The sequence below is a fragment of the Malaclemys terrapin genome, chromosome 5 (assembly GCF_027887155.1).
Source record: "Malaclemys terrapin pileata isolate rMalTer1 chromosome 5, rMalTer1.hap1, whole genome shotgun sequence".
Classification (NCBI taxonomy): domain Eukaryota; kingdom Metazoa; phylum Chordata; order Testudines; family Emydidae; genus Malaclemys; species Malaclemys terrapin.
Genome location: NC_071509.1, coordinates 79,443,799 through 79,725,613, shown reverse-complemented (window position 1 = coordinate 79,725,613; position 281,815 = coordinate 79,443,799). Strand labels below are relative to the sequence as shown.

The 281,815-nt window shown below is 40.2% G+C and overlaps 5 protein-coding genes across 9 annotated transcripts; 3 read left to right on the top strand and 2 right to left on the bottom strand.

The window, feature by feature from the left end:
* Positions 1 to 7,563: 7,563 nt before the first annotated feature.
* TMEM144 (transmembrane protein 144) lies at positions 7,564 to 39,121 on the top strand. 2 transcript variants are annotated; one of them, XM_054030758.1, is made up of 12 exons: positions 7,564 to 7,833; positions 15,788 to 15,986; positions 17,354 to 17,476; positions 18,859 to 18,958; positions 19,480 to 19,560; positions 22,074 to 22,155; positions 23,294 to 23,370; positions 24,833 to 24,951; positions 26,592 to 26,711; positions 28,942 to 29,039; positions 31,515 to 31,568; positions 33,153 to 39,121. In XM_054030758.1, the coding sequence occupies exons 2-12, from the start codon at positions 15,848 to 15,850 to the stop codon at positions 33,234 to 33,236; spliced, it is 1,077 nt and encodes a 358-aa protein (XP_053886733.1). In that variant the 5' UTR covers positions 7,564 to 7,833; positions 15,788 to 15,847; the 3' UTR covers positions 33,237 to 39,121. The 2 variants fall into 2 exon arrangements, with proteins under 2 accessions (XP_053886733.1, XP_053886732.1); XM_054030757.1 differs by having other exon boundaries at positions 15,785 to 15,986.
* A 101,285-nt stretch (positions 39,122 to 140,406) lies between these two features.
* Positions 140,407 to 219,879, top strand: RXFP1 (relaxin family peptide receptor 1). Of its 4 annotated transcripts, none has more exons than XM_054030286.1 (19): positions 140,407 to 140,601; positions 160,223 to 160,275; positions 168,370 to 168,525; positions 186,106 to 186,204; positions 190,664 to 190,769; positions 195,316 to 195,387; positions 197,258 to 197,329; positions 198,487 to 198,558; positions 199,428 to 199,499; positions 201,700 to 201,774; positions 202,374 to 202,445; positions 203,515 to 203,586; positions 205,031 to 205,102; positions 208,724 to 208,795; positions 212,261 to 212,329; positions 213,867 to 214,096; positions 216,741 to 217,151; positions 217,994 to 218,212; positions 218,420 to 219,879. In XM_054030286.1, exons 2-19 carry the CDS (start codon positions 160,224 to 160,226, stop codon positions 218,719 to 218,721), a joined length of 2,295 nt encoding a protein of 764 aa, XP_053886261.1. In that variant the 5' UTR covers positions 140,407 to 140,601; position 160,223; the 3' UTR covers positions 218,722 to 219,879. The 4 variants fall into 4 exon arrangements, with proteins under 4 accessions (XP_053886261.1, XP_053886260.1, XP_053886262.1 ...); XM_054030285.1 differs by having other exon boundaries at positions 212,258 to 212,329; XM_054030287.1 differs by lacking the exon at positions 160,223 to 160,275 and having other exon boundaries at positions 212,258 to 212,329.
* Positions 219,880 to 220,272: 393 nt separating this feature from the next.
* C5H4orf46 (chromosome 5 C4orf46 homolog) lies at positions 220,273 to 223,018 on the bottom strand. Its single transcript, XM_054030289.1, has 2 exons — positions 222,764 to 223,018; positions 220,273 to 221,442 (listed from the first exon to the last, which is right to left on the bottom strand). The coding sequence occupies exons 1-2, from the start codon at positions 222,905 to 222,907 to the stop codon at positions 221,287 to 221,289; spliced, it is 300 nt and encodes a 99-aa protein (XP_053886264.1). The 5' UTR covers positions 222,908 to 223,018; the 3' UTR covers positions 220,273 to 221,286.
* A 616-nt stretch (positions 223,019 to 223,634) lies between these two features.
* On the top strand, positions 223,635 to 253,429 carry ETFDH (electron transfer flavoprotein dehydrogenase). The gene is made up of 13 exons (XM_054031145.1): positions 223,635 to 223,864; positions 230,764 to 230,910; positions 231,884 to 232,113; positions 232,560 to 232,641; positions 233,041 to 233,159; positions 233,461 to 233,538; positions 237,120 to 237,266; positions 238,873 to 239,013; positions 245,022 to 245,165; positions 248,710 to 248,878; positions 251,196 to 251,378; positions 251,784 to 252,005; positions 252,711 to 253,429. The coding sequence occupies exons 1-13, from the start codon at positions 223,831 to 223,833 to the stop codon at positions 252,872 to 252,874; spliced, it is 1,860 nt and encodes a 619-aa protein (XP_053887120.1). The 5' UTR covers positions 223,635 to 223,830; the 3' UTR covers positions 252,875 to 253,429.
* A 302-nt stretch (positions 253,430 to 253,731) lies between these two features.
* Positions 253,732 to 279,040, bottom strand: PPID (peptidylprolyl isomerase D). The gene is made up of 10 exons (XM_054031146.1): positions 278,929 to 279,040; positions 274,185 to 274,325; positions 272,382 to 272,488; positions 268,656 to 268,844; positions 267,206 to 267,328; positions 265,474 to 265,580; positions 257,683 to 257,824; positions 254,816 to 254,902; positions 254,693 to 254,735; positions 253,732 to 253,998 (listed from the first exon to the last, which is right to left on the bottom strand). Exons 1-10 carry the CDS (start codon positions 278,993 to 278,995, stop codon positions 253,910 to 253,912), a joined length of 1,095 nt encoding a protein of 364 aa, XP_053887121.1. The 5' UTR covers positions 278,996 to 279,040; the 3' UTR covers positions 253,732 to 253,909.
* Between the last annotated feature and the right edge of the window lie 2,775 nt (positions 279,041 to 281,815).

Genomic DNA, 281,815 nt, shown 5'->3' with positions numbered 1-281,815 from the left:
GCTGAACTACACATAGCTGTTTTTGTTAAACTACATAGTCAATATACATAATGTCTTTTCATATTTAATAGTTTAGGTTGTGCAACAGCTTCCTCTGTGGTGTCAGCACATCCCTGGGAATGCTGTTTTAGGAAAGTGCTGCTGTAGAACCAGCAGAGGGAGCCCAAAACATTCAGTTATGATTATTCCCAGAAAATAGTGATGTGAGCTAAGGTTTCAGCTTTCATTTGGGGTCATGTCGTTATTAGCTTCCCCCTCTCCTCTCCCCCACACATTTTAACCTGCTTGCTGGACATGGATGAGACAGACAGAAAATTCAGATATAACTTTTAATTCCCATTTACATCTTTTGGAAACCCTTCCCTCCCTGGTTTGAGGGTAAGCTAGGCCTTAGGGTATACTGTGACTAATAATACGTGCTTGTGAGGAATCTGCCTTAGTGTCTGCAGTGTGTTAGTTAACCCACATTATTACAGGATCCCAAACTCCTTTCTATACAAGGCAGAGGTATAGAAAGCCAATGGGAGGATTAGAGAGAAGACATGGACTGTAATGTATTCAATACACAGATGACACGCAGCTCTACCCTTTCATCATGTCTGTCATGATAGCTGCAGGGAACAAATAACCTACTGAGGTTGGGGGAGAAGGGACTGGCTGAGGATCAATCTAAACAAGAAAGAGGCTTTAGGAATTAGAGGAATTAGAGCTGGTCAGAATTTTTCAGACAATTTTTTTGCAACAATTTGGAAATAAAATTCCCCATTTTTGGACCTGTTCCAGTGGTGATGGTAGGTGGAAAGACACTTGAAAGTCTATCTTTTACCTTGGACATCTGGAGAGGATGTAGGCTAGTGTGCAACATATTGGTTTTGTGTAGGGGTTCTCATTATGTGAGGATTTGGCATTATAGCTAGGTAGTTCAATGTTAAAGATTTTTACCATTTTGCTTTAAATATAATTATTAAAATAATGAAAAAAGGAAAACACTGCCTCTGGAAAGACAGATCCATCTCCTTCACACAGCACAGTATTTGAACATTATAGTGTGGCCTGTTGTTCCACTTGGATACACTGCAGCTAAATTGTTTCCATAGAGACATCATCCACTTCATCTCCGTAAGTGTCACACACATACACTGTGGTGAAATTGACTGATTTACCACCTCCTAACTATGCCTTACAGTTATGTATGGTTCTGAGGACCTATTAGCTGGAAAAGCTGTATTCATTACTAAGGATGATGTAGATTTGTGCTTTGAAGTATTAAACATTTTACTTCTGAAGGTTTATGTTGTATTTCTAAAGAGATTGATTGGAACTGCCATCTTGAAACAATACTCTAAAAAGATAAAGGGAAAATGTTTGCTTCATGACCAAAAATGCTGACTAACAGTCTAGGCTTTAATTGGTCTGGGTAATATCCTTACAGAGGGATTTGTAAAAGGCCTCCTTAAGGGTGCTGAAATCCCCTGCAGAGCACCTGATTTTGGCACTCAAACAAACTGGGGGATTTTCAAAGTAGCACTCATTCTTTGAAAATCTGCACTCTGTTTCTGGTGCTCAGGTTCAGCTGGGATCCCAGCCACCAATATTTTCTAAATATCACTGCTAAACAACAGGATCCTCTCCAGGCAATGCTATTTCTAAATGTCAGTACCTCCCCACCACACCCCAACGACACTCCAGACACTATCACAATAATCTCAGCAGCACGTTTGACTGGCTGGGCCAGTAAAATGACCTCAGCGTACCTCACCTGATAGAGGGGAGAAGAGAAGATGGGGGAGGAGAGAAGAAATTGGTCACTGTTTTTCTTCAGAGTTATATTCTGTTCTCAAATGCTGCAGAAGTGGAATGTGAAGCAGATAAGAGATAGTAACTGAGGGTTGGGCCCTTAGTACATTATAGTGGCCACTGATTTCAGTATTGACTTTGAGGGGGGGTGAGGGTAATGGATTTGGCCTCCCACAGTGCCCCGGTGGCAGGGTTGCCAACCCTCCAGGATTGGCCTGTAGTCTCCAGGAACCGGCATTGATCTCCCAGTGACTATTGAAAGCAATCTGGGTGATTTTAATAGGATATTTTAAGAAAATGACATTACGTCATGTTGGGGGGGGGAAATCTCCCGGAATAACTTCAGAGTTGGCAACCCTACCCTGTGGGGTGCAACAAGTCCCTGTACTTACCCTCTCTTTGGCATCTAATGGCCAACGGCACAGTTTCAGATGTGGGAGACTCAATCTTCCATCTGGGCCCCATGGAACTCTACCCTTTCTGGGGTTATCAAAAATTAGACAAAAATAACCACCGCAAGCCTGCTGTGGAACTCCCTTCCCTCAGCAGGCCCTCAGCAGGGTGCAGCACATTTCAGCACCCACAGGCAAGTTACTAGTAAGAGTTCTGGAATATCAGTTCAGTGTCTGGCCTTCTTTCCCCCAGGGGACTAAGACAGGCAATGGTTGTCACATAGTCCCTATTCTGAGCCACACTGTATTCCACAAGCTGAAACCATGGTTGCTGCCAGTTAAGCAGGGTTTCTCCTTCTTAAGGCCCTTCCTGCAGGCCTGACATGGCTTGTAGGTGTGGTGGGGCAGGGATCATAGCCGCACCTTAAGCACTTTCCTGACCCCATTGCAGGCTTTGTATACTACATCACAGGGGGCCAGTTGTATTTAGAAAACTATTCAATATAATAAATGATCATTTTAAAATATACTTGTACTATGATGGCTGTCTCTTACTCTGAGTTTTACTAACAGGAGGGGGGCCCCAAACTTAATTGGGGTTTCTAGGCAGTACCATAATGCAAACGAATTATAATGTTATAACAGTTACTGATTATGACAGTTTGCTTTCACATACTGTCTCACTTCACTTCAGAAAGAGGCTGGATTTACCAATATTCTAGGTTTTTGGTAATTTTTATATTATTATGCTATTAGATGTTAATGACTGCCATCAAGCATGTCTTTGATTTATAGGTACTCACAGAAACATAGAAATGTAGCACTGGAAGGGACCTCGAGAAGCCATCTAGTTCACCCCTCCCCCTCCCCCCCCCCATGCTGAGGCGGGACAAAATCAGCCTAGACCATCCCTAACAGGTATTTGTCTAACCTGGTCTTAGAAACATCCAACAATGGGGATTGCAAAACCTCCCTTGGAAGCCTGTTCCACTTCTTAATTATCCTTAGCGTTAGTCCTGGTGAACACTACAAACTTATGTCATTATAAGTATGTCGCTCAGGCATGTGGAAAACCCACATCGCTAAGCAACATAGTTATACCGACCTAACCCCCAGCGTAGACAGCGCAATGTCGACAGAAGGGCTTCTCCCATCAACCTAGCTACTGTCTCTTGGGGAGATGGAGTACCTTCGCCCATGGGAGAAACTCTCCCATCATCATATGTAGCATCTTCACTAAATACTACAGCAGCTCAGCTGCAACTACTGCAGTGCTGTAAGCAAACCCTCTGTAGGTTTTCCTAATATCTAATTTAACTCCCCCTTGCTGCAGATTAAGCCCATTACTTTGTATCCTACCTTCTTGGAACATGGAGAACAGTTGCTCACTGTCCTCTTTATAAACAGCCTTTAACATATATGAAGACTTACCAGGTTCCCCCGAGTCTCCTTTTCTCAAGACTAAACATGCCCAGTTTTTTTTACCTTTCCTCAGAGGTCAGATTTTCTAAACCTTTAATCATTTTTTGTTGTTCTGGACTCTCTCCAATTTGTCCACATCTTTTTGTAAGTCTGTTGCCAGAATAGGACAAAGTACTCCAGCTCAGGCCTCATCAGTGCCAAAAAGAGCAGGACAATTACATCCCATGTCTTACATAGAACACTCCTGTTAATATACTCCAGAATATTTGCCTTTTTCACAGCTGCGTCACATTGTTGACTCATTCAATTTGTGATCCACTGTAATTCCCAGATCCTTTACCGCAGTACCACTGCCAAGCCAGTTATTCCCCTTCTTGTAGTTGTGCATTTGGCTTTTCCTTTCTTTGCACTTGTCATTACTGAATTTCAACTTGCTGATTTTAGACCAGTTCTCCAATTTCTCATGGTCATTTTGAATTATAATCTTGTCTTCAAAAGTGCTAGCACCCCCTCCCAGCTTGGTGCCAACCACAAGTTTAATAAGCGTACTCTCCACTCCATACTCTCCACTCTATTAACCAAGTCATTAATGAAAATATTGACTAATACTAGACCCAGGACAGAACCATGCACGTTCCTACCAGATACATTCCCCCAGTATGACAGTAAACCATTGACAAGTATTCTTTGAGTATGGTCTTTCAATCCATTGTGCACTCATCTTACAGTAATTTCATTTAGCCCACATTTCCCTAGTTTGCTTATGAGAATGTCATGTGGGACTGGGTCAAAAGCCTTAGTAAAAATCAAGATATATCACATCTACAGCTTTTCCCCAAGCCACTAGGCCAGCAACCCTGTCAAAAAAGAAAGTTAGGCTGGTTTCGCATTGTTAAAGCTGATGGGCATGCTAATCACCCTTCATTCAGGCTAAATGAAAGATGCAATAGATCTCCTTTATGGCATAAGATAGGAGGAGACAATAGAAGCCTAAGGCACTAGGCTGCATGCAGGGCCAATTAGAAGTTGAGCCATATTGACCAAGGGGGTTTTCTAGGGCCTGATTGCAAATGCAGGAGCTGAGCCATTGATTGGTTGATGGGTAGAGAGAGCCAAAAGAAAGCCAGAAAAGCAGTCATGAGCATGGGCCTGAGAGTAGAGTTTACATTAAAGAAATACCTGACCCTTGTTATCAATTTTTCCTTCTAATGGAAACAGCCCAGCAAGGCCTCAGATATGGACTAACCACTCAGCCCAAAGATACAACATATTATTTTTACATTTGTTTGATATTTTAAAAATAGTTGTCCCTAATTATTTTATAAATTTTTAAAGATATTTGTATCTGGCAAAAGGTTTGTTCACAGCATGCTCTCTTTCTGCTTCAATCTGCAGCAATGTTATAATGATGCCTTTGTCACAACTCTGCCATTCCCTGTGCATCACATTCTAATATCCCAAACAAGGATCCAGATAGGTCTGGGTGAGGCTGTGCATGGAGGCCCCTCCCAAGTGGATTTCACCTATCCCATGAAGGAAGTGTGTACGTATATCTATAAAATCAGCCAACATCACTGCACTATCCCCCCAATCCTTTCATGTGATCACATAGATGGATTTCCCAGGGTCAGTCTGTGTTGGAGCAAGGATTAGGAGTTGGGCATGTGGTAGGGAAGAGGGTGGGAGGCTGGGAAATGCAATCATCCACCAAGTATTCTCAAAGATTAACCAAAGGAGTTGATACAGTGATAAACTACCTTTCCATGGATCCAATCCAGATAGGAAACAGTAAGGACAGTCACAACCAAGGGAAGCCTCATGGTATGGCTCCTCTATCACAGCCAGATTACTATGGAGTGGGTTGAGTGTGCTGGGGTTCCAGCACCAGTGTAGAGGCACCAAATCTCCACACAGCTGGCTCTTGTCCATGAGGATTCTAAGGGTATGGGTGACTTGGGGAGAAATCTCAACTGATTTCTTGCAAGGGGGTGAGAGGAAGGTACACACATGCAAACATCTTCAAAGATTTGTGGAAAACTTTGCAGCCTCCAAGTATTTGAGTAAAGCAGGATCAAGGCCAGGATTATGACTTCAGTGTGGAATCCAACCTGACAATGCAAATACTATTAGATCAAAGGCTATATCACTCACTATAAATACCATATCCCAAAACTACAAGTGAGAATTCAGCCAGTTATTAGTGCAGTGCGTTTTGTTTCTATTTAAATGTTCTCCTCCATTCCTATTTACTTTTGCATAAAAATTCCTCTCTATTTGGTACAACCCCACAGTTTTCCAAAAGGTGAGTGAATTTAAATTACCTGAAGTTTTGTGACACAGTTCTTGGTTGCATTTGTCTAGAGATATAGCTGTACACCATGGCAAGCTTGTGTACCATATCCATGTCATCCTCAGGCAACCCACAACCCATAGAACATCCATAATAAATAAAGCAAGCAAGATTTTGCTCATGAATACCTCAACATCTAAGAAATTATTTCAGGCACTAGCTTTGCTGTTTTATTTTGAAAATATAAGATAGTTTAAAAAGCACCTCACACACTAATATTATTGAACCTTAATTTGAAAAATAAGAAGTGAAGAAACAAATAAGTTGAAGATACTGTATACTTTAACCTTGAAGACAGGAGACAAAAGTGGTTAAGCAGCAAAGTGGAATGGGGGGGGGCAGGAATGGATAGGAGCAGAGGGAGAGCGTGGCAGAAGTTTGGGGTGGGAATCAAGGGAAAGAGAAGGGGGAAATTGAAAATGCCAGAATTAAGGCACAACCTTAATTCTGTCCCCTTGTACATTATGATACAGTCAGTCTCTAATTACATGATCAGTCACTAGTTTTTTCCACAAGATCCCAGCCAGGAAATTCCATCCAGGAGAACTGGATTATATCCCTGCTCCCACAACAGAGTGATAGTGGGCAAGTCATTTAAACCAAAATTTTCACGTGATCACTAATTGTGCGTTCCTCATTTTTGGGTTGTCAAGCTTGACTCACCTGGGACTAGATTTGCAGAACTGCTGAGCGTACGAAATAGATTAGAGTGGTGCTTTGAACTTATGAAGTGGTATAAAAATGCTAAATCCTCTGAAAAATCAGGTCCTAACCATTTCAAATTGAGCACCAAAAAGTATGGGAAACTTTTTATCTTAATCTCTGTGTGCCTCAGTTCCACATCTGTAAAATGGGGATATCACCCCTGATCTCACAGGAGTGATGTGACAAATATTGATGTTTGTGAAGCATTAGATACTATAGTGATAAGCGTTACAGAAACACTTGTGAGGAAGTTAACAATTCTGTTTCCAGAGCAGGGTTTGAATAGTGTGCAGTAAATAAAGCTTGGGGCCACTCATTGAACAATAAGGAGAAAATCGAATATTGAATGTCAGCTCATTAAGTGAGCACCCTACATCTTATGCACTGAATGATGCAGGAAAAAATTGTATGTAATCATGTAATTAAGGGCAGTATTGTAATACACAGGCACAAGGGGGGGGTGAGTAAAGGTTGCACAGGCAACCTTCATTCTGGCATTTCCTAAATTCTGAGCAATTGACTGCAACCTCAATAATGTTCTTTTGAGTGTGATAGGTGTGTATGTGCATATATATTGCCACTGAAAAAACGTAATTAAGATCTAGTTATAGCTGCAGCTGCTGCAGGCACATATCAGTGGTGTGAGTGCCTATTTCTTTTCAAATCATTTGACGGTTTGGTTTTTTTTTTTTTTTTTAAGAAAGCTTTAAGTATTAGAAATCCAAAAAACATGGAGTTAAATTAAGCCTGCACTTCTCAAACACTGCACCCAAACTGCCTTAGCTACTGCAGCCCTTGCTCCTCCTCCTCCTCCTGCTCCTGTCAGGGCCCTGGACTCGTGATCAGACCCAAGCACATGACATGAAGTAGCTGCTGATACAGCGGAGCCACAAAAGGGAAGAAGGTGGGGTAGAGGTCAGAATCAGAAGGCTATTCTGCTTTATTTGCAGTTTGGGAGTTATCTCTTCTCCTCCACTCTCAACACATATATAGTATGACAAGTTCCCTTCAGTATCAAATGTGCCCAAAAGATAATAAATGAATGAAAGAGAAGGACGGGTGGGTGGGAGCCTTGATCACATGAGGAGGAACGGGAACTGGAGCTAGGCACCGGCAGTTTCTGCAGAGCAAGTCAGTGCAGGAAGTCGGAACTGCAAAGAAACAATTGTAAGTAAAGTCACTAATGACAACCCATTTGTGTGCCTAGGATTTTGTAATGTGAGCAAAGAGATACACTAATAAAAGTAGAATAGTAAGGGGGGAAACATTTATAAAGCGCAAAGTAAAGGAGATGTTAATTTCAAAAATAAAATGAGCAGAGAGAAATGAAACTAAATGCAGCAGTTGGATTGATAGAGTAAATAGGTAAACCCCTATTATCACTTCATTAAAATCAAAGTAAGCTCCTGCCATTTAAATTAAACAATTTTAAATAATTTCAATACTTTTTAATGATATAACCATGTAAAGTCAATGAATGAAGTGAATGAAAGCCCAAAGGAGAGGATGTACTGTACCTATAATGCTTCTGTGGGTATGTTAATACTTCTTTGAGTATGGTAATTTGCCTAGTTAATGCTTCTGGAGTGAGTGAGATGAAAGGGGTGAAATATCTGCTGATGTACATGAGCGAGGCTACACTGAAGTCTCAAGAGCTGAGCCCACTTCCAACAAGACACAGTTTCACCCTAGGTCCTCTGTACAAGAACGCTGACTGTGGAAACAAATCCATTAAAATTGTAATTATTAAATGGACTATCATCCATGCTGCTTTTGTTTGAAAGGGGGAAAGGATAACAAAGAGTTTGAGTTCTCTGTTAACACTTGAGTTACATTTTTGAAGAGCTGCACAATATTTGCAGATGAATATGTGAAAACTTAAATTACATGTGCTGTTGTTTCATTTGTGATTGTATTTGAGATTACTTATTTCTGGCCAGATTCTGCCATCTGTATTCTAGTTGGGAAGTCCTTTACTCTGAGTGTAGTTCTCTTGACATCATGGAATAAGGTACTACTCAGCATGAGTAAGGGAGGTAAAATCTGGCCCTTGGTGAATTGAACTGCCTATTTTTTCTATGAGAGAAAAAAGGAAAGTGAGGCATTGTCTTTTACTGGGCCAACTTACCTCGTCTCTCAAATATTTTGGGACCAAGATAGCTACAACAACACAGCAAACAACTATTTTTTCTATGTAATTTAAGTACAACTTTTTGACAACTTAGTTTGAACAATCATCTTTCAAAAACATTTAATTTAGAAAGGATAACATAAGAGACCTTTCCTTAGCAAGTAATCAAATCTCAGACTCACATTTTAAGTTTCATTGTCATACCTCTTTGATGTGAAAGGATTCTATGATAATCACAGTGAAAATACCCTCTTCAATGAAGAGATTACAGAGGGAATGAACTGTCAATATGGCATGTGGTCTCTACAAATACCTGTTTTATTAACAAAGCTCCATACCTCAGAGCAAGCCACAATTTCTCTGAAGTCTTAACCGCATCCTTCATCCATCTTGAGATGAAAGTTCTTTGAGGTAGAATCCTTATCTTCATACTTGTCTACAAAAAGCATAGCCAAGTGCTATATAAAGGATAATCATACCCTGTCCTTTTCTTTATACCTGGCCTGCGAATTAACTCAACTGTGGGCTATTTTCTGAGGAAATATAATGAAAATATAGGGCCCGATTTTCAGCTTGTATAAATCAGCAAAACTCCACTGACATCAATGGACCTGTGCTAATTTATACCAGCTGAGGATCTTGCCAATGCTGTCAGATCATCAGCCTTGCTACTGGCAATACAAAGCAGGCTTAAAGCAGGTTCAACTGGACATCCCAGATTGCCCCTTCTTCTAAAGAGTAAAAGAAGACTGCTACAGAGACTGTAGCAACTGTCTGCACTGCAGTGCTGCTGTTGTCCCAACATCTGGAATAACGAAGGTGGTTTATATCCATTTTTGCAATCCTTCTCCTGAGCTTTTCCAAGCAGACAGAGACTAGACCCAGGAGCTGGTATATAATATATAAATAAAAAACATACATGGTTAACCTAAATGCTATGGGATGTTAGCTGAAGGGCAAGAGGCATTTTTTTTTACGTAGTTAAAAATAGAATCAGAAATTGGATCTGAACTGAAAGCACCCTTGAATGTTTGGGTGTTTGAAAACTGAATTTACAGCTTGTATCCATATTTCTGTAGAACTAGTATTCTTTATGTATTTCTTCCTCTGATTTTTTTTTTTTTCAAATATCTCTGCAGGTGCTCATGAATAGCTCTGGGCGTCCAACTCATAACTTAGAAATCAATATAATCATAAACAAAGGGCTGCCTGTAAATATATCCCTGTCAGCTCACACCTGCCTCAACCAAGAGAGAAAAGATGAGCTTTGCAGTGTGTTTAGGAGGTTAACGCACCTGAGCTACAGCCGACTAAAGGGAGGGAGCAAATCAACCAAGGATCCAATATCAACTTCAAGTTGTGTTCCTGTTTTCTAAATGGAGGTCACATTCCTGCTGTGAGAAATGCCAATATGAGTTTTGCCAACTCTTCTGGCTGCTGCCCCCAGCCTAGCAACAGTATGTTTGTCCTTGTCTTGATTGAGCCACAGCCAGCTAGTTCTCATTTAAACGCTGGTTGGATCAGATGTGAGGGAGACATAGTAAGATCCTGATTTTGGAATTAGAGCCTCTTGCCAGGTGAATTTGGTTCCTGGATGCACGTATTGTGAAGTTGCTCGTGTGAGTTAGGTTGATAGCTCAGGATTTATTAGAAAAAAGATCATTGCAACAAATATTTTGTAAGAAAGAAAGTACATAAAATTACGTTGAATTTGTATATATCAAAATTGGAGTCTCCTTACTTTGAGTGTTCCTCAGTAGCTGTCAATCTCCTGCCTTCAAACTATTTATATTATATCAACAGTAGATAGCCTTGACACTTCAGTCCTTAGGGGTGACCTACATAGGAAAAAAATTAGCTTGTGGCCTCTTTTCACTTTTTTCTGATGTACACAGAGAGACTGAAAAGTTCTTTTCCTTCTTGTACATAATTCATTTTCTACTTTGTGCTCCCCTAGCCTCTTAGAATTAGCAGAAATGACCAGTCTTGTCTTTTTTGTTCCTGTAATTGTTGTTGGAAGACTCTTTGGATGACTATTGGAAACTTTTTCAAACCTTAACTGAAGTAAGGGTGTTCAATCTTAAAATGAGCTGGTCTCTTAAGTGCTTTAGGCAAATGGATTTTAAGGAAAACAGGGAGTTTTAAACAGTCTGAATAAAAATAACTTCCCCTTGCAGTTAATCAGAGGTTTCACTTTCTTTTGTACTTGTGGTGTAGTGCAAATACTTCTCAAGTCATACATAGTCTTCCAGGGCACACAATATAACAATTTTAAATGTCAGAAACAAGCAGAACTCTCTCTTGTTTCCCACACACACATTTTTCCTCGGGCATAATAAAAGCAACATTTCAGGGCTCCTTTATACACCATAGTGAAGTTCAAAAGAGCATATACTGTTTTCCCCCTTTGAAGGGCAGCTTAAAGCACTGTCATGTTTTATGAGAGTAAAGGCTACAGAATTGCATACTGTGTTTGCAGAAATGTAATAAAAGCAGGAAAATCAATACTATGTCAATGTTCTTAACAATGTGAAGATTTTCTTGTGCAAAACCCAGGTATGGTCCCCTACTTGACTTGCACGCATATGCAGATTAGTACAATGGCTTAGTGAGTAAACAAACATGCTGGACTTTTCATTTTTATCTTTCGTTATCTACTCCACATCCATCCCTGTGGTGTTTGAGTGCTGTATAGAGTTAATACTCCAGCATGGTGTTTCTCAAACTGAGAAGTGAGTCTTTCAAGCAGTTCCAGCATTAGTTATTACACTGCTCTACAGCCAAAATGCTTCTGAAATAAATGTAGTCAAACTTTGCTAATTCTGGGTCACTGAGAACGAAAATGATGCTTAAAATTGTTGGTTGGCTCTAGTTTTCAAGATATGCTATTGGGTCAGTATATACGACCCTTGACTTGGGAATGGCGGAGGATAAGTGAGTTATAAAGGGAAGGGATCTCAATTTAAACCAGAAATGACTAAAATACATCTTTGACTGGATCTATGAATAAATCTATGACTGGGTTTGGACAGTACTTGCTTTTTAGGCAAAACAATGAATGATGCCATCTGAAGCTGGTATTGCATCATACATGATATGAATTGCATCATGTTATTCCTAGAAGTCATGGATGATGCAATGATAACAAAGCTTACATCACTCTGCTGAACAAATTGCCCTATATCAGCTCTAGAAATCATACAGTGTCGTGCTCTCTTATTTGTCAGTGTTTGATTTTGCAAAGGGACACATTTCTGTTTAGCCAAAGTGAGCAGAGATGCCTCGTACTTGTGTGAACAGTGCAGATAACTTCTGCTATGTTTGTGGTGAAGTGACTTTTGCATCACAAAAGTGCAGTCTAACCACTATGGTTAAGAAAGCCTATCCCCTTTATTTTGGCTGCAAAATTGGAGATCAAGACAAGAGGTGGGCCCCACACATATGCTGCAACACTTGTGCAACAAATCTTCGCCAGTGGTTGAACAGGAAAAGGAGATCTATGCCTTTTGCAGTGCCAATGATTTGGAGAGAGCCAACAGATCATACCAGGAATTGTTACTTCTGCATGGTGCCTCCAGTTGGGAAAGGTGTGTCAAAGAAGAAAAAGTGGACTGTGCATTCTCCAAACATTCCATCAGCTATACGCCCAGTACCCCACGGAGAAGGACTACCGGTTCCTGATGCACCAGTATCATTCTCACTTGAGTCAGATGAGGAAGAGGATGAAACTTCTGGTCCTGAACCATCAATGTCACAGGACCCACATTTTCTCCCATCCTCCTCCTCTGAACCACACCTCATAACACAAGGTGAACTGAATGACCTTGTCAGGGATTTGGAACTACCCAAGAGTAAGGCAGAGCTGTTGGGCTCCAGACTACAGCAGTGGAATCTCCTGGCAGGTGATGTTAGGCTTTCCATGTTCCATGACCGTCAAAAGGATCTTGTCCCATTCTTCTTCATGGAAGGTGATCTTGTAGCTTGCAACAACATCGATGGTGTGATGGCAGCCCTCAACATCGTTCACGATCCAGGTGAGTGGAGACTGTTCATTGATTCATCGAAGACGAGTCTTAAAGCTGTTTTACTGCATAATGGCAATGTTTTGCCATCAATTCGAGTTGGTCATGCAGTCCATATGAAGGAAACCTATGACAACATGAAACAACTTTTGAGGTGCATAAACTATGGCCAACATCAGTGGCAGCTTTGTGGCCATTTGAAGGTTGTTGCTCTCTTGCTTGGTCTGCAGACTGGATACACAAAGTACTGCTGTTTTCTCTGCGAATGGGATAGTCGTGTAAGAGATTCCCACTACATCAAGAAAGATTGGCCACTCCGACAGTCATTGGAGCCTGGGAGGAAAAGTGTTCAGCATCCACCACTTGTTGAATCAAGGAAGATTTTGTTACCACCCTTACACATCAAGCTGGGTCTGATGAAGAACTTTGTCAAGGCCATTGACAAAACACAAGCAGCTTTCAAGTACCTCCGTGGAAAATTTCCAAGGTTAAGTGAAGTTAAGATAAAGGAAGGTGTCTTTGTTGGTCCTCAGATTCGTGAACTTCTTCGAGATGATGCATTTGACCATGCACTGCGTGGCAAGGAAAAGACGGCATGGAAAGCCTTCCAGTTAGTGGCAATAAATTTTCTCGGAAACAACAAGGCAGACAACTACAGGTTGTTGGTGGAAAACCTCCTCAAGGCATACAAAAGCCTTGGTTGCAACATGTCACTAAAGATACATTTTTGGCACTCTCATCTAGATTTTTTTTCCACCAAACTGCGGAGCAGTGAGCAACGAGCACAGCGAACGATTTCACCAGGACATTGCAACAAGGGAGAAACGCTATCAGGGCAAGTGGAGCCCATCAATGCTTGCAGACTATTGCTGGACAGTGACAAGAGATGCTCCATTTAATGAATACAAGAGACAAGCCAAGAAGCGCTGAGTAGACACTGAATAGGACTAAACTATGTACATAATAGTTTTTTGCCTTTTGTTTCATAATAAATTTTATTTATATAACCCTTTTGCTGATTTTTAACGTGTTACATAAACAGGACAGGTGAAATATTATCATGTAAAGCAACCATAAACACATGAAAAGACCTTTACAATTTATGATTAAAACTCTACTATCTACACAATATACATAGACATAAAATGTAAAAAATTAAATATCTTAGAAACAGTAGCCAGTCAGTTGTTTTAATTGTCATATTTGAATTCAGCATATCAAAATACATAATAAATAGCACATTTTATCTCTGAAGCAGACGACTTCTCAAAAATTGTAGACCAGTGTTATTAGTTGCATTACAGTAGTGCCTACATGCCCTCGCCAAGAATGGGGTTCCATTATGCTGGGGAGGGGGGCGGTATTTACAAACATATAGCAAAATACAGAAAAAACTCTCTGAAACAGCTTGCATTCTAAATAGACCAGACAGACAAAGCATGTGAGGGATAACAGAGGCCTAGAAAGGTGGAGTAAGTTACCCCATGCTCTTCTCATGGTGGGGTACCTGCTACTCCAGCCTCCTGTTTTTTTTTTTTTTCTTGGGTGTTCAAAGAGAAAACACTGCAACATCCTCCAGAGGGAAACATTTAAATAATTACATTTGTTTCGCTCCTTGTGGAGAGTGAACTTTTCACCTGACGATACAAATCGCTAGTTTCAAGCAAAACCTGTGACTCTGCTGCAGCAGTTGATGATAGTGCCTGTCCAACAGAACTGATAGTGAGATTCTGGAGAAGGTGAGGTAAAGTAAGGGAATGGACGTGGGGGATCACAGCTCTTCTTCCTTTGAAATAAAGAAAAACCCAGGAAATAGCTTTACATTAAACTCTCTCTTAAATCTACAATAAAAGAATATGAAATGCCATTTTCCCCTCACTAAGACTAGATTACATTTCAGAAGAATTTTACTTAAATAGGTCCAGAGCAGCCCTTCCCTTGGGGAAACTCCACAGGAGTGAGGCTATGGGGTGAAGAAAAACTCTGCAAGCTTTCCCTCATTGCATTCTTCCCAAAAGTTTCCATGGAGATTTAAGGAAGAAACGTTATGGGTTTCCCCCTTACTTTCTGCAGAAAAAAAACCCAGGGCACCTTAAACTCCATGGATTGTAACAGCTTTAAGCCTGGGCTTCCATATTGGCTCTGTGGAATCATTGCACTGCCCACCAGGGCCAGCTCCAGCATTTCTGCCGCCCAAAGCAAAAAAAAAAAAAAAAAAAAAGCCGCAATCACGACCGGCGGCGGCAATTGGGGGAAAAAGCCGCGATCGGCGGCGGCAGTTCGGCGGCAGGTCCTTCGCTCCTAGAGGGAGTGAGGGACCTGCCGCCCCCGAATTGTCGCACATGCCGCCCCTCTCCTTTGGCCGCCCCAAGCACCTGCTTGTTAAGCTGGTGCCTGGAGCCAGCCCTGCTGCCCACCTTCCCCTCCATTCTGGTTTCTAGGCAATGTGAGTCTCACTGCCAAGACTTTCTCCACCAGAGGAAGATGATTGCATTGAATTGCCTAATACTTGCTGTCATGCAAACCCAAAAGACATCAGCCTGCTTGGTTCCAGGCAGTCTCCCATAGCAACATTCTGGAGCTAGGATCATTCCAACATTCCAATATTAGCACCTGTCCATAAAAAAGCACCGGCCTTCCCTTAAGCTGGATACATTTGAGTATTCATAATTCTGTATTATGGCTGTGTCTGTTCTCTAACTACTCATGTTTTATATCTCCATATGCTCTTCTGCTTGAAGTTGCTTTTGAGATGAGATATTTAATGTGTATTCCTTTAGTTTCTTCCTTATCTAAATTTTATGGTGGTAGCTCATTAGGCTACATTATTCCTTACAATTGTTTTCAGCTTTTGGGAAGTAGAAAGCAGGACCTTTTAAACCCCCACATTACTAAAAATCATACCCCATTAGGACTGCTATGATCCAATGACATATATTTATTTAATTCTGGTCTCTGTTTCCAGAAGCTGTCTGAAAGGATCTTCATTAAAACAAGCACCACAACAAGAAGCATTTTCAGAACAGAAATGAACAGCTGGACAGCAAATAACAGTTCCGTCAACAGCAATGGAACAGATCTCACTATCGGCTTTACCTCTTCTGCAATAGCTGTCTTTTTATTTGGGACAAACTTTGTACCTGTTAAGAAATTTGATACTGGTGATGGTAAACAATCTGGTTTTGTTTTTTTAATAGTTTTACCACTTGTAAGAACAGTATTTAAGTTTTGCACACTTTCAGTGAGAATATGGAATCTGCTGGTTACTGAAACGTCCCAACTATATCAGCATTAGCCCCAGCACAGCTTTAAGCTATAGAGAGAGGTGGAAGAAGTACAGCATTTTTTCCTCACAACAATTAGTTTTGTAAAAGCAATAATAAAAACTCAAGGAAGTGGAAAAACTTTGAGAAGCCCTTCTTATGTCTTGCCATCCACTTAGTAGAGATAGAGTATACTACAAGATGCTGCAAGATGGAAAAGCAAAAAGTGAAGTGCCTTTCAGTCCCTCGCAGTTTGCAGATTCTCAAATACACACTTCAGTGTGTACTACTTACCCTCTATAGCTGGTGATCTATTAAATATCTCCATCCCTTGAGTCACGTTATTGTAGATAACATTAAAAGCAATCAAAAGTAGAAACTTGAGTACTTATGTCTTGGCAATCTGATAACACGAAACAACCCCTTATGATTTATGATTTTGCCACAGCACTTCACTTGCCTTATAGGGGGTCATGCTGTATCTAGGTATATGTGAAGACATATTATTATTCATTGGTTACCAGAATCCCGTGATCAAAAAAGGCTTATCCCAAATTACCTTTTCTGTAACCATATCTGCATTAGAGGATGGATCCTAGCCTCTTTTTGTGCTAATCCAGCACAGCATAAGGGACAAAAAAGCTGCCTTAAATATTCAGCCAAGGATTTCCCTTGTGTAAGGGATGTCCTGGGGGAGAAGGGGCGTAAAGCCAGCAAATATTTCACCCACTCCTGGCCCCTTTAAGTCCAGGATCTGCTGGGAGTGAGAGGAAGTTTGGCCAGAGTGTACAGCAATCTGGCCATCCTGTGTTACTGGAACAGTGCAAGTTAGAGTAATTTCTAGGCTGTTCTAACATGTTCATGGTTGGGAGCGGAAGGGAGGGAGAGTAACTCATGTCCATCGTCTTCAAGAGCTAAGCAGAGCTCATGTGCACCTGAGGATCTGTGCTGTATTAACTCTGTTCAAGCAAGTGTAGTTAACAAGTGTACGGAGAATGCGAGAACCCAGAAATAAATGACTGGTTGACTGCTAACATCTTGCCCCAAAATATAATCTTTTAAAAATATTGTAACGTGGCTACATAAACTTCATAAGGGATAGTTCTCTAAAATATGTGACCATATTTCAATTGCATCTGTGTAATTTCATCTGAGATATATTATATGAACAAGAAACAACAGGCTCACACATACACTACTTGAAAGAAATCTTTTTTTAAAAAAAACATTGATGGTTACATATTCATTTATTTGTCTGTTTTCCCCTCCAGGAATGTTCTTCCAGTGGATTCTCTGTGCTGCAATATGGATAGTATCATTGGTGGTGAACCTTATTCAGAATAGCCCTCGGTTTTGGCCTCTTGCTATGGTTGGGGGTAGTGTATGGGCTACAGGTAATGAGGAAGAGATCCTACTTCTTCAGAAACACAATAAAGCTAATTCCTCCGAGGAGGCAGAGATGATAACATTGAAATATTTGATATACTAAATGGATCTTTGTTATTTACTGCACTGTTGGATCTCTGCCATTATTGTATGTATTACTGTGAATATGATATTTTACAGTTTTAGCATTGACAGTGGTCTTCACCAGCCTTATTTAAAAACCTAAAGTAATACAGGTACCAAATAATATCCATGTTTTAGAAGGGCTGAAGAAACAGAAGATGCTAAAGTTACCTTAGCCGTATGGCTGAATGCTTACATTATAAATAGCTATAAGAAACCTATTGGCCCAAGTTTTTAAAAGCCAAAGTTAAGCTTCTAAATAAGTGGCCTGATTTTCAAGAGTGCTGGGTGATAAGCACTGTGATAGGGTGACCAGATTGCAAGTGTGAAAAATTGGGACAGAGGGTGGGGGGTAATAGGAGCTTATATAAGAAAAAGCCCCAAATATTGGGACTGTCCCTATAAAATGGGGACATCTGGTCACCTTAACTGTGTATTTCCTAATTTTGTCCTCATATTGGATTGATATAAATTAAACCTTAAAGAAACATTCAAAAAAAAAAAAAAAAAGCATGAAATGACTAGACAGTCTTAGCTGTAGTCCAGTGCAGGGCTCTTTAATAGGAACCATCACTGCATAAAACAGACAGATTCTTCTCCTTAGGGACAGAAATATCTCTACATTACCTTGATGTGTCTTCATGCCATTGGTGGAAGCAAAAACACCCCAGGTTATGTGAATTAAAACCTAGTTGGTGACATTTCACATAGCACCCAATACTTTGAATTCAAATTTGAGTCTGTGAAAATGCAGAGTAGAACCAACTTAACCCACTTTAATGACAGGGAAACTCTTTGCAGAATACAGAAATTTTCAGTTTAGTAAGTATATGGGAAAATATAAAAACTCAAGAATACTGGTCTCTTCCTGTTCCTAAAACATGATTATTGCATGGTTAGACATAAATGGCATTTTCTTCTTGAGAGAGAAATTTAGGACCAGAGTACCAGACATTCTTATAGGGTTGGGGTGCATTGAAGACCTTACACACAATGCCTTCAGCACCTTCCTTTTGTAAGCACCAAATTCACACCAAGAATAGCTTTCAAAATTGTGGATGATGAATTGAAGAAAGTGTGTTTGTGTGTGTGCATTTGTTAAATATTTAACAACAACATCATGTACTGCATATTGACTGATGTTGTTCAAAGGATCTGCTCTTATAAACCATATTGAAATTCAAAGTACAAATGTGAGCGCTCAATTTTAAAACCAAAATATTTTGGCAATAAAATAATTTTGCTTTTGTGTTTTTCCATATTGCAGGTAACATTACAGTTGTCCCCATTGTTAAAACCATTGGTTTAGGTCTTGGACTCTTAATCTGGGCTTCTTTTAATTTGCTAACTGGCTGGGCAAGCTCAAGGTAACTGCATTTAAAGCTTTAAATTACACAATGTGAATGCTGTCATCTCTTCATTAACAACTGTAATGAAAACACTCAACATGAATGCAAAAGATGTATGAAATAGAAAAGATTTTTTTCTCCCAATGAAATATTCAGGTTAATTGTAATCTATTCTGCTCGCTTATTTGTGAGATTCTCAATAAGAAGAAAATGTTTATTGGATCTTCTTTGCAAAAGACCCTAAATGCTCACTCATCTGATTAATTAAAATCATATTTTTCATGTGCAAGTAAAATGCTGTTTTCATTTTCATTGTTTTCTTTATCATCATAATTATACATGGTTAAATTTATTTCTTTTAGCCTGGACATTTACAGAAACTTGCCTTTTGGCAAAACTTCACTAAGCATGAGCCCAGTCCTGATAATCTGGACTTCAGTGGGACTGCTTGCATTAGTAAGGATTTCCAAGACTGGACTCTAATTTAAAATTTAATACATATAAATGGAATCAAATAAAACTGTGGTTAAATATTCCAGGTTTGGCTGGTTTGGAATTGACCCAGAAGAAGTATCAAAACCCATCTTAAATTATATCGGAGCTGGACTTTCAGTGTTAAGGTAAATATTCTTCCTAATAATAAACAACTTCTTTGATTTAATTACTGAGGTATTGATTTAATAGGAGAGGATGTCTGTTAGTTCAGTGAATTTTGCAAATGCAGTTCATTTAAAATTTATTAAGTTGTCCTATCCAGTGAGACAGAGAAATATTTTCAGAATTAGACAAATGTTAATTCCAATTCAATGGCAAAATAGATCTTCATAAATGGAGAAGCACATTTTTATGCCAATGAACACGTTAAATACCATCCCAAATGTAGATTGATTGATTGTCGTAGTTAAATTACTCAAATGTTTCACTTTGAAAATTGTTGGGAAAAGCCTTCCCTGGAAAAAGTTATGATCTCCTGGTGGAATTTGTCTCTCATCAATCCTTCAGAGAGGTGGAGTTTGCTTCTTCTTTGCCTCTTTCCATAGACTAGGCCACAAAACCATTCCTCAAACCTGGCAGACTCCATAGATTCAGCTGAATCCAGGGCCATCCACACCATCTCTTTCCCCAGAGGCTCTACAGTCCGCAACAGCAAAGCTCTGAAGCCATACTGCCAGAATTCCCCAACCATGGCATCCTCCAGGAGCCTCTACAAGGCATCCAATTCTTTATTTATATATGGGAGCAGCTATTCTATGCAAGACACTTTCCAGACACTTAGGGCCTGGCTACACTTGCAAGTTAGAGCGCATTAAAGCAGCCCCGGGCACCGTAGCTCACTACCCATCCACACTGGCAAGGCACGTAGAGCACTCTGACTCCAGGCCTAGAGCGCTCCTGGTACTCCGCCTCAGTGAGAAGATTAATGCTTGGTGCGCACTGGCTGAAACGCCTGGGCATCAGTGTGAATGAGGCGTTGCATTACTGCACTCTGATCAGCCTCCGGAAACATAATCCCCTTAAGTCAAGTGGCCACTCTTGTCATTGTTTTGTAATCGCTGCAGGAATGCAGATATGCCCTTTGAAAGCTCCGTTTCTGACATCTGGCATGCTTATCTGCTCTGAGACAAAGCAACCATTACTGTGGAATGCTGTGTGTGTGTGAGAGAGAGAGAGGCGGGGGGAAGAGGGGGACTGTTGCTGTCTGAACTTACAAGACAGCATGCTGACATGCTCTCAGCCCCCCAAAAACCCACTCTCTCTCCCCCCACATACACACAACACACTCCCTGTCACACTGCACCCCACCACCCCATTTGAAAAGCACGTTGCAACCACTTGCATGCTGGGATAGTCACTACAATGCACTGCTCTCTGTTGCCGTTGCAAGAGCTGCTAATGTGGCCATGCCAGTGCGCTTGCAGTTCTCAGTGTGGACAGATTGCTGTGCTTTCCCTACTGCGCAGCAAAGGCTGTCAAAGGGCTCTACATCTGCCAGTGTAGCCATGCCCTTAGGGAGGATGGAACTCACAGTTTAAGCATTTCATCTAAGCTTCATAGACCTGGAGGGGGAACAATGTGTGTTTTCCTGGTCTTCATGGAGGAGACTGACATCCCCCCCTCCCAATATTCCTTCCTATCCTCTCAGGAGGGGGAAGAACCATGCATGATGGGGACCCGCGCCATTCCTTGGCATTAAAAAACAAACCCTGCCAATCCTGATTGCACATATTTACCTGATGAAATTTGCAAGTTAAATATGTTGGTAATTACTCCTGTTTAAACCTCACTCCTACCAATCACAGAACTAGGCTTCTGAGAAGGGGCCTAACATTTTCAGTTGAATTTTACTGAAAAACATGCAAGACTATAAAAAACAAAACAAATCAGAGTGCTGCTTGAGAAAATGGACCTAGAATTTCTATTCTCAGTTTATGTCCCAGGCCAAATGAAGTGCAGTAAGCTGTTAAGTCTGCTGCACAGAAGCTGTAAATGTAAAGGTGTGTTTAAAAACATCCTTATTGTGAACAGTTTAGTTATCTTCTAGAAACACTAATTCTGGTAAATGTAGTGTGCTTTTGCTTTTTGGAAAGAAGGTCTCATTCATTTTCTCCTCTCCTTACCCCTCACTCCCACCCCATGGAGGGTGTTGTGGAAGCAGAGAAAGAACTGTCATGCATTGCAATCCCCTTCCTGTCAGTTCTTTCTCTGCTTCCACAATGTATATAGAATTCCTCTTAGGATATCCCAGTGTACATCTGCTATAGTTTGAAAATGCAGTACTGGGCTATGACAACGGTCTTCAGAAAAATAATGCGATGATATATCAGAACAGTGACATGTACATCCTATTAATATGACAAGAGGTAACTATAAGGACCGTACTACATTTTTAAAAGTAGATTTGATCAGATTATATACTTGTGTCTAAATTAATTAATAAGATTAATCAAGATAGCTAAGAGTTCATTTCAAGATATCCTGAAGTGTGACATTGTCAAACAAAGGATGAAAAATAAGGAACAAAATGAAAATGAAGATTATGCCTTCAACTACTTTGTTTTTGCTCTGGGGTATTAAATATTATGTCATCATGAACTGATGTTTGGTACATGCTAATGTACTTTTCTCTTCACAGCACTATCATATTTCTTTTTGTAAAAAGTGAAGTTCAGAGTTCTTCAACTTTGTTAGAAGCCACCCCATTACTGAGAGAGAGGGTAAGTACTCTAACTATTGTTTTACTTCACTGAAAATGTGCATCAGCATAAAAAGAAAAGCAATTACTTGATGTTACCCAGATCTGGCAACATTCATGGTCAAATGGAGATGCCTATTTATATGAACTTCAATTTATGGGTTTTGTAAGATCAATAGCATTTAACAACAGAAACAGCTTTTCCCAACAGTCTGGTTGTTACTGGCTTGGCATGTTGTATAGGTTCACAAGTCTTTTTCCATTACCACACAGGTTTAATAAATGATTGAGACTATCCCCCCATGTCAGAAAGGGGAAATAATTTTAATGACAACTTTTGGAACTAAAACTGAGCTGTAAAAGTAGAACATTAGATAAAAGGAAGCAAACAATGTGTCTTGGCAGCCAGATTTCCTGCTGCACAGCAGAGTGGGGAAGCTAGCAGGCAGGTAATTATGACTCCCTGTTTCTTGACCCTGCCCTTGGCACAGGTTAGAGACCTGAGACTGGTGCCAGATGGCTATTGTCCCTTAGGGAACATGAACCAGGCAAGGGTAACTGGAGCACAGCAGCACACTTCAGTCAATCTCCCCCTCACTATACTGCCTGAACTGGGGACCACAGGGTGGGAGGTATAGGAGCCAACTATGCCCTCTGGGATCCCTCCTTATCAAGGGAATCTTCAGCAGGGGATTTGTGGGTGGAGCAAAGGAAGCAGAGAGTGGCATAGAATCTGCTTGTATTATAGAGAAGGATTCAGTGTGTGCACGGGAAGGCAAAAATAAGCAGAAATGATTATGGATATGAAATGATACTAGTGATGGCAAAGGACCCGCACAGTCAACAACAACAGTGGAAACCGAGAACAAACCTCTGGATTGTAGCATTCACCAAATTTAAGGGAAAACATGTTTTGAAATCCAAATTTGTACTTGGATTCTCCCTCTACAATGTGTTGAGTTAAGCCCCAGAGTCAGACACCCTGAAGCATTTGAAATCCTGAGCCAATCTTTTTGGCTTGGGCCTATCTGTAAACCCATGTCTCCTGACTTTCATTCAGATTTTTTCCCCCGATGTGTGACTGTTCTGTTTTAAAGCATGCACTTTTTTTGGATGTTTTCCAAAACATTTGACACTAAAATTGTAACTGTTGTCAACAGTCAGTCAACAATTCTGAAAATACCTATTCTGATGCTTCATGGGTAGACAGTCTTTCTCCAGTACGAAAAAGAGTAATGTAAGTAGTTACCATTTCTTTTCTTCATTCTGGCTAGTTGACCTGGGTTTCTTTAAGTTGCTACAAAATAGTAAAGGAACTTCTGTGTCCTGTACTGTATGAAGCACATTGTCACACTGTAACAAATGAATGATAATTTTTATAAATGTTAGTGCTATAATGAAGAGGTATAACTGCAAAACTACTTAGGTACATTTTAAATGGATAACAGTGTTTGTTCTTCTAATTCTTCAATGTGCTGTCTCTTACTGGCCGCAATATTAATTACAATTACAAATTATCTATACTGTCTTGTGGAGATTACTTAAAACAGATTTTCAGTGACTTTTCAATTGCCCCAATGTGTATTTATGCCATCATATGTAGAGATTACAGAAACACAGGATGCTGTGGTCAGTTTGAGTGCAGGACTGTGTTTATTTTCTCTTGACACAGACTTAGTTTAGGCTTGAAATTGGGCAAAGGTTTCTAACCATCAGAGGAGTGAAGTTCTGGAACAACCTTCCATGGGAAGCAGTGGAGGTGAAAAACCTAACTGGCTTCAAGACTGAGTTTGATAAGTTTATGGAGGGGATGGAATAATGAGACTGCCTATGATGGCATGTGGCCCATCAGTGACTGGCAATAGCAAAAATCCCCAACGGCTGGAGACAGGACACTATATGGGGAGGGCTCTGAGTTACTACTGAGAATTCTTTCCCAGGTATCTTTCTGGTAGGTCTTGCCCACATGCTCAGGGTCTAACTGACCTTCATATTTTGGATTGGGAAGGAATTTTCCCCCGGATCAGATTGGCAAGAGACCCTGGGGGTTTTTCACCTTCTTCTGTAGCATGCGGCAAGGATCTCTTGCAGGTTTGAACCAGTGTAAATGGTGAATTCTATGTAGCTTGAAGTCTTTAAACCATGATTTGAGGACTTCAGTAACTCAGCCAGAGGGTAGGCGTCTATTTCAGAAGTTGGTGGGTGAGGTTCTGTGGCCAGCAATGTGCAGGAGGTCAGATCAGATGATCATGATGATCCCTTCTGACATTAGTCTATGACTCTATGAGACTTTTACCTGCTTCTTTTATGCCCTTTAGTGGGTCACCCAGGATAGTGGTTCTAAATGCTCATAGCTACCACCATATCTTCATTGTTGTGTCTTGTCATTAACCTTGATTGTACACTCTTTAGGGCAGGGGCTGTCTCTTTGTTACATGCATGTACAGCATCTAGCTCGGTGGGACCCTGGATAGGGCCTCTAGGCACTACTGTAATATAAAAATAATGTGATAGAAGGTGTAATTTCTATATCATTACTAGCAATTTGCATGTGCAGAATGTTTTACATAGTATCATTCTAGACCTGTTATGTCTTAAGTATATTATCTAGTCTACTGATTAATGATGGCTTCCTTTATTTCTTTTTCTCTCTCTCTCTCTCTTTTTTTTTCTTTTTTTTTTTTTTTTTTTTTTTTAAGAGGCTGTACCCTAGCAGTAGTAGCTGGAATATTCTATGGTTCCAGCTTTGTGCCAGTGCTCTACATCAAGGACCATGGTAGAAGAAATGGAACAGTATACACAGGAGCAAGTCAATTTGGTAAAGGCCAATGAGCCATTTTTATTTTACCTTATAAATACTGTTTATCCTATTAATTTTGTAAATAGATTTGGTGATTTTTGCCATGCCTCCTGGTGTTATGTGGTGACACAGGAGTCGGTGCACATGATTCTCCACTACCTTGCCCCGTTTGTAGTCACTTACAACTGTGCAAACTGGATGCAATCACTCGAATGGCCAGTTAAGCCCAGTGAATGCCAAACTTCACTGATGTTTAGGCACAATTTCATTCACAACAAAATGTTTTTTCTTTGAAGCATTTTGAAATTTAGTCACATTTTCTACTTATTTTTCTTGTGAGGTCATATAGATTTTCACTGCTGCATTGGTAGGCAATATTCCAAATACGTAAGGAGCCTAATAATATAAATGTTTGGTTTCTTCCTCCATTTTTGAGCTCATGCTCGGCTTTTACTGTGCAGAAAATATACTTATGATGTTTATATTAATTGTCCCCATACTTAATGGGGGTAATTATAAATTATGGGAAAATATAGAGAGACCCCCTGCTTTAAGAGTGGAAATGCATTCAGCTGCAGCCAAACAAGACAAGTTCAATTTTCTCTCTCGGTTGCAGGCTTCCAGTGGCATTAATTCCACCTGGGGTGGGTGTGAAAGAACACAAGGGCTTACTATTCCATGCTCCTCCAGCCTGGCCAGCACAGCATCAGAAGTGAGTAGGCTGAGGGCATGAGCCCAGCCCAAGCAGGAGAGAGGGACTGATTTAGTGCCTAACAACAGAGTTGTAAGGAGCATTTCAAGCCATCCTTCCCCAGGGTTAACTACTCCCTACTTTGCAGCCCTATCTGTTTCTCCTCTGTCTTCCAACAATTCATGCATGTGTTTATTGTACCACTGTCATTCTCTTGCAATTTCTTGTCGGAGTGGAGCCTTCATAAATTTTCCTCCTCACAGTGCTGCAGTAATAATGAACGAAAGTCTCTAATTAGGGAGGTGGACAACAAGCCACTTGGCTCCTGCATTCTTCATCACTGCGCTGCCGGGAAGTTGGGCTGGCTCCTCCCAAGCCTGTCCTGACCCCGCTGTCTGGCAGGAGCTTGGGGACCAGAGGGAAGGGTCCTGCGGGCCGGATGTGGCCCATGGGCCATAGTTTGCCCCCCACCGACCTAGAAGATAGCGCAACAAGCTCAGGAGTGCAGCATTAGGACAAAAACAAGGGATTCCTTTTCTTCTTGAGTCAAAAACCTTGGTGCTTAAATGTGAGGTTTCGGCCAGATCCCACTTTTAGGCTTTACTGTGATCCACACTCTGGAGGTCCCTTCTAATCCTACATTTATATGATTTTATGGCATAGTCAATGCAGTGGAAGTCCCTTACATAATTTAACTTGCATGATTGAGCAACTCCATTTATAGTAATATTTGCAGTCATGGTTGTGTCACATGGATAATGCAACAAGCTCCCTTTCTTTGTTTTTCTTATTTTTGTTTTATTTAAAATGGATGGAAGATGACGAAACTTCAAGTTGTTAGTAGTAGTGCCTTGTGCATTTTTGGATTTATGCACACTATGTATGAAACAGCATAGAATTAGTTTAGTAAAAATATTTACAGTTACTGTGATTTTATATCTTTACCTCTGTACCATTTCTATTTCAGATTTAGACTATGTCTTTGCACACTTTAGTGGAATCTTTCTCACAAGTACCATATACTTTTTGATCTACTGTGCAGTCATGAAAAATAAACCTAAAGTTTACCCTGAAGCCATAATACCAGGTATGATTATTCAATAAAATAGGTATTAATTTAAGTTACTTCCTGTAACAATTTCAACTGTACTATTATAATTATTCCAAATCATACTCTTGGGATTATACTTAATCTTGGAAGTACGTTCTCTTGACTTTTGATATCTTTTGAAAGAGCACATATGAAAAGGTTGGGAGACAATGAAAAATTGTGGCCCAATTTGAAATGTGATGTTGCATGTTAAAGATGTTCTGAAATTGACACTTTGCCAGAACTGAGAACACATTGCCCAGAAAATTATAACAGAGACCTACATATTGTACTAACCTTTGAAAATTTTAGAACTTCTGTGGGGAAGGAGTGAGGAGAAAAAAATATATCCTCTGCGAAAGGCCAGATGGTGAAGCAGTATCACTGCAAATGTAAGAAAAAATAAACAGAAACTGAATCAACAAAAGTTGTAAATTCTGTAGTGGTGGGCACATTTGGATTACCTTTATTTTTCCAGAACTCAATATCTAAGTAGGATTTTTGTGACACCCATATAGTTTAAATAATCTTAAACCAAAAGACCTCAAACTCTTGTCTTGATATTAAATGATCAGTGATTAACTGATTTTTTTTTCTAATTTAATTCTATGAATAACACCCATTGAACAAAGCAAAATGAAAAATAAAAACCCAGGCTAAACATTTCCCAGACCCACATATGAATGCAAAACCACAATTTCCTAAACAGCAGTATAATAGTAAAGCAATTAATTACTCCATATGTGTGCTCTTTCACTTTGGTAATAATGCATTATTTTACTATGTTATTGCCATTTAGAAAAAAATATTTTGTTCACATAGGGGGTGGGGAGAGGTTCTCTGCCTGAATTTCTGTAAGTGTTCTTTGCTGTAAGTGTTAAGAGAACAAAAGTATAATAATTAAATCTGCCTGGGACAAAGACTAGAGTCTGACAGAATGATTCTTTTGATTTCAGCAGAAGTTCTTCTCTTTCCAGCCCACCCTATCAATATTTATTTTTGCTAGTAACATTAAGGCACATATTGTAATTCATATTTTGTCTTTATGTTGAGTAACATAAATATTTAAGATAACAAATGTCACGATCAATATTAAATGCAAACATTGTATTATGAAAAATATTCTAAATACATTTACATCAGTCCTGACTGTTTCAGTCAAATCCTACTGTGGATCTTAGAAAATCTGCACAATGAGATCAAGCCATATCTCCATCCAGGACTGGGCTAGCTGTGACAGACTGACAATATCCTTTAATTCCATAAGGTTTGTTTAGGATATTAGGATAAACTTAAATAAATAAAGTTAACCCTTTTTGAATTAGGTTTAATACCTTTGGGATATGTTATATTAAAAATGTGATTCTGTATATGTTATTGTATGTACCTTCTCTAGTAGGGAGGGGGATGCTAATAAACTTTCTCCATTATCAACCCTTTGAAGGAACCAACAGGCAGGAAAAAGGTTTTTGATTGATAGCCTGGTTTTAAACTGACTCAGGGCCTTCTTTCTGATCCAGCAAATGGACAGGACTCCTGGGTATTTGCTCTGAGCTGAACTTATAACCACAAGGAATCCCCTTAGGAGGCAGATTGAATAACTGCTCTCTCCAGAATCCATGTTAGCATTGGTAAACTTATTAGCATGTGTGTGGGTTTTTATTGTTTTTAATATGTTTTCTCTGTAATGCTTTTTACCTTAAGAACAAAGTAAGCGTGCATAGAAAGTGCTGTGCGGTACCCTGTAACTAACAATTACACCTGTTACCCATCTCTGAAGAGAAAGAAGCAGGTGTCCTGGGGCAGCCTGTCTGTGCTGGGAATAATAGAGTGTAGGCAGGGAACTGTGCCGCCTGGAAATTCCCCAGAAAGAAGAGAGAGAGAGACAGAGGTCCATCCAAGAGCAATGGTTGGGAAGCTGGAAGCCTGACAATGGGTGCTCTTGCTGTACTACTGAGGGGAAATACAGATGCAGTTTCCCTGATTTGTGACACCACCTAACTGCTCACCCACGAACACTCCCTGTGGAGTTACCATTCCATGGCCATTTCTCTTGAAAATGATGATTTTATCCTGTAAGATTAGATTTAGATAATCAATCGTCAACATACTATTCAGATTCTGTTTTACATTTGCACGCAGTAAATTGTGATGTCTTGCACTGCCTGCTGTAGGTGGCCTATATTTTGTTGTAGATAGTTTTCTGATTGGAATTTGTTGTTTCTAGGATTTGTTGCTGGTGTACTTTGGGCAATAGCCAATTGTTGCTGGTTCATAGCTAATCACTACCTCAGTGCGGTGGTCAGCTTTCCAATAATTACTGCTGTGAGTACCTTTTTTAAAAACGTTGTTCATTGTGTCATTATTATTTAAAATGAGGGTTTTCTTTTCCCTTTTGGGGGATAATTTTGCAACTTTGAGGTGTCCAGTCTGTACAGCCAGTCTGTAAACTTTTCTTAGGACCCCTCGTTGTGTGTTTCCCCCGTTGCCTTTGGCTTTTAGGAACGTATGATTATGACAACAATCATCTTGGGAGGCATCAAGGGTTGAACTAGTGGCCTCCAGAGCTAAAAGCAGTAGTAATTTTTTAAGTAAGAGAGTCAATCTCTGTAATAGACCCTCATCCTCTGTAGATGAGGCACAGGGGGCGGAGGAGGAGACACTGATCAGTCAGTTACATGATTTCATCTTGGCAGTTACACTTTTCACTGTATGCCTCACAATTTGTGATATTTTCTGTCTTTAATATATATTTTGCATAAAATTATGAATTCAGATACTAATCCTTTTGTGTGTTTTCAATACCTAAAACATGCTGTTTGTTAAAAAGATTAATGGTACTATTTGTGTAACTGAAATGAGCAGCAGTTGACCAATTTTGCCTTTTTATTTACATATATGATACAGTACATATGAGCAGCTAGTTTTTTGTAGTTTTTTGGGTAAGTTTTATCCTCCACTAGATAAAGGGCCACTTTGCCAGGTACTCTGTGTCAGTGTAAGAGATGATGCAGCAAATGAGCTTATGCTGTTAATATGTTTCTTTTTGTATAGGGAAACTGTAGTCTTGTGGTGTCAATCGTGATTTTAGCTTCGGATGAGATGCGCTTCTTTTAGTTTGAATCAGCCTCTCTACTCCATTTTAGAGGGGTTGACGTCTGGGTTTCCAGACAACTCACTGTCCCACACTTGTTATTGACACTCTTTCCCCCTTTATTCACCTTGCATGTATTAAGTGTAACATGAGAACTCATTCATTGCTGTGACATCTTTTTGTTCATAGTATGATAATTTCTTGGTGTGTATTTAATAATTCTTTCCTTCAGGCATTGGAAGTCATAATATAGCTTTCACTGGGGAAAGAATCATAGAATCATAGAATATCAGAGTTGGAAGGGACCTCAAGAGGTCATCTAGTCCAACCCCTTGCTTAAAGCAGGACCAATACCCAGCTAAATCATCCCAGCCAGGTGCTCTTCGTTATCACTAAGTTTGCTGTCAGCTAGGAAAACTGTAGTGTAACGTCCTTGATAAATGGTAGTTTTATGACCTGTCCACCTGGCCTGACCCCTTGTGGATTATCCAGATTATTGCTAAATAAAAGAGGATGTATTTTTAGTCTTTCACTTTCATGACAAGTGTTTAAGGCAAACTGTGTTCAACTAAAAAAAACAACGAGGAATCCTTGTGGCACTTTAGAGACTAACAAATTTATTTGGGCATAAGCTTTCGTGGGCTCAAACCCACTTCATTGGATGCATGAAGTGAAAAATACAGGAGCAAGTATGAATACATGAAAGGATGGGGATTGCTTTACCAAGTGTGAGGTCAGTCTAACAAGATAAATCAATTAACAGCAAGATACCAAGGGAGGAAAAATAACTTTTGAAGTGGTAAAAGAGTAACTCATTACTGACAGTTGACAAGAAGGTGTGAGTAACAGTAGGGAGAAATTAGTATTGGGGAAATTAAGTTTAGATTTTGTAATGACCTAACCACTAACAGTCTTTATTCAGGCCTAATCTGATGGTATCCAGTTTGCAAATTAATTCCAGTTCTGCAGCTTCACGTTGGAGTCTGTTTTTGAAGTATTTTTGTTGAAGAATTGCCACTTTTAGGTCTGTTATTGAGTGACCAGAGAAATTTGAAGTGTTCTCCTACTGGTTTTTGAATGTTATGACTCCTGATGTCAGATTTGTGTCCATTTATTCTTTTGCCTAGAGAATCATACCTGCTCCTGTATTTTTCACTTCATGCTTCCAATGAAGTGGGTTCTAGCCCACAAAAGTTTATGCCCAAATAAATGTGTTAGTCTCTAAGGTGCCACAAGGACTCCTCATTGTTTTTGCTGATACAGACTAACACGGCTACCACTCTGAAACCTTTGTTCAACTAGTTAGTTGTAATAATGAAGTAAGTATTAGGAAGAACCATGGTAACTGCTAAGATTGTGTGCAGAAGCCTGAGTAGCCTCCTCCAACCTGGACTGCAAAAGTAAATCTCACCTCAGATTTTCAAGTTGGAGAATATCAAGAATGAATATAGTGGCAGGTTCAAGATTCAGTCTCTGCAGTCTAATTTAGGTCCAGATCATACCGTCTCCTCAGATTTCCTCCCCCTTTTCTTCCTCCTGCAGGATTTACTGACCTCTCCTTTGAAATCTTTACAACAATGTTTGTTTTGTTTATGAGCATTTACAGTTGCATTACACAGGAAGAAAAGGTCTGAATTAAGTATTGAGAAAATTGCCCATTTTTAAGAAATGCTATATATATTAACAAAGCTAACTCTGTTCTTTAGGGCCCTGGCTTTGTAGCTGCTATGTGGGGAGTCCTGGTATTTAAAGAAATAAAGGTAAGTCCAACGGTGTCCTAACTTTTTACCTGTATCTGACTTCAAGAATTGCATGTGAAACCTGAGAAACAGCACTTGGCAGTAATTTTAAAAATTATATACTTTAAAAGTTCTACATTTTGAAAGATTAAAAGGGGAATACTGCTAAAATTAGTCTCTGATGTTTAGAGAGAGTACTTAATTCTACCACTATAATTAGAGCTGGATGAAATATTTGTCATAAGTTTCCCCTCCCCCCCAGTTGAACAGTTGCTTGCTTCTAGTTTTTGAAATTTACATAAAACTGAAGAGCTTTGATTTTTTTTTTTTTGCGGGGGAGGGAGGAATTGAAAAGCCATTTTCATTTTAACAGTCACCCTTGTGAAATTTGAACAAACTTCTAAAGCTGGTGGTGCCACTGTCCCATGAGTCACATTGTCTAGTGGATTGGCACATAGAGGCATATAAGGGATTATGCACCTAATTCCCAATTCTAAAAATGTTAAAATGTATTACTGGCACACAAAATTTTAAATTAGAGTGAATAAATGAAGACTCAGCACACCACTTCTAAAAGGTTGCCGACCCCTGGACTACAGGTACTCACATACTTAAGCATGTGCTTACAGGTACATCCACACTGCAATAAAAACCTGCAGCCCAAAATCAGTTGGCCCAGACTCGCAGGGCTCAGGTGGTGAGGCTAAAAATTCCTTGGGCTAGCAACCAGGCTTTGAAAGCCACCCCCTTGCAGTGTTTCAGAGCCCAGGCTCCAGACCAAGCCCGAACATCTACACTGCAATTTTTGAGCCCTGTGAACCCAAGTCCACTGACCTGGGCCAGCCACGACCATGCCACAGGCCTCATATTGCCATGTGCATATACCCATAAGCATATACCCATAAGCACATGCTTAACTTTAAGTAAAGTTGGTAAATATCATTGTCTGAGCTATATATATGAGAAAAGTGAGGCTCAGGGAGGTTGGCTGACCCAACATCACACAGCAAGTCAGTGTCCAAACCAGGATTAAAACTCAAGTTGCCCAGTTAATTTGTAAGAATCTATTCAACTAATTTTGCCTCTTTTGCTGTTTGAGAATTGTCCTTGGGTAGAATGAAATTTCTCAAAAATATTCAAAGTTATTTGCTGAATAGTTTTTGTGACTAATTCCCGTATAAAAACATATATGGCTGTGTAGATTACTAACAGTGAGCTGTTTTGTGAACAATCTTTATGAATCCAGGCCAGTTCCCTTTGAAGTCAACGGAAAGACTCCCATTAACTTTATAGGCATTATTTAAGCAATGTTTGGCTGGGTTTGAATGGACACATCAATCATGTTTAATCATGTTTGGTTCCCTGACTGGAAGACAGTAACTCTTCTGTTATAAGCACTAATGTTGTCTGAATTTGGGATTCACTTTCTGAGAGTCTTCACTTAAAATTTGTTTCTGATAAATGCCATTTCAGAAAACTCACTTATTCATGAAATCTATTGTAAACAACCCAACTTCTCCTTCATTTTACTCCCCCCTCTTTTTTTAAATGCTGTTTTATAAACAAGCGATATTACATTTTTCTTCTCTTTCTTTGGCTATATAGGGATTGAAAAACTACCTGTTACTCTCCGTAGCATTTTGCGTCATTTTGGCTGGGTCACTCTCCACAGCGTTTTCTAAAATTTGAAGGGATTGCTTGGACCAGCAGATGGTGCTACTGGTTAATAAAAACACTCTAAGAAGACTGCAATCTGACATTTTCTGAGCTGATTATTAGATCTTCACTCTGACAAGAGACTGGCGAATATTCATAATTCAAGTTTTTTTATGCCAACTGAGAAAATTCAGCAGAAATTGTTTCAGGCCTGAAACAAGTAAAAGATAGCATGGAATATATATATATATTTTTAATATACTGGAAGATGCCAGTGTTGTCTTTCTGGATGATTGTAGGAGCAAAAACTGGCCTTCAAATGTTTCAAATAATTTTCTGTTATAGTGCATTAGTCTATAAACTATCATTGAATCAGGACACGTTTTAATTCATCTTTGCAGGTTGGAGGATAAAGGGAATGTTAATTCTGGGTCTTAATATTTTACTTTGCAAGGCAGTACACTTGTTTTAATAAATTGTGTGTTCTGGTTTATTAGGGCGGATATGCAAAACAATCTGTCAACAAAGTAACCATAGCATCACTGAAGCAAGGTTTGTTGGGGAGGGAGGTTGTTTTGTATTGTTGAGACGTTATCTATTAACGTGTCAGTTTACATAAAAAAAAATGTATCTGCTATTCACTTTATAGTTTTGAATGTAAAAGCTTTTTGTTGTTGTTGAAATAGTCAACAATGTTTATTGATGATCTTGTTTTGTTTAACTGAAAGAAGTAGTTTACAGTTCCATTTAAATTATGCAAATATTAGTACCTTGGGCATCATTCTTGAAATATTTTCTAAAATCTACTCAGTTGAAGTAGAATTGTGAGGAACTATGCAAACAATCTATTCTGGAACTGGAGCAATACCTTCAGTGTAAGAAATGTAAGTTTGTTGCCAAATTACATATACAGTTAAACATTTGTTGACAGGCACCAACTATTGTGCATTTTCTGAATAGTCAGACTTTTTCATGCAGCACATTCCATATCAAAGCTGTGACTGTCACAGTAACATTTTGTAATTGGTTATACTAAAAATTCATGGTAATTTCTTTGTTGTAAAACAGGTTTTGCTAGAGTGCAAATTGCATGTGTTGTATTATGACTCGATTTGCATGTACAATTTCAAAATAGAGTGATTTCAGAGTAGCAGCCGTGTTAGTCTGTATCTGCAAAAAGAACAGGAGTACTTGTGGCACCTTAGAGACTAACAAATTTATTTGAGCATAAGCTTTCGTGAGCTACAGCCCACTTCATCGGCTGCATAGAATGGAACATATAGTGAGGAGATATTAAACTGATAAGAACAGATACTACACTTGGACCACAGCTCAGAGAACATGAAAAGGTGGGAGTTGCCCACTCTAAGAGACTAATTAATTAATTAATTAAGATGAGCTATTATCAGCAGGAGAGGAAAAAAAACCTTTTGTAGTGATGATAATAGAGTGAGACTCTCCCCCGCCCCGCGCCCCCCCCCCCCCAGTAACCAAACAATTGAAAGGAGCAAATGCTGCCTGAAAGGGCTTTGCTTCATGCAGAAGTTTCCAGGGACAGTGGGATGGAATCCACAGCCCCAACCTGCCAGACTACTCTGTAGCTGGGCTACAGCAACTAATCCAGACCCTAGGGAAGAGCAGCATATGTGGGGTTTAAGGCTAAAAGTCATCAGGAAGTATGTGGAAGCGTATGATTGTATCTCCATTGCACCCACAATTCCCTCCCCCCTTCCAGTGATCTTGCAGAAATCTTCTCCGTGGCCTGTGGCAGGGATGTGTAGAATTATATTGTTCTAACTTCAGGCAGCTTCCTGAGACCCTTAGGACTACAGCTGGTCAGAAAATAGGGCTTTTTCCCCTGTGGAAAATATATTTGGAAAAGGAATAAAGAACAGTTTGGGGATGAATTTGTTTTCCAGTGAAAAATCAAAAAAAAATTGTGCAAGCGTGGATTCCTGAGCCACACTGCTGTCTGAATTTACTTAATGAACGGAACATATCTTCTGATTTTAAACAAAATTAAAGTGTATGTCTGTTTTCAAAGGGCACAGGAATGCAAGACATGTCAAGATGAAAGTCTCATGCTTTTTCTGTTCATAACTGTAGGCAGAACCTGCTGTGCAGGGTCTCTGCTATTTCTGCATTGCTGTCTGTTCATATAGCCACCCACATATAGTTTGACCCACACACAAAACTTTGCCTGAAGTGAGGCACCAAAATCCTAATATACACACCTAAATAAATGGTCTAAGATTTTCAGACATGCTGAGACTTTCCAGTAAAACCAAGGAGAGTTGTATCTATGTGCTCCGCACATCTGAAAATGTGGCCACTTCCAGGTACCAATGTAGGAGCCCAATAAATTTATATACGCTCTGACGTGTGTGTGTGTGTGTATAGAGAGAGAGGTAGGTACCTAAACACCTACAAGGGGACAATCATTGAATGTCTGGCCCAGTCTTCCCCTGTCAGTCTCTAATCTCGTGCTTGCCCAGTTATTAATCCCACCCTCACTCACAATGTTATGTCGCTAGGAACACACAACATTTCTAAACACTTCTACATTTAGAGTTTGTTTCATAGCAGTAATGAGCCAGTTCCTCAGCTGGTAGAAATCAGCAATGTTTCATTGATCTCAATGTCATACACAGGTTTAAGCCAGGTGAGGAACTGGCCCAATATTTCTTGTTGGCATTGGAAACAATAAACAGATATTAAAAACTAATAAACAGGACAGAGTCACACTTTGCTTATTAATCTTAGAAGTGACTGATGTAGAGTTATGTTTCCCCTAAAATAGAATTTACAGAACATTCCGTTCTTTGAACACTTAGTTGCCTCTGCTGACCACAATCTCCAGATACATCTTGCTTTCTGAACCAGACAGACAAGTAGGAATAAAGACCTTCTTGATCCTGTAGGTTCATCCTGGACCCTGCATAAGAGGCAGTGAATGACTGGGCAGCCCCAGGAAGGAATTGTGACACTCACAATTTTACCCCTACTCCCCTCTTGCTCCAGGAGGAAGGGAAGTAAGTAATTACAACCCTTAGCATGCATCTCACTTCACTCCTCAACAACTGTGAAGGGGGGGGGGTAGTACAGAGTCAAATTTCTGCCCACACCCCATAGTGGCAGTATCTGGAGAATAGGAGTTGCCCTCCACACCACACCCAAGACCTGGGTTGATTGAGCAAGGAATAGGAGCACAATCTAGCCCTAAAAATAAGATTTGTTAACTTTTGATTATTTTGTAATTTAGCTCCTCTTTTTCCCTCAGCAATAGTCAGATTTCTCCTCCACTTCAGAATAGGTTTCTCTCAGTTTATGTTTGGGATTCCTGGATGTACTTCAGATGTCAGTTATTGGAACTCAGGCATGGTGGTGATATTTTTCTGAAATGATTATAATGAAAGAAGAGAACAGCATTACAGAAGTTTGATTCGCAGACTGGATGGTTCAGAGAGAGGCTGTTTATCGCATTACCACCATTTCCAGGTAGCAGTTCTAATCTGACAGATTAGTAGTGACCCCAACTCTTTACCATGCAAGTGCCCCTCAGTAGCCTATGTGAAGTTAGTTGGAGGTTTTTCAGTCTGATTCCTAGTAAGTGGTCAGTCATAAGCCTCAGCAGAAAGCCCAAGGTCTGAATGGGTTTGGAGACTAAACTAATCTCATCTCTTTGGAGTAGAACCTGTAGGGCATGGTTGAGGGAGATTGGCAAGCCATGAAGAGACTTGTACTGACATGGCCTGTGTTTACCTGCTCTATTTCAAATTCCAGTCCATCTGCTGCATTTACAAATTAGTGTGATTAAGGCAAATTGGAGGTATCCAGTGGTTATGCTATCTCTCATGCCCATTTCTCATAACAGTATGCCAGCCCTGACAAATGATTTACACAAAGAGTGAAGCTATTGGATATCTATTTTTTTTAAACTACAACCATATGATTTTTTTTTTATTATTCAGAGCAAACTGAAGAGGTTCTTTATTTTTTATTTATGTATTTATTTTAAGTCATTCCTATCTCTCTATAGGAACTGTCTTAATTTTTTGCCTTGTACAGGGCCCACTACTTTCTTGGTGCTTGAATAGTGATGGAGGAATAACTTGCATATTTTAAGAACTGGTCTTCTCTTAGATTTCTGGGGTTCTGCAAAATCTAATCTTTCATTTGAAAGAACAGTGGAAATTGCATGGAAGTGCAAACGGATGCACTGGTATCTTGTCAAGTCTGCAGCTAGTCAAATTTAAACAACAATGGTATGAAATGTGTGAATTCCCACACTTATCTCAGTGGGGCATTAACTGTGAATCCTAATTATAAACATTGAAATGTCAGTGTTACTATACATTGCCTTACTGATAAAATTATCAGAAACATCTAGCTAATGTGTTAAACTAGTCTATCTAGCTATACCTCTTGCAGCTTTACTTCCTAGGAAAAGTTTTTTCAGGATGATGGACCATCAGGATGAATGTTTTTAATATGTAAATAATCCAATTTTTGTTCACTTCATTCCAAGACACTTTAATCTTAAATTTCAAGCACAAATTAAATTGGTATTTGCTATGCTTTCACTTTATACGTTGGACTAGCACAGAATGGTTTGTGGGTCTGTCGTATAATTTAGTATTTAAATTTAAGTGTCACTACTGGGCTAAGGATTAGTTCTTCAGCTGGCACAAATTAGTATGGGTCCATGGATATTCATTGGGCTGTGCTGATTTACACCAGGTGAAAATCTTGCCTTAAATATATTTAAGTGACTTGCTTGCTGTCCTACGTTATATGTATACTTGATATTATAATATAAAAGAGTAGGATCCCGAAGAAATAATGGTGGGGGTTTTTTTGGGTGGGGGAAAAGGGAGAGAATATATCACTGCAGCTATTTTCAAAAATGTATTTGTCCATCAATTTGGGTTCACCTATCACTATCTTGCAGAATATATTCAACTTTATTTCTCTATTTCTGTCCTCATTGGTCTTGGTGTAGCAATTCTTAGAAATACATGAAGTTTAAAATTAATGGCATATATACATTTGCAAAAACAAAAAGTGTTAACCCTGTAAGTGGGGAACCATCTTTGCTATTATTCTTAGCACCATGTAGATTTTCTTATGCTTGCCTGTTGCTTCTCCCTATATTATCTGGATATGGTCCTAGACCCTTCTGTCTTTTGACTGTTCGATCAGTTCTGTAGGTTACACTTCCTTTTATAACCTAAGTTAGCAAGATACTGATGCTGCCATATGGAAAACAAAATCTCACTTTTTAACAATTCTGTTAAACTACTAGTGCTTTTTGTTTAATCAACTAAATTTTTTTTTGCATCAGTAGGGACATTTATATTTAAATCCTATTTCTAATATCTCCTTACAATTTTCTTGTTAATCCAGAATTAAAATTCAGAGTCCAACTTGAGCTTTATTACAGATGTAAAAATGAACTGAAATTATGAATACCATCAATTGACTCAAATGTCAATTTTAATTGTTTTCAAAAGCAATTCAGTTTGAAGGTGCACTAAACAATTGCTGTGTGACAAATGGATTCCACTTTTTTTTTAATAAAATTAATACAATGCTTGGTGGCTGATCAAAGTGTTGCAGTTGATTGTAAAAGTGTACTTATGTTAAACTGCAGAGTTGTTGTTTTTCGTGCTCTTCACAAAGTGTGTATTGTTTTATACTAAATGTTAATGTAAAAACAATTTATTTAATGAAAGCGTACTGTGTACTACACCTTTGTAAAATTCTTATTTGGAGTGCACGTACCATCTTTGGTCTGAGTTTGTACAGTGTCAGGCATAAGGGGGTCCTCGTCCATTACTAAGGCTCTGATCATATAAATAAGCAGTAGTATATTGTGTATAGCTACATGTGATTTAATTAATAAACTTCTAACCTTGCTGGGCCTCCATCTCCCCCCTGTGAAATAGGAATATATTTACTGACTCTTTACCTAAATTATGTTTTGTAAAGTGCTACAAGTGTATAGAGGTAGGAGTAGCATGCAGGCATCCTGGCTCCCAGCTCTGTGATTGACCCACATCACTGCATGGCTTTTGAACATTTCAGTTAAGTTGAATTTGAGAAAAATGAAGCAGTTTTTACAGAATTATAACCGACAGGATCACTAACTAAACTAAAATATCATATTGCAAGAATGGCTGAATTGCCTTTGTCAAAAAGCCTAACCGACCGGCAATGAAGTGTTCCTGTCCATACTCAAATTAAAATCAAGCTAAGTTGTAAAGTATCTAAAGTTCCCTTCCTAGTGGGTCAAATCTTGCCAAAAGCATGCTTGATGGACATTTTGTACACTATTAATTCACAAATGAGATCTGTTTTAAATAGGTAATCTATAAAATACACAAAAACTCTAAGAAGGCTATATATAACATTCTGACTCCAAAATGGCAAAATACTTTGTCTGATGTTTAACCATGACTTGGGGTGAAATCCTGGCTCCATTGAAGTTAATGACAAAACTCCCATTGATTTTGTGAGGGCCAGGATTGCACTCCTTCATGCAAGTATCTGTAATTCAGGGTAGCCTGTAAAATGAGAGGGATCCCATAGACATGACACGGTCAGCATTGTCTAGCAAAGTGATTTCTCATTTGATGTGTTATATGGATATGATATATAGGTCTATTTTCATAGCTTTATCACTCTACAATGATACTAAGGCGTTATACCACCTTCCACTTTAATTGCAGCTGAACCCCAGAGTGGAATTCATGTAGCTGAACATGGTAAACACTGAAATAACAGACACTGATTTAGGCCCACATAACCTCTTCCCATGTACAATGTGTGTAGAGGAGAAAGAAAAGCAGGAATTCCACTTCAGTTACCACAAAGCTGGGTGAAGAATAGGCACAACCAGAGATTAAAATAAAGGGAAACTGGGACGAATGCAACTCTCACTCCTTTCCCTGGCTTGGGTAAATAGCACTCTCCCATAGCTCCTTCACCTCACTGTCTAGCATGGAAAGAGTTCCCTCTTCTCCTTCAACCTATTTTACCCTTGGAGAAAATATGGCAACTGTTCCCCTTGTTCCTCAGAAAGTTCCTGTGGGCTCCTGCATGAGCAACATGTGAAGGCCATGGGAAACACCTGTAAATATTTTATGAATATTATACATACACCTTTATTTGCTATCTGACTACCAGGGGTTAATTCCAGTAGGAGTTATTACGCATCTTCAGGAAAGGAGACAATAGCTTCATATTGTCCATTTAAGTATTGGTGAATGGGGCAATGCAGGCATTAGTCCCTTTGAAGTTTACCGCTGACTCTGTGGAGATAGACTGCTTGGTAGGGGACCCTGGAGCTTGTACTTCAGGTAGGAAACTCAAAGAACATTGGGACTGATAAACAGAGAGCCCCTGAAGAACAGGGGAAAGAGACAGGGGCTGCAGGGAAGAAGTCGCCAGATGTGGGGGTGCCGGGAAGAAGCTAGACCTATCTAAGTTTTAGGTAAAATAGATATGCGTGGAGACTGTTACGTTAAAATAGTCTCTTACTACACTTTGATCCTACTGTTAAGGTTAAGCTACACTTGGTTTTGAAAAGACTATTTTGAGTGACTGTATTCACCTACTGGTCACAGTTCCCAAAGGGAAGCTGGCTGTCATGAAACCCAGTTGGTCTTGCTGTGCTATCACAGCTGGTATAAAGGGTTTATGGAAGACAGGCTGAAAGTGGGAGATTTGCATATTTCCATCCAGGACAGGTGGAGACAAGAGGCCTGACTCCTAAGAGGGTGTATTTAACGAGAATGGAAGAGGGCTCAAAAACACAGGTACCCTTGAGCTTTGACATAGTGCATGGTTGGCGTTCTGCAAGATCAGAGTGAATGGAATCAGTGTCCTGCTGCACTACAATATATGGCACCATTCCCTAGCAAGCCTTCAGAATTGTCCTCATTCACAGTGCTTCTTGCAGTACTGGCTAACTCCCACGCTAAACTTTTTCTTACTCTGTCACCATTGAGTCCCAACCCAAAGCATCACCCAAAGAGAGACATTTGAAAAGGGCAATGGGTTTTGCAGGGGAAACATTTCTTTTTAAAAAATTAGGTGACCTGTGCTGCCAGTATGGGAGGGGCCCCTGGTGGACTAAATAATCCTGATTTGCAGGGAAATTCTGAAGACTGCGGCATGTCATTTCATGCATCTAGAGAGCTATGCCCCCACTGCTTTTGCAGGCCAGGAATGCCCTTCCCATCTGCCTGATGTGACAAGTTGACAGTGGGTTATAGTTTCCTAAGCACATTTTTTTCCTCCCACAATTATTTTTTCTTCATGGGAGGGATGATTTTGCCTTAATCTTTATTCAAATAAAGCTAATACTTTGCAAGCTACTTAAGGATCTAGTAGGTTCTGCCAAGCAGCTGGCAACTCTATGCCAATTGGCCTGTTCAGCATAAGTTCTTTGTTGCGCTCCAAAATTGGAGAATGTAAACAATGGATTTGTTTTACGGTATTTAAACTCAAGTGTTGGGATGCTGGTGGTGAATTTTAGCTAAAAACTCTATATTAAGCCTCGCCTTATACATAAGAAAAATTAGTGCAGAAGAAAAGCTTTATATGAACACTTTCACAGATATTTGTCAGGCATGTTTTGAAGTCCCATTACAAAATGTGTGAAAAGTATCTTTTTCTGTTGCCTTTTAGGTAAGACTGGGAATTTAGTAGAAGTTTAACATTTTTCTGCTTTGGAGGACAGTTTTACATAGGGATTGATTTGATCAAGCTGTGCTTCGGTGTGCATTAAAATAATCTCTCCTTATAAACGCCTGTCTGTTGCACAGGTTTTATGCTGGTGATTGAAGCTGCTCAAGATAGTGGTTTAGAATTTGATGGAGGCTTTTTGGTTGTTTGAGTTTTCATACATCAATGAGATAGTTTGAAGTGATCCAGAGAAAAGTGTCCCCATTCCCTGGAGGTCCTATGAGAAGTAGTATTACAAGCTTCTAGAACAAAGACTTTTACAGAACACATATCAGAGTTCTTTTCAAATTTAAGGCCTACTCCCGCACCATTGGAGTCAGTAAAAGCAGGATTGGGTCCTAATTAGAAACCAGTACACCAGCTTTTTATTTCCTTAGGGCTAGACGGTGGAATTTAGCCACACCCTTGAGTAAGTCTTGAACAAAATGCAGGGAAATAGCTGTTTTATTGCTGATGCTGTTGAAATTTGGAAGGAACTGAGTAAGACCTTAAAAAGAGAAATAGGCAATGACAGTTAAATTACAAGCATTCAAAAAAAAAAAAGTCACCACACAGTGCTTGTCCCATTATCTACAGCTCATTTTCTTGCAAGTATTCTCAAAACTCAGTACCAGGGTCAAACCTTAACTGCTGAAGAAGAGGAGTTGGCTATGACATGGACATCCAGCAATCATCCCTCCATAATGCCAACTATAAAACTTCGGAGCTAAGGGTGAACCATTCAAGAAATATCTGTTTGCTGATGATGTTTTAAAGAAAGTCACACCAGTGAACTGGAGGAAGTCACTTAAGCACTTGGATTCAGAGACCATTGAAGTGATAATCTCACTTTTAACAGCAGTAGCTTCTTCTGCCGGTGTAGAAAGAATATTTTCTTCCTTTAGACTAATTCATTCCAAATTGAAAAATCGTTTGGCACCTGAAAAAGCAGGAAAGTTTGTTTTTCTTTTCCAGATTATGAACAAACAGGAAAATGAAGGTGAAGACGACCGAGTTAGCTGCAGAAGCCAATATTTTAAGTTTATCATGTTGACCTGGCTGACAGTCTATTTAATTTTTGTGTTTTTTTTTAATATTTCATTTAACTATTTTAGTTAAAACAATTTTAACAAAAAACAAACCCGATTTTAAAAAACTTGAATGTTTAACTAAAAATTCAAAAATTCATATGCTTGTTTTGTTAAAATATTACATGTTTGCTGCTGAAGAAAAAACAACTAGAATACATAACATTGTTTTAGTTAACTAAAACAATTTAAATGTCTGTCTGGTGATGTTCTCCTCCTAATACAGCCTGGCAAGAAAATCCTCCAAATATTAATGATTAACCTGTTGAATTGGAGATAGTTCATCTCCCAATGACTTCATAAATATCTGCTTCAATTACCTTTGATAAATGAAATACACAATCATTCATTTTCTGATATAGCTGCAAAACTAATCTTAAAAGTTTTCAAAATAAATCACTTTTAAAATGTATAGTGTGTACCTTCTAAAAATGAAACCTACATCTGAGTTGTGAAGATATGTATTAAGGTTATAACAACCAACAAGAATGCACTTTTATGTAGAAATCCATGATTAAATAGAGTCTTCCTGACTAGTGATTTAAATCAATTTGATTTAAATCAAATCCACCCTGCTGGGGGGCTTGGCCCCCAACCTTACCATGGTCACTTATGACAGGGGCTAGGTGTCCCCACTCTGGGGTACTCTCTCCGCACTGGACACTTCCCTGACCCACTGATCATTATATGTAGTTCAAAGCAAGTACAATTTATTAAACAGCAATCACTTTAAAAAAAAAAGGAAAAAATGGGAAATATTAAAGGAAAATACATGTCCCTGTGTCAGAGAGCAGGGTTATCACAACCAGCAGTCTCTTGAATGTAAGGGAATTTCAGTCTGTTCTTCACATGTCCCAGGCCTCCTTCTCAGGCCCTGGTTATGCTACAGGTCAGACACTTGCTCTGGCGGTGGCCACACACCTTCAGGCTCTAGGGGGCAGGACCCTTCTTCCCAGCATCAGTTCCTGCCCGTCAGGGTTACAATCTTCCTCTCCCCCAAGTGTGGCCTTCAAGGCTTTTTTGCTGGGGGCATCTCCCTGCACTGGGCCCGCTGCCCAGGGTCCCCCTCACTCTCCCCAGCTGCTCACTGCACCCAGCTCCGGAGATTGCCCCAGCCCCACTCTGCCTCAGCACTGCTGCTCTGCCTCCAGCTCCCTGGGCTGCTTTTCTGGCCCCTCTGGCTCTGGTTGCTGCAGATCTCCTCCCAGCACACGGCTGCTCTGTGGGCTGCTTCTGTGGCTCAGCTCCTAGCATGGGCCTGCTACCTGAGCTGTTTCTCTGGCTTTTGTTGATGTGGCTCTTCTCCCAGCACAGATCTGCTCCCTGGGCTGCTCCTCTCTGGCTGGCACGGCTTTGCTCCCCAGCTCAACTTAGGCTTCCACTCTCTCCTTGGCTCGGCCCCGCTTTGAGCCAGGCAATTCCAGCTCACACAGAGGACGGGACTACCCTGACCCTCTCGTTAGCCTGCCCACCCTGTCAATCAAGCCGACCTGGAGTACTGGCCTCTCCCTATTGTTTCTGGGGATTGTCAGTCTCAAGGTCCTGATTTCCCATCCATCCTTCCCCTTACTTTTGGTCCTGGGAGCTAGCCAACCAAAAAACCCCACTGAGTTTTAGTAAGGGGCCAACAGTCCACTTACACATACACACTCTCATCCTGGGTTTCTTCCTTTCCCCTCTCAAAGCCCAGAAAGTGACTGCAAACTCCTTCACTGCAATCCTCCCCCTCTACCCCTTCTTTTCCTGTCATTTTATCACACAGCAAGCTCAGCATGTGAGACTATGACCGCCATCTACCACAGTTTTCACATAAGCAAAAAAATCTATATCCTCTCATTCAGTCCTGTATTATAAAAAAAAAAGTGAAGTAATGATATTTTTAATGCTTCCCCGCTTTCCCTGAACACTCACCAATCCTTTCAGAGTATGTTCTTTCACCTTTTTCTGCTGCATACTTCCTGGCTTTATATTAGCTCTGCCTGCTCGTGTGCAGCTGGGCTCCATCCTCAATCAGTGCTTGCTCATCAAGCCTAATTCTCCCTCAGGTCTGGCCTAGCAGATTACTTGGCCCCTTCTGAGCCTCATTAACCCCTTCCAGGCTAGTGGGGGGTGAGAACATCCCATCACAATGAGACTTTCATTGGGGCCAGATTATCTCACAAATGCATATTATTGCAGGGTTTCTTGTACTTTCTTCAGAAGCACCTCCTGCTGGTCACTGTCAGAGACAGGCTATTGGGTGAGGTGGACCATAGGCCTAATGCAACATGGCACTTTGTATCTTAGCAATGGTTGGAGAGGTCAGGTTCTATTCCTGCTTGTGCCACTCACCAGCTGTGTGTCTTGGGTAAGTCATTTTGCCTCTGCTTCTCCATTTGTAAAATAGGGATAATGACACTAACCTCCTTTGTAAAGTGCTTTGAGATCTACTGAGTAAAATCACAGAATAAGAATGAAGTATTGTTATTCTAAGGACTAAGTTAACATTTTATTTGTTTTATATACACAACAATACTGTCAAAATCAGGTCTTGTGTTGGCTAATGATTATAGAACTAAACATATGCATATACAGGGCACAAGTTTATTTTGCTAAATTAAATGTCACTCCATAAATATTTATATTATGTACTAAAGCCATATAATTCAAATTCAGGATTGCCAATTACCAATAGCATAGTTTCTATTGATGCAGTGTTTTAATAATAGAAGCAAACATTTCTAATGGCAAATAATCATTGCTGGCTTCACACCCTTTGCAGTCACATTATCACAATGACAAAAATATTTTCAGGCATGGTAATAAGGCAGAAAATCAACCCTCTTATCTCTGAATATGCAGCATTTTGATAACAGGGAAAACTAAAATGGCTATTCCAAAGCAAAATGCATGAAGGAATATATTTTAAAGTATTCAGTTACAAATAAAGAGGCTTAATATAAAGGATCAGCTCATCTTCTGATTGACAGGTGGGTGAAAAAAGTGAACTAATAGAGAAATGAAATCCCTCACTAAAGGTTTGCTTTTTGCTCAGAGAGTGAATCAAGTCAGCATTGCCTTGCAGGGGCTCACGTCATTTGTAAACGTTCCGCAGGGAAAGAAATAAAAACATGCAATAATATTTCAATATAATTCTTGTTTCAGACTTTTTTTGAAAAGAGGATCATTGCAACAACGTTGGAATGGAACAGAAACTGGACACCACCTACAGATGACAAATGATCGTGGTAACGATGATAGCTCTTACATTTGCATAAACCATAAATTTTTATACTGTTGTTAAAAGCTGGGATTTTCAAAGGAACCTAAGGGAGTTAGGCACTTATCTCCTCTTTGAAATTCAGTGGGAGTTGGACATCTACCTCCCTTAGGTTCCTTTGAAAATGCCAGCCTAAATATATAACCCGAATGTTTTTTCAGATCCAGATTCCACCTGGCCCTTCTCTGAGTGTAGAGTTGAGGATGGAGGAGGAAGAGTTGCCCAAGGAGCCTTTTCGCACCTCTGATCTCTTGCACTGCCTGTAAAAGGACAAAGTACAATTGCAATCTTTGTGCTTAAATGAGCAAAAAGATTGTTCTTTCTCTGTTCCACTGGGATATGCAAAAGAGGCCAGGGCTGCGTGCCTCCAAAAGCACCTTTCTCCGCTCTGTTGACTGTAGAATGTTACCTTTCTCCCTGATTGTGTATGGGTGGATGTCAAGATGATGCAGCAAGATATTAGCTAGATTATTCCTGCTACAGCAAAAATGCTTAATCAGATGTATAGTATCCCTTTATTGAGGCAGCAATCTAAAACAGAAAAAGCCTCCAAAAACCTTGTCCATTTTACTGATCAAAGTTTTACAAATTGTGATTGCTTCTAAACAAACTGTCAGTAACACTTTATTTCAGATTAGCATTGTACATAGCAATAAAATGATATGTATCGAATAGTTTTTACGTCTTGTCAAATATTTGTTGACAGCATCACGATCCTGCATTTTGCTTGTGTACTAAATACTACTTTAGTGAAAAATAGATTTTTGCACCTTATTTTTTCAGACATTTATGTACAAAGCAAGGTAAAATGGGAGATTTCACATACACCAACTAATGAAGTTAAATAAGTTTGAGCTTGACAGTCTAAATATACTCTTGTTAGATACAAAAATGAAGACTGAAGCAGGCTTAAAAACAAGAGATAAATCGTTGTTTTGATGGCCCTTATGAAAACATTCTGGCCTGTAAGGAAGTTCAACTATTTTAATTGCCCACACATTTCTAGATTGTGTTTTGTTAATTACAGGATATTTTCATTACAAGAGGTGTCAAGATAAAGAAAACTTTTTTTTCCCTGTGTTGCCAGGATGTATCTAGGCTACTACTGCACATGGAACATTTTCTGCTGCAAATATAGATAATTGTTTTCAGTACAGAGGCAAAAATAGCAATTTGCTAAGATAGGAGGAAGCACTTGTTTATTTACACTGCTGTCTGTTTGAAAGTGTCATGTTCTTTGGATCTGGCCTAATTAGTACTGTCCAATACTGCAAAGATGCACAAGTGGTGAGGGGAGTGGGCAGTAAGGCACACAAGGACTGCTTTGAGAGCAGATTAGAAGAACTGATTTAAAGTAGGACAGACAGCTGTACTAATTTCCTCAAAAGATACAGGCAGGGGAAAGAAAAGAAGTGATGATGAAGCTATTGTCCTGTCCCTGTACTGTCAAATAGAGCTGGCCTTACATAGAATGGTATGCAGACTACAACCACATTTCTCCTCTGGGAATGTAGAGGCCTTGAACCTGCCCCATGAACTCCATTGGGCATTGCCTGTAAGGACTGAGGAAGGGTCTCAGGCTATGGCCACTATGAAGATTTTCCTTGCAGAGAGATAAAGCATTTCCAATGTGGACCTATAAACTAATTATTTCCTAATTATGATGTGCCAATTAGCTACAATAAAGGTTCTGATAATACAGTGAAAATGTCACTTATCTTGATGACTGGAAGGGTTTTCAAAGAAAATGCTAGTGGATTAGAAATAGCTCCATCATGACTAAATAGATAAGCTGCTCTAAACTTCCTAAACTAATGTTAAAAAATCATTAGAAACTTTACCCATTTAAAGTCATCACACTTTTTTTAACCACAGTTTCACTAATCCACCCACACCCAGAGCCAATCCCTATGATAAAACATAGTGTTGGCTAAACCAGTAGCAAAATTACTGCCCTCCCTACCTGCACAAGTTGAACTGAGCTGACTTGCACAAGGTTTGGCCCACTTCCTTCTTTCTCTCTACCCGCCACTACATTACCTGACTAATCCTGCATGGTGAGACCCCAGGTCTGGGGAGGCTGAGGAAGAACACAGGAACTGTACTTAGTCCTCAATTAGCAATTGCACAAGTATGCAGCTCAGCCCACAATCTGGAGCTAAATAAAATAGTTAAGGAAACAGAAAACAGCATCATACAGGTATCAAGTGATTTTTCAAAACTTTAGTGGGGTGACCATTCTTCAATTGTTTGGGGTTTTTTTAATACAAATGTTTCTAGTTCACATTGATACTAACTGCATGAAAAAAATTAAAGCTATTTTTGAGTTATAAGAAAGCAAAAATCTGTAGCTGGACAAACAGAACAACATGTATAAATTCTGGATTTTTTTCAAGAATTCATCCCTTTTCACTATGATTAAAAACAATTAATTTTCCAGGAGAGAAATCACCTTATTAGAAACCAAATCAGCTCACTTTATTTTGTTGTTATAAGAGACAGAGTTTATCAAATTATCCATTGATTGCTCTGTATAATATGGTTCTCTTCAAGAACTTTATCCAAAGCAGGAAGAATATCCCAGAGGTAATTCATCTTTCCAGAAAATACACATGAAGTAGTTATTCTGCACAGCTCTCTCTCTCTCCTGGTAATTTGGTTTCATTGTTAATCTTTAAGAAAAGCAATCTTTGTAAAATTAGAGTGCTAATTTTCTGGTATATTTAAGATGAAATAATTAAATTTCATTCCTAATCTAAAGTACTTCATTTCAGTTAAACTGTATAATAGTTTATAATACTCTAACTGCGATTAAAACAAGCTGGGAGAAAGACAAAGCCCTGTCTAATGAGAAAACATTTGGAAAGCAACAATATAAAACCTTCATCGTCATTGTACAGCTTCATGTCAAACAAAACATTACAAGGCATGTTATGGAAAATGAATAATTTTATTATAAAATCTGTAGTGCCCATCATTTATCAAGGAAAGATGAGTTCAGTTGTTGAACTTCATCACCACACCCATAACAGATATTTAGTGTCTGCCGTTATTCTTTATCCCACTGGTGTTCAGATTATGGAAAATGAAGCATCAGTGGTATGATCAGATCTTGCTGGTGGTCTTCAGAATGAAGCATTTTCAGATTTAAGCATCTATCTAAACATCCCTGAACAGTGACTATAAGGAGCGTGGGAATTTGATGTAATTGTATTCACTAGTTTTAGATACACAAACTTTTGGAGGTTACTCTTCACAGTATTCATCCAGGTCTTGTCTCTAAATAGTATGGCATCAATTCTGCAAGGTGTTGACAACCATCCTCTTCTGCTGGCTTCAATGCAAGACAAACCTTGAAGGATTAAGTTCGATAACTGCAAGTTGCAATTCAATTGCTCTGGCTTCTAGGAAACTAGACTTTTTTAAAAACAAACAACAACAACAAAAACCTGTTCACCCTGCAAATCACTGAAGCAGGCTCCCACAACACTCTGAGTGTTCTTACCCTTTACCTGCCAGGCTTATACAAAACCTAGCTCACATGTGCCACAGTATCTACTGCTTATCAATAGAAAAATTGGTGAATTAACTAAGAAAAGAGTTTCAGACTTAACTCTGCATTTTCTTTGTGTAGCAAGGACTCAGATTCCTAAAATAAATTGGCAGTGATTTGTGGTTTAAATAAATATGAACACTCCAGAGGAAAGTTACTAGTTTGTTAGCTTTTTGGTTTGGTTTCTGGCATTCAGTGTTGGTATGTAAAACTGAAAGGAAGTCACTTGTTAAAATGGATTCTTTTTTCTTCACTGTACTTTCTTGATATTTCAAATCCAGCAAAAGTGCAAGGGATTAAGTTTGTAGAAAAAATAGTTTATTTTTACTATTTTAAAAGCAGTTACTAGGTCTCTTCCACAATAGGCACTTTAAAGGAACAAACAGATTTCCTAATTGTCCATCTCTTACAATTGACTACTGAAGGGCATTTTCTTAGAAATCTGTCTTTTAGTAACTACATGAATTTTGCTGCAGCAGAAGACTCCTTTGGGGTTGATTGTGCTCTTACAGCTTTTACAGAAAATCGATCACATGAGTAGATTTCCAGTTTGTTTGTTTACAGAAATGAAAAACTGATCGATTGTGGGAAGTGTTTAAATGTTTTAACCAATTATTTTTTGCACTCTACCAGAGGGCTGCAAGCTCCATTATTGAAAAATAATTACAGTATGAGCCTAGTTGTACAGAACTGCAAAAGTTTGTTACCTCAAAAAGTAATTTAGTGGAAAAAAGCTTCAGAAAAACTTCCATTATTACTTATCATTCATTAAGTGCCAACAGTGTGCTTGTCACAGTCTCTTTGTCAGGCAGCTTACCGTCTAAAAATACAAAATATGAGACCTCCACAGTTGGTATTTAGGAGGGCCCCTGAGGATTTGTCTGTGACTCTGGAAGGCCACTGGATCATAATTTGAACTTCTTCAAGAGGAGAGCAATATTACGTGTGAGATCAAGTGGGAGTGTTTGGGGTGATTCCATCTAGGGCTCTAGTAGTTCTATGGAATGATTCATACACCAATGCTAGACTTATCTCAGGCTATGTACACACTACAACTTAAGTTGGTAGAACTTATGTCCCCTTGCGTGTCAATAAGCCACTCCCCGAGCAACTTAAGTTACATAATTGTTACATAAGTTACATAATTGCCTGTGTGGACAGCACAATATGGGTGGGAGAGTTTCTCCAGTCGACATAGCTACTGCCTCTAGCTGGGACTGGAGTAATTAAGTCGATGGGAGAGCTCTCTCCCATCAGCTTATAGCATCTGTACTAGCAGCACTACAGAGGTGCAGCTGTGCCGCTGTAAGCTCTCTCATGTAGAAATAGCCTCAGTCTTGCCCAGGGACTCCCACACCAGGTGGATACAATCAGATCTAGCTCTGGGCTAGGCGACCTTGTATATTTGCAATCTGTTGCCTCACTGCCTTCCTGATCTCCCCTTGCCTCATGCTGAATTAAAACCTGACTAAAGACAACTGTTCCAACAGTAAATCGGCAGTGTCATTCAGCCAGGCCCCAATTATATATGCAGAGTTGGGGTCTCATTCTTGAGCAAATCACAGATGGCAATAACTATAACCAGTGACCTGGCATGAATCAGCATGGAGTGAAGAACAAGATCCCTTCTTGCTGACATCCTGTACTCCTCAGCATTAATACAAGGGAAAAGCCAATGGCACAATGATTGTAGTACTTTGGGCTATATATATAAAAGCATATCAATTTTAAAAGATGCTTTATTGTGTGAGCTACTAGCGATGAGTGCGCTTATTTATTTTGACATTCAAAACCTCTTACAGGCCTACTCAGCCTTCAACTGTTTCAAATTTTTGAAACAATTGACAGTTTCAAGGTGTTCACCTATGTCATAAATAACCCATAACATTTCATTGTTGTAGGGTGAAGAAAAGTGAAGTAAAGATGAACCTTTCCAAATCAAGCTGCAGTATTGATCTGGAAAACGTACGATAAATGAGTTAGCTATCAGGATTTGGAAGAGGCTCAATGTTTCAGATCTGCATCTTATGAATTCAAATGATGACTATGGCTGGCCAATACTGGAAAGATGGTAGGCTGGCTGAATTGATATTTGTAAAAGAGCAATAAGCTCCGCAGAGAGGACAACGTGAGAAGAACATGGATGGCACAGGATAGTGGTGATGCACAGCAGTTTCTCAAAATGAGATTGAGGATCTTTTTATGCATTATATTCAAAATGGTTCATTATTTTAATCCCTAGTTGGATTCATTTTGATAAAACCAGCATTTAAGTGTAAGCTTCATCATGCAATTATATGCATGGAACCAAGGCAAACCTGAGATGACCAATTTTTCCATTTCCATTTACAGCTCATTTTGTTTGTTTGAAAATCACTGCCTAGAAATACATTGTGGCATTTAAAATTAAATCAGTGGACATGTCATTTTTGGAGTGTGTTATCATTTCAATGTCGAGATTAGGCTGAATTAGCCAAGAATTAATGCACTCTGATCTGTGAAACTTCCATTGAATCTTTCAAGCCATCTTTGAGGATATGCAAAACCAGGGTCCTAACTACTTGTGATATGAACAATCCAAAGACTTGTACAAATAATGCCTTGGGATTGTTCCTGGCCAAATTCCAATATTGTGGATTACATTCTGATTTCCTGCAGATTTTATGTCAAATGGATATAGCATTCTTCACTTCCTCTCATAAATGGTTGTGTAGTCTTTCTGTACATTCTTAAAATGGCTCCATTTCATCCCAAAGATGGCTTTCATTTAAATAAAGGTGATGTAACTGTTTTATATATGCTAGTAATAAATAAATGCTTGATAATCAGTTTAAAACTGATTGTGTGCCTTCTGGACTATATGAATGTAATTCCAGGTTTTTTGATGATGATAATTTATAGAGTTAGAACTTGTGCTAAAGGAATGTGATCTACAGTTTGTACAGAAAAAAGCCTACTCCAAAAGGCTTACACAATTCCCAATGCTTCTTTCTGTCCGACATTTAGTGGTTGTAAAAAGTGTTGGATTGTACCTGTTGTGATTTATACATACAGAACAGGTACAGCACAAGCAGTAGTAGTGCAAGTTTCCCCAGACGATCCTGCCAATTTGTCTCCTTTTCAGAGGTGAGCACTCGAGGTAAAAATAAGAAGGGAGTTCAGGCTCCAGGGCCCATTCTGCTCAGCTTGCCAATACAATATCTATTAGTGCCAGTTGTGGTTGTATGTTTTGACATATGGACATTTGGGGCTAGATCCTTACTCTCACAAAATCCCCTTTGCACAGCTACATGAGTCTAATCTGGGACACAGATTATTCCACTACAGTACCAAAACCCAAGTTGGGGTGAGAAGGCTCTTCACTGTGGAAGTGCTGATGCTGTCAATGCACACACACACACAATTTTTCTGCTTAATGTCTCATGGCTGCCATGACAACCGTAAGACTGTTTTAGCATGTTTTGTTTTTTCCAACTCACTTAGGGTATGTCTACATTTGGAGCTGGGGGTGTAATGCTCACCTAAAGCAGACATACCGCGCTAGCTCAGATAGAGCTAGTGTGCTAAAACTGAGCATAGCCACAGTGGCACAAGCAGAAGGAGGGGGCTAGCCATCCACTATGCTAGCCCTCCTGCTACTTGCATGGCCATGGCTATGCTGCATTTTCAACACACTCTTTTCATCAGAGGTATGTAGGTATGCCTCCTCAACCTGGGAATTACACCCCATCTTGGAGTGTAAACAACTATAGGTGGTCGTATTCTGGACATTGTGTATGAGATGGACTGGAGGATGAAGAGGAAGCAACTACTCTGTTGCAGTGGACTATCCACTGTCTCTGTAGGTGTGAGACTAAAGCACAACTTTCTTATTGGGGAAAATAAATCCCTTCTGATAGTCCACCCTCAGCAGGCAACAGAGCCTGTGGTCTGCCACAGCATTTGACTGCTCTTAGTAATATGAATAATCATAATTAATGTACAATGGCTCTGAAATGTCCTCTCACCTCCCTTCCCTCTCATACATCATCATGGTTTATACAGAAGACCTGAGGTGAGTAAAGCCAGGAAAATCAATATCCTGAGCTCCATTGGCAGAAATCTCGTGAGGTATCAGACAAATGGTGACAAAGAATTTTATAAGTTATGTCATGGCTGTACAGGAGGCAAAGGCAGATTTTTTTTTTTGCCACCTCAGTAGTATCTGCAAAGTCTCACATGGTGACAGTATTCTGGCTAGTGGGCAGTCTGGTTAATCTGAGTTTCTGTCTATCAGTTACCAACTCAAGTTTGTTGCCATGATGAAGCATGTTTTTTTACAGATTCAAAATCACTGAGATCTGACCTGACGTTTTCCTCTGTTTCCATGGTGACAAGACAATTATCTCCAGGACACACATGCTAAATAAATCTTCTCTACTTCAGTTTCAGCTAGGGTTACTCACTGATGCAATGGGATACTGGAGGTGTTCTGAGCTATAAGCTATAAATTGAATCTACATCCTTTCCAGATGTTGAAGGCCAGGGTTTGTTGTTGGTCAATATTATGAATAACTCCCTCAAGGAAGGGGAGAAGGGGGGTTGTTATTCTAAGGATGCTACGGTCTTGTAAATGACCCTTGATATTGCACCTTATATTAACCAGTGTCCAATCTGTGTTTTAGAGGGGACAGAAACTAGTTGAAAAGATTGTGGAGAGGCAATTCTAGAAGTATCTGAGTCCTTAGATTTCTATACCCTTCTCCCAGTCAGTAGGTTTTAGGCCTGGGTATGAAATGTAAACTGTCCTGATGACATTACTCAATCTTCTTGCAATGGAAATGTCCAGGGCATTCTCAATGAAGGGCCTTTGCATGTGAAACTCAGTCACTCCCTTGGTCTGTCATAGCCTGGATTTTTTTTAACTTTGCGCACCTGCTAAAAAGCCCATATTTTTTCTTGTGCTACCTGTTATGTACTTGAAAACTGTTCTGTCCCCTCTCAGTCTTCTCTTCTCCAGCTAAACAAACCCAATTTTTTCAATCTTTCCTCATAGGTCATGTGTTCTAGACCTTTAATCATTTTTGTTGCTCTTCTCTGGACTTTCTCCAGTTTGTCCACATCTTTCCCAAAATGTGGTGCCCAGAACCGGACAAAATACTACAGTTGAGGCCTAATCAGCATGAAGTAAAGGGGAAGAATTACTTCTCATGTCTTGCTTACAATACTCCTGCTAATACATCCCAGAATGATGTTTGCTTTTTTTGCAATAGTGTTACACTATTGACTCATATTTAGCTTGTGATCCACTATGACCCCCAGATCCCTTCCTAGGCAGTCATTTCCCATTTGGCATGTGTGCAACTGATTGTTCCTTACTAAATGGAGTACTTTGCATTTGTCTTTACTGAATTTCATCCTATTTACTTCAGATCATTTCTCCAGTTTGTCCAGATCATTTTGAATTTTAATCCTATTCTCCAAAGCACTTGCAACTCCTCCCAGCTTGGTATCCTCTGCAAACTTTATACGCGTACTTTCTATGCCATTATCTAAATCATTGACGAAGATATTGAACAGAACCAGACCCAGAAATGATCCCTACGGGACCTCACTCAATATGCCCTTCCACCCTGACTGTGAAACATTGATGATTACTCTCTGGGAACAGTTTTCCAACCAGTTATGCACCTACCTTATAGTAGCTCTATCTAGGTTGTATTTCCCTAGTTTGTTTATGAGAAGGTCATGCGAGACAGTGTCAAAAGTCTTACTAAAGTCAAGATATACAACATCTACCACTTCCCTCTCCCCAATCCACAGGGCTTGTTAGCCTGTCAAAGAAAGCTACTAGGCTGGTTTGACATGATTTGTTCTTGACAAATCCATGCTGACTGTTACTTACCACTTTATGTTCTAAGTGTTTGCAAATTGATTAATTATTTGCTCCATTATCTTTCTGGGCACTGAAGTTAAACTGACTGGTCTGTAATGATACAAATTTGCAACCTTTCTTTTCCTCCCAGTTATTACCAATGTCAAGATACTTAAGTGGTAGGAAGTGATCAGTTATGACATTGGTCATACAGAACCTGAGTGACCATTCAACATGATGCATGCAAATGAATCCTTATACTCTCCACTGTTCCACATACATGATAATAAACTCAATGAAAACACTGTCATGGTGCCCCTTTCCTTGACTGGAAGGATGGAAGAGAACACCACCTGTGCTCCCAACTCCTTCACCCCTACTCCCAGAGCCCTGTAGTCATTTCTGATCTGATCAGGGTCATACCTCACAGTATCATTAGTGCCCACATGGATGAGTAGCATGGGGTAGTAGTCAGAGGGCCAGATGATCCTTGACAATCCCTCTGTAGCATCTCAGATACAGGCCCCTGGCAGGCAGCATACCTCCCAGGATGCCATATCAGGCCAACAGATGGGTGCCTCCTTCGCCCCTCAGAAAAGGGTTACCAACCACCACTACCCTAGGTTTGTAGTGTATAATACTTCTCAGCTATTAAGTGACTGGATTATAGAAGCAACACTAATTATGCTAAGAAAGTAGTATTAATTTAAAATTTAAGATGTACACCGTAAATCCTTTAGATTACTTCATTTCACCTCACTGACCCATAGGCTACTTTCAACAAAAACAAAAGTGGCAAACATGTCAAAATACCATTCAAAACATTAAATTAATTAAACTTTGTCTCTGCATCAACATAAATATGCATAAGTGCAAAACTTTGAACTTACAGTCCTCATTCTTTCACAATCAGAAGTTGCACTCCAAAAATACTACATGTACAAACTGATTTCTTTCAGTTTATGAATTTTTTTAACATTAAAATATCCCAGATTACTGTACTAGAGAATTCCAGTTCCATAACTCTCAGAATTACTTCATTCCATACAGAGCATGAATTTTCAAATTCATATAAATTACAAGGGCTTCATACGTGAAAAATATTCACTTCAGAAGATATTTTTTATAAATAGAACAGAAAAATTCTTAACAAATGAGCAGCTGATGTTTCTGATGGGACTTGTACTTTATAAACGCATAGTTCTGACTTTCACCTCACCTATTTCTGTCTCCTGGCAGCAGGCGTATGATGAGCATTATGTTAGTGTTACATAGCGTAAATCTTTTCTCTTGGCAAAGAATTTAAATTTCCACCGTCCTCAATTAAGTTAACCACTAAGAACAAACAATTTGCATGTTTTCATAGAAGCACTATGTGGGTGCATAAATATTAAAAAATAGTCACGTCCTTCTAAATTACTTTTACATAGAACAAGTAAAATAATGTTAACTGGGGTTTTTTTGTTTGTTTGTTTTGCTACAGATTTAATTGGGGACGTTTACAATATCATCTATTGTGATAAAAGGTAGCATTTTGAATCAGACAGAACTACCTAATGAAAGCCTTGCCAAAAATAGAAAATATATGTAGGGAAATATGCAGTATAATGTCTGCTATAGGAAATAATGCAACAGCAGTGAGAGGTAGTTGGGAAAAGATGAACTGCTGTAGGTCAAAGGCCAGATGCACAATTTACTACAAGAATATATGCTTCGGAATGATAAGGACTTTCATCCACTCCTTCTAGTGCTGTAATTCAGCTAGCTGAAGCATTTGTAAAGCAAAAGAAGAATTACACTTACAGAATTCAGCAAAATGCTTTCAATTCTATTCTCTCTTCTAAATCTTTTTCTCTCTCAGAGGGCTTTGACTTTGAAAGGCTCTTCTCTTTTAAAGAGGAAGCTCTCAGTAAGCTCTATTATTTTTACTTGGGCTATCCTGGGTTTTGCATTTGAAATTAATGTTTTTATATATTATACGAAGTACTGTTGAAGTCTTTCAGATATATGTTATGCCAAACCAAACTTATTTCCTTCTTTGACAAGGTTATTGGCCTGGTGGATGGGGGTGCAGGGAGCAGTAGATGCGATATCTTCATTTTAGTAAGGCTTTTGACACAGGCCCCCCTGAATTCTAAGGAAATTCTACTCTAATCTAAAGTGTGGTTAAGGCCCATCTATATTTTTTCATGACAATAGGTCCAATAGTACAGTAAAAGCACTACACCTGGAAGTGGAATTACCCTATCAGACAATACTGATTGACAAAACAGCAACTATTCAATATTAGCAAGCAGAGATAAGTGACATTGTGGAAAAAGGCAACCTGGAGTACCTTGTGGCAAAGTGGGTATGCGTGGAATATCCATAAGTAGGATAATAATCTTATGGTAATATTTATGAAAAGTCCTTGGAAAGTAATGACAAAAAGGGCACATTTCATGCAACCATAAAGAGAAACACACTTATTACACACTTATTTTTAGTGCAGAAGTAGAAAACAGCACATGTGCTATGAGAAAAAATCTTGGATGAATAAGTTATCACTATGGACCATTGAAAATTGCAAGTTTTCCAAAATTACTTACAAACAGGGCCGGCTCCAGGCTTTTGGCTGCCCCAAGCAGCCAAAACAAAACAAACAAACAAACAAAAAAATCCGCGATCACGATCTGCGGCGGCAATTCGGCAGGAGGTCCTTCGCTCCCAGGCAGAGTGAGGGACCGTCAACCAAATTGCCGCCAAATACCTGGACGTGCCGCCCCTCTCCGGAGCGGCCACCCCAAGCACCTGCTTGAGAAGCTGGTGCCTGGAGCTGGCCCTGCTTACAAAAAATAAATCAGTTTTTCAATGAAATACCAAAATCAAAGGGTTTTTTTTGTTGGCAAAAATGTTCACTTCATAAAAACAAAATATACTAAAAATAATTAGGTTTTATTGGAAAAACACCAAAACCTCAAATTTTCATTTTGGTCAAGAAAACTAGTTTTCCTGCAAAAAAAAGTCTGACTATTTTTTAAACCAACTTTTTTATCCCACCATGCTAGTAAATTACTGGGAAGCAGTGTGGTTACAAGTGACAAGAAGCCTGGGTTCATTACTTCTCTGCCATTGGTTGAACTGCTTGACCTTGAATGAGAATGAGACGTGGGCCCGCACCTTTAAAAATATTCATTAATTTTGGGTGCATCAATTTTTCAGTATCAAACTGAACACCCAAAAATTGACACTCAAATTAGAAAATAACTTGGGGTACTGAGCCCTAACCGCTCTGTGGTTCAATTTCACCATCTGAAGTGGGAACAATACTTAGAAAGTGACTAAAGTACTTTGAGATGCAGGGGGCTGGAGGGAGGGAAAAGTTCCTAAGCTGGTGTGAATTGTCATAGCGCCATTGAAATCAATGGAGCTACAACATTGTACACCAGTTGATGATCTGCCCCAAGATGAACAGTGATATTGTATATGTGCAAAGTAATATACCAATAAAATATAAATATGGATGGGGAGAGAAGTATTTCACCGAGAGTCCAGTGATCTGATCTCTTGCACTACGACAGTGTTTTCATTGAGTTAATTATCCTTTTTCCAGGCTGTCAGTGGTACAGTGGAAAGTATAAGGGTCCATTTGCATGCATCGTGTTGCATGGTCACTCTGGTTCTGTATGACCAATGTCATAACTGACCACTTGCTACCACTTAAGTATCTTAATAGTGGTCATAGCTGGGAGGAAAAGAAAGGTTACGAATTAGTATTATTAATAGGGTTTGTCTTGCTCACAGTAGTACATCCTGACCTGTCTTCGAAGCGCAGAGTCAGATCCCACCTCTGCAACTTAGCAAGAGGATGGCTTCCTGTTTCATATTTATTTATTTTTATTATATTTGACAGTTTTGTACTTAAATTTGTTATTCTATTTTGAAGTTAGCTGAGTGACTCCAAAAATCCTTTGATGAACTGCAGTTGGTTTTTATAAAAAGCTGTGTGAAAGATAAAGGAAATTCTGACTCCTCCCCTTCTTCTCATTGCTACATCTGACTCAAGAAAATTGTTGGCTTTGCTGTCCAAGTTCAACCAGAGCATATGTTAATACTCTGCTAGAGCTATTTATATACTGAGATTTAACCATTAATTTGTATTCTTCAAACCCCTTCAATTATGTCATTGTGGAAGAGTCTTGTTGAATGCACACAGTCAGACCTTCAGCTGCAAAGTCTCTAACCATTATAACACTGTATATGTTATCAAGAGCCACCCATACCATTTGTATCTGTTAACCTGGGTTTTGACCTTTCAAAAAGAAAAATATCAGATATTTAAAAGTGGATTTCCAGATATAATCCTCTTTTGAATTTCCAGTTCCAAATAAGTCTGGGTATGTAACTTCAAGACAAATCTAACTGCAGAATACGTACGTCTACTTTTTGTACTTTTTTTAGGGTCAAATCCTATGTAGTCTTTACTCAAGGACAGATTGTGCATTCCTAACACACACACTCTCATTAATGCAAGTGAAAGTTTTGGGAACTGACAAAATGCAGGATCAGGCTCTCAAGCCCTTATTCAGCCAGGTACTTAAGCAGGTACCTAACATTAAGCATCTGAGTAGTCCCAGTCCTTACTCATGCAATTATTGTAATTATTGTGAAATAAAATACCATACTGAAAAGCAGAACCAGCTGGCAGACGTCTCCTCAGTCACAAAGCTTGTTTTGTTTCCTTCTCAGTGAATAGTGGTGATTTTTGTCTAGTCCTTAGTTTTATATTAGGGTCCAGATATTTTAAAATTAAGCTTCATTGAGGCTTTTTTCTTTTATTTATTAATTGGTAATGACAAAGCAGCAGAAATAAATAAAAGATAAGAAAAGTAAAACATATTTATAAGCAGAGTATTTCTTTACAGGCACTTTACATGACCTTGCCTGCAGAACCTCATTCAAACAGAATGAACCCAGCTGTTACATTGGAAGATCAGTTCTGGTTTGGGCCATTTCCTGAAAGATTGTTTGAAATTCAATTGGGTTCATAATTTTCCAAATTGTACAGAAGATTCAGGGGCTGCAGAGCCTTTCACCTCAGAGTTACTAGTTTTCAAACACAATCCAAGTCAGTTAGTGGCAAAGGGTATGCCTACACTGCAATAAGAGACCACCAGTAGGCCCAGGTCAGAAGATGCAAGCTTGCAGGGCTATACAATTGCAGAATAGAGCTTCAGGCTCCAGACTGAGCAAAAACATATACTGCTATTTTAGCCTGCAGCCAGAGTCAGCTGACCCTGGTTCTGAGATGTGGTGCCTTGTGGGTTTATCATGGTATAGACAAACCCAAACAGCTGTTCAGGGACTTATATATGAAATGGTTAGTCTCAGACAAGTTCCCAATTGCCAGATGCCCACATCATAATTGGTAGCCTTTGAACACATCATAAACCAGTGGTGGGCAACCTGTGGCCCGTGAGGGTAATCCACTGGCGGGTTTGTTTACACTGACTGTCCCCCGCTTCCCACAGCTCCCATTGGCCAGGAACAGCGAACTGCGGCCACTGGGAGCTGAAGGCGGCCACGCCTGCGGACGGGCAATGTAAACAAACTGTCTCACAGCCTGCCAGCAGATTACCCTAACTGGCCACCCACGGGCCGCAGGTTGCCCACCACTGTCATAAACAGTTTAGATGTACAAGGCAAACTGCCTGTGACTCCATTATGACAAGGGACAGCACATGAGGATCTAGCTCATTAATATTTTCCCTTTGCTACTATAAGAATCAACTGCACTAGACATGAATTTGGAGAAGGGAGGCTTAGGGGAACAGAGTTGTATATAGAACCATGAGCCTTAGACCAACTGAATGGCTTCAGAGAGGCATCCACATTTGTTTGTATGAAGAATAGAAATATAAGCACTATGAAGCTTATCACGGCACCCACAATTTGAGACTGATAGTAGACACACCGCATAAGACTTGGAGCTCAGGTGTAAGTATGATGACAGGATGCCCCCAAAACTTTAAAAAAAAATAAAAATACTATATTCCAGTGAGATGACTGAGTCTTTCAGTACTTCTGAGACAAATTCCAGAGTGAAAAAAAAAAAGAAGAGCTCAATGGGAGCCACCAGACAGGTTCCTGGTTTCTTCATTAGTGCAGGGGAGCAGGCTTCAATTCACCATAAAAATCTGACACTTAGGGAGTCAGTGAAAAGCTGATCACTCAGCCAGCTACCCTGAAAGCACAGATTACCAAAGCAGGAATGGGGGAATGGACTTCCTGGTCATCCCTAAATGAGAGCTTCCAATACTGCAAGAGATAGCAAACTACCAAACTTGATCCTGAAAAATAAAAAATCTGATACTACAAGGAGGAAGAGAAGGTTAGGGAACAGAAAGACAGTGGGAAGATTTTTCTAGGGGCTATATTAGGACATCTCTCTCTCTCTCTCTCTCTCTCTCTGAGAGGTAAGTTGTCTGTGGACAGAGGAGAGGAGGAGTTTTTGTATGAAACTTTCCGAAACCACAAAAATGTTCAGTTGTAGAAACGAGCTATAGACCAAAACTTTATTTTAACTAAATCATTTCACCCAACCCTATTGAACAGGCAGAGCACTAAGACACAGCAACTGTGCTGAGGTTACTGCTTGCTTTGCAACTTACATTTCCTAATAACTGTACAGTTCCATGGTCAATGCATGTGTTGGAGAGTTGTTATTCTGCTTGGATGACTGAAGCCACTTTGGCCTACCAACATATAACATGCAGTAAGCAAGTATCAGACAGAAATAGGCTCTTGATCAATAACATTGTTGTAGCTATGTTGGTTCCACAGTTGAAGAAGAGCGCTCTGTAGCTCAAACGCTTGTCTCTTTCACCAACGGAAGTTGGTCCAAAAAGATATTACTTCATCCACCTTTCCACTCTGGGTCAAGTCAGGCTGTTTAACTCAAATGCTTAATATTTTAAACATGTATTTATTAGTAACACCATAGCAAGTGGGGCAGTGACTTTGTGTGTACACATGCTATTTTCTCAAGATTGCCAAAAATGAAATTTCAAAGAACAAAATGGTGAGGGGAGAGGTTGAGGAATGACCTAACAAAGTTAGTCGACAGATAGTTAGCTCAGCTGCCCCCACTGTAGAACCACATTCTGCAGTACTCATTCAGGGTCAAACTCTGCCTTCACTTACACCAAGGGAAATCCAGAGTAACTGCAATGACTTCAGTGTAATGGAGGGCAGAATTTGGTCCTTACTCAGAGAGACTCCCACTGAAATCAATTGAATTATTAGATCAGTATATATATGCAAGTGACATAAGAAGGAGAGAAAAGAATAAGAGGGACAGAGTTAGGGTAAAAGCGAGGAGAGGAAGAGAGTTAAGAGAAACAGGGTTAAGAGAAACAGTGCTAAGGAGAAATAAGGGAGAGGGAAAAGTCAGATGGGATGACAGGGTTGCCCAAGATGTCCTGCTTTCACTTGGGTCAAGTAACTATCAGTGGGCTGAAGACTGTTTGTGTATCTGTAGAAAAAGGAGTAAACAGAGGAAGATTTGAGAAGGGAATAGGCAGGAGTAGAAGGGATATGGGAAAGGGATGGGGATTATCTAGTGAGAATTTCAAAAATGTTAACTGGGGTTTGTACCGTGCCTATCACAATGGGGTCCTGGTCCCTGACTGGTACTCTTAGGCACTACCACAGTACAAATATATAAAGGAAAACTTTCTGATAGTAGATCAATGCGTGGGACAGATTGCCTTATGAAGTGGTCGTGACTCAAATGCATTCCTCAGAGACCCTCAAATCAAGGTTGAGTAAGCACAGTATATGAAAAGAAGCACGTAGAGTCTTTGGTACAAGTACTGCATGACCCAGATTGCCCTTATGGGCCCCATGATCTAAGATTATTCAGCTCATGGTCATTTTGCCTTGTTCGCTTGCTGAAGGAAACTTGCAAAAAATGCAGGCCACTTGGGAAAAAACCTGCAAAATGTTGATTTTTCAGTTCTTAAGCTTTTAATCAGAAATGCAGTATTTCTATGAACTGGGGCAGAAACTGACATTGGCCTGGGAATCTGCAGCTGGGGACATCTCTTAGAAGCAGCCACTTAGAAAAGGATTAAGACAAGCCTCAGTCATCCACAAGCTGTCCTGCTGATGGGTTTTAAATGTTTCCTTAGTCTGAGTTGTAACCATTTTACTGCAGTTTAGTAAACTGGTCCACTCTCCTTCTCCTGTTCCCTCACCACTTGCTGCTTTTCCACTCCCACCCTCCACCCCAGGTCAGGAGGGACTTGCCTCCTTTGCTGCGGCTGGGAGCTGCAGCCACCCGATGCAGGTAGGAGGCAGCCCTAGCTGAGTAGGGGCTGGCACAGGTGATGATCCAGTGCCTTCCTGCCTCCCCCACCCACAGAAACCAGACTTTGGGTGCCTGGTCAGTAGAGCTGACCAGACACAATCAGGTCCCCTTTTTGATCAGACTTTCCAGTCGAAAACCGGGCACCTGGCAACCCTAGTTTCACTCCATGGACCCTCAACCCAGCAGCTCAGGTCTTTACTCTCCCAATCCTTACTACTCCTTCTCTGGACTGCTTCCTACACTCATATTTCAAGATCCTACATGCCCCACCTCCTTGTATCAGGGACCATGACTGCAGATCTGTCCTCCTCTCCCTGTTGCCAACTCCCTAGCTTTATAGAAGTCCTGCCTGTTTCTGCCCAGGGTAGCTTCATCCCCAGTTAAGCCTCATTGCATCCTAGCTCCCCTTCAGGTGCAGCCTATGGCTAGTTGTCCTCTCTTGCCTATATGCTAGTATGGAGTGAATGCCCCATCACAATATGATATACACATACACATGTGTGTAGATAATCATACATTCTGTATACAATACAGGGCCCAATCCTCCAGTGCTGTAACACACACACACATGCGCACACACCCACACCCTGATTTGTTAGATGCACAACAGCAGTGTTATCATCATCCTTTCTAGAACAGAAGCAACACTAGACCTCTTGCTACCAATGTTTTGTCTCCAGACATCAGTAAGTCTCAAACGTTTAAGTAGCTGTTAATATCAGGATGTGTTTTCCTGTACTAACTACCAGACTATTTGGTCTGAGTGGGGGGAAAAACATGTGACTGAGCTATCTGCTCCTTCCCTCTTAACAATACCAGTCCACCTCTTCACACTTTTTCAACTGAATTTTTACACAAAACTCAGCATCACCCTCCCCTTCCTCCTCTGCCATCAATAATATTTTTCCATATGGTCAAATTTATGGAGATGCATCTGATAAAGAGTGGTTTCTCTCCAACTTCTTATGGGATGGGCAAAAAGCAAGAATTCATTCATTATCCTTTGTGCTTGAAAATGTTTTTCCCCTTTTTATTCTGACATCTCCTCTACATAGCAACAAATGGTTCCCACCCCCACCCCAAACAAACAATAAATAACATTTGGATTTGTTCTAAGTCCAAGTGGCCATCTGTGAAAATTCCACAGTAGAAAGTAAGATCCTCAACTCCCTGCTATGACTGCACTGTGTTAAATGATGCATTAAAATTACCATTCAGTTACCTGGCAGAAAGAATATGTCAAAATAACTTTCACCTAAGAACAAGAAGCCCTTGTTCTGAAATCAGCTCAGTGCACTACTGCATTGTTATAGTGTGCTTCCTTTCTGCTTGAGTTCTTACCGTGGCTTCCAAGTCTTCTTTCCTCCCTTACTTTGTCAAATCCCTGGAAAGCTATAGTATGTAGGGTCCCAAGTCTTCTATTTTTAGATCTTGAGTAATGCAAACATTTGCAATACTTGTCTATATATTTTTATTTTATTTTAATTCATCCACTGGAGATTTGTTTTCACCAAACGGTAGGGACATATTAGGGCTACAGTATCAGCTTCACTGAATATAGCGAGCTAGATCTGTGGCTGGTATAAACTAGGTTCAGTGGAGCTATACTGAGTTACACCCACAGAGTATATGGTGCAGCCTTGTCAGTGTTGGAATGATGCCAAGACTCACTTGGGCTAAATATCAGTAAGCCAGACTCACTTAAAGTGGACCCCCCTCATTCCTACATATAAATTCCAACATTTCGGCACCAATCTTCCAAAAATGTATGTATTACTTTAACTTTATGCACTGCTATTGGAGTGTTGAAGTCAACACTCAGGTGTCTAAACAGGTTCATCTGGTGATGTTTCTAATGCAATTGACTCTCCTTCCTCCTCTCCTTGGTTTGCCTGCTATCTTGCCCAATAGCATGAATGATGGAAGTCATTCTGTGATCAGTAAGCACCATGTCTGCAGAAAAAAAATTATTCTTTTACCTAGGGTCTCCCATATGTGGGCTCTTTTAAAATTCATCCTTCTCATCACCTCATCATTCATAGTTTTGGTTATCCAGCTAATTTTTAACATTATTCTGTAAGACAAAACCATAGTGTCACCCAATTTTCCTGCCAAAAGGGACTCTGGAAAGAATGAACCCAAAGGGGTCAGGCATTATTCTCAAAAAGACAGTTTTGAACCTCACTGTGAAACTCTATCCCCATGTAAATTAGCACCAGAAAAGAATTTTAGTCTATAGAATTCTTATTTACAGTAGTTTTCTGGTAACTTTTTACAAACGAATCATAGATGTAAGAGAGACAGCATATCAGTGTTTTGCAGAGATCCCTGTTGACCAGGCAAATTTGTTTCTCTTTTCCACATTTTGCTTTTGAAACTAGTTTAAAACATTTTTTTATCCCTATTCTAGGGATGATGTTGAAAACTCTTCAGTCACTTTCTGATTATTCCAGAAAAGTCAATTTATCTTGACATGAATATGTATTTTCTTATTCTGATTGCATTTCAGCCTGACATCAAGTTGCTAGAAATTGTAACACTTTGGGAGTTGACCTGGGAAGGATTCATACCCTGTGTTGCAAAAGGCAGCTAAGTTCACATTAGCCATCACTTTTCAGTAAAATTAATAATGTATAAGATTTGTGGCATACACCTTTTAATAAAATGTGGATTAAAAATAGATGGCTGAGGGGTATGTGATACAGAGCCTCTAGATGATTGGTATGAATACAAACTAGAATGGTAGTGATTGAAAGTCATTACCACAGCCGCTTTGTGTTCTATATGAAAAGGCAGGTTTCAGAGTAGCAGCCATGTTAGTCTATATCGCAAAAAGAACAGGAGTACTTGTGGCACCTTAGAGACTAACAAATTTATTAGAGCATAAGCTTTCGTGGGCTACAGCCCACTTCTTCAGATGCATATAGAGTGGAACATATATTGAGGAGATATATATACAGGTGTATATATGAGAGCATGAACAGGTGAAAGTTGTCTTACCAACTCTGAGAGGCCAATTAAGTAAGAATTTTTTCTCTTATGATTATCACTTCAAAAGTTTTTTTCTCTTACTTAATTGGCCTCTCAGAGTTGGTAAGACAACTCCCACCTTTTCATGCTCTCTGTATATATATCTCCTCAATATATGTCCCATTCTATGCATCCGAAGAAGTGGGCTGTAGCCCTCAAAAGCTTATGCTCAAATAAATTTGTTAGTCTCTAAGGTGCCACAAGTACTCCTGTTCTTTATATGAAATGAGTTAGTGGTCTGAGTTCAATTCCAACAGACAAGTCTCAGCATAATAACTACCACTATTTAGCACAAATTTCCTCTGCTGTTGAGCATCCCAGCAGAAAAGGCCAAGGACCAAAGTGGCACAGCAAATGCACTATTATCTCACGTCTATGAACGAACCTTTCTGAAGAGGATTGAGGCACTTGGACAGGGCAATGTGCAGAAGCTCTATACTACCATTGTCCATGGTGTATCTTTCCTGTTTTATGTTATTAATCTAGAACTTTCACAAACACTAAGTTCACAAACAAAACTTTTCATTGTAAAAATGAAACATTACAGAGAACTATGATAGCTCTCAAGAGCATCTGTGTTCAATGACGTGCAGTTTATGTGCTTGTTCCATTTACAATATGTCCTTTCATTTCATTCATTTCCTGTGAATAAGAGTTTTTATACTAATGGAAATCAAATATATCATACTAAAAATACGCTACATACTCTTGTTTTGCCTTATAATCTTTCTATAGTGTTTACTAATTGACCAACCTTGTTGGCTTAAATAGGTGTCAGTTTGATTTTTCTTTTTAGCTGATCAGATTTCAAAATAATCTGGTTTTGGGCAAAGCAACCTTTAAATAACATATCCTGGTTTTTAAAAAATCCTTTGAAAAAAATATATAAGTGTTTTTTGCTCCTTATTGATATTTATAATGGTCTTTCAGCAAGGAAGAAATTGACTTACTACACAGGGGAATTAGTGATTGACCATACAAAAAGTGATGTTAAATTCACAAATAAATAAACAGATTTACCCCCTTTCCTCCGCCTCTGACTAAGCACAGGTATAGCAATCTGTGGTGATACCTATAGCTACAATAAATAAATATATTCATACAGGGAATGTGATTTTTCAAGTTAACATTGTCCTTTATATAAAGATGTATTCCTTCTCAGTCCAGTGTCTGCTATTCAGGTAGTATCACAATTTTTCCACGGCAACAGACTGGGATGTCAAACACATAAATATGACCATTGGAGTATCAAGCAGACTGTGATGTTGGGCTGTGATTCAGAAAAGCCTGAAGACATTTTCAAAAATTAAAAAGGAATCAGAGGAAAATAGCCAAATCCATTTATTTGTGTATAAATGATCTCTCCTTTCAAGTTTGCTACTCTATGAAAGTCCCACTTTAATGAGCATTCTATTGTAAATGTGCAAAACTGCTGCTGGAAGACATGCCCATTCTGGTAGCTGCCATGAGACTGTAAAATTGGCGGCTTCCTAAATGTCCGGTTCCTTTCTATCTTTGAGATGAATTTGCTTACTTTACTGACAGTGCTACTGTTAACTGTAGAACTAATACAACTATAAAAGGGTGAGCTAAATTCTTCTGCACATGTAGAGCTGATTAAATATTAGTTGTGAATAAGTTATCTGACAAACTTAACCCTTCTTCTCTGGGCACCATTCATTCATTTATGTAAATGTAGTTGTTTTTCACAAGTCTTTGTCAAATTTCAGCCTCTGGGTTGCTCACAAGCTGTTCAACTGATTGCTATTCATTATTTATAATGCATGATTAGACACCTGAGTTCCATTAGATTGTTTCTATTCCCTAACTGAATGACTGAAATTTTTAAACATAAAAATAATACTTTAGAAATCCACTTGGAGCCAATGGGTGCTACCATACTATACATGTGTATTAATAAACTGAATGATTTTGATATGAGAGTTAGGGAGAAAATAAATATAGAATCCAACAATAGACTTTTTACAATCACTTTAGAAGAACTCAGACCTTTTGGGACCCAAAAGGAAAATGCTTTAAGTAGCAGAGCTAATCAAATTTAAGACTGAGTAACTTCCTTGGAATAAAAAAGGGAAACTAGCAGAAAACTTAACAAGTATTTACTTACCAGCTAGAAAGAGAAAAGGCAGTCAGCAAGAATGCCATGAAAAATGGATACTTTAGGGCTGCAGCTGTTTGATTTTGCCAAATTTAAAGTGTCATTACCAGAAAGGCATGCTGGGGGAAAGTTGCTATGAAAGGACAATCTTTAAGTATGAAGAGTTAGTGAGAACCAAGTAGTTACCAAGACATAGTTCTGGGAAGGGGACTGAGTTTGTGATGGGCACATTATAGATATACACTTGTTGCTTCTATAACATTCTGCAAGATAAGTTATTTCACACCTTCACAACAATTTCACCAAAGAGCTAAGGTGTAGAATTCCTTGGGGCAGAAACAGATGTACTACTATGTAATTAGTTTCACAGGACTTTTAGTAATATATGGCTTCATTCTCCATTGCTGTACACTTACTGTAGTCATTTATATCTGGGTAAAGTGGGAATGAGGTCATAAAAGGATTTTAAAAACTGGTGTATTTTTGCAGATAAGAACATCCAGAGTTAACATTTCAAAAACATTAAATTATGGGAAGGTATAAAAAGCCTCATGCATAAACCAGCCTTCAGCTGTTGCAGGCTAGGAAAAAAAATTTCCTGAGAGCAGATTATTCCATAACTGCCAGTGAAAGGATTTCTTGCACCTCTAATGCATCTGTTGATGGCCACTGAGTGGGAGACAAGAGATACTGTCTTAGATGGACCACTGATGTGATCAAGTACAGTAATTCCTATAATCCCATAAAATGCTATCAATCTAATTTGGTAACATTTTTCAGCCACTTGGCACTCAAGCCAGTGGAGAATCAGGTCTATAGTATTCCACTACTTCTTGGATGAAGGCCATTCTTTACTATTGTGCAAGTTGTACTCTATAATATTTGTTCTCTTTTTCGGAACAAAAATGTGAGTGAAACACAAAGAACCTGATTTGTCCCTGATGTATACTGCTGTACCATAAATCAGGAGTAACTCCAGCAGAGTTACACCCAAGTACAACTCATGTAAGAAGAATCAGGCCCTGGCATCCAGAGGCAGATCAGGTCAGAAGAGTGTCACCTCATGGAAGAACTGGTCCCTTAGGAAGAATGAATTGTTTATGGCCTGATTCTGCAAGGGAGTTCTCTCTTGGTTCCCATGTTAGTTAATACTAATTCCACATGATAAATACTCTTAGATTTGACACACAGATTCAGTAATACACACCAGTCTCTACACACTCAGGTGCTTGCAGGATTGGATGCCCCCATGTTCTGCTATTGTTCTTTTATCCAGCATACCCACTGAGGTTAAATACAATTTTCTTTAAAAATCAACAGCTGGTTTCAACCAATTCAGATAGCAAGATTTTTTAAAAGCCACTGGTTACATCCTCCTAAGAAGGATTTTATTGAGCCACTATCTGGCTTTGTAACAATGTCTCTCCCTTTGAGCTTCCTTTCTATAAGTTAGTTAAACTCAATACTATTTGTGTATTTTTAGTTATTATATAGGTAACCTTTCTGCCATGTGGTGGTGGCAGCATCAAGGGACGAGTTCAATATCTAGAGATTCCCTCTCAACATTACAAAACAGAACCAGCTTATGCACCCACCCAGAAGTCTGGCAGAACTAAAACACCACCACAGGTACCTCTAAGAAGCAATACTTCCCTATGAGCAAGGACTGACTGTGTATGATATAAATGAATGTTTATCACAAGAAGCTAGCAGCATTAATTTAGGAAAACACTGCACCACTGACTTGGAAGTATTCAGACAATAAGTAAAACATCCACCCCATAGTATCTTGGGTGGTAATCCTTTGCCTCAATTTCCCACCTTTTAGTGTGAAAGTCTAACAGGCAAATGTCCCATTAAAACACAGCTCCCCTTTTCTCTGCACTGCACCCCCCCTCCCAGTTTGTTGTCCAAGGTTAGTGACATCCCAGAGTCCAGGGATTTGTTCAAGTAGGTTCACCTCCTACTTGGAAGGGGCTGGGAGTCAAGTGATGCCTGTGTCTTTGCTCACCATTGTCTCTGCCTTTGGCACATAGCTGTTTGTCCCTGTCTCTGCCACTATCACAACCATTGCTCAGTGTTTAGCTGCAATGTGAGGTTCCACCACCTAGTGATTTCAGCTCTTTAGTGATTTAACTGGGTAGGGCAAAACCTCTCTGTGGCTGCTTCTTTTGTGTGGTCTTTTTACCGCAACACTGTTTACATATCAGGCCAAAGGCTCAGTCCCCTTAGATCAGTTCATATGTGATTTCAGCCCTAGTTATCACTGAGGAAGAACCAGGACTATCAACTGAGCCCAGTCAGATCTGTCTTCAACCACTGGAGTGGGATGATCGAATGGATTCTAGATACTTTTAAACAAGTCCATGCCACCAGATAGAAATGCTCCCAGCCCATCTGGCTTTCCCTCAGATTTGGCATCACTAACCTGCCCCACCCCACTTGTGAATGAAGTTAAAATTCAGGGTGCTCCCCCTCAATTAGGGCATATTAAGTACAGATCTGCTGCCCTTTATTCATACAATAAGGATAATGACATTTCATTATCCCTGCACCTACAGCTAAAGTGAATGTTAACCCAAAACAGCCAGAATTGATCACTTCAGCAGATCAGGTGGTCTGGTGATCCTGAGGCAAAGTAGGTGTGCCTATGCAAATATGGTCTGCTTCTGACCCACTCAGGGATTATGCTTGGCATCACGCATTCAGATAGGGTGAAATTTTGGCCTTTGAAGTCAATGGAAGTTCTTCCACTGACTTCGGGGAGGGGTGGGGGAGGGGTGTCAGATTTTCATCCATAGTGAAGAGATAGTCCCTGCCCTGAAGAGCTTACACAGTAATATAAGATGAGACAAAGGGTACTAGTGGATTTTGATTCATTTGCTCTAGTTTCTGGGAAATGATTTCCTGTTGTACAATCATGGAGGATTTATGGAACTTCAAATGGCTTTATTTAATCAGTGAAGCCACTTAGCCTGCTCTGCACAATAGCACTGACCCGAAAGGTGACAACTCAAATGGGGAGCTCTACATGAAATCAAAAGTAAAAAATGAAAATTATGCTGCACATTGAAAGTTATGTGTGAAATCCCTGAAACAGATGTTTTAGAAATATTCATATTGTTTAATTTATATTGTTTATAGTTAGTAACAATTTTGAGTACTTTTTTTTTTTGCTTTGTTTTATTTTTTGTTAATAGTGATATAAATTCTATAATAAGAGAAATGGGAGCTGCCCTTTTAAGAATAGAGTGAGGGCAGAAGAAGTGATCTTTTGTGGGTGCTGGAGTGTTCAGCAGATCTGCTGGTGCTGCAAGAGTCTGGCCTGTAGGTAGGCCCTGAGGAGGGCTTGGTTTGCAAGATACTACTAAAGAAAAGGAGTTGGATTCCCAGCATAAACAAAGTTCTCCTTCAAAACCTGAGTCTTATGATTCAGCATGTAACGAATCTATATGTTCACATGTGTTATTGAGGAGATGACCTGTTCACATCCATATCTTTGATCTGTGAGTATTAAACAAGTGTCATTGAAAACTGAATGAAAAACAAGACTTTTAAATATGACAGTTGGGGAGAGGAGCTTTCAGTGTTTCCAAGCAGTAAATATTAAGATGTTTTGTTTTTTTATAGAATATCAGGGTTGGAAGGGACCTGAGGAGGTCATCTAGTCCAACTCCCTGCTCAGAGCAGGACCAATCCCCAGACAGATTTTTGCCCCAGATCCCTAAATGGCCCCCTCAAGGATTGAACTCACAACCCTGGGTTTAGCAGGCCAATGCTCAAACCAATAATTTGGCAACAACTCCGTCATAAATAGTGCATAAAGGGTGTATAAGCCTTTTCTTCCATGTTTGATTTTAGCATGTAGCTCTATTCTTCAACACCAGTGAGATCTCATTCAAATAATCAGCTCACTGTTCTCTTTTCTAAATCCTATTCCTTCTCCTCCTCGTCTATTAAATGAATAAACAAGTTTCTCTCATTTACATATAATGAAGGTACATTCTGTTCTGTCTGTTACCCAGCAAGATGCTGTACAGAAGAATTCAAAGCATCCATAGGTTGGATGAAAGCCCGGGAATTCAGGTACTGAACCTAAAGAGTACTGATCAATTGCCCACCTCCCTGGGACATAAAATCCGAGTCACCGTTCCAACCAACTGCAATTTTACAAAGGCCGTCTGTTATGAATTATTGAGGGGGGGAAATCCTATATTGCAAGTTAACTGGAAATTTTGCTAAACTCGGGTTTCTTCAAGGAGATCATAATTCAGCCATAAAGATTCATTCAACCTTCCTTAAAGTCTAAATTTTGTAAAAGTATTGAAGTATGGAATCAGACAGTTAATTTTGTTTTTTATTGTTTATTTGTGAAGCACTTCATAAAAATTTTAGAGGAGAAAAATCTTCATGACTCTCACCATAAAGACACAAAATGCCTTTACATTTCATGTCTCATATTCTTTCCAAAATCATAATAAAATGCTAAATATTAATGTAAATCTAAATGATCCTATGCTGAAAGCAATAATGTAACATTTTATCTCATAGAGATGTTCAATGGCCTTCAGCTAACCATGGTCATTATGAAAGGCCCAGGACCCGATGTGATTTTCACACATTGTTTGAGTAAGTTTATAAGAATATGCCTGGGTCCTGAAAAAGCTCTACTCCCTCTCCACAACATTCTGCCATTAGGGATCTTCCCTCTAGGCAAAATAGCCAATATAGTCTTCCTCCATAAACTCACTGTACAAGAAGGAAGTGGAAAAGCCAAATCAGTTGTGTTCACATTGGCATTTGGTAACAGGATATAGAAGTACCATTATTTAGGTTTTCACCTGAGAGTCCTATATATCAGAACTATATTTCAGGATATCACAGGGCATCATCATTGCTACCCAGAAAACCTAATTGCCTGTCCTGTTCAGATGGTTTCACAGTCACAAACACACGCTGGGCTGTTTATCTTGTATATTTATCTCCATCCTACATAGTAATACTGTGCAATACAGGCTTAGAGCAAAAGTAAGCATACGAGCAACCCTGACTCCCCAGCCCAAGCTACTTTCTTAGTTCCTTCTTGATCTACCCTCCTGTTTCCTCTTCTTATATTCTCCCCAATTACCTTGTTAGCCCAGTGATTGTATCCCAGGTGCTCACAATCCCTCAACAGAAAGTATATATTTGCCCTCAGCTGCGCCTGCAGCCTTCTCCAGGCTGCAGCAATGTCAGTCATCAGGGTGCTGTTGATAGCACCCTGTCACACAGGGCATATCATCATAATTAAATAAGACATTGCTAATCCTTAGCCTCCATTGATTCCAATTACTCCAACTAAAAGTACAATGAGAGAAACAGCTTCAATTTTATAACAACACACTCCAGATGACAAATCTTCCAAGGTTGTTTGAAAGAGTATCTGACTCTTTGTCCAGGTGACAATGGAGCAGAAAAGTCGATGGGATCTTTTTTAGTGATGCAACCTCATGCTGAGGCTTGTTGTCAAAATACGGCTTTCAGAAACAACCCAGAATATTTAAAAAAAAATCAGAAAATATATTATAGACACTCCAGAAGGCCTACTAGAGTTTTGGCAGATCTTGCACTTATTGGAGCCAATAGAAAAACTACCATTGATGTCAGTAGGAGAACAATTGGGCCTATTTTGATTCAATAAAAATAAGAGCCAGAGTTCAGGTGCCTGGTAGGGATAGGTGACTATGTTTGGATAAAATAAGAATGATTCCAATGCTCAAATTGAACCTGATCTTGAAAGAGTTATGAGTCTAAATCTAATCTCATTTACAATGGCTGAACATCTGTGTAATTCATTGATTTGGGAGAAGTTAATCCTGACTTTTACCAGTGCAAGTTAGAGAAAAATCAGGCCCCATCGCTTTTGTAAGCATTCTACTAAGAAGTTCTGTTGCCTGCACAAGCCTCATTTAGTTTGGGTGTGAATGCACCTTTCAATTAACATAATTGTCAGGATAAGTTAATCACAAGCTCCATCTAAGAAAAAAGGGATATGTGATCCCACCCAAGCGTTTTGGATTGATTGGGTGGTGGGGCTTTGCTGCATATTGTTTAGGTGTGTGATAGAAGGCAGAACACAGAACCAGAGAGCCACATAAGTAGTCTAAGGGCTGGTCTACATTACCCCAGTAAGTTGACCTATGTTATGCTGCTGCAGCTATGTGAATAACTTAACTAAAATAGACGTAGCTTAGGTCAATTTACCGCAGTGTCTACACTGTGCTGTGTTGACGGGAGACACTCTCCTGCTGACCTACCTTCCTCTTCTTGGGGAGCTGAAATACTGAAGTCAATGGGAGAGTGCTCTGCCATTGACTTAGTGGATCTAATCGACACCACTGCACTGATCGCAGCAGTGCTATCTACCAGTAAGTGTAGACATGGCCTATGAAGCAGCTGAAAACACAGCACGTGATCCTGAAAGAAAACTGGGGAGAGGTTTCTGGGTAATGGGCAGTACTTAATTTGTGCCAGGACTTGCTAAGCCCTGGCACCTCTGGGCTTGCCATGTCAGTTATGAAAGTAAAAAAAATGGCTTAAGCCTTTGCACCTAATTACTTGAGCCCCAGCACCCCTTTCTTTACAAATTAAGCACTGGTAATGGATGCAAGCTGAAAAGAGTATTCTTGATACTTTGAGCAAAAGAAGCTGTTTCTTTTATTTGATTCCATCTATGTTGAGAGACACAGGATTTTGTATGTTTTTTATAAATAAAACTGCATCATCATAATACATGACTATCACCAATTTCTCCTTCTAACTGCAAAAACCTACTGAACCTCAAATATTTGACTAGCCACACAGGTTAAAAGAGATAAACAAGCATCTCAAGGCTGACCTCAGGCTCCCAGCTCGCTGGTTATCACTGGCACAAAAACAGCACAAGAGGCTGGAAGCTGTTTGGTTAAGCTTTGTATATTCTTCCCACACTTTGGAAAGTTCTAATCCAATGTAAACTGTGCAGCTTGGACCCATATGTAATAGAGGTGCTGATCTACTTCTACTATTCACAGCCCCCTCCTGATTAATATCTTCAACAAAAAAGTGAACTTTGAGTGCCATTTCAAGAGAATGTCCATTTTAAAAAGCATCTTTTCAAGAGAATAGCTGTCTCACTTTTTGTCATACTTCTAAGAAAATATCAATAAAGCAGGACATAAAAGGCCAAGGCACACAGCACAACTGCAAACCACAGAAGAATAAAAACACATTATGCAGATTCAGAGTGGTAACAAATTCTTTGATATTCTCTGCTCTTTCTGTGAGGTGGTTGGTTTCAAGATAAGAGCAATGAGACAAAAGTCTCACATTTACCAGAGTGTTAGATTAATGCTGTACATGATATGCATTTCTTCCATCTTCCAGCACAAATTATTTTTCTGGCTTTTATGTTTTAAAATCCACAATATTTTTGTGTAGATGATGCTTAAATAAAAAATAAAAAGCCCTATAAAAAGTTCATTGATTTAAACTCCCATTTCTTAATCCAAGTTATTAGCTTGAGCACAGCATCGTTTTCGTATCTCATCCAACCTAGTTCCTGAACACTGTGTCTCAGCAGTATATGTATATTACTAGATGATCAGCATAGAGGAGAAAATATTGGCAACAATCAGTTTCACTGTATCTCCCCCTCCAGGGCCTAGCTATATCACTCAAAGTGAGGAGAGTCTGACATAATTTAGTTTCTGCTTTAAGGATGTAGAATATTAGATATCTTGAATGTTTGAAGGGATATTCAGTCCAGCTATAATCTATAATTTGACAGAGAAGGAAGCCTAAAATATCCTGGCCAGTGGGTTACATTATCCCAGGCAAAGCTCACATTAAAGCAAAATAAGAATTTTACCCACACAAAGCTCACAGGCAGGCAATTCAGCATGTCTAATGTAATGTTAATCAGGGTTAAAATATTCTTACACTAAATATCATTAAAAGAATATAAAATTAATTACGTCAAAGGTTCATAGACTCATCAAGCAGATGTACGAGGGGTTCAAAAATCAGACCCAAACTAATATCCTAATGTTGTGGCTCAGACCCATTCATAGTGAAAATGAGGATTCTGAAATCAATAATTTCCTATTACCGTTCTGTGTCAGATTCTTGGGCACCAAAGCTGGCACATCATTTTTAAAAAACAATCTTCAAACAGATGGGGAACTGCTGGAGTTAAACCTACCATTAAGGCACAGCTATGGAGACATGCCAAAGTCTGTGTGAGGTTATTTACTGTGTAGATTAATGGTGAGTCTCTCCTATAACAATAGTCACTAGAGGCTGTGTATTGTCAGCTGATCCGTATTCAATCTGAACTTCAGACTTGAGAGCAGCTATACCGCCCTTTCAATCAGCAATGCAGTGCTTAAGTTATTGATAGGAAACAAATGCTACAGTGTATTAGAAATAGTATTGTTTTGTTGTCTAGGTTATGCTCAGCTCAGACAGATTGGATGAATCCTGGAGAACAAAAAGGGCTCTTAAAACAGAACTATGTAACAAAGCTAAAAAATATTGGTTAAAAACTACACTAAGGTTAGAAAAATGAATGACAGTATAAATGTCAACACTGTTAATTATTTCACAGCTGATCCTTTTAGCAGAAGCATCTAGTTAATATGCTTTTCCATTACTGTTGAAAGCAGTGGCTGATATTAGGGTCGGGAGCAGCTGTGGAAAGTAAGAGTTCAAGCTTCTCAAAAATGTTAAGTCATCTTGAACGCTGTCCTACAGGGAAGGAGAGCGAGTATATATTTCCTCTCCATTGGTAAAACTCTCAGCTGTCTGCTAGGTGCCAAAACTCCAAATACCTTCCAACTTCTGCAACTACCAAAAGTCCCAATTGTCCCCTATCCAGGTGTCAAAACTAGAACTGGTCATCAAAAGTTCCAATGAAACAATGTTTTCAGGCAATAGGCAAATTCTGACAAAAATTAGTATGTTTTGCCAAGATCGTCTGATTGGTTTTCTGCCAGCTCACCTACCCAGCCCCTTGGCAGGCAGCTGGGGAGCTCAGTCTTCCAGGGTCTCTGACTCTGGAGCAGCTTCCCATGTGCTTTTTTTTTTTTTTTGGGGGGGGGGGGGGGAATTTCTCAATTTTTGGTTTTCATATTTAATCCAGGACCTGAAGAAGAGCTCTGTGTTAGCTTGAAAGCTTATCTCTCTCACCAACAGAAGTTGGTGCAATAAAAGATATTACTTCGCCCATTTTGTCTCAACCAGAAATAGTCAAGCTTAGTGTAGTGGGGTTCTGCAAAGTCTGTGGAAGAGCAATCTTCCCCTTTACAGGTCGCACAGTGCATTTGATCCTGCAAAATGCTGAGAACTCTCTACTGCTATGAGGGGCCCAGCCTTTTAGAGAGACTCATGCCAGTTATACAATTGGTTCCTCAGAGTAACTTCACAGCAAGAAGGTCCATTGTGCTCAACTTCTTTAACAGGCAGGCAGGAGTAAGGAAAGGCTCTTTACATCCTCTCCCACACTTACTTAGCAATGCAGAATCTGGACACAATCTGGTTCTATAGTGCTGGATATCCAAATGTGATTATAATTTCATAATATGCTAACTATAATTCTGTCAACTCTAATAGTTAAATTACATTTATCACTGAATGTAAAACCTAATAGAAAATCTCCTGAACATAAATTTACATGCAATAAAATGTAATAAAAAGAGTTAGAAAACAAAAGAAGAAGAATGGGCCACATCCTCTGCTGGTGTAAATCAGCATAGCTCCAATAGCAGTAGGCCAATTTACACCAGCTTAGCATCTGACCCAGTTACCAATTTCTAAAATGCAAACTGAGAAGTGACCCATTGCTCAAGTTACGAACTTGGCACTGTAGATTGAGATTTCCAGAATGTGTTTTCTAAGGTAAAAACAACATGTTAATCAGCTGTCACTACGTGGGCTTTAATGGGAGGAAAAGAAAATTGCTATCTTAGCGTCAGAATGCTGTGATTTCCAAGAACTTGTATGACTTTTTTTAGTCATGGCAATTTCATTTTCTCTACATTCATGACCATTCAATTCTCTATTGGTTAACCAAATTAAAAATAACAAGCTATAGAGCCCTGGAGTTCTTGTTCCCAGATTATGTTGATGTCAATAAAAATCTGAGCCATAGACTGTAGCTGCAGAAGATATATTTATTCCCACAAGAACAGCATTAATAAGAGAAGTCCTCTCAAACTGGCTTGGTATCTTTGGAAACCACTTTGAAGCTTGTTTTTGCCCTAGCTCAAATTAATTTTGTCATTTCTAAGTCATTTTCATTTTTACAGGACAAAATATTGAATTCTTTTGGGCCAGAACAGCAGGAGGTAAGTAGCTGTAAGACCCCTTTTCCCTTCCCTGATCCCATGGCTGGCTGGGGACTGCTCTGACCCCAGTACAATTCAATGCTGCTTTAAATGATGCCCAACTTCAACAGCCTCCTAGGGTTTTCAAAGTTGGAGATTGCTAGAATTTAGAGGTATTTGGGCCATGCCCTTTTCCCCCGCCATGCACAACCAAAACACACCCCTACACCAGGACCAGGAAGGGGTGATGTAGAGCTGACTACACTGGTTCCTGAGGATTCTCCTGGATTGTGGAGATCCACAACCAACTGAATCAGCCATTTTTCTGCCTTCCTATCATCAGTCTACTGTGTCTAGAGGAAGAAACAGTGTAGGCAATCCTGATAAACATATCCTGTAGAGGGGTATTGGAGGGAACAATCAATAGGAAATGTAGGTATTTATTCATAGATCAAAAGTGAGTTTTGTGGCAACCAGTCAATGTTATGTAGTAATATCTGTTTGGGTGCAGATATAAATGCAGTTTTACAATTTTGAAGACACTAATGAACCGGGGGTGGGGGTTAACTGATGCTTGAAATTTTGGAAATGTTTCATATATTTCTCTTTTCACGTGTAACTGAACAGTAACATGATAAAAAGGGAAGTACTTTTTGCTCAGGGTTTGTTATTTTTTTACCTGAGCAAAGATAAAATGATTGATATTTATAGAACTCTTAAAGGTTAGTAGCTCCTGATAAGCTGAAGGTCTGAAGAACAGCTAAATAAAAAGCTAAAATGTCAAATGCTTGGAGAAAAAGGAAAAGTGACTAAACATTTCAGGGCTTTTTAAGCCAATGGGTGTTTTGACTGTGTAATGACTTTTAGGCAGAGCCCTTTAGTTTAAATAATTTAACCTCTTGCATAAGGATGCTGCCACTGTATGTAGAAAAAAAGTTAAAAAATAAAGTTCTCTCTGGCATGCAATCAACATGAAGTCTTTTACTGGGGCCAAATAATATAAAGGGATACTCAATTCTTTCATCCCTCATAGCAAACTCCAATGAATACTGAGCAAGAGGGAAATAAGAAAGTACATCATCCTCCAACGGCCAAATCCTATTCTCAATGTCAAGCCTGAGTAGCCAGGCAGTGTGGGGGTAAGTTCTGCATGGGGACAGAATCTTCCATAGCTTCAAGGCTATGGTGGCCCCTATTGTCGCTATGCCATTCTACCTCTCACCCCCCTCCACATGGTGGAAATGGCAAGTGTACCAAGCAGGTACAGAGCCACCAGTCATAACTCCCATTCCCCTCTATGCCAGCTCTCTCTGGCCTATCCCCAAGCCATCTGTGCATTGGAATGCAGGGAAAGTTTGCAAAACTGCACTCAAAAGTACACATGGGGTTTGCATGCCCTGTGCTGTCTTCCTGAATTCATCCCAGTCTGGACAGCAAAACCAACCTTGGTTCCACTCTGTTTAAGCACATTCCAGGCACATCAGCTGCAGGGCGAGGAGTTGCTCCCAAAAGCTAGAGAGAAAAATGCAAAAATAATTTATATATCACAGTGTGACAGCAATCTGATCCCAGCTATTGCTTTAGAATTAAATGTCATTTCACCTTTCAGTGTATCGAGGAAAGAGGTAGCTGCTTAACTTTTTAATAATAAGGAGTAAACCAATATGTATTTAAATGTTTAAAGTAAGACTTCAGTAAGACATCAGAGTCCTTTTCCCTTTCTTACAAAGAATGAATAACACTGGACAGTGAAATTAAATGGATTTCAGCTCTTTGAAATTATAATCTTCTGTAGCAACAGATTAAATTTATTAATAATAGGTCATTATTTAAACTTCCCATTTTCAGCATGTGCTTGTTATCTGTATTAGGAAAGAGTTAAGAGATGGGATTTTAGAGGAAATAAACATTTTGTTTTCAAAACCTTTTTTCTCTCTGCCAATTTGTTTTGAGCTGCTTCCAATTTTCACACCACTGGCACTTAGATTCTTGCAAAACTTGACTGGAAGTTTAGAGAAGCTGATTTGCAGAGGTGCAGAATTTGGCAGGAAAAAAAGGCCACCTGTTATCAGCTTATAAACTGCTATTAATCAGTTGGGAAGTCCTTTTTTATTCCAACAGCATTTTACTGGGAGATATCATTTAGACTAAGTATCAACAATGGAGGCCATAGTTATGATATATACTATGATCTGCTTTCCACTCAGCTGGTTTTTCAGACCAGTTAGTATTGCTGGAGTTCCAGACGGCACTGAGATATCAGAAAGGAAATGTTTTTGGCTTTTAGCCATTACATGGCTAACAGTGAAGCCATTTAAACAGACTTTTTTTCCCCACACATAGTACATTTTGTAATGGAAATTAGATTTATTGCTTAAATGACCTGATCCTTTTCACAGTTGGGTCCAATTCGGTTAATTTTTTGAAGTACTGTACATCCTAGGGCAACATGTCCTGCTGATACAGTAAATTATTTCTCCCAAATATTAGATATACTAGAACAAAGTTTGATAAAAATGCATACATTGTGTATACTGTAATAACAGAACTGATGCCAATACCAGCTCATGAGGAAATTATCTACATTAACCAGAAGGCATTTTCCCCCTAGAGTGTATAACTGTTCCTTTTATTAAAGTTATTGAACCAATTTTAAGTTTTGATATTCTGCAGCTTCTTGGCTGCTGTTTTCATAAGACATTATTCATCCTCCCAAAGAATATGTTCTTCTTCCAGGGCAAACACTGATAGTATTTAGTAATGTATTACTATTTTTAATTAAGTGTCTCTAAAATGTTCCAGATTGACAGGCCTGGGTTAAAGTCTTCTTAAGATGTTCTGGGGAATTAAAGTCTTCTTATGATGTTCTGGGGATCACCCAGACCAATACAAGGTTCCATCACCACCTGCCATTCAACCTTGGGTGCCTTTATGCTGTGCAGCTTTTGTTCAGACCCCTGACACCAGTAGCCTACTCACAAGTGCAGAGTCTCATCCTAGCTTCCACCATCCTATTTATTCCTTACAGGGTGACATCAACAGCCTTTCCAGTCCTGAGTCGCCCCAAACCAGTCCTCCCCGAGATCTTAACTACCAGAAACTCAGATATTTCCTCTCAGGTTAGTCACCCCAAAAGGTGTGAAACCAATCTCCAGACACAGCTTGCTCGGGCACACACACTCCACACAGTTTGCACAACGGAGTCCCGTTTGGAGTAAAAAAAAATAGAATAAACAGAAGGTTATTTCATAGAAAAGCCCCAGATTCAAAGATGAAATAGTAAGAAAGAGCCCACATATACAAGTTACACAGTAAATGAACATAAAAATGCAACCTCAGGCTTTACACTTCTATATTAGACAAAATCCCTTTTCTAATACAAGTTACCTGCTGCCTTTGAACAATTTCCTAGAATATCACCTAGCCATAGGGAGGATGCAGCATTTCCTGGACAGCACTCACCAAGTGACTGTCCCTCAATTTCTGGATGAAGACCTTAGTTTCAAGCTTTGTTGTTAAGGGCTTTTTCATTTTTTCTTTTTCCCCTCTCCTGGCGTGGTGACTCATGATTATTCAGAGTTGAGGATTCTAGAGGAATGTATCAGTGTCTTCCCACTAACTCTAATGGCCTATCATTTGTCTTTTCCTGGCTTGCACAAGAATAGGTACTTGGAGCTAGTCTCATCTGGTTGGGTACATAGCCCCTCCCTGGGAGCTAGTCTCATCTGGTTGGGGACATAGCCCTACTGCACCACAAATTATGAGCATTTTTCTATATACCCTATAACATAAATTCATAACCACAGTCTGTATACTTATCCCATAATGACCACTAAGTTTAGAACATTATAAGCTTTCATAAGAGACCTCATGAGACATCTTTATAGCACAATAACAGTGGATATTATCAGTTGGTTCCACTGCTTATTCTTCAGGGTTCAACACCCCTGTTCTCCCCTTGGAACCCTGACTCTCACACTTGTATTCGTTAATTTTATCCAGAGGACAGGTCCGGCACAAGCTGTAGTAACACAAACTTATCTATATTTCCCTAAGTAACTCTTGCAAAGTGAGGTGGCAGTTCATTCTCTGTACTCATTGAATTCTTGGTCTCCCTATCTGAAATCTTAGCAAGGGGACTGTAACAAGCTGACCTTCTCCCCAGCTCAAGAAGGGCCCACTGCCACTCCGAGTCTCTTTTCCAGGCAGTTCATTTTCTTCAAACATAGACAAACTCAACAAAACAGTTCCTCAGCCCACCCTGGGCTACAGCTTCCAGGGATTTTTTCCCCTTTACCTCTTTGTCCTTCCACTTCAAGCCTTCCAGCAGGACTCCTCCATGCTCTGGTCACTGTCCTCCCCACCTTGTCCCCAACATGTTCCCACTGCCCCCCTTCCCAGGGCATTCTATCAGTCTCTCCCAAGGAATTCCCGGCTTCTTCCATGTCTGCCTGTTCCCAAGGAACTGGCAGTGAGAGCCTTCTATTTGCTCTCTTTACCCCTTTCCTGACTGACTCTCCAGGCCAATTCACCCAGGCTTCCCCTCCTTCAGACCCCAGGTGCTTTTTCTGTTAGCCCAATTGGGATGAGGCATAGGTGCATGGGTGCTGCTCCCTTTTAAAGGCCCAATGCCACTTTGTGACAGAGGCCTTGTCAATTGGGGTGATGCTTTGATGTCAACACCTGTTCACTGATCCTGACTGTGGGGGAGAAATTAAGAATGTATTTTTATTGGGTATGGAAAACTGAATCCTCCTCCAGGGTTTGCCATTTGTCTGTGGGAGAGGGACATTATGAGAATGTTGGGGAACTGATGTTAAATGTAGTGGTGAAGAGAAACAATGTTGACTCTGGAGGGCTCTGCAAAGTGACAGGTTTTACAGTAGGTAGTGGCAGTGGTGGGAAAGGAGTCAATCTATACGATGGCTTCATTACTAAGAGGTGGTTCACACTATGTAAATATTTGGGAACCCCGATTGTACAGGATTTTAAAAAGAAAGACACGTTCCCACATCCTAAGCCATTCAGTGAAATAAACCAGAGTATTCTTCATCAGAAAACCCCCAAACAAAACTAAATATATTTGTTTCTGCTGTAGAAATATATGTAAATTGGTATATGAGATTATAATTTGGACAGCATTACAAGTCCCTCAATATTTACAAACACAAAATATTTTTATTTATTCAGGCATAGGGACAAAAACAAATCATTTTGATGGCAGAACTCAAATCTGAGTCTGAGGCCTGGTCTACACTACGAGTTTAGGTCGAATTTAGCAGCGTTAAATTGAATTAAGCCTGGACACGTCCACACGACGAAGCCCTTTTTTTCGACTTAAAGGGCCCTTTAAACCGGTTTCTTTACTCCACCTCTGACGAGGGGATTAGCACTAAAATCGGCCTTTGCGGGTCAGATTTGGGGTAGTATGGACGGAATTCGACGTTATTGGCCACCGGGAGCTATCCCACAGTGCTTCATTGTGACGGCTCTGGACAGCACTCTCAACTCAGATGCACTGACCAGGTAGACAGGAAAAGCCCCGCGAACTTTTGAATTTCATTTCCTGTTTGCCCAGCGTAGAGAGCACAGGTGACCACGCAGAGATCTTCAACACAGGTAACTATGATGGAGTCCCAGGATCGCAAAAGAGCTCCAGCATGGACAGAACGGGAGGTACGGGATCTGCTCGCCTCATGGGGAGATGAATCAGAGCTAGCTGAACTCCGTAGCAGTAAACGAAATGGCAAAATATTAGAAAAAGTCTCAAAGGACAGAGGCCATAACAGGGACGCACAGCAGTGCCGCGTGAAAATTAAGGAGCTAAGGCAAGCCTACCACAAAGCCAGAGATGCAAACGGAAGGTCCGGGGCAGAGCCGCAAACATGCCGCTTCTACGCGGAGCTGCATGCCATGCTGGGGGTGCAGCCACCACTACACCAACCGTGTGCTTTGACTCCATCAATGGAGAATCACGCAACAGGGAAGCGGGTTCGGGGTATGAGGAAGATGATGATGAAGACAATGAAGATAGCTCACAGTAAGGAAGCGGAGAAACTGGTTTCCCCAACAGCTAGGATATGTTTATCACCCTGGACCTGGAACCAGTAACCCCCGAACTCACCCAAGGTGTGCTCCCAGACCCTGAGGGCACACAAGGGACCTCTGGTGAGTGTACCTTTGTAAATATTACACATGGTTTAAAAGCAAGCGTGTTTAATGATTAATTTGTCCTGGCAATCGCGGCCAATACAGCTACTGGAATAGTCTGTTAATGTGTATGGGGATGGAGCGGAAATCCTCCAGGGACATCTCCAGAAAGCTCTCCTTCATGTACTCCCAAAGCCTTTGCAAAAGGTTTCTGGGGAGGGCTGCCTTATCCCGTCCGCCATGGTAGGACACTTTACCATACCAGGCCAGTAGCACGTAGTCTGGAATCATTGCAGAACAAAGCATGGCAGCGTATGGTCCCGGTGTTTGCTGGCATGCAGACAACATCCATTCCTTATCTCCCTTTGTTATCCTCAGGAGAGTGATATCATTCACGGTCACCTGGTTGAAATGGGGTGATTTTATTAAGGGGACATTCAGAGGTGCCCGTTCCTGCTCGGCTGAACAGAAATGTTGCCTGCTGTTAGCCATGTGGTGGGGGGAGGGGTGAAGTGATCATCCCAGAGAATTGGGTATGTGTGGGGGGGCGGTAGTTGGGTTTGTGCTGCATGTTAACCCGGAAACCGCAGCCCCTCCTTTTACATTGCAAACTCATTTTAAATGGCCAACCCAACGGGTGCTTGATATGGGAAATGCAGGCGCTACTGTTTGAAACCATTCTCACCTGTTAAGAAGATTAAAAAAGCCAAAAGACTGTGGCTTACCAAGCCGAAATCTGTTGCCTGGCACTGCGTGAGTGATCTCTCACACCAAACCGGCAGGCCCTCAATATAAGAGGAAAAATGCAACCTTGTAATGAAAGCACATGTGCTGTGCAATGTGAACAGCAAAATTTAACGTGAAAGAGTGTACCCATTGTTCTCTAAAATGTGTCTTATTTAACCACCTCTCCCTTCTCCTCCACCAGCTGCAAATGTTTCTCCTTCACAGAGGCTAGTGAAGATTAGAAGGAGAAAACGGCGGACTCAGGATGATATGTTCTCGGAGCTCCAGATGTCCTCCCACGCTGACAGAGCACAGCAGAATGCGTGGAGGCAGTCAATGTCAGAGTGCAAAAAAGCACAATATGAACGAGAGGAGAGGTGGCGGGCTGAATCGCAGGATGAACAGAGCAAGTGGCGGGCTGAAGATGATAGGTGGCATCAGCTTGCAGACAGAAAGCAAGAGTCAATGCTCCGGCTGCTGGAGCATCAAACTGCTATGCTCCAGCATATGGTTGAGCTGCAGGAAAGGCAGCAGGAGCAGAGACCGCTGCTACAGCCCCTGTGTAACCAACAGCCCTCCTCCCCAAGTTCCATAGCCTCCTCACCCAGACACCCAAGAACGCGGTGTGGGGGGCCTCCGGCCACCCAGCCACTCCACCCCAGATAATTGCCCAAGCATCAGAAGGCTGGCCTTCAATAAGAATTAAAGTTTTAAACTGCAGTGTGTCCTTGTCCTTCCCTCCTCCCGCACCCCACCCAGTGCTTCCCTCCTCCCCCACCCCTCCCTGGCTACCTTGGCAGTTATCCCCCTACTTGTGTGATGAATTAATAAAGAATGCATGAATGTGAAGTAACAATGACTTTATTGCCTCTGCAAGCGGTGCTCGAAGGGGGGAGGGGTGGGTGGTTAGCTTACAGGGAAGTAGAGTGAACTGGGAGGGTGGGAGGGTTCATCAAGGAGAAACAAACAGAAGTTTCACACCGTAGCCTGGCCAGTCACAAAGCTCATTTTCAAAGCTTCTCTGATGCGCACCATGCCCTGCTGTACATTTCTAACCGCCCTGGTGTCTGGCTGCACGTAATCAGCGGCCAGGCGATTTGCCTCAACCTCCCACCCCGCCATAAATGTCTCCCCCCTTACTCTCACAGATATTGTGGAGTGCACAGCAAGCAGCAATAACAATTGGAATATTGGCTTCGCTGAGGTCTATCTGAGTCAGTAAACTGCGCCAGCACGCTTTTAAATGTCCAAATGCACATTCCACCACCATTCGGCACTTGCTCAGCCTATAGTTGAACAGGTCCTGACTACTGTCCAGGCTGCCTGTGTACGGGTTCATGAGCCATGGCATTAAGGGGTAGGCTGGGTCCCCAAGGATAACAATAGGCATTTCAGCATCTCCAACGGTTATTTTCTGGTCCGGGAAGAAAGTCCCTTCCTCCAGCTTTTGAAACAGACCAGAGTTCCTGAAGACACGAGCATCATGTACCTTTCCCGGCCATCCCATGTTGATGTTAGTGAAACATCCCTTGTGAGCCACCAGGGCTTGCAGCAGCATTGAAAAGTACCCCCTGCGGTTTATGTACTCGGTGGCTTGGTGCTCCAGTGACAAGATAGGGATATGGGTTCCGTCTATCGCCCCACCACAGTTTGGGAATCCCATTGCAGCAAAGCCATCCTCTATGACCTGCACGTTTCCCAGAGTCACTACCCTTGATATCAGCAGGTCTTTGATTGCGTTGGCTACTTGGATCACAGCAGTCCCTACAGTAGATTTGCCCACTCCAAATTGATTCCCAACTGACTGGTAGCTGTCTGGCATTGCAAGCTTCCACAGGGCTATCACCACTCGCTTCTCAACTATGAGGGCTGCTCTCATCCTGGTATTCTGGCGCTTCAGGGCAGGGGAAAGCAAGTCACAAAGTTCCATGAAAGTGCCCTTACGCATGCGAAAGTTTCGCAGCCACTGGGAATTGTCCCACACCTGCAACACGATGTGGTCCCACCAGTCTGTGCTTATTTCCCGGGCCCAGAATCGGCGTTCCACGGCATGAATCTGCCCCAGTAACACCATGATTTGCACATTGCTCGGGCCTGTACTTTGTGAGAGGTCTATGTCCATGTCAATTTCCTCATCACTCTCGTCACTGTGCTGCAATCGCCTCCTCGCCTGGTTTTGCTTTGGCATGTTCTGGCTCTGCATATACTCCAGGGCAATGTGCATGGTGTTCATAGTGCTCATAATTGCCATGGTGATCTGAGTGGGCTCCATGATCCCAGTGCTATGACATCTGAGGACTGAGTTTCCAGGAGACAAAACATGTCTGCCCAGGTGCCTATGATTGAACTCACTGAGGAATATGACGATGACGAATATCAATCGTAATACACCATCCACTGCCAAAAGGCAAGGAGCTGCTGCTGTGTAGCAATGCAGCCCCACGTCTGCCAGCACCCAGATAGCCGATGGCGGCTACCAGTCATACTGCACCGTCTACTGCCAAAAGGCAATTAGCTGCTGCTGTGTAGCAATGCAAAGTACCATGTCTGCCGGCACCCAGATGACATATGGTGATGGTGAGCTGAACTGAGCGGGCTCCATGCTTGCCATGGTATGTTGTCTGCACAGGTAACCCAGGTAAAAAGGCATGAATCAATTGTCTGCCGTTGCTCTGACAGAGTGGGAGGGGCCTGACGACATGTACCCAGAACCCCCTGCAACACTGTTTTTGCATCATCAGGCATTGGGATCTCAACCCAGAACTCCAATGGGCGGCGGAGACTGCAGGAACTGTGGGATAGCTACCCACAGTGCAATGCTCCAGAAGTTGACGCTAGCCTCAGTATTGTGGACGTGGTCCGCCAACTTAATGCACTTAGAGCATTTTATGTGGGGACACACACAATCAACTGTATAAAACCGATTTCTATAAAACCGGCTTCTATAAATTAGACCTAATTTCGTAGTGTAGACATACCCTGAGACTTTTCTGACTGCTGAAGGGACTTTAGCACTTGTGTCTTACTGAGAATCACCCATTGATTTAATTGCAATTAAATAAAAAAAAGAGAGAGACCTGGGGTGAATACTGAGTCTCCTTTCTTCCCAGGCCAAAATTATGAATCCTGACTGCATTCCTGTTCATTGCTTCCTCTAGGACTCATTCCAGCAATGCACTTAAGTATGAAATCAATGGGACATAAGCAGATACTTTAGAAGTGCTTTGCTGAATTGGGGCCATAGTGTTCTTTTCATCTGTTTTTTTCCATATTTCTAAGAAGAAATTAGTTCAGTGGAGTTAGAAAAGGGATGAATTTGACCAACATTTTCAAAACATATTTTGTCTCCCACCATGATATAGCCCATCATGATATGGCCCATCAAATAAACATGCAAATAGAACTTCTTTTTCTGTTTTTTAGGGTCTAGGTTAATTATTGTACCTCTTTTCAATGAGTAATATTTTGTAACATGAGAATAACTGAAAAGTGTTCATTGGTAGTGCTCCTGGAATGTAAAGTATGATGTTTAATTCCAAACATCCACAGTGAAGTTAACTGGGGTCAGCTTTAAAGTGTAATTCTACTCTGAGAAGTAACTTTACAAAATTGACCCTTGTTACAGATCTGTTCCTTGTGGGCCACCTGCCAAAGGTTGCCCATCCCTGTTTTAAAGCATAAATGACCTGCAATGGAAAATAGCCGTGTTGGACCTTGAACATCTGACATCCTATTCTCCTGACCCAGAATATGAGTAACACTTATTTAAGTTCACAAAATTGGGTGGGACAGTTGTTGAAAAACTAAAAACTAAAAGCCAGAACATCAAAATTGTGTTTATTTTGTTTTGTTTTTTTTAAATGAAAAGAAGATATAGTGATTTAAAAAAAACTGTAGAAAATATATATATATATATTTTTTACATACTAGTCTTAATCCTAATATCATGCCCAAACTTCAACTCAGATAATTACAAATTTCCTCTCTAAATTTCCCCTGCAGTTTCAATTGGATGCAGTAATATTCTTCAATTCCTGTCCTAAACTGTTGTGTGCACTTTTGAATAGCTGCTGCATTTCATCCCAAAGATGGATGCCGTTCAGGAAAGGAGGAAGACATCCTTGTAGATCAGTTTATATGGCATTTTAGGATCTTTTTTGGCTAAAGGTACTATGTAAAATTTAAGATTATTATTTTCTCATCTTCAGGGCAACAACAACAAAAATCTCTAAACTGCAGCTTGCCACAAATTTAAAGTGGGAAATTCAAGCTGTTTGACTCAAATATTTCAGAACTTTCCCTTAGCCCTCTGATGTGCCAACCAAGCAACTGCTAGGGTTTGATAACATTCAGTACACTGCAGACTTTATTAGCCGGAAAGCTCTATGACTACAATATATTTATCTACTTGTATTTTCATTTGACAACCAATGTGTCAGAACTGCCACCAAATGTGTAAATTTGCAGATGACTTTGTTTCATTTCCTTTATTGGTTCTTGTGTGAAATAAGGATTCAGCCCAATTACAGTAGAGCAGAGACCTTAGAAAAAATAGAAGAAAGTCCTAGCTTGGACATTTGTTTTTCTTAAATGTTTGAGCGGACCGCGTAACTAGACAATGTTTGTGGAGCTCCTTGCACATGTAAAGTAGAATACTTTTTTTTGTAATTAATTATTGTAAAATAGGTGTACTTTGGGCCAAATTCTACATTCACTTGTACCCAGATAACCCCTTGGGTGCGGATTTAAAAAAAAAAATCATAACAGATTGTAACAGGACATACTGGCTTTTTAAGGCTGGAAAAGGGGGCAAAGATGTAAATAAATTCCCTATCCTCACAAGAGATGACAGACCAGGGAAGGATCAAGGTCTGCCATGTGTTGTTCCACTGAGAAAACTGGGGAAACTGTAGGTAAATTTTGACTTTTTAAATAGCAACCAAATTATTCAACTGGAGGACAACTACGTGATTGTGAATTGTTAAGTGACACCAGGATTGAGCCTTAATATGCAATACAGAAGGGTAGGTGGGATCAACTCTGCTTCTTCTATGGCTCCTCATTTTTCAATAAGTGTGAGACAGACAAAATATTATTCCATTAGCGTTGTCTATAGAAGTAGGGAAAGGACATGAGACATAATTAAGATATATACAACAGATATAGAGAGAGTGAAGTGACAAAGAAGTTATAAGGACATCAAGTCACCAAAGGATTGTCTTCTTTAAACAAAAGCTTAATTCCAGTTTTGTTTTAGAAGCTAAATCACAGCTATTACACTTAAAATTGAAATTATACTAAAACTTTAAAGAGCAAATCTTGAGACTAATACCACATTAATCTATTCTTTAGTACTAAAACTATCCAGTATTTTAGGGCATCACTGTTCTTGCATTTAAAAAACCCCACCCTTTCCAAACTTTCTATACTCATTTATTATGGAGCTATGACTATGTAGTTACAATGGCACTCAGAATCACATTTCCTTCCCAGTACTGCTTCTCGGACAGCACAGCCACACACAGTAATTTAATGAGAGAGAAGCCTAATGGCTCAATTTAGAACTAAATCTAAAAAAAGAGAGAGAGAGAGAGACTCTACATGTTTGTGGATTAATCCCAGCATTAGACCATAATTGCCATTCCAGAAAAAGCCACTGAACTTGATGTCTCGCTATCATGCAACTGGATCTGAAAGGGACAGGAAGGCTACTCTAGCTGTGAGGCCACTGGTTTAGCATTCAGAAGACCTAGGTTTAATTCCCTGCTTTGCCACTGACTTCTTATCTGACCTCAGACAAGGTACGTAGTCTCTCTCTGCCTCAGTTCCCCAACTGTAATTTGGGATACTATTTTAAGAGGGTGTTGTAAGTATACATTAAACATTATGATACGTTCAGATACTACAGTACCGTAGATAGATTCTCCCATGTTTGTGTCAGGTTTATGTGATTAACATGCCAAAAGGTGCCCCAATGGGAGAACAATCCCCTGAAGACACAGCAAGCTTTCACTAATCTTTGCCTTCTGACAAGTCTAATGTAAATAGCTAGAATATTATCATGTTCTCAGCCCCCAGGGCAACTCCAGCTATTCTTTTCCCAGGCCTTCCTCAACCAGTAACCAGCTCCAGTCACCTCAGGAGTATGGTGGTGATGTGAGATTTGTGCTTTGTATACTTTTTCCAGGCAGGCTTCCTGTCAGGAACCCAGATAGTGAATTGCACCCCTCTGTGACGGGTTGGATCACAGAAACCCCCTTGGGAGCTGCCACCCGATGTGCAAAGACTACCCCTGCTCCTGTTTTCCCTGCCAGCTCAGGACTCCAGCACCCTGTCTTGCTGAGCCAGACACTCCCGTCTGGCTTCAGACACAGACCCAGGGTCTGAATCACTTGTCCCAAAGCTGCAAGTTTACCTGAAAACAGCTCGCAGTAGCGTGCTTGTCTTTAGCACTCAGATGCCCAACTCCCAATGGGGTCTAAACCCAGATAAATCCGTTTTACCCTGCATAAAGCTTATGCAGGGCAAACTCATAAATTGTTCGCTCTCTATAACACTGATAGAGAGATATGCACAGTTGTTTGCTCCCCCAGGTATTAATACATACTCTGAGTGAATTACTAAATAGAAAGTGATTTTATTAAATACAGACAGTAGGATTTAAGTGGTTCAAAGTAGTAACAGACAGAACAAAGTAAGTCACAAGCAAAATAAAATAAAATGCGCAAATCTATGCCTAATCAAACTGAATACAGATAATCTCACCCTCAGAGATGCTTCAGTAAGTTTTTCTCAGGCTGGACACCTTCCAGGCCTGGGCACAATTCTTTCCCCTGGTGCAGCTCTTGTTGCAGCTCAGGTGATAGCTAGGGGATTCTTCATGATGGCTTCTCTCTCCCTCTGTTCTCTTCCCCCCTTTATATATCTTTTGCATAAGGCGGGAACTCTTTGTCTCTCTGGGTTTCCACCCCCCCTCACTGGAAAAGCACCAGGTTAAAGATGGATTCCAGTTCAGGTGACATGATCACATGTCACTGCAAGACTTCATTACTCGCTTGCCAGCACACACATATACAGGAAGACTCACAGGTAAATACAGCCATCTGCAGACAATGGGAGTCATCAAAATTCCAAACCATCATTAATGGTCCACACTTTACACAATTACAATAGGCCCTCAGAGTTACATTTTATATTTCTAGTTTTAGATACAAGAGTGGTACATTTATACAAATCAGATGATCACACTCAGTAGATTATAAGCTTTGTAATGATACCTTACAAGAGACCTTTTGCATGAGGCATATCCCAGTTACTTACATTCACTTATTACCGTATTTTCTCTAAAACCATCTCAGTTACATTATATTGACTTATTATCAAGTTTTTATAAAACCATATAGACTGCATAACGTCACACCCTCTTCTTCACTAATCAACATTTTTTCCAGTTTTCTAGGGTTGCTTTTATGCTTTAAATCCACAAATTCTATACCTGCTTCTTAGCTATTAATAAAAACAATTTATTACCAACTTTATTGATACATTATGCCTAGCAAACATAAAGAAGACATAAAAACTTTGGAGTGTCAAGTCATAAAACATATCATGGAACAGAATCCAGAAGTTATGATTAAATAGGCCCCTATAGAGCATAATAAAACAGTGACTTTAGGCGTTTAAAGCAGTTTGATAGCATACCTGGCTGTATCTTTTGACAATTTTAGGAAGGAAATTTAATCTGTGGGTAATGAAATATTACTTCTGGATATACATGTTTCAAAGTGAAGATTTATGTAATGTAGACAACACTGTTGCCCAGATCTCTCAGAATCACTATATCTAAATCACTGCTCCATGCTGTGAAGTCACTTGGTATTTGTTGTTTAGCGAGCCTGGAAGGATGGGAATAAATGTTGACAGGAAGTTTGTTAAATTTGCCAGCTGAAAAGAAAACCCTACAATCTTTTAGTGAGATCTCTGATCTGAATCGACAAACTGTATCCCTATCATTAAATGACTGAAGGGACGATTCAGCCTTACATTGGAGCTGATTGGCACAAGGATCAAGCAGTGGAAGGGAGACCCCTCTTCTGCTCTGGCCAGTAACCACTTCAGCCCCCAGTTCAAGTTAAGCCACTTTAAGGGCTACCCTTACTTGCCTCCATTACTGGGGTCCTTGTAAGGGGAGCATACAGCCAACACTGGTGACACTATGCCAGATAAAGAAACCCACTTTTCTTAGAGTGATTCCCCCAAGAGCCTGCTCTGCTTCCCCAACAGAGCAAATGTAAAGGGCCCTCAACACAAGCATGAATTGGGCACAAAGTGACCATCTAAGAAACAGTATAAGATTCTTCAGTTTTCTTTGAGTGCCTATCCCTCTTCAGTGGAAAGCTGGAATTGAATTATTGGCATCCTGGCTGGGAAATAATGTTCTACTGATTCTATGCCAGTTGTACAGTACTATGGTCAGATTAAGACTGAGCCTAGCAACAGCAGTGATCTTATGTTTAGTTCAAGATGACAGTGTGCTTATTTTGATAGTTCCATTTTTGTATGACGTTTTATGCTTTTTTCTTTGTTTTCCAAAATTTTATCAAAGATATTGTCATTTTCCATTTATTAAAAATGGTTTTCCAGCCAAAACAAAACACTGAAACACAACAAGGAAATGCAAGAGAGACATATTAGTTAATCAGAACATCACTCATTGTCTAATTAATTAGCAAGACTGCTACTCAGCTGAGAACTGAGAGCTGTTCAAACCTCTTGCGGGTTTCAAATGCACCACATAAGAACATAAGAATGGCCATCCTCAGTCAGACCAATGGTCCATCTAGCCCAGTATTCTGTCTTCTGACAGTGGCCAATGCCAGGTGCTTCAGAGGCAAACGAACAGAACAGGCAACCATCAAGTGATCCATCCCCTGTCACCAACTCCCAGCTTCTGGCAAACAGAGGCTAGGGACACTCAGAGCATGGGATTGCATCCCTGCCCATCCTGGCTGATAGCCATTGATGGACCTTATCCTCCATGAACTTATCTAATTCTTTTTTGAGCCCTGTTATAGTTTTGGCCTTCACAACATCCCCTGGCAAAGAGTTCCACAGGTTGACTGTGTGTTAGGTGAAGAAATACTTCCTTTTGTTTGTTTTAAACCTGATGCCTATTACTTGCATTGGGTGATCCCTAGTTCTTGTGTTATGTGAAGGAGTAAATAACGTTTCCTTATTCACTTTCTCCACACCAGTCAAGATTTTATTGACCTCTATCATCTCCCCCTTAGTCATCTCTTTTCCAAGCTGAAAAGTCCCAGTTTTTTAAATCTCTCCTTAAATGGAAGCTGTTCCATAATCATTTTATGGAACCACCTTCTCAGTACCTTTTCCAATTCATCTTTTTTGAGATGGGGCATGCAGATCTGCACCCCATATTCAAGATGTAGGATTTTGGATATTAGGACAAACTTTTTCACTAGGAGGGTGGTGAAGCACTGGAATGGGTTACCTAGGGAGGTGGTGGAATCGCCTTCCTCAGAGGTTTTTAATTTCAGGCTTGACAAAGCCCTGGCTGGGATGATTTAGTTGGTGATTGGTCCTGCTTTGAGCAGGGGGTTAGATTAGATGACCTGCTGGGGTCGCTTCCAACCCTGATATTCTATTACTATGATTTATATAGAAGCATTATGATATGTTCTGTCTGGTTATCTATCCCCTTCCTAATGGTTCCTAACATTCTGTTCGCTTTTTTGACTGCCCCTGTACATTGAGCAGATTTTTCAGAGAACTATCCACAATGACTCCAAGATCTTTCTTGAGTGGTAACAGCTAATTTAGACCCCATCATTTTGTATGTATAGTTGTTGGGATTATGTTTTAAATGTGCATTACTTTGCTTTTATCAACATTGAATTTCATCTGCCCTTTTGTTGCCCATAATAAACTACAACTGTTAATGATGAAGTCAGTCTGGACAATTTAATGTCCTTTGTCAGCAATGAATTATTGAGACAGAAAGTGATTTGCTAATGGAATTAACATTGTCATAATTTTTAATGCAAACATCAAGTTGATTACATTCTCTTAACACATTAATTAAATCAGACAACATGTTTTCCTGTCAGATGATGGATTTTCACCTCAGTTTTCAACAAGGCCGGCATCACCGATTTCCAAGAATCTTAAAACAACAAAAGTTCTGTCATCTGCTTTGTTTCAAAACCATTTAATATGTTTGTAGCATACAGAGGTTAGTTTCAAGGAAGAGATAATAATTCAGTTTTAGAATGCTTTGACCTACTAGTTTAGGGCCTAATCCAAATCCCGTTATGGTAAACAGAAAGATTCCTGATTACTTCAATGGGGTTTGGCTCAGTCCCTTGACTCTCTGTACGTCAGTTTATGGTCAACATTGTTCCCTTGCATGCATACAGTATTTTTCATGAACGGCAGTAGCTAAGAGCTTTACAGGATATCTGTAGGTGTCTGAAAATGCAGCTATTTCTGGGCTGCAGCCTGACAGCCATTCTGTGCCAACAGCACTTACATAAATTTGCTAGGAGGAGAAATGAAAATTAACTTCAACTGACACATTCTGACCATTATAGTTATCCCAGTAGTAATTACTTACTTGGAAATTTGTCTGAGATACTGATACTCTTACAAAAATGTCAGCCCAAACTTACTCCTTATTTGCTAGTGACTTCAAAAGGCATTGAGATCAGGTCCAGTGCCCTGTGATCAAAACCTCCATTTTATGTATCATCTACAACATCGGTGCTCCAAAGTTGTTGACTTAGTCCTAGGATCACAGTCTAGGACAGCTGTATGTGTTAGCAAATTGGTCCCCTTGTTAGAGACCAATGGATAGAATTCACTCATCAGAAAAACAAGATAAGAGACCAATGTCCCTAAGATTCAGTTACTTCCCATCCCATTAAAAAAAAAAAAAAACCAACAACAACAAAAAGCAGGAAATCCACTACTATATACATGACATATGACACTTCCTACAGTACTACTGTGGCTTCCCCCCCCCCCCCCCGCCCCCCAAAAGCACTCTGATAATCAGCTCCTCCTGTAGTATTCTGCTATTCAAAGGGGTAGATGACACAGCTCCATTCTCAAGTAGTTCTTCTTTTAAACAATCTGGCAAAAGAATAGACCACAGAGTCCCTTAAGCCTAGAGTTGGAGACTAATTTATTATCAGTCACATGTGAGACATTTAAAGGTCCTTAAAATCAGAAATGTAAGGGCAAGAGCTATGTAGGACCCTCATTTGCATGAGCTACCTTCCTCCCAGCAGAAAGTAAGTAGCTCCTTTGGTTGTTGTGAAGTAGCAGGCTGTTATAGTTGCTGAATTTAGGAGATAAAGGGTTAATTCACATTAAGCCAGTGTCTTACACAGCTATTAGCATAGTCCCTATAATACCAATAGGTCATTATGTCATAAGTACAGTCCCTCTCATACTTTAGCTAAAAATATCCTTACAATTAAACTTCTAGAAATGTAGTGATACACTTGGCATACTTGAATACTTTGAGAAAATGCCAGAATTGAATAAGCTCTGCACAGCAGTTTTAATAGACTTCCATCAAGCCTTTGATTCAGTGCATCTAGCAAGTTTGAGGGATCTGATGAAGCAACCTAGCCTCCCTGAGAAGATAATGTCCTTGACAGAAGAGTTCTCCAACGAAATGGAAAGCTACATTTGAGTCAACGGCACACACATGGCATGGTTTCTTATCTCCACAGAAGTGCAGCAAGGCTGGGTTCTGCCACCATTGTTGTTCAATATCGGCATTGATTGGTTGATGGATAAGCTTGCGGAGGCAGCTGTCAGTGGTGTTGACCTGGACACCATTCTGCTTTGAGATCTTGAATACGTTGCTGATATTGTCTTATTGGCGCAGCATGGTGAATTGCTGCAGCTAATGGCTGATCTAGTCAGGCAAGAAGCATCACGCATTTGTCTGGTTATTAATCTGGTTACTAACTCCCTGGCCACTACCATCAAACAAACTCCAGCTCCAGATTGCAATCATCTCAGTATTAACCTCTCACTACAGAACATCGAGCAGTTGGCATCTGTCAAATATGTTTGCAGCCTCACAGGCAGTGCTGGAGGATGCTCAAGAGGTGGATGTGCATATAGCAGCAGCTGCTGCTAAATTCTGGGCCCTTCAATGGACTCTGTGGGGAGGTTGTGACAATTTTTACTACAAAGCTGTAAATCTATAGAACCACTGTTATGCCAACTCTATAGCATAGACTGTACTCTTGGCACTGAGAAAAGCTGAACACCACCACACTGATGTTTTCAATTCTTATCTTCATCAGCTGCCTCATTTGAAGTTTCAGGATGAGACCAGCCAGGAGGATATTCAAAGCTGAACCCAGCAACCACCTCCAGCAGCACTGATTTGATTTTAGCAGCTTTCTCAGTATGAACATATTATAATGGAAGACCAATGAATTCCAAAAAGTTTTTACCAAGGAATGTTGCTGTAAATGTGCCTCTGTGGGTCACAACTGAGGATGCCAAATTCAAGATAAACTGCTGAGAAATAGGGCAAACACAACCCAAAACTGGTTGTTATTCTTCCATTAAGATATATCAAACCAGCAACAAAAGTAAATTTCTGTTTCAACACACTGGCTAACCAGAAGTCATAAAAGCAGTTTCCTTAGGCATTCCAGTTCTTATATCACCCCCAAAAACACTGGATTTAAAGATAAGTGGTTCTTTAAAACCAATCTCTTCAAATAAAAGGTTCTGATCCCAAAGGACCAGCCACACACCCAGGTCAATATATAACTTAGATCTTACCCAAAAATCATGCTAATGGCAATCCTTTAGTATCTAAAATCTAAAGGTTTATTCATAAAAAAGAAAGGAGAGAGTTAAAACTGGTAAAAAGAATCAAATACATACAATAAATGCAAAGTTCTTGGTTCAGCCTTGTAGCAGCGATGGAATAAACTGCTGGCTCAAGTCAAGTCTCTGGCTGCTTCCAAAATCATTGGAAGGTCCTCAATTCCTTGGTTAGAATGCTTCCATTAATATAAGTTCATAGTCCAGAGGCTAGAGCAGAAAAGAGGCAAAATGGAGGGGTTGCCAGGGCCTTTTATATCTTCTGCCATGTGGAAGGAAACCTGTTTCAAACAAAGCCCTCAGCATAACTAGTGGAAAATTACAGATAAGATAGTGTTTGGAATTGCATGGGCAAGTCATATGTGCATGCATGAAGGTTTAGACATAGTAGCAGCACATTTGCAGGACAGTTCATTCAGTGTAGATGGGCGTCTCCCGTGGTCCATTGTCAGTTAAGTGTTCCTTGATGAGCTACTTAAATTGAATAGTCCCTCCATGTGCTGGCCAACTACCTTGTGGGTATTACCCCAAGAGTAAACATTTGAAATCCAGGTATAGAGCCAATATTCATAACTTCAAATACAAATATGATACATGCATACACATAGCATAATCATAACCTTTCCATAGACATCTTACTTGCCACATTTTGTACAAGATTTGTTGCAAATATATAACAGTGGTTGCAAAAATTATCTATATGGTCATATTTTAATCAGATAACATCACAGTTGCTATATGGCTGGCGATCACATAGGCTTCAAAAGTTTCAGTTGTGCAACAAGACTACCTGTGATAGACAAACTGTAAATAAAGAGCCAAACCACCTTCACTACCTTACCAGAGATCAATCCAGATGGTGCTCAATTTGTAAGGAGCCCATGTCCCTTTGGAATGTACCATAATGATGAGGCATACATTAGTAATATAAATATTTATTTCTGCAGCAAATCACAAACCATCTAACATGTTTTGACATGTCATTTTACTTGATCAGTTAAGCAATGGAGAAGTAATTCATTGCATCTTGAGAAGAAGAAAATCTTCTGAGGGAATTGTTCACCAAGGGGTGTTTCTTAGGAGGACAGTTTGATCTCCGGCTGTATAACAATGACAAATTGTCACCAGAAGGATGCGGTTCTTGCCGACAACTATAATAAAAATGACAAATAATTGGAGCATAGCAATGGGTGAATTAAAAATGCATGGGTACAGGCCTACATTATCCTCACAGGGTGGCAAACTAGTTATTAAAGTAACAGGGAAAGTAGGCTACTTCAATTCAATGAAGCTGTATACATAGACTAATACCAATATAAAGTAAAAAATACAGATTTTCTGGATAGCTGTTTTAGGTCTTTGTAGGGCACAGTATCCAGCACCCTCATTTCCACCTGTCAGTCTAGAACTGAACAACATCTAATCTTGTACCTATTACTGAAGAATGTATAGTGGCATAGATGGTGAAGGATGCCTGGTCATGGAGTAAACATTTGGATTATTTTATTAAATGTAATTGATTTGCCTTTAACAAACTGCTTCATTTCAGTGATTCGCATTTCAAAATCCTATGATGGGTTTTTTTGGAGGGGGGTGTTGGAGGGAGATTTAATTTACATTTATGCTCTGTCTACTCTAGGCCAAAAAAGTGATCCAAATCCAGTTCCGAGTTTCCTTCAGATTGAAGCTCCTTTTGTACTCTTATCTAGAACACATTCTCAGTCTTTTGGAAGTGAGATCAACACCATTGTTGGTCTGGATCTTAGTTGGAACTGATGTAGTTGATCACACTTTCTCCACAGTGTACATGGGAAGTTTCTGAATCAGTTATGTCGGCTTTCTTGATTCCCACTTCTCTTCAATTGGGTGTCTCACAAAGCAATCCCACATTTTACAGGGAAAGCTCTATCTCCTTTTATGCCACCTGTGCTTTGCATTACAAGGCTATGCTTAAAGCATAAAATGAAAGATGGTATGTATAATCCAGAAATACCTACTATACAAGCCCCATCCATTTCTGTCAGCCATATGAGCAATGTCTATGAAGAGTAATTCATCTAGTTGTGCCAAGGCCAATTTGAGGATCATACTGGTGATCTGTATTACTTTTTTATTTGGCCAAACTGCTCTCCATTAGCAGACATCAGTCTTTAAACAAATTCTGTACAAACTCCCTAAATCAGAAACCACAGAGTTTATAGTTTCAATGAGTTACAAGCCTTCCACAAGTGTCTATGTGCATATAGGATGTACAGGCTGCTCTGTTCTCTAGAAGAAGGTAGCCTATTTCTGCTACTGTGGATGGCACACTCCCTGGGCTGGCACAAAGAACAAAACCCATGGCCCATCTCCATTCCCACCCCCAGGGAGGTTGAACTGTGGCTGGTTTTTATATGGACCTCATAAGAGTGGTGGAGTCTACTTTAGCTCTTCTTCTTCCCCACCTGTAAAAGATCAGCCCCATCTGGTTCTAGATTTCTTAAAACAAAAATGCAAAAATGTAAACCTCCCCATGATTCACAGTATCCCTACGTGCCTCCCAGCTTGTATGATACAAGTGTTCTGCACTGAATAACTGATGTTTATCATTAACAATTGGTGACTGGTGAGCATTGCTTTTGTCTACTTTGATCACTTCAAAGAACAGGGAAGGATAATTAATGTTTTCCCTTTTTCCAGATGCTGTTTGAGATCAGGATATTTTATTTTATTTTAAATCAATAGCAAACATTTCTAATAGAAAGGCTGCATGTTGAGGCTGCTCAATACACCAAACCCCTAGGATGCCAGTAGCATGCCCAATGTGCCACCACTTGGAGGCAAGCACTGTAAGTACTTCAGCAGCTAGGCCTTGTAGGCGTTAGCCCTGATAGGTCCCAGTAACCACTCAGACACTTGGCTAAGGGAAAAGTTATTTTACTACAGCTGATAGGAAAGGTAAAGGTTTCAAATGCCCTAGATACAGAGGCTTAAACAGTTACAGTTCAAAATGAGTGCTGAAGTAAATGTTTAGACCCCTGGGACAATCCAGTTGAGAGTTAACTCTCCTTAGGCCTAGTATCTGGGATGCCCTCTCTAGTTCAATCTCTGTTCCAAGAAAATAGGCACTTACATATTTCCAAGCCAGGCTTAGTTAGTTTCTTTTGTTGGGGCCCCTCTACACTGGCTCTTTGCTCAGCTGATGCTGCTTCCCCATAAGCCCTGCACAGGCCTGCATCTAGCTGTAATTTCAAGCAGTCACAGCCTGCTCCACACAGATTTCGGCATACAGTTCCTGGAAAATTTTTGCTGCCTCCAGTTTCCCTGCAGCTCCTGGCTAGCCATATAGCTGACACTTTCAAACAGAGCTCCGCCGCTTCTTGGTTCAGGCCTGTTCCCTACCTGCCCTGGCCAGGAGGATGGGGACATGCAGTGGAGAGGGAGATGATAGGAGTTGTAGTCCGCTGCTCAACAGATCCATCACCGTGCATTTTGATCTATAGTGACAAAAGCCCTTGTGGCTTTCCTCCTTGTCTACGTCTCCAATCCTCTTTGGATATTTTCCTCTCCCCTCAAAGAGATACATGTGCTCTGTACTCCCTCTGTTACTCACACTCTCTCTATGGCACAAATCCTGCTCCGAGCCTGGGTAAGAGGGATGTACACAATGCTATTTGGTGTGTGGGGGGGGGGGAAGGGTGCTAGAGTTAAAAAATAATTTTAAAAACTTTTGAATATGGCTTCAATGAGTAGTTTTGTACCATAACTAAATGTGTCCACTTTTAATAAAGTGAAATAAATGATCTTTTGCTCCAAACTCCATGCTTCCTTTATTTACTAATGCAATCTCTAAAATCTGGGGGGAGCTAAAGCCTCAGCATAGTCCCAGTTGTCTGCACATGACTAGCTACTAGAGGTAGCTCCGGGGAGATATGTAATAGGCTCAGGCCAGAAAAATCCTCCTTTCCAGAGCACAAAGCAGCTGCAAAGTTCTTCCATGGAGGCTGCTCTGACCCAGTGGTTGGAGAAATCAATGTGATTCCTTACACAGCCCCTCGTATGGTATAAAAGGAACAGGAGGATTCTATAGGCTAGATCTCTTCACATCACGCATGTCTCACACTCTCTGGACTCTGCTACATGGGGCTCATTTGGAACCAGGTTCTGCACCCACTCATGTTGCTCACCTACTGCACAACCACCATTGCACACAGCCTCAGCAAACACACCTTACACAGAATAGTCATAATACCACTTCCACTGCACACTGTCAAAACTATCAGCTAAACCATAACAAAGGCTGAGCACTCACAACTTTCTTTGATTCCAGGCGTTGTGAGCTCTCAGTGGGTGCTCAGCAACTCTCAAGATCTGGCTCTTTTGCCATTCCTGAGCTCATTCTAGAGCTCAAGGCCTGATTTGCTTTTTATCTAACTGCTCCATAGCATCAGTTTATCTGCAAAATACTAGCAGGGAAAACAGTGTTACCAGCTCTCATGACTGTATCATGCCTCGCAATATTTGGTATTTTTCTGAAAGCCCCAGCTGATAAAATCAAGAATCATTGGATGAGTTTTCATTTCAGTTTTCATTCTTCTGAAAATTTTTTAGCAAGTATAACCTAAAGGCTCAAAAATCAGAAGGCAATATAAAGAATCCATAAGAAAATGTTTTAAAGCAATCTCATGACTGTTTGGGGTTCTGACTCATGATTTTTGAATGCTTGGGACTGGCAATAGTAGAAGCAAGAAAAGTCTTGATGCCATGAACCACAGTACAGTTAGTCTGTCATATTTGGCAAGGGATGATGATACACACACAAAAATAGAGAGAAGAGGAAAGTGAGGAAGTTACTGAAAATTTAGAGCCACAGAAAAGACAGTTGAGAAGGGAAGTGCTCTTGATCTCCCTCTTGACTTATATTCGGGTCCTGAATAAAAGAAAAGAAAACTATATTTGCTCCAGGTTTTCCACCATCTCTTTTCCTTCATAAATAATTGATTTTGCAACAAAGCATATTTTTATCATATTATATATTATAATAACTTTTTACCCTAATTTTGTAATCCTGCTGTGATTGAGTAATTTGATTTTACTACATTTTTGAAATGTATTTTATAGTGAATTATCTGTAAAACAAAAGAGATAAGCAGTTGTTGTAAAAGCCCATTTACATAGCCTTCAGAATGTAAAATATATTTACATTCTTTCTGATGCCTATTGATGAGCACATATGAACTCAGGCCTGTCTTATTACATAAAATGTTGGGGGGAGGTCTATTAATAACCTTTAATTTCACTGTTTATTTATCTTAAGTGAGTAGCAGACTACTTCTAATGCAAATTTTAAAACTACATTCCTAGCAATTCTTCCTAAATATAGTTGTGTATAATTGTTGCTTTCCACCCAACTTTATCTTTAATAAAACACAGCAATTCGAGACATATACAAAGAGGTAGAGAGCAATTGCGGGGAGGGATAGCTCAGTGGTTTGAGCATTAAACCTGCTAAACCCAGGGTTGTGAGTTCAATCCTTGAAGGGGCCATTTAGGGATTTGGGGCAAAAATCTGTCTGAGGATTGGTTCTGCTTTGAGCTGGGGGTTGGACTAGATGACCTCCTAAGGTCCCTTCCAACCATATAGGAAAGGTTGGTTGGAATATTGTCTTGGTATGCTATCCACTAACATACAGCTATATTTAAATTAATAAATATGTAAATCCATTCTTGAAATGCACATTTTTTCTATCAGAGGGGTAGCTGTGTTAGTCTGAATCTGTAAAAAGCAGAGGGTTCTGGGGCATCTTTAAGACTAACAGAAGTATTGGAGCATAAGCTTTCGTGGGTGAATGCCCATTTCATCAGATGAAAGACTTGCATCTGATGAAGTGGGCATTCACCCACGAAAGCTTATGCTCCAATACTTCTGTTAGTCTTAAAGGTGCCCCAGGACCCTCTGTTGCTTTTTACATTTTTTCTACTACACAGTGTTGCTGTAGTCATGATGGTCCCAGGATATTAGAGAGACAAGGTGGGTAAAGGTTATAAACTGTATTGGACCAACTTCAGTTGGTGAGACAGACAAGCTTTCAAACTTACACAGAGCTCTTCTTCAGGTCTGGGAAATCTATTCAGGGCAGATCTATACTTAAAACGCTGCATCGGCCCATCTGCACCATTGTAACACTTCAGTGAAGACACTACTACACTGATGGAAGAGCTTCCCATAGTTAATCCATGAGAGGCAGTAGTTATGTCAATGGGAGAAGGCCTCCCATTGACATAGCGCTGTCTACACCAACGGTTAGCTCGGTGTCACTCAGGGGTGTGACTGGTCTTCACAGTGTCACAGCTAAATGCAAGGTGAAACAGAATGTTCAGCAAAAGTAGTTAACACATTTCAAGGAACCATTCAAGGTGAAGTGGCCCATTAATACCACTCCATTCACGGGGTCAGGAAGTGGGGGTGGGGGGGGATGAGTGGGTTATAGATTATTGTAATAAGCCATAAAGCCAGCGTCTCTATTCAGTCCATGATTGAGAGTGTCTAGCAAAGTTATGAATTTAAGATCCCAGGTTTATCTTTTGAAGTGGTGTGCAGATTTTCTTTGAGAATGAGGACTAAGAGGTCAGCTTTGTGAAAAGTGTGATATGATGTTTTTGTATTATTTTAATGTGTGGGTTCATTCAAGAGCATACTGATTGTCTTGTTTCACCCACATAGTTGTTATTTGAGCATTTAGTGCACTGGATGAGTACATCACATGTGCCAAGCATGTGTAGGACCCATGGATCTTGAAAGGTGCATTGTGGGGGTTGTTGATCATCGTAACAGTGGAGATAGGTCTATAAGTTTTGCATATGTTGTTCTGGCAGAGTCTGGTGCCGCTTTGAGTTGGTGTGACCTGGTCTGTGGAGAACTTGCTTCTGATTATGATGATGAGCTTGGAGAGGTAGAGGGTGTGTGGAGTGAGGTGACAACTAGGGGTGTGCAGTCAGAGCGGGATTTATTTCTGTATTGAAGTAGGTTCCTTTGGGGTATTTGGGTGGCCCATTCCATGACATTCTAATTTTCTGGTGGCATGTCCTTGTTTGGGGAAAGCAGTTTTCAGTGTGTTAAGTGTATATGCTGGACTTTCTCCTTGGTGCATATTCTTTGGTATCTGAGAGCCTGGCTGTAGGTAACAGATTTCTTGATGCATCTGGGGTGGTTCTCTGTGAAGGTAAGTGTGGTGATCCATGGGTTTCTTGTATATAGTTGTCTGTAGGTTTCCATTGTTGAAGCGGATTGTAGTGTCCAGGAAATTGACACTAGTATGGGAGTGTTCTAGAGACACTTTAATGGATGGGTGATGGTTGTTGAAGTTGTTGTTGAAATCTATGAGGGAGTTTAAGCTGTCTGTCCAGAGGATGAAAATATTATTGATGTATCTCAGGTAGATCACTGGTTTTGTGGTGCATTTGTCCAGAAATACTTCTTCAAGGTGGCCCATGAAGAGGTTGGCATATTAGGGAGTCATCCTAGTACAATGGCTGTTCTCATGGTTTGGACAAACTGTTTGTTGTTCAATGGAAAATTGTTATGGGTGAGAATGAAATGGATGAATTTGGTGATGTGTTTCAGGTGGATATTTGAGGGTTCTCCATTGTCTTATAAAAATTTGAGGCAGGCAGCAATGCTGTCATTATTTCTAATGCAATTTTGATTTAGATGCATTCTGGAGTTTTACAGAATGCCTCAACCTGCCCTGGAGAGTCTCTGAATTGCTTGCAATACTTTGCTGTACTAAATCTACAATGTGCCAGGAATAATACAAATGCATCCACATCACAGGCTATATCTACACTATGACCTAGGGTTCTAATTCCTCTGCTGGTATTCCTACACTGGTAGTGCCATGAGAGCTAGTGCAAGTATATATTGTAGTGCAGCCCTGGTGCCATTGGTAGTGGAGGCAAAACTGAGCTGTGCCAAGTATGTAACCACCAATAATTTTCAAAGTAGAACCACCTTTAAAGGAATAGAAATATCCTCTAACTATAATTAATAGATTTTTGCAATTTCAAATTAAAGATTAATTCCCATAACCCAAAACCAGCTTTGTTATTTTTTAAATTATTGTACTATTTTGAACTAGCCCCTTCAGTAATAAAAAATAGATCTTAATATTTGAAATTTATCTATTGCCAATTGGTTTCTGTCCATGAGCAGTAACTACTTCTTATGATGCTATTTAATGTGTCACCATTTTACCCCTTTTAACAGCTCCTTACTACACACTGTCAAGATGTCACTAGCCACTCCAAAAAAGCCATTACTACTAGATATTGTGCCAAAGATATACTGTTCAAATCACCCATTAGTCTGTAGTTTCATGTCTTGTTACTTTGAGTTCCATTTTGTTTTGAAATACTGCTGTAAAAGGGCAACTCAAAACAAAAACTAGAAGGAAAATTAAATGACACAAGTTAACATTAAAGGTCCAACTTCTAATCCCACAACAGCCAGGGACAAAAGTAAAACTCCATCCTTCTCTTCACCCCTGTGCTTTCAAAGGCTCAAATCCTGGTCACTGAAGTCAATATCAAACATTTCATTGACTTCACTGGGACTAGGTTTATAACCAAGCGTATTAGAACTATACAAAATACTAAAGGAGTGAGGAGAAATCATATTTTACCAGTTTAAAGAAGCAAAATCTTTTGCAGATAATCCAGTAACTAAATGCTAAGAGTCCTCCTTTAGCACACACTCCAGACTCCAACTACTTTAGCCAAGTTTGAGCTGGTATAACAGATGCTGCTTACACCAGATATGAATTTGGCCCCAAGCTTCTACTGGGTTTCTGTTAGAAAGGCAGTCACACACAGATCAAAGGTGTTTGCACCCCCTGAAATGCTGCATATGGTGATTAAAAGCAGCTGTCATGGAAAACTGGTTGACACGAGCAGATTCTGGAAACCTGTATGACTCTTGGTCTGATTTCTCTCATTCATTGGTGAATCTCTGAACAATACAAGTTAGCATTAACAAGATCCACCTGGATGCTTTTATTGTTCAATAAATGTCAGGAAACATTGTTCTTTTCTGCTTCTCATTTCTGACAAAAATGAAAGGCAGTTCTAGGGGCTGTGGGTTTTTTTGGTTGTGTTTTGTTTTATTTAATTTATTTCATAAAATTTGCTTTCACTGTGAAAATAATGAATGTAAGCCCAAGGAAAATTTTAAACAACTCAGTTTTGTTAAGGAACAGAATTTTGATATTCCTGCTGAAGCATATGAAAATATTTCCCCTGCATCCCAATCCAGGGGAACTGCCTATTTCCACATTGTATTTTAAGATTCAAATTATATTTTCCTGGGAATTTTACCCAGGAAAATATGTTAATTTTAAAATACACTGTGTTGCTTGGCAGCTTCACGCAGTTCTAAAAGGGGAGAGATCAAGCTGGTGGATTCAAATATGACCTTATTGAAGGGGAGTAAATGGCAACTATAATTTAAAATGCTCTGTGCAAAGCCTGCAGTTTAAGGATGGGTTCATATTTGGTCTGGTTAGCCTCTTCCAATCCATTAAGCTAAAATAGGTTTAGAAAGTTCCAAACACTCATCTTTATGTATCACCTTCCTCATCCTAAAATCAAGTTAAAATGTAATGTCTAACTCTTACCTATATACAAATTGACTAGTCACTTTACAAATAATAAATAACAGAGTACACAAATGTCTGCTTTCCGAACCAGAAGTACTCTCCGGTAACAGAACACGTTATCTCTAAAATGTAATTAACTAAAACTACTCCCACAGATGGATATTTTCTTGTTAACTGTGTCTAATCAATAGCCAAATGGCTGACACTGAACTCTGTAGAGAGCAAAATTGTTTTAAGACATTTACTGAATGTCATCATTCAGGTAGTGCTATCGTTTAACAGTTGAGCTCCCTCAACTCCTACTCCCACTCCTGCCCCAAACAGCTTATAAAGATAGCTAGAAACAAGTTGCAAAAAGGTAAGAGAGGGTGTGGAAGGATTATTAGTGAGGAGACAGAAGGAAGAGGATTTTAAGGTGGGGGGATTTGAAGAAGGAAAGAGAACTTGGCAGAACGTAGAGGACTATTAAAAGCACAAGGATAGCATAAAGAAAGGCTCAAAATCTATAAGATGAGATGGAGGGAGAAGAAAGAAAGAAAGAATTGGGGAAGAGCTGGGCAAAAGTTCTTGACAAAATTTGGGGGCCAAAAAAAATGCAGACTGGATGACACTAAAATATTTTGTGAATTTGTGTCAATTTTGCTAAATTGTTTCAGTAAATAAACCCCTAAAAATATGACGTATTACATTTTGAAGATTTCTTTGTAAAGAGTTTCAATTATTTGTATTCAAAATTACTTTTCATTTCTAAATTTCCTTTAATTTTATTTTAAACAGTAGAGAACATTAGAAAAGGCTTTACATCAGAATGAAATATTTTGTTTCATTTGACCCAAAACAAAAAGATTTTTATCCTCAGAATTGCCAGTGAGGCAAAAAATCCATTATTCATCCAGCTCTAGGTAGGAGCAAGAAGGAGAGTAGGAAGGAATCCAAACAGAAATGTAGGATGGAGGGAAATTATGTAGGACCTTGAAAAAGAGGATAAGTAGCTTGAATTTTTTGTACTGACAGAGGAATTTAGCAGAAGGATTAAAGGAGGACCACAAAAAAGATGTTTTGCTCTGAACAGCAAAATAAAATGACAAACCCCAATGGTGTTTTGGACAGATTGGAGGGAAGAACAGTGAAAAATAGGGATTGGAGAGATGAAGGTTACAGCATTCGTGTAAGATAAGACCAAAACAGAGGAATAAGCACAGAAGTTACCCCTTTGAAGTAATAGGAAGGGGTATGTTATTAGTATTGCCCTTGGCAAGTTTTAAGGGGAGATAAATGTGGGAGCAGAACTGGAGAACAATCAAGATGAGTGTAGAAGAGGAAGTCTAGGAAGCAGCAGTAACCAGCCTACAGAAGGATTCTGGTGAGAAAATGAAAGGGAAACTAAGACAATGGTAGAAGAAGCAAGCAGTGTTTAGGGGACATGTTGTCCACAGAAAACAAGACACATGCTTTTAGGCAGTGAGTGGAACCAGAGAAGTTAAAGATTAAATGAGAGAGGGGTTGAGTGAAGGAGTAACAGCAGGTAGGAGTTGGGTGAAGGAGGGCAGTGAGTAGGAGGAGAGAGAGTTGAGGTGACAAGCTGAGGGACTAAGGCAACGCAGTAGAAAGGAGACCTTGGAGCCATGCCAGAGTGAAGGAGAGAGAGTGGAGTTAGGAGTGAAATAGCATCAGTTTTGTTTTGGCAAGAGGATTGGCAAGACACTGGGCAGAGGGGGAGAGACTAGGGAAAGGGTGAGGTGATAAAAAAGCCAGATAAAGTCAAGAGAGAATAAAAGGGGAGAGAGATAGTGAGTTGTGGCAGTCAGTAGATAATAGCCACATGGGGAAGAGTTCAGGAGAAGCAGCACACAGAAGAGTGGACTTGAAAGGAAGTAAAAAAAAAAAAAAGTGGAATAAGGATAAGGGGAGGATTGAAAGCAATAAGGAGGTTGCCCCTGGCAAAGCATCTTGTTTCTATTAATACTCACAGACAGAAGAACACAGGTTAAAAGAACTCACTGTTTTGTGTGTGCTCTATGTGGGAGTGAAATAGTTGAATAAAGGGCAAATAAATCACTCACTAAAGTATAGAGTGGTAATAAACAATTTAATTAAATGTTGCTCACCAGATATCCGGTGCATCGAAGCATGCGCATGCCCTCCATGTCTGAACTATTTTCTTCACCACCTATTACCTTTTATCTTTCAGTTGGGCTCTGAAAGGTCACATTAAAAGTAGTATAACATCTCATTTAAAAAAATGAGAAGTTGAAGGGAGCAGTCTAGTTGGAAGACTTACTTTGGCTGTTGTAGAGCCATCATCCCATTAGAAGTTTATTAGCCATTGATCTTCAAAATCAGAAACTGGCAAAAAGCCAGCTGTGCCTGCCTGGTCTGTTTGGGGGGATAGTTAACAGTTACACTGTAAATGGTCTCAGAGGGACAAGTTCAGCTAGGGCCCAATTCTGTGACGTGCTTAGCACCTTTAGCTTCCACTGAGGAAGTTCAGTGGGAGTTGAGGGAGCTCAACACCTTCAAAGAAGAGTCCAATAATATCTAATAGGACTGGGTCCCTAATTAGCTAATTCCTGTAGGGATCTAACAAACAGCAAGACAATTGTTTATAAAGGTGTTTTTTTAATCACACTTTAAAAAAGTGTGTGAGAATTTTATTGATTTTCTGTTCACTTGACCAGATTAGCTCTTTTTAAAGGAAATGTGCCACATTTGAAAAAAGCATAGATTCCAAAAAATCAATTGTACTGTAATATTCTCATTGGGTCATAGTGACTCTATATTGCAATTGTGTTGTGGTTAAAATTCAACTCTGAGTTGCAGTTTATTTATACTAAACTTCCCCCCCCTTTCAAAAGGGGGGGGGGGGGGAGTGAAAATGAAGAAAAAATTAAACAGCTATCTTCAAAGTCCACCTTGCGTATTGGCAACGTCTGACATGAAACCTAGCTCACTGCCAGTTACTGAATTAAAAAAAAGACAATTTACTGACAGTATTTATTATCAATTTTTTTAAAAGTAAAATATTCTGACTTAAACAAATATATATGCAAATTAATATCATAGCACTTAGCTATGTAGAGAAATAATGTAATATGTATGTCTACAGTTGTATGCACAGGAGGCAAAGACCCCGGTTCACTAGTCCCAGGTTCTTTGCTGAATCGGCGCCTAAGGCCACAATATATCCAATGCCACAGCAATACATGTGATGTAGAAACACGTACCCAAAAATGGCATAATGTTCAGAGAACCTTGAGTCCTGTGTAGCCTTCTCTCTTTGGCATGGGGCTGTTCTTTGGAAAGGCCACATCCGGGAGAAGACTGGGGAGAAAGTAACAGTATTCTTCCAAGCTCCACCCACAAAATAATGTCCACCCATGTGAATTACAGCAGTGAGAAGCTGCTCATAATAGATTGTTCAAAACATGATTGGGCTTGCTGTCTGGCCTGCACTGAGCTACTTAAGGTCCCCTTTGGCAAGATATGCCCATGGGCTCTGTGAGGCCCTTTGGGCTCATAACGTACGTGTACACAAAATGAGACACTCATAGCAAATTGTACAGATCAGTGATCTTCTCTCTCCTTTCTTTTATGAGGAATGAAATAGTTAGCAATGGTAAACATTTAAATGATCATCACAGGACACATGAGTTAACCCCTTTTACTGAGATTAATGGGGCAGTTCACACATCTCAGTGCTTGTCTATACAGCAAGATACTGCGCTGCCAGCCAGGATGTGACTCTACAGTGCACCAGTTTCCCAAGTAGTAACATCACAGCACAGTGAAAATCCTGGAGTGAGGTTTGAGGAATTATGCTTTCAAGTAGTAGTACACCAACTACTTGAAAGCATAGTACATCAAGCCACCCTCCAGGACATTCACTGCACTGTAGCAATGTCCACATAAGAAGTTACTGTGAGGCAAGCTGGTGTGCTGTGGATTCACACCCTGGCTTGCTATGTAGTAACTTGTCCGGTAGACAAGCCTTTAGAGTTTTATTCCACACTCACACAGACATCCTTTCATTGGTTATGCTCAGTTCAGATTTGAGCTTTTCTTCACATCCATAACTGGAGGTTTGATGGTTGGGGCAAAGGGAGGGTTTTTTGGTTGTGTTGTTTTGGTGCAGGTTTGGTTCATTTTTTTTTTTAAATAAAGCTGAGATTCTGGAGAAGACAGCAGCTTCAGAGAGGTGCTGGTATGGCATACGGCCATGTACTGACTATTTCTGAGTTATGGCCAGGTCCCAGGAACTGAACTGCTGCCTTAAACAGATTTATGGGAAAAACTGGTTCAGAATATAGCCTCTGGGCCCAGATTGTCATTTAATGAGGTAAAGACAAAGGAGAATAGAGAAATGTTTTCAGCTGACAGTTGAAAATATATAGGGCCTGATTACTTAGTATAAAAGGGAAAGACTCTTTAAAAAGGTGTTAATATAGTTTAGTCCCACTTTAAGGCCCCTTTACATTGCCAAAGTGGTTTAAAGGGGCTTTAATGTAAATGAGAGTTAGGTCCATAGAGTTCATGCTGTGGGGAGATGCAGAAATGCTGTTCCAGATAAGGGAAGCAGAGAAAAAAAGTTCTTGTACTAACAATGGAAATAGTGTGAAGGGGAAGGGGTGGGGGGAGAGGAGTGTTTTAAAAGAGCAGTTTAAATTGGATCCTAAAATTAGTTAATATAGAAGATATGCTAATGTACACTGAGAAATGCGGTCAGATTCTCATGAGGAAAAAAAGAACAGGAGAAAAGATTTAGGAGGAACATTAATTGATGCTTTCATGAATTCCAGAGACTGCTAGCAGGTGGCCAGCAGTTAAGAGGGAAATGTGAAGTGGAGAGTGTTTTTATCTTTGCTGATTTCAGTCCCTTGACTCAGAGACAAGAGCTCAGAGACATGAAACAGGATTTCTTGGATGAATGAGTGGAAGGAGCTTTACTGTTCCTGGCCAAACTTCTTATTAATTACATGAAAACCTTCATACATCTTTTGGAGGACTGAAAGTCCATAAATAGTTTATTGGAAAGGTTAAGAGGAAAAAAATGCATCTCAAGAAGGAGTGCGAATCTGACTGAAAAGAATGATCAGATTATTTGTATTACTTTCTATTTTTCTCCTTTCCATTCAATGATGCATTGAAAAGATTCTCAGCTCACCAGAGCATTGTGGGAACTGTACAATTTTTATATTTAAACAGGAGAAAACAATTTATAGAAATAATCTCCAAAAAGAAAAAAAAGTTATATGAATCAAAGGTCTTCATCTATTATGCTTTTATATACCTTTCATTTTTAACTGCAACACTTAAAAGAATTAATGTGTTTTATTTTGGTATAGGTTTTCTATAAAACTAATCACCATAATCACTAACCACAGAATGTTAGGAACCATTAGGAAAGGGATAGATGATCAGACAGAAGATATAGGGCCACTATATAAATTCACGGTACCCACACTTGAAATACATGCAGTTCTGGTCACCCCATCTCAAAAAAGATATATTAGAATTAGAAAAGGTCAACAGAGAAGGGCAACAAAAATTATTAGGGGTATGGAACAGCTTCCATATGAGGAGAGATTAAAGAGACAGGGACTGTTCAGCTTAGAAAAGAGATGGCTAAGAGGGGATATGATAGAGGTCTATAAAATCATGAATGGTGCGGAGAAAGTAAATAAGGAAATATTCTTTACCCCTTCACATAACACATGAGCCAGGAGTCATTCAATGAAATTAACAGGTATTACCAAATGTAAGGAAGTACTTCTTCACACAATGCATAGTCAACCTGCATGTAGTGAGGAGGCATGGCCTCCCTGAGAGGCGGACATGGAGGTAACACCACAAGCCACCTGGTGGGTAGAACCGTGAGGGCCACGCCTACACACTGGAAGGAGAGGGGGGGAGAACAGGAAGAAGAGGTATAAAAGGCCGGCCCAGCAGTTCAGTAGAGAGGGATCTGCTGAGGGAGACAAATACTTCTTCCCTGCTGTTGGAGTGGAATTCCAAGGAGAACCACTGCTGCTCTGAGGACCAGCCCAAGCTGCCAGAGAGCCCTGCCACTCCTGACGCTGAGGAGCTGCTCAGGTATAGGATTTACCAAATTAGGACATACAGTGGTCACCATTTCAGTAAGTCAACAAGATATCTGTTGGCAAATGTAATTACCAGAGCTGTTTCCAGTTTGAAGTAGAGGGGTAAAACTGTAGTACCTCAGATAAGGAGGTAACTATGTTGGCAAATACTGACTTTTTTATCCTACCACTATCGGGGGGGCAAAGGAGTGAGAGAATAGATTCTTCCAGCAAATTTAAACCCATTTTTATCTGATTTTTTTTTTTTTTTTTTTTTTTTTTTTTTAAGGTCATATACCCTACATTAATCAATGTGCTATCTCGGATACACTACACAGCAATTTTCCCCTGCAAAATTTAAATTTGGTCTGAATATCTTGTCCACTTCTACTTTAAGATATCTCAGATTTATTTTAATGTACTTTGACACCAAATCTGAATTTATTTCCCGGATTGCATTTGAAAGAAAGACAACTGATTGAGTCATTATTGGCATAAGGAATTACACCTCTAGCCCAATATAACGCTGTCCTCGGGAGCCAAAAAAAATCTTACCGCGTTATATCGAACTTGCTTTGATCCACCAGAGTGCTGCTTTACCGCGTTATATTCAAATTTGTGTTATCGGGTCACGTTATATTAGGGTAGAGGTGTATATATTTATTCACCAGATGTCTGGATTATCCCTTATCCTCTGTACAAACTATTCCATGAATATCATGACTAGGTTGTTGGGGAAGGGGAAAAAACCCACCATTTCCTTATCTTCATTCTGTTTTCATGGAAATATTAGGGTATCATATATACATTACTTGTTGACTACCTATATACTGTTGTCCCATCTAAGAAATTCTCTGTGGCCCTAGTAATCAAATAATAAAACAGTATTTGCAGTAGTCCTGAGGTGATTTTTATATTGAGTACTTGGGACATGATAATACAATCTAGTTATCAAAGGCAAAGTTTAGCAAATTTTAGGGCCAACACAGTCACCTGGGTCTAAGTCAAACAGGACTTAGATGGGAATATCCTGTACCATGCTATCTTTTATTATTGGGTGTTCCAAAGAAGTGATGGTTACTCTCTGTACATGGGTTTCTTATTCTGAATACAAAGCTTCCAATCCTCAGATAATTTCATATGGTGAAATTCAGTTCTCATGTAATAAGAGCAGAATTTGGCCTTTATGGTCTTTGTCTTATAATGTATGCAGCTATCGCATGCTCAGTCTTTCTGGTTCATAGGTCCTCATTTTAATGCATTTGTATGGACTAATTACCAGAAGCTGGCTATTCTGTTTGACAGTCAACTCTGAGTTGCATCCATAATACATGATAAGAGTCAATTCTCTGATTTTTTAAATTTAAAACATACAGAAAATTGGTAAGAGACTTTACATTTTAAGCATATGCATTATCACTGAACAAAAGCAGTAGCAATTGATTGGTTGACTCAGGTCCATAAGCTCTCTTCTTCCAACACAACATGTATAGAAACAGAAGGGCCCTAACTGCAAGGGGAGATGGGACTGTACAGAAAGGAAAGGTGGTTGCATAGTTCTTTCCTACCTGCCCCTTTTCATGTATTAGCATTGCCTATTTTATTAGTTTTCCCTATTGCTTAGCTTAGGTAGCAAACTTAGACAGATGAACCTTGGCACACAAAATCTTTTTTTATAACAGCTTAATTTTCTCAACTCATTTCCCCTTATAGGTTATTTTTGGCATTTCTCCATTCCCCTTTTGTTCATTTTCTTCGTGCTCTGATAAAATTTCATTTGTCCATCCAACTCATTTTGCTACTGCTTAAAGTGCAGTTCTCTTAATTGAAGAAACAGATTGTGTGGTATGTTGATTGTATACATCCATTTAGAACTGAGTGGAAAAAAAAGTCTATCCTGTGCCATTCTTTCTACTCATTGATCTTATCGTCCTGACTATTGCAATACTATACAGGAGACTAGCCTAACAGCAAAATGGGAGTACTACTCAACCCTGTGAACTAATCACAATTAGTAAAAAACATGAGCTGAAGATTCACATTTTTCCTTGGGTATTCAGATTCCACAGTGACTAGCATAGTATAAGAACCCAAACAGATTAAGATCTTTATTAGGAAAATTCAGGTAAGGTTTAATAAAAGCTCTACACTCCTAACTCTAAATCATAAAGATTATCTCTACATTGGAATTTGTCTCTGCTGCTAAAAACATTCTCAGCAAAATATCTTTGTAATGGAACTTGTGATGTGAAGATTAATTGGCTAACATCTGTAAAGTGGCTTGCACATCTCTGGGGGGGGGGGGTGCCATACTGAGGGTTTTATAGTTTAAGAGTTAACTTTCAAATGATATAAAATATTTTCTTAAACCAGATTGGCAGTGATTTTCTTTGCAGTAAAGCACTCAAAGATGCTATTTTGTATTTATAAGGTAAATAAATATGCTGTCATGCCCCATTAAATGTGCAATACATCAGAAAGGATAACATTTAAAATAAATCCACTGTTAAAATCTTCACAGCAATTTTAATACTTTTCCTTTTCAAAGAGAAAAGAGTAGTCATGTACTCCAATTGAAGTTACCACCATTCTACTCCTCAGCAGGATTCACAGGCAGCAGAATATGAATCTCAGTATTTGAAATGTAATCTCACCCTCTACTGACTTTAGACCAGTGGAGAATTATACAGGATAGTTGGAGACAAGGAAGGGACAGATTAAATATAAAGGGACTGCAGGAAAGACAGGAGTAAGAAATGTTACAGGAAAAACATGCAGGTTCCATCCTCTTCTGCAGGGCCTGCTTTTAAAAAGTGAAATAATATCATTACTTGGTGAGGAACAGAGTACCTCTCTCATATCCCTGTACATTATGATAAAGTACTGGCCATCTTTTGGCTGCATTAAGACAATGCCACAATAGCAAAGACCATAAAAGCAAGAGGATCTTTTATGGTTTCCTTGGAATAATTTCTATTATGAGGATTTAAAGGGAAATTGTATTAGAATGTCACTAACTGTTTTTAATGTCATTATTGTTGCAGTGCCGGAACACCAGTCATGAAAGGAAATTATAAGGTTTATGTCAGATATTTGCCAGAAACACCGAGGATTTAGCTATTAGACTATCAGTGTACCAGGCCTGAAAAAGTGATGAATGAAATAGTGACCTGAGATAAACATATATATGGTGGCCAGTATCTATCAGTGGAAAAAGTTTCCCAGTATATCTAGAGAGAGTCAGAGTCACGCTTGTTGAGGACAACTTTTTTTAGGAAATTATGGTTAGCTGAAGATACCACTCGTGAAGCAGAGTCCATGAATTCTGAGTCAGTGTCCTGGGCAAATTTAACTATCTTTCTGTTTTAGGGTTTTGCATTATTAATCTATATGCAACCCAGCGATCTATGCTACCAGGTCTGACTGCAGGAATGAGTCCTTACTTGTTCAACTCTACCCTCTTTACCAGAAGAGATTACCCATGAACAAAAAAGTTTGTTTTATAAACAAAATTATTCATTCAAACCTGTCTTGCACTTAAATTACGTAGGCTAAGGAAATAATCAATTCATCAATAATTATCCTCCTCCTCCAATGCAAAAAAACTCAGTAAAGCCACATTCTTTAATTTGCAAAAAAAAAAAAAAAAAACCAATCACAACAAACTGGACACTCAATAACTACATGTCTTGAAAGGCCTAGAGCCAGAGTTTACACCACCCTCCCAGTTATAAGAACCTCATGTTCTAGCCACGCCCCAGTTACAGGAACCCCTGTTACAAGAAGGACTCTTAGTAAACAGAAACCTCTCAACATTCACTGGCCATGCTGTTGCATAAAAAACCCAAAATAAGGACTCTTTAGCAATATATTAACTGTTACATTATACAGCAACTCTTTCAGTTGCATGCTATAATGAATATCAGCCTCTTGTTTACTTACTCTAGCCTAAGTAAAAGCAACCCACTCCGATGCTAAAAGGCCCTTCTAAAGATACAGAGCACTTTTAAATAGCCATTTTACCCAACAAACTACATTTCACAGAATAATTTTCACTGTTTCAAGATTAATCCAGGTCACACTAGAACATCATAATATTTCTTCTTTGGAACAGCCTGAGATCCTCTAAGAGCATTCACTGTAACTAGATCAAACTAAATTCACTTGTAAATAACCAGCAAACCTCAATGTCATATTTAATTTTTATACATAGATCGCTAGAACTAGGGTATATTACATTTGAGATATAATACATATATCCACTATGTTATCCACCATGACTAGCAACTAGAAATTACCTATATGGAATGACCTAGAGAAGTTTATCCAGAGTCTAGAACGATCTTCTATAGCAGCATATTTTAGGAAAACAATTCTTAAGCCATGTGTTGATCCAACTCTTCACCCCTTCCTGTTCTTGGTTTAGTTAGGAATCCTAGTAATGTGTAAAATACAAACAGTACTAAGAAACAAGGTTAAATTAAAAATAAAAACACATTCATTAAAGTTCAGAGATTTAAGCAAGACATTGTTTAACAACCAATGTACAATGCTGAAAATTATTTATTATTTTTCAAACTACTGGACTTAGATTTTCCCAAGAAAAGGACAAAAAAAAAAAACAGACCGATGTGATTAGATCAGATTCACTTTGAGATGAAGTCACATCTTCCTTGCAGACAGATATTTGTAAAATAAAAATTTAACCAAAAACATTTTTCCATCTTTTTATATAAGCTTTTTATTAAAATTGTGGTGTCACCTGAAACTTTTTTGTGGGGGGCACTTGCATTTGGACAAATTTAAGTTATTCCTGGGCCTGTTTAGAAACAGAATTAGGAGAAAGTCACTATCTGAAAACTCATTTAACTGTTCTGCAAATATGCAGTTTGTTTTATTTCAGGCAAGAAAAGCAAAGACATACCCATAGAAGCACAGTTTATCACTGGGAAAGGGAAACCCTTATCTCATTAAAATAAATTTTTGAATCTGAAAAGGAAAGAAGTTTCACAGAGTATTGTTTGATGAAGAAATAATTTTGGCAAACCGATTAGCTCAGACTAATATAGATAGATCTGGCTGTGTTATATTAGTATATGGCATTAGGAACAATTCTGGTCAAAATGAATAAAGGTACAAATATAAAAACTATATTTTTGCAAATTGTTCAGATCTGTCCAGTATTTTATAAATAACTGTTCAGAGCTGCCATCTCATTCATTGGACCAGTTTTCTATTAAGAGAACTGATGTTGTCCATCACTGCTAAGGAGTTTGTTTTTAGCAAACAGGGTTGCTGTCAGGAGCAGCTGGTCAGCTATCCGCATTTCGTATCTGGTCCCTATTTCTATAGCCAAACCAAAACCCCATGACCAAACACCCACCCACATCCCATATAAACTTTGGAAAAGTTCATATCTAGACTGAGACTATCAAATCTGATCCCATCTCTAATTCCAGTAGGTAATTTTGTAAATGCTTCAGTCATGTCACACTTGATTGATTTTTTTTTTCTCCTCAACAAGATGGTCAATATAGTATGGTGGGTCCTGCACTTTTCTTGGTGGTGGGGGGGCTAAAATACCACCCCTTACCCCTGTTCTTGGGGCACAGAGGGCCCCACTAGTGGCCCAGGAAGGTGGTTGTGACGGGTTGGATCACAGAAACCCCCTTGGGAGCTGCCACCCAATGTGCAAAGACTACCCCTGCTTCTGTTTTCCCTGCCAGCTCAGGACTCCAGCACCCTGTCTTGCTGAGCCAGACACTCCTGTCTGGCTCCAGACACAGACCCAGGGTCTGAATCACTTGTCCCAAAGCTGCAAGTTTACCTGAAAACAGCTCGCAGTAGCGTGCTTGTCTTTAGCACGCAGATGCCCAACTCCCGATGGGGTCTAAACCCAGATAAATCCGTTTTGCCCTGCATAAAGCTTATGCAGGGCAAACTCATAAATTGTTCGCCCTCTATAACACTGATAGAGAGATATGCACAGTTGTTTGCTCCCCCAGGTATTAATACATACTCTGAGTAAATTACTAAATAAAAAGTGATTTTATTAAATACAGACGGTAGGATTTAAGTGGTTCAAAGTAGTAACAGACAGAACAAAGTAAGTCACCAAGCAAAATAAAATAAAATGCGCGAATCTATGCCTAATCAAACTGAATACAGATAATTTCCTCACCAGTTCCAGAGTGCTCCCTTTTACAGGCTAATCTCCTTTTAGCCTGGGTCCAGCAATCACTCACACCCCCTGCAGTTACTGTCCTTTGTTTCAGTCTCCTTCAAGTATCCTGGGGGGGGGTGGAGAGGCTCCTTCTTTAGCCAGCTGAAGACAAAATGGAGGGGTCTCCCACAGGTTTAAATAGACTCTCTCTTGTGGGTGGAGACCCCCCTCCTCCCTCCTATGCCAAGTCCAGCTCCAGGATGGAGTTTTGGAGTCACCTGGGCAAGTCACATGCCCCTGCATGACTCAGTCTTTGCAGGCCGATGCCATTGTCCACATGGCATCTTGCATGTCTCCAGGAAGACTTCTCATGTGGATTGGAGCATTCCAAGATGCATTGTTCCCTAAGTGTCTCCTGATCAGGTACTTAACCTGGCGAATTCCTTCCTAAAGAAGCTGACCAAATGCCTCACAAAGCTTACTTAGAAATCAAGCAAGCATACAGCCCATATTCTTAACCTCGAGTAGAAAATGATATATATGTACAAATTGGATGAATAGATATAATAGACCAGAACCTTTACGGAGATATGTTACATGGCACAGGCAGCACAAAACATATTCCAGCTATGTCATCCATACATTTATAAGCACCCCCTCCCCATAAAGCCTTATAGGGTACACTGTCACAGTGGTAAAGGAGGGAAGCAGGGGAGGGGTCTGGGTTTGCTCCTCACTCTGAGTCCCAGCCCCTCTCAACTCTTGCAGGTTCTTACCCTCTTCCCCCTTGGGTGGGGTACCTTCAATCCTTAAACACTGGGGCAGGGTCTCCCTTACTGCAGTTTTCTGTTCCTCCAAATCTCACAACACACCTCCAAGCTCCAGTCCTCTCTCCCTCCCCCTGACTGCCTGAAGCAGGGGGTTTTATTAGGTTTCTAACAGGGCCTTAATTGATTACAGGTACTCCAATTAACCTGTAGCAACCCTCCCTAGTCTACAGGGAACCATGCCTTAATTAACCTAGGGTTTATATACTTCCCTTCTTTCTACACTTTCTACTGCTCTCTGGGCCTTGTGTATCACACAAGGTAGACCATATCAGTGTCCATAAGGAAACAGCTGTTCATAAATAGATGAACCTGAATGTTTTCTTAGATCCACCACTTAAATTTGCAGGGCATATTTATTTTGAGCTGCCTCTGAATTGTTCCTTTCCCTATCCTCAAGGATGATTATTCTGCCCTCTATTTTGGACATGGTGGGTGTTACATATGAGAGATGCTATTCATATCACTTAATGCACTTCTGGAAGGTGCTGAGATATGATGATGGCTGTATAAGAAGCTGAATAGAATTCAACAGAACACCCGCAGTGTAGTCTAAACCTAGCACTCTTTGTATTGTTGGAATGTTACTTCATTAACTGACCACTCTGTGTAGAGAGAAACTTAAATTCATAGGTATTGTATTGTGTCTCCAGGCTTTAGTATAAGAGAGGTATTTCAGGAACAGTTTGGAAAGCACTGTTCTCAAGATAGAGCTCATGCCATCTCCTATCTTTCTGTATTCCATCATAGGGATCACATCATCATGAGGTCCGAGCACTACCCAAAATGTTCCAGGGTGCACAAGAAGAAAATCTGTCTCTCAGTGCTCCAGTCACCCAGGACTGGCAGAACTTGCTGCTTTCCTCTACGTAAAATGAAGCTTTTGTCATGGCAAGTTCTGTTTCAAAGCTTGAAATAACAGTAGTGATGTGATTATGTTTGTTCTGTTTCCTACATCGGCCTCGCTTATTGGCTCCAGATAAAATACACACCTGAAGGTGCGCCTCTCTTTTCCCCAGCTCTTGATCACACTTTTGTCTGTTGTGAACTGTTAAGCAACAATATTCTGTAGACTATTATCTACATTGTACTAACCTTTTTGTTCATTAACTTGTGAAACCAGCAACTTCCTGTTAACTGCATGCTGTTTAGGGCTGGTCTTTCATTGAGGAAGGACACAAAATGTTCAGCCCATACTAAAATGTGCACTGTTCCCTTGTGGTAAGATCATATGAGAAATACAGTGACTTATTTTGAAATACAAGGGCACTTCATGTATCAAACTCTCATTAATGTCAGCAAAAAGAAAGAGGAGTCCTTGTGGCACGTTCGAGACTAACAAATTTATTTGGGCATAAGCTTTCAATTAAGGTATCACTACAAAAAATTTTTTCTCCTGCTGATAATAGCCCACCTTAATTGAATAGTCTCATTAGAGTTGGTATGGCAACACCCTTTTTTTTCCATGCTCTCTGAATATATATCTTCCTATTGTATTTTTCATTGCATGCATCCAATGAAGTGGGTTTTAGCCCACAAAAGCTTATGCCCAAATAAATTTGTTAGTCTCTAAGGTGCCACAAGTACTCCTCATTCTTTTTGCCGATACAGACTAATATGGCTACCACTCTGAAACCTGTCATTAATGTCAATGAGATATCCATGGTGAATGAAGTAGTATCTCTGTGGTGATCTGGGGTTAAACCAGCTGAGTAAGGGGTTGTCTCATAGGTGCCTGTTTGCAGTGCAGCTTTGGTTTAGAGCTCTGACCCTAGCAGCCTGCTTACAGCACACTGACCTTACCTAGCTTCCGCTAGCATAGTTACTCCTTGCAGGGTAACACCAATACCCTCCTAGTCCCAAGATCTCCCCAAGAACAACATTCTCTGCAGTGCTCATCCCCTTTTACTGTGGCACTCGCTAAACTTTATCTAGCTCACTGCTCCATTAAAGAGACAGCACACCATAGCTCATTAATTTAACTGGAGTTGATAAACCCTCCACTTCAATCAAAGCACAGGGCTGGCTTATAGGAAAACTAATGTTTATTAATAAAAGGGCATAGGTTTAAGTGATATCACATATGAGGAATAAAGGTAGAAATGGTTACAAGCAAACAAAATCAAGAATATGCTTCTAAGACTCTAATCTCACTTACCAAACTAGACTCACCAGTATTTCTTCCAGCATGGCTGACAAGTTTTTTAGCCAGGACTAGGGTTGCCAACTTTCTAATAGCACAAAACCAAATGCCCTTGTCCTGCCCCCTGCCCTGCCCCTTCTCTGAGCCCCTGCCCCTGCTCATTCCATCCCCCCTCCCTCAGTCACTGGGGATGTGGGCTCTGGGGTGGGACCAGAAATGAGGGGTTCAGAGTGCAGGAGGAGGCTCCAGGTTGGGGCAGGAGGTTGAGGTGTGGGAGGGGGTGCTGGCTCTGGGGTGGCACTAGAGATGAGGGATTTGGGGTGCAGGAGGAGGCTGTAGGATGGGGCCAAAGGGTTCGGAGTGTGGGAGGAGACTCCTGGCTGAGGCAGGGGGTTGAAGGCGGCACTTACCCTGGGCAGCTCCCCAGAAGCAATGACATGTCCATCAGCTCCTAGGCGGATGGGCAGCCAGGGAGCTCTGTACACTGCCACCGCCTGCAGGTGCCACCCCCGCAGCTCCCACTGCCTGCAGTTCCCAGCCAATGGGAGCTGCGGAGCTGTTGCTCAGGCAGTGCACAGAGTTCCTCCACCGAGGAACCAAGCAATATATAACCACTTCCGGGGAGCTGTGTGGAGCCAGGTAGGGAGCCTGCCAGCTTTGCGCTAACCAGACTTTTAACAGACCAGTCAGCAGTGCTGACCAGAGCTGCGAGGGTCCTTTTTCGACCAGGTATTCTGGTTGAAAACCAGACACCTGGCAACCCTAGCCAGGACCCTTCACAGAACTCAAAGTGCTCGGTTTCCTTGTCTCCTCAAGTAGAAGATAACTTAAGGGTTCTCTCCCCCTATTTTGGTAGTCTGATAAATCTTTGAAATATATTCTTGTGAAGAGTATCATTCTCCTGCTGGATATAGACCCCATGCTCTCTGGTATAGATTTCGTGATGCTTCCTCCTCCACTGGTGATTATATAATGAAGGTGATCTCTTCCTGCAACCTCCGATACAAATGAATAGCCCATTGAATTTGGCCACACCTGGTTGGAGGAGTAGGCCTCTTTCCTTTGACTGGAACAAACCTGTTTCTCAACTCCCCCTGAACTGCCTGGTGTAGACACATTTTAGTCATGTATTTCTAGTACATCTGTAAAGTTCTTTATGGATTAACCATATATATGTCATGCAAGAATATTAATGATTAGTGAGTTAGTTTTCCAATACATATTTCATGACTTTTTGGGTAAATGACAACTGTGTGCCCTTGGTCTTAGAGTCACAATCTCTATTATAATAGATTTAGTGCCTTAACTCTATAGGAGATTTTATTAGCAAAGGTAACTACATGTTTCCTGCACTGAACAGTTTAATGGCTCTGTACTCAATGCAATGGGTGTACACCTGCACCAAGCCCCAAAGAAGTCAGTTGCAGGATCTGGGCCTTAATAAGGGATATAATATAAATATAACAATTGCTATGTCTCTTGCTTATTGTGGTCAAACACTGATCAAATGCCAATACATGGATAATTAAGGTCTTGGGCCAGATTCTTGGATGTGGTGCTAGGACTTCTGTGCTTTGAGTATCCTTGGTTGTCATTTTATGACTATTGGCAGTCAGTGATTGTGAAGCCAAAAGGGACCAGCTGATCATCTAGTCCAGTGGTGGGCTACCTGCAGTCCAAGGGCCCATCAAGAATTACGCAGCTCATCAAGGTAATCCGCTGGCAGGCCGCAAGACAGTGTTTCCATTGACCATCCACAAGCAGGGCCGCCTGCAGCTCCCAGTGGCTGTGGTTCGCCATTCCTGGCTAATGGGAGCTGCGGGAAGCAGCAGCCAGCACATCCCTGCAGCCCGTACCGCTTCCCGCAGCTCCCATTGGCCAGGAACAGCAAACTGCACCCACTGGGAGCTGTAGGCAGCCATGCCTGCGGACGGTCAATGTAAACACTGTCTCATGGCCCACCAGAGGATTACCCTGACAGGCCGCAGGTTGCCCACCATTGATCTAGTCTGACCTCCTATATAACAGACCCCAGAATTTTCACTCAGTTACCCCTATAGTGAGCGCCATTACTTCAATTTGACCAAAGCATATCTTCCAGAAAAGCTTTCACACTTGGTTTGAAAACAAGAGATGGAGAATCCAGCTGTAGCAGTTCCTGTGGTAATTTGTTCCAGGGGTTAATCACCCTTACTGCCAGAAGTGTGTACCTTATTCCTAATTTGAATTTATCTGGTTTTAAACTTCCAGCCATTGGTTTTTGTTATGCCTTTCTCTGATAGTCCTTTAGTACCCTGAATATTCTCCCCATAAAAGGTACTTATACACTGTAATCAAGTCACCTCCTGATCTTTTTGCCTGAGCTGCTTGAATTTTACACTTCGAGATTTTTTTTTTTTGCACCCCTCGAATCATATTTATGGCTCTTCTCTGCACCCTCAATTTTTTCAACATCCCATTAGGTAAAATCAAATGAACTGAATTAAATGTGTAGATGAGGCCAAAACAAACAGAATAAAAGAGATGCATTGTTAAAGCAGTGTTGTCATTTTAGATGGTAGATTGTCCTATCTAGTGACCTTTCACGATCCCTGCCTCAAAGACCTTTAAAAATCATAGCAATCTTTCATATAACTTTTAAAGTGTTTAGATGAAAAAAAAAAAACTAACTTGGATCCTGTTTTACCATAAAAAGATCTGTTTCAACTGGTTTCACCTATAGCATTGTGACATTTTGGGTTCACCCAGGCCAGTAAGGGGTTCAGTCATCTTCTGCCTTGTAACCTGGTCATCCTGTGGCTGTGCAGTTTGGGCCAGAGCTCTGACCCCAACAAACACCACCAAGGATGGTAACTGTACCCACTCTAATTAAAAAAAAAATAGTTTTTGTTGTAATGTATTTTTATGTTGTCCATTTTTAAAAGACAAAAGAAATGGGGGGAAATGGAACAAATTTGTGCCTACAAACATTTTCAATGTTTGCAAAAACTTGTGTGTTTTAGTCCTAGGCATACGCTAATCACATCCCAGCCCAGTAGTTCTTGTCTATGCATCCCTTATAAAGCTGTGCAGGTTCCCAACCCCAGCAGCTCCCAAAGAGCCATCCTTAACTGACCTTACAAGTTCCTTCACATGAAGCTGTGTAGCATGGGGAGGTGACAGCCTTTACCTGCAACCTTGGTAACAACCTTAACTACCAGTATAAGATCTTACACATAATAATCGAGACATTCATCTTGTAGCATTTATGTCCTTCACCTATTGATAAAATGCGGTTAAATGAAATCCTTCAAAAGGTGCTTGCAAAATCCATATAGAAAAGTTCTAAGCTACATGTGCAAAACTGCTAATTTTAAGAGTCCATAACTTTAAAGCAATACATTATTTCCTTCTAAATTTGGGTTGATATTTTTGATTGACGCCTATTGTACTGCAAAGTATAAAGGTACTTAGCATAACAAAAAGAGAAGGTTAAGAAGAAGTAACTTTATCAATGTCTAAAATTACCTACATGGGGAGAAGACGTCTGATAGTAGAAGTCTCTTTAACCTAGATGGAAACGGTGCAACAAGTTTGCTCAGGCCAATATACAGACTGAGCAAGGGCACATGCTACTTTCGAAAGCTCCAGCTCCAGACGCATGGTGCATGCGTATAACCTCTCAATACAATACAATAGGGACCATCACTTGAAGAAGAACTTGCTGATCAGTAATATCATGGTAAAATGCATGGAACAACATTATGTTTAAAGTTATGAACATAAGCTGAGAGCATGACTGAAGTATGTTTCCCAGGCTCTGGCTGGAGGTGCAAGCTCTGCTATGGGGCCAAAAATGAGGGCCTCAGGGTGTGGGAGGGTGCTCTGGGCTGGGGCAGGGGATTGGGGTGTAGGAGGGGGTAAGAGCTCCAGCTGGGAGTGTGGGCTCTGGGGTGGGACTGGGGATGAGGGGTTTGGGGTGGGTTTTAGCGCACAAAAGCTTATGCCCAAATAAATGTGTTAGTCTCTAAGGTACTCTTCTAAGTACTCACAAGTACTCTTCGTTCTTTTTGCTGATAGACTAACACAGCTACCATTCTCAGAGTAGTTATCAGTGGTTCACAGTCAAGCTGGAAGGGGATTTCAAGTGGGGTCCCGCAGGGATCAGTTCTGGGTCCAGTTCTGTTCAATATCTTCATCAATGATTTAGATAAGGGCATAGAGAGAACTTACAAAGTTTGCGGATGATACCAAGCTTTGGAGGATAGGATTAAAATTCAAAATGATCTGGACAAACTGGAGAAATGGTCTGAAGTAAATAAGATGAAATTCAATAAGGACAAATGCAAAGTACTCTGCTTAAAAAGGAATCATCAGTTGCACAATCAAAATGGGAAATGACTGCCTAGGAAAGAATACTTTAGAACATCTTAATTTGTCTGTGCATTTTGGAGCACAACTCTACAGGAAGGGGTAATTCCAAAGTCAAATTCTATTGCCATGGAATATCCTAGGCCCGACTTCATGTGATCTTCTGAATACACACACAAATTATATTTGTTTGCCCAGTTCTGACAGTGATAAGCGAACAGGTCTGCATAAACCAATAACCGCTCCAAACTTTCACCTGAAATTTGTACAGCCCCTTTTTTTGAATTATGGAAATGTTTGAACTTTTTATTCATTAGTGCATGGAAGGACCAGAAATCTCACTAGAAACACTGATTCTGTGAGATTACCATTTTATTTTGCAAACCAAAGAGTTTTAGAGAATTCATATAAGCCTCCAGATTTTGGGGTACAGATCAGAATCAAACCTGAAAACAAATATGCATATACCATGCAAAGTTTTGATAATGTAGTCCTACCCTTATTTGTCATGCACAGTGGTACAGAACTTTATGGTTAGTCAATACTTTTTGCTGGCTCAGTGGGCTCATAGAAACATTTACTAAAATGCACAAGTTGGCATAGACAAAGGAAGACAAACACATAACAAAAGTGTCTGCTAAACTAAATTTTCTCACTGAGGACCATCAACATAACATGGCTGACATCTTTATTGTCTGTGTTTAGCAATCCTTATTTTAATGCTCTGCCTACACTAATTCTGGATAGGAGTAAATGCAGCATCCTCATTGGTAATTGTGCCAACTGAATGTCTTGTCTATGTACAACAAAGAATCTGAGTTGTAAGCCAAGTGCCAATGAACACAATGTTTTAGTGAATTCAGCTTCTAGATGTTTACTGAGAAAGAAAGAATGGTATTTTACTGACCACTTAAGGTTGCGACCTCCAGACTGTTAAATTGGATGGCACCCTTTCCCTTCTGCTCATGCTGTTCTGTTCTATGTGGACAGTTTTAGAACTGGAAAATTACAAATTTTAAGATTTACATCTAGGCAATTGGATTTTGAAATATCTATTTCCCTGAAGGGTAATTCATTGTATATAGTACATTACATGACTCCACAACATTGCTTCATTTACCACTGGAAATAATAATGCATATCAAAGGCACATACAGCCCTTCTGATTTTATTTCTCAAGTGTCTTTCTTGAGACTAAAATCCAGTGGTTCCTTTTTTCTGCTGGATTCTTCTCAAATGATACATTTGGCAATTAAGTGCATCTCATCTCCAAGCCCTCTATTCTTTTCCCTTCTCATGCCCATTTTCCCCGTGCACATTTTGTTTTGTTTTCTGCTTTTATTCTCATTTTTTCCTCTTTGTCTTCTTTTTAACCCTCCCCTCGCCCTTGGTGATTCCCATTGCACTTCTGTTCCTTTCCTCAAACCCCAGTTAAATATATGCTTGCTAATGTCTCCCACTGAGGTTTGGAAGTACCGGGATACTTTGAGCTGCAACCTACAACCCACCTTCTTCCTTGTTAGTGAGGCCTAGTGGGAGGTACTGGGTCTTTTGTAAGTAGATTGTAAACATTCTTCTTTTCCACTATGCAAACAAATTATCTTCTGCTGAGTGTGGAAATAATGTTTTTTATTGTTTGCTTCCTTGTTTGTGTTGCAGCATCACTGCTGACACTAGTCCAGATCTGGAAATTGAGTGTGTTAACTGTATTGGAGCTAGCACAGGAAGAATAAAACCCAAAACATTAACTAATAGAGTGCAAGCACAACTCTTTACAGTAAAGAGTACAAATCTCTGCACACACAATCTTGAAGTCTGCACTCTGGCTTGCAAAGCAGTAGTAAAATAGGTATGTTATGTAATTGGCTGGTACTTGAGACTAAATCGTGCTCAGGGATGCACATGTACAAAAAGTGGAAACTTCAACAAATTGCTAAGGATGAGTAAAAAAGAATAGCTCAAGCTGTAAGGATAAAATCAGAAAGGCTAAGGCATAACATGAGTTACACCTAACAGGGGGGACACAAGAGGCAATAAGATGAGGTTCTATAAGTACATTAGGAGCAAGAGAGATGAAGGAAAGTGTAGGTCAACTACTTAGCAGGGAAGGAGAGCTTGTTATGAACACCACCAAGAATAGAGATGTGTTTAATGCCTATTTTGCTTTAGTCTTCACAAAAAGGTGACCAGATGCTTACCACAATTAATATTAACAGCCAGGGAGAAGGAACACAAACCAAATTTGGAAAGAACTGGTTAAAAAAATATTATGGTAAATTAGATGTATTCAAGTCACCAGGATGTGACGACATGTACCCTAGGGCACTTAAGGAATTAGCTGAAGCAACCTTGGAACCACTAGTGACTATCTTCAAGAACTCATGGATGACAGGTGAGGTCCTAGAGGACTGGAGAAGGGCATATGTAGTACCTATCTTTAAAGAGGGGAACACAGAGAACCCAGGGAATTATAGATCAGTCAGCCTAACTTTAATACCTAGAAAGATAGTGGAACAAATTGTCAATCAATTTGTAAACACTTAGAGGATCCCAGAGTGATAAATAATAACCAAATTGGATTTGTTGAGCACAAATCGTGCCAAGCCAGCTTAACTGCCTTCACTGACTAGATTACTAGCTTGGGAATGTGGGAAAGCAATAGATGTGATGTATCTTGATTTTAGTAAGGCTGATTTTATCCTTACAATTTGAGCTATTCCCCATGACATTTTCATAAACAAACTAGGTAAATGTAATATAGATGAAGTTACTATATGGTGAGGGCAAAACTGATTGAAAAACTATATTCGAAGAGTAGCTATTAATGGTTCACTGTCAGACTGGGAGGGCGTATCAAGTAGGATCCCACAGGGTCTGCCCTGGGTCTAGTACTATTCAGTATTTTCAGTAAGGACTTGCATAATCAAGTGGAGAATATGCTTAAAGAATTTGCTGATAACATCAAGCAGGAATGAATTGTAAGCACTTTGTAGGACAATCTTAGAATTCAAAACGACCTTATAGTGGAGAATTGGTTTAAAGTCAACAAGACAAAATTCAATAAAGATAACTGCTAATTACTATACTTAGGAAGGAAAAAAATCAAATACAAAATGGGGAATAGCTAGTTAGGCAGTAACCAGCAACCCTTCCTGCCTCTTGAAACTGGGTCAATTAACTTTGGAAAGAATAAGTGGTGGCAAAAAGATATTTTGTCATGCATCACTGAGGGGATGATAGAGTACAGCACCCTTCAAGCCTGTGAAAGTTGGGACTCCTAGCCTGGAGGACTAGGGGTGCTGATAACTTGATGTAAATAAGGAAACTGCTTAGTCAAAGATTGTAACTTGCTAGAGTTAAGTTTTAGCCACTAGAAAGTGTGTTTTGTTTGTTTTATTTGTAGCCTTTCCTATCTCTTTCACTCTTACTTGTAATAATTTAAACATATGGTCTTTGTTAATAAACTCTCTTTTTTATTACAAAACCATCTTAATGCTGTTTATTAAACTGAAGTGTTAGTTATCAGCCAAACTAGCAGGCTGATGTATGTTCTATCTCTTTAGACACAGCAAACTAAGTAACTTCTGTGAGGGTCCAGTGGGAGGGACTGTACACTTCAGGGGAGATGGTTTTGGGGAGATTCTGGACTGGAGGGGCTGTTGTTGTCACCCTGCAAGGAGTAACCAGGCTGGTAGAAGCCAGGGTGAAATCACTGTGCTATGAGCATGCTGCTAGGGTTAGGGCTGTGAGCACAGCATAGAAGCACCCAGGGTTAAAGGGCAGGGAGTGACACACACAGTGACAGGTCTGGGTGAAACCCCAAAGCATCACAGAAGGGTCTTAGAGGAGGTAACCTCATGAGGATCCCCCACCAAGCTTTGGTTTTCCACAATGCTTAAGGGGAATAATACACCTAATCAAATTCACAAACAAAACCACTTTTTTTACCATTTGTTAAGATTGCTCTCATCAATAAACTAAACTATACAAAATAGGAAATACAAAAGTAAGCATTAAAAAGTTGCAAAGTTAAGCGGTCGAGTCAGAAAATGCCAGAATGAATGCTACCTACAGAACCTTATCATACAGCCTTTAATTATTGCAGAAGCGACCAGCTGTGAATAGTTTGGTGCGATTTGCCCAGCATCACATAACAACTCAGTTACCAAGGTATGAATAGAATTCAAGTCTCCAGGGAAGCATTCAATTGCCCTAACTATGAGACCAGCCTTTCTCTTCCCACAATCCCCTGCCTTATTCACAACACACATTCCCAGCCTGCAGTCTCCCAGAAACTCAATAGGTACAAACATTCCAATTTCTGCAGCAAATGAGCCAGTGGTCCTACAGGCAGACTCCTTCACTATACAACCCTGATTCATCCCCTGATGCATCCTAGGTACTGAATGAAGCAGAGGTCCTGTGGAAAATACAGAATGTGATCACATAATTAATGGCTGCATATGCACAAGAAAACTGAATTAAGATTACAGGGGCAATGTCCATTCTGGCATTTTCTAATTTGAGAGTGTTTGACTTTGCAACCTTTTAATCCTTAGCTTTGTATGGTTTAGTTTATTGAAAAGAGCAACCTTAACATGAAATAACGTTTTTTTTGTTTGTGAATTTCCTTAGTTTAATAGAAAGCACGTATATAAAATATTTTCTATTTAAATCAAGTGCTTACACATGTATTGTCTTCAGGGTACATTTTGCATTGTTATTTTTGTGAAGCTCCATATTTCACCACTTAGTGCCATGTTGACCAATATTTTGAAAGTAAACTGCATTCAGACAAAACTTTTCTAATGCAACATCAGTTTTACTACAACTTCTACATTGTTAAAAAAAATTATAATATAATGGAAAACTTAGTAGGGACTCTCAGCTACAATTCCCTATTTTTTTTAAAAGCTAAAGTCATAGCCCCCAATTTGCAAGCAGTATATTGAGAGGAGCATGAAAAGGAGCTGGAATTTTGTATCTTATTTTAATCTAACCCTTTTGGAGGGAAGTTATAAACAATTATCCTTTCAAAAGAATCAGTGTAACTAACTTACCCCCATTACAAACCCAAAGGAGGACCACCAGCGCTTATGCAACTTCAGCCTGCTTCCATTGCAGTTCCTTCTTAGACTCTTCTCAGTAATTATCTTCTGATTATCAAAGGTAACCATTGTTGTGACAGCCAGGGCAACAGTGCCTTTAACTAACTGGCAGATGACAGAAAAAGGAGCAATGGCCTCAAGTTGCAGTGGGGGAGATCTAGGTTGGATACTAGGAAACACTTTCACTAGGAGGGTGGTGAAGCACTGGAATGGGTTACAAAGGCAGGTGGTGGAATCTCCATCCTTAGAGGTTTTTAAGGCCCAACTTGGCAAAGCCCTGGCTGGGATGATTTAGTTGGGGATTGGTCCTGCTTTGAGCAGAGGGTTGGACTAGACGAGGTCTCTTCCAACCCTAATCTTCTATGATTCTGTGAATAGTGACTCTCCCCAAGCATGCAAATGAACTAGATGGAGTGAGTGATGAAGTGGCTGGTTTTCTCTGATAGCACAATGCAGGAGGGGTCAGCAAACGTACACTGTGTGGAGAAGAGTCAGGCTTTCCTAGTGTTCCAGTTTTTCCCAAGTTTCCTAAGAAAGCCCAACATGACAAATTACAGACTGGAGGTCATTCGTCACATACATTAATTAGTGGTTGAACTTTGGTTCAAATTTCCCAGACATGTTTACAAAAAAAGGGTTCAGAAAAAAAAAAAGGTGAGATACTTAAGTGACAGACCCTCTGAAACAGAAAATTCTGTCACAACTTTAACTACGCTCTCACAGTAATGAGACCATAAGACAACAAAGGGTGTTGATCACTAAAGTACCATAAAGAGTTTGGTATGTAACTAGTGACAAAGAATCATGGCACGAACACAAACATTTCTCTCCTAGTTGATAGTAGGCCCAATGATCCCCAATTCAGAGGTCTCAGCCTTTTGTATCTGAATCCTTAAAACCATCCAGTTTGTCTCCAAGTCCCAGAATTCTTCGCATTTCTTTAGCCAATAACTCCAAAAATGTTTTTACATAACATGGTTTGTTATTTGTGCTTTTTTAACATACATAATGGCAATGTGTGTATTTAAATTCACTGGCAGGGATACTTAGTGAACATTTCATGAACTTCACATCATCCAATGGTATATATTCAATTAATCAAATTACTGCATCTAGTTAGCAGGATTTTCTTCACAAACAGATATTCTATAAAAATTTTTCAAATGAAAGCTTAACTTCTTTAGAAAATTTTGCATCCACCAGAAAACATTGTGACCTCGGGGTTGTGTCAAAAGAAAAGGAAATCCCAATAAAATAATGAATAAATAATGACATTGAAAAAGCAGGATGTCACTTAGAACACCTAATAGATTCCCGAATGTTAAGTTAGAATTAAGATTGCTGCAGTAATTAATAGAATTCTTATGTAAAATACATAACTATAGTTTTATAGACAATAACTATAAACATTAAAAAGATTGGAAATCATATACATAAGTTCATACACTTGATTAATGACAATATTGACATGAAGAAATTCACCTTATACATTCTGTTAACAGCCTTAATGTTGATCTACAAGATGTACTTACCAGCTTACACACTTTCAAAAGTAATTATTCTGGGGTAACTCTATGGCCTGAAATCAGACCAGACGGTCACAGTGGTCCCTTCTGGCCTTAGACTCTATAAAGCTATTAAACATACATAGCTGGAATACACACATGCATAAGTCTTGGCCAATTTACAATATAACTACATGCTTTCACCCCTTCCTATGGGTCTGTGGGGGGAAAACTGCCATCAGATTAGCTGCCTTGCCCCACTCCCCAGCTAGGGAAGGATCGCTAATCAAACTGCTGCATGTGATTGGCAGACCACCCCAGCTCTGCACCTCTCAGAAATGGAGAGCAATTTTGTGCAGATGTGTTTTTTTCCACAGGAGGAAGTGGGGAGGAGTGTCTCGAAACCCAACCACTAAGGGACAGCTCTGCTTCCTTTCCAGTCTATTCCACCCACCTCCCCCTCAAAACTGGTGCATGAAATAAGGGGCAAAGAGTGAGCCCTGGGCTCTTTCTGGTTCTCTTCCCCTCACCCCCACATAGAAAAATGGAATTGGATCCCCCTTCTCTCTCTCCCTCCACTTTCCTCTCTACCTCTACAGCCCCAAGAGCACCCCCACCATGGCCACTGGTCCCTCCCCCAAAGCCTTAGAGAGGGAGCTCTAGATAATCCCATCCTGCTGCCTCCCCTCAGGCCTGGGAAAAGGTGAAAAGCAAAGCACTTTATTAAAGGTTTCAAGGGGAGGGGCATGCTGTGAGTGTAGGGAGTGGGACCTGGAAGGCAGTTTGAGAGAAGTACAGGTGAGGCCATGGAGGAAGGTGCAGAAAGAGATGGAATCCCTCACTCTCAGCTGACGTGGTAACTATGGCCTTAATTCACTGATGGATATTTTTCTGTTGCTTACCCTTATAATGTTTTGTTTCCTTGCATGAATATAGCTCTAGGCAGCAGCTGCAGCTAAATAGAGACCCAGTCAAAAACAGATTCAGGGAAAGACAACAGACTTTGCTGGTGCTGTGCTCGGCATCTTTTTTAAAAATGCATCAAAACAGTTTGCATTTCATTCCAGGTCGAACTTCTGTACATTGAGATAAAGAAAATGTCTAACACTATAACAGCACCACTAGATAGCTGCTGGCAATAATTACAGCCACAACATATGTTTGGATAGATGTAGTGGGGCAGAGCCTCCAGTCTTGTAAATTGTCATTGCAGCACTGGCTCCAATGTAAGATTATACTAGCAGAGGATCCGTCTCAGTGGGTTTTGGTGAGGGAAGCAGGGTCTTCATGGATGTTTCCAACCAACCTCTGCTACTAGACCAGTAGTGGTAATCACTTACAAGTCTGAGTTGTTTGTTTTTCAATTGTGAAAGCTCAAGTGAGGGTTTTTTTAATCCAGTGAAACGAGATTAACATATTTACGTCTTTTGGTGTCTGCTTAAGGACTTTAGTGATGTAGATCAGTGATGTGCAAACTTTTCCAGTCGTGCTCTGCTTTGCCATTCATGGAATCTGTCCATCCCCCCTCTTACTGCACAGCCTCAGCAGCATGCTGCTTCTACCTTACAGCCAGCCTGCACTGCTAGGGCAGGGCCAATACCTGCCCCTCCCCCCTTGGGTTTTCAGGATGAGGGAAGGCACATGCGACAGTCTGTGGGGGCGGAGCGAGCACTGGGCATGCTGGGAGTGGACATCGGCGCAGCACACTGACCCATAGGCTGGGTGGCCCATTGAGGTGAGTTGGTGGAGATAGTGCTCTCTCCCCAGCTCCCATGGGGGCTAGCCCAGGCCACAGTGCATGAGGCTGGCACAAACCATCTGGTATCCCCGCTCATCCCCCCTTCCCACTGTTCCTCTGTGCCCCCCTATGGAGACATGCCCCACAGTTTGCACACCACTGATGTAGGTGATGCACAGGCTTACTTTATAATCAACATCTTAACCTTTCCAACATTTAAGTTTCACTTGTGAAATATAAAGGTTGCTATAGTTACAGGTGGAAAATTAAGATTTTGACCCTACTAACATTCAACACATTTGAGTATCTGCCTGAAGTTGATTTGAACAAAGATTTTATTTCAGTGTGGTGTACCTATTATTGCCTGCTTTCCATAGAAAGTTGACACATAACCAGCCTATTACTTTCTCACAAAAGCAACTGGAAAAAAGTACTGTTCCCCTTTCCCCAACCCCATCTTTCCCCTTCAACATCTGGAACTGTTATTCCAAACTTCCCTGAGCTACCTTCTATTTCTCTTCCTCAGTACCTTTTCCCAGTCTTCTGTACTGGTGCTCCCTTTTTGGAGCCTTGGCTTCTCATCATTCTGCTAGAAATATCCTCTCTACAGTCTTTCCCCTGCCCCTTTCTGCTGAGGCATTTCCCCTCTAAGTTAGGACCTTTTATCATGCCCAGGTGCTTCCATGCCTAATTAACTGCCTCCCAGTTACTGGGTGAGTTAACTACTCTCAGGCTGGGTCTACACTACCCGCCTGAATTGGCGGGTAGAAATCGACCTCTCGGGGATTGATTTATCGCGTCCCATTGGGACGCGACAATCGATCCCCGAATCGATGCTCTTACTCCACCAGTGCAGGTGGGAGTAAGCGCCGTCGACGGGAAGCCGCAGAGGTTGATTTTGCCGCCGTCCCTACAGCGGGGTAAGTCGGCTATTCGCGTAGCTGAATTTGCGTATCTTAAATCGACCCCCCCTGTAGTGTAGATGTAGCCTCAGATGAACCTGAGCTGCCTCATTCTCTTGTGGAGCCTGTCAGAGGTAGGCTAGTCCCTGACCCCTTCAGAGAGCCAGCTACCCTCTGACACTGTGTTATTAAATCTCCATTATTTCTTAAAAGATAAAATTGGGATAGAACTGGTGTGTGTTTGCATGCACCATGAGCATGCAAACACTCCCTTTTATTCTCTGAAGTTCACAATGTCTATATTTTTCAATGTCACTATAGCTTGTTTACTTAAACATAATTTCTAAAAGAAACCGGGTGTTTCTTGGGATTGGGGATGTGATATAAAGCTTTAGATATGTCAATATTTGTTACTATCATACCTTTTTTGTGCCTAGCTAAAATTAGCTTTTGGCTCAGTAGTGTTCCTAGGGAACAGGATCCCCATCAAAACTACTGTTAATTGGCACCTGCTTAGCAGTCCTCAGAAAAGTGGCTAAGGGTCAAGTAAAACCAACAAGGAGTCTGGTGGCACCTTAAAGACTAACAGATTTATTTGGGATCCGAAGAAGTGAGGTTTTTACCCATGAAAGCTTATGCCCAAATAAATCTGTTAGTCTTTAAGGTGCCACCTTCGGATCCGAAGAAGTGAGGTTTTTACCCACGAAAGCTTATGCCCAAATAAATCTGTTAGTCTTTAAGGTGCCACCTTCGGATCCGAAGAAGTGAGGTTTTTACCCACGAAAGCTTATGCCCAAATAAATCTGTTAGTCTTTAAGGTGCCACCAGACTCCTTGTTGGTTTTTGTAGATAGACTAACACGGCTACCCCCTGATAAGGGTCAAGTAGGCATGAGACAAAAGTACTCTTTCAATGAAAGAGGTGATTTCCTCAGGGAAAGGTTCAGATACAAGGTAGTGTGGGAAACTTATGCTGAAAATATCTGGGTTGTACTTGTTTTGTGGTTAAATATTATTGCTCTTTTGCTGAGAAGCAGCAGATTTGGGGTCTTTGTAGTGGGTCTGTTTCCTGGAAGGCAAGAAATAGGTGACCAACTCAGTGTATTTTCTAGTTTAATTTATTTACTTCCAAAATGTACACAAATACTGTATACCTTGGACAAAGGTGGCCAGAACAACAGCATGTGGTGTATCTCTCTCATTCTCTCTCTGCTCACTGTCTGTTCTAGTACCCTTCCACCTATCCTCCCACACTGGAAGCCCTTCAGCCCAAAGTCAGTAACCCTGGAACACGCAGCCTGGGTATTAACCTGCCTTTTGTGCAGCTCTTTGATGCAAGTGTAACTATACTCACTTTGCAAGGAGACCGGCTCTTCTGCTAGTCCCCAACCAGACAGGACTGTGTAACCCATCCAGTCCCCCTAATGACAGTCTGGTTGCTGCAGCTGGCCTTTATGTGCATAAGACCTTCTCTGTGTTAGCTCTATTGGGAGTTTCATACTGGGTATGTAGCGACCAAGAATTTATAATATGCATTTTATTAATACAATTGCTATAGCAATAATGTGGACTTCACTCTGCAACATGGTCAGTACTTTTAACATTCTCTAAATTCACATTCTCTCACACACACACACACAATTTCTCACAATTGCCTTTCCTTTCTCGTATCTGGTGGTGCAACAGCTGGCAAATTACCAATTATATTCTAGGGCTCCCTGAGGTGTGTCAGCTCTGAAATTTTTTTAAACTGGAAAATATGAAAGTCTTTTTGATCCAGTTTTCTGGGCTTTGGGGGTGGGGATGAACCCTGGACTCCCCCCTCAACCAGCTAACAAATGTTAAAATAAAACTTGCCCTGCCTAAAGGTGTTTGCTATCACATTTTAGAACCACACCTTTTTTTTCTGTAGTGTAGGCAGGTATACGAGATAGAGGAACAAGAAGGTGTTTAGAGTGAATAGCACTACTGAAACAAACTAAGTCTACCTATAAGGTTTAGTGCTTCAAGACTGATGGAGATGGCTAAAGGGGTTTGGGACTCTTGTAATGGATGTTGTTATGGGCAGTAACACAAGAGAAGTGAAATAAGGAGAAAGCAATTACTGTAGCAGGAAAATACATTCTAGGAGCTGTGGCAATGTTAATTCCTCTGTAAAAAATGTTTGAATGGGACTGTTTTCTTCACCCTTCCCAGTAATTTAGTTTAGCATTGGTAAAGATGCAAATTATGTGGTGTTATAGGAAATAAATTCTGTTTATATTACTATACTTTAGCTAATCATTGACTTCCGAATAGGAGATTGTTTTTATACATATTACTTCCCCTTACCAGAAAAACCTCTAATCTTTATTCCAAGATGTAACAAATGTTTAATTTAGAAGGGATTAATTTAAATGAGCCCATTTTCCTTTAATACTCTCCTAATAACAATATTAAAAAGTCCCTAGTTCCATTGATAATGGTCTAGAGCACTGATTATTCTGTGTAATGGCTTTGATCAGGGCAAATATCTGTCAATGCACCTACCCCAGCCTTAGTCTGTCACAGGACACAGAAACAAGATCCTTAGTGTAAACAAGAAGAGACTGTACGTTCTCTGAAACTTTTCCCCCTATCACTGCTTGGGGGAGAGAGAGAGTGGCTGAGAGTGAGACTGCAAGGAGAGTAAGTGAGGGAGCAAAGAAAGGGAAGGAAGCTTGCTTTGTATTCTGCTGAAGGTTGCAGTCAGAAATAGAACATACAGCAATCACTGTGGTTTGAGTGCTATTTAGGAGACAATATACGCTCACTTTTATTTACTCTATTGCTGTGTGAGAGAGAAATGACATCTGGCTGCTGGTTCTACATATTCTTTATTTTTGGAACAAATTGTAAGTACACCTAACATTTTTATATTATTTAGTACTTTGCAAAACAGATATGTGATAAACTTCAACAACAGATTTTTAAAATAAATATGCATACGATTCTGCACTTTAGTTTAACAATCCTTTGTGACAGCTCATGATCTTTGATGGATTTCTGGCATTATAATATACCGTAATTTACTATCAGTCTAGCTAGCTGCAAACAGGGCTAGAATTGTATCAAATGTTTTTGCTCTTATTCTTTTGATGGTTTATATTAAGGGGAATTAGACAGAATGAAATTCAAAAATAAGTGACAGTATTTAAGTATTAAAGGAAGGGGTTGTGTTTGTAATGAATATCTCCAGTTGTATGTCTTTACTTGCTGTAAATACTTAATGGAGAGTCCTGTAACATAAAGGTTAATTTCAAAAGTCCAGTGTAATCAATATTTTAGATATCTTTAGTTTCTTAGCCTGGTGTACTACACTGTGTTAGCACTGAACATTTTTATTATTGTTTAAAAGGCAAATTTCTGTTTAGACATCCATAATTCTCACTCATAATATTCAACATTGTCAACAGGCTTCCATTAAAGATCAAAATGGATTTAAATTCCAGTGTTTCCTTGAAATGCTAATAATTTTATCATGTTTTTTTCAGCTGACCTTTTGTGATCTCTGTGTCACACTTTGTTTTTAATGGCTGCTTTTTCATTTTATTTGAATATTCTATTTTAAACTGCTACACACCCACTTGGGCAAAGCTGCCCCCATAGAATTACAACTTTTATGTGACCTTATTCATGTCTTTAGAAGTAATTGGAAATAGAAAAAGTTTTCTTAGGGACATTAGACTATTTATAAATCCAAAGGGTGTGTGAGCCCTCTGAATTAACTGGTTCTCTCCTTGCCGTAAGAAAACACTGTAAAACCGGTAGTAAGAACGTTTACTGTACTATTTTGAATATGTTTTTCTATTTATTGATCAATATATTAGATTTTCTTCTTAGTTTCTCCATTCCTTAATAAATACACATTTTATATAAAATTGTAACTACTATTGAAGTCTATAATCACTGAAAGTAAATTTAAATATTTTGTAAACAAAATGATTTAGCAAAATGCTTGACATACTAAAATGTCATAATCAAGTAGAGTTAGATTCTGCCACCTTCATTTATATTAAGCTGTGCTTTATTCCTCATGTTGTTCCATTTAAATCAATCCTTTCTGCAGATAGGGTGATTACTTAGGGGTAAGATACTACTTAATATGCTAAGCTCCCATTGACTTCAGTTGGAGTTTAGGGTATGTAAGAAATGAATTGCAAGACAGACATTGTGTGATATCATTCCTGGGGTTATATAGCCCGGGGATCTAAAGCCCATTGATGTCAATGGAAAAACTCCTGTTGCCTGCAGCTTGCTTTGGATCAAGCCCTAACAGACCTTGTCCCGTTAGCCAGTGTCACTTGTGAAGACCCAGATAACACCTGTGATTGGCACAACTTATGCAAACCAGCTAGTCATGCTTGATATTCTTGGTTTGAGATCAGAGTTTTCATTCTTCTAGATCAGGGGTAAGCAACTTCTGGCACGTGGCTCACCAGGGTAAACACCCTGGCGGGCCGGGCCAGTTAGTTTACCTGCCGCTTCGGGAGGTTCGGCTGATCGCGGCACCCACTGGCTGCGGTTTGCTGCTCCAGGCCGATGGGGGCTGCAGGAAGCAGCGCGGGCTGAGGGATGTGCTGGCCGCGACTTCCCGCTGCCCCCATTGGCCTGAAGCAGCAAACCGCGGCCAGTGGGGGCTGCAAACGGCCAAACCTGCCGACACGGCAGGTAAACAAACTGGCCCGGCCTGCCAGGGAGCTTGCCCTGGCAAGCCGCGTGCCAGAGGTTGCCGACCCCTGTTCTAGATGGACTGTCTTCCATGGCTGACAAGCCTCATCTGCCCAGGAAGAGGCACACTGAGGTGAAGTGACGTGCCCAAGGCCATCCAATAGTTCAGTGGTACAGCTAGGAGTAGAACCCAGGTCTCCTAAGTCACCAGTCAAACACCTGTTTCCACTAGACAATGCCACCTCTCCTCAGGCCCTTACAGATTATATCATCATAATATGTGAGCTTTAGTTATGCAATAAATTCACTATTGATTTCGTGTGATATCATTCCTGGAGTGATACAGACCATAATTGCAGGTTTCAGAGTAGCAGCCGTGTTAGTCTGTATCCGTAAAAAGAACAGGAGTACTTGTGGCACCTTAGGGACTAACAAATTTATTAGAGCATAAGCTTTCGTGGACTACAGCCCACTTCTTCGGATGCATACAGAGTGGAATAAATATTGAGGAGATATATATACACATATACAGAGAGCATAAACAGGTGGGAGTTGTCTTACCAACTCTGAGAGGCCAATTAAGTAAGAGAAAAAAAAAAACTTTTGAAGTGATAATCAAGCTAGCCTAGTACAGACAGTTTGATAAGAAGTGTGAGAATACTTACAAGGGGAGATAGATTCAATGTTTGTAATGGCTCAGCCATTCCCAGTCCTTATTCAATCCTGAGTTGATTGTGTCTAGTTTGCATATCAATTCCAGCTCAGCAGTCTCTCGCTGGAGTCTGTTTTTGAAGTTTTTCTGTTGTAATATAGCCACCCGCAGGTCTGTCATTGAATGACCAGACAGGTTAAAGTGTTCTCCCACTGGTTTTTGAGTATTATGATTCCTGATGTCAGATTTGTGTCCATTAATTCTTTCGCGGAGAGACTGTCCTGTGTGGCCAATGTACATGGCAGAGGGGCATTGCATCTACCAATGTGATATATGCCATCATGTGCTAGCAATGCCCCTCTGCCATGTACATTGGCCAAACCGGACAGTCTCTCCGCGAAAGAATTAATGAATGTCTGCTGTCATTAAAAATTTGTCTGACCCACCCGCATAATTTCCTGTAACTGAAAATTTAAATCAATAAATATCTTAAAAAAATCAATATCATTCATCAAAATTATATAAAAAATAGAATTCTCTCAAGCCTAACTATAATGTCAATTAACTTGAGGCATTTATTGACTCACAATAAGTAATATATGAAGAGTTGTAATAGCCATGTTGGTCCCAGGATATTAGAGAGACAAGGTGGGGGAGGTAATATCTCTGATTGGACCAACTTCTGTTGGTGAGCGAGAGCAGCTTCAAAGTTGGTCCATTAAAAGATATTACCTCACCCACCTTGTCTTTTTAATGTGTATCATAGAACATAATTTTGGTTACAAGGAAGCTCAGTTTATTAATTCACCTATATTGTTTTGGTCCTCTGTGGTGTTTTTCCCCTCTAAGTGTCTACAATTGTAATATACTTCCTCCCCCTGTCCCCCACACACACAGTTGCAGTCTCTGTCTCTGTCTCTGCCTTCAGTACTCTGTTTTGCACATGAATTACTCTGTATAATTAAATTTCTCCCAAATTTATTTTAACTTTCAGTATTTTCTTAATTGTACTTTGTTCAGTCACTATCTGGACCACCAGAAAGTAAGAGTAAGTGCAGGTATCCAGGAGTTTGTTTTGGGGTTGTTCTATTTTTAAAGACCTCTCCCAGGCCCAGATCCTCGGGTGTTTCTTAAAAAGCCCCAAGAAGCATTGGTCCTGCTAAAATCACTGTTGGCTGACCTGTCCAAATTGTTATCCCCCAGAAAGATAACGGCATACACATACGCAATTCTGTTCATTGTGCTACCTCACTCTCCTCCTTTAAATCCTTCCTTAAGACTCACTTTTTTTTATTAGATTTCCATTACAAATCTCCACTCCCTCTTGACAGTCTTTGACTAGTTATAGTCTCAAACTATTAGTATATCAACTATCAAAAAAAAGAGGAACTATAGTAGCTCAAAAGAAGGAGAAATTGACTTATCTTTTACTGTTGTTTTAACCCTGGTTCTTTCCATGCACTCTCTACCTCTTCCTTCACTTTGTCATTCCTGTTACTATTCTATGTCTAACTTAAGGCTATTTCTCTCAGTCCCCTCTCTTCCTTTCTCTCCCCCTCCCCGCCCCCCATTCTCCTCTTATTGTTTTTCCTCTTTTCTTTCTATTCCTTTTTTTCCTTTTTCCCCCTACAAAACAAGAAGGAAAACTTATTTAGCATTACCTGAAACTTGTCCGCATTTCTTTGTGCCTCTGTTTTTTTTAAGACCGGATTCCTTTATATCAAAGGTGCTGCTCATTTAGTCAGATAGTCAGAGATGCAACTGTAACAAGTACCCTTCCCAAGTCATCTGGAGGTGTAAAAGTTCATAAGCTTTGCCGGTGTCACTCATCTGTTTTAGCTGATTTTTTACAAATGTCAAACCTCTTCTGGATTCATAAATATTTCCACTGGCCTAAAGGTTGAGATAAATGGGAAAGCTGGAAAAATCATTGTATAGAATATTTTTTGTTAGCTTCTCGTGGCTTTCATTTAACCTGAAATAGTTTTCTTCTTTGTGTCACCAGTAGATTCAAATCAAGAATGAAGCCCAGCTTTGCTGAGTTATTGTTACATTATCATTTCCCTATTGCTAATTAATGCACAGTGAAAGATCTTGAAAGTTTAAACAATGGCAAATCAAAGCACTTGAAAAGCCACTGTTTGTGTGTGAATATATTCCTGCCAGTGTGCCTGAAATAGTGTTCTAGGTGAGGCTGGTAGTGCTGACTGTTATTTAGGTTGCCCAATACTTCCCATTAGAAGATCCTGTTTTCAGCTGCTCTTTGCCAAACTTTAACTATTTGGGCTGAAATTTTCCATGCCAGGTGTCTGCCTTAGGCTGGATTTTTGGAAATTTTTCAGCCAAAATGGTTCAACAGTTTCCAAGAATGAGGATAGGGGAAAATGTTGTTTTGTCAGTGCTAAATTCTGGTGATCTTTTCTTTGAACAGCTCCAGCACTGCCATGCTTTATAGAAGGGATTTGAAATTTGGCAAGGGCTGGCCTTTGTGTCAGGAATGTGCCTTTTGCTGTGCCTATGAAAATTCACCCAAATTTGACCACGTGATAAGCCTTTAAAAAATTCTCTGAAGAATTTTGTCTTCACTGAGCATGCTTGAGTCTTTCACAACTCCCAGTGCTGACGAGACTGTGCATGCACCATCCCCACAAAGTTACAGCACACGTTCCATCTTCTCACAGCTCCTGTCAGTGAGTTGGCTGCATATACAGCCATCTCCACAGAGTGACTGGGTATGGGTGAAACCAAACCAGGCACTGGTACTGAAAGTCTGTCTCTCCTTTGCTCTCAATGACCCCCATACCCACTGGCACCCAGGCAGCATGGAGGAGTAGGAGGAAGCCATCTGACTGGAGTACACAGTGTGCAAAAGCCAGAACAGGCAGGAGGAACAGAGTAGATTGGAACAAGGTGACTGGTGAGACTGGGACTGGGGAAAAGGGGGAGAGAAACTGGACTGGGATTGGCTGGGAAGGAAAGATTGGAAGTGGGAGGGAGGGAAGGCTTGAAGTAGAAGGTGTCCCTTGTTTAGACTTAATTCTAATCATTATCCCAAACAAACCTCTGGTGGTAATTTACACTCGCTGCTGCAGACCTGATATTGAGCTCAAAACAGTGTAAATCAGAAGTAATTGAAAGCAAAGGTAGTAAAACATTTCATTAGAAATTCTGTTTCATAAGGCAGAGATAATAGAGCATGTTTTAAAGCAGAAGAAATTATCCAACATTATTTTAAGCTGCTTTGCATTATTCTTTCATCTGTACCCTTTATTCTGAGTTTTTGTTACACATTGAGCCAAATCCTGCTTCTATGAAAGTTAATGGCAAAATTTCCCTTTAGGAAGCAGGGCCATTGAACTACATATTGGGGCTTTGCCAAATTAAGATAAGCATCAGATCTCTGACAAGGTGCCATGTGTCCACTTTGAACTGCGTTGCTTGCAGTTTCTGGCCAAAGAGCTGATGTGTCTGGCCATGGACCAAGGAGAATCCTTTGGTGGTATGGATCCAGCATACAGATGGATTAATTAGAGACCAAATTACCTGTAGAGGAGTTGCTAACTAAGTCAAAGTAGTGTTATTGTGTGAGGGAGAGACTTCATTTTGCACATGACCGTTGATATTTGCTGGGCTGGTGAAAATTGTCCTTCCCAAATTGAAGTATTAGTGAGCAGTGAGAAAAAGGAAGTGCATATAATTAAAAATGCATTCTAAGGCACAACACAAAAGTAAATATGGGGCAAACACCATATTTATCTGCAATATATGTGAAGGCAATTACAACACAATGCAAAGATTTCCCACACTGGAGGTACAGCGACAGCATTCAATAAAAGCAACCGTTCACTTTCAGTACAAATTGCAAAGAAATACCAAATCAAAATACATATGCTTATGGACATACAACTGGAGGACTATCTCTGATGCAGAAATAGTTGTTTTTGAGCCACTTTATAAATTTGCAAAACAAGGCTCTGCAACAGATAGGTTTGTGACACTGGAAAAAAATGAACAAAGGTGAATTTCATGTTGGAGCTTCTAGTGAATATGCTCAAGAATACTTATAAATAGTAAAAGCAAAGCGCTGTAGGAAAAGGAATTTGAAGTACCGGTATGTCTAATTCAAGTACTACCCATTACTGAAACAAAACCTAACATTCAAATGAGTACAAGATTACTCAGTGCTTCAGATGGAGAGAGCATAATACTAGATAGATAGATGGCCAACAGAAACAGCCCAGGCACCAGCAAATAATAAAACATATTGGTACTATAAAGGTGAAATTGTTACATATAATGGGATTCTGAACAAAGGACACCTTGTCATAATACTACACAATGTGAGATCAGAAATTCTGAGCATAATTCACAGTGCTCGTATGGATGTTGAGAAGGGCCCGAAGTCGAAGAACAGCCCAGGATGTAGGAGGAGCCAGTCATGCAGGAAAGTGCAGGGACAAAACATCTTAAAGATATGAAGATTTAATGCATCCCCAGAGACTATAGTGGTGGTACTCCTGTAGAGTCCCTCAGATCGTTAAAACAGCTTACCTGGTGCAACCTGTTACAACTACCTACCTTAATCCTGAATTAATGCCACTGCTGATGTAGCCGCCCCATTGGAGCAGGGGTGGATCAAGCCCAGTAAATGGACAACACTAGAGTCCCCTCCAGTACTTTCCCTGGTCCATTTATACTAGTATTGTCAAATTCACAAATTATTTTCTTTTTTCCTATTCTGGGTTCCAGAATTTATTTTCAACTGAATCACCTAGTGCATTTTTAAAGGCAATAAGCAGGAAGAGATGACTCTAATTGCAACTCCATAGATATAGTCATTAAAGTTAATAAATGAAGTTCCAATGTTAGGAGGGCCATTTATTAAACCACTAGCAGAACAGAAAGATCCAGAACACTTTCACTGCTAAAACAGCCATAAATTAAAGTTTATAAAGGTAAATATCCTTGGACAGTTTATTTGGAAATATATAGGGTTAACTCTATCCTGTCTTTCATCAAAGAGCATGCAGGGAGTTACTTTCCTTTCAAATTATGTTTTCGGTTTCTTTGAATAGTTGTTTTAAGCAAAGAGTGCTGGATCTTTTTGTTCCTTTACTAAACCAACAAGTCTGTGACACCTTGAAAAGATTGTTGCCTTGTCTTGTTCAGTGGAAAGAAGCAGAATGCTCTAGAGGAGATCAAGTGCGTAGATGTAGACATATGTGAAAGACTGAACTAAATGACATTCACCACCAGCTGTTACTGCTATGAACAGACAGATCCACCCCATATAGGAAAATTTATTCTTATTTAGCCCCTTTTTGTCCACATGGATTTTGTGACTTTCAGAAACCTCTGTGACATTTTCCGCTTCAGCCCCTACGTGGTGGGGGGGAACCTGGAGCCATCAGCCACTGCGGGCCATGAGGGGACCCCAGAGCTCTGAGCCACTGGAGCTGTGGCAAGGGCCCTGGAGCATGCTGGACACACTCCCACACAGTGGGGGCGGGCTCTTCCCCCCCCCCTTATTTTTAGTAAAAGTCACAGACAGGTCACAGGTTTTCATGAATTTTTGTTTATTTTCTGCGACTTGTCCGTGACTATTACTGAAAACAACAGTGACAAAATCTTAAACTTACTCATAAGCATGAATTTGTTTGATTATTTATAGTTAAGGCTACGTTTATGTCACAGAGGGCATGGCAGTCAAGGAATCAATGATTTCCAGAGACGTCCACGACATTCTCTGCTTCAGCCCCTGGGGCTGCAGAACTCTGGAGCTGGCAGCCAGCGCGGCCCTGGCAGGGTTCTGGCGACAGCAGCGACCGGAGCCCCCATGCAAGATTCCAGTGACAGGTGACAGACTCCTGAGGGGGCCCTCCTCAAGGTTCCAGTGACAGGCAACAGCCTTGTGGGAGGGGTAGGGGGACACCTTGGGCAAGCGGCTGGGGGTGTCCCATTTTCTCTTTAGAAAATATGGTCACCCTGCAGCTCCCAGCTGCCGTGGGCAAAGAGGGGAACCCTGCAGCTCCCAGCCACCATGGTGGCGGGAGAAACCATGGAGCCACAGCAGCAAAAGTCACAGACAGGTCACGGCTTCCATGAATTTTTGTTTATTGCCTGTGACCTGTCCATGACCTTTACTAAAAATAACCATGACAAAATCTTAGTCTTATTTATGGTTGATCAACAGCTGATCAACAACCATTGCTGGAAAAATATCTAATTTGTGACAAGGACATGAGAAGAAGAAGAACAGTTAATCCTTATCTGCACATTTTATTTATGAAGTGTTCATAACAAGTTCTCCTTCAAATTATTAGGAGTCCAGTGACACCTTAAAGACTAACAGATTTATTTGGGCATAAGCTTTTGTGGATAAAATACCCCACTTCTTCAGGTGCATCTTTTTTTCACTCCACGCATCTGAAGAAATCTGGTTTTTTTACCCAGGAAAGCTTATGCCCAAATAAATCTGTTAGTCTTTAAGTTGCCACCGGACTCCTCATTGTTTTTGTGGTTACAGATTAATACAGCTACCCCTCTGGTACTTGGCTTCAAATTATTGATTTTCAGAGTTCGCTATTCAAGCTGGGAGATTGGCCACTAACTTACGTGGTTTCTGTTTCCTGAAGAATGGAGGAAGAGTGCCTGAAGAGAGTACTGGTGCACTGACTCCATGTCTTAGTGCATGTCTACACTGCAATAAAAGGTGCAATTGTAGCTCAAGTAGGCATAGCTCTAGCTAGCAGGGCTAAAAAAGAAGTGAAGACCCAACAGCATGGATGGGTTAGCAACACAACTATGTATCTGGGGTCTTGGACATGCTTGCACAACCTTACCCATGTCTTCACTGTTGTTATTAGCTGTGCTAGCTAGGATTAATACTAGCATGGGTATACTTCACCTAAGCTGCAATCACACCTTCAACTGCAGTGTAGACATACTCTAAGAGAGAAGTCAGTGCCCCAGTGATCTCTTCAGGCACCCTTCCAGTTTGTAATCTTTAGGTCTTACACCAGGGACAGAAATATATACCCTGGCTAGTGTGGCTAAAGATAGCCATGAAAACATGGCGACACAGACTCTGGTGCAGGTTGCACAAGCCTCCCCAGAACCCCAGGCAAATACTCACCTTGCTAGCCCATGCTGCAGTCCATGCTGCTGCGTCTTCACTTCTGTTTTTAGCCATGCTAGCTAGATTAAGGCTAGTATGGGTGTGCCAAAATGAGCTACAAAATCACACCTTCAGTTGCAGTGCAGACATACCATGTGGTAGAATGGGGAGGAACTTTTGGGAGAGGCACACCGTAAGAGTGACCTGTGGAGTATTTCCTGTTCTCTTGTACAAGAAAGAGCACTATATTTGGCTATATATGTCAACCTCATTGGCCTTTACAACATCCTTTGGCAAGGAATTCCACAGACTGACTGTGCATTGGGTGAAGAAATAACTTCCTTTTGTTTGTTTTAAACCTGCTGCCTATTAATTTAATTTGGTGACCCCTAGCTCTTGTGTTATGAGAGAGAGTAAATAACACTTCCTTATTTACTTTTTCCACACCAGTCATGATTTTATAGACCTCTATCATATCTCCCCTTAGTCATCTCTTTTCCAAGTTGAAAAGTCCCAGTCTTATTAATCTCTCCTCATATGGCAGCCATTCCGTACTCCTAATCATTTTTGTTGCCCTTTTCTGAACCTTTTCCAATTCCAATATATCTTTTTTTGAGATGGGCGACCACATCTGCACACAGTATTCAAGATGTGGGTGTACCATGAATTAATATAGAGGCAATATGATATTTTCTGTCTTATTATCTATCCCTTTCTTAATGATTTCCAACATTCTATTTGCTTTTTTGGCTGCTGCTGCACATTGAGTGGATGTTTTCAGAGAACTATCCATGACTCCAAGATCTCTTTCTTGAGTGGTAACAGTTAATTTAGAACCCATCATTTTATATATTTAATTGGGATTATGTTTTCCAATGTGCATTACTTTGCATTTATCAACATTGAATTTCATATGCCATTTTGTTGCTCAGTCACCCAGTTTTGAGAGAGCCTTTTGTACCTCTTCGCAGTCTGCCAGGGACTTAACTATCTTGAGCAGTTTTGTATCATCTGCAAATTTTGCCACCTCACTGTCTATCCCTTTTTCCAGGTCAGTTATGCATATGTTGAATAGAACTGGTCCCAGTACAGACCCCTGGGGGTCACCACTATTTACCTCTCTCCATTCTGAAAACTGACCATTTATTCCTACCCTTGGTTTCCTATCTTTTAACCAGTTACCAATCCATCAGAGGACCTTCCCTCTTATCCCATGACAGCTTACTTTGCTTAAGAGTCTTTGGTGAGGGATCTTGTCAAAGGCTTTCTGAAAATCTAAGTACACTATATCCACTGGATCGCCCTTGTCCATATGCTTGTTAACCCCCTCAAAGAATTCTAATAGATTGGTGAGGCATGATTTCCCTTTACAAAAACCATGTTGACTCTTCCCCAACAAATTGTTAATCTATGTGTCTGACAATTTAGTTCTTTACTATAGTTTCAATCAGTTTGTCTGGTACTGAAGTCAGGCTAACCGGCCTGTAATTGCTGGGATCACCTCTGGAGCCCTTTTTAAAAATTGGCGTCACATCAGCTATCCTCCAGTCATTTGGTACAGGAGCTGATTTAAATGATAGGTTACAGACTACAGTTAGTAGTCGTGCAATTTCACATTTGAGTTCCTTCAGCACTCTTAGGTGAATACCATCTGGTCCTGGTGATTTATTACTGTGTAGTTTATCAATTTGTTCCAAAACCTCCTCTAATGGCACCTCAATCTGTGACAGTTCCTCCGGTTTGTCACCTAAAAAGAATGGCTCAGGTTTGGGAATCTTCTTTACATCCTCAGCCATGAAGACCGATGCAAAGAGTTCATTTAGTTTCTCCTTAATGGCCTTATTGTCCTTGGGTGTTCTTTTAGCATTTTGATCATCCAGTGGCCCCACTGGTTGATTAGCAGGCTTCTTGCTTCCGATGTACTTAAAAAAAAATTGCTATTACTTTTTGAATCTTTGGCTAGCTGTTTTTCAAATTCTTTTTTGGCCTTCCTAATTATATTTTTACATTTTATTTGCCAGGGTTTATGCTCCATTCAATTTTCCTTACTAGGATTTAACTTTCACTTTTTAAAGGATGCCTTTTTGCCTCTCACTGCTTCTTTTACTTTGTTGTTTAGCCACGGTAGCACATTTTTGGTTCTCTTACTATGTTTTTTTAATTTGAGGTATGCATTTAAGTTGAGCCTCTATTATGATGTCTTTAAAAAGTTTCCATGCAGCTTGCAGGGATTTCACTTTGGTGTTGTACCTTTTAATTTCTGTTTAACTAACCTCCTCATTTTTTGTGTAGGTCCCCTTTCTGAAATTAAATGCTGCAGTGTTGGGCTGCTGTAGTGTTTTCCCCATCACAAGGATGTTACATTTAATTATATTATGGTCACTATTACCAAATGGTCCAGCTATATTCACCTCTTGGACCAGATCCTTGGGACTAAATCAAGAATTCTCTCTCCTCTTATGGGTTCCAGAACTAGCTGCTCCAAGAAGCAGTCATTTACATGGACCTTTCCAGGTAAAAGGGGTAAACCTTTTGTGACCAACCCACACCTCAACCTTATTGGAAAAGGACTGCCCCTGTTCCTGGCACAAAAATTGTCAATGGAAGTGAATTTTTTCATTTACTTAAAAAATTAAAATTTTCAGTTTATTAAATAGTTTTTAAAAAATTCAGTGAAAACCCAAAAATGTTTTAATTGTGGCAAAAATTTCTATCTAGTCAAGAAAACAAATCTGTCAACAAAGCCTTTTAGTATAAAATTTTCAACCACCTTGTCACACCCCAATTACAGTGTCAAAAAAAAGCAAAAAATCAAGCAAACATTGCTAAAATACGGTACAAGTCTTACTGCACATCCTAAAGTTGTATTGCTACCTCTGGGAAACATTCGTTTAAAGCAACAGCAAAGGGTTTAACTAGTAGAGTAGAAAGTCAGCTATTTAAAAAAATATTACAGAAATTCTTTTCCCAAAGGAAGTGATGAAGTTAAAATGAATATTGGCCAAGAACATTTTGGTTTAAAAATAATTTTAATAGTTTAACATAGTGACATTCTATTTGAACAAATTAGTACATTCTTGGGAAGACAAAGTTTATTAAATACAAGCACTATGCCAAGGCTTGAGAGACGCCTCTTCTGAATGTAAAGGTTAGTATCCGGGCACATTTTTAATACAGTGAATGTAGTTTTTCGTTCATTTGAGGAATTCAAAGGCTTAATAGTTCAATCGTAGAGACTTTGCAGATGGGAAGTTACTGGTGTTGCATATTTAACTTTTAAGCAAGTCTGTTGCTTAGGTTTTTGTTTAACAATGTCCAGTAGTTTTATAATTTTATAATATTACTAATAAGAATCAATTGTATAATATGGCATCACTTACACATGTGGGTACCTATATTTGGAGTTTCACTCACTAAAAAAAAATACATAGTTGTGCTTATTTCAATGCATAAAGCTACATACATATGATAACTTCAGATAAATGCACTTATTGGGCCTGATTCTGAACCCACTTATATTATTGTAAATCAGGAACAACTCCACTGGAGTCAATAGAGCTAACCTACTGTAAAATGGGTGAATTCAGAATCAGGCCTATCTTGTTGATTATGTCCAATCAACACATATCACATGTATTTTTTAAATGTGCCACAATGCAGCTATTAAAATAAATCCAACCTGTGCTTTTTTATTTGTTTCATGTCACATGTTCAATTTGCAAAGAGCACTTAAAGAACTTCATTACCTGTAAATGATAATGTAACTATGTAATTAAGCAAACAAACATATACAAGATGTGAATTATGGCTTAAGTAATTCACAGCTAGTGTCTTGTCTGGAACAAATCTAAAACCTAAGCAGGACCTATGCTGCCTGGCCTGAATAACTAAACTAAATATATATATATGTTTAAACAGCAGACCAGAGCTATTCACTATCCAAATCACCAGCTGGTCTCAACTGCATAAACCTGATACTAGAGCTGTATGAACTATTCACAGCAAAAAAAAAATTAACCTTTTTTTTCTGTTCCCATGTTGTCTGAACAGATCATGCTGTCCATGTTTATTGGTCAAAATTGTTCAGTTATTGTTTTTTTGACTCTTCTGTGAACTGCCCAAAATGAAGAGTTTGTGAGTATTGCTTTGGCTATTGGATGTTTGTAATTGGAAGGCTGACGTGTTCTGATTAGACATAAAAGTAACTGTGACAGGGTTTTATCTGAGCCTTTACTGGATCCTGACCCTGCCTCAGTTTCCCCACCTGGCAGACTCTCTTGCTGCCCCCTGGTGACTCTCCAGCTCCTGGCATTTCTATCTTCTGCTCTTGGATGCACAGATTCTCATGCTTCTCACTCTTCATCGGGCATCAACTATGACAACATGAATTTGTTTTGAAATTTGAATGATTTGTGAATAATTTTTTGCACTATTTGCTCAGGTCTTGTTGTTAATCTTAGGAACTGGGAGACACTTTTCAGCACTGTAATGAATAATGGCCTCTCCCACCTCAAAAATTCCCCAGTCGATCACTGACGAGCCTGTCATCAGCAAAGTATTGGAGGCTGTTGCAAGGTCACCTTCCCTTGAATCCTTTGTATGTTCAACCGCTATTGCCACTTGTACTTAGCGTTGAAAAAGCTGTTATGGCTTTTCCAGTACCACCACCCTGCTTCTCTCCTCACTCATCTAATAGCTCATGTTTTTCAGAAAAGCCCCTTTATGGAACTAGCAGCTGGGTTTTCTCAAGACTCTGCACTTTCAAAAGGGCTGCCACTTTCAAAGGCCAGACTGCTAGTCGCTCCAGTTTGGAAGAAAGAACATGATCTGCTGGCTTTCAGCCTAATACCAATAGGATTTGAGATTCATTTTGAATTCATTCATTCATGTTCAATGAGGTTGAGCTTTATTTGTTAAAAATAGAAGAATTAAAAACCTTTTCCCTACTACTTTGTTGTTCCTTTATATGAGTATAATAATGTGCTTGAAGCTGATGTGGTATTGAATACCAAGCAGTGAATCATACTGTTTTGATTAATTTCATTGCTCAGGACTCTTGGCATTTAGTCAGCTTGTGCTGTTTTTGTAGTCTATATTTGAATTCATATTCATTTGCTTTAGAGAAATAACAAAAAGCCATGTGAATTTACCACTCCTCTAGTGCATGAGAAAAAGAAGATGGAAGTAGCGAAACCAAACAGGAAACATCTCCATAACTTTACTTTAACATGGAGCACTAGGCTGTAAGCAGAATAAAGCCCAAGTAATGTCTTGCAAAAGTAGTGAAAGAATTGCATCTTTTTAGTTCAACAGCTAAACATATTCTCTTAGATCTCTCAGGTACACGCTTTGCATGGCCTGCCCATATGCATTCTCTCATTCCATTTTCTCCTCTTTAAATGGGAGTAATACAAATAGGAGCTTGGGAAGGTGTGGCAAGAACAGTCTTGCACCCCAGGGATTTTGCATCCATTGCAACAAGAGCAAAAGCTAGCAGGGGTTAGCAACCTTTCAGAAGTTGTGTGCCAAGTCTTCATTTAATCACTCTAATTAAAGGTTTCGCGTGCCAGTAATACGTTTTAATTTTTTTAGAAGGTCTCTTTCTGTAAGTCTATAATATATAACTAAACTATTGTTGTATCTAAAGTAAATAAGGCTTTTAAAATGTTCAAGAAGCTTCATTTAAAACTAAATTAAACTGCAGAGCCCCCCCAGACCCATGGCCAGGACCTGGGCAGTGTGAGTGCCACTGAAAATCAGCTTGCATGCCGCCTTCGGCACGTGTGCCATAGGTTGCGTACCCCTGAGCTAGGGCATCTTTGCCGCAGGAGGCAAACCAAGCAACTAGCTGTCTCTGAATAAGAAAAGCACAAGCTGTCTCCTCTCTGTCCCTGTGCTAAATTTGCCCCATCATCCAGAGTTCAGCAGGAAAAGGGTTAGCTGTCTCCCTCCATCCAGCTAGAGCAGTAGTTCTCACCCTGTGGCCCAATCAGCACACAGCTGTGGCCCATGTGACATTGGATGCAGCCCACATAACACATTGTGGGCCACATATACAGCCCACAATAATAAACAGGTTGAGAACCACTGAGCTAGAAGAAGCACAAATGCAAGAAGACTGGGAAACAAGCAGGGAGAACTGGAAGTCCTGGAACAGTCAAGGAATTATGATGTGATTGGAATAACAGAGACTTGGTGGGATAACTCATATGACTGGAGTACTGTCATGGATGGATATAAACTGTTCAGGAAGGATAGGCAGGGCAGAAAAGGTGGGGGGGTGCACTGTATGTAAGAGAGCATATGACTGCTCAGAACTCCAGTATGAAACTGCAGAAAAACCTGAGAGGCTCTGGATTAAGTTTAGAAGTGTGAGCATCAAGGGGGATGTCATGGTGGGAATCTGCTCTAGACCACCAGACCAGGGGGCTGAGGAGGACGAGGCTTTCTTCTGGCAACTAACAGAAGTTACTAGATCACAGGCCCTGGTTCTCATGAGAGACTTCAATCACCCTGATATCTCCTGGGAGAGCAATATAGAGGTGCACAGACAATCCAGGAAGTTTTGGAAAGTGTAGGGGACAATTTCCTGGTGCAAGTGCTGGAGAAACCAACTGGGGGCAGCGCTCTTCTTGACCTGCTGCTCACAAACAGTGAAGAATTAGTAGGGGAAGCAAAAGTGGATGGGAATGTGGGAGGCAGTGACCATGAGATGGTCAAGTTTAGGATCCTGACACAAGGAAGAAAGGAGAGCAGCAAAATACGGACCCTGGACTTCAGAAAAGCAGACTTTGACTCCCTCCGGGAATTGATGGGCAGGATCCCCTGGGACAATAACATGAGGGGGAAAGAAGTCCAGGAGAGCCGGCTGTATTTTAAAGAATCCTTATTAGGGTTGCAGGAACAAACTATCCCGATGTATGGAAAGAATAGTAAATATGGCAGGCGACCAGCTTGGTTTAACAGTGAAATCCTTGCTGATCTTAAACACAAAAAAGATGCTTACAAGAAGAGGAAGCTTGGACAAATGACCAGGGAGGAGTCTAAATATATTGCTCAGGCATGCAGCAGCGAAATCAGGAAGGCCAAATCACACTTGGAGTTGCAGCTAGCAAGAGATGTTAAGAGTAACAAGAAGGGTTTTTTCAGGTATGTTAGCAACAAGAAGAAAGTCAAGGAAAGTGTGAGCGCTTTACTGAATGAGGAAGGCAACCTAGTATCAGAGGATGTGGAAAAAGCTAATGTACTCAATGCTTTTTTTGCCTCTGTCTTCACGAACAAGGTCAGCTCCCAGACTGCTGCACTGGGCAGCACAGCATGGGGAGGAGGTGACCAGACCTCTGTGGAGAAAGAAATGGTTCAGGATTATTTAGAAAAGCTGGATGAGCACATATCCATGGGGCCGGATGCACTGCATCCAAGGATGCTAAAGGAGTTGGCGGATGTGATTGCAGAGCCATTGGCCATTATCTTTGAAAACTCATGGCGATTGGGGGAGGTCCTGGATGACTGGACAAAGGCTAATGTAGTGCCCATCTTTTAAAAAGGGAAGGAGGAGGATCCGGGGAAGTACAGACCAGTCAGCCTAACCTCAGTCCCTGGAAAAGTCATGGAGCAGGTCCTCAAGGAATCAATTCTGAAGCTCTTAGAGGAGAGGACAGTGATCAGAAACAGTCAGCATGGATTCACCAAGGGCAAGTCCTGCCTGACTAACCTAATTGCCTTCTATGATGAGATAATTGACTCTGTGGATGAGGGGAAAGCAGTGGACGTGTTATTCCTTGACTTTAGCAAAGCTTTTGATACAGTCTCCCACAGTATTCTTACCGGCAAGTTAAAGAAGTATGGGCTGGATGAATCGACTATAAGGTGGATAAAAAGTCAGGCTCAATGGGTAATGATCAATGGCTCCATGTCTAGTTGGCAGCCGGTATCAAGCGGAGTGTCCCAAGGGTCGGTCCTGGGGCTGGTTTTGTTCAATACCTTCATTAATGATCTGGAGGATGGTGTGGACTGCACCCTCAGCAAGTTTGCAGATGACACTAAACTGGGAGGAGTGGTAGATATGCTGGAAGGTAGGGATAGGATACAGAGGGACCTAGACAAATTAGAGGATTGGGCCAAAAGAAATCTGATGAGGTTCAACAAGGACATGTGCAGAGTCCTGCACTTAGGATGGAAGAATCCCATGCCCTGCTACAGACTAGTGACCGAGTGGCTAGGCAGCAGTTCCACAGAAAAGGACCTAGGGGTTACAGTGGACGAGAAGCTAGATATGAGTCAACAGTGTGCTCTTGTTGCCAAGAAGGCTAACGGCATTTTGGGCTGTATAAGTAGGGGCATTGCCAGCAAATCGAGGGACATGATCGTTCTCCTCTATTCGACATTGGTGAGGTCTCATCTGGAGTACTGTGTCCAGTTTTGGGTCCCACACTACAAGAAGGATGTGGAAAAATTGGAAAGAGTTCAGCAGAGGGCAACAAAAATCATTAGGGGGCTGGAGCACATGACTTATGGGGAGAGGCTGAGGGAACTGGGATTGTTTAGTCTGCAGAAGAGAAGAATGAGGGGGGATTTGATAGCTGCTTTCAACTACCTGAAAGGGGGTTCCAAAGAGGATGGATCTAGCCTCTTCTCAATGGTAGCAGATAACAGAACAAGAAGTAATGGTTTCAAGTTGCAGTGGGGGAGGCTTAGGTGAGATATTAGGAAAAACGTTTTCACTAGGAGGGTGGTGAAGCACTGGAATGGGTTACCTAGGGAGGTGGTGGAATCTCCTTCCTTAGAGGTTTAAGGTCAGGCTTGGCAAAGCCCTGGCTGGGATGATTTAGTTGGGGACTGGTCCTGCTTTGATCAGGGGTTGGACTAGATGACCTCCTGCGGTCCCTTCCAACCCTGATATTCTATGATTCTAATTGCCTGTCCTGAGCACAAGGATGTCAAAGGAGCTGTTTAGAATTAATTCATTTTTCCATAATGAACAATTACCAGGGCATATTATGTAGATTTGGGAACTGAACCTGGAAGTGTGTGTCAGGGAGGAAGAATCTGGAGGAAAAGGGATGAAGCTAAGAAGAGAACCAGCTGAGGTTCCCTATTTATCTCTGGTATTTGGCTGAAGCACTCCAGGCATCATAACTCCACTTTGGCTGAGGGAGACCCTGTTTTAATCATGTTTGCATAGGCAGCAAAAGACAGAGTAAGAGGCAAGAGAACAAAGATGTAGGCAAGAGTATAGCTGTGCAGGGCCATGAATATTTATTTGAGTATATTAGTCCTTTCTTATGTGAGATGGCATGTGCATTGCAGGCAAGATGTTTGTTCATGTCTGGGATGTCCTATGTATAAATAACAATTCACCTATTTCTCATTTACTTGATGCCAGATGTATAGAAAATATAGCTCCAAAATCCACTGTGGACATTGTGAAGAAATAGTTTTATCCATGCAGGGTGATCACAGCTAAACTGCATGTGGCCGGCTGAGCTGATACTTAAGGGGGCAATCTATACAACATTTACACTATGTTATTGCTCTATATCATTTTATTAACAAAATACGTGGATGAAAAGTGCTAGAGATAACCAAGCCTTGCTCTGGTATATATTTACCTTCCTCATCAAGTTCAGACATCTTTTCCTCACAGCTAAGACCTTGAATAACTTTTCCTTCTCTACATTTTTTTCACTCCTTTCTGTTTACGTATCTAGGTTCCTATGTGTCCCTCATTACTATAGTCCCTTAGGGTTTTTTTTCTTCCTTCTTCTCTTTTAACTTTCTGTCTACCTGATTTGTGAGTGCACATGCAGGCTTTAGACACACATCTGTTTATATCCACAAAACTTGTGGATACATTTGAGGACACCTTTGAAAATTTGGCCATTTCTGCCAAATATATGTGACATATACAGCCTTGGCCCGACTTTACACATTATGAATCTCAACTATTTGAAAATATTAATCAAAGCCATATTGATGTTCAGATTGTTAAAGTTAATTTATATGGTTCCCTGATGGTACTTCTTTTGCATTATAGGATGTCCTGGGATTTAACAGTTCAATTTTGGGCCATAGGACTAAGAAGCAAAGGTGAGCTGTTCAATCCTGAATGGGGCTGTGAATGAGAAAATCTATAAAACGAGAGGTACCTTCGAAGCTTGATATAAATATGAGATTACAAAAATAACTAATTCACAATAAAAATGACTAAAATTAAATATGTTTCCCTCTGTCTTGGTTTAACATCAATATGGAACAGTCCTTTGATAGCTATAATGAAGTGAACTAGAGCAGTTAATTTAATAGCATCATGCACCCTCTTGTACAGAATTGCAAGATTAGGTAAATTAAGATAGGGTTTGGGTTTTCAACCTAAAGATTTGGGTTTTCAACCAAATGAAAATGTTCATGAAAAGTGTTTGATAGCTCACCAGTCGCTCAGGCGCCGGATCCTGCAATTTACTCCATCCGGACAAACTCCAGTTGGCTAACTGTTCTCATCTTTTTGCTGGTTGTGGCTTTAGACGCTCAGGTACTGCACATATAGTACCTGACATGTTGCTTGTGTGCTGAATTCTGCACCAATACTGGGGGTTGGTGAGGGCAAGTTGGAGCAGGCTGGAGTACAGCATTCTGAATCTGAGCCCAGAGCATCGGAGAAGGTTAATGAACAGTGAATTTATCCTCTGAATAAAACACTAATGGGGACAACAAGAAACCAAATATAAGATTATCTGAACATATCTAGGAAACAGGGACTTAACTCAGACTGCTCTTTGAACATTTAAGTAAGTTTGGCAGTTATACATTAAGGTGAAATTATCCCATCAGAGCCTATAATGAAGGTCAGCTCCAATAGACTTTCTCTATATGTGCAGAACTTCTCTGACGCAATGAGAGTTCTGTTGCATACAAGAAGAGCAGAACATGGATTCTCAGATCTGTGGTGTAGAAGTGAGAGGACAATATTGCTCTAATATTCTAATTTTGAAGTAGTTGTGCGTGTAGTCTTGGCTTTTTAAGACAATGTTTAAAGTAAAAGGATTTAGGGGGAAATTGTCAGAATTATCTAAGTGACATTTAATAAGACCTATGCTCTTACGTATCTAAGTTGCTTTTGAAAATGGGGCTTGGGCACCTAAATCACATAGGTACTTTTGAAAATTTTACCCTGATCTAGGATAAGATTGAGAACAGGAATGAAATGCCACAAAGAAATAAATGCATGATATCCAGTAAAAGGTGAATACAAAATTTGCTTCTTGTGTTTATGTAACTAGTGCGGCAAAATGATCACGTATTTCAGAAGCAGCAGTACTATCTGAGCAAGCAATGCAACAGAGCTAGTGAAGATTATGCAGAGTATTTCAAATGCTGCAAGGCACCAGTGTTGCATAATTAAACAATATTCTTCATTGGATTAAATATCCTTGTCATGAAATAGCAGATTGGGTGGTTTGTTTTGAAAGTATAAATCGAAAATTAAATGAACTGACAGCAACTGTAATGTGAACTCTCAAAAAAGAGGTTGATTGTAACAAGGTGGTTGGAGCTTCTTTCTGGTAAAGGAGGAGGAACTAGGAAATGGAACAGAAGAGGTCTTGCATGAAAATTCTACGAACAGCCAGACTTGGGGGAACATTTAGGCTTTGGTTTGTGCTTTGTTGCAGTTTGATTTACCCATAAAGCCAAATCCAAGGAAACAAATAGGTTTAGACTAAATCAATGTATATGTATACTCTGGTTGTAGGAAGGTGGGAACTTTCCAGCTTCCACCATCCTTTTTGACAATTTGACTTTTAAAATATATTATTCATATGTATTAAATTTGATCAAAAGCAATATATAATAGTGTAGGCATCTATATTAAAGACCATTTGAAAATTATAGTCTTATTGCTGTAGTTACGATTGATGTCACAATTTCATTATAAGTTTACAGAAACTAAGAATTTTCAGAAAAAAATTCTGAGCTGAAATTTATTCTCCTTGCTTTTGCTAAATGTTTACTTTTATTTAAAAAAAAAAACTTCTAATTTTGCTATGGGCTCAATCCTCAACTAGGACAAAGGCATTTGACATTTAATGAAATTCATTTTCAAGATAACAGTTGTAGGTGATTAAAACTTGCAGATTTAAAAATTTTAATAAAGCTAATGTTAAAAATAATCATAAGTTTCAGAGTAACAGCCGTGTTAGTCTGTATCCGCAAAAAGAAGAACAGGAGTACTTGTGGCACCTTAGAGACTAACAAATTTATTAGAGCATAAGCTTTCGTGGACTACAGCCCACTTCTTCGGATGCATATGCATATGCATCCGAAGAAGTGGGCTGTAGTCCACGAAAGCTTATGCTCTAATAAATTTGTTAGTCTCTAAGGTGCCAAAAATAATCATGTAATACATAGGTTGAGAAAAGAGTGTCTGTACATCTGGGTATACTGCTTAGATTATCCACAGAGCTTATTTTTAAAAGTCATATGATACATACAGTACATAATCAGCAATCACCCAAATTAGGTGAATAAATTTAAGAATACAGTTTATATATTAGAATTTGAATACTCAGGTACATCTCTCGTGAAGAGTTGTGCAGAGAGTTGGTTGTGGAAAGCAAAACATATCAATCTCCTAAAATTTCTCTGTGTACAAGCTAGTAGGCTTTTCTCCAGAAATATTTTTTTTTTAACGCCAGTTTGAGAATGAATTGCTATGTCATGCCTGATAATTTGTACAGCTGCATGATGGTAATCAAGCATTAGGCTAAGACTTTCAAATCCAAAACTTGAACTTGTGAAGAGGTTGCTATAAAATTTCATCCTCTGATGCTGTGAGTAAGAGATAAAAAGAGAAAGGAAATGATAGGGAATAAATGCATGTTACCATAGTGATAACTGAATCCTGGAGCCTTCTTGAAGAAAGTGCCTTTAGTTTTCTGGAATCTCTTTTATCATTTCACCCTGCAATAAGTATGGGTCATTGAGATGAATAACCTCCATAGTAAGTTAGGAGTAACAGGATAATATCCCACTTAGGAAACCATCCAGCAATGTTTAAGATGACCTGCAAAGACAAAAAATAAATATGGGGCCAGTGTCCTTTTTATTTTATTTTTTCTTCTTTATGATTTATAAAGGAGGCCTGGTGTGGGGTTGTTTTGTTTTTCATATTAGAAATTCAGGTTTTATCTGCCCTGAAAGACTCTATGGTAACTGAAAAACTAATGCAAAAATTACATCAAAAAAACCAGGAGTTTGAAAGTTAAGTAACTGAGTGAGGAGGGGATTTCTATATTCAAAATTCCCTGGATCGGATCCTCAGCTGATTTAAACTGGCATATGTCCATGGGAGATGGCAAGCGATGCTACGTTGATTTATACCTGCTGAGGAGCTGAGCCATTGTTTTTGTTTTGTTCTGTTCACACTTAATGTTAATAGCTAGCTAACATTATGGGAGAAGGTTTGCTAACAGTTCAAGCAGCCCTGCCCCTTCAGTTAAGGTTTTGGAACTCAGAGTAAATGTGCGTGGAAGCCCTCACAGTTTTTCCGTCAAACTTAGGGAAACCAAGCTTGACATTGCTGATAGTAAGCAAGTAGAACTGAAGCAAACACAGTAAGCAAGTAGAATTTAATTAAAAAGAAAACAACAAAACTGAATTATGCCTCACAGAGAAACAAAAACAGTCACAAGCACATTAAAAAAATATTCCTTGCTGGTCACACAATCTAATTAATATATAAATTGGCCTCTGCAATTGGGGAGAAGGGAGAAATTGGAAAAAAGGTCAGGCTTAGGCAACAGTCCTGCAAACAATCAGGCACATATTTGACTTTAAACAAATGATTGGTGCTAGTGGCTTCATGCATTTATAAGCATTTGCAGGACTGAGGCCTTAGTAATATGGATATGCTATTAGTTTCGCTTAAGGCCCATGTGACTGACATTTTGTATTCCTTTTTTCCCACCATGGGGTATTGCTCAATATTACCAATAATTTGGGCAGGGAGTTTGAGTATATTGCTAAATATTACCCAAGCATGGCAAAAATAGCTGAAACAAGGCTGTAGTTAGTTGCAGATGAAAAGGTTTCTGTTAACATTGGAACATGTAATCAGTGTGGTGTTGTTGTTTTTTTTCAATGGATAGCATGTCCCAGTGCATTGGAAAACAAGATTTATTAAGGCAATGCTAAACTGAAGACTGTTAAGACATGTGTACAGTAATATTGCCAACTATTTGAGTTGAACCATACAGACCTGGGAAACCTCTTGAGCTGGTGGAGATTAAAGTTACTTCTGGTTTAAAATATTTATGAACCTGTCTCAGTGTAGACAGTTTTAAATTAACAATAATAAAATATTTTGCCCTTTAGTATTTTCTATCTGAGAATCTCCATGCTTTACAAACATTAATAAAGTTAGCCCTGCCTCACCAGGAGCCATAGCAAGTACTATTATCCACGTTGTTATACAGATAGGGAAACAGATTCTGCTAAATGACTAGATATGATCAAAAATTTCTGTCAACATGCTTTTTCAATGGGAAATGGCTATTTGCTTAATGTTTTGGGGTTTTTTTGTGGAAAAAAATTCTGTTTTTTTTTTTGTTTGTTTGTTTTTTTAAATCAACTGAAAAGCAGAACCTGAAAACTTTGTTTCTTACTAATATTTTGCTCAGCCTATTAGAGCTTTAAACCTCAAAAACTTACATTTCAGTTGCCAAACCCTGAATAAAATTCTAAGGAAAACTTTGAAAATTATACACACAAATTTCCATCAAGCTCCACAAGTTACTTTACTGAGGATCACACAGAAAATCTATGGCTTAGCAAGGAATAATTTCCTGGTGCTGTACCCTAACCACCAAATCAACATGCCCCTCTGCTTACAAATATTATTGTCCAATTATCTATCTAACAATAGAATCTCACCCTGATTTTTAACAGATAAAAACAGATTTAAAAAATTTATTAAAGCTAAAGTTAAAATAGTTTGGGAAAAGAGTGTCTGTACATCTGGGTATAGTGCTTATATTATCCACAAATATAAAGTTAGTTTTTAAAAGTCCTATGATACATAGAGTACATAATCCGCAATAACCCAAATCTAGGTGAATACATTTAACAATACAGTTTAGATATTAGAATCCGAATACTCCGGTACATCACTCATGAAAAGTTGTAAGGAGATTTGGTTGTGGAAAGCAAAATATATCAATGAGTGGAGATTGTCCCTTAGTAATTGACAATTAGGTTGGTTGTCCATTTAGAAAATACAATTCATGAGGAAAGTATTTGATCCTGACTGCGCTTCTCATCCCTCCTGGTCAGTGATGAGCTGCCAAAATCTTAACTGGTTCCCTCCTCACCCCACAAGGGGGTCGTGGCCTGCCCCACCCCTTGGGACTCCTGCCCCATCCAACCCCCCGTGTTGCTTGACACACATCCCCGGGACCCCTGCCCCATCCCCTCCCTTCCCTGTCCCCTGACTGCCACCCACCACCCCATCCAACCCCTCCTCTCATTCCTGATGGCCCCCCAGGACCCCTGCCCCATCCAACCACCCCTTCTCCCTGTCCCCTGACCGCCCCTGGAACCCCTGCCCCAACTGCCTCCCACCGCCCCATCCAACCCCCCCTCCTTCCTGACTGCTCCCCCGAGACCCTTGCTCCCATTCAACCCCCCTGTTCCCCGCCCTCTGACCGCCCCGACCCCTATCCACCCCCCCCCAAACTCCCCTGCCCCCTTACCATGCTGCCTGGAGGTGGCTGGTGGCACTACAGCCGTGCCGCTCGGCTGGAGCCGGGCCACGTTGCCACCGCGCAGCGCCTGGAGCACCAGGTCAGGCCGAGCTCGCAACCCCCCGCTTCCCGCAAATCAGCTGTTCACGCGGGAAGCCTGGGAGGGCTGAGACGCAAGCGGCAGCTTTGCGCTCAGGCCCAGGGAGGCGGAGCGGAGGTGAGCTGGGGTGGGGAGTGGTTTCCCTGCACACCCCAGCTCACCTCCGCTCCATCTCCGCCTCCCTGGGCCTGAGCACGAAGCCGCCGCACCGCTTCTCCACCCTCCCAGGCTTCCCGCACAAACAGCTGATTTGCAGGAAGCGGGGGGAGGGGGAGAAGCGGGGCAGAGCGTTCAGGGGAGGAGGCGGAGGCGAGCTGGGGCTGGGGGGGTGTGGAGCTGGAGCACCCACGGGATCAGCGCCTAAGGCCCCACTTTTGGATAATGTGCTCAGGGGGAGCGGCCACTCCCCGTGTCCCGCCCCCCAGCTACACTCCTGGGTCATTTCAAATTACCAGTTGTTAAATTTAATTGTCCACACAGGACAACCGGCTCTAAAAGGGCTTCTAAATTTAACAACTGGTCCCCACGAACCGGTGAGAACCGGCTCCAGCTCACCACTGCTCCTCGTATTGCCGATGTCCGGTGATGTGTTCTATATAGATGTCCCTCGACCACCTGATGGCGTTCCTCCAGAGCTCATTTCTCTCCCAGACTAATCAAAGTACCAGATGAAACCCGAGACATACTAGTCTTCTACCTGCTGCTTTCCACCAGGCAGTTCCACTTCTCCTCTAGGGATCTACCCTTGCTTTGCTCCCAACCTGTCTGGACCTCTCAGAGCAAGCAGCCACCATTCTGTCACTCTCCCTTTGGCTGAGCTTGCCCAACCTTTTTATAATAACCCTATGACCTCTCCCCAGATGGACACAATAACAGACCAGACCCTCTGATCCCTATTCAGTTAGGACCAGTTGAGAGGGTGATTGACCTGTTGCAGGTGAGACTGAACCTAACTCCTCTTAAAGAGCCAGCTAGCCTCTAACAGTGCCTATCTGCATCTTTAGATGCCTCAATACCTTTGAAAATCTGGCTCTGTGTGCCACGTTGAAATCAATGGGAGCTTGACTTCAGTGGGCACAGGATCAACCCCTATAATAGAGGATGCTGCCAGTTTGAAGCACCAGGCAATATGTTTGAAATATATATGTAAAGTCAAAAGATGGATCTTTTGCGCCTTCTTTTCCCTGGGAGACTTTCCCTTATCTTATTAGCTACCGCTGAAGTTTCCTTTGTATTTTGGTCCTTACAGAACAAAACACTAGAGTGCACACTCACTTTCCATTAACTAAAACTCCTTCTATCACAAGTACTCAGCTAATTAATGAAAAGTGAATCAATTTAGTGCTATTATTTATATACAGGACACAATATTGTTTCTTAACATTATGTAGAATTTCTATGTTCCTCAGTTTTCTGGGTGAGTTTTCCTAGTGATGTTATTGGTTTGCCTGGAACATTTGCATAGTTTCTTTTCCTGATTTTACTTTTGCTATCTGTGGATAACATGAGGAAGATCTGTATTGTTTTTTATTAATATTATTTGTACTTCAGTTTATCTGCTTGATATCATTCTGTCTAATTACATGGAGTTAACTCACAAGGATCAGTTAAGAAGAGCAATCAGCCACTAATATAATGGTCAGAGATAAGACATCTCTGGATAAACAACTTGAAGAGAGGTAGAGAATTAATGATTGGGCCATTAATTGGGAAGGTGCTGCATCCAGGCAACACAGCTGGTTTGCCAAGGCTGGGGGCCTACGATCCAAAGGGAACTAAACAGTTTACACCTTTCAAATACTATATTTATATCACTTCTTATTTATCATTTAGCCAAGCCATGTCATTGTCCTGTTCTTTTGATATTTTTGCTCTCTGATCATTTGTCTATAATAATCACTTTTTACCTGGTATAAATTAGATACAACACATGTCTGACTTACATCTTTAATTTATTTCTATTGGGTCAGAAGTTCCAGCACAAATTAATGCTTTCCATATCTACACAGCTCATCTGCTGTATTGCTACAACAAATTAATGTCCAGCACAACAGGAGACTATCCTTTTAGATAAGGGCTCTAGGACACTTTGCTTGTACTCTTTCTAGTGTTTTCAGTACACCCTAGGATGTGGGGGGATGAAATTACTCTGTAATTTTAGTTACCTTGTGACACACGAATATTTCCTCCTCAGTTAACATTGGTGATACAGTATTATAATTAAACACAAGGCAAACTAATATGTATAGTAATTTGGAGGTTCACATTCAAATGCAACTGAGTAATTCAGCTAAGGAGAAAACATATGTGTGAAGAAAGCATATTCTTTGTTTTGTTTTTTATTAGTTATCCATTGTACTTCGGAAAATCAAGATTCTGGACATGAAGTCATATGCCCTCTGGGATATTTCCCTTGTGGCAATATAACAAAGTGTTTGCCTCAACTTCTTCACTGTAATGGTGTGGATGACTGTGGGAACCAGGCTGATGAAGACAACTGCGGTAAGCTAATAAAGACTTTTTTTTTTAATTCATTTCTAGTACATATACCCTGAGGGCCACTTTTCAGTGAAACATAAATACTGTTCAGGCTAAATAAATAGTCAAAGTTAATGGAACTATAGTAAAATTAAATATACTGTAGATGAGAACAACATAGATATTTGCTTAAGATAAATACAGCCAACTCATCACTCATTTGCTAGGAAGAGAAGCAAATCTTTGTTTGTCTATCTTGATGTATTTTCCAGTTTTATCTTCTGATTTGAACTTTTGATACAAAAAGCAAAGATAATTATGAAATAGCTATGATAACACCACAAGATTTATAATAAAGATCAAGTACCTTAAATTCAGCTTAGCCCTACACTATAGACTTACAGTATAAACATCCAGAGGAAAGAACAAACACACACACACTCCCACTGCATACACAATACATAGCATAAAATTACATTGCAAGCAAGAGAGCCATGCTGACAAAAAGTGTACATGTTCACTTCCTGAATTTACGTTAAACTTACGGACTGAAAAGCATAATTTTACTTTATTTGGACAGCACATGGCATAGTTCTTGAACAGGACTACAGAACTGAAGGATTCATAAGATCCATTCTTCTTTTCTCAAATACATTTACTCAGAATTTGTAGGTCAACGTATATAATTGTAGAGTCAAATCTGGAAGGTTCTTTGGTAATGCATATAGAAACTGTGGGACAGCCTGCATTATTCACATCCTGAGGTTATTAAGGCAAGCTTACCAGGAGCATACAGTGTCCACTCAGATGTAGTGTGATCAGGATTCAGAGTGCAAAAGCATTGCAGTAATTCATGTAAAATTGTCTCTCTTCCCACTGCCGTTCTGCATAATCTTCACTTTCTTCCTCAGGAGGACCCAGTGGAGGCAACTGTTTTCTTGGGGTTATAGAATATGGAACAGCCTGCAGGTGCTTAGGAGGCCTGAGGTGGCTGGAGATCACTCAGTTCATTGTAAGACACTCAACTGAGTGATCAGCTGGGTTGCTTTGCCCCGATCTGATTTTCTTGGGTGTGTATTCCTATCCCTAACAGCCAGAAATGATGCTTCTAGGCAAGGTAATTTGGCCCCATCACTGTCTGCCTAACTTTCACTCAATCAGCCAGGGAGCATCCACTCCGCCATGCATGAATGTCACTCTCCTGCATCTCCCACTGCTGTGCATGGCAGTGGAAGCGAAGTCACAGGCCCTAATACTGATCTGGATCATACTGACATAAATCAGGATGAACTCTAGTAACCCACTTCTACAAAGCCCTGGCTGGGATGATTTAGTTGGGGTTGGTCCTGCTTTGAGCAGGGGGTTGGACTAGATGACCTCCTGGGGTCTCTTCCAATCCTAATCTTCTATGATTCTACGATTCCTGGAGTGAAAGAGGGGCTACAGAGTGAGAGAACATCCCTTCCCCAAGGCCCCACCCCCACCCCGCTTTTTCCCATCCCCACCCCTCCTCTTCCCCGCCCAGTTCTGCCCCCTCTCCCGAGCATGGTGTGCCCTCACTCCCCCCCCCCCCCCGTGCCTCTGGACGAAATAGCTGATCAGTGGTAGGCACTGGGAGGGAGGTTCGTGGGGGGGGAGCTCCTCCTCCCCCGTCTACCTGCCTGCCCCGCCTCCTCATCCACCTCCTCATCCACCTCCTCACGAAGCGCAGGGTCCCCCAAAGCACTGGGCCTGGGGCAGTCACCCTGATTGGCTGTATCCTAGGGCATCTCTGGAGAGACATTCTAGCAAAAATCTTTAATTATAGAGGAAAAAGAACACACATTACAGCTTGCAGTTGACAAAGAACATTCATTGTCAAAGAGAAAAGATTAATCTTGTTTAATGTTTCAGCATGGTTCTGACCAGATATTGACTGTAATTCTAGTAAGCCAAAGTAGCAGCATGTAAGCTACCATGATACATAGATAATAGTTGGGCAGGCTGCATATAAAATAGAAAAGGCAGAGAGGATTGTCTTCAGAGACCCTGAATGGCTGTCTGCATTCATGCATTCACAGAACTTAGAGGCAGATGAATTAGAAGATCTGTAGAAAGCATGAGAGCTTCAGGAAGCATGCATTTCTCAGGGATGGGAGATGGAAAGATTGTCATACCCTTTAGTACTAATCCTAAATCAGGCCAGTAAATTTAGAATCAAAATCTTGGTCAGCTCCAATTATCATGTCTCATGTGGCTGAATAGCTCCATATGCTCAATGTGAAGAGGGTTAATAAACAAACCTAAAACTGTGGTCTATCCACATAAGGTTTTGATAAGCCAGGGACTCACTATCCATGCAAACATATATCCACTGATCAGTAACAATGTCATGATAGGATTAGCAATCTAAAGCCAGTCCAGGTTGTAGCCAGAAGGACAAAATGATAATACTGGTTCCTGCATTGCATGGTTTCTGTTTTGCATTTCCTTGCTCTTCTTTGTTTATTTTCCTTTTAGTTGTTTGTAACTTCTGTCCTATGGTCATGTTTGCATTGGAATCAGAAGTATAGTTATTGCCAGCAAGGTTCTAGCTTAAGTCCTTTTGCTAGTGGGGACAGAAATTTTTTTAATCTATAGTTTATAAAACAGTGCCCTAGACTCAATCAGATCTGAGACAGATTTGAATTGATGACTGTGACCGGGTGCCGGGGATGGGCCACACATTGAGAATGCCACCCTCAGGGCAGACTGTAAGAAACAGGGCAGACAATCCCCAAAAACTGGTGGTTCATTCTATAATTAGATTCCCCAACCCAAAGAGCTTCTGTAGCACCACATTGGTTAACAAGAAGCCAAACACAGTTCCCTTTCAGCATTCTAGCCCTTGGCTCCCATCCCAAACTGGTCTAATATAGTGAGAGGTTACTGAAAACCCTTTTCACCATACTTGAAGTTCTACCAGTTCCAAAGGATCAGACACTTACCATCAGGTCAATATATATTTCAGATCTTACACAAATATCATGCTGTCAGCCAATCATTCATAAACTAACTAAAGGTTTCAGAGTAGCAGCCGTGTTAGTCTGTATCCGCAAAAAGAAGAACAGGAGTACTTGTGGCACCTTAGAGACTAACAAATTTATTAGAGCATAAGCTTTCGTGGACTACAGCCCACTTCTTCGGATGCATATAGAATGGAACATATATTGAGGAGATATATATACACACATACAGAGAGCATAAACAGGTGGGAGTTGTCTTACCAACTCTGAGAGGCCAATTAATTAAGAGAAAAAAAACTTTTGAAGTGATAATCAAGCTAGCCCAGTACAGACAGTTTGATAAGAAGTGTGAGAATACTTACAAGGGGAGATAGATTCAATGTTTGTAATGGCTCAGCCATTCCCAGTCCTTATTCAAACCAGAGTTGATTGTGTCTAGTTTGCATATCAATTCTAGCTCAGCAGTCTCTCGTTGGAGTCTGTTTTTGAAGTTTTTCTGTTGTAATATAGCCACCCGCAGGTCTGTCACTGAATGACCAGACAGGTTAAAGTGTTCTCCCACTGGTTTTTGAGTATTTTGATTCCTGATGTCAGATTTGTGTCCATTAATTCTTTTGCGTAGAGACTGTCCGGTTTGGCCAATGTACATGGCAGAGGGGCATTGCTGGCACATGATGGCATATATCACATTGGTAGATGTGCAGGTGAACGAGCCCCTGATGGTATGGCTGATGTGATTAGGTCCTATGATGATGTCACTTGAATAGATATGTGGACAGAGTTGGCATCGGGGTTTGTTATAAGGATAGGTTCCTGGGTTAGTGGTTTTGTTCAGTGATGTGTGGTTGCTGGTGAGTATTTGCTTTAGGTTGGGGGGTTGTCTGTAAGCGAGGATAGGTCTGTCTCCCAAGATCTGTGAGAGTAAAGGATCATCTTTCAGGATAGGTTGTAGATCTCTGATGATGCGCTGGAGAGGTTTTAGTTGGGGGCTGAAGGTGACAGCTAGTGGTGTTCTGTTATTTTCTTTGTTGGGCCTGTCTTGTAGGAGGTGACTTCTGGGTACTCGTCTGGCTCTGTCAATCTGTTTTTTCACTTCAGCAGGTGGGTATTGTAGTTTTAAGAATGCTTGATAGAGATCTTGTAGGTGCTTGTCTCTATCCGAGGGGTTGGAGCAAATGCGGTTATATCTTAGAGCTTGGCTGTAGACAATGGATCGTGTGGTGTGTCCTGGATGGAAGCTGGAGGCATGTAGGTAAGTGTAGCGGTCAGTAGGTTTCCGGTATAGGGTGGTATTTATGTGACCATCGCTTATTAGCACAGTAGTGTCCAGGAAATGGACCGTTTTATTAATAAAAGAAAAGAAGAGAGTTATTGAATGGTTAAGGAATCGTATACATACAAGTGATTTTCAGTGTTTATAGATCAGGATCATAGCAGTGATATTATATCTACTGGTTAGCAAAAGTCTCTTTGGAATTATCCCAACAGGTCAGAATCCAAAGGCAGATTAGATGTAAAGTTTGTTAGAGTCTTTCCATGTATTTTCCAGGGTATGCCAAATAACTACTTAAAAGATCTCACTCCCATGGTTTAAACTTTCCCTATTTAAAGTTCAGCAGACTAGAGATGAAAGGATCAGGCCCAGGGTTTCTCTTTATAGCTAAAACAGGTTTTTCAAGTGCTTTGAGCAAAGCATGTGACTGAGGATTCTTCTTTGTTGAGCAGGCACTGTCCCATCACCTTGAAGTTAACATTCTATTTACTATGCATACACAGGTAATCCAGTTACATTGATTAACATAAGGCAACTGCTGGTGATACATTATAACATAGATAAGCTGAAGACAATATACATAATATTGTTAATTTCATGCAGTGTCTCACATCTTTGATTTTAGGGTTGACTAAACCCAGTCACATAAAGGCAATTAAGACATAAAAGTGAATTAGCATCTACAAGGTAATTTGGTTACATTGTTAAACCTCTAACATGATACAGGTACACAGACAAACACATTTATCATCTGCCCTTGATTTCTATTACTACAAATGTATGGGTTAGTGATTGCTGGTCTCGTATATCTCTTTGAAATTCATATACAAGTGAATTGTCCTGATACAATTGTAATGCCTCTTCTTAAAAGTTGTTATGGGTCATACACAGGTTGGCTGGTCTGCCAGTGTCACAATGACAGAGATGAAAAGTTCCATATCCCCTTTATTAATCTGCTGAGCCACACAGTCCCACCTCCCCCAATAACGTGTACTTTAAAAATCTTGTATAAATAAAATAAGTGATTTAATACAGGGCTGTATATGAAGAATATGTAGGTGAATCGGCTGAAAGTTACCACTTAAACAATCTATGTTTAGGTTACAAAACTATATTGAAATATAGTGTTGAACTGGAATACACCTCTTTGATTTTCGGGGATTATGGTTTTGTCTGTGGGCTCAGTCTCTCAGATTTCTTTCCCTTTTTGAAGGATGTGAACAGAAGCTTGAAAGATGACGTTGTAAATAGATCTGACTATAAACATTTAACATGTTTTTTTCTTATGTGACGTGCTTGTTTGCTATGTTGCTGGAATGGTAAAACTAACAGAAGGCCATCTCTCTTTGGGAAGGAAGGAGAAAAGCACACAAATAGAAATATTTTCCAGTAAGCTTTTTTGGTCAAAAAATATCATTCCATTGAAACTGAAATATTTTGTTTTTGTTTTATGTTTTTGATGGAATGTTTTCTGAAGTTCAGGGTGGACTCCCTGATCAATTCTACAGAAAGAGATTAATTGAAAACCTGACATTTTCAATTTAAAGACAGACATTTAATCAAAATTTTGTTTCTCCACCACTTTCAAAAGTATTATTTTTCTTGTTGAAATGTGGAACAAGAGCAAACTTCAAAAATCTCAAAATTCTTTGTGAAAAGAATCATCGGTCCCCAGCTAGCTCTACACAAAAGCTCTCCTCCACTACACTGGAACATTATGAGCCTCTTCCAGTTACTTTCATACCCCTCTTATTGGGGATGGTACCAATTAATTTTTTTAAATAATATATGATCAGATATTAGTCATCCAAATAAAGGATAAATAATGCTGCCTTCGGCTGAATATTGCACAGGTAGGATTACCAATTTTAGTTGGCTGTATTCCTGAAGATTTCATCAAATGACATAATCTTTAATTAAAGATTAATTTTTAATTCCTGGAAACTCCAGGCAAATCCTGGAGGGTTGGCAACCAATCAAAAAGGTCATGTCCAGAGAAACCTGGAGGTATAGTAACCCTAGTCTCACTCATGATTTTTGAATGCTTGGGGCCAGCAATAAATGGCTTTGAGTTGCCTTGCTGGTCCTAGATGGCCATAGAGTCATTACAGTGTGCGCTTGTCCAGCTCAGAGAATGTTGAGGGCTCCCAGATGGCTGATGTGGAGACTAACTTTCATTCTGCTGGAACATTCCATGATAACGGGGATGAACTTGACTTTAAAAAATTGTAAACAAATAGAATCCAGATAATAACCCTGCAAAAAAATTGCAATGTGTTGTAAATATTCATACACTCTGCATTAGAACTTGAAAGTGTTTTATTTTAAGTGTACTTTTATTATTTTTGTCGTAAGTTGTAAAATATTCATTAGGTTTCAGACACTGGAAGTAATTGCTTGACATATCTGTATTCTTAAGACCAAATTCATCCCTAGTGTAAAAACTCCTTTAAAGGCAAAGTAGTAATACCAGGGATTAATTTAGCTCAATGCCGCTATTGCTGCAAGATCCTGAGGATTTAACTCTAATAGTGTTTATTTTACGTTTTTCTAATGTTAAAACACAGTAGCACAGAGCATTCCAAAGATATTTTATGGTCAGGACTATTTTGCCCATTGCCAGCTGTTTCCAGAAGCTTTTAGTTCCTTTTAAAAAGGCTAAGGGTGATGCTGAATAGTTTGACCTACATGCTGTATTTTATTTGGAGCTGCTTGTGAAACTATTAACAAACACTGGAAGTGTGTGAAAGTGGTAATAATCCCAGCACCCTGCTGTGCATGAGTTTAATTAAAACTCAAGTTGGCAGGCAGCACAGCAAGTTTGATAAATTGTCCTACATTATGATTCTTCAGTCAGCTTTTCCAGCAAAGATGACCATTTTCAGTAGGGAAAAAAAAAAAACTTTTCTTCTTGTTTTTGACTACAAGACTTGGCCCTGCAAATTCTGTAACTGACATTTCGGAATAGACTTGCAGAACAGAATTTATTTGATCTGTTCTGTTATTTAGCTAATTGATGTGTATGAATTGTTAATGGTTAGCTAATGTGCAATGTAAAAAATCATGTGCTGCATGTGAATTAAAATATTAAAATAAAACAGGATTTAATTTGAATATCAGTACAATGTGAATATTGGATGAAACTAAAATAAAAGATAGTGACAACATGACAACAAATACTGTCTGCTCTACCAGTTTTGTCTTAGACATTATACTTAAAACAAAAAAGATTTACAGTATTTCATACACACTAAATCAGTACAAAAGAGCAACTTCTGTACAATACCACAATTATTAATACCCTACTCAAGATATAGGAGAGGACTGTAGAATCTAGGATAGATATCTAACTATTCAACTGCATTTCAAGGAAGATACCTAAATACCATTGGTGCAGTCAGTCTACTTAAGGATGAATCTCATGAAATTAGAATTACTAATGCTAGATAAGAACAACAGTGCTTCTGGTCCGTCTTTCTTTAGTATTTGTCACTTAGTTTCTTATAGAATCAATGTGTGTTTCATCAGCTAATGGGAGCGTATGTGTGTTTAGGTGATAGCTGTATAATACATGGCAGAACCTTATGACAAATTGCAAGGTCATGTCATAAATAAAATGTCTGATGAATCTTTGACTGCCTCACCTGCCCTCTGCTCACTAATCAGGCTCCTGAATCTTTTTTCTAAAATCTCACACCCCTGAGTTGCTTCAAACAGCCACCATTTTCTTAATAACAGCCTGCTACTAGATAAATGTTTTCTCTGCCTTCCACAAAATGTGCAATTGCTCCCCAATTGCTCATCTGAGTCCTGAGATGAACAAAATTTGATCCTGGGCCAGGGACAGCTTTTCTGTGCATAAAAATGTCATGATTTTAAATCTGGTCTATTACAACGTGGGACCAGTCATCCAAGTACTCTTTCTTTGGAGTTGGAAATGGATCCCTCCGTTAGACCAAGGGCCTCCACACTTCTTGGCATTTAACCTGAGAAGAAAAGAGAGAGAGAGCCATCACGCTGTGGAGCAATCTGCCAATGAATCAAAAATGGACAAGGGGATTAAACGCTGAGCACATGTAAAGCCCAGTTGTGGGGAGATGCTTATTGTGTTATATTTACCTCTGACAGAGACATGAAGTCTTTTGTTCCCTTTATACTTTAACAGCGTTATATAACTTACTTATATAACTCTTTATATACACTAACTCCTCACTTAACATTGTAGTTATGTTCCTGAAAAATGCAACTTTAAGTGAAACAATGTTAAACGAATCCAATTTTCCCATAAGATTTAATGTAAATGCGGGGGGTTAGGTTCCAAAGAATTTTTGGGGGGGCAGACAAAAGGCATTATATACTGTACAGTACTGTACTGTGGTTGGGAAGTGCCCCTTGCTTATCCCACACAGGCACAGCCCACTGCAGGCAAGGACACTAGGAAGCACCTTCGCAGCAACAGCAGCAGCTTCCCCGGAGAAGAACAGGCACCGACTTTGCCAGGAATGCTCCAGGTCCGCGTCTTCCTGTCCCTGCTCCACTCCAGGCCCACCTCTTCCCACCCCCACTCCACCTCCTCTCGTAGCATGCCACATCCCCACTCCTTCCCCCCTCCCCTCCCGAAAGTCCTACACGCTTAGGACTTTCTGGGAGGGAGGGGGAGGAAGGAGATGCGGCGCTTCCCCGCTCCTGCCCCTCCCTCCTAGCACTTCGCACTTAGGACTTTCTGGGAGGGAAGGGGAGGAGTGGAGACGCAGCCCAGACAGTACTAAGCCCTGCCAAACAGCGGTTTGGTGGTGGGGGAAGCGCTGGGAGGGAGGGGGAGGAGGCGGAGAAGAGGAACTTGTGCAATGCTCCTTTGTGAAGTCACTGCTCTTCCACAGAATCTTACAAGCAGTGGACAGAGCAGGCAGACAAACAACATTATAAAGGAGCATTGCACAACTTTAAATGTGCATGTTCCCTAATTGAGAAGCAACGTAACTTTGAAACAACATTAAGCGGGCAGACATTAGGTGAAGAGTTACCGTATGTGTGTGTGTGTGTATATATAACTATATCCCAATAAAGAATTTTGATTTTGAGTGATGGATTTGGGACAAAGGCATTTAGTATGTTGGAGATGGAATTAACGCAGAACCAAAATAATTTGAAAAGAGTTTGAGAAACAGTTTTGGCCAGAGATCAGAAATATAGAGCTGTGTGGAGTTTTCTGCTTTAGTGTCGTACCTTCTTTGTTCAAGGGGAATAAGAACTATTTACACATTGTCTCTTGGATCTATGTTGTGTCTTCTTTCTAATGATAAATTAACCTACCCCAGGAATCCAAACTCTTCTTGACAACAATACACTCACCAACCCAACACTGTCTCAATCATTTTCCTAAATTTACAAAAACACTTCTGAATACCTTGATTTGTCAATTCTTGTGATTACTCTCATTATTGTTATTCTTACTTGATTAAGTGTAGACTTTCTAAATGCCATTATAATAGCTCTCATCTTTCCTGATTTATGTAAAAAATAACCCCATTTCAAACAGCAGATTCAGCAAGTTACCATCCCATATCTAACCTTCCATTCTTGTTGATTGTAATTTGGAAAATGAAGTTACCTGGTATAGCAAGAGCTATAGTTCTGGAACGGCTCTTAGCATGGTAAAGTTTTATATTGCTGTGTGATTTGAATTCCCCTAAATTTTTTCTCTGTGATCTCTTGATATCTGTCATCCACATTTAACCATAATATACCAATAGTTTTCCTGGATAATCTGAATAGTTTGTTCACTGTGGCTTTAAAATAGTAATGATCCTGAAATCCAAATACTTCCTTCCCCCAAATTTCAGTGGTACTTTGATTCAAAGCCCTGGATGTGAAGTTACCGCAATCGTTTTGAATCTGGGTTAGGTCCAAAACTGGAAAGGATCTAGCTTCCATATTCAGTTCATATGCAGCTACATATGGGAGAAATTTAATCAGAATGGCTGGTCTCATGAGATTTTCCTCTATCATAAGACAATAACCTTGTAAAAACAGATCACAAAAATTCAACATTTTTTAATACAAACATGAAACTTAGCCTGGTTCAGCTTTGAACCTGAATTTCAAAACATACCCTTATCTGAATCAAAACAAAGCATCCTTGGCCCATCTCTACTTTAAAATAGTTTAGATTATGCCCTCAGTAATGAAAATTGTATATACTGAAAAAAAATCGGATTTAGAGAGATATTTAGCATTCCTGCTTCCTATTGAAATCAGCAATGCTGAAGCTGAGACCCTAAGAAGATACTTGTGAGTTTCAGTGCAAATGTTATGTGACATTTTCCAGTTCCGTTTCAAAACCTGTTGGCTTGTCCCTTCAATATATAGTGCTCTTTATCAGCACCCTTTAGTGTAGTTACAGGCTCTAAAATTACATGGATGCAAATTATACACATACTTCTCTGCCTTTTCTGTTTTATGCATGTTGCATGCTTTGTAACTTTCATCCTGGCTTAGTAATACCCAAAGATATATGTTGTGGTTAAAAACAACTAGAAAGATCATTACTGTTAGTACACATTTGATTAATGCTCTACCATTTTAAATAAAAATGTGAATGCTTAGACCAATATAAAATCTGCAACCATGCCATCCTGGGTTGTTATCACCTCATTTCTCACAAAATATTGTTGCCTATGGGCCTGGACCAAATCCCATTGAAGTCAATGGAAAGACTACTGTTAACTTAATGAGCATGGGATCATTCCTTATGTGAATTGGGAGACTTGTGGAGAAAATCTAGAGTCTTCAAGAAGTACTGTTTGTTATTCTCTATGAGACATTCTTCTAAGACAGTATTGAATAGGTATCCAAGACAGTGATAGGGAGCATTGTGCTCCTGGAGGTGCTCTTTTCCAGGTGAGATGTAAAACCAAGGCCCTGATCACTTGTCTTGAGGAAAGCTTTCATGTCACTTTTCTCAAGAGTGGGAATGTTACACCCAGCATCTTGTCTTATTTCAGTTTACAAGTTCTTATAAACACCTACCTGCATTCTCCTTGAACTTTAATTTAATTAAATAAAACTCTGTATTATTCTTCACTCAAGGTCTAAAGCTGTTGTACAATGTTTCTTTGCACTGTTACATAGTTGTTGTGTTCCAGCTCAGAAATGGTTGCTGAAGTGACTTCTGTATATATGGTGTGTGTGTGTGTGTTTTTGTGTGTGTATATATCTACATATCTATATATATATAGATATAGATATATACACACACACATGTGTAAATCACTTGAGAACACCTCAGGATGGCATTTTAATAGATACACATATAAGATATTATTATTTATTATTTATTAAAAATAAGCTTTTTTCTAAAAACATTTTATTTTTATGCAAGAATCTGTATATACTGTGCCTAACCTTTAGATACAAAGCAACTGGTAGTTGGGTAAACTGGACTTTTCCATTATGAATGGAACATTGAATTAAGAAAATAGTGCCTACTGTTACTCATCTGGCTAGTGCTCCACTTATTGGGCTGTATAAGAGAATTGTAGAAAGAACACAACTTAACTATGTAAATGATACTTTCTTCATAAACAGGGTCATTATACTTAATTGGGTGGCCTGAACTATATTGAGGACAGCAATCTTCTCGGTGTTTAGAAATATGGTTGTTGGCCAATTTTCCTTGTAATTCAGCAACACTGTTTTTTGGCAGCTAGGTGGTGATTGTTTGCAGTGTGTACTCTCTTCTCTTGAAATGATGGTGTCATCGCCACTTGTTTCCAGGCCACTGAAACAAACAGAAGCACTCGGGTTACATTTAAAATGACTCCCTAGAGGAAGCAGAGGGAAGAGAGAGCGAGAAAGTGATGCAAGGTGATTCCTCTATGATTACCTGAATTGCTACTAGAATGCTCCTGGACTTTACAGTCCTGTGAATGAGGGACCATGCCAGAGGTGAAAGTAAGCCGGTACGGCATACCGGCAAGAGCCAGTACGCTGTATCTGACACCTTAAAATAAGTATAGTGTCTGTGCACAGATACCTATCAGGCCATGGTTCAAAGAGCAGGAATTCTTGTATACAGAATTCATGTTGTAAGCGCCATTCTAAACAATTCATTGTGTATCTTTAGTTGATACTTTCTTGGATTTGGGAGATATTTTCTTGGATTTGTCATATGTATTTATTCAAATCTGTAGTTTGTCAGGATTAGTGTCCGTATTCACCTTCTATGACGCTAATACATAAATGGTAATCAACACAATGTAAATCCATCTAATGGACCATAGATATTTGCAGTGTTCCTAGGTAAGACATTGTCAATTACTCATTTCATTTATTCCACATCATAGGAGATGTGCTGGTGTGCCATTGTCTCAAAATCTGGCTTTGCCAGAAGTATAGCCAATAGAACCTATTTTAGAATTGGCTCAGGAAAATTATGCCATCTGAACTGGACTCCCCAAAATGATGCGTCTGTAATCTGTGGGCCAGTACTATAATTAATCATTTCTGAAAGTGCTTGAAGAACCTCTTCTTAATGGTGTGTAAAAAGATCAGTCTCCCACAACATAAACTTTAAATGACCACCATGTGATTTATATCTCTGCCACGCTGTACCTGACTTAGTGCTTCTATTAAATATAGTTATTTACACAGGGTGTGTATCTATGATTGGGAAAAACAGTATGGCTAAAATAAAAGCTGTCCCACATTTTGTTCCAAAACTTGAACCAAATTAAATCAGATCAATTGTTTGAAGTTCAGAAAAGTTTGGCTAACTTTTTCCTATTCATTTGTTTGTTTTTAAATGTTTCCATGCCTCTTCACTGCTAGTGGAAACCAGGACCAGAAAAGCCATAAGAAAAGCCCAGTATTTTTAATCAGTTAACACCAGAAATCTTAGGAAATGAGGGCTGTACCAGTGCAAAGTAATATGTATGGGAGCCCATCTGACTTCCTTTTTATCTGTGACTGGATCCCTCCTCTTTTATTACACCAAACTCATGCATGGCTGCCTTTTGACTGTCTATAAACATTCCATACACATACGCACTCCAAAGTTGGCTGCTTGCCATTTGGCAAATTTTCTCAAACACTGTCAAATGGGATAAAAGCATATCTCCCTGTTTGGCCTTAAAAAGTAGAGAGGCACACAGCTTCCTCGATGTAGTTGGGAATCTGGCTCTATGTCTTTGCTGGCTTAGAAGAGGGCAGGGAGTTAGGGTTGTTTGTATATTTTAACACCAGAACAAATGGTTTTCAACAATATTTCAAAGTATCCAACTAACTGGTTCATTTACCAAGTGTTCCTTTACTGGTACTGCTGTATTTAGGAAGCCAAAGAGTGAAAAGTGTTTACTTAGTACAACTGTGCTTATAACAGGATGGCCAGTCCCTTTAAGTGCCAGGAGGCCTGGGGCTAGCCCTCTTCCATTAGCCCCATCTGTGCCATAACTAGCTGCCTGCCTGCTTAAGGGACAGGACTAATTGGGGGCAGGTGATGGCCTGGGGTGGGGGAGAAAGAACACTGGGCCTCATAAAAGGGCAGAGAACAGTGTATAGAGGAGGAAATGTAAGAAGCAAGTTGGACTCTGGGGAAATGCCGAGCGTAGGGTCTGGAAGAAGTGGTGCAGTTGAGCAAAGCAGCCTGGGAGTTAGAGTTCTGTCCCAGAGCAGAGAAGACTAAAAGGTAGCTGAGGGAGGCCGAGAGTGTGCGAGGGGCTGCAGGGAAGCTGTCTTGGAGTCAGCACTCTATCCCAAGGCAGAGAGACTTAAGGGAAGCATAGAAGGGGCTGAGAACTGAGCCTAGAGGGTAGGATTAAGAGTAGCTCAAGGGGGGAGGTGGAAGAACCTTTTGTTTGTTTAGACTTTTATTACCCCAGAAAAGGATTGAAGGCTGAGAGTGACCTATCCAGAGGTCACTCTCAGCTGAGTCACATGAATCCCTGGAAGAGGTAGAAAACCCTGGTAAGAAGAAGCTGATGCAGGTGTGCTGCAGGGCACCATGCCTGTGACAGTGCACCAGAAATATGCAAAATTGACATACCTCTTTAAAATCATCTACAAAAAGATCCTTTTCATCTCCATCTCAATTATCCCTTCTCTGGGTAAAAATACAGTCCACTAATAGCAGCAGATTCCAGTCCTGTATAGTAGGCTCAACCACCCTCATTTAAGACCCTGATCTTGCAAATAAAAGTCAATGGAGTCTCTCCATTTAGAGGAATGGGCTAAAATATAGTAGTAATAAGGGAAGCCTCACTACAACCTTAATTAGGGGACAGGAATTATGGCCTCCTAGAGACAGATTTTCAAAAGAGCTCTGCTCCTCTTCAGGCACCTTCAGAAGTGGTCGGATTGGATGTGGAACCCTTTGGAAAATCTTGCCAGTGATGTTTTTCTGCTTCTTATCCAGTCAATGCTCAGTTTGGCAACCAAGTGCTTAGGGGTGATTACAAATAAGGTTCAACAGATAGTCCTGTCTGATCTTCTAGCGCAACGTAAATCATTCAGGTAAAAGGCCACTAGCCATTATCACCTAATGGTGGTTATATCCTGATCTGAAAAAATGCATCCCCCCATCCACAGTCCTCTGAACCACAACATAAATCCCCACACAGCACCTACTCCCAAAAGCCTGTCCCTACATTGAGAGAAATATCATGGAGCACCCCTGGTGGCCCAGGAAACATTTATAACACATAATGATCACTAACCTCTACCGACCATGGAAGAAGCCAGTCTTATCCTCACCTATAAGTTTATTAATATTTATAAAAGTCATGCAGCTAGCCAACACTTCAATCCACTTGTAAGCCACATCCTAAAATGAAATGGTGCCTGGCATTTCTCCCTGGTGCTCTGTGATCTATTATAACTGGGTTATTCCTCGTTTTCCAAGCATGGAAACATTTTAATTTTTTAACTCTTTTCCTAGCTTAACAGTGCAGTGCCAGTCAGTGAAGCTGTTCAGAGACCTGAGTGCCTCTCTAACTTGCCAGTATTTCACTTCTGCTTGAAGTGGCAGGAGATTCCTGTAGGTCTTTTCTTTCTCTGACTCAAGGCAAGAGCCCTTCCCCTTGTTTTTATTGTTAATATTTATTCATTTATTATTATTCTCCCTCTTCTTGGTGTCCCCCTGGTATACAGAAGATTTTTGAGAACAGTTGTCTGCAGGAAAATGGGATTTGAAGAGAAAATGTAGTCATGTAGCAAGCCCAGTTAAGTTCAAAAGAGCTCCTGATTGTGGCCCAAGTGCACAATAGAACACTGCTTTGCCTGCTTTACAGCAATGTGGCAGGCTAGCATTGTCCTATTTGGGGTAGAAGTTCAGCAGCAGGAGCTGGCTTTGCAAAATCTCCAAGCCAGTATTCCCTGGCTACTTGGTCTCCAGACCCAGGTGAAACATGGCAGCCAGGGCTGACTCCAACAGCAGCAATGGTGAGGTCTTGCTTTGCCTTAAGTCTTTTTTGCCATTTTTTGTATAATAAATGAATAAGTGGATATAACATAATGGTAGCCTGGCTAATGGAGATGGCTAATCTTTACTAATATTTATTAATCATAATTTATAGTTTTTCTCAGCTCAGGCAGTTTGCTAGGGTACTATAGAGGTAATTAGGAGAGCTCCTTGGGAATTTTATGACTAAACATTCTTTCATCGGAAAATATGGATTAAAAAAACTTTTCACAGAAATGTATCCGTTTCCACCAGACTTTTGTTCAGAAGGTTTCTCAGGTCCAGGATGGAATTTCTGGCCAAAACGAGCAAATGAAAAAATCCACTGTAGAATAGTTCAGTTATTAGGACACTCATGTGGGTCCTTCCTCTCCTGGATTTGGAACAGGGCCTTGAATTTAGTGGCCTAAGTTCTGGGCTCTACAGTTAGTTTCTCTCTCAATCTTTCCATTTGAGGCTGTTCACTTTGTATAAATAAATAAACATTCATCAGTCCAGAAAGAGACTAACTCTATATCCCAATGGTTAGGGCACTCCACTGTCTGAATCAAGTAGAGAAGGGAGTTGACCCTGAGTCCCCGACATTCTAAGTGAGTACCCTAATCACTGAGCTATTGGCTATCTTGAGGTCACACTCTCTCCTTTTAATTAAAATGTCATTCTATGTTGGAATGAAACATGTCAAAACATCAAAAAAATTTATTAAATGGAATTCATCGTTTTTGGCCAGTAATCAGTTTTCTGAACAACTCCACCTGTTGGCACTGCATTGTGAAGCTAGAAAGATGGGGGAGGGGAATTAAAAATAAGGCACTTCCATGGTTGAAAGATGAGGAGGAATAACTCAGATGCTCACTTCAGAGAAGAAAAAATTACATCTAGGTAAGTAAATTTTACCTCTGGTTTCTTTTCCCTTTTTCAATGTTACCAAACTAATAAATGTGGCCATGGCCCCTTAATTATAAATGCTTACACAATAAATGATATCAAGTATACACTAAATTATAAAATTCAGAAGGAAGAATGTCCATTCCTGGAGATTCATGACTCTTAGAATAAAACTGCAATTATTTGGCTAAGCATAATCATTGTAAACCTCATAACACAGGTGTTTCTGACAGTGAAGACATAGTTGCATTTACAAGTAACACTTTAAATTACCATTGACATTTCTGAATCACTAGTTGGTGGCTGCTATCTTGATAATTAGTGGCATCGTTTGGCAGACGTTCAAAGAGCTGCTCTTTTATTTCACTTTTATGTCCTTGACCTGCTGCTGCAGTGTATGCACAATAACTAGTTTCAGACTGTGGTGTTGAATGCTGCTTTAAATTGTATGGTGAACTTAGGTTATGCTTGTTGGTGTGAATATGTCACAAAACTTGTCCCCAAAAGTACTGCACATATAACCTTGACCTAGACACTGAGCAAAGAGAAATTAAGGCTGGATATCAGGAAACATTTCCTCACAACGCTGTCTATTACCGTGTGGAACAGTCTTCCAAGAAAAATTGTGGAAGTCCCATCATATGAGTCGTTGAAACTAAACTGGACAAAGCACTTGAGAATATACTGTGGGGGGATAAGCCTGCACTGACAGAAAGAAGAACAGATGACCTCATAGGTCTCTTTTTACCTCTCATTTTTAGGATTCTGTTATATGATTAGCTTTGCTTGAGGGAAAATTGGGGTTTTACGCCTTTTTTTTTCTTTGTCACAACAGTCACACCAAATTAGAAAGTGTATGTGTGTGTGTGTGCGCGCAAAGGATTGTGCAACCAAATTTGATGAAGCTCCTGTTATCTATCATACCTGTGGGAAATGTTTTGAAGGTTTTTTTGTTTGTTTTGTTTTTGTTTTGATATAACATGCCTTCTCTGATTTCTCATTAGGAGACAACAATGGATGGTCTCAACAATTTGATAAGTATTTTGCAAAATACAATGAAATGACTTCCTCGCATGCTTTTGAGGTAAAGACATCGGAGTGCTGTAAGTACTAACAGGAGTTATTCATGTGATTATTACAGTGAGTGCAACATACTTTTCTCTGGGAAATCTTCTTACAACATATTCAGATGCAATGTCATTCCATTTATAGTGAAATAGATTGAATATCTCATATAGTTTTGATGCATTTATGCAAATTTTAAGTCCATTAATAGTGACTTTCAGGCTACAGTGAAGTTGCTCTCTGAAAAAGATTTAATTCCTCTATTAGAAATATCACAGATACACCAATTATGAAGGCAATATATATTCTTAGAGAGACGCACAAAGTGGAATTACTTGAACCCCACATCTTTCAGAACAAAATGTTAAAAAAAAAAAATCTCAGCCTAGCTTTCCTACAATTTTAAAAAATCCCCTCCTTCTGGGAGAGGGAGAAACCCAGATCCTACATGCTTCTTTTAAAATTTGTAAGCCATTCAGATACTGCAGAGAGCAAGAAGAGACAGATACAGGTTCCTAATATAATTTTGATTAGCAATTTGCTATGAAGTATTATTAGTAAATATGGCACCAAAATGGAAAAATCGGATCCAGATTTTGAACAAATTCAAATTTGGGAGTTTTTAGATCAGGTCTTTTGGGTTGTACCTATCGTTTTCTTGTGATAATTTCAGTAACAGATGAAATCAGCCAATTGCAAGAGGTCCTGCTACTGTATTATCATACCACATTCTGCACTAAATCCTTAGTGACTTCAGTGGGAGTTACATTCAATAAACTGAGGTAGTATATTGCCCATCATTCTTGCCAGTGGGGTCATATTGTATTAGATAGGCCAGGTGTGGGAAAACTAGGGCCCGCGGGCCACATCCAGCCCACAGGACCCTTCTGCCCGGTCCCCAAGCTCCTGGACCAGAAGGTTCACCCCAGCCCCTCCCCCACTGTTCCCCCCTCGCTCGCAGCCTCAACTTGCTCGCTCCACTGCCGGCCGCAATGCTCTGGGGGGTGGGGCTGTGAGCTCCTGGGGCAGCGCAGCTGCAGAGCCCAACCCGACTCGGTGCTCTGTGCTGTGTGGTGGCGGCAGTGGCAGCGCAGCTGCAACGCCGCCAGCCACCGGTACCCCTGGCAGCGCGCTAAGGGGGCAGGGAGTGGGGGGGGTTGGATAGAGGGCAGGGGAGTTCGGGGTGGTGGTCAGGGGGCGGGGGTGTGGATGGTGGTTGCGGGGGAAACAGAGGGCTGAATAGGGGCAGGGGGCAGTCAGGGAACAAGGAGAAGGGGTCGTTGGATGGGGCAGGGGTCCCAGGGAGGCCATCAGGAATGAGAGGAGGGATTGGATGGGGCGGGGTTGTGGGGATGGGGCAGGGGTCCCAGAGGGGCTGTCAGGGAACGGGGGGGGTTGGATGGAGCAGGAGTCCCGGGGGGGCAGATAGGAGGTGGGGGCCGGGCCATGACTCCCTCCCCTAACCGGCCCTCCATACAATTTACAAAACCTGATGTGGCCCTCAGGCCAAAAAGTTTGCCCATCCCTGAGATAGGCTCATTCCTCACTATCTGCTCTGTGCAGAGCTAGGATTAAGAGAAGACACAATAATTGAGTTTTGTATCACAGCCACAGAAGGAGGTATAGCAGGTAGCTTCACACCATGGGGAATGAAGAGGAGCAGATATGATTTTTTTTTTCACAAGTACTCTGTCAAAAAAAAATTTGATTAACTTTTTCCACACTGGAAACTGTTGAAAAATAAAAGATCTATTATTGAGTGGCTCTGAACTGTACAATTCAATTCCTGCGCCAAGAGGCTTGATCGCCTTCCCTCACTGCAGTAATCACTACTCCTAATATCTTATCCTTTGAAAATGCTAACAGTTATAGAAGAATATAACAAAACAAAGAGAAATTATCAGGGTTGTAACTGTGCAACGAATAGATGACGGTACAAACTACAGGTACTAAAAGGAAAAAGCATCTTGGTACTGCCTGTCAGTTTTTGTTTCATTTAATCAAAACGTGGTTTTGTGCAAACTGACTTAATTGAAAAGCCAGATGTGAAATATGCTGTAGAAAGATTGAGTAAAGATAAATTAAGATTCCTAAATGCGCATTTGATTCAGATTTGGTCTGTTCATTTGCAAGTAAAAGCTCACAATTCTTGTTCACAGATAATTTAACACTAAGTTAGGCCAGGTCTACGCTCAAAAGTTAGGTTGACCCAGCTACATCATTCAGGGGTGTGAAAAACCGACACCTCTGAGTGACGTAGTTATGCTGACTTAACCCCCCAATGTAGACAGCTCTGGTTGACAGAAGAATTCTTCCATCGACCTACCTACTGCCTCTCGGAGAGGTTGATTACCTACACCAGTGGTGGGCAACCTGTGGCCCGCAGCTCCCATTGACCGGGAACGGTGAACCGCAGCCACCAGGAGCAGCAGGAGGCCGTGCAAATGTAAACAACTGTCTGGCGGCCTGCCAGTGTATTATCCTGACAGGCCGCAGGTTGCCCACCGCTGACCTACACTGATGGGAGAACACCTCCCATCAGACTAGGAAGTGTCTACACTGAAACACTACAGTGGTGCAGCTGCAGGGCGGCAGCTGTGCCACTGTACCAGTTTCAAGTGTAGACAAGCCCTTTGTGTCTGAGCTGGAAAAAAATTGAAAGGTTTGGCCATTCTTGTGCGGGACTATATTAATCTCATTGTTTGGGGCCAACATTTAAAAGGGAAATCTCTCTGTGAGAGCACAGTTGCATGTAAATCAGACAATGGCATGTGCAATTGTCAAACTGGTCCTTGAAATCACAATTCTGCAGCACAAATCACGTGCTTGCATTTTTGGGCCTGACCCTTAAGCCTACATTTTTCAAAATGTAGCCATTTATGTGAAATTTAAAATATAGAAAAAAAATCTGCTGTCTATTCTGTAAGTTTGCTAAATCTTCTCAAAATGTATGTTTTTGTTCTTCTTTATACATCCCGTGCTTTCCATTACATGCTACAATAGTGTGCCATTAAACCTAACACCATGGGTAAGCTAACCCATCTTGTGATTGTGTGCAATCATTTATTAGAGCAAATGATAGAATTTTTTGAGTCAATATTTTTTAAAATATACATGCTGCAAGTACAATGTGTGCACAATCCTGTCTGTATTTATGTACACAATTACTAAATTTATGTACACAAGTGGATATTTAGATATTTAAATGCTTGTTCATGCATGTAGTTACATGTAGTTCATGCTTTAATATGTGCATGCAATGGTGCGCTTTTTTTTGCACATGGGCCAACACCTACTAGTACAACCACCGACATTTTGGTCCTTCATGTACCACAATCTGCTTTTGGTCACAAAACCTGTTTGCATTTGCATATCAGGCAGATATCAAAGTTCTGTTACTTGCAACTACAAATTATCTAACTAGCAATTTAGAACTATTTCTAAACTCCATACCACCATCTCAGCACTGCACACGGCTTATGGAAACAAATGAAGTCAGCCCAGAGGACAATTGTTATTTTTCATCCTGCTCCTGAGTTAATCATTGGCTACAATTTTTGAGGCTCCACCTCATTTTCTTCTTCTTGGGTTCCTCTATTGAATGTGTTATTAAAAAGACATGTTTTTACTAATATTGTTTATCTCAAATTATACAGACATCAGAAAAAAAAGTAAAAACCGCTAAGGTTTCACAGCACTTTGGAGGGGGCAGAGGGCAACACCACACCAACAAGAGGTCCCGGCATTGCGCTGGAGTCAGACACTATCTCTGGGAGTGAGGGGGAGTGTGCTTGCTGCTATCAGGGGAGATTTTCTAAGTGGCAATTAGGTGTCCAACCCTCATTTACTTTCAGTGAGAGTTGGACACCTACTAGCAATTTGTGCCTTTGAAAATCTCCCCCATGCTCTTAAAAGCCAACAGCATGCTCTTCATTGGCCAGTGCAGATCTGGGGTCATAGACCTGCCTTCTCTCTGTCCTAGCCTTAGCTAGCACTGCTGGAGGTGCTAGGTCAAAGCACAGAAACTGAGATTATGCCCAGGCAAGGCTCAGGGTGAGTAATAAAGTGATAAGAAATGTTCTTGGACCCATTCTTAGCCCCTTGCACACCTGCACAGAACTCTGTACAGTTTAGCCCAGATAATGTGATACAGACTAAATAAGATGGTGGGGAGTCTAGGAAATCATGGACTTGGGATTTCACAGAAATAGGACCTAAAACAGATAAAACATCCTCCCCACCATATCAGGCCATGATCACAATATCAAGCTCAAAGTTGTGTCCTAAATGTGCTGCTATTGTATTGGACTCAGGAGTCAATACCAATCTTTTAATTATCTGTATTTATATTAGTCACTGTGTTACTAGATCTAAATTAAAGGCATATTTGAGAACCTTAAAACAAAGCATTATCCATTAACCATTTTTCTACCCATCTCTTTTCTCCCCATCCCATCACCTACCTTCTGCCGTGACTGCTATCTTCTCTTCATTCAGTGGTTGATTCTGTGCCAGCAGAATGTCTGTGCCGAGGGCTAGAGCTTGACTGTGAAGGTGCCAATTTACGCGCTGTCCCTTCAGTCTCTTCAAATGTAACTCTGATGTAAGTAGAGCAGAACAAGCAGCTTCTTGAACTGAACAATGCTGAATATCAACTGTGCAGACCATCTCATAATTATACCCTTATAATTATAGCCACTTGGTTTAACTGAAACTGGTGTAAACTGAAAGTACAGTATCATTCTGTGTTGACAAGCCTTGTAGTAAAACGCTTTTAAACACAGATTACCCCTGCATAAAATAAGAAAAAAGAAATTAAAACACAGTTCAAAGTGTGAGATATAGTGAGTCTGCAGTCAGCAGTTGTTTGCAATAATGCCTCAAATGAGTACAATTTCACCAGCATCAAGAAACACTGCAAGAGAAATAACTCTGTGAATCACATATGCTCAGGACCTCATCCTGAAACCCTTACTCCTGTAGTAGCCTTTACTTATACCAATAACCTGAAATTCAGGGAAATACCTGTATGAATAGGGGCCTACAGGTAGGGATTTTGCTCACTATCTCATGATAAGAAGTCAGTACAGCAAGATTTAAGATTTGAGAGAGATCTGTAGGGTGGCCTGACCATTGGTCCTGGCTTACACACACAAGTCTGAAGCTGTGCTTCCCACTTGGCAAACAAAATGCAGCATCAAACATCCCCACCTGAGGAATTTTTCTGTAAAGTTTCTTGCTATTTTCAGGACATTAAACTACTTGCAGTGGTGCCTTTACTGGACATGTGGGGCACAGAGGCATATGCTCTGGGGGGTAGGTTTTGTGTGTATTTCAGGTTAGAAATAAACTCAAACCTATGAGATTTATCTTCTGATTTTTGAACTCTTGGGTTTGCTATGCTGCCATTTGTCAACAGGGTGTGGACACCAAGTCAGACTCTGTGGTTCTGCAGCTCTGGGCCTGTCATTAATTAGATTGAGAGCAGGTGCAGACAGCCAAGCAACAGTTTCCTGTCTGACAAATTCAGACCATTTCACATGCTTTTACTATGCTCCGCCATATGTAGTCAACTGGGGATCGATCTTGAATGGACTGCAGGTGACATAACATGGTGCCCAAAAGGTTGGGTATGGGGGATGCGAGAGTGCATGCGTGGCAGCAAGCAGGGTTCCTCAGGTCCGCTGCCTTCCCATTGGCTGGGGCTGGGGGATAAGTCTAGCCATGTGGCTCTTGCTCCTTTACCAATCTATTTAAATTCTTCAAGGCTTTTCATAATCCTGTTGCTCCTGCTAGTTGGAGAATTTAAATACATTGGGGGCAGGGGGGCTGTGTAAGAACCAAATGGCTGTCCCTCCCCTTAGCCCATTTTGGTAACAGGAAGGAATTTTTCCCATTGGACCAAACAGGTAGGGGTCTGGTGGTTTTTTTCACTTTCCTCATGGCATTTTAGAGTATGTCTACACAGCCCATTGCAGTGAGCCTCTGAGCCCAGGTTAACAGACTCAGTCTTGCGAGGCTCACCCTACAGCACTAATAGTAGCTGTCTAGATGTTGCAACTTGAGTTGCAGCTCAGACTCTGAAGCCTAGGGAAGGGGGTGGGCTTCAGAGCCTGAGTTGCAACTTCAAAGTGCTGTCTGTACAGCTGTTTTTAGTGTGGTAGCATGAGTCCAAGTCTGTCAACCTGGACCGGAGGCTTGCTGCCATGGGCTGCCGCTGGCTGTGTAGACGTACCCATGGAGGCACAGCTGGGTCAAGCAGTAGGACTTGGAAGTTTAACATTAAGAAGATAGCACTTAGCTCATCACAACTTGCAGCCAGTGTCCAGTGCGGATAAAGGACCAGCTCCCAGAGGTAAATGAGACCTGGAATGTCACTGGTGGACCTTGTGCCTAAAGTAATAAGGGAGACCTGAAGTCTTTGTAGATTGAGGTCTGTCCTTACTAACCTCTGTTCGCCCTTCACGCAGGGGGAGGCAGAGAGGATCCAGAAGCAAATTGAGTCCTAAAGGTAGTGCTGGGCATGTATACCCTGAGCTATAAGTTATTTGGTGGGAGCCCTGTAGCTCCACACTGGAAGTGTGTTACATCAGAATGAGGGGCGGCCACATATCATCCCTCCCCAGTGTTAAATTAATAAAGTTGTAGCCTGCTGCTTAAATCCATCCCGTGTATCTGCTGTTCATTTGCCTGCACATTCTGATCAATCTAATGCTGTAAGACATTGCCCTGCAATTTACTCCTGAACAGAAGTCATAGAATTATCACTTTATTTTAACAAGCTGTCCCAGCCCTCAAATTTTGTTACAAACTAATGACAATCCATAATCAGGTAATCCCAGAGCCAACTCTTCTTCTAGACAGTTTTAAATTCTGTCTTTATATGTGGAAGTTTCATTCACATCTTGAAGGAAATACTGTGCCTGCTAATTTTTCAGTTTAAAAACCAGCATGAAGGCCAGGCTAGCGGGGCCTTTGGTGCTAGAGACACAGTTTTTATTAGTTCTTATCCCTTATTCATGAGGTCAGCAGAGAGTGAGTGTGCCTGTGGAGACAGCTCACTCAACCCCAAAGAAATGGATTGTTTCACATCATTTAACAGTAACCCTCCCTGCTGGTTAAGGAGTGCTGCATTAGTGAGCTGTGAAGGGAATCCAGACAAATCTTAAACTGGAAGGACAATGGCTATGATATGCATCATTGAGAGAGGTTTAAAGTAGGTGAAAAAAATGAGTTCTCAGAGCTCAAGCAGAGACATAGAGAGGTTTTCATTATCTCTGTAATTAAAATGGCTTCACCCTGTGATTCCCAGCTGTTGATTATTGTCTTCTGTAATACAAGAGACTTGGGCCAAATCATAGAATATCAGAGTTGGAATGGACCTTAGAAGGTCATCTAGTCCAACCCCCCCTGCTCAAAGCAGGACCAATCCCCAGATAGATTTTGGCCCCAGATTCCTAAATGGTCCCTTCAAGAATTGAACTCACAACCCTAGGTTTAATAAGCCAATGCTCAAACCACTGAGCTATCCCTCCCAGTCCCAGTCTCTTGCTCCCTAGGCCAGAGTGCTGCAATGGTGACAAATTTAGCTCCAAGTGCCTCATGTCATAAAACAGCCACCCTTCAAACTGATTTAAGGAGCAGCGATGACCAGGACCCAAAGTGAGTCCCTTCTAGTCGTCTTTGGCCAGAAGGATAGCAGCTGTTATGTGAGAACGTGAGTGAGAATGTGAGTGAAAGTGAAGGGAACACTGAAGAGTTCTCAAGGCTGAAAAGACTACCTCCCCTCTGAGAGGGAAAAATACTATCCTACAATGAACTGGAACTAATTTGCAAACTGGACACCATTAAATTAGGCTTGAATAAAGACTAGGAGTGGATGGGTCATTACACAAAGTAAAAACTATTTTCCCATGCTATTTTTCCCCTACTGTTACTCACACCTTCTTGTCAACCGTTTGAAATGGGCCATCCTGATTATCACTACAAAAGTTTTTTTCTCCTGCTGATAATAGCCCACCTTAATTGATTAGTCTCATTAGAGTTGGTATGGCAACACCCATTTTTGTCATGTTCTCTGTGTATATATATCTTCCTACTGTATTTTCCACTACATGCATCCAATGAAGTAGGTTTTAGCCCATGAAAGCTTATGCCCAAATAAATTTGTTAGTCTCTAAGGTGCCACAAGTGCTCCTTGTTCTTTTTGCTGATACAGACTAACACGGCTACCACTCTGAAACCTATCCTACAATGCTGATCCAAGAGCTCTACTTGTAATTTTATGTATTGCCCTATGAAAGATTCTTGATCCACTACGCAGTTCTCATTCCTGGGTCTACAGGGCTTATATTGTTAGGGTATGTCTACCTCGGAGCTGGAAAGTGTGATTTTCAGCTAGAGATATATCCACACCAGCTATGATGGAGCTAGCATGCTAAAACTAGAAGTGTAACCGCGGTGGCGCAAGCAGCAGGAGGGCATAACCACCTGAATACGTACCCCTCTGAGGCACCAGATTTGCATTCAGGCTGCTAGCCCCTCCCACTACTTGTGCTGCTGCAGCTACGCTTCTGTTTTTAGCATACTAGCTTGATCAGAGTCCGTGCTATGTCTCCTCAAGCTGGAAATTACACCCTCCCGCTCCAGTGTAGACATACCCTTAAGCTCTTTCAGTAAGATTAGCTTTGCCACTTGAATTGCATCTTTCAACCGCTGCATAATGTGCAGCTGCTATGAGTTTATATATAGAAAGGGCTTGGGGGAACAGTGCTTATAAAAATCAAACCAAAATCCTGCCCAGAAATGTAAGATAAGTGACACCCCCTCCCCCTTCTAAACAATCCCTTCCCCTTCCAAACCCATCCCTGGTTTAACTCCTTTGACATAAATGGATTCCAGTGATCTAATATGATGCAGAGGCAGGAGAGGAGGGTATACAACAAAAAAAATCCCTTCTCCATTTAGTTTTCAAAACACACACGTACTGGCATATAGGGTAACCTTACTGGAAATATTTAACTTATTATAGAAATTTCTGCCAACTAAAACATGGTGCAAATTCATTAGCTCAAAATGAAGTTAGCAGAGTTATACTGGGGATAAATTTGGCCTACTTAGTGTATTTACAGAATAATTTTTTTTTCCAGGTCCCTTAAACGGAATCAGTTAAGAAAGCTTTCTGCTGATAGTTTCAAGAAGTACCAGGACCTTAAAAATCTGTAAGGAATCATTTTAACCTAAAATCTTAAATAAGAGCAAACTGTGATAAGGCAATTTTATGGCTTAGTGACAAAACTCTGATTATACTAAAAAAAATCTACTGTTTCTTACCTTTAGCTGAAATTTTCAATCATGCAAGTTATTTTTGTTCAAATAGCCTGATGTGGCTTCCATCCCTTTGTTGCAGCCTAAACTTTCTGAACATTACATTTTTATCATTTTTTTTGTACATTAGAAAACTAATAATAATGTGGATCTTAACATCTATCGCATCTTAAGGAAATTAAATTTATAATAGACAGCAATTCTATCAGAAGAAATGAAAGAAAACTGATAGAGTTTCATTCAATATTCTGAAAGTTTGCAAAGTAAAAGACATTCCTTGTCATGAAAAGACTCATTCGTGTCTTTGAGAACTTTTTTTTTTTTTTTATGAATCACATTTCTGAGCCTTTTGGTGATGACTACTACCTGGTGACTACTACCACAAAATGGTTTATATCACAACCAAAACCTTTTGATTGAATTATTTCTTGTATATTACTATAGGTGTTCTGTATACATTTCATTGTTTTAAAAAATCCCAGTCCTTTTATGAGGGTGAATCATGAAAAATAAGGAACAATTGAGAAATAAAGTGTGAAAGCATAGGACCACTTATCATTGTTGCCAGCTCAAGACATGTAATATTTTTCTTCGAATATTCTTGGATTCTAACTTGAATTCTGAGGTTGTGCAGCACCATCTTGTGTTCACAAACTTAAGTACAATTTAGATCTCAAACTAAAAAAGTTCTGTAAACAAAGTGACTTGTTTCATTAAAGGAAATGTATACATGAAACATTTGCTTACAGAATTTAATTCCTTTCATTTACTTCTGATTCACAAGTGTGGGTTTGCTAAGGGATCTCTTCATCTCTCACAAATTGATAAGACCTTTTCGGAGCCAATCCTGTTTCTTTTGCAGTCAATGTCCAATCTCCCATTGATTTCAACAGGAGCAGGATTGAATCCTTTATTTGATTTTGTTGAAAACATTTATTTTTTTTTACAACAAATAAAATATTGTATAGAGAAGGGAAGCATGCTTTTTAAAATCAAATACAAGTCTAACATCTTATCCCCAAAAGTAATGATTCTGTATGTAATATTTTGAAACTCAGTTCATTAATTGCAAAAGAGATGGAGAAAAAAGGGGGGGAAAGTATGCATAATACTTTGTTAACAACAATCAGCAAGTTTCATCATACATTTTGATTAAATTACCGTAAAATGCAACTCTTTCACAATTGTCCCATATTATAAATAGAAATTCCAGCAAAGTGTTTTAATTGACCTTTGCTGCTGGCCTAATTAGAATGACATCAACCCCACAACTGTCTATATACATCAATATAAACAAACCACTGCATGCACTCCATTATACCAGTTCTGTAGTTTTATCTGCAGAGGCAGATCCTGCACCCACGCAAGCCTGTTGACTATAGTAGGATTCTGCACAGGCATAAATGTCTCCTCCTTACACAGATCAGATTGCAGGATTAGGGATGAAATCAGGAGGCAGCATGCATGCACTGGTTCATTTATAATGAATGCAAAGCCAGTCAGGTGTTTGTTTTGGCTGATTTTGAATTATCACTGCAGTAATGTGTTATTTTTTAATGTAAATACGCTTTTTGAAATCTTTAAGATAAGGCCAGTCATGTGAAATAACTGTTGTGAGAGTTTAATTTTAAGACCTAGCCGTCTTGACAGCATCCCTTTAAATAATATATGTATCTTAGTTTGAAATTTAGTTGATAAGTTTGGGGATCTTTTTGCATTTGCATTTTTAAAGAATGAATTGTTGTCATTATTATATCTTCTCAGGTTTCTTCAGAATAATAAAATCAGAGCTGTATCGGAACATGCTTTCAAAGGATTATACAACCTGACAAAACTGTAAGTATTACCATTGCAGTGCTGAAGCAATGCGGAATGGGGCAACTTTTGAAAACAGCTATACATTTCTCTCTCAGTTATTGTGGACCTTAAATAATTCCGAAATGGCCCAAATTCTGAACTCCAATTCACTGAGCACTTATTCTCACTGAAAACTTCAGAGGATTTGGACACGTGGTAGCAAGGTTATTTGACAGGAAAGTACCCTTAAAATATTTCATGGATCTTGTAGTCCGTTCCTATTCCCAAAATTTGCTGTTTCAGAAAGAAAAGGAGGAAACCTCAGTGATTTTAAATGCCAGCTATCCTGGAGCCAGTCATTATGGAATTAAGAGCCAGGAATGAAAACAGTAGGGCTGCCATGTTTAATTTGAGATAATTGAAAACTCTTATTTTCCTGGAGAGAAGCAATTACATAAGGAAAGGACCCTTGTTTCTTATTGTGCAGCAGATTTTACAAAAGATGACTCTTCCAATTTAAAAATACTTTTGGCCAGTGAGTGAGATCGTAGAAAAAAATAAATCCGTGTACTGAAATCACTTAAAAGGTAAATTCCAAAGCTGTTATTACCCTTATTCTTTGTATTTTTTCACCCTAATTTTGGATGATAATTTATTATTACTACTACTCCAGACAATTTGCAGCCCCACTCTTTATTTTTCAGTCTTTTCCAGTTATTCCGGTATCTAAAACCTATGCCTAATGACCTATGACCTGTGAACTTGCTCCCATTTTAGTCAATTTTAGTTTTGCCATTCATTTCAGTGGGAGCTGAAGCAGGCTCCAAATTCTTCTGATGCAGGGAGGGTAGCTAGAGCCTACTGTGTTTTCTAATAGAAAAGATGAAGATGTTCTAGATGATCACTGCCAAAAAGCTCCAAGTGGCCGTTCTTTCACTATCCATGCAGCCATATCATTAATCAGAATGCCAGGCTGCTACCATGGCAAACACTAGCGTCCTGAAAGAGACAAAGGGTCAGTATGTGATCACAGTCACACAAAGATAAATGTTTTTATTGTTAACAATGGAATCTCTTGAGGATGCAATTTAATAATACTGTTGGGAATAATAAAGGAAAATCTTAAAATTCTTCTTCACTCCTCTAACATTGATTAGAGAGTCTATCGTTTTTTATCTTTATTGATCTTTTTTCAGGTATCTGAGTCACAACAAGATAACCTTTTTAAAGCCTGGTGTCTTTGAAGATCTGCATAAGCTTGAGTGGCTGTACGTACTGTTCTTAGTTTTGGATAGATTTTCTCAAGAAATAGTTAAGTTAACACAAAGAAATATTTGTATCTTTTTTTATTTCTTTGTATACAGCATGGTAATTAAGGGAATCCTTCTACTCCCAGTATGTAAAAACTCCCAGTGACTTTGGAAGCAGAATTGAACCCTAGAACTTTAATGGCTCTGTTGTAGCTTATTTTTCAGTAATACACACAGTTATAAATAAGTAACTGATTAACACAAAATAATACATAAAATAAATCAGATACTCCAAAATGACAGAAATGGAGCACTTCAGAATGGAATTTCTTGGACAGTCCTTTGCCTGTATATGGTGCTTCACATCCCACAGAGGAGATGACATTCATAATATGAAATCCTGACAATATTACTGCTTCTTCTGGCAGTGGGATTTGAAAAAAATAACATTGAGATTTGAGGACATTAATTACATATCTGTCTGTGTAATGAAGAATGACTGACAAACTTTTACTGTGCGTGTTCAATTGCAGGATTGTCTCAGGGATGTTTTGATGTACTACTACTTTGAAGAAATTCTCTGTACAGTGTCAAAGTTCTGATGACATTGTTTTAAAAATTGACAAGAAAATTGCTCTTGTTTTTAAGTTTAAAAACAATCTTTCAAACAATCATGTGAACTGCATTGGAAAAGGAGTTCCCATGTCATTTGATGAAACTTCAATACTCTACCTCAATATATCACAGTATGCTAATTCAATATTCTTATGTAGTTTGAATGGGTATTTGAATAATGCCACTTCAGGGTACGTTATCTTTTGTAGTGTCTGTCCATTTCAGACCCCACTATTTTATCAGTCTGATATACTATTTGTTCTGATTTACAGGATAATTGAAAATAACAAGATCAATCAGATCTCTCCACTAACATTTCATGGACTCAACTCACTTATTCTCCTGTAGGTATTAAAATATGAATTAAATGCAATATTTAAAAAAGAGAATAGACGAAAACTAATGTGTGTTTATAAGATTTGTTTGTCAAGCTGTATTGTCAACTCTCTCCAGTAATGGAGCTTATTTTGGGAGAACTGAGCCCCATCCCCCTCCAAAACCTAGCTTTTTCAGTCTTTTTATATGCTAAAGTACATGAGTCCTGTATTAGTCCACTAAACTCAGAAGGACCAGAAGTGAGCTCTATGTCCTTGCTTTTCAAAAGACACATAGGAAACCAATCAGGATGCACTTAATTCTTTACATTTGGCCATATCTATGCTACAAATTTGTGTTGACCTAAATTACGTTGGCATACAGCTTCCGCAGTTATTACATTGCTTGTGTGTGTGCACACTTGGCTCCTTGTGTCAGCGGTGTGCATCCTTACCAGGAGTGCTTGTATCGATGAAGAGTGCAGTGCACCATGAGTAGATATCCCACTGTGCAAATTGCCACCATGGAGTGCAGGGTCTTTAGGAAGTTTTTGCAAAGCCTGAGGGGACTGAAACAAGTCAGACAGCAATTACTGGGATCATGGTGTCAACTTTACACGATACAGTGTTCTCCATTCCATAATTTCATCTGCATCCCATAATTTTCACACCTTCTTTTCAAAATCCCACAAACCCATGCATCCCTCCTCACTGACAGAAACATAGTGCCTGCAAACCTCTGCACTATTGTCATGAGCATTGCAAGCACAGGGCTCATGGTCAGCTGGGAAGTTACACTCTGCAATAGAGGGCTGCTAGGTGTGATTAGCAAGCCGGGCAACCAGGAAAAGGAATTTCAAAAATTTGTGGGGCTTTAAAGGACAGGGAGGGCTTCCTGTCACCAGACCCCTGGGCAATGGAGTTCACAACGGTGACCAGAATGATGAGTGTGGGATATTATGGGACAGCTGCTGGAGACCATTAACAGTTGATATAAGTAACACAGAGTCTACACTCTTACTGTGTTGAACTTATTACATCAATTGTGACTTTACACTGCTCGGGAAGGTGGTGTTATTAAGTCAACATAGTGAGGCACTTACGTTAGCGGGAGCAGCCTCATAAAGTCAGTCATATATCATATCCCGAACTATCAGCTGGATAATTTGGGACCCAATAAAAACATGGGTACTGACAAACTATGGAGAGAAAAGAGAGAGAGAGAGAGATTTGTTTGTATCCATTTTGGAGGGGAACAGTGATATCAACTTCTCAATAGCTTTGCATTGCATACAGTTTCATGGAAACTATGGTTTTCAGTAAATTGTATCTTATTCCAAGTTTATTGGACTCAATGACTTCAATATTCTGGGATATTCACATACTTTGTGGAAACTTACAGTAAGAAATAAATGTTTCCTTAGTAAAACCTAGCTTTATTTGATTAAATTCTTATACATCTTTACCAACCTTCTTTTGTTCAATATCTTTCTCACACATTTAAATCATTTGATAATGTTTTCCAGTACATAGTGCTTTGTGATATTTTAGTTCTAGGCTATTTTATATCCATCACAATAAGATATTTATTAGCATTCTCCTCCTTTATCTTATAATTGGGAATCTAACAGCTTTTAGGGAAGGTCCTGGATCTTTTCACCTCCACCCTCTCTATTCTGTCCTGACACAGATTTTAAAAGGCCAGAATCTTCTCCCACCAGTGTAAATCCAAAGCAACTCAATTGAAACCAAATGTGAGAAAAGACTATGGCCAATTAGGTAATAATCATATTATGTATCTATGCAAATCTCAAATGCTGCTGAATATAAACAAGGACCCAGTCCTGCTGCTATTGATTCAATAGGAAAATGATCAGATTCTAGGTTTAATTTCAAAAAGATAAATGGGGCCAGATTCACATATATGCTTCAGGTGCTTTGTGCTGTTCCAGTGATGCAAGGCAGCCAGAGAGTACCAGTGAATCTATCCCAACGTCTGCAAAACATTTCCCTTTCCCAAGTCAGTCATTTAGTAATTCAAAAGATGATAGGATTACACCAGTGCTCATAACGAAATACACTGAAGTGTTTTTAATCATTGTACTATCTCTAACAATATGAAAAATGAATAAATTCTGCCTGCCTTGTACTGAGAAGAAACAAAACTGTAAAAGGGGCTGGGGCATTATTTTAACATCAATTGCTAGTGATACTGTTTTTCTTTTTCCAGAGTGCTGATGAATAATTCTCTTGCGCGTTTGCCTGATAAACCTCTTTGCCAACACATGCCCAGGTTACATTGGCTGTAAGTCTTTATTTTACAAAAAAAAAAAAAAAAAAAAAAATCACCTTTTGTCTTCTTTAAATCAGTGTCATTCCATGACACTTTTTACCAGGGTAATACAAGGGAGGGGAATGATGCTGCAGAATAGACAATCCCCATTTCATGCCAGCCTAACTAGACTGACTTCCTGAGGTGTGTTGAATTCTGCTAGGAGAATATTGCAGTTATGGTGAGCGGGCAACTACATTATGGTTGTATCCTGCTGGAAGCACTAGAGACCCAGGGCTCCCTGAGTTCTTTCCCCCTCGAGACCACTCAATCACTGCCATTAGAGCAGTCATAATTTGACTCTCAGATTTTGAAAACAAAAAGAGTTAGTCTATAGTACCTGTCAAAACCTGAGTTCAGGATTCAGATTTTCACCCACCTGAGTTAATGACACTGCTATCACCTAAGGCAGTTCAGGGCGTGCTAAAAAATGAAACATCCAAGTATTATTATGCTTTGTGCAGCCCTAAGGTTCTACTGAGGTTTCCCTTTAATAAATAATTACTTCAAAGTAGCTATCTGATTGAAGTTAACTTTTTTCAGTGATAGAATGTTTTGGTTTTATCTCCTAGGGACTTTGAAGGCAATCATATACATAATTTAAGAAATGTCACTTTCATCTCCTGCAGCACTCTAACTGTACTGTAAGTAATAGCACATTCTATGCAGCCAGAATGAGCAGTGTTTATGGTGAACAACTGTTACATAATGCACAACGTCCGACATCAAGTTTCCGAAATATTGGTTGGTGCTTAGAACTGATGGAGATTATTAAAATGCTAAATTTTAATTATACACAACAAAGTAGAACTATTTTATGAACATATGGTAACATTCACCACCAATGAATGCAGCATAACTCCATTTCAGTGAGTTTGACCGATAGTATCAAATACCAAGATTTAGAAACTAAATGTAAAAGAAAAAAAATTCTACCACATGAACTAACCAGATTCAAGGATAATATCATTCGGTCAGGTTGCTGATCCGAGACATTGTAGAATCTCCCCAAAGCTTCCTCAGAGCCATTGCAATCATCTTCACAATTCCCCTTCACTACCTTCTGATGCTGTTGATGAGCCTCTGGACTGCTCTCTGCCTATTGTTGTCACTTTCTCATCTCTTCTGCACTTCTCTCTCTCAGCTGTCTCTTTCCTACACGGCTCTCCCCTGATTATTCCTTGTGTATTGGGAGGTTTTGGTTGAACAAAGAATGTAGGCTCTAGTCCTTGATGGTTGAATTTCTCAGAAATATCAGGTTTTGGATTTGGACTTTCACACTTTTTGCATAAAACGTGTGCTTCAGTCACATGCTCAAAAATGTCATGAATTTTCAAATAACCAAAAGTTAATGCCATCATACTGTCACATGGCATACAAAATATCAAGATATTTGACATTTCTGAATAACTTTAGTTGTCAGTAGATGCAAATACAACTGAAAGAGCATATGGCATATATATATATATACTTATACATTCATATTAAAATTGTTTATAGAATATTACAATTTATGAACTTTTAATAACTTGGCATATTTTTAATGTACTGAACAATTAAGTAAGATATGAAACATTGTTTAAAACAAGATGTAAATTAAAGACAGAATGTGCAAAATTATATAGAATGTAATCGATTACTTGATTATGTATCACAGTCTTCTCAGAAAACAAACACATTTGAGGAAGCATAAGTTTGATTTTATACTTTCAGGGTGATGAGAAGAAACAAAATCAGCTCCTTAAATGAAAACAGCTTTTCCTCTCTCCAGAAGTTAGATGAATTGTAAGTTGATTTTTTTAAATCAAAGAACAGTTGAATAATTTAGATTATTTAAATTGTGAAGATGTACTATATGTATTTGTCAGTAATTCTGCTTTCATATAACAAGCTCTAGAGAAAGCATCAAACTTCACAGGCATTCAGCATATGAGATAGTAGATCATTTCAATAAAATACGTAATCCAGGAGAAACAGCGTTCTGGTGTCTGCCTACAAGGGCATTGTGTTTCCTGAATAAGGACAAGGCATGTCACAGAGGATATGTCTACTAGCACCCATATGCCAGCAATAACACAGCTGCATGAGGTTAAACCAGTAATTTAATTAGGCTCCCCAAGCATTTTTACCACCAGTGAACAGGAAAGCAGCTGACCAAGAAGAATCTGTACTGTGAGCCCATCCCAGATTTGGGTTCCTCATTTGATGCAAACTCTCTGGCCAACTACTACCCAGTATCTAATCTTCCATTTTGGGTTAACATTATGGAGAAGATAGTGCTGACACAACCCTCAAAATATCTGGTTGCCTTCTATCTACCTGACTTTTGTCAGTCAGGGGAGGGGCCTGGCTACAGCACTGATTCTGTTCTGGTCACATTGGTAGATGATTGTCTCGTGTGATAGATAAAGGTCAGGGGCCAAATTCTCTACTCATGTAACTGGATGTATCTCCATTGACTTGAAGAGTTTGATTTGATATATTGCTCGTTAGTTAACTTAATGATTTGGGGAAACTGCTGGGATTTTTTTAAATGTTGTATTTTTTAAATTATGTCAAAGCATGCAAATCCTATTGCCTAGTATAGGCATATTTTTAATCTTTGTTATAGCTACATTATTAATAAGTGCTAAATATTATTATTAAAAACTAGATGTAAGAAATAATGCATCCATTAGGACATTTTTTAAAAATCCATTTTAGTTGCACAATGGATAAGAATTTTATTCCAAACCAATTAACTACCATAAGTAAGGAATTAAAGTGGAAACTGACTAAACATTTACTGTAAACGTAATTGAAATGGTCTTAGCCTATTAACTGAGAAATTAGATTATTTGGTTAGTTTAGGCAGGAAAAATCCTTTGATATTTCTGTCCAAGACCATAAATTAATCGATTGGGGAGGAGATGGGGAACTGGAGAGAAGAAGCAGCACCAAAGAAGAGAAAATGAAAAGATCATTAAAATCAAAGCAAAAGTGAAGTAAAAAATAATAAGACCTGTGAGTATTATATGGTTTCATATAGTCTGAGGTCTCTATCTTTCACCCTTTGCTTTAACATCATTCTTTTATTTTCCTGGTTTCTGATAACCTATATAACAACCTATAATTTGAGTTGACAAATGGACTCAAAATTATGGACCTCTTTACGTTATTAATGCTTCTTGTCATAATGAAGAGAAACCACTAACAACAAATTATATTATATCTGTGATTGTTTCCACAGAGACTTGGCTAGCAACAAGATTGAATCACTTCCTCCATACCTATTTAAGGATCTGAAGGAGCTCTCACAGCTGTAAGGCTTTATAATAACTCTTCCTTATACTGTGTGCTATTGTACATTATTCATTCGAAATGATAGCTTCAGTCATGCAGTCCAGGAAGCAAAACCAAGAAAGTCATGTTCATATCTGAGTTTTACCTGAAAATGCCAAACTTAGTCTGAAATGCGATTTTAAAAAAAGATTATGTACAAAATAATTGCATAAAAGATGCATAGTATCATGATTATCCAAAAAGAGCAATTATTTAAAATTATTCCTGCCAATATATTGTTAGTATTTTTAATAACTCGATTCCATTACTCAGCACACAGAAAATGAATATGCCATTTAGAATGAGAGATCTCATGGACTTCAACAGGAGCTCAGCATGTGACAGGAATTGGCCCTAAGAATATACTTTAGGAATACACTTTTTCCTCGAGTATTGAATCTACTGTTAAAATGACACATTTTCTCAACTGGAATCTATTGGTTTCTGTGGATTATGCTGCTATGATTCTGTTTTCTATGTATTACAACCTGAAATATAGAAATCTGCCTCTGTGCTTGACAGCAGAGCTGCAACAAGAATCAAGAGAGAGGTTACTACAAAATAAAAAAAACACTCTTCATATTTGTTTGATCTTTGTATCCAAATGTATAAACCCTGCTGCTGGGCACTATCATGAGCTGTTCCATTGACTTCATGGACTCCTGACTTCAGTATAGCCATTCACTATATCAAGTATCACACCCAAAAACAGATGTTTGCAAGATCAGGCCCTGTGTGTGGTGGTTGCCTGAATGTAAAATAGAAGTAATCTAGACAGTTTTGTTCTTTGTGCATGGAAAATATAACAGCTCTGAAAAGGCTGACAGACCAATGAGAGAAAAAGGCACAAAGTGAATAACACCAGGAAATTAGTGGAAGAATATTAAAAAAATATTTAAGCAGGGATGGACTGAGATTAAACCAAAAATGTAGTGCCCAGACCTGTTTGTATATTTCTGTGGGGTGGTTTATTTACAAAATGTGGAAATCACTTTGGAATTATATTATCCCAATCATATTTGCTTATCTCTAAAGATTGGTGGAGTCAAAATTTAAAGACATTTTCAGAGCATGATTCTTCTCATTCAGTCCTGCTTTAGGGCCAAATTGTGACTTTTAAACCATGGGCCACATTAGAGAGGATTAGTATGAACTGTGCAGTAATAAAAGGGATCCCTCAGAGAACTGTTATTCTTGTATCCTCCCCATTGACATTCACCTTTTTAATGTATTTCTGTGGTGAACGACAAGATGTATAGTATCCTATATCCAGCTAGATCAGGTCCCACTGTAACTGGGTTGATATAATGCAACACAATGAAATTCTCATTCTGTTGCATCAAAAATCTACATAAATACCTTTAATCGGGAGTAGGTATTCTTTTAATGTCTTCCCCTCACACTGTGTCCTTGGTAAGGGCCAGCACCATGCAGTGGTGCACATAAAACTGGAGAGACTGGGTATAAGACATTACTCCCGCAATTACTGTAGGGGACATCAGGAGGACAGCAAAAAATTGTGAGGTACACACACATACACATACATATAAATACTCAGAGTGGTTGTGCCTGATACTAATTTATATTATTTTATTCTATTGCCCTCAAGTTTCTTTCTCAAGTCACATAAATGCATGTAAAAAAGATGCATTTTAGAGACTAGGGGAAAAAACCTGTGACTTATTTTTTAAATTACTTCTGAGGGAATTCTGCACCACTGTGCATGTGCAGAATTTATGTCCCCCACAGATTTCTTTGCTTCCCCACAGAAAAATGACTTTCTGATGGAAGCAAAGGGAAGCCACAAGAGCGCTCATACTACCCTCCCCAGTAGTATGTTTCAGGTGCCCAGGACAGCTGGCAGTGAGGTAAATCACTGTGGGGCACGAGACGGGACTGGAGAAGACCTGGCTGGTGGCTCCTACCCTGCGCTGGGCTCAGCTGCTAGTCCTGGCTGGGCTGGGGAAGACCAGACTTCCTCTTCCTCTGCACAGCATCTGGGGCCATGTTAGACCTACCCCCAGATTTCTCCCCCTGGCTGAAGGAAGCTCTGCAAGCTCTCTCCTCTCCCCCCCCACCCCCGCTGACTTCCTGCACCCGTCGCTCCTCAGCTGCAGGGGGAGGGATCACTGTACATGGAGCTGCTCCCCCATCCACTCAACCCCATGCATCCAGACCCCCTCATACCCAGACCCTCCTGCTGAGCCTCGCCACCACCCGCCACACCCAGAACCACCACCCCCGATGAGCCCCACTCCCCCTGCAACTGCACCACCCTGACAAGCTACCTGCACTTGAATCCCCACCCTAGTGAGACCCAAACAGCTGCACATGGCTCCCCACCCCACTGAGCCTCACTTCCCCAGCATCTTGAACCCCCCACTGAACCCACACACACACACCCAGACCCCCTGCCAAGCTCTATCCCCCCCACACGCTGACCTCTCCCTACTGAGCCCCAACCACCTTCACCTGCCCCCCCCTGCAGAGTCCCATTGCACCCAGAACCCCCCAACAAGCCTCTGTACATCCAGATCCTCCCCACACCCACATCCCCCATTGAGCTGCCAGCACCCAAATTGCCCCACACCTGGATCTCCCCACACTAAGCCCCCCCACACACATTTGGATCCTGCATTGCTGAGCCTGCCCCCCCCCACACACACACCTGGTGCACTTCGCACAAAGAGGCAGGGACCTGGGGTGTTTCTGGGGCAGACCTGGTCTTTGCGCTGTCTCAGAGTTGGGTGAAACCTCACTGCTGAGTCCGTGTGCCAGGGGGATCTGCACAGATATCTCCCACCTCTGTGCAGCCAGTAGCCTGTGCTCCCCAATGCCATGCTGGAGCCTCTACATTTATAGGACAAATAAAATTTGCAGAATTTAAATATATTGTGGGCATAATTTTTTTATTTTTTGGCACAGAATTTTTAATATTTTGGCACAGAATGCCCTCAGGAATATTAAATATATGTGATTTTTTTTTTTTTGTAATCTTGCAGTCCTAGCTAGAGATAAGTCTAGGTGGCACTTGATCTGCAAGGAGGCGACGCCACTTTCGTGTTTGCTATGATGATGATGAAGAATTCTTTGGAGTTTTTTTAATATATAAGGTCCAAAAAGTTTAGCAACTGAAATATTTCTGCAATTAAAAACACTGAATAAAATTTCTTGTAGTGACACCATGCTTGTGAAGCATCAGGCTGTTCTCTGTTCTTGTTTACCAAGTTCACAGGTAGAGGACAGGTTTCAGAGTAGCAGCCGTGTTAGTCTGTATCCGCAAAAAGAACAGGAGTACTTGTGGCACCTTAGAGACTAACAAATTTATTAGAGCATAAGCTTTCGTGGACTACAGCATCCGAAGACGTGGGCTGTAGTCCACGAAAGATTATGCTCTAATAAATTTGTTAGTCTCTAAGGTGCCACTAGTACTCCTGTTCTTTTTACAGGTAGAGGAGTGTCACTATTTATAATTATAACTGCCTTACATGAGTCACTATTACAGGGATTGAAAACAAAGGGATAATGTGGCTAGACATTATCATTAGAACAAGCTTTAAGGAATCTGCATAGTACTAGATATCACTGTTTGCATTTACAGGAACCTTTCATATAACCCAATCCAGAAAATACAAGCAAACCAGTTTGATTACCTACTAAAACTCAAATCCCTGTAAGTATTTAGTCCTTTTGATATATGTGTTATGGATATTTTCTTTTTGATTTTGCAATTCTTGTTGAGAAAAATTGTTTCTGCAGAACAAGTGTAATACAAGCCATATATGAGGTGCTTTGTACCTCTGCTCCTCTACTATATTTGTTGGTGTCCCTCAAAGATGTAACTTTGAAAAAAATTACCTCCAGTATAAAGATTTCTTCCTGAGCTCTCCAGCTTCTTTTGGGGGAAATTTTGAAGCACAAAAAAAGACCAGTCAGTCCAGATATCATATAAAATATCCAGAAAGGGTGAAATCAATTCCACTGTCATGAAGATAAGGCCTTTTCTAGATGAACAGTTGGTGCACGCCTCATGCTGGTATGTAAATCCACAGCACACTGGTGTGTTGCACACTAACTCTCCATGTGAACAATGCTGCCACACATTAAAAGATCCCTAGCATGCTTTGAAATGTATCTTCTAGTTCTAGTGCATGGTAGCAGAGTCCAAAGGACGACTTAGTGCACAGCAGACTCATGTGCTGTGGATTTACACCCCCCAGCTTGTTGTGCACTATATCACCATGTGGTCAAGCCCTTAGGTGCCTAATTCCAGGCTGGAGGGAGGTGGCTCCCTCTGCTTGGGATTCATGCTCATGAACCCTCTCCTAGAGTTAAGCAATTAAGCCTGTTGGTGGAGGAGGAGATCCCCCCCCTTTAACAGTTAGCCCAGTGATTAAGGTATTTACCTGGGATGTGGGAGACACTGTTCAGTCCCCCACTCCTCCCTGATGTGGAGAACAGATTTGAATTTAGGTCTCCCCTTTCCCAGGGGAGGTCTGAGGTATTTTGGAGCAGATTATGCTCAACCTCGCCTGTTGAAGCTGTTCTACTGCACATAAATTAAATATTCATTAGGCCATAGAGCAAATGTGAATGTCCTAATCACTGGACTATAGTCACTTATCTGGGATGAGTTCCAGTCCCCCTGTTTCAATATGTATTTAATTATTTATACACAGTGAAAGAGTTGCCACAGGAAAGCTTGAGAAAGACCTACCCCATACTCCAGTGATAGAAAGGACTGAATTTAGAGATGTTATGCAGAAAAACTTGATACGATTTAGACGTAACCCAGATGTAAGGACCAAGGGAGAGGTCTGAGTCAAAGATGACCCAGAATATAGGCCTGAATGATAAGTAGGATGTTAGTGTTGTCCATGGTGATCATAAAAGGAGGGGTTAAGGGGGAAAATGAAGAGCTCTGTTTTAGCTATGTTGATCCAGAGCTGATGGTTAGACATCAATGAAGAGATGTCAGAGAGACACGCTGGGATTTTAGTCTGGACAGGAGACAGGTCTGGAGTAGAGAGGTAAATCTGTGAGTTGTCTGCATAGAGATGATAGTTGATTTTGTGTTTATAGATGAAATTATCCAGACATCAGATGTAGAGGGAGAAGAGAAGGAGACCAAGGACAGAGTTCTGTGGAACCCCCACAGAATTAGGGATTAGGAGGCTCCTTGCAAGGACACACGGAAGGCGCAATTAGAGAAGTAGGAGGAGTCATGGAAGCCAAGGAAGGACAAGATTTCAAGAAGAAGAACATGGTTGATTGTGTCTAAGGCAGCTGACAGGTCAAGGAGGATGAGGATGGAGTACTGGTTCTGAGATTTGGCTAAGAAGAGGTTATTTGAGCCTTTGGCAAGAGTGGTTTCCATGGCATGCAAGGGGTGGAAGCTGGATTGGAGAGTGTCTAGGATGGAATTGGAGGAGAAGAACTCCAAACAGTATTTGTAAACAGTGTGTTCAGTGAGCTTTGAGATGAAAGGGAGAATGAACATGGGGCAATAGTTGGAGGGGCAAGTGGGATGAAGGTTGGGTGTGTTTTTTTTTTTCAAATGGGAGACTCTAAAGCATGTTTGTATTGTGAAGGGAAAGAGCTAGAGGAGAGTGAGTGGTAAGAAGAATAAGGGAGGGGAATTAGAGTGGACATAAGGAAGATCAAGATATGGAATGGGATTGGGTCACTGGGACAAGTGGAGGTTTTAAAAGAAGAAGAAGAAAGCAGATGAGAAACTTCTGCATTTGTGACCAGAGATAAGCAGAAAGTTGGTGGGGAGGAGAAGGGAAAGCAATCATTCTGGGGACAATAAAACAAGCCCTGAGGAAAGGGCCTTAAAAGACCCCCCCAGCTACTAACCATTAAGGTGAATACTGTTCTTCACCTGTGGCTTGATCTGCTGTGAACTCAGGTGAACTTTGTACTAAAATCTTTATAGGATAGGCCCCAAATTCATCTCAGTCCAAATCAAAAAACGACAATGCGTATTTAGAAAACACACTATACATTTAACTGTTGCACTGTTTGAACTGAAATAATTAAGTAATTCTGTTAATATAACACTATGAAATTATACTTCAGTGACACAATATTGTAGTTGAAGATATTAATGCAATTTTTTTTCTTACATTAAGAAAAAATAAAAACAAAAAAATCCCTTGGTAGTTTTGAAAGAGTGCCCAACATTTTAGGAAAGATGTGGACAAATTGGAGAAAGTCCAGAGGAGAGCAACAAAATTTTGAAAGGTTTAGAAAACCTGACTTCTGAGGAAAGGTTGAAAAATGTGGTGTGTTTTGTCTTGAGAAAAGAAGCCTGAGGGGGGACCTGATAAAGGTCTTCAAATATGTTTAGGACTGCTATACAGAGGACGGTGATCCGTTGTTTTCCATGTCCATCGAAGGCAGGACAAGAAATGGGTTTAATCTGCAGGAAGGGAGATTTAGGTTAGATGTTAGGAATGATTTTCTAACTATAAGGGCAGTTAAGTTCTGGAATGGGCTTCCAATGGAGGTTGTGGAATCCCCATCATTGAAGGTTTTTAAGAATATGTTAGACCAACACCTCTCAAGGATGGTCTAGATTTACTTGGTCTTGCCTCAGCACAGGGAGCTGGACTTTATGACTTCTCAAGGTACCTGCCAGCCCTACATTTCTGTGATTTTCCTCAGTCTTTGTCAAATCAGTGTGCCAGTCATTGGGTGAATTCCAGTGGTTGTTACTATAGCTAGTGAAATACTTTGGACCCTCTGAGATGAAAGGCACAATATGAATTTAAAATACTATTATTAGAACTGTTATTTTCCCTGAGATAATGGAAGAACATCAATAGAACAGTACTTTGGAAGGGCAAAGTAATAATATAGATAACATTGCTGAGAGCACTGAAAGAGGCTCCTTTGTGCTATTAGGACAGTGAGGTTATCAGAATTAACTGTAATTTATTTTATTTCACTTTTTAGCTTTTTATTTAGATTTTCTACTGCAGAAGTTTTAAATATATGAATGGACTAGATGCAATTCTCATTCATCTATAATTTCATATAATCAAAGCTACACATTGTGCTCACAATAAGCTTGTTGTGTTTTACCACTGATTTTATGTTGCCTTTTTGATTGTGAATATATTGGTTATAGCAGCCTGGAGGGCATTGAAATTACAAATATCCAAAGAAGGATGTTCAAACCACTTAGAAATCTCTCCCATATGTAAGTAGATTATTCCGGTTTTCCTTCTTGTGTTTTGATTTTTTAATTTGACAAAGTGCAGAATGTTTAAAAATAGAAATATATGAGAACTTGCATTCACTGTCTCTCTGGCTGCTGAGTAGTTGAAAAACCAATTGATGCTGTCAGGAAAGCTGAGAGTATCATTAAGAAAAAGTGATGAGGGCAAGGGGGAGGTTAGGATTCATTTTAACATAATGATAAAGTTAAAATTATAATTAAATCTCCTAAACAGCAAACTTCAGTTCCTTGTAAACAGATATTGTACTGACCCTATCTAGGTTTGCTTATTGATGTATACATGATCTAAAGTAATATTAATAGTACAGTTTAGATATGCTAGTATATGTATAATGTATTCTGATATAGACCATTATTAATAATGTTTCTGTGGCTCTCAGAATGTACCAGATCACTTTTAGCTGATGAAAAAATACAACCATAATCAGCAAGAATGATCAAACCTTTATCAGCATAAATTAAAATGAACTGTCATAAGTAAAACAAAGGGGGGGAAATACCCCAACTCAGCAGCTAGGTATAGATCTTTTGAGTTTCTACAGACACTCTTTGCTTTTTGACTCCCCTGCAGCCATTCCTATATGCCTTCACAGACCTAATTAAACTAGGGAAAGGGGAAAGGGGCCAAGAGATAGTTAACTCCCAGTTTAGTGAGGACTAACTATTGTCTCTGCACTCTGTCACAATCATATATTTTATAGTGTGTGCGATGGATTCAATTAAAATAATTACTTTTTTAAAGTACTGTTATTACTAATGTTTAGCACATATACGTAATGCTCTTCAGCATCAAACCACTAACAAACATTAACTAACTAATCTGTTCATACCCTGAAAGGTTTTATACAGACTTGAAGTTTATTTCAAATTCAGACTGGGAATAAGGTTTACATTTTTAACAGTCAGAGTAATTAATCACTGGAACAATTTACTATGGGTAGTGGTGGAGTCTCCATCACTGATAACTTTCTAACAGATCTGCTCTAGGAATTATTTTGGGAAAGTTCTTGCCTTGCATTGTACAGGAGATCAGACTAAATGATCACAATGGTCCCTTCTAGCCTTGGAATCCATTAATGAATTTATGCATTTCTTTATGTGTATACAAAAAGGGGGAGGGATTGCTCAGTGGTTTGAGCATTGGCTTGCTAAACCAAGCATTGTGAGTTCAATCCTTGAGGGGACCACTTAGGGATCTGGGACAAAATCAGTACTTGGCCCTGCTAATGAAGGCAGGGGCTGGACTCAATGACCTTTCAAGGTCCCTTTTAGTTCTAGGAGATAGGATATCTCCATTAATTTTTTTTATTTATTTTTTACTGAAAAAATCAAAAACCTTTATTACTAGTTTTCTATTACCAGAAAACATTTTGTGCTTTGAATCTTTACTAGGTGTTCCACAAATGCCCATATTATTGTGAAAAACATGTATCCCAAACCACACCAATTTGACAATCAGAGTGAAACATTTTTCTCGTTTTCTTTTTTCCTCAACCAGATATTTTAAGAAATTCCAGTATTGTGGATATGCCCCTCATGTGCGCAGCTGTAAGCCAAATACCGATGGGATTTCATCCTTTGAGAATCTCTTAGCTAGCACTGTACAGAGAGTGTTTGTCTGGGTTGTTTCTGCTGTCACTTGCTTTGGAAATATCTTTGTTATCTGCATGCGGCCTTACATCAGATCTGAGAACAAGCTCCATGCCATGTCAATAATGTCTCTCTGCTGTGAGTATTTCCCCCAAATAAAAGGTATCAAACAAATATAAAAATCTGGTTTTAGTGTGTCTGACTATAAATTTTATTATTATACAGCAGTGACACACCCACAGCACTAGATTGCAAGAGCGAGAAAGTTCAGCCAAATTATAATATAAAATGCTATACTTCAAACAACACAAAGGTTGTTGGATTCTACCTTTAAGTTACTGTGGAGAGTGGGTTAACACTGAAGGCCAAGTGTCTGATATTACTCCTATAGAGGCTGAGTGTCAAATTACTGTCTTCAATAAGAACAGGAATGAGCCCCAAATTTTCAAAGGAACATTAACCCAGCTTCAATACAATTATGAACACACAGTAATTTGTGCACACCAGCAGGATTTGTGTTCTAAACATTCCAATTTTCATAACGGTTGTAACAACTCAATTTTACACACATTCTGTGATTTCTGTTTGCATGAGAAAATTCTGTTCCTTACATGACCAAATGATTGTGTGTGCAAATGCAGGATTGACTTTGAAAATGTGACCCTGAATGTCAGAGCTTCTTTTTAAATTTTAAAACCAAGAATTGTTGACAAACGACTTCGTAATTGATCAATGTAATCACAAATTCCCTGCCTGTGTCTGAGAGATAATGTAGGTGGGGCAATATATTTTATTGGACCAACTTCTGTTAGTGAGAGAGGCATGCTTTTAAGCTCACAGAGCTCTTCTTCAGGACCTGAAGTTGGTCCAATAAAAAATATTACCTCACCCATTTTGTCTCTCTGATATCCTGGGACTAACATGGCTACAATACTGCATACTGCATTTATTATAAATTAAATACAAAGAGGTCTACTTTAACTTTGGTATTTCATGAGATTACATTAATCGCATTAGAAAGTAATTGTCAATTGCATATAAAACAGGATAGCAGCACTTCTAAATACCCACTGTCCAGGAGTCTGTGGTTTGTCCAAAATACTGTGCTAGACACCCCAGGAACCCCAAATCCTTACGAGGTCCACAGCAGGGCAACCCTGTCTCTCCCACCTGCAGCATTGCTATCTCTTACAACTTTCTTGTTCTATGGAACCCTGCCTACCATCGCTGTTCCTAGGATCACAGCTCCTTGGCAGCCTGCCAGGTGGACTGTCCTTGAGCCAGAGACTTCAGGGCTTTCAAGGTTCATGGCTCTGGTACAGTCAGGTGGACTACACCTAAGCTGCAAACTCCAGAGCTTCCAAGGTCCAGGAGTCAGGGGCAACCACTCATGCAGACTGCCCTGGAGTCAGGGACTCTATGGCTTTCCAGGGTCTGTGGCTCTAAGAACATAAGAACGGCCATACTAGTTGAGGCCAAAGGTCGATCTAGCCCAGTATCCTGTCTTCCGACAGTGGCCTATACCTGGTGCCCCAGAGGGGATGAACAGAACCGGTAATCATCAAGTGATCCATCCCGTCACCCATTCCCAGCTTCTAGCTAACAGAGGCTAGGGATACCACATGTGCCCATCCTGGCTAACAGCTATTGATGGACCTAACCTCAATGAATTTATCGAGTTCTTTTTTGAATCCTGTTATAGTCTTGGGCTTCACAACATCCTCTGGCAAGTAGTTCCACAGGTTGATTGTGCGTTGTGTGAAAAAATACTTCTTTTGTTTGTTTTAAACCTGCTGCCTATTAATTTCATTTGGTGATCCCCTAGTTCGTGTGTTATGAGAAGGAGTAAATAACACCTCCTTATTTACTTTCTCCACACGAGGCAGCCAGCTAGGTGGACTGCCCCGAGTCAGGGACACCAAGGCTTCCACAGTCCACAGTTCCAGCATCATCAGCCAGGTGGACTGGCCTGAAGTTGCAGACTCCAGGACTTTCCCATTTTTGGAGTATTTTAAAATGTTTGTTTTTTATTCCAGATCATAATTAAACCAAATTTCAAAATACTGAAATCCTCCACAAAATGGAATTCTCTTTCTTTACACAGCTCTAATCCTGACAATGCCTAAGGTGGCTCAGAGAAGAACTCCCTAATGCATACTTTGAAAATGTGCAGGAACCGTCCCACAATATTTTATTTTTCACTGTGGAGCTTATTTAGTCAGCCACAAACATGTGGAGTGTGACCTGCCTTACTTGAGAACTTTTCAGCCTCAGCAAAAGGCTCTGTGCAATCTGCATTGTGCATGCCTAGCATATGATTTTTCATAGGATCATAGCTTGGGCAAATCAAAACCAAATTTCTGTAACACTAGCAAAGACACTTCTACTCAATGTGAACACTTTGCATACCAAGTTTCAGTGTTCTAGACATTTTGGAAGTAGAACTGTTCATAAAAAAGTTCAAGAAGTATTTTGTAATGAGAAATGTATATTATTTTTATTCATGCTTTATCACAACTGTGTTTTGCATGAACTTAAAAGAAAAATCACCTTAGGGCAGAGAGCAAGAATGAAAATATGTCAGTCCAAATGGTGAAAATGTCAGAAAGGCAGCAGTCACTAAAAACCAGTTAGAATTGAGAATTTTGTAACCTTATTTATAGTTGCTGGTAGAACTTTAAGTATATTATTAAAATATATATATTGTAAAATAAAGGACAATTCAGATATATAAACCAAATTATTCCCTATTTATTCATGTTCTTAAATGTTATTTCTACAGGTGCTGACTGTCTGATGGGAATATATTTATTTGTGATTGGAGTCTTTGATGTTAAATATCGTGGAGAATACAACAAGCATGCTCAGTTGTGGATGGACAGTATCCACTGCCAATTGGTGGGCTCATTGGCTATTCTGTCCACAGAGGTGTCAGTTTTACTGTTGACTTACCTGACTTTGGAAAAATATATATGCATAGTTTACCCTTTTAGGTGTTTGAAGCCAGGAAAATGCAAGACAATTTCCATTTTGATTCTCATCTGGGTTATTGGCTTTGTGGTTGCTTTTATTCCACTGAGCCACAAGGAATTTTTCAGCAACTACTATGGCACCAATGGGGTCTGTTTTCCTCTTCATTCAGAACAGGCAGAAAGTACAGGAGGCCAGATTTATTCTGTTGTTATTTTTTTAGGTAAGTATGTTATGTTTCTTCCTTTACATATGTTCGCTGGAGCTACAGGGGGAGAATTAGATTTGAACACCTTATTTACTCATGTTTGAAAATGGGCCTTCCTTGAAAGTATGAGACCCATGAATTTATTAAAATATTTTAAAAATATTTACTTTTAAAATCTCAGTATTATACACAAGCTTACTCATTTACTGCTTAGTTTGATGATGGTGTGATGACCAGTCATGGCCAGTGGGTTGGAACATGTGCTAATCAGGGATTGAGCCCCCAACCTTTGCCTGTCTAGGCCACATCTTTCTAGGGTTGAAAGGATGGTCTAGTGGACTGTGCACTGCACTAGGGCTTAGGAGATCTAGAGTCAGTTCCTGGTTCAGTCGCAGACTGCCTGTGAGACCTTGAGCTAATCTGTCTTGTGCCTCGATAAGCCATCTGTAAAATGGGGATAATATTAACGTGAGAGGGTTGTTGTAAGCATAAAATTCATCAGATACTACAGGGATTAGGGGTTGTAATGTATCTGGGTAGATGATTGTCAGTAAAGCAATGCTGAAACCAAAGAACACAGACCTACAAGATGCACAACCTGATTTAGATGGCAAATGTTCACTATTTAGTGATAATTAACAAATATACTATAAGTAAGGGGGCATTAACCTCAATGTCCTATATAAAGTCTGACTCAAGTTCTACCTCCCTATCTAAATTCCAGTTGTACTAGTAGTTTGGATAAAAGATTCTCCTTTGCTACCTGCCCTATAACTTCCCCAATTTGCCAGTAAGCTGCATGCCTGGAAATAATCATTCATGTCTTAAATCACTAACATCCCTCAACTTCTTAACAGGTGTAAACTTGGCAGCTTTTATCATCATTGTGTTTTCCTATGGAAGTATGTTTTACAGTGTTCACCAAACAGCCATCACAGCAACTGAAATCCGGAATCATATTAAAAAAGAGATGACGCTTGCAAAACGGTTTTTCTTCATTGTTTTCACTGATGCATTATGCTGGATTCCCATCTTTATTTTGAAATTGCTTTCTTTACTTCAAGTAGAAATACCAGGTATGTTTTTTGTTTCTTTTCTAGATACAAATTTCAGTTAAATGGCTTATGTGAAAGTCAGCTAGAAAAAGAAAGCTAACGTGCTAACACTATGAAGATATCAGTTAATATTTATACACTACTTTTAACACAAAGTATTATATACTAATACAATGTTATTGAGTACATACACTTTTGAATATTTAAATTTCTTTTTTCCTCCTAAAGGTACTATAACTTCCTGGGTGGTGATTTTTATACTGCCCATAAATAGTGCTTTGAATCCTCTCCTCTACACTCTGACCACACGACCTTTCAAAGAAATGATTCATCAGGTTTGGTATAATTACAAACAAGGAAGATCCATAGGAAGCAAAAGCAGTCAGAAAACATATGGCCCATCATTTATCTGGGTAGAGATGTGGCCAATGCAAGAGATCACACCAGAGTTAACAAAGCCTGCAATTTATACAGACTCCTCTGAAACATCAGTAACCACGCATTCCACAAGATTGAATTCATACAGATAAATGTTTTGAATAGTCACAGTAAAATTTGCACAGTCATCTTTGATGTGGACTCACTGTTTTATAGCAGTAAGGAAAAAGCTGTAACACGGATTCGCATCAGTGATGGCCAAGAAGTCAAATCAGAAAAAGACAACAGCGAGTGAACTTAACAGTACATACATTTTTGAAGAGCCTTAGGGAGTAGTAGCCATAGGAAAAAAAATATTTATGCGAATAAAATTCTACTAACAATCCAATTTTTTTTTTCATTTTGGGGCTGGGCAGATAAAGTCAAAAAGGTTAAAACTGTCACTTTGTATCTTTCTAAATTCTAAAATGTAATTCATATGCAGTCTATTGTTAGAGGACCAGATTGCTAGCGATATAAAAGTTAACTATGAATGGCTATGCAGCTTCCTAAACTTTAGTCAGTTGCAGTATTTTTCTGAAGAGTTACTCATAAGTCAGGCATAGGGCACTGGACACCAATTACAATGCTTCAGATTTATGAATACTTTAAAAAGGTACAAGGTTGAGCTAAGTTTTGGGGGATCCCAACTGGAGCAATCAGGCAGATTCTCCATATGTGTGTGTCAGATTTTTATAAAAAAAGACACTTTTTGATATTATGAAATAAAGGGATACTGGATAAGGAGACTTTCAGTAACTGGCTTGTTGCCAGCTGAGTTCCCAAGATAACACAGCTGGAGGAAATGCTCTTCTGCATTTACACTTTGAAGCTTTATTTAAAAAAAAGCAAAAAGATGTTTTTAATGTTTGCACTCAACTTCTTAAAAGATACAAGAAGTAAAATATAGTGTGACTCACACTTTACTGTTTACAAAACTTTGAAATATGTTAGAATCAAATACAGAACAGATGTGTATCATGTTTCCGCTACTGTATGTATTGATTTATTTGGAATAAAGATTTACCTGCTGATCAAACTGACTGTTTTCCCCTTGATGAAAATAGTAAACACACCATATTTCATTTTACATCCTCACTTGATACTCTGGATCATGCAGAATGTCTGCAACATTAACTCTCCTTTACTCCACTTTGAGAACATCAAGTTGATTAGCTAAATAATCAAGGAACAGTAAGAGAACATGTATTACTTACAGCCTTCTCTACGCTTTGACGGATGGGAGGAAGGAAGAAACAAGCTGCCATAATTAGCTGTTCAATATTTGTTCTAATGTCTTTTATTCTTTAGGTTAAAAAAAATAATTAGATTTTCTTGGGGTGGGAGACACCTAGAAATAGGGATCAATGACTACTCAGTCATGGCACACCACTACATTTTTTTATAGCTTCCCAACTCATTTCAGTGCTGCTATTTCATAGGTTTCTGGGCACAGTAGCTATGATCCAAATATTTACCACAAATTAAAAATATTTTAGATAGTAGATCCTTGTTTACAATGGTATGCCAGATTATAGGGTTTGAATCACAAACCTACTAGTTCAATAAATGGGAGGAAATGCAGAACAAGTTCTAATACAGCCTATTATCTCAAAGATTACAGAAAACAGAGAATTAGCACAGATACTATTGAAACTGAAATGTATATGTCAAATAGCAACTCAACCTTTTAATACACAATACAGCTGAGTTTCTATCGTAAGGAAAATATGATCTAAGCACACAATAAGGCACTTTAAATATAGTTTAGTAACCAAAATACATAAAAATATCAGGTGTAGAAGGGTTTACAGTGGTCAAATAATCTGTAAAAATGCAACTATGTAGAAAAGTATTGAAAAACTGGCTAAGATGATTGTCAGTGTAGGGAGGGAGCTGGGCTACAGTCTTAAAAATGAGAGACCAAGTTCTAGACTCAGTTATATCTATATTAATACCTGTTAAATGGCAGAGTAAGGATGGAGTTTATACAGGTATAAGTGAGGGCAGAAAGTTTCACAAGGAGTCTCGTTTGATTAACAAGATTTTAAAAAGACTTATTTTGGCAGTGACAAGCTTATATACATTCCTGAAGGACGGGGGGGTAACAAAAATATAGCTGTCTGCAAGTGATTACACCACTTGGGGAATTCTTCATTTACAGAATCACAGTGGTCAATTAGAGAGGTATCAGATATTTCCCTATGTATAGTATCTGAACACAAGTGTAACATTAATAATTTCATTTAGTACATTTCATTTGTACTTGATAATCAATAGAACTGCAAAGAAACCAACAGTTTAAAAATCCAAATTTGGTCCCTCTTCCCAAGCCAAACTAAAACAGTCTATTCTATTATTCAACAGATTCTGAATGATGTTCATGCATGCACCAGTATCAACAGGCATTTCTCCATAGAAACAGCTAGCGCACAGAACAAAACATTTCCTTGAAGGTGGGTAGTTGATGAAAAGCCCTGTTAAGCCATCAAGAAAAAAAGCACAAAAAAGTTGTTAAAGTCTTCATTTATACAGACGTTCCTTAACCCAGCATGGCCGAGAGCCAAGTCCTGTCATTACAAGACAAGGGTAACAAAGTGAAAATGCTGTGGGATGATTCAACTTCAGCTTGCCCAGGTACCCTCTTCAGATTTCCTCCTGTGTGTGTTTGCACAGTGTCAGTCACTGGGTTTCAGAGATTCATACCCTTCCTTCAGAAGATCCCGCCACGTTTTAAGAAATCGGGCATTTTCTGAACATTTAGTTGCGAGTTCTTCTACCTGGGCTGACACAGCAGATGTTGCCTCAAGGATCTTAGTTAGCGAGAACGCAGCCTGCAGCAAGAACATAAGAACAACCATGCTGGGTTAGACCAATGGTCCATCTAGCCCAGTATCCTATTTTCCAACAGTGATCAATGCCAGGTGCTTCAGAGGGAGTGAACAGAACAGGCAATTATTGAGTGATCCATCCATTGCCCACTCCCAGATTCTAGCAATCAGAGGCTAGGGACACTCCAAGCGTAGGGTTGCATCCCAGACCACCCTAGCTACTAGCTCAGGGGTAGGCAACCTGCGGCACGCATGCCAAAGGCGGCATGCGAGCTGATTTTCAGGGGCACTCACACTGCCTGGGTCCTGACCACCGGTCCGGGGGGCTCTGCATTTTAATTTCATTTTAAATGAAGCTTCTTAAACATTTTAAAACCCGTATTTACTTTATATACAACAATAGTTTAGTTATATATTATAAACTTATAGAAAGAGACCTTCTAAAAACGTTAAAATGTATTACTGGCACGCAAAAACCTTAAATTAGAGTGAATAAATGAAGATTCAGCACACCACTTCTGAAAAGTTGCCAACCCCTGTACTAACAATTGGTGGACCTGTCCTCCATGAAAGTATCCAATTCTTTCTTGAACCCTATTATAGTTTTGGCAACAACAGGGCCGGCTCTAGGCAGCAGCTTACCAAGCAGGTGCTTGGGGCGGCCACTTGGGGGGGGGGGTAGCACGTCCAGCTGTTCGGCAGCAATTCGGCGGACGGTCCCTCCCTCCTGCTCGGAGCGAAGGACCTCCCGCCAAATTGCTGCCGCAGATCACGATCGCCTTTTTTTTTTGGCTGCTTGGGGTGGCCAAAACCCTAGAGCCAGCCCTGGGCACCAGACACACAGGGGGTGTTCAGAGATACAGGGAGGGGGTGCAGCCGGTCTGGAGTTTGCGTCGTGTTCCCGGAAGGCCAGTTACTGGGCTGGGCTTCCCCGTGCTCTGACCAAGTCAGGGCTACAAGGCAGGTTCTTTAATCAGCCCTCGTCTACACAGGTATCGGCAGAAGTCTGATGCCTTCCCCGCCCCGCAATCATATTCCGGTTTAAAACGGTTTAGTTTATGTGGCTCGGAAAGAGGTTAAACTGGACCCGCCGAGCCCCTCGAACGCAGAGTGCGCGTGTGTGTCCACACAGCGGCGGCGCTTACACCGGTGTAACGGGCAGACCCACGACCTGCCCGCACGCCGAGCCGTCACCCCACACGGGTCCGCCAGCAGCCGATGGGTATCAGCCAGGTCCGTTGTCAGTCGGGCTAACGAGGCCGGACGCTCCCCAGCTGGCCGGGCGCTGGGCAGAGCCGGGCCGGCTCCGCACGGGGAGACTCACGTCATCGATCTGCATCTCCACCTCCTCCAGCAACTCCCGCGGGTCAGTGAGCTGCTCCAGCGGCCGCGCCCCGCTGCTGCCGCTCCGGCTTCTCCTGGGCCCGGCGCCGGGGGAGACGGGCTGCACCGGCCCCGCCTCGGCCATGGTCCCTGCCTCGGGCTCGGAACGGCCGCAGCAAAACGATCCCTTGAAATCAACCGGTTTTGCAGCGCGCGCGCGCAACTCATTAGCCCCGCCCCCTACCCGAGGGGCGGAGTCGGACTCCGCCCCCTCCGCGGTAGGGCCGGTGATCCATGAGAGCGTTTCCCGCCCCCTCCGCATAGACCACCCCAACTTCCGTTCTGCTGGGGCAGGAAGGGGCTCGGTAATGTGGTCCGCAATATCTAGACACGCAGTGCAGCTCCACTTGAACTCCTACTCCCAGCATGCAGTGCGGCACTTTCAAGAGAACACAGATTAGACCATTGATAGGCGCAAAGCATGCTGGGAGGGATGGTTTTCTCCTGCCGCAATGCATGCCGGAATCAGACGTCCTCCTGGCCTGCGTCCGTCAGGCAACTAGCTATGGCGGCCATGGATTCCATTATACAGCTCCGCCTTCTCACATCCCGGGAGTTTTGTTTAATTATGGGATAATAAAGAAATTACTTTTCTCCGGCCACGCTGGGCTAGCGCATGCGCCGTACTGCACACTTCCCTATCAGGGAACATCGCCCTACCAGGAGGGCTGGCCAGCGCCCCTCTTCCCGCAGGGCATTCTGGGAGCGGTAGTAGTCCCCGCTCCGCGGGGAGGGAACTCCGTCTCCCGGCAGGTAGCCCGGCGCGCAGGCGCACTGGGGTGGGGACGGGGACGGGGTGGCGAGAGCTGCGGGTGTGCAGTGTGTGTAGCGAATGCAATTGGCAGCGGCTGTGTGTGGCGTCGTAGCGCCAGGCTGACCCGACGCTCCAGAGCGCTTTAGGGGGGTGGGGTGAGCCTAGCGGGCAGGGGGGCCCAAGGCAGTGTTCGCCCCAGTTCCAGTCCCTGAGGGGAGGCTGCCCTGTCCCCGGGGGGCGCCCAAGCAGGCACCATGCCGCTCCCTCTCTGCACGCTCTCCAGCCAAGGTAAAGTGGGGCGTCGCTCGTGGGCACCTTGCTGGTCCGTGGGGCTAGTGGGCTGCAGGCTGACTCTCGGGTGGTGGTTGAAAATCATCCTCTGCCCTGTTAACTTGCTACCACGATTCCTTGCTCGTGGGAAGGAGCCCGCCTCCCCCCGTGTGTGTTTGCGGGAATAGCAATGGGGTTAGGACAGGGGAGTGAAAGTGACAAGCTAGGGGGCCTGTCCAGTATCAAGTCTGATTGTGGGCCGTGCCCACCGCACACGGCTGCCCCTCCCCTGGTCTTTACAGCGAGACACAAAACTGGAGCAAAGGTCATTGCCTTGTGACTCTTACAAAACATATATTTGAACATGAATCAGCCGTGTTGTGATCCCCCTTGCTTGTGCTTGATGTGTGAGGTAGTGATTTAACTTAGAACGGAAAGGACACTACCCCACAGTACTGGCCAGAATAACAATTGTTGTTAGTTCATTTACCTCATTCGACTGTGTATTCAGTTCACAATTTCTCCCTGTTGAAGTCATTGTAGTGCTGTTCGTGTCCACCCATGCAGAACTCATTGCAGGATCAGGGTCTTGCAAGGTCAGATCTTAATTTTGTAGACTTTGATCCTACAGGCACATACACATACATACATGTGAGCACTTTACATCAGATAAAACACACTAGTAACTGTTCCTAAATGAGAGTCCAATCTGGGGAACATTAATTCATATAACTTTACTCACATGAATAAAATTGCATAACTGTGTGCAGGACTTGACCCATATGTGTATCTATTTTATTGGTGTGTGTTATGTGCTGTAAAGTACTTACATTTTTTTTAAGTGATGGCTTCCCGGTTTTGTCATACATGGATAATAGGAGAAAATAACACAGTTACTTTTCCATCTTTGCTCCATCATTTAAATAACAAACATGGAAATAATCCCCTTGTTAGCGGTTAGCAAAGAGTTTCATACGGATACAAGTTCCTTCACTTTTTAAAAGGTGTTTGCAAAAATTCCAGACTTACGAGTGTTATGAGTGAAGTACCAAGTCACTGAGGCCCCAGTCCTGCAATGACTTCTATATAGGAAGGTAATTTGAGTCTGCTCATTTGCCTGTGCAGGATTGAGACCTAAAAGATCCTTAACAAATGTATTCTAATTATCTTAGTTTCATATAACTTTAGTCAAGTAGGAATCTTATCATAGCTCTCTCAAATACTAAATGAAGGTTGCATGTTTTAAGGAATGTACCTGCAATTGTTTCTGCAATTATGTTCTAGTCTGCAATACATTACTAATTGTATGATTCTCTGTTTTAAAGTAAATACTGCTTGATACTCTCACTCCTAAATCTGATGCAGTTAATTGTGACATCTGGATTGTCTATTTAAGTTAGTATGACTTAAGCTACATAAATAATATTTGTTGTCTATGTACATTACACTGTTCCAAGAGATTACACCCTGGAGCGTGGAGATATAAAGGTTATATTGGTCTGCATTTGGGATGGGTGCATTATTCACAAGTGCCAGTAAAAAAATTGTTCTTCACTATCTTGGATATATTGCTCATGCTACTTTGAAGAAATACCTTATAAATGTTCAAAGCATTTTAGAAAACAAGTGATACTATTTAAGTTCTTTCTTCATCTGTAAAGTTAGGCTGAGGGATTTGGGGGGTGGGAGTCTGGTGAGGGAGAGAGGATTCTTAGTTTGTGATGATATGACACAGGTCTTTCAAGTTCATCTGGCTTATGAGCTGTGACACTTTACAAATTAATATATATTTATATGAAGATATGGGAGCATAAGATAGTGTCTGAAATTCTAGGGCATTTATAGATGTAAAAATCTATTCCAAGCTCAGCCTGATTAAACTATTGAGATAGCAGTTTTTCATGGTATAACAAGCAAATCTTCCTCCTTTCTCTATCCCCTCCAATCTCCAACTCCTTTCCTCCTCATCTCCCCCTCCAGCTCCCATGATGTTGAATGGTTACATGAATCTGGGTAGTTAAACTAATACACTTTGGGTATTTCAAGTCCCCTCTTATGCATTTAGCCTGAAAGAAACTAACTTGACCTGCCTGATTCTGTAGTCCTCACAGGCAAAAGTGCCATTGGCTTTATGACACAGAACATGATTGGGTCCATAATTCCTTTTATTTCCATTATGTTCAAAATGATCCAATGTTAGATTATTATTTTTTTTTAATTTAGAGTAAGACCAGGGAAATCAACTTTTAATATTCTGAATCTTTTGAACCAGGACCAGGTACTATTCTTTCATTTTTGCACGCTCCTATATTTATTCATTCATGTTACATTTACCAATTCGTCTGCATAGTGGTGGGGGAAAATAGTCATCAGGTTATACTCCACATTATTACTTGTGAAAAGGGGAAATTATCTTTATAGTAAGTATGTGATATAATAGTCTCTCTAAGTAAGATATTTTTTTAAGTACTGAAAACTTACATTTGGGGTATTTGCTTCTGACCATCATCAGGATTTGGTTGTGCTTGAGTAATGTTTAGGAAGCACAGTTGACTGTATGTGTAAATCTTACCTTTGAAACAAAGTATACTTTAACCAATCGGATATGCATCCGAAGAAATGGGCTGTAGTCCACGAAAGCTTATGCTCTAATAAATTTGTTAGTCTCTAAGGTGCCACAAGTACTCCTGTTCTTTTAACCAATCTAAATTTTTACTGTTGACATGAAGTTTTGTTCAGGCCCACAGCCAAGGACTAGCTGCCCATCTAGCATTCACTAACATATGTTCAGGTACAGTATGAAGCAAACTTAAATACACATTGAAGGTATTTTAAATTTTTGTAACCCTTTTTTGTTTGTATGTTGATGTTTACTATAAATCTTTGGAAGTTTGAAATTGAATGTTTTCTTACAATATGTTTTTCTCTTGTATGTGCATACTATTTTTGTTAGCTCTAGGACTTTTTGGTTGTGGGTTCTGTGAGGATTTTTTTAATCATAGAGATGAAGATCACCAAAGCATCTGTTTGGCCTAAAAAGAACACAAAAGGAATTATATGTTCTATTAGTTGTACTTTGAGTTGGTGAGGAAAGTTGCCTAGCCCATCCCTGTACTTTGGCTAGTTTTTCAGAGTTAAGACTTCCTTGAGTTCTAACTTAGCTCAACTTTCTTTTTCCTTTTAAGGACTAAGCAACTAACATTGTTTGTCCTTACACGATAAGCTAGTTGTCAGAGAAATTCTATGGCTATTTTTCTATTATTTTAACTTATGTTTTTTTATTCTTCTACTGGGTTATGTTTTAGTGTCTGAGCTACAGCAAAACTAGTCACATCTGTATATTGTACGTTTTTAAAAATCCAAGTTTAGTGACCAAAATTAGGGATGGCAAAAGCAGGGTCCATTATGGAATACTACATACAAGAATAAATCCTGATTTTGATGCTCATATATTATGATGGTCATCATAATCATCATGTGCCTATTATGCCTCTGGAGTTTGGGGCAGTGACGAAGCTCCTTCACTCCTGTCTGTTTCTGGCAAGTCTTTCAATGGTTCCCCAGCTGTGCCCTAGGTTTTTCAGCTCGGCTTCCACAGCTCTTGGCCATGTTGTTTTTGGGTGGCCTCATTTTCGCTTGCCTTCAGGTGTCCATCTTATTGCTACTCTGGTGATGGAATCAGTTTCCATCCGAAGCACATGTCCAATCCTTCTCCAACGCTTCCTGGCAATGATGGTGCTCAGATATTCTTGGTTGCACTGTGTCAATAGATCTTGGTTTGAGATTGTTCTGGGCCAAAAGATACAGAGGATTTTTCTGAGGCAGGTTGTATGTAACGAAGACAGTTTGGGCAGGTCATACTTTCACATTCCCCAGCATTCTGCACTATAAAGTAGTGTTGAAAGTATGCAGCTCTGATAAATGTTGAGTTTGGTTTTGATGTTGTATTTTGATGATTTCCAGACTGTATTTAAGCTCCTGAAGGTGTTCCTGGCTTTATTGATTTTGTTTTGGATGTCCTGGCTTGTTCCACCATCCTGGCTGATGGTGCTACCCAAGTATGTGAATGTTTCTACATTGTTGAGAACATAATCCTCTCTCCTTACTGGTGCTGATAAGGCATTATTAAAGATCACGATAGCTGTCTTATTGCGATTGATTGTCAGTCCAATTTGCTGGCTGAATGCGTTGAGTCGAGTTGTTGTTTCTTTGTATATGATGCTGGGTATGTGATAGGAGCATGACATCATCTGCAAAGTCCAGGTTTCAAAGGATGAGAAGAGTCTCCATTTAATGCCTCTTGGCATGTCTTCTATTGTATGCCGCATTACCCAGTCAGTGGCAATGTTGAAGAGGATTGCAGACATGACACACCCCTGACATACTCCTGTTTTGACTTCAAAGCTTCACTGTGGTCAACACTGCATGTAAAGTTGAAATAGAAGCTTTTGATGACAATTATACGGAAAGGAATTCCATATGCCCACAGAATGTGCCATAGGCTGGTCCCGTGAATGCTATCAAAAGCCTTCTCAAAGTCTATGAAATTTATGTAAAGTTGCTGTTGCCATTCTAAGCACTGTTCTATTATGTTTCGTAGAGTGAAGATCTGGTCTGTGCATCCATGCCCTTTCTGAAAACTAGCTTGCTCTTTTCTGAGAATGCTATCAACTACCTCTGATATACGCTGGACTATGATCTTACATAATAATTTGCTTGGCACAGATAAATGTGTTATACCATGCCAGTTATTACAATCACAGAGTTCCTTTCTTTGATATCTTCACTATGACCGCATTGGTCCACTCATCTGGCACTTTTTCCCTTTCCCAGACTGATGTAAATAGAGGGGCCAGGATAGATGCTGCTAATTTAGGATTTACCTTGAACCATTCTGCATTCAAGTTATCCTTACCAGAAGCTTTCCCATTTTTTAAGGATTTGATGGCTTGAATGATCTCTTCCTTAGTTGGGCTGTCTGTGTTGATATCAAGATCTTCTTCTGCCTCCTAGATGTTTGCTTCCTCTTTAGGTGGCTCCCTGTTCAGCAATTCTTTGAAATGCTCTGTCTGGCGAATTTCTTGTTCTTTTTCAGTTGTTAGTAGGTGTCCTTGTTTGTTCTTGGAGAGTGTTTGTTGGTGTCTGCCGTTTACCACTGATAAGCCACGTCATTTTGTAGATGGTTCCTTGTTCACCACAAGCAGCTGTATCCTCTGCTTGTGTTGCCAGATTATCAATATAATGATGTTTGTCCACTCTCACAAAGCATTTCACCCTTGCTATACTGCTCGTGGTATTTGTCCTTTAGCTTCTGTGATTTTGTGTCTGAAGCTTTTTTCTTCAGGGCTCGTCTGGTTTCTGTGGCATTCCATGTGCTGGTTGTAATCCACTCCTTCCTTCTCTTCTTCCTTGTAGCCTAGACAGGCTTCACTGCTCTGTTTATAAAATTGATGTTACTTTGTTCCACTTCTTGATCTCATCTGCATTCCCCTCCTCTTCATCAAGGTCTGCAAGTGCTTGAAACCTGTTCTTTAACTGCAGAACGAAGGCTTTCTGTATTGCAAGGGACTTCAGCTTGTCAATATCATAGCGTCTATGTCCCTTGTTTGGTGGACCCACACTTCTCAGTTTTAGCTTGATGGAGGCTATCACAAAGTGGTGGTCGCTATCACAAAGTGGTGGTCGCTGCCAACATCTGCACCCCTTCTCACTTTCACATCTGTCAGTGAGTGTCGCCATTTGCCATTGATCATTATATAGTTAATGACAGGTTTCAGAGTAGCAGCCGTGTTAGTCTGTATCCGCAAAAAGAACAGGAGTACTTGTGGCACCTTAGAGACTAAATTTGTTAGTCTCTAAGGTGCCACAAGTACTCCTGTTCTTTATATTGTTAATCTGGTTCTTCTCTCTGCCATTTGGAGAACACCATGTCAGCTTGTGAATTTCCCGAAGTTCAAATAGGGTTCCACCGATGACTAGGTCATTCATATTACAGAATTAATATATTATGATGGTGGATACTCTAAAATATGAACATAGACTCTATTTTAATATGAAATTCATCTTCCTGATCCCTCAAACCTGCCATATATGGCAGGCATGGAAGTTTCCTCCCTCTCTACTTAATTACTTTTCTTTAAAATTACTAACAGTAGACACAAGTAGAGGAAATTAAGCCTGTTATAAAACTATAGACTATCTCTGTGCAAGGAACACAGGGAACTAGAAAATAGGAGAAAACTCCAGGAAAACAGAAAATAAAGACTTTGTGTGCTAGAAGGGTAAATATCCCAAATGTAACAGCTGAAACTAAGGCTATGTCTACACTGTGTACCTTACAGCAGCACAGCTGTGCTGCTTTTAAGATCTCTCATGTAGTTGCTCATCACTGGCAGGAGAGCACTTTCCTGCCAGCAAAATAAAACCACCACTAACGAGTGGTCGGCAGGAGGGCATTTCCCGCTGACAAAGCACTGTCCACATTGGCGCTTTTTGTTGGTAAAACTTTTGTCGGTTGGGAATATGTTTTTTTCCACACCCCTGACCAACAACAGGTTTGCTGACAAAAGTGCAATGTAGAGGAGTGAAAACATTATAGCCTTAAAAAGTAATGTTAAGAACTGTTTTTTCCATGTGGTGGGCACTGTTTTCCTATTCCCATTTCCTGATAATGGGAGTGTGATGTTGCAAAATGTATCATATACCACCAGGTGGAATAATGCCTGCTGCAGTCAACTTCCTATCTTTAATCCTGAAACATAGAGTAGGGTCATGATTTATTAATTTGTTTAGGATTTTTCTGTACTGAGTATCCTAAAGATTTAAAAAAAAAAAAGTGGGTTCAAGACTTTGTTGTTAACTATTATCTATGTTAACAGTTAAATGGTTCAGCTAATCTAGTTGTCCTTTTTTTACAGCACATAATTGTTTGCGTGCTTTAAAGTCAGTAAAGAAAGACTGTCTACCGCCTTTGTGTATTGCAAGATGGGCTTCTACTTCCTCTGTGCCTCGAATCACTACACATTATACTATTCATTCTCGGAACAAAGACAAACGATGGGAAGGTAAATGAAAAATTGCATGTTAAGAAAACAGCTTGTCTATATTAATTGCAGGCATTTTAAAATGTTAACAGCACAGTTATTTTACCGAAATGTTGTTCTGTTAAGTGCAATACTAAAGATTCAGATGCCATTTTATGGTTGCTTGCTTGTGATGGTCAGCTTTAGTGTAGCAGAACTGATCATATTTAGTTTGCTCCTAATTAAACTAAGAAAGTATGAGACTTCATGATGCAAATGTGTAAATACATCTTGTAGCTATAGATATACAAACTAAAAAGTTAACATTTGTCTTATTTACCTTATTGCAGTCAGGATATGTATTTTTCTACTTTTATAATGTGGTCTCATGAGTTGATGATGATGAAATAGGGCAAATAAGATATTTATTTATGCTATTTTAATCTATAAATTCACTAACCTTAGCAGCTCCTTGGAGAAAGTGGGTGTGACTGGGTCATGTCCCAACAATCCCTGTTGCCAGAACAGCTCTTGGGGACCTCTGACTGTCAGAGCAAAGCAGCAGATACCTGGGACTGGACCAGCATTCCCAGCATCAGGGGGAAGGAGGAGAACCATTAAGGTTGCTTAATGGAACTTCTCCCCCCTCTTTTCTCCTGAGCTGTACCAAACACACCTGAGAAGTAAGCGTAGATCTGGGCCTTTATTTTAAGCATTCTAGGATGGCACAAGCACTGGAGATGAGAATCTAAAGTTCTTTCTGTCTCCCTCTTTATTAGCAAAGGCTTAGTTTTATATTCCAAACAATAGGCAAAAGCACAATTAAAATGCAGTTCATGTACATTGTGTTCACATCTGTTGAATAACCCCACTTAGTTCAAGGTGACAGTATTTTGATACTTGATGGCTGATACGACAAAGCAAAACAATAAACTTTAGAGAGAGAGGGGAAGAGAATGGTGAGAGGGATGTATTATTGGACAAAATCGCTGTATCATACTTTGCTCTATTAAAGGGGTGAACATGGAAAGATTTGCAGAAGAAGCTGATGTTGTCATAGTTGGAGCAGGCCCTGCGGGTCTTTCTGCAGCTATTCGACTCAAACAGTTAGCCAATGAGTATGGCAAAGAAGTTCGTGTTTGCCTGGTGGAGAAGGCTGCTCAGATCGGTGCACATACGCTTTCTGGTGCTTGTCTTGAGCCACGTGCTTTGGAAGAACTCTTACCGGACTGGAAGGAGCGAGGGGTATGAAGGTTTAATCATTATGATTCATCTCTAGCTTGAAACAAACTCTGCATCAAGTTCCATGCTGCACCTCTATATATTATTTTAAAATAAGATGATTTATAAATATAACCTTTCATTGCACAGTTGTTTCCTTTATGCTTTTTGTGTAAAAAATACTCTTGGATAAGAAAGGAACTGTTTGTTGTGGGATGTAGGGGTGTGTGGAGGGGAGCCCTATGTCAATTCCAAAAGTTGAGGAGTATTAATTTTGTTGACTTTTTACTTAAATATTGCTCTGCCTGAGACTCTGTCCTTTACCTCTGTCATGAAACTTTCTCACAAGACCAGTATATCTTTGTGTCATACTACACTAGATCTTTAATTTGTTCCTTGGGAAGGGAGAGAAAATGTCTGCTTCTTGACAGGCAGCAAAAACAGTTCACAGTGATGACTTTTCTTTTTAGGCTCCACTTCAGACTCCAGTAACTGAAGACAAATTTGGGATTTTAACAAAGAATTCCAGAATTCCAGTGCCAATTCTTCCAGGTACAGCTTGTTGAAAAGCTAGAACACTTACTGAAAAAACAGGGCTGAGGTTTAATATGGTTATAAAAAGCTCACCGGGGCTATGTTATATTTTTCAAGAAGAAACTATGGTATATGTTGGGAGGCAAACAATACTGCAGCAGCTGCTTTTTAGCAACTTTGTACACAAACTATAATGATGGGAATATAAGTAGGTAGATTGTACATATTAAAACTCACACAACATCTCTGTATAGAGACAGCAATCCTAGCAAAAAGATACTAGTAGATTGCATTGAACCAAACGTTTGTATTTTTAAAAGTATTAAATTTTAAGCATGTACATCTCCTGTGTATATGTGTATATATTTTAATCCATAAACCTGAATAGATTGTGGTGTACTTCTCCCTTTTGCCCAGGCCTTCCAATGACTAATCATGGGAATTATATAGTGCGCCTAGGGCACTTTGTGAATTGGCTGGGTGAGCAAGCAGAAGCTTTGGGTGTTGAGGTGTATCCAGGCTATGCAGCAGCTGAGGTAATAACATAACTATTTGTGTGTGAGATTTTAGCCCAATTTTCTATTTTTTAGCAAGTCCCATATTACACAGAAATGCTTGAAAAATTAGGGCTCAGTTCTGCAAATACTCCTGAATACTCTGTCTCCAATTCAGCAAAGCATTTAAGCACATGATTAATCCCATTGTTTTCAAGACTGAGCTCTTAGTTAAAAGGTTTGGATTTTTTAAACTCCATGTGTTCTGCACTTGGAAATAATTTTAGAAATGGGCTTAAAATGACAGGTCTTTAAAATAGATGTTGTTTGAATATTTCCATAGGTTCTTTTTCATGAAGATGGCAGTGTGAAAGGGATTGCCACTAATGATGTAGGCATTCAAAAGGATGGAGCACCTAAAGTGAGTACTTACCTTTTTAATAGGCAAAGGTCCAATTCTTTATTCTACATACATCATTCTGGTGCCATTGTTGTGCTTGGTGTTATACCCTTAAAACAAACAAACCAAAAGTCCCTGGTATTATCAGTGAAAGTCTTCAGAGAAGGAGGAATTGTTTAAGGAGGGATTTGAATGAAAATTGGAGAGGTTGGTTTGGCATAGGTGGTGGTTGGAAGGATGGAGTGGGAGGAAAGAGGGGACTGAATGGAAGAAGTCATGAAGGTGAGTGGGAGAGAGAGATGTCCAACTGGTAACTCATAAAATACAAAACACTGTTGTTCTAATGGCTGGTTGCTGCCTTCTGCCCTTTTTGCAGTTCTGTTGTACTTTGCTGACTCCATCCCATCTGCCTTTTGTGGGCAAGGTGCTTACTGGATGAATCCTCCTGCCTGTGTGGTAGCTGTCTGCATCCACTTAGTGCTTCCTCCTTTGGAGTATTATTATTTTCTTTTTTGTTCACTTTTTAAAATGTGCTTTTTCCTGCTAATAAGGAGGCTGACGTTCCTACATTTAAAATAGTTGACCATGAAATCATATATTTAGTACACTCTTGTCTTGAAATAATTCAAACAGAACAACTGTCACCTCTCATTATACCTTTATTTGTTACACCAAATAGCTAAAATTATTTTCAATTCTATATTTTCACCAGTAGATGGTACCAGTAATATTCACATTTGTTGCAGTAGTTGAAAGCCTGATTTTATTCCTGATGTAAAGAGCCCCAGACCTAGGAACTGTAGAAAAGGAGCAGAATGTCTTCTATGACTTGTAAGAAAACTGCACCACTTATTCAGAAATTTCTCTCATGACAGACATTTTTTATTAACTCGTTTAATTTATTAATCTTAATGATTAGGGCCCCACTCCTACAAACACTTGCACAGGTGTTTAACTTTAGGCTCTGTGAGTAGTTCCATTGAAGTTAGCAGTACAACTCACAATGGATGGAGTTAAAGATGTCCAAGTGTCTGCAAGATCAGGGCCTTGATCAGTAAATTTACTAAAATTATAAGCTCTTTGAGGCGCGTAATGTCTCTTGTTTGTCTTAGAACAGTGCCTAACCAATGGGGCCCTCATCCATGATCAGAGCCCCAACACACTACTGTAGTACAAATTAATTTAAAAATGTGAAGGCAACGGTATAAATATACAATAAAACAAGCACTGGTTCTTGTATAGGTGCAGGAGAAAGATGCTAACTGCAAAACATTTTTTGTTACATAAATTTGGAAACATAGCTAATGTAGGATGTCTACATTTAGAAACCATAATTAAATAGCTAATGTAACTGCCGTTATCTTAGCAAGGACATGGCTTCTATGAAACAGCACCATATGCATGCATAGTCATATTAACATAAGTAACAAGTCTATTTATTCATCTGTATGCTGTAAATACAGTTCACCTTTTGCTTCTCAATCAGAAGTGCAGAAAGTGGGGAAAGTTCCAGCAAAAACTGACACTTACCTTCCCCTAAACATGAATACCAGTATTTAAGGAACATAGTACGTTTAGTTCCATCCCCAATGCCCTGTGAGAAAACTGTCATAAATTAAGTGAAATAAAAAATTTCAGTACCACTTTTTTGAGTTTGGGTAGGATATAGCCTTATGACAAAAATGCCGAAAGAGAATTATTAATCCACCTCCTGGGAGAATTTTTTTATCCTGTTTTCCTCCTAAAATATCATTTGAGTTTTTCCATAATATAATACATCTACAAGCATATTAATACAACTTTTATGGTAACAAAGGCAATTATTACTAAAATAAGATATTTAGTTTTGTATTCTACATATCCAAACTTCTTACATTGCACCGGATCTTTTTTTGGCTGACTTTTTTTCTGCTAATATCCAGTCCTAGTAAGATCTCTTTGTATATTTCAACATACCAGATTTGTGCAATAATTGGTTTGGATCATTTCATCTTTTTTTCACTTATGAATCTAGCCCCAGGGTACTGATATCTAAGTCCTGTGTATGAACTGGGGACACTTTCATAGTTGACTATCACAAGATATATCCAAGAAGATGTTGCTGGGCATGGATCAGCGTTCACATCACACTCCCTGTCAGTGCCTGGCCCAGGCTGGGGAAGCTAATGATCTATCCAGCACACAAAATTCAGTGATGAATCCTGGTCAAGTGCCTCCTGAGGTACATTGCGCATATGCTAAGAAGATGTCGAGTTTTATACTAAATCCCATCCAAACAATGGACAAAATGTCATGCAGTGGAAGGTCAGCAGAAGCATGACCTGCTGTGACAAAGTGGGGATTTTTTGTAATATTTTTTTCATTAATCCTATGTATGCCTCAGTTTCCTCATACTTTGCCTGGCTACCTAGTGAAGGATGGGAAGGATTAAGTTTGTGTTTATGGAAGGCTAAAGAGCTATAGGTGTGTGGGTGAGTGTTGCCTAGCTGAGCGGACTGAATGGGTCATTAAAAAGGACTGGCCAAGGCCAATCCACATCAGTGGAAAATCCAAAAAGACAATTGAAAACCCAGTTTCCAGGATCTGGACACCTAGCAAACAATGACCTAGAGGGAAGAGAATTTCCCTGTCTCTCAGCAAGGAAGCTGAGCAGAGGCCCCAGCTCTAGAACAAAAGACTGAGAGGAGTGAGATGGAGGAATCAAGAACTGGCTTCTGGAAGAAGCCTGGGTGCTCTCACCTGGAAACTGACTAAGGAGGTTAGAGAGAGACAAAGCCTGAAAATGGAGTTCACTACAGCTTGGTTGGTGAAGTGCACTGGGCTGACCAGAATGGATTCTGCTTTAACCTTTATTTCTCTATGCTAACTTAAGGACGTCCAATGCTGTGTTCTAAACCCCACTGTTTTGAAATTGCTGCTTGAGTATCACTGCAAATACTGGATGAGGTGCGTTAGTCCCTTGAAGAGTGTACAGGTCTCTAACCAGGAGTCTCTCTCAGTTGGACTTGCTGAGCAGAGCTCACAGTGTGAAGCGGGAGTGCTGAAGCCCTAGAAGTTGTCTCAGAAGATGGTGAGGCTGCATAGCCTACCTTGAGGGAAGAGTAAGACTCCCTGGGGGTCAGGTATATTGAAGGGTTCCTCAAAGAGACTGTTTAAAAACTGGGGGCACAGCACCAATCCTGTGGATCTGTGACACAGCTATCTGGGTGAGGTCCTCACCTCCAATCTGGCCTCCTGATGCTGGGTAAAAGGGCCTGTATAGTGTAAATGTGCTCTAGGAGCCCCCTATTTGGCTAGAGGATCATTGTCCTGATATGAGAACTGTGGAAGACAGCCCTGCACACACTCTGGCACAGGGGGAGTACTGTGGTGGGGTGGGAGGAGTGTTTCAGGGTGGGACCACAGCACACAGTGCTGCATAGTTCCTGGGCAAGCCCAGGAAGGCTGCAGTAATACCGACAAATGCCCAGCAGTTGCTTCAATCTCTAGAGTATCCCAGAATCAGGAAGATCCTAAAGTGCCTTAACAGCACTCTGTGCCTCCCTTTCCCTCACTCATGTTATCTAAATAGTGTGGTGACTACAGGTTCTTTGTTTTTACAGACTAACTTTGAAAGAGGTCTGGAGCTACATGCCAAAGTCACGTTCTTTGCAGAAGGTTGTCATGGACATCTTGCCAAACAATTGTACAACAGATACAATCTAAGGGAGAAATGTCAACCCCAGAGCTATGGTATCGGACTGAAAGAGGTATCTGTACTTAGTTTTATCACAATACTTGTACACTTAAATGATTGAAGTATAAGACTTGCTGCAAACTAGACTGTTTCAAAATGTGTGTATAAACTGCTTTCTAAAACTGAGGTTTTTTCTTTAGATTGTACACTTAAGTAGCGAGTGGTGGATTTTGACAAGAGCTTGGAGTTAAGTTTGTAAACTTTTGAATCGTTTTGGTATTATAGAATAAGGAGTGTGAAAAGGCCTGTTTAAGTTGTGACATCCATCTCCTGGCCAAGGCAGGGTTAGTCCCTATTGTATTTTTCCTTCTTACTCTCCTTAACTTCCTATATGACATTAACTCGTTGCTTTTCTGCTGCCATTTTATTGAACATCATAACTAACTCTGGGTAGTTTTGTTTGGTTTCCCATCCTCTTTTTTTTCCATTTACAGTGCAGGTATTCTTTAGCTCTTGTGAAGAGTTTTGTTTCCAAACTAAATTCGCTCTTTAAATTGATTTAACTTGTAAATAATTTCATATTTTAAGTGTACAAAATATTTCTTTTTAAGGTCCACTTTTAGCCTAGCACGGACTGTCCCTGATTAAGGGAGAACAAAGGTACAGCTAAGTTGGAAAACTGTCCAGGTATTGCACAGCTGTCAACAAACCCCAACAACCTTTCCATCTTGTGACTATTCTGTGACATGTCAGGGTATAAACTAGCTAGTGCTCTGTTGCATTATAGTGAAGTGATGGCTGGAAACTTTCTTTAATCTATACAGCAGATGTCCAAATTGTGCTAGCTACACATTGTCTGCAGTGTTAATTCAATATGCATATAATTAAGACGTGCTGGGGTTACATTTTTGGAAAATATTTTTAATGTTTTTTCTGAGTACAAATATATTACACTGGTAGAGTAACTGTTGGTTTTACACAAAATATATTCAAGGTTTTAACATATATTAACTTGTGTTCCTTAACCATCAGTGTCTACTCCAGACTATGTATATTCAAAATAATTGTTTAGACTTCTGTATTTTTTTAAAACGGTGAAACTATATGATCTTTTACAAAACTTCAAGTAGTACAGTATAGTAGAAGCAGAAGGTTGGCCTTTGAGATTTTGAGGTTCCAAATGAGTGATTACAGTAGTTTTTTCAGGTCCCAAGTAAAGAAGTTATTGAAAGGAATTTTCACTGTTAAGTAACCCAAAACTTTTGTGTTCTTTAAATAAAAAAAAAGTCAGTTTAAGCATGTGCTTTTCTTGCATACATTCAGAAGTTATTAAAATACTGATGCAAAATTCAGGCTCTTCTGTGATTAATGGTGGGTGCTGGGGCTGTGACAAATTTTATCTTCCATGGTGTAAATATTAAAGACCATGCTGTTTGTTGAATTTGCTGATGTGAGGTGTTTTAAGGAAGGAAAGTATTTGAATTGTCACTTGAAAATATGCTGAGAGAGCATTTGTACTACCTTACTCTGTCCTCAGCTGTATGAGCTTTATCATATACCACAGCATAGTAAATTCAAAGTAATGTTTTTGCAATCTTGTCCATATCATTTCTAGTTGGGTTTTGTTTTTATATTGCATTATTAAAATGACTTGCATTATAAAGTAGTCTCTATTCCAGTTGTGGCTTATTGATGAAAAGAAATGGAAACCAGGAAGAGTGGAACACACTGTGGGCTGGCCCTTGGACCGACATACGTATGGAGGATCATTTCTTTATCATTTAAATGAAGGTGAACCATTGGTAGCTCTTGGGTTTGTGGTAAGTCATGGTTTGCTGCTAGAACAAAATTTAAGTCCCTGCTTTAAAGCAGGAAATGCTAGAATTTCTCAACAAACAGTTGTAAGAATTTTTTAACATTTGCAGAACTATGTATTTTTCCTTAACTTCATCTGAGAAATGCTAAACCATTTATACGAAAATTTTCCCAAAGACATTCAACCTGAGGCAGGCACCCAGCATTGGAAATTTCAGCTCGGATGGTTAAATTTATAAGCAACCGTCTTCTATAATGGGAAGTGTGAGGCAACCATAACTACAGATGTTGCTACTTATGTCACCTATAATAAGAGCAAGATACGTGTCAAGTAAAATTGTAAATGTTTGCATGACCAGTTGCATGTGTTAGCACTCAGGTACTCAGTTACTCATGCAAACTGTATCAGCTTTTTCAGAATGCTTGTTAATATTTGGTTCTTGTACTACCATTAGGGTTACCATCCGTCCAGGTTTCCCCAGACATGTCCGGCTTTTTCGGGGGGGGATTTCTAATGAAGTAGAAATGTACGGGATTTCCCCCTTTCCCTCCTGCGGAGTGCGGTGCGGCTGTTTGGACGCCTGGCCTGATTGAAAGCCGCTCGCAGCCACTAGGGCCTCTAGCAGCCAGAGTCCCTCCCCCTCCCCTGCTCCCTTCTCCCCCACAGAGCAGCGTGGAAGTGTTTGAGTCCACATGGAGCCTGCATTTCTCCCTCTGCCGGGTGAGCGGGGGGAGCAGGGCAGGCGGCGGGGGTGTGTGTGTAGAGGCTGCAGGGCAAGTGGGGAGCAGGGGGCACAGAGGCTGCAGTGGTAGGGGGGTCTAGAGGCTGCAGGATGAGTGGGGAGCAGGGGGCACAGAGGCTGCAGGGGTGGGGGGGTGCAGAGGCTGCAGGGTGAGGAGGAGCAGGGCAGGCAAGGGCATAGAGGCTGCGGGGCGAGTGGGGAGCAGGGAAGCACTTAGCAACCCCCAACCAAGATCAGAGCGGGAGGGAGGAGGGGGAATGCGGGGTGCTCAGAGGAGGGGGCAGAGTTGGGACAGGGACTTTGGGGAAGGGGTTGGAATGGGGGCGGAGAAGGGGTGGGGTTGGGGCGGGGCCGGGGGCGGGACCGGGGCCCCATGGAGTGTCCTCTTTTTTAAATGTTTGAATATGGTAACCCTAACTACCATGCTGATCATGGATAAATGTATTCCCTCCTGTTTAAGATGTATAAACAACCCCTCCCCCCCAGCCTCCTTTTCCCTTTGTTTGCCTCTGTCTTCTATACCTTCATAACCTCCAGTCCAGACTATTGCAACAAGAGCTTTGCATTAAGACAGTGGTCCCCAAACTGTGGGGTATGCCACCCTAAGGAGTGTTGAGGAACATATGGGGGGCATGCAGCAGGACCCAGGCCAGGCTCCACTGGGATGGGGAGGGAGCAACATGCTTCCAGACCTGCTCCGACCCAGACTCTTTCAGCCCCTTTCCTTTTCCACTTCCAGGCCCAGCTCTGCCTCCAGTCCTGCTTTGCCCCCAGCTCCATTCCGCCCCCAGCCCAGCTCTATCCTCATTCCCTCTCTTCTCTGACCAACTCTGCTTCTAGCCCCAGCTCCTCCCCCAACCCCAGTTCCTCTCCCAGCTCCACTGCTAAGATGACTTTGGCTGTGCAGTAATGGGGGAGGGGGTCGCACAGATTCCATTAATGGTAAGTGGGGGCGCGACAGGAAAAGTTTGCATATCAATGCATTAAGGTCTTGTGTACATCAGGAAATAGCACAGAATAGCAACTGCACACTAGCTCCCAATGTGGCCACTCATATTCCATACGAAGAGTGACTTTGTGCAGTTTAGCTTAATTCATTTAAACTAAACTGCACAAAGGCACTTAGTGTAGAATAAGAGAGTCTACACTGGGAGCTAGTGCAGAATTGCTGTTTTAAATTCACACCCTAGCTTATTTTGCAATAGCTTCCCATGGTACATAAGCCTTAATTATGAAAGCTCCTTGTAACACTGATGAAAGAAATAAGTTGTCTTCTGTCAGACTATGGTGGGCTGTCAATTCCATTGGCAGCGAGTGGACTCTGAGATGGAATCAGCTGAGATGGATGTAGGTAGCTTTGGCCAAGTTATCTAAAAAATGATCTCTGTTTCTCTCACCCATATTATGTTGTTCTGTTGTCTAAAACCCTGGAAATAATTGTCCCAAGGGTAAAGCTTGCAAGAGCCAGAAACAGGGATTTTTGACATAAGGATCATGCTTCTGGAATTGCTCCTGTCAGGAATATGTCAAAGCTGGAACTTGACCATCTAGAAAAATGCAAGACACATCTTAGCACTAGCTTTTGACTGAATGTAAAATATGAACTCCTGGGCGTCCCACCAACTGGTGAAGTCTCTTTTCATTCTGTCTTTGTATCATTGTTCCTTTGCTGCTTTATATAGATGCTTCACTCATTTGAAAATGTTAATTGACTCAACTTTAAGCCATGTAAAAGTAGTGCTTGAAAAATTTATCAATGAGTGGCTGAAACCGGACTTACTACCCAGGGTTGAAGGAGAAGCCCCTGGGCAATACCTAGTGATCAGAGCATAATTTTGATATGACTTTTAAAAAGTTTTTTGTTTCATCCACACTGCTCAGGCAAACCATGTTTAAAAATGCAGTTTCATTATGATGATTCAATTTCCAATGGGATGGACTGTTAGGAGAGCTGGTTACAGCTTGGTTAGATACTTTCAAGACAACCTTGTAACAAAGTCCTCTGACTTGGTTCTGAGCATAGTGTTAATAGGTCTGAAGTAGGTCACGAATATAGTTTGGCTGCTTCTTGCATCTTGAATGTAATGAAAAGATCCTGAAGTTGGTGTAACAATGGACTTAACAAACCACGTTTTAATGCTGATATGGCACTTTAAAGAACATAAGAACGGCTGTACTGGGTCAGACCAAAGGTCCATCTAGCCCAGTATCCTGTCTACCGACAGTGGCCAATGTCAGGTGCCCCAGAGGGAATGAACCTAACAGGTAATGATCAAGTGATCTCTCTCCTGCTATCCATCTCCACCCTCTGACAAACAGAGTCTAGGGACACCATTCCTTACCCATCCTGGCTAATAGCCATTAATGGACTTAACCTCCATGAATTTATCCAGTTCTCTTTTAAACACTGTTATAGTCCTAGTCTTCACAACCTCCTCAGGTAAGGAGTTCCACAAGTTGACTGCGCTGCATGAAGAACTTCCTTTTATTTGTTTTAAACCTGCTGCCTGTTAATTTCATTTGGTGACCCCTAGTTCTTGTATTATGGGAATAAGTAAATAACTTTTCCTTATCTACTTTCTCCTCATCACTCATGATTTTATATACCTCTATCATATTCCCCCTTAGTCTCCTCTTTTCCAAGCTGAAAAGTTCTAGCCTCTTTAATCTCTCCTCATGTGGGACCCGTTCCAAACCCCTAATCATTTTAGTTGCCCTTCTCTGAACCTTTTCTAGTGCCAGTATATCTTTTTTGAGATGAGGAGACCCCATCTGTATGCAGTACTCCAAGATGTGGGCATACCATCCATTTATATAAGGGCAATAATATATTCCTTCTTATTCTCTATCCCCTTTTTAATGATTCCTAACATCCTGTTTGCTTTTTTGACCGCCTCTGCACACTGCGTGGACATCTTTTTTTCCTGATTTATTGTAGGTAAATTAGCCCCCATCATATTGTATGTATAGTTGGGGTTATTTTTTCCAATGTGCATTACTTTACATTTATCCACATTAAATTTCATTTGCCATTTTGTTGCCCAATCACTTAGTTTTGTGAGATCTTTTTGACGTTCTTCACAGTCTGCTTTGGTCTTAACTATCTTGAGCAGTTTAGTATCATCTGCAAACTTTGCCACCTCACTTTTTACCCCTTTCTCCAGATCATTTATGAATAAGTTGAATAGGATTGGTCCTAGGATTGACCTTTGGGGAACACCACTAGTTACCCCTTTCCATTCTGAGAATTTACCATTAATTCCTACCCTTTGTTCCCTGTCTTTTAACCAGTTCTCAATCCATGAAAGGACCTTCTCTTTTATCCCATGACAACTTAATTTACGTAAGAGCCTTTGGTGAGGGACTTTGTCAAAGGCTTTCTGGAAATCTAAGTACACTATATTCACTGGATGCCCCTTGTCCACATGTTTATTGACCCCTTCAAAGAATAGATTAGTAAGACACGATTTCCCTTTACAGAAACCATAATGACTTTTGCTCAACAATTTATGTTCTTCTATGTGTCTGACAATTTTATTCTTTACTATTGTTTCAACTAATTTGCCCGGTACTGACGTTAGACTTACCAGTCTGTAATTGCCAGGATCACCTCTAGAGCCCTTTTTAAATATTGGCGTTACATTAGCTATCTTCCAGTCGTTGGGTACCGAAGCCGGTTTAAAGGACAGGTTACAAACCTTAGTTAATAGTTCCACAACTTCACATTTGAGTTCTTTCAGAACTCTTGGGTGAATGCCATCTGGTCCCGGTGACTTGTTAATGTTAAATTTATCAATTATTTCCAAAATCTCCTCTAGTGACACTTCAATCTGTGACAGTTCCTCAGATTTGTCACCTACAAAAGCCGTCTCAGGTTTGGGAATCTCCCTAACATCCTCAGCCATGAAGACTGAAGCAAAGAATCCATTTAGTTTCTCCGCAATGACTTTATCGTCTTTAAGCGCTCCTTTTGTATCTCGATCATCGAGGGCCCCACTGGTTGTTTAGCAGGCTTCCTGCTTCTGATGTACTTAAAAAACATTTTGTTATTACCTTTGGAGTTTTTGGCTAGCTGTTCTTCAAACTCCTCTTTGGTTTTTCTTATTACATTTTTACACTTAATTTGGCAGTGTTTGTGCTCCTTTCTATTTACCTCACTAGGATTTGACTTCTACTTTTTCAAGGAAGTCTTTTTATCTCTCACTGCTTCTTTTACATGGTTAAGCCACAGTGGCTCTTTTTTAGTTCTTTTACTGTGTTTCTTAATTTGGGGTATACATTTAAGTTGGGCCTCTATTATGGTGTCTTTAAAAAACGCCCATGCAGCTTGCAGGGATTTCACTTTAGTCACTGTACCTTTTAACTTCTGTTTAACTAACCCCCTCATTTTTGCATAGTTCCCCCTTTTGAAATTAAATGCCACAGTGTTGTTGGGCTGTTGAGATGTTCTTCCCACCACAGGGATGTTGAATGCTATTGTATTATGGTCACTATTTTCAAGCGGTCCTGTTATAGTTACCTCTTGGCCCAGATCCTACGCTCCACTCAGGACTAAATCTAGAATTGCCTCTCCCCTTGTGGGTTCCCGTACCAGCTGCTCCAAGAAGCAGTCATTTAAAGTATTGAGAAATGTTGTCTCTGCATTTTGTCCTGAGGTGACATGTTCCCAGTCAATATGGGGATAATTGAAATCCCCCACTGTTATTGAGTTCTTAATTTTGATAGCCTCTCTAATTTCCCTTAGCATTTCATCATCACTATCACTTTCCTGGTCTGGTGGTCGATAATAGATCCCTAATGTTATATTCTTATTAGAGCATGAAATTACTATCCATAGAGATTCTATGGAACATGTGGATTCACTTAAGATTTTTACTTCATTTGATTCCACATTTTCTTTCACATATTTAATTCACATTTAATTTAATTTAATTTCACATTTAATTAAACTATTAAATTATATAGTGCCACTCCCCCTTTTCTTCCCCCTCCCCCCTGCACGACCTGTTCTATCCTTCCGATATATTTTGTACCCCGGAATGATTGTGTCCCATTGATTGTCCTCAGTCTATCAGGTTTCTGTGATGCCTATTATATCAGTATCCTCCTTTATCATGAGGCACTCTAGTTCACCCATCTTATTCTTTAGACTTCTAGCATTTGTGTACAAGCACTTTAAAAACTTGAAGGAGTATAAAATAACTTCTTTTGTTGAAATGTTCACATTTTAATATTCATGGCATGTTTTATTTTATTGTTTTGTTTTAAAGGTTGGTTTAGATTATCAAAATCCCTATTTGAGCCCATTTAAAGAGTTCCAGAGATGGAAACATCATCCCAATGTGGAGCCCACTTTTGAGGGTGGAAAAAGGATTGCCTATGGTGCTAGAGCCTTGAATGAAGGCGGTTTCCAGGTAAGGGTGTGTTTGGGGTTTTTGTTTGGGTGTGGGCTTTTTCTTTTGTAACACAACTAAACTATTTATTCTGAATTCCCTGTGGCCCTACTAACAAGAACTATCTATACTTGTAATATCTAAACTAAAATGTCTTCAATTTGTCTGTCAGCAAGTGTCCATTGAAATAAAAGATTGGATAAAGACAAAAGGAATTTCTGGACAGAAAGCAATGCCTTTTGGCACCAGGAAGTCTCATTGGCCATTCTAAAATAAATTGATCAAATTCTATGAATATTGCCAGGCCTTGAGAAAATGCCATTCTATCTACTAAATTAGAATGTCCTAGGATATGTCTTGTGTCTGTTACAGCAAAATATGTACAGGAGTAAAGAGAGAGAGTTGACTAGTCAATACTGTATTTATTGCTAGGAGGAAGTGGCCAGATGTGCCTCTTTGCCTTGGGTTATACCAATTTATGTGAGAGAATAAGACAGTTGCTATAGACATACTCCAGAGCTCTGTGAGTTCAGCTGAATATCCTGCTCTTGTATCCATCTCTCCTGTGTTTTGAATAATGTATAACTTATTTTATGTAGTTCCTAGTGCAAAGCTTGGTTTATTGTATGTAATTTGTGTTATATCTACATTAAATGGAGTTTACTTTTCTGTATGTTAAAACCTACTAGTTGATCATTAATTTTTAACTGCTCCACTCTTCAAGGTGTGTGCCTTTTAAAGGTGTGTTTGCTGGCTTTAAAAATGTCTCATTGAATCAATAGGAAATAAAATGTCCATAGGCACAAGAATAGTAATTGTCTGGAGTAATCATAATAACGTGTATGGTGCCTTGACAATATCTATAGTAGAAGTCTTGGACCAGTTTGTATATGGAATGCAGAATTATGTTCATATGTGAGTAGAATTATAGCTCTTAGCTTTTCTCTCTCTTTGGTGACGATATTGCCTCATACATAGGATACATGTAGGATATATGTACAAAATTTCCCACAGCAGGAGTTTTCCAAATTTGTGTGCTATAGATAAACTTAAGATGCCTCTTTCTTTGAGGAACATGCAATTTGAAAAGCTTGGTTTTAATGACTTGCCCAGTATCACTTAGAAATATATGGCAGAAGCAGGGATAGAATCCAGTTCTCCCAGGACAGCATTCAACTGTCTTAACCACGAGACTGTCCTTTCTTTTCCTGCAACCCACTGCCTCATTCACTACACACTTTCCACCTTTTGCACAAAATGAGGCAGAGGGTCCTATAGACAACAGCCTCCTTTACTACACAACCCAGATCCATTCCCAGAGCAGGTCCATCTTGTGCACTGAATGAGGCAAGGGTCCCATGGGGGGGAAAAAAAGATGTGATCATGTAATTGAAGACTTTATCATAATGCATACATGCAAGGAGCGAAAATTAAGATCACACAAGCAAGCAACCTTGATTTCTGGAATTTCCTAACTTTTGGGTGCTTGACTTTGCAACCTTAAAAATGTTGTTTTTATTTAGCCTGTGTGTAACTTCCTACATTTTTAAAACACACACTGAAACAAACCAATTTCCTTCATACTCTGAAAGGGAGCATTTAATAGTGGGCACAGACACTCTACACCCTCTAATCCAACCTCTCTATAGCTCAGTCCTATCTCTTCCCCATCCTGGCTCCTTATCCCAATTCTATTACCTTGCCTATCCAGTCCAATCTCCACTGCTTGAGCTTCTTATCCTAGTCATAAGAACATAAGAGTGGCCATACTTGTTCAGACCAATGGACCACCTATCTCCACAATGGACCACCTTTCCCCATCTCTGACTGTGGCTGGTGCCAGAAGCTTCAGAGGCAATTAACAGAACAGGGCAATTTCGAGTGATCACCTGTCGTCAAGTCCCAGCTTCTGGCAGTTAGAGGATTATGGACACCTAGAGCATGGGGTTGCATCTCTGATCATCTTGGCTAATAGCCATTGATGGACCTAGTTTCCATGCACTTATCTAATTTTTTTTTTAACCCAGTTATACTTACGGCCTTCACAACATCCCATGGCAATGAGTGCCATGGAATTATTCACAATTCCTGGACTGCAATGATACAACTTAATACAGTATTTTGGTCTCCCAAAAATATTGCAGGAAATTGCCATATTTGTAACACTATCGTGAGTACTCCTGGGGTTTTTCTGATAGCATGAGAGCACTATATGCTTGAGAGTCCTGTGGAATGCACAAAATATGAATGGCGATCTAGTAATGATTTATATCGAAGTGGCTTAATGATTGTGTTCTCTCTAAGGAGAGTGTTTGCACTGATGCAGGAAGATATGGGAATTTGCAAAATTTAGGAAAGGCCAGATGGAACAGGAAAAATATATTTAATAAAAAAAACCAGCCAGGAAACCACTTTTATTGTCCCCAGTACTATGCCAAGCAGACTTGGTTATAATACAGTAATAGTGGTATTTTACTGTATATTCCATCCAAAGGTTTCATGAACACAGAGGATGTAACAAGTGCATTTAATCCCATGAAATCTGTGTTTAGCTGTATAGCTGTGCTTAGGGACATCACTTGAGAAAATGTCCAGTTGAAGATTTAAAACTGCTATTATGTTGTCTGATCCCCAAGCCCAGTTGCCTTCACTGTGAAGGCAATCACCAAGTTCGCAGCTTGAGGGGAGTATCCAGTACACAAAACAAACACTGTACTGTAAAGAGGGAGGAATGCTGTAACGCATCTTCAAATTTTAGTAACTATCCTCTGTAAACATTCAAACTTAGCAAGAAAAAAAATCTTCAGAGATAATCCAAATGTGGTTATATATACTTATTAGAATTTCTTGGTGGTTTTTTTGCTCCATGAGACATACTTGTAAATCATTTCGTTATTTTAAGGATGTAGCTTTAGAGGTTTACTTTTCCACAGGCAAACTTCTCAGAAGTGACACTCACTACCTGATTATATTATACTTCTCAGAAGAAAGGGAGAGGGAAAGATGTGCCCAGAAACCATTCCATTATTAGTCTCTGCACAACTTTTTTTTCCTTAAAGGAACTGAGACTTCGTGCCAAACTCAGTAATACCTGGAAAATCAATCTGTCCACTAAGAAAGAGGACGCAGACTTGAGAACTAAACACGGAGATAGACTGATATGGTTACTATGGGAGGAGGGAAGCTTGACTTACTAAAGCAGAGTCTAGGTGGGTGAGGTAATATCTTTTATTACCAACTTCTGTTGGTGAAAGAGACAAGCTTTCAGGCTACATAGGCATTTGTCATTTTAAACTCAAGAGCAGAAGGTGGGGGGCAGGGCAAGGAGGCATGAGTGACTTTATCATAGTCTATTCAGTAGAGCAATCATTTTGAGTGGAATAGTATAACAAGATCACATTTGTTTTCTTGAGCTTCCACTTGATTAAACAAAAACCATGAAGTTCTGCAATATTGGCCTTGATATCTCTTATTTGCTCAGGATCTAGTCTCATGCCAGATTTTCCATCATACATGCTCATTTAAAAAAATAATAATCTTAATCTCACTGAATTTTTCTCTTCAGTCTATACCCAAACTCACTTTCCCTGGTGGAGTATTAATTGGTTGCAGTCCTGGTTTCATGAATGTTCCTAAAATCAAAGGTACGCACACTGCAATGAAAAGTGGCATGTTGGCTTCAGAAGCTGTTTTCAACCAATTAACTAATGAAAACCTCCAGTCGAAGACAATAGGTAAGATCTGATTTAAACTTGTAGCTGGCTTGTGTGTTTGGTTGAAACAACTATTTGAAAGCCAAATAAACTATCTCTTCGAAGTTGGTTTAAGAGAAAATTGATATACCTAAAGTAAATTATAACATATACAAGAAACAAATAGAATGGATTCAGAATGTTTTGTTTGGTTATTGTGAATAGATCAGGTCCTTGGACTGGAGCAGAGAATGTGATATGCTCTTAACATTGAAGGGGGGAGTCAGGAAGATTAGGCCTAAATTTACAATGTATATTGTCAATTATTGTTTTTACAAATCGTACCAGATCTGGATTCATGACTTTAAAAAAATCTATAGAAAGTGTTTTTGTTTATTCATAAATTCCTCTACAGTGTTTGCAATGGATTATTGCATTAGTGCAGAACCAGAAAGTGAAAGACTAAAAAATAGGAACAAAGATAAGACTAGTGTGTTTTCATTGCAGTTGAGAGAAATGCAAATAAAACCAAAATCCTCATAGCATTAATGGTGAGCAGTAAATTGATATTTTTAGTTTTACAGTTTCCAGTTTTAGTGAACTATAATATTAATGTATGTAACAACCCTCTCCCACCCACCCCTCAATAGAACTTTTAACCTTAGTGTCTTCTTATACTGGTTGCTTTATGGTTCATCAAAAGAGGAGAGTACTGCGAAACTTTCTTTGTGTATTAATTGATCTCTTAAAAACTTTGATGGCAACAGATGTCTATAGAGACCACTGCCCTAGCTAGAACTTGAGCCCTTCTGGAGTTAGCCACAGTGATTAGAGTACATTGTTTAAGCAAAATATACTTTTTAATGACAGCTGCTTCCCCACGACTACAAGTTCTTATTCATTTTTAAAGTGTATTATCTGGTAAGTACAGACATAGTGTGAGATATTATTGTTGCGTCTTTAGCAACTGGACTCTCCAGCTTTTCCCTAATACAGCAGGCAAAAAGATATTTAGGGACTATCTACACTAACAAGCCCACTATTTTAGTGCACTGTTTTCTTCCATGGTCATGGGAATCTGTTTTATAACGGACCTGCTGTCAGTGTGGACAGGAAAATGTTTCCTAACTTGGTTACAGAACTGCTTTCTCATGCATGTAGGTAATAAAATTGTTTAACAGACACCCTAACCCTATGGCAAAACAGTGCACATATATTAGTGGCTCTTTTAGTATAGATGGTTCCATAAATTCTATTTACTGTATTTCAGAATCCATTCCCAAATAACATTAGTAATTGGGGAAATGTCTCCTCATGGAGTTTTGTTTATATAAGTTGTCTTCTCGAGGCCTTACTTAAAAGATGGTCTGCTACAGTGACATTACATTTAGCATAGTGTAATAAACTATTAGACGTCTTGTCAAGGATGGAGTTATACAAATCAGTGCTCATGGCTGCATAGCTGTAAGTGTGTGTGTGTATATGTAATCTTGTGAAGCTATATAGTTCAAAGGTTTTGAGTTTAAAATGGGAAAACTTGGTGCTCGGATCATAGGTGGGTTACTCTGGTTAGCTTACACCTTAGTAGAGTCAAAAGTGAATTTACGGCATTGGCATTCCCTAATTGTGTCCTCATTGTCATCTGTTCAGTCATTTTGCATTTTCAAAGGCAACATTATTTTGATAAACTGCCTCTGTTTGGAAGTTTAACATTTCTCAGAGTATTCATAGACTTGTGCTGAAAGACGGAAAGAACATTTAGAACATTTAGTCTGACCTCCTGTAAATCACAGGCCTCTCTAGAAATCTGCCATCCAAACATCGTGAAGCACTGTAGTCTTGTGTATTCTCACTTCCCATTCCAAAGTCCCTTTTCTCCCATCACCCAGTAAGAGAAGTTTTTGAAAGGGTATTATATAAGGACTTAAGGGGTCCCGTTCCTGAACACAAGAGCCTGAAGCACCACTTGCTTTGTTTTAAAAATATTTAAAAACTGAATTTAAGGATACCTGTTTTGATGATCTTACATACAAATATCCTAGAAAAAGTGTCTGAGAAAGTTAGACTTGTATTTCAGGAAATAATCCTCATTTTAGGAGTGTAAGTGTACAGTTGGCTATAGTTGCAAGCTCTCATTTTCTTCAATGGCAATATAAAATTTAGTAATTTAGGTTCATTATATTATAAATAGATCAAAATCTAGTTTTCAAAAAACTGATCTTTATGCTTTGCAAATGATTTAATCCATTGCTAATAAACACTTCTCAACTTGCAACAAGTTCTTATTTCAAGAACCTAATCTTCCCTGAAATCATGCTATATTATAAACATTTAACAAATAATATATGTTTACAACTAGGACTTGATGTGCCTGAATATGAAGAAAACTTGAAGAAATCCTGGGTGTGGAAAGAGCTCTATTCTGTTAGGAATATCCGACCATCCTGCCATGGAGTACTGGGTGTCTATGGAGGAATGATTTACACTGGTATATTTTATTGGATATTGAGAGGAATGGAACCATGGACATTAAAACATCCAGGTAATTTTCTTTCAGAAAATACAAAATGTACATGGTCTCTTATGGTTTTGCATTAAGCAAGGTTGGATTGGGTCAGTACTCAAGTCAGATGTTAAAAGGGAGGATGTTGAAAGTAAGTGTCTGTAGATGGTGGTTTTCTGTGTCTATGGAATCAGTCACCTGGTGTAGTTCAGTGGAGGGATTGGGGGCACTACACTACTGGAGATAATCTTTCTGTTGAGACACAGCTAACATGACCATTTGTGACTAAGAATTCTACAGAACGTTTTGCAAAGATAATGGGAGTCTTATCTCCAGTTGCCTTATTATAAATTATAGTATTTCATTTGGATAACTCCAAATTAATTTCAACTAAATATTTGCACACTAGAAAACTTAATATTGTTTCATTCAAAATTACTTTAGGGCCAGACTCTGATCAGCTAAAGCCAGCCAAAGATTGCACTCCTATTGAATATCCAAAGCCTGATGGAAAAATCAGTTTTGATCTCCTGTCCTCTGTGGCTCTAAGTGGGACAAATCATGAACATGACCAGCCTCCTCATTTGACTCTGAAGGACGACAGTGTCCCTGTGAACAAAAATTTAGCTATATACGATGGGCCAGAACAGAGATTCTGTCCTGCAGGTAGGTAATTAAAATGAATAATGGTTGAATAAACTAACAGCTTTGGAAAGTTAAGGCAAAGGTACTTATATATTTTTACTGAAATGTTTCAGTAGAGGAAATAACCTGGCTAGTAGGCCTTTTAGTTCCTTAAGGCTGTGGTTCCCAAACCTTTTATTAAGAGAACTACCAGCTGCATTTTGTCTGTTTTAGGGACCCACCCCTATCCCTGCTTACGCCTCTCCAGCATCCTGCTTGGCTTCCCCCCCAGCTAGCTATGCACTCCCCATGGCCGGGCTGCTTTCTGTGTGTTCACTGGCCCCCTTCCTCTGTGCTGCTGCCACTTTCTATGGGCAGCATCAACAGTGCAGAAGCTGCAGCTGGAGTCTTTCCCTGCCCTGCATGTGCTCTGTGGACACTCCCTTGGTGCTGCTGCCTAGGGGAAGAGTTGGGGGGAGGCCTTCTGGGGTACACAGGACCCAAGGTCCTTTCCGAACTACTTTTTTGGGGAAAAATACATTTCTTGATAAAGCAGTTGTCAGCAGGAGTGTATAAGGGACAACTGACCTGCATAATGAAGTTCCCAAATGGTAGTCACAGCATTTGTAAGATAATGGCTACTGAAGAGTGCAAGAGTTTGTAATAGGATCCTTTAAATCTAGGTCTTAGCACTCAGTTGTATACTTCTCACCTATCCACTATAGTGACATATTCTCATCTTTGCAGGTGTTTATGAATATGTTCCCCTGGAAACAGGAGAAGGTTTACGGCTGCAGATAAATGCTCAGAATTGTGTCCACTGCAAAACATGTGATATTAAAGACCCAAGCCAGAATATTAACTGGGTAGTACCTGAAGGGGGAGGGGGGCCAGCTTATAATGGAATGTAAATTTGATCAAAACTATCCAGTGTACTTCCCTGACATGTTGTAACCAAGCTGATCACTGACTGAATGTTAATTGAGTGAGGTTACTGAGCCAGCTAAATTTCATACCACTATGTGGTAAGAAATTTCATTAACCACTATGTTAAATAGTGAATGCAAAGTCAATGCAGTCAGACAGACCCTAGCCTTAGTTATGAAATATGCCTTTTTACTGGATCAAAGACAGTGGTACCACATCCCCAAAGTGCTGTTTTCTGTGACTTACAACTTGATGCTAGATCTATCTCTTGCCAAAGTTCAGTGGAAACACCCTGAACCATAGGTGTAAAAAATAGTGAAGTCCTATAATTTATGGTGAATTCACATTTTCTGCTCCTTCCTAACATGTTCTATCAATGCAATCTTGGTTAATTTCTACTTGCATTAGAGAAAACAAGTCAAGTGAGGGAATACTGTATCACTGCTTTCAAAGGTTACATATTAAAGCAAATATTTAACAAGCTCCCGGTTGTTTCAAGGGAAGAAACTTTTAATAAAGCTAGTTTGCCATAAAACTTAGTTTTGTGTGAACAGTTGAGTTCATGAATACCGTTTACAAACTGTTTATTTTAGACAGCACTACTGTGTTGATGCATACATGCTACCCTGGGAAAGTCTGACTTACTGCTCTAGTGAAGGAATTAATGGGAGAATACTGTACTTCAACTTGCTTCCTGGGTGTTAAAACTGAAGTTGCTCTGGTAAACTTTTAAGAATATCTACCCTGCAAAAGGACAAGCATTATCACCACTAATATGGTTAAGTATGTGTCTTTGTTTTCTGAGAGTCACTTTAGCTATAAAAACACTTGAACACCAACATTTTAACTTCTACCTTTATTATGAAATCCCAATTTAAATAGTAAACAGTGGACATAATCAACTGATTGCAGTATGGGGCAGATAACAGAAGTAACACTTGCCTCTACCACCTCTGTAAACACTCCTATTGTACAAGTTAGTCATTCAGTGCTTAAACTTTAACAGGAAAAACCTCCACTCAAGCAAACATTTTAGCATAAGCTGCTTTTTCCTTTTCTTTTTGGGCCTTTATCTTCTGTTTCACCTTGAGTGCTTCAGTTTGGATAGCTGTTTAAAAAAAACAAAAGCATAATACATGGCTTTCCCTCCCCTATAGTTGTCCCACAGCACTATATCAAGTATCCATCTCTATTTTATGCTTTACAGAGGCTAAACTGTGTCTGCCTGCATTCTAGTCAGGGAGTAGTTATCAAGCTGCATAATAATGAAATAAATCTTCCCAAACTGTTTTTTCCATACAGTTGCAGAATAGGATAAATAAGCTCACAGGAATGGAAGCAGGAAACAGTAATGACACAGAATTCCTGATCCAAAGAGTAATATTCAGTTAAGCAGCAGAAAATGGAAACAGCCCAGAAAGCAACTTCAGATTTTTTTGGGGGATAAAGAATGCGCAAACCCCAATTAGTTCTTGCTGAAGCAGAACTGTCTGAGCAAAGGAGATGAATGCCTCTCCCTCTATAAAAAACAGTGATAAGGCAGAAAGCTGTCACTTTTTGTGAGTGGAGAAAAGTTAGCAGCAGCAGAATTCCTCTGTATTCTATGCCCTGCAGGTGCACATACAGGAAGACGGGGGGATTCTGAAAATCTGAAACTTGTCAATTTTTAGAAAGAGACCTCACAAAAGGAAAAATCCTCAGTCTTATCGGTCCACTGTTAGTTCATCTCTTGCAGAACTAACGTAAAACTACGTAAAAGACTCTTACAGAGAATAGATGCCACATTGCTACCTCACATTTACCTTTATCTTCAGGTGTTATCTCTTGAGCCTTCTTAAGATCAGCCTTCAATAAAAAATACAAAAAAAATAAATAGATGCTTTATTGATCCTTTAAAAAACAACAGCCACAAAAATAATAGTTACCAGTGCCTGATCAAAATCTCTTATTCCCTGCCAGCCTTGAGCCCGCCTGTAAAGTGCTTTGGTGTTTGCTGGATCTAGTGCAAGTGCCTGCAAAATGAATAAAAGTGATTTAGTATTAATCAGTGTACTCTAAAGCCTTCAGCTAACATGAAGAGCACTGAAACACAGACAATTAGGCAACCCATCTATCTTAAGGGTAAACTGCCTAAAAACACATCAAATTGTATAAATGAAAGCACCATCAATCTAATCAATAGAGTGCAGTATAACCATAAGGGTTTATCTTGCACATTGTTGTATTGTGTATTAATAGTGCTGATACCCTGTCTACAGAGTGAGCCCAAAAGCAGGTGCAGCTCCTCCTACCCCAAAAAATTCAGGGATGGTGGTATTAAGGATAGATTTGTATGATAACTGCAAATTTTCTAACCACTTAAATAATGGATTCATTGAATATTTAAGGACAAAAAGGACCATTAAATCATCCAGTCTGTTCTCCTGAATAACTCAAGCCATTAAATTCAACCCAGTTACCCCTGCAGTGAGTTTAATAACTTGATTGGCTAAACCGTATCTTCCAGAAAGGTATACAGTCTTTATTTTTAAGACATCAAGGGATGGAGAATCCACCAATTCCCTTGGTAGTTTGTTCCAATGATTAATCATCTTCTATTAAAAATTTAGACCTTATTTCTCATTTGTATTTGTCTGGTTTAATCTTTCAGCCTTTCTTGGCTAGATTAGAGTACTCACTATTTTCTCTCCCTGAAGCTACTTGTACATTAATCAAATCACCTCTCAATCATTTTGATAAACTCTCATCCTCAAATCATTCTAATGTCTCTCTTCTGCACCCCCTCCAATTTTTCAATGCCTTTTAAAAATGTGGACTGCACGAGTGAGTGAAATATTCCAGTATCAGTCTCACCAATGCTACATACAGAAGTAAAACCATCTCTTTACTCCTACTGCTCCCGTTTATACATCAAAGGATTGCATTAGTTTTTTGCCACTGCATCATACTGGGAGTTCATTGCTGCATTATTTGTCCCCTGTAACACCGAAAACCTGTTCCAGAGTCCTTTCCAGGATACAGCCCCTCATTCTTTGTTTCTTGATGCATAGTTTTGCATTTGGCTATATTAAATTTTGAATGGGGACAGTTTACAAGCAATCCAAATTGCTCTGTAGGACTACCCTGTCCTCATCACTTACCATTTTGCCAATCTGTGTCATCTGCAATTGTAATCAGCAACAATTTTACATTAACTTCCAGATCATTGATGGAAATATTGACTAGCACCAGGCTTGTCACCACGCCATATGGAATCCCACTAGAAACTCCCTCATTTGATGATGATTCCCTATTGACAGCTACTTTGAGATGTCAGCTAGACAGTTTAGTCCTTTTAATGTTTGCTCTGATTTTTAAATTGCTAATTTTTTTAATCAGAATGTCATGGGGTATTAAGTCAAATGCCTTACAAAAGTTTTACATTTATGTAGTTAAATTTATCAACCAAATTCGTAATCTCAAAACATGAAATCAGATTTGTTTGACAAGAAAACCATACTGACTGGCATTAATTCTACTCTTATCCTTTAATTCATTATCAGTTGAATCCTTTATCAGCTTTTCCATTCTTTTGTGCAGGACTGATGTCAGGCAAGCTGGCTTACCTATGAGCCAGGCTCATCGTGTTTTCCTTTAAATATTGGCATTCTTCCAATCTTCTGGAATTTCCCTAGCAATCCAAGATTTATCAAAAGTGATCAGCTGACCAGAGATTGCCTCAGCTGACTCTTTCAGCACTTGAGTGCAAGTTATCTGGGTCTGCTGATTTCAAAGTGTTTATCTGCAATAATGTTAGAGAAAAGGTGGGGGAGGTAATATCTTATTGGACCAACTAATAAAAATAACCTACTAAAAGTTGTCTAACGCCCTCAATTATTAATGGTCTGGAAAATACTTCATCTTTATATGAGGAGTACATCATTATGCTTTTTTCTCCAAATTTGTAACAGTTACTGAACACTTCTGCCTTTTTTCATCATTATCAATTTATGAGCTCCAAATACACCTCTACCTCGACATAACGCTGTCCTCGGGAGCCAAAAAAAATCTTACCGCGTTAGAGGTGAAACCGTGTTATATCAAACTTGCTTTGATCCACCAGAGTGCACAGCCCCGCACCCCCAGAGCGCTGCTTTACCGCATTATATCTGAATTTGTGTTATATCGGGGTAGAGGTGTAGTTATGGGCTTATAACTGTTGCTAGGTGTTCTTTTGTTCCTCAAACTTAACTCCTATTTGTCCTTAACCCTTGAATTCCTCAGTTTTCTCTACTAATGTTCTGTACTTTGTTTCCAATTTACATCAATTTGCTATATTGCTTTTTCATTTAATTGCTGCCTTTTCTTTACCATTTAGCCAAAGTTATCCATTCATTACAATTAACCTGTAAAATAAAACTAGAAATCTGATTCAAAGAGGATAAAACTTGCTGAATGCTACACAGCTATAAAAAGATTCCTTGTTTCTGAAAGATAATGTAATCTATTGTTCTATACAAATTAATAGTGCTCCCAGGAAATGCACAGCTTGCATTTAGTTCCAATAAATAGTAACTTGTATTCTGAAATATTGATGTGACTCCACTAATATTTTTTCTGAACAAGTAAACAGCCTGCCAAAAATGAGTTAATTTGTATATTAAAATTGGTTTGCACTAAAGACTTGCCTATCTTCCTTTAATTTATTATAGGAAAATGAGCCTTTCCAAACCTGATTTTGAAAGAAGGCTTTTAGTGTTATCTTCATTTTCCAAATCACTTTCTGCTAATCAAAAGATGAAATTTAGCTTACCTCACAACAACTTTCAATAGCTCCCTGCCAGTCTGACACCTTCAGTTTACAAGCAGCAATATTTAAAAGGCAGGTCAAGGCAGCAGGATTCAACTTTGCTGTATCTGACTCCTCCACTATGGCTTTAGAAGCCTCCACATACCTGCACAAAACAAGTTTACATATTATATGTATTAGTGTATATACTGTAACTTGCACCATTAACTTTTTTCTGCCCTTTGCTATCTTGCTGAAAGTGTATGCAAGAACTACCAGTCACATGTACTCTTATCCACCTTAGGTTACTATTTCTAAACATCCATGCCCATTGGGGGGAGGGATAGCTCAGTGGTTTGAGCATTGGCCTGCTAAACCCAGGGTTGTGAGTTCAATCCTTGAGGGGGCCACTTGGGGATCTGGGGCAAAATCAGTACTTGGTCCTGCTAGTGAAGGCAGGGGGCTGGACTCTATGACCTTTCAAGGTCCCTTCCAGTTCTAGGAGATGGGATATCTCCATTATATTGTTATATAAAGGAATTAAACTGAACTTATCATGCTTCCTATAATTGGCTGTTAAAAATAAAAAGCACTCAATTTTAAATAACCATCTTTTACACAACATTGCCCCTTCCTGCTCTCCAAGTATTTGGCTACACTACCTGAATTATTTTAACTTCTTGTATTTGGGACTGTACAGGTAAACAATATAAGCTGCAGAGATTGCAAAATGCAGTCATTTACCTCCAACAAACAAGACTGCCGTAGGAAAATTAGTGGAGAGAAAAGAGGAGGGGTATAACTCCCATTTCCTTGTGATGCTAGTGTCATAGTTTGAAGAAACTTCACCTACATCTCCCCCACCCGGCTCCATGGTCCACTCCAGGAATTCCTAATCAAGTCAAGTCTCCAGCCAGCACCAGTCCCTGGGCAGGAACCCTTGTTTCACTCCCTTCTGACGGGGGTTTTAAAGCTGCACAGCTCCCTGGGATATCACAGTACAGGGTAAACAAGCCAGACTACCTAAAGGCCATTGTTTTCTCTCCAATGGCTCTGCACATTGTATTTGCCAGCAGTTACAAGTTACCACATGGCTCTTTGGAAGTAAGCACATTTATTCTTAAGGTAAACGCATTACAGAGACGACAGTGAAAATGCTTATGTGCATGCTAAAACCTTACCCGAGGTCACCCATCAGTCTTATGGGGCCTTAGTAAGTCATTGTCTTTCCAACCCTTCTGCAAGGGTTGTAGGGCCTCCCTTGGACAGATGATCCTGTCCGTTTGCTGGATCAGAAAGAAGGCCATGCAATAGGTTAAACACAGCCTTTGTATGCCAAAAGCCCTGTCTTCCAAGACTCTGGAAACCCAACTTGAATCAAAATATGCAAACTTCCAAAGGATGTAGTACCTCTCTGGAGGTGATTACAACTTGAGTGATTCTCCTTAATGACCCCCACTGTTTTAGTTCCTGAAGAGCTGTGGTAACCTCCTTCTTGGAGTAAAACACAATCATACATACAAACCCTGGCCCACAGTTATACATGAGCCTAATACAATATGTTTCCCAAAGATACTGCATGCAGTTGCAACACTTGTCATAGCCAGTTCAAGGCTCTGTTTCTGAACTTCAAAGTCAACATGGGTCAGGACTCAACTACATCAGTGACTTCATCTCTATGCATGAACCCTAAAGATAGTTGAGATCTTCTGGGATAATACAGCTGACAAAGGCAAGGTGGAAGCATAATCAGATGAGGTAAGGAAGTCAGCCTGGCAACAAAACGATCATACAGAAGAAATCTGATTACTCCACAATTCATCTGTTTCTAAGATGCACATTCTAAGACCTTCCTCTTTGGAACAGTGTTTCCATCAGCACAAGATTGACAAAAAAAAAAAAAAAAAAAGATTTCACATATGCTCAATTCAGTCAGAGCTTCCTGTAATCAAAGAAGAGAAGAGACAGAGATCACTGAAATTCATTAGGGACTTAGCTAAGCAGATCCCATTTAGTTATGAAATATTTGAATACTGCAACAATGGATGCTATATAAAACACTAAAAAAAACAGCCTGCTGGACAGGGGGAAGGAAATTAATTCTGCAGTTGAATGCTCTGCCCCAAATTGATGTCAATAAAAGAGGTTTTCGAACAAATTGATTAACAGGAATAAGTCACCTGGAAGAGACAGTATTCCCTGAAGAGTTCTAAAGGAACTCAAACATGAATGTGCAGAACTACTAACTATACTATGTCACCTATCTTGAAATCAGCCTCTGTACCAGATGACTGGAAGGTAGTAGCTCATGTAACACCACTTTTTAAAAAGGGCTCCAGAGGCAATCCTGGTAATTACAGGTTGATGAGCCTAAATTCAGTAGCAGATAAAAGAAATATAGTAAAGAACAGAATTATCAGACACACATAAACATAGTTTGTTAGGAAAGAGCCAACATGGCTTTTATAAAGGGAAATCCTGCCTCAATCTATTAGAATTCTTGGAGGGAGTCAACAAACATGGATAAGGTTGATCCAGTCAATAGTGTACTTGCTTTTCAGAAAGCATTTGACGATATCCCTCACCAAAGGCTCTTAAGGAAATTAAGAAGCCATGGGATAAGAGGGCCATGTTCTCATGGATCAGTAACTGGTTGAAAGAGAGGGAATAAGTGGTCAGTTTTCACAATGGAGAGGTGAACAGTGGGGCTTCCCAAAGGATCTGTACTGGGACCTGTTCTCTTCAACATATTCATTAATGATCTAGAAAAGAGGGGTGAACAATGAAGTGGCAAAAGTGTAAGGATGATACAAAATTATTCAAGATAGTTATGTCCAAAGTAGACTGCAAGGAGCTAGAGAGATCTCATAAAACTGGGTGACTGGGAAACAAAATGGCAGATGAAATTCAACTCTGATAAATGCAAAGTAATACACATTGAAAAAAATAATCCCAACTATTCATATACAATGGGTTCTAAATTAGCTGTTACCACCCAAGAAAGATCTTGGAGTCACTGTGGATAGTTCTCTGAAAACTTCCACTCAATACACAGCCAGAGTCAAAAAGGCTAACAGTATATTAAGAACTATTAGGAAAAGGATAGAAAATAAGACAGAAAATATCACAATGCCACCATATAAATCCAGGGTGCACCCACACCATGAATGCTGTGTCCAGTCCTGGTCATCCCATGTCAAAGCAAAAAAAATAGTGGAATTGACAAGGTTCAGGGAAGGGCAACAAAAATGATCAAGGGTATGTAGAGACCAAAAAAGATTAGGACTGTTCACCTTACAAGAGAGACAACTAAAGGAGATAAGAGAGAAGTCTATAAAATCATGGAAAGTATGAATAAGGAAGTGTTATTTACCCTTTCTTACAATACAGAAAATGGGTCACCCAATGAAATTAATAGGCAACAGTTTTAATACAAATGCGGAAGTACATTTCACACAACGCACAATTAAATCATGGAACTCATTATCATGGGATGTTGTGATGCCCAAAAGCATAACTGGATTAAAATAAGAACTGGATACATTCATGGAGGATAAGTCCATTGATGGCTATTAGCCAAAATGATCAGGGACACAACTCTATGCTCGGGACAACCCAAAACCTCTGACTACCAAGAAGCTGTGAGTGGACGTCAGGGGTAGATCGCTCCATAATTGCCCTGTTCTGTATACTCCCACCAAAGCTCTGGTAGGGGTCACTGTCAAGGTACTGGGCAAGACATACCACGGTCTGATCCAGTATGGAAGCTATGTTCCTATGCCAACAGTTAAGCCCCTGACAATATTCAAATCTCGGAATATTTAATTAGAATGCCTCATCTTGGTTTCTGCAGCACTACACGAGGAAACAGGTGGTCTGACAGAAGAACTCTAATCCATGTAAAGTTTTCAGACAAAATTGACACTATTCTGACAGCCAATCCTGAAGTTCTTATTTATGAACAACTTCCTAAATGCCTACACATGTAAAGATATCAAGGAAGTAACCAATTAATACCAAAATTAGTAAACAAAATGACTGTATATTCATGTACATCTTTGTAGTACTAATTAATCCAATTTTGCATCTGGAACTATAGCTGACCGCAATAAAGACTTTCCCTCGTATAAAAAATTCTGAATTTTTGAAAACATTCAAAGTTAAAAAAAATGTTGCTGACAGCAAGAGGAATGGTGAAATTACTAGGGAGCCTGGAAGACGGGGCTTACAAGCAGCCTACAGGGTGGGGAGCGCTGGAGCCTGCAAATCCCAGCTCTACTAGTTCCGCAGGACTGCTACCAAAGAGCAGCCTTGGTGGGTGCCAAGGTGCAAGAGAGGTGGGCAGGAAAGCGGGCAGAAAACATGACAGGTTTTTCACAGGAAACCTGACTGGGTTCTGTTTTAAAGTGTCAGTGAAACGAAAACATTCCTATGGAACATGTTAATTTCAACTAATCGCTATTTTCCAGCGAAAACACACAAATGTTTCAGGACAGGAAGTGAAGATAGATGGAGTTGGTAGCACCATGTATAGTTCCGATTGCCCAATAGTTCTCAGAATAAGAGCAGTTTTCCACTGTTTATACTTTGTAAACTTCAACTGGGCTGAAATTTTCCATGCCAGGTGTCTGCCTCAGGCTGAATTTTTTTGTAGTTTCTGCAGAGAAGGTTCAACTATTTCTGAAAATGAGATTAAAGTACAGTTTTGTCCATGTCAAAATTCTTGCAACTGTTTTGCTGAATAGCTCTAGCACCTCTAATGCTTTAGAGCAGACTTGAAATTTGGCTTGGGGAAAGAGGGAAATAAGTCTCCCAGGTGTCAAGGCCATGCTTTTTGCCTTTGCATGAAAATTCATTCAAATGTGGCCAAGCTATGAAACTCTGAAAATCTCAATTCATATATGGTCAGTAGAGATTTTAAATAAGAATTTTTACAGCTACATTCTCTGAAAATTGTATCTGTACTAAGCATGCTTCAATCCAGGGCACCAGCTGAATTGGACCTTCCTTTCGTGATTGCTGCTCCTGGCTGCTATGGACCGCTGTGGCAACAGGCACTAGAACTGTGAACAGAGAGACAGTCTCTCCAGGCTCCTTCTGTGGTGGACCAGGCATAGAGATGAAGTATGCAACCTAACTCAGGGCAGAGGAATGCAAGAAGGAAAAGATCTGGGGGTAGGGAAAAGACTGGATCTGGCTGGGTAAGAAGGATGTATGGGGAGACTTGGATGACATGCTTAAGCAGGGAGAGTGGGACAGGTGGAAGACAGACTGATGAAGATCACATGAACAGGGAGACTGGGAGGGCAAGAAGCCTGAGTCAGGGTGGGAAGACTAGGATGAGGAGTCAGAAGGATGGGAGGAAACTGAGGTGAGGAGCCTTGAGAGGGAGCCTGGGGGATGTTGACTGGGAGTGGTTAGGAGAGAAGACTGGGTCTAGGGCAAAGAAATGGGTTGGGAGAGAAGAGATGGTACTCGGATGAGAAGCTGAGGGAGGAGATGGGACTGGGACACAGACTGGCTGGAGGGAATGGGCAGCAGGGTCTGCCCACTAAAACACACCCCTCTCAGGAACCTGGAATGGAACCCAAGATTCCTGAGCCTCAACATTCCTCTGTTGTCAGCAAATATCTGTGAAAACCTCTGGCAAAATGCGTCTCATCCTCCCCCAGTGACTGGTTCACAGAATGACAGCCTATGGCTGCTATCGACTCCATTAGCTCAAGTGACCTCTCCTGTCGATTTAAAATGTACCAATTTTACTGATGTCTAGGGTTATGATTATGTCATGGACATTTTTCATAAGTTTCATGGCAGGGATGCAGGTAAAAATAGGTAAGTCACAGAAAGAGGGTAGTGGGGAGCTCTGTTGAGGGGGCAGGGCTGGAAAGCAAGCCCACCTGTCCTGTGGGATCGGGACTGGTTCCCTGCTTTGGGCTTTGCAACATAGCATAAGGGGTGACAATGCCACTCAGGTTTGGTGTATCTGATCACGCAGATGGAGACAGCGGGCCAGCCACACCTGAGGGGTAGAGGATTGGAGGGGGAAGGAGTCAAAGGTGCATTTAGCCTTGAAACTGTGACACAGTTACCACAGACACCTACTATCTGGTGTGCATGGTATTTCAAATACAAATTAGTGGGTTCCAGCTCCAACTAGTTTTCAGCTATTAGACATAACAGACAAGTTAAGAAATAAAGGCAGGGAGGAGAGGGCAGGGAAGGATGAAGAGAACAGTAAAAGACTGAAGGTTTTTGTTTTGTATCCAAACTTAACATTTTAGATTCTAAATGCTGTTTTTAGTGCTAGGATTTTTTTAATTATAGAAAAACATCAACTGCTTGATATCGAGTCAATTTCAAAAGGTGAGTTAAGTAATTTTCAGCACTACACATGCTGCTGAGTGCCTCTGCCAGTGTTTTTAGTTTTACAATCATGTCTTATTTTTAAAAAATATCTTCCCTGTTGTGTCAAAGACCAATACAGAAAGGGAGAAAATGAGACTGTAGTGAAACTGACTATATGCAAAAACAACGAGGAGTCCTTGTGGCACCTTAGAGACTAACAAATTTATTTGGGTATAAGCTTTCGTGGGCTAAAACCCACTTCATCAGATGCATGGAGTGGAAAATACACTAGGCAAGTATAATGTGCTGTGTTTTTATACCTGCCTACTGTATTTTCCATTCCATGCATCTGATGAAGTGGGTTTTAGCCCACAAAAGCTTATACCCAAATAAATTTGTTAGTCTCTAAGGTGCCACAAGGACTCCTCGTTGTTTTTGCTGATACAGACTAACACAGCTACTACTGTGAAATCTGACTATATGCAGTACTATCAAATACACACCAAAAAATACTTGATTTTCATCCTTATCTCTTTTACTTATTCTAATTTTAGCTCTTTAATAAGTTAAAAGTCAGACTAATTTAACTTGACAGTGGCATTTTAAGTTACTATATTCAAAGTTTGGTGAGCAATGATCAGTAAGAATGCAGATGAAGAGATCAATGTAGGAATGACATCCGAAAGCCACTCTAGCAGAAAGATTTGAAAGAGACTAAGGTTGCCTGGGCACAAGGATCAAGGACAACATTCCAAACAACTTTGGATGGCATTAAAGAAAAGGTGAAGAGTTGCTTGAGAGAGACAGGCAGGAGCATGCCAAGTAAGTAGAGCAACAGGCATGACAAGGAGTATAGAGACTACGCAATCAAGTGCAGAGAGCTGTTCAGGGTCTTGAAGGTGAAGGCCAAATTTGAAGTTGTAGAGAGACATTGGCAAACACTGCAGAGACTCTGGGGGAGGGGGAATAACTGTTGGAACAGCAAGCAAGAATGGTTATTGGTCACCATAAATCTGTACAAAATTCATACCAGTGACCTAGAGGTGGAAGGTGTCACATGTCCTGAACCATTCAGTCCCCTAAGTTTCTTACTGAAAGTTTTTCTGATTTCTAACCAAATGAAATTTTACATTTTTAAAAGGCAAAAAAGTATCTAATAAAACCTTGTGTTTCCAAGTGAAAATGAGCGCAGGACTGGAATTAATAAGCAGTTAATACATAAAGCAATTCTTTCTGACCTTGCTCTTGGTGTTTCAAAACACGTCCAAGGTGTGCATGGATGACCCATTGTGCAGCATGTACTCATTTTTAAATGAGCAACTAAAAATCACACATTCATTTTCAAATACAAATGGGGGGTGGGGGGGAAACAAGTTTATTTTAAAAATTTCCATGTGCTAACATTTCATGGAAATGTTAGCATGGATTAAAAGCAACTGTTTGACTTACAATAGCAGTAACCCTTACCTTAAGCCCTTAATGTACTTTTTAGTTGCCATTGCCCAGTTCTGTGATTTGAAGAAAGTATTTCCTATATTCTTTATGTCTTCTGCTATAGACACAATCTTGTCAACCTATTGAGAAGACGAGAAAAAAATCCTATAAAATATAAGTATTAAATTATGTAATTTATACCAAGCTGCAACAAGTCTTTGGACAACTTAATATTTAACAGTAGGATCCCAAGTCTACTCTCTTTCAAAGATTGCCAAAATGCACCAAAAACACACAAATATTCCAAGTTTTGAAAGAAAACCATATTCAAACTGCTACAATACTCTATTATGTGGACAACACGTTCTCCTTGATCAATGGTATGAAACTCCCATTGAGTTGTACATGAGGGAAAGAACATGAGAATGGCCATGCTGGGTCAGGATATGGAGCTGGATGAACCACTGGTCCGTCGTCTGACAGTGGCCAGCACCAGATGCTTCAGAGGGAATGAACAGAACAGGGCAATTATTGAGCAATCAATCCCCTGTTGTCCAGTCCCAGCTTCTAGCAATTAGGGTTTAGGCACACCCAGGGCATGGGATTGCATCCCTGATCATCTCATCTAATAGCCATTAGTGGACCTATCCTCTAGGATCAGGGGGACAGACCTTAAGAGAACGAAACCTAAGAGTAATAGAGAACACGCAATCACTAATTTAATTGTTTGCCCCTAAATGCAGTTACATGAATGAACATTCATTCCTCCTTAATGCAGGATCAGGTAAACAGAAGCTTTGGCTGTATCCATAAAAAAAAATGAGAGATTTGTTAGTGATGCAGGTATATAACCAAGAACTTCTCATTCCCAAAAGTATTTTGTCTTTTGTTTCCCACAGTTCAAGGCACAGATACTTGATCTGCATAGGCCCTCCAACCAACAATCAACTACTAACACACTTCTGTCCTTCCCTCAAACCACTTCTAGATCCATAAAGTAAAGCTGATAGTTAACTGCCTGTCTGTTCTAAATCCATCACTCCTGCTTCAACTTAGAAGGTACAAGGCTTTCAAGTGTCAACAAATGTCTCTATCAGTAATTTAACAAACTGCAATTAGTACTGTCTTTACCACAGCCACAGACATGCAACAGCCTACTCCAATTTCCCAGCAAAATCTAGACTTCTAAAAGTTCAGTTTCAAAAAAGTATTTCCATTCAGTCTACTGCAGCACTGACCCAATAAAACTATTCATGTGGCAGATAACTGCCTATCCTGCCAAATACAGTGGCAGTGTTGTCTGTCTACACAGGGCATGCCTAGAAATTGCTTTGTGGATGAAAAGTGTGGTAATGAGATGATTTTCTAACTATGGAAAGCAACTAAATAAACTGTTAAATAATTTCCAGAGTATGCTATTAATACTATGAAATCCCATATAAATTATGCCTCTGGAAACTTGTCACTACAGCACCACAATGAAGAACCGAGTAGCAGAAATAAAGGAAGAATAGAAAAAAACATTTAAGTGGAAGGTTTTGTTTTTAGCATTATGTGCACTGGAAAAAATAAACCATAGTTAGCATTAAAAAGAGCAGCTAAAAAAGTATCACAAAATTCCCCATCATTACATCTAACTTGCCCTAACAGACTTCTTAAAAATAAACTGAAGTCTGGTGAACCTGATAACAATCACCATATATCTGAGGTTATGTAAATGTCATTGCGCAGGAAAAATAATTGTCTTCAAAGAAAAAACACTTACATCTTTTAAATCTACATCTGAATCTTCAGGGAAATCTGGGTGAGTATCTCCAGAGCCATCCATTGGGGAAATTCCCCAGCTATCGCCTTCCTTCAGCTCTCCACATTCTGCAATAATGCACAACTGTAAAAAACAGGAGGCGTACAATATACAATGTTGCCATTCACTAATTGGAAAGCTTTAGTTCTTGTGTATTTCCAAAAGATCAGTGAAAGTATTCTCCTGTCACTCCCAAACTACAGATTTCAGAGGCCTACTTCAGCTGCTCCTAACTATCCTTATGAAACTCATCCGCTTCATTTTCAGTTTTACTGCAAGGTAAACTCATCAAGTTCAACCACTGGAAGAAGCATAGGGCTATTTATCCCATAGTAAAACTAAAGTGCCTAGTTTTCACTGTGTTTTTACCTCAGGATAGCTCATGCATGTTAGTTACCAAGGTAAAAAAAACCCACCTATTATAGCAGTGAAGAAGACAAGGTCATATGTGAAAGGGTGACACACACACACTACCGCTTCCTGCTGCTGCTCTATGTTTCTTGGAAGCACCAACTAAGCCTAAGACCACTTAGCTTGTAAAAATCTAGCAGGATCACACCACAAGAAGCCATTACACTAGGAATGACTGCATTGCTCATCTAGGCTACCACACATGAAAAGAAAAGTATGTGTATTTTTAGGTTGGTAGCAAAATAAATGCTTTCCTTTCCAACAACAAGGGAAAATTTTCAGATATTATGGAGGGGATGTAGATGATGAAAAATAATTGGTCATATTTTATGTTTGACGAAGAGGCACAGTCCCCTAACATAGCCGTGTTAAATGCACTAATTATACTGTTTGCTCAATGCTGTTAGACCATTACCCCCCCACACACACTCTCCCACCGGTCCCCTAAACACAGAATGGGAGCCAAGAACTCCATATGTCTACTCAGCTCTAACACTAACTCCTTCTGCAACCTTTGGCAAGTCACAACTTCATTTATACAGGTTTCAGTTTCTCATACCTCCAAGGTGCAGAGACATTATCTTCCTCCCTCATTTCCAAAGGTGGTGTGAAAATTGATTAGTGATTACTAGTTAATGTTTGTAAGAGTTTTACACATGTAGAGTATTAAGAATTAACAACTATAAAATACTGTAACCTTTCTCCCTTTTCCAGTTTTTAATATTTTCTTTGATCTAAATATTTTATTTAGGATTAGTAAAAGGCTTTACCAACCTTGTGACTTTTAGCCTGGAAATCATTTTTACAATGGAAGATAAAAGCTAATCTGAAAATGTTACATGTCCTGCAAGACAAAGCTCAGTAAAAGCTGTACTTTTTCTAGTTTTGATCTAACAAAGCAAACCAATTTTGAATCATACAGAAAAACACAACTAAAATTAATTCTCACAGAAGGCACCATATAATGGAACAAGTGTCCTCCGAGATGTCCTGATCTTACCTGTGCAGGTTTTTCTCCATTCACTTCAACATTTTCTAATATTTTAGCAACACCCATCCCTTTGACCACCTGGCCGAACACCACATGTTTCCCATCCAGGTGAGGAGTTGGCACCGTTGTGATAAAGAACTGAGAGCCATTTGTATTGGGTCCTGCATTTGCCATGCTCAGCAGCCCTGCCCGATCATGCTGTATGAGAAAACACCATCAAAGCAAATATAAGTAAGATCTGATTATTCTACAAGGTTACTACGATATACTACTAGGAAAGCCAGTGTACCCCAAATAAGAAGCACACATTGATAACCTGCAAGGGGCCTGAGGGCCACACATAATTTGCAACTGGCTTCATCTTCTCTGACATCAGAGGACAGTTGTCTTTATTGTATTTCCTATAGTTGGTTGCAAGCAAGCTTAGTGATTTGGCACTTGACACTACCCAATCAGTTAACAAGAAATGTTGCATTGGCTGTTTAACTGCATCATTCAACTCCATGTTATCTAAACACCAAAACTGGAGAAATCAGTTGAGGGGTGCCTGATGTGATGCTCCCTAATTCAATCTCCTGACATTAAAACCAGCTCTCTGTGCCCCATTTAAAAAACAAGATACAGTAACTGATTCAGTAATAATGCAATTAAGAGGAAATTGTTAAATACTTTCTTAAACCCTATCCAGCAAACACTTGTGCATTACTTATCTTACATGAGTAGTCTCATTAACCTTAATGCACCTATTCACATGAACTGAGTTACTTCCATGCTGTTTGCAGGACCGAGGCCTTATACTTTAAAACTTATTGCTGTATAATCACACACTTTCCCCCTACAATTCTTTTGCCTCCTTGTAAGTAAGCACATGGATTATTTTGCTTCACCATCCAGATTTTTTCTCTTTAATACTTTTTTCTAAATGACAGCCAAAAAGTTTCATGTATATTGGAAATATAGACTTGCGACATAAGAATGCTTGCTTACCCTACAGAAGCCATGCTTCTTCAAGAAGTCGTAGTCACTCTGGATCTCAAAGTAGGTGCATGTGCAATTCATGTATGCAAGACTGATTTTTATAGCATTCTCATGCTCCAGTATGAGGGTAAAAAGGGTTGGACAGCCGCAACCCTCCCTCGAGTCCCTCACACTTCGAAGCCCATGGTAGATGAGGACTCTGGAAAGCAGGAATGGAGAGCATGTCATGGGATCCACACTGATCTCGAAAGAACATCCTCAAAGAACCACAGTTACTGTAGGGTAAGTACCCAATTCTTTTTTCTTGAGGTATGTGTCAGTGTGGATCCAACAGTAGGTGGCTGGCAAGCAGTATCCCTTCAGGATGGTGGCAATGAGGAGTTTCAGCTGCCTCAGTAGAATATTGACTGTCCTCCCAAATGTGGCAACTGACCTAGTAGCTAAGTTCAAAGCACAGTGTTTGACAAAGGTCCATGCTGCTGCCTTGTAAATCTCTGATACTGGCACACTTCTGAAATAGGCAGAAGATGTCACTTGAGTTCTGATGGAGTGAGTTTGGATGTTTGGTGGGAGAGATAAAACAGCTGACTGGTAATACAAAGAAATGCACTGTGTATTCCATTTTAATATCTCTGATGAAATGGCTTGACCTTTGGAATAGCTCTAACCAGAAACATACCAGGAGAGGGATGTCTGAGTGTTTTGGTTCTGTCAGTGAAAAAAGCGAAGTCCTGGACATATCCAGTATGTGCAATTTCTTTTCAACTGGTGCCAAACGTGGTTTCAGGAAGACGACAAGCAGCTTGATAGAACTGATTCAGATGAAGTTCTGAGACTACCTTAAGGATGAATTTCAGATGAGGTTTTGGTACCACCTTGTCCCCATGGAATGTTATATAGGGAGATTCAGCCTGAAGCACCACTCACTTTTCTGGCTCAAGTGATAGCGACTAGGAAGATCATCTTCAGAGTGAGGTAACATAGGGAAGAATACTGACAGATGCTCAAATGGCACAAATACATCCTCTGATTGGTGGGGAATTGCCTAGTAGCCCTTTAAGGAACTGATACCATGGGTGAGAGAAGACAGAGCATGATTGCATCAGCAGGCGACAAGTTGAAATCACTAAGGTGGATTTTAAAAGAGCTGTGTGAAAGACTGGCTTATCTGAGGTGCAGTAAGTACCATGGATCTCTGGTATAAAGGCTGGTGTTGGGTTGCCCATATTGAGAAACTCTTCTATTTGGCAGTGCTGAGTCAACCAGCCCCAGTGCCAACAAAGTTATTGGTGCCTGTGTCGATGACTCTAATGCCAATATGGCTGGCACAGTTTTTGACTATGTTTTCTTTCCTGTCGCTGCTTGATGCTGTGGAGTGGTGTCTACTCAATGGAGCTCTCGCTGAAGATGAACCTTTCCATTCTTTGGAACTATGGTAGGCTCCACGGTGGTATATATCAATTACTTGAGTAGGTGCAGTTTCAGCTGTACATCCCTCAAGTTGCAAGTCCTTGAGGAGAAAAATTAGCACGACATATACTTATTGGGAATGCGACTTTCCCCTCAAACAGAACAGATATTGACTATGTCCTTTGACCAGCAAGATAAGTCTGTCACAGGCCAAGAAGAGTTTAAACCTGGATGATTTGGAATCCACCAGAACAGTAGGTTCAGAGTGCCGAGCCCTGCTGTATGGGGAGGCGTAGATGGGTCTCTTCTTCTCTTTTTCTTCACCAAAAAGTTTGAAGCTCAGGAGTAATGGGATAGACACTTGCTGGCTTCCATCTCTTTGTCACAGGCAGTAAAAAGGAGTTGAGTGAGGGTCATGGTCACTCTACCCTTTATGTTCTCACCAGGGCTTGGAGCTGTGCTCCGACCCTGCTCCAGGCAAAAATCTGCAGCTCCACTGCTCCATTCTCCGCTCCAAAGCCCTGGTTCTCGCACAGGAGCACGAGAAGGCACTGGGTGCAAGCATGGCTCCCATGGACACTTCTATTTACAATAAAATCCCATCTTGCATGCATGAGCTGCATGTGCACCTATAATGGAATCCACACCGACACACCACAAATTTTGTTTACAGCAAGACTTTCCAACTAACACAAACTTAGGAGTGCAAAAACATGAATATAAGATGGCCTTTATTAATGTTTCTTTTCCTGTTATGGAAAATATTTGCATGGAAGTAAATATTTTCTCCCAACCTGCCCAAATTTTGCGTCTGCTGGATTCTGCAAAGACAACATGAATCCAGTATTTACCAAAAAATGGAAAAAGATGTGATGCCACAGAATCCTCCTTCTGAATTTACAAGATTAAGTGTGAGAAATCCCTTGTTTTAAATCACAAATATATGATGACAAAACCTATAGGATTTATTTAATTCTAAAACACTGTATATGAAACTTTGCTCCAGAAATAAAGTTCCTCTGATAATCAATGTAATAATTTTATCATGGAATATTTCCTCTCCTTCAGCCAAGGTACACAATGCACAATTTAATTATGTCATTCTGTTCATGTTTTAAAATTATAAAATTTATTTAAAGTGCTGCTGCCCTTGTTTTGTAGGAGTGATAGTCTGTTCCCTAAAACTGAAATATTTTACAGATAAAACTACTACTACTTTTTTCACCTCCTCATAGACCGACATCATCATAGATCATAATAAGCGTACTAAAATTCCACTGGAATAATAAGAACCAAACCACCCTAATTTCAAAAACAGATTCCATTTAGCATTTTTAACTACTTTACCTTATAATGAAAGTTTTCATCTTCGAATTTTTCTCCATATATACTTTCTCCACCTGTGCCATTTTGATTTGAGAAGTCTCCACCCTGGATCATGAATTTCTTAATAACTAAGTAGAAAATGAGTCATACGACATGGTGTCAAAGCAGGAAGAGTATTAAGCAGGATTACATTCAAGGTGAAGACCAACCCCACTTCTTCAACATGAGCCTTAATTCCTTTATTATTTGAATCCCCTAAACATTCCCATAGTTGCAACCAGAAATTCATGCCTTCTTGTGGCTTAATATAGCAAAAGCAAAATGGCTAACACTCAATCAAATTTCTCACTGGGCACATAATTGTGCAATACCAGAAATAAGCCATATATCCTTAGCATATAGCATGGTTTGATAACTTGCATCTATAGCCTATGTATTTTTACAATTATTTTATGCAAGAGAAGGACGGACAACAGAAGTGTAATCTTGAGGGTAATGCAGAGAGCGAATCATGATCAGCAAAACAATCAGGTGAGTCAGTTATACCCAAACAAAAGTGAACAATACTTCTTAGTTATCAGATTCCGTCGAATGTATCCATTTTCAGCTTTTTGAACAACACTTGACTCTCACACCTCAATTGGAAAACCATTTAACCTATTTATCACTCTCAGTAAAATATTTCATTAAATGATTCATTTATATCTGCAAATGTCAAACAGCATCACCTAAGTGAAAGAACAGGGGTCAGGGTGTCAGAAGGCCTAGTTTCTATTCCAGATTGTCACTGATTACGTGACTTTGGGTGAACTGTTTGACTTCCCTGAGCCCCAATTTCTCCATGTGTAACATGAGTAAAGAATTATTATCTCATTTTCATAAAGCACTTTGAGATTTTTGGATGATAGTTAAAAACTAAAATGTATTAATAATTTCAAAAACCTTATGTCCCGGAGTATGATGATTGTTTTAGAGAAATGTATTTTTCAAAGCTTTAATAGTCTATCTCCTCAACATATGAAAAAAATTCCACAATTACAACAGAGCAATCTGGGATATAAAAAAATTATTTTCACATTAACTAATGATTTTATATTTATTATAATGCAGTTTCATATTAGGAAGCCTACAGCACAGACTACAGGATGTTCTGGCAAAGCATAACATGTACACACAAAACCAGGATTCAGTCCACAAATGACAGTCCTTCCTAATAACCTCCACCACCAGCTGTTGTGGAGAAAAACACTAGTAAGCAGCAGCTAAGAAAATCCCTTGCTCATACTGGACCTTACCCAAAGCCCAATGAAGTCAGTGGAAAGCCTCTCACAGCTGTACTACTGCCATTGGAGCAAGCCTACTACCAACGATTGATGCACTCTCTACAAAAATATGGTCAAGGTAGACGAAAGATAAAATAAAGAGGGATAAATAATGCATTTCTACTATTCTCTAATCCATTACTTTTCTAAACGGAAAACTCTTGTATTAAACCAAAATATCTAATGAAAGGCCATATGTTATGCTAAATCACTTAATATATTTCTACTGTAGTTTGACTCTGCGTTTTCTTTTCTCCTTTCTGAATTGCTAACTCAAAAGGATTTAAATATTAAAAGTCCAAAAAAACTCTCCCTGAGTTCCATGAAAGCCAGATCAGCCCATAACTTAAGTATTGATCACAGTTAGAAATCCACACACATCCCTACCACCCCAATATTGAAATCAAACTGGTTTCAAAATACTTGAAGTCAACTGTTAACATTATGCAACTTAAATAGAAAATGGAAAAAGAACAACAAAATAAAGATGATTCAAACTTACTTCTATGGAAAGGGCATCCTTTATAATGAAGAGGCTTTCCAGTGGTAGGCCCTATCCCTTTTTCTCCTGTACATAGTGCACGGAAATTTTCAGCAGTTTTGGGCACAACATCTGCAAACAATTCTAAGACAATTCGACCAACTGGAATATGAAAGAGAGAAAGAGAACGAACACACATTTCAGTCCAATCCTGAAAAAACACGTGGAAGAGCCCAACATCTCAAGACAAACATGTTTATATGGCAGTTCTGTAAGTGTAGGAGAGGGGCGGAGGGCAGGGGGGAATTAATGATTTAACAATGGCTTAAATACTGTTGATTCAACTAACTTAATTCTTAAAATATACAATTTTCTATATCCCTCCTACTGCTATCATGGGTGGAGCTAGTGAATTACAGCTACAATGTTTGTTGCCATAGATACAGTCAGTGAAAAACTGATTAAGGGGGAACTGGTTAAGGGGGAGACAATGACAGATGTGTCTAAAAACTATTTGAAAACAATCCACACATATATTATATGAGTCAAATTCTGCCCTTGGATTTACTCACAGGACTCGCATAGACTTAAAAGTGCACCACATTTGCGCAGCATGTATTCTTGTTAGAACTGGTTGGGGAAATAGAGTTTTGCTCTATGGAAAATTTCAACTGCTTTTTCTTTTTCATTGTCATTTTCCATGGAAGATAACTACTTTTGTTGAAATATCGAAACCGAAATATTTTGGCTCAAAACCTGGGTGGCCATGCAGGGTTGTTTTTCAGCCATTCATATTTTTTTAAACAAAATCTTCCAAAGAAAGTGAACACTTTTTGTGGAAAAAAAAAATCAAACCTCTTTCCATTGAAAAATAGTATAAATGGAATTTTTTTGACCAGCCCTAATCTCCATACTTAGACTTCAATCCCACATAAATTTATAAGCAATACCACTTTTATGTATGTGGACAATCACTGAATGGAACTACAGTTTCCCTTTAAAAAACATCTACTCTTAGATGCTACAAATGTTTTTACTTAAAAATGAAACCTCAATTGGTAACAAATCCATAAAGCATTAATCTAATTTCACAAAGCTGCCTTCTTACAATGATTCCACTCCAAGCAGCTGTTAACTGTCAGTGGTGCTGCTGTTTTCTCATCAATCTGACAGTCAATTAGACAACTTCCAAGTAAGGCAATTCTTAACATAATTTTGTGTATGAAAGCTAAATATATGAACAGTAAATCTAATAAGGGAGTGAAAGTAAATTAAAATGTTTGAAACTGTAATTCAGTAAGTTGGTTTTAGCATTTATTAAAGAATTGCTTACTTTTACCTTTTTTATTCTCAATATTACCATTAAATAAATCACACATGAAATTCTGATAATATGGAAATGTCTATCTTTACCTAAATCTTGAAAAGCTAAATTTTCCAAGAGTAGTTTGTTTGTTGGTTGGTTTTTTTGTTGTTGTTGTGTTTGTTGGTTTGTTTGTTTGTTGGTGTGTTTTGTTTTGTTGATGTGTTTTACACAAGTTGGAGGTAGCTTTTGAAAGTTCTACTTCAGTGAAACCCATGATCTCAAGAGGCCATCGACTAACACGCATTTGGAGGCAAAAATACCTATGAAGAATCATTCCCCGCTACCACCACTTATTCCTCCCTCTAGCAGCAACTTTCCTTTTTTGCAGCAGCAGCCAACTTATGTCCTGTTTCGCTATGACTATGCCATGGCACTTTAAAAAAAAAAAAAGTCAATAAAGTGACATGAAGTTTTGAATCAGGGGCTACTAGACTTTATCCAGCTGAGAGGATCACTCTAAACAAGATGGAACATGGCACGTTGACACTAATAGTCCCTCTGGGACACATATCCAAAGTCAAAACAATCGTGTGTGCTACAGTATATGACCCAGACTGGGTGGTATTTCAGCCAGCCCCTGATTTAAGTGTGACATTCACATAGCACCTTGTGCCTTTCGATTAGTGTTTGTGGAGTCAGGTCTGCACACTGTGAACTCTTTAGGGTAGCAGACACTGTGTGTCTTTATTGCCATAGCAAGGACTCCTATTATGGTGGTAAATCCCCAATAATTTGCTCTCCCATGTTATGCCCAAATTCATCGTCAGCCTGTGAAGCCTGGTGCATGGGTCTGTTTCTCTGGGTTCTGATGATGTAGCCCTAAGCACCCCTCTCTCTATTCACATTGTATACACTATTATAATCTTTGTACAAAATATGCCTAGTGAGGTATCATTTGAAAGTTAACTCACTGATCATTAATATTCTTGCATGATGTACACGGTGTGTATTAAGAGTTATGCATATATGCTGGAGTTATGATTGAAGTGTGTTTATCAGGCACTTTGGGGGAGATTTTAAAATAGGTTTATCCTAAACAAAGGAATGGGGTTTACCCATTACCCAAACAATAAATAGGGTCATCAAATTAACAAGGGGTGGGGATGGGTAGCAAGATTGTAGGAAAGAGAGCAATTTGCATTTTAGTAGACACCAGCATGGGAAGAAAGAGTATGGAGCTTCCTTCACCACCAGATGTCATGCAGTTTTCCTCACAGCTTGAATAAACTTTACTTTGAGGGGTAACCTTCATACCCTCAGAAGAATCCATTTCAAAGGTTTACTGGTCTATAAAGACAGGGAGTCTGAATCTCAAGTGAATGAGCTGATTATACACAATATGACTGTATTATAAGAGTATTTAGAGTGAGGTCTTTTCTGAAAGCTAATGACACTCTGCTGATTAATATCACCGTGAAATGTATGTATTAACATTATATGAGGGAGTGTGGATACTTAATGATATTATGCTTTGATATCTGTGAACAAACGGAGACAGGTTCTATCCCAGAGAGGAGAGAAGGAAGCTATTTACCTGTCTCCTATGTAAATTAAGTATGAAAGAATCCAAACAATGGAAGCCCTATTTACACAGATATCAGCAATGAAATGGGAAGATCATAGAACAGAAAAAAAAAAACGGTCAGGAGATCTCTTGAAACAAAGTTATTTAACTCTGGAAGATATAAGCAAGAACCGAAACCATCTTTGTGTCCATCATTAGATAGACACATGGGAGCAGAGCTCTTGGAAGCTTGGAAAGAGAGGTCCTTCAACCAAGGTGGGCTCTGAAGTCTCTAGAAACTCGCTATAGATGAGGTACCTGCTTGAACAAAGCCTGTACCTTGCTAAATTATGTTTTAGACTTTTAGATGTGTGTTTTCACTTTTGTTTGTAACCATTTCTAACTTTTATTCTTGAACTCACTTAAAAGCCTATCTTCTTCTGTTAATAAACATGCTTTTACTGTTAATCTAAACCAACAGCACGTGTTTAAATTAAAGTGAATGTTAACACCAGTGAACATGGCAAGCTGTTGCGATTTGTCTCTTTAAAGGAGCAAACAGATAGTTGTATTCCTCTCAATGTTGCAGAGCACCAGGGTTTGGGAAAGTTCAGGACTGGAGGTGTGGGGGAGAGGTCACATCAGCCAAGTCTGGTATAGAGAAGAGCAGTCTGTGATCATGGCTGGCAAGCTGCTGGACTCAATGTGGTTGACTCCGAGCTGTATAGAACACAAATGCTGGTTAGCTGCCTGTGTGGCCCAGACTTGGTCTACACTATCGAGTTAGGTCAACATAGGCAGCTTATGCTGGCCTAACTATGTCAGTGTCTACACTACAGGCTTCCTCCCCCCTGATGTAAGTGCCCTACTACAGCAACTAAACCAACACCTCCACAAGAGGCTTAGGTTGGTATGCACAGCATCTGTGTAGAGACACTGCATTCCTTGCATTGGCTGTCTTGTCCAATTCAGGGTTCTGGGAGCCCTGAAACTGACAAGAAAGCAGGCTCCTGGCTCCCCAGCTGGGCTGCTGCTGGGTCTCAGCTCTAAGCTAGGCACCTGAAGGTGAGAAGCCCCTGGGGGGCGGAGGGGTAGCAGCTGGGCTCCATGCGGGTAGCTGGCTCTCAGCCCCCCCATTCCCCACCGCTCCGCTTCAGTCACTGGAAGTACTCCTGGTGAGGCCGCACATCAAGGACAAAAGGAGAGTAACGGGGCCACCAGCCACCACAATAATTACTGCAGCGGCTGTAAGTCAACCTATGTTCCTTACTTAGGACTGTAGTGTAGACATGTCCCCAGATAGGGCTCTCAGGGCTGTCCCAGGAGCAGTGTCGCCCCTGCGCACCACACGCAGGCCCCGACAGAGGGCTGGGCTGGGAGCGCTCAGGGCCTGCACAGGGCGGGGCAAGTGCACGCAGACCCCGCGATGCCAGCAGGCAGGCTGTGCCGTGACAGCCACAAATCCCTTCTCGGATGAGAGGGGGGCTCCCGACAGAAGCCCCCGCCAGGCTCGCGGGACCAGCCCCCTCCGCTCCCCCTACCGGGACTCCCAGTCCGACGCGCTACAAACACAAAGCAGTTTGGGGCGGGGGCTGCACAAGAGCCACCCGGGGCCCCGAGCAAGGCGCGCAGAAACCGTGGCTGCTGCTGCCCCTTTTCTACCCCGCCCTCCGGGGGAGGGGGCTGGGGAGCGACAGCCGCGGCGCGCTGCACGGACTCGCCCCGCGGGGTTGTAGTGGAGCTGCCCGCCGAGAACCTTACGCCCTTGCGGCCGCCAACGCTCCTTCCCCGGGCTCTCGCGCCCGTTCTCCGCGGCAGCGTTCCATCGCCGCCCCTCCCGGGAACGGTCCCTCTCGCGCCCCCCCTGCCCGGGGACCTTCCATTTCCTCACACACCGCGTTCGCCTCCGATGTCCACATCGAAGAAGACCCTGGGATTGGCGACCGGGGACGGGGGCGCCATACTGCAGCTACCGGCGGCTAGGCTGGTCGCTCCTCCCCGCCCGGCCACGTGCACTGAGTTGGCTTCCGTTCCGCAGGGACCGGGAGAATAGCTCCGGTCATAGGCGTTGTGCTCTGGCCCTCCCACTGCTGCTTCCTGTAAGCCTCTCGCAGGCCAGTTAGCGCAAGAAACCGTGCATCCAGAGGGGTCTATGTGACCGCACAGGAGCCTTCCCTGTCCGATACTCTGGGGTAGGGTAACCAGATGTCCCGATTTTATAGGGATAGTCCTGATATTTCGGGCTTTTTTTTATATAGGGTCCTGTTACCTCCCCCCACCGATTTTTCACCCTTGCTATCTGGTCATCCTACTCCCAGGGTGCAGAAAAGCAGCTTCCATCTAGCCTGGCAGTTGCAGCTCCTAGTCCCCTACTTTAGGGATGGGGTGGGGCCGCCTCATGGCTGGACACACTAAATGTTGCACTGGCCTGCACCGCGTGCCCTGTGAATGTCATTTCTCACCCTTGCTTAAGTCTGACTAATTGGGGGAGACATATGTGGGAACCCCATCCCGTATAGATGCGCTTCTCATCCTCTGCTGATAGAGGATTTTGCTTTTTGTGCATTGGCTTACTGACTCATTATTTGAGATTTCCTGCCAGTTACATTGGCCTCAGAACTATTTAGGCTTTGAGGATCTTGGCTCTTGTGCCAGTTTGAGGAGACCACCAGACCCTGGTTTCTCTGCCAGCATGGGGCAATTGACACCTTGGTGCCCCCAGGTCACAAAGTAATCTACTGTAAAGACATTGCACTCATAATAATATTATTATCCTGCATGGACACAGAGATGGTACTGCAATTGTGTCACATCTCAAAAGCGGGGGAGAGGGGGATATTGCTACACAAAAAGTCCAAACAAGAACCAAATGTAAGCATGCACATGACAAACAAGTGGTTGGGTGTACCTCAGCAATTCATGGCTAGATTGCCCTCCTCCTCTCCTGGAAGCAGGACTGGAGTTGGAGACAACTTTTTTGCCCTTTTGATCCTTTCTCCAGCTTTAGGCAACTTGGTGGACTGGACTTTAAATTGTAAGACTGCAAATTTCTAGTAAGCAATATACAGGAAACCTTTGGGTGGTTGTATGTTGAAGTATTTAACTTTATATTGGGTTTAATTTTTTTTTAACTGTTTCCAAATTAAAATTAACTAGATAAAATGTCTTTTGCTGCACCCTTTGACAGTGTCTCTAAAAAAATAAACCCCAACATCAAAATGCTTGAGGGGAAAATCCTTTTTGTTACGTTATTATTTATTACCAGTTTTAAAATCCTGGGGCATGGCTCAGGAAACATATTTTCAATATAAAACAAGATGGAAGTGATACTGATTGGGAAAGAACTTTGAGGATCTTGTGTACAAATTTTCTTCTTAATACAGGTTGGACATTGATGTTTTAGTGAAACCCCTTAAATGCAGAGTACATTGGTAATGGCTGGACAGATGGCTATAGATCAGCATTCACATTTCACCAGCTCTTTAGAGTGCTTTTCCCACCAATTAGTATCACCTCTATGTTGTCTGGTTTGAGCTGCATCAAGCTGGCTCTCATCCATCTCCTAATATGTGCCAGCCAGAAACTGATAGAGTGTGGGGACAGTAGTTCCAAGATCAAAACATAAAACAAAGTAGAGCGGTATGTCACTGGGGTACTGATGACACTGGGTCATGATAATTTTGAGTGCCTTTATATAAACTTTACAGCGGGGCACAGACTATCCAACAAATTCTTGGACTGCATTGGAGACAACTTTTTATTTCAGAAGGTTGAAAAAGCTACTAGGGGGGAAGCTGTTCTAGACTTGATTTTAACAAATAGGGAGGAACTCGTTGAGAATGTGAAAGTAGAAGGCAGCCTGGGTGAAAGTGATCATGAAATCATAGAGTTTGCAATTCTAAGGAAGGGTAGAAGGGAGAACAGCAAAATAGAGACAATGGATTTCAGGAAGGCAGATTTTGGGAAGCTCAGAGAGCTGATAGGTAAGGTCCCATGGGAATCAAGACTGAGGGGAAAAACAACTGAGGAGAGTTGGCAGTTTTTCAAAGGGACACTATTAAGGGCCCAAAAGCAAGCTATTCCGCTGGTTAGGAAAGATAGAAAATGTGGCAAAAGACCACCTTGGCTTAACCACGAGATCTTGCACGATCTAAAAAATAAAAAGGAGTCATATAAAAAATGGAAACTAGGACAGATTACAAAGGATGAATATAGGCAAACAACACAGGAATGCAGGGGCAAGATTAGAAAGGCAAAGGCACAAAATGAGCTCAAACTAGCTACGGGAATAAAAGGAAACAAGAAGACTTTTTATCAATACATTAGAAGCAAGAGGAAGACCAAAGACAGGATAGGCCCACTGCTTAGTGAAGAGGGAGAAACAGTAACAGGAAACTTGGAAATGGCAGAGATGCTTAATGACTTCTTTGTTTCGGTCTTCACCGAGAAGTCTGAAGGAATGCCTAACATAGTGAATCCTAATGGGAAGGGGGTAGGTTTAGCGGATAAAATAAAAAAAGAACAAGTTAAAAATCACTTAGAAAAGTTAGATGCCTGCAAGTCACCCGGGCCTGATGAAATACATCCTAGAATACTCAAGGAGCTAATAGAGGAGGTATCTGAGCCTCTAGCTATTATCTTTGGAAAGTCATGGGAGACGGGAGAGATTCCAGAAGACTGGAAAAGGGCAAATATAGTGCCCATCTATAAAAAGGGAAATAAAAACAACCCAGGTAACTACAGACCAGTTAGTTTAACTTCTGTGCCAGGGAAGATAATGGA

Excerpts from the sequence above, each read along its gene's own strand:
- PPID (XM_054031146.1), bottom strand. The coding sequence starts at position 278,995 with ATGGCGCCCCCGTCCCCGGTCGCCAATCCCAGGGTCTTCTTCGATGTG. Across the intron at positions 265,581-267,205 it reads CAGATGTAGATTTAAAAGAT|GTTGACAAGATTGTGTCTAT; the intron begins GTAAGTGTTTTT and ends TCTTCTCAATAG. Across the intron at positions 253,999-254,692 it reads GATAACACCTGAAGATAAAG|CTATCCAAACTGAAGCACTC; the intron begins GTAAATGTGAGG and ends TTTTTTAAACAG.
- C5H4orf46 (XM_054030289.1), bottom strand. The coding sequence starts at position 222,907 with ATGGCCGAGGCGGGGCCGGTGCAGCCCGTCTCCCCCGGCGCCGGGCCC. Across the intron at positions 221,443-222,763 it reads TGGAGATGCAGATCGATGAC|GCTGCGTTCTCGCTAACTAA; the intron begins GTGAGTCTCCCC and ends TTCTTGCTGCAG.
- TMEM144 (XM_054030758.1), top strand. The coding sequence starts at position 15,848 with ATGAACAGCTGGACAGCAAATAACAGTTCCGTCAACAGCAATGGAACA. Across the intron at positions 17,477-18,858 it reads GGGTAGTGTATGGGCTACAG|GTAACATTACAGTTGTCCCC; the intron begins GTAATGAGGAAG and ends TCCATATTGCAG. Across the intron at positions 26,712-28,941 it reads CCCTGAAGCCATAATACCAG|GATTTGTTGCTGGTGTACTT; the intron begins GTATGATTATTC and ends TGTTGTTTCTAG.
- RXFP1 (XM_054030285.1), top strand. The coding sequence starts at position 160,224 with ATGTCCTGGGATTTAACAGTTCAATTTTGGGCCATAGGACTAAGAAGC. Across the intron at positions 198,559-199,427 it reads CTGCATAAGCTTGAGTGGCT|GATAATTGAAAATAACAAGA; the intron begins GTACGTACTGTT and ends TCTGATTTACAG. Across the intron at positions 202,446-203,514 it reads TGCAGCACTCTAACTGTACT|GGTGATGAGAAGAAACAAAA; the intron begins GTAAGTAATAGC and ends TTATACTTTCAG.
- ETFDH (XM_054031145.1), top strand. The coding sequence starts at position 223,831 with ATGCCGCTCCCTCTCTGCACGCTCTCCAGCCAAG. Across the intron at positions 232,114-232,559 it reads CGGACTGGAAGGAGCGAGGG|GCTCCACTTCAGACTCCAGT; the intron begins GTATGAAGGTTT and ends TTTTCTTTTTAG. Across the intron at positions 252,006-252,710 it reads ACAGAGATTCTGTCCTGCAG|GTGTTTATGAATATGTTCCC; the intron begins GTAGGTAATTAA and ends TCATCTTTGCAG.